This window comes from Amblyomma americanum, chromosome 5 (assembly GCF_052857255.1).
Source record: "Amblyomma americanum isolate KBUSLIRL-KWMA chromosome 5, ASM5285725v1, whole genome shotgun sequence".
NCBI classification, from domain to species: Eukaryota; Metazoa; Arthropoda; class Arachnida; order Ixodida; family Ixodidae; genus Amblyomma; species Amblyomma americanum.
The window spans coordinates 127,723,554-127,987,350 of record NC_135501.1 but is presented as its reverse complement, the minus strand read 5'-3'; the positions used below and the strand labels follow the sequence as shown (position 1 = coordinate 127,987,350).

The following is a 263,797-nucleotide window of genomic DNA, read 5'->3' as shown; positions in this document are numbered from 1 at the left end:
GGCTGGTGCCACATGCAATAGCAAACCCTGTATCGCACTACATTCCGCTTTTGTAACACATTTTGTGAGCATGGCCGGATGACATCATCATTAAAACCGGCAATACAACGTTTTTCTGTGGAATAAACTTCAGTTGACAGTTAGCGCCTGTCATGTCTTTCATATTGTTGTTCTCACTTTTTTGCGCTATGGTTAACAAGCAAAAACGACTTTCTTTTATAAAAACGATGTAACCCTCGCTTGCTGCAGCTGCATGCCCTCGCCTAAGTAATGTGAGTACTTGTGAGTTTTTGTCACACTGCAAAGCCTAGAACGTTTCACTGTCCAACTACGTAGCAGAGAATTCACGGCATCTCTGAAGCTGTACATCCCTGAAGGATGTACAGAATTCTTGTCGCTTATGCTGAGACCTGGAGCTTCAGGCGTTACTTGGGTATCCCACTACAGGAATGAAAAGCGGACTTAATGGACCGGAGACGTTTGATATTGACTGTATAATTTAGATAACGTAGAGTATTCGCCGAGACACTTTGAAGTTCCTGCGTCCGCGATACCTCAGAACTGCAATTTTCTTCGAACCCCAATTTAGTGTTCCGGTTGTTAGGCTCGTATTTGCTTTCTCTGATTGTGAGCGTGTTATTTTATGGCAGCTCCGAACAAACAGTTCGTTCCTGGCGTCGAAGCACATCTTGTTAGGTGTTTTTTTTTTTGTGTGGGCCGCGGTACTAGGAATTCTGTACGGGCTGTGCGCGGTCAAGAAAAGCTTGCTTTCCGCAATGACGCGAGAGAGAAAGAGCCCCCCTCAAGTTCAAGTGCAACTTTGCAAAGTATACGGAGCTCAGCGTGGGACAAGAAACAGGAACGCTTTAGATGTGATCATGGCATAATACTTTTTACTTTTCTCTTGGCGCCGTTCCACTAATACCCTATTTTCTGGCTCAAGTGGTTGCCGGTGCTTAGTGAACCGAAGTTACACAATTTCAAAGCCAGCCTGATCGACTAGTGAAGTCCTTCTTTTTGTGTTTACTATGTTTTGGACGGCACAGTTTGCAACTACAGTGAACAAAAAGTAATGCTAATTTCTGTTTGAAAGTAATTAGTCAAAACACAAGGTATAAAGGTGCGTTCTATGAGGTACTTGTTGGTTAAGAAGTAAAAGTCCATGCATTTATGCACGAAGTGTTCATTGTAATTGGCGCCTTCGCCAGCAATCTAGCCCAGGTTTCTCCCTTGTCGATATTGTTCAAAGTGACCTAGACAGGTCGCTGTGACACCTGATTTTGTGCGAGAAGTATGGCTTGTGTGATATGGTTTAGGCTCCGGCATGTCTCTGAAGGACATAGATGCATCCGCGTTGACGCTCTGTGCGACGGCTATGCACACACGTCTTGATTTCGATGCACCATCACTGAGATCTTCGTCGTATTCCGTGATGCTCTCTCACAGAGCGAAATAGGCGAGAAGGCAGAGCACAGCGTTCGAGCGAAGTGAAATCCTAGCTGTCAGCCCAACGAATCCACAGACTTGCGGCAAAGATTACGTTGATCAGAAAGGGATCAGGGGTGTTGTCTGAACAAACGGCTTCGTGAACACAGTTGCAGCGTCCATTTCTGCGTGCTCGGCCATCTTAGCGTAGACATGTTTGGTGCTGTGGATGCATCTATTGATATTGGTCGGCGGTCGCCAGAGTCCTTGACTAAGTTGCGCGGGACCTTATCGAGTTAGTGGAGATAACGCGTTTAGGCGACGTTTGAGTGAGCACCCCTTATACCGATCCTACCGAAAAATAATGTTTTTTTTTGGCTTGCTGTGCCTTATGTCTCCTTTTCTCTGACGTAGTCTCAATTTTTTCTGGTCCTAGGTGTCTCACATCTCCAATATTTTACACATGGGCATCTCTCTCTCTCTCTCTTTTGCATGTGCAGGTAGGCTTTTAAGACGCACACACATTTTTTGTAGGAAAATAAGCTGGAACAAACCAGCTTGTCTCGCTCATGTCATCCGTCTGTCAGCCCTAGTTGTGCGCTGGTGGGTGCAGTCGAGCTTCCGCTCATCACTCACTCTCCGCCGATAGCTGCCCGTTCTGCCACTCAAGCCGCGTGCGGTCCATAAAGGTCTGCATTTCTGTACTCTTTTCTACAATGACAATAAAAAAAATTACGCAGAGACACTTGAGCCTGCTTAGTGTGAGAATGCGGGAAGCATTGAAGTGTTGAGTCATGCAACGCTGCAGAACAACTATCAGTCGTGACTATGACCACGAGGTGTGGCTATGACTAAGAGGCATGACTATGCATACTATGTACAAAATCTATACACCTAGCATTACGTTAAATGTAAAGTGGTGTTTTATGGTATGCTGCAGAATGGCTATGAGTCATGATTCATGACTTTCATACGTTATGTTTCGCCATTCATGACCACACATGTTCGCTAATTCATGTGTTGTGATTTGTTACACTGTCGTTTCGACATCATCCGAACTTCGTGTCATGGACGGCGACGAACACCATCTTTTGTGCCAATGGGGCCTATAATGCTTTCGCATTAACAAAGAATCGTTAGTATAATTATTGACCTTGTGCAGCGACAACTGAACAAGGTGCTTATAATCAGGAACCTGCAAAAGTATTCAATTGTCTTTGCTGCAGCCTCGGCATCCAGGCCTGCGAAGTGCCTGTTTCACACAGCTAAACCTGTGCAACATCGGGTCACCGCAACAATACGGGTATTCCGTGTCTGCTCGCTTCTGCCGATGAGATGTTAATGCCATAATTGGTACTGGAAGGCGAAGAAAGACGCCGAATAAGGCTTCAAAAGCAAGCTTTACACTTGATAAAACGTGTGCTAAAAAAAATGCGACTGAAAAGAAGGTGTAATCATGTAGCGTATACTGCAGGAGAGGCTTAGTGCATTCTAGGACTGCTCATAGATGGCGGCAGCCGAACTCGGGTATTGGTCAGGTCATCCGGCAGCTTAATGTGCCGTCGCCTTCGGCGGCTTCTGTTCCTTGAGCTGGGCGGCGCGCATCGTCCTCCTGACAGCTTTGCGCTCTGAGGAGAATCTGCCGTCAGTCGATTCTCTTTGCACGTGGACAACACGTTCGGCCTTCCTCCCCGCTTTCGGTGCTGGACGCGCAGTACCTCTCCCCTCCACCTCTCCAGCTTTATAGACGCCCCGCCCTTATAAAATTTGTCTATGGACTGCCTATTGACTTCTTACAGACTATATTGCTTTCCTCTTGATCTATCCTTGTGTCTATTCAAAGGTCTAACGAGTGTCTATAGACAAAACTCTAGTAAAAATGAACAGTCATAAATCTGTAGATTGTCTATAAACAGTCTATAGGGTTTGTATCGCCAATGATCATCATCATCGTAATCATAATCAGCCTGACTACACTGCAGGGCAAAGGCCTCTTCCATGTCTCTCCAATTAACCCTGTCCTTTGCCAGCTGCAACACCCCATGCCTGCGAACTTCTTCATCTCATCCTCCCACCTAACTTCTGCCACCCCCTGCTAAGCTTGACTTTTTTTGGAATCCACGCCGTAACCTTCAAGGACCTGTGGTTATCTTGCCTTCGCTGTTCATGCCCCGCCCAAGCCCATTTCTTCCTCTTGATTTCGACTTGGATGTCGTTAACACGTGTTTGTTCCCTCACCCACTCTGCCCGATTCCGGTCTCTTAACGTTACACCTATCATTTTCCTTTCCATGACTCGCTGTGTTGTCCCTTAACTTAAGCTAGACCCTTTTCGTTAGCCTCCACGTTTCTGCCCCGTAGGTGAGTACCGGTAAGATACAGCTGTTGTACACTTTTCTCATAAGGGATATTTTGGTAACCAACCATTCATGATCTGAGAGCACCTGCCATATGCGCTCCACTCCATTCTTATGCGTCTAGTTATTTCCCTCTGATTATCCGGATCAGCTTTCACAACCTGCCCTAAGTAGACGTATTCCTTTACCACTTCCAGAACCTCGCTGCCAATAGTGAACTGCTGTACCCTTGCTAGACTGTTGAATATTACTTTAGTTTTCTGCATGATAATATTTAGACCCGCCGTTCTGCCCTGCCTGTCTAAATCATTGATCATGATTTGCAGTTCATCTCCTGAGTGACTCAGCAAGGCAATGTCATCAGCGATACGCAGATTATTTAAGTATTCTCCATGAACCCCTATCCCAACTGTTCCTAATGCAGGCCTCGGAATACCTCCAGTAAACTGGCGGTGAATAGCATGGGTGGAATCGTGTCTCCTTGCCTGAAGCCTTTCGTTATTGCTGACTTTACGGAGGACTGCGGTAGCTGTGGAGTTCCTATATATATCTTCCTGTATTTGGACATGAGGCTCTTCTACACCCTGATTTCGTATTGCCTGTATCACTGGGGGAGGTTTCCACTGAGTAAAATGCTTTCTCGTAATCAATTAAGGCTATATATAGGGGATGCTTATATATATATATATATATATATATATATATATATATATATATATATATATATATATATATATATATATATATATATATATATATATATATATATATAATATATATATATATATATATATATATATATATATATTCTGCGTATTTCTCTATCACCTGATTGACAGTGTTAATATGATATATTATGGAATATCCTTTACTAAAGCCTGCCTGACCATTTGCTTGATTAAAGTCTAAGGTTGCTCTGACTCTATTAGCGGTTAGCTTAGTTTTCGGAAGCTGAGTAAATACCTTGTAGGACAACGGATAGTAAGCTGATCGGTCGGTAATTTTCCAAGTCTTTTGCGTCTCCTATCTTATGAATTAAGATGATGTTTGCGTTCTTCCAAGCTTCTGGTACGGTCGAGGGGATAAGGCATTGCGTATACAGGGTGGCTAGTTTTTCAAGCACAATCTCCCCTCCGTTCTTCAACAGATCTGCTGTTATTTTATCCTCATCAGCTGCTTTTCCCCTTTGCATTGCTCCTAATGCTTTATTTACTTCCTCTTTCATTACCAGCAGGATGGCGCATTGCTTTGCGCTATTGTCTCTATCGTCAACGCTCTGCGTGACTACATTGGCTACTGTATAGATGTGTGTAAACTCTATGGCTACATTAACTATCTTATCCATATTGCTAATGACGTTGCCCTCCTTGTCTCTTAGCGCATACATCTGTTTTTACCTATGCCTAGTTTCCTCTTCACCGCTTTTAGACTACCACCGTTATTTAGAGTATATTGTCGACTACTTTGCGCTTATTTATTAACTTGGATAGCTCTGCTAGTTCAATTCTGTCTGTAAGGTTAGACGTCCTCATGCTCTGACGTTTCTTATCAGACCTTTCGTCTCCTGAGATAGCTTGCCTGTATCCTGTCGAACCGTCCTACCGCCTACTTCTACTGCACACTCCTACCTGCGAATTCGAGACCTTACCATTCTGTAGTCGCTACAGCGCACTTTTCCGAGGACGTCCATATCCTGAACGATGCCAGGCTGAGGGCATAGTACGAAGTCGATTTCATTGTTAGTCTCACCATTGGGGCTCTTCCAGGTCCACTTCCTGTTCTCTCGTTTGCGGAAGAAAGTATTCATGATCCGCAAATTATTTCCACCTCCGAACTCTAGTAATAGCTCTCCCCTGCCATTTCTAGAACCTATCCCATAGTCGCCTACCTCCTGGTCGCCAGCCTGCTTCTTCCCACCTTCGCATTGATGTCGCCCATCAGTACACTGTACTGTTTTTACGTTGTTCGCTACCGATTCCGCGTTCAAAGCTCTGGTCATCATGACTGGGTCTAGGTGCGTAGCCCTGCACCACCTTCAGCTTGTACATGTTATTAATACTAATTACGATAGCTGTCACTATTTCGTTTAATACTATAGAACTCCTCTATGTTGCCAGCTGTATCCTGATTAATTAGGAATTGCACACCTACTTCTCGTCTATCCGCTATTCCGCGAAAGCACCGTGTGTGCCGGTCCTTTAGTACTCTATACGCCTCACTGATTCTCCCAACTTCACTAAGCCCTATGACATCCCATGTAATGCACACTAGTTCCTCGAACAGCACTGCTAGGCTATAGGCTAGGCTCACTAGGTAAGTTTCTATGGTAAATGTTGCCAGGTTCTGATTCCAATGGCGGCCTGTTCAGAGCCAGATATTCTAAGCGCCCTCCGCTGCGCCGCAGGTCTGACCGCCGCCTTGGTCAGTTGCTTCGCAGCCCCTGGTGACTGAGGAATGAGGGTTAATTGGTTTGTTCCTATAAGGTTGTGGCCAATTACTACACAGAGTGGCCAAATCCTGTTCTAGTGAGGGTGTGCGTTGTCGGTTCTAGTCACCAAGATCAGGCCGCACCACAGGCCTTATGCAATTCTATCGACATGCGGAGTTTCTTCTTCAAAAACCAGGTGGAGAATTGCGCGGAACCGCGATTCGAACCCCGACACTCCTGCACGCGAGGCGGACGCTCTATCTCTCGCCATCGGCGCATCGCATTGTCCATAGACTAGTCTATAATATTTGTCTATAATATTTGTCTATAGAAATTATATAGACTTTGGAAACAAAAGCCTAGGGCAGTCTAAAGGCTGTCTAAAAATTTTTTGTTAAAACTTTCGTCTGAAGAAATTTGTCTGCAAAGTGTATAGAATTTATATAGACAAATCTTGTATACATTTTAGACAAAAGTCTACGGACAGTTTAAAGGCTGTCTAAAGAAATTTCTGTAAAGGATCGGCCGCCTTGGTCCCTTCTGTCACTTTCCTCTTTCCTGTCGGCTACACAAATGTCGGGCTCCTTTGCACGGCCACGGTTGAAGCGTTATTGACACCAAGAATTTATAAGTGCAGGAGCAACGGACGAGGAAGAGGACAATTTGGTCGCTGCCGAGCGATATGGAGGAATTACAACACACAGCTCGGAACGATGCGGCGTTGGCCGGGTTGCGTGAGGAATCGGCAAGGCAAAATGATACTGTATTTATGCCGTCGCTGCCTCGAATAGCGCGGGGGATGTGATATTATAAAATATTTCCTTTTTTATTTTGCTGGATTTCAGAACGTTACTGTCTCAGGTTCGGCTCCAGGTTCGGGTTGTTTTGAGCTTCAGTTTCGGTGTTGAGACCGCACGAACCGGAGCTAAGACGAACAAATCGAGACATGCAGGCGGAAAGAACAAAGAGCTGACTGTCAGCGCGTCTTATTCCAAAAACTGGAAATATGGAAATACAAGGCGAAATAACATTCCTGAAGGAGCAAAATTTCTAGAGCTTTTTGACAATAAAAAATAATGCGGAAGAATACGTTAGTACGCCCCCTTGTTAATTTTCCATTAATGTGAGTAAGACATTCGACGCCTTCTCATCAAACGCCGGGATGATTGTTTGCGCCACGTATTGCCCACTTGCGCGTTTCACTTTGCTGCTTTCTAGTTCTGGAGGAAATACGTGTCAGCGAGTCCAAGTAGCGGCCATCTTAAAAGGGAAACCTCGGAAGCTGCGAGAGGAAATACATACACTTGCCGGTCTTCCGGTTCAAAATGGGTGTGGCCCTGGGTTGCATTCTGTTTAACTGTCTGAATCAGGATCACTAACGATTCATTGCTATTACTCGGCGCCATTCCGAATTTTAAGACAACGACCTTTGATCGTCGCGAATAGTGGCAACATATCGTGGAAGCATTCGAGCATGGGCGCAATCTTTCAGTCATAATCTTACGACGTGTAGCGATCCAGCGCAGGTATAATCGACCCGACCTGCGCACATATAAAAGACACGGCCAGGCGCCAGCGGCGCTAAACCGAAACACTATTGAAGGAAGTCAACCTGACAACAGATGGCGGTATTATCTACCATGTCGATTTTGGTGCAACGATATCCTTATGCAGATGCTCAGTACCCCAGAGTGGCGTTCAACTACAAGAAGCTGCCCACGGGATATTAGAGACGTCATAGTAAATGGCTGCCAATTAATTCCCTTCACATGGCGTTCTTCGACGCGCACTTACATCACACAACACAAGGGGTTTTGGCATTTCGGCTACGTCGAAACGTGGCCGCCGTGGCCAGTATTGATGTCGTGAGTTTCGGATCCCGAATGAACATCAGCGCCACAGGGCCACTGAGGCGGGTAGCAGGTGCTCGATTTGGTTTAATTAATTATTTACTTAATGGCTTATAGGCATTAATTAAGGCAGTAAATTCAGCCTGGAACTAAGATATGTATATAAACACGACAAAAACAGAAAGAAAACAAAAAGCAGCGAAGTAGTCTTGTATAGCACTTTGGACTGCCCATGAAACATGCAATGATCAAAAAGAGAAAAATAAGGCTGGTTACAAGGGACATAGAGTGGTTATCGATATCGAAAAGGAGTGCAAGTAGAAAACTTTGATAGAGTCGAACCTGTTGGAAAAGGGCAGGGATCGGTATTTCCGCGCATTGCAGTTCTTGCCGCATTTGTCGAATGTCAGCGACAGTGGTGTGGGTTTCTGTCTTTATCTCTAATGTCCCTGGTGCTACACGTATGCCACGGAATACCGACGAACCGAGCTAATTAATGGGCACAAGTCTACAAATTATTGCGTATAACAACACCAGAAAATAAAGCGTTGCCTGGCAGAGAAACGCTCCCAACAGTGACGCGGCGGTCAGAGTGGAAGACTGGGGATTTTGACTATAGGTGGTGTTCATTAACGCGCATCTGTTAGCACTTCCACCTCTTCTGTGACCTCAAAGACGTGTTGAACTACCTTGGCCGCCTTCCCGTATTCCCGCGCTGCGGCGTAATGTGCCGCTGGTGACATTAGACAACGCTTACTATCTGTTGACTCATCGAGCATAATCACTGCACGGCTATTGTTGAGACACTATTACCACCGACCATTCGGAACTTCAGAAATAACGGATTGAGTATGATGACGTTAGGGCGATTTACACGCTACAGGAAGCGCTATGTAGCGATTACAACTAATAGCTCGGTACGGCTGAGGTGCTGACCGGCTGGTCTGAGATATTTGCGAAACGAAGATGGTCTTTCTCCGCCGTCGCTTCTTAGAATCGCGCGGAAGACTGTGCTATAAGAAATTTTCTTCTTTTTTTTTCTGCCACAGTGCGGAAGATTTTGGAACGTTTCGGTATCAGGTTCGACTTCATATTCGTGTTCAGTTCGTGCTTCAGTTCCGGCCTCGGCACCGCTTGAGAACTATTATAGAGCCAAGACGAACAACTCAAGATATCGAAGGGAGCATAACAGGAGCTGGCTGTCAGCGTGCCTTTTCAGGAAGCCTGTCATGTACATGAAAAGACAAGGGGGAAAATATTCCTGAAGGCTAAGATATCTAGCGCTGTTACAGGATCGAAAATAAGGCGGAAGAATACGTGAGTGCGGCAGCTACGTTTTATTTGGGAACAATGAGCGTCTATCAGTCGTCCTCGTTAATTTTTTTTCGTGTATATGAGTAAGATATTTGATGCTTTCTCATCAGAAGGCTGGCTTGACTGTCAGCGCCTCGTCCTGCCCACTCGCATACATTTCGATTTTGCGCTGTTTTTGCATTCTGGAGGAAATACGCCTCAGCGGAACCAAATAACGACCATTTGCCGCGAGAGGTACTACTTGCACTTGCCAGTCTTCGGGGTCATCATGGGTGTGGCTCACAATCACTAAAGTTCTGTTGTTAGTCTCGGCACCATTATGATTTTGAAGGCAACGCCCTTCAATCATCGCAAAACCGCCAACACTACGGAATCGCTCGAGCTTGGTCCGAATCCTTCATGAATAATCTGTATAGCGCAGTGGAATGATCCACTCATGTATAACAGACTCACGGGAGAGGACAAAAGAAATATAAGTCCATGTGACAAAGCCGGTAAACCAGAAAAGACTATTCAAGAAAGGGAACATGACAACATCCGGCCGTATTGTCAATCACATCGGCTTTTGGTGCAACGATATTTCTATACGGCTGCATATTCTACGCTGTGTGATGTTCAACGTCCGGAAGCCGGCCATGGGCTATGAGAGACATAGTAGTGGATGGCTCCCAATTAATTCCGTCAGCATGGGGTTCTTCAACAAGCACTTACAGCGCACAACACTCGGGCGTGTTTGCGTTTCGACCCCATCGAAACTTGGCCGCGGTATTCGATGTCGCGAGTTTGGGATCACCAGCCGAACATCACAGCCACTGAGCCACTGGGGCGGGTAGCGGGTGCTTGATTTGATATCATTTATTATATACTTCAAGTCTTGTATGTGTTAATTAGGCGGAGACAAATTTTCTCGTACTTAGATATCTCTAGAAACACAAGGAGAAAGAAACGAAAGAAAAGTGAAAAAAGCACCGAGATAGATTTCTTCAGCATTTAAATCTTGCATTCAAATATGGCCAGATAAAAAACAAAAAAAAACTTTCTTAAATTGAAGTTACGTAGAGGTGGTTGTAGGTGCAGTAACAACGGAGTCCAATTTCATGAGCTGTGATATCGTTGGACCTCTTCTATAAAGGCTGATCTCGGAATTTTTCGCCGCATCGCATTATTTGGACGCATCGTTGTCGAAAGTTGGCGCCACTGCTGCGTCTTTCTGTTCTTCGCAATCCTTATGACCTTTGTGCTGCGCGTATGTGATGGAACAACGACGTGCCCTAGCATTCACCCATATCATTTATTTTTACATGGTGAGCAACACTTTAAGCGGAACACTTGCGTATACGGTTGCTTTTTACAGCCTGGCCGGTCTTTTGCTAATACTAAAGATCCGCCAACAAAAGGCTGACAGATCCAAGTTCACGCTATCTTTAGACAGAATGTGAAAATTTGCTGTGGGCTGGCTATTAATACAGATTACCCACATATATTTTCGGGAGCCGATGAGTAGACACAAGTCTATTAATGATTTTTTAATAAATGACTACAAGACCAGAAAATGAAGCTTTGCGTAGCAGAGCAGCGCTTCGGTCAGCGAAACAGGCCAGAGTGGAAGACTACATTTTAACGATGCGGGGTTCTTCAAAATGCATCTAAAGATTAGTACAAACAGAGGTGTACAAAAGTAAAAGGCCCCCAGTCCACGTATTGCTTACGTACAGTCCGTAGACGCGTGTGCAAGTGTTTGACCTGTAGTAAGGACCTATTTCAGAGCTTTCGCCTTAACCTTTGAGGCGCTTTGTACACATACTGTCTACAGTGGGAACTTGGAGCTTTGTGCTGGGAGTGTGCACTGGCTAGCACTTCGGGCTATTTTATCATCCTTCATATTGCCAATAGCGTACTTATGCCAACTAGTGAATACAGCAAATATGATTTCTCAGAAGAGGTCAGCGCAGAAGTGCGTCCTCGGCTGTTTTCTCGCAGAGGAAAGGGGGGGGGGGGGTGGAGAAAGAGAGGCCGCCAGAGGAAATTTTATTTTACCTTTTTTTTCTGAACTTGAGCGCCATTTGGATATTTGAAATAGAAACCTATTACTTTATCCCTGGGGTGTTAGCCTCTAAAATCGTGGCCTTTTAATAATACAGCTTCCATCTATTTTGAGAGTTCATTAAACTTTTTTTACGTGTGTCTAAAGATCTACCTATCGAAGTGTTGCGTTGGAAACTAACTGGCGGGGTTTCTTCAGGCTTGGATGCACGGTTCAAGCGCAAATAATATTTTTTTTAAACGAAATGGTGAATGGCGCCTGATAGAGGCTAATCTAGAACAGGCCGCCTGCAAGCAATGTCACAATGTCACCCGCACTTATGCGCAACGGCGAAAGGGAACAACCGCGGCGTCGGCCGCCAGGGGCGCAGTCCGAAGAACCCCCCCCACACACACACACTCAAGGCGGTGGTGCGGCGCGCAATAACAACGCCTTGTCGCGTCTTTCCTCTTACGGGTTCCCCAACTGCTCCCGTTACGCAAGAGCCCTATCAGCACGCATCGCACGAATCCGTCTGTAGGTCAGCCCTGACCGGAAGCACGGGCCGGAAGCGACTATATCCACCCCCCCCCCCCCTCCCAACAGCAGGCTTCCTCTCACGACGAAGGCGACAGTTGCGCCCGCAGCCTGGCTTATCTATTTTTCTCGACGGCGACATTCTCGCCCCCCCCCCCCCCCCCTCCCTCTCAACCTCTCCCCGTGTTGGGTAAAGGGCAGCACTTTCGCCATCTTACGTAACGCGACGACGGCCGCATTATTTTTGGCGCGCTCAAACATTCCTTTTGCGGGCCCGCTCCCCGTTCGCTCCCGATGACAGAGTTAAGTGCATTCCTTTTATATCTCAGGGCTCAGAACGCCAGACTGCCGCTTTGTTTTTATTTTGTCTCGATATTTTTTCTTTGCTTCGGCGTGGTCGACGGTTGTTGCGGTTCGTGCCGGTTTGCTTATTCGGGTTACGCAATATCTTCCCATCGCTCCGGAATAGCGGACAAAATCGATTGCGGGCCAGATGGGTCGATAAGAGATTCTGTCAAAACGCTGTCTTTTCTTTTTTTTTTACTTTTTTCTCGTGCCATCAACTTCCGCAGCGAACTTTCCGTCCCTCTGTGTTGAGCGTGTTCTTTTTCAATAGGTTTTGCCTAAGCATGTCAGATGCGAGGGCATAAGAAGAGGTCGCGTATTTCCTTTTCAATCTGATAGCGCGATTTTAGGCCCGTGCCTCCTATCGGTCCGTGCGCACTGACAACATACGAGGGCGTGTTGGCACTCAGGAAATGCCCACACGCAAAGCTAGGTCGCTTCGCCGTCCCATTTTAGTTGCTGCTTTCGCAGGTAAAACAGTGTTTGTCTTCGATGTGCCCGCGAATAGGCCGACTTTTGTGTAGGGAAGGTTAGTTGCCTCGGGACAGCAGGCGAAATTGACCACTGAAGAACCCCCCTTTTGACATCAATAAGTTCCATTGCCGTACTCGTTATGGTGCACTAACATTTTCAAGCCTGTCTCTGTGTGACACTAGATGATTCAGTGTCATAAAAAGCGAATGAGGTTTGAGCCCTCAAATACGATTCGCCATCGTTTGTTGGCCCCCGCCGCGGTGGCTCAGTGGTTAGGGCGCTCGACTACTGATCCGGAGTTCCCGGGTTCGAACCCGGCCGCGGCGGCTGCGTTTTTATGGGGGGAAAAACGCTTAAGGCGCCCGTGTGCTGTGCGATGTCAGTGCACGTTAAAGATCCCCAGGTCGTCGAAATTATTCCGGAGCCCTCCACTACGGCACCTATTCTTCCTTTCATCTTTCACTCCCTCCTTTATGCCTTCCCTTACGGCGCGGTTCAGGTGTCCAAAGATATATGAGACAGATACTGCGCCATTTCCTTTCCTCAAAAACCAATTATTATTTTTATTATTATCGTTTGATGCTACGCGGCAAATGTCTACCCAGTAAAAAAATAATACAGGGCGTTTCATCTAAGACTTCACACAATTTTTTTATATTGCATTTCTGAGTTAAAAGAGGGCTTTTTTCGGCACATCATTATTAGCGATGTAGTACATCAGGATACAACTAGGATGTGCTAACTAGCAGCCTGGTTAACTAGCATTGAATAGTTAATTTTTTAAACATTACTGTCCGGCTCCTCAATTATTGAGAGGCGCGTAGCCCATCTTAAGTAATATCCATATCAGTTTCTAGAATTTCGAAAACGCTATTACCCTCGGCGCTGCGGCCCAACAAATTTGGGCTATTTCGACGTGTTACGTGCACTGAAGCGGTTGCTATGCCTGCAAGCCTCTCTAAAGCTCATGTATTTTGGCACGATATAGCCATAATTTGTTGGTTTACAGCACTGAGGGTATGAATATGGATGTTACTTGCGGTGCGCTACGCGCTTCTCAATAATTAAGGAACCTAACGGTATCAGTTAAAAAGTTAATTATTTAATATCAGTTAACTAGCCTGCCAGTCAGCACGTCTTAGCTGTATTTTGGTGTATTACACATCTGACAATGCTATGCAGCAAAAAGCGTTCTTCTAACCCAAAAATCCTATTTTTAAAAATGGTGTGAAATCTTAGGTGAAACACCCTGTATAATTCGCAATGGATAGGAATAACAACGGGCGGACAAAAATGTCAGAGCAACCCGAAAATGTGGGAGCCTAAAGTGTTTTAAACTGCTGTGTAATGCCGTTAAATAGTTCGTGGTCTTTTATACATTGGCATAAAAGCAATTATTCAATTTCACATTACCAACTAAGCAATGCCTATCCATTGCGCATCCTCTTTTTTTGCCTGTAGATATGCCCGCCAAATAAAGAGTCTGCACGAGAACCCAACAGGTGCCACTGTCGAGCCTTCTTCACATCTCTGCAGCTCGTCAGTTGTCACTTAGCAGTGACGTAGTCCATCAGTGAGAAACAGAGCGAAATGCTTCGCAAAAGAACCAATTTATTAATGCGAAAGCATTTATATATGCTATGTCGACAGGGTCGTATCACCAAGCGTGTCACCAAAATGTATTCGCAGCGATTGTGACGTTCTCAGAAGAGGCAGCATCACACGGATGGTTGTCATCGCTAGAGGACGACGTGAGGATGATGCGCAAAAAAAATTTGATGTCAGTAGGGTGATTAGTTATTTAATGAGAGCCAATAATGCCAGAAACCTCGAAATAGCGCGGATGTCCATATAGTGAGTGGACGGGAAAACAGCCGTGGATTGTAGAATAGTGGGAAAATAGGCAAAAAAGTAAAAGTAAATTTTGAAATTGATTGAAATGTGTTTGGTGAGTGATAATTAATCCGACAAAAAGTTTGACATAGAATAATTAGTTAATTAAATAGAAGCAAACGTCAATGGACTCAGCGAGGGGCAAAGAGAGGCGACGAGTGTCGAGGAGGTATGAATGCCCTCGCATTTCCCCAATGCGGGTAGCCGCAGTGCTCTCTAAGGTTTATGCGCTGACTTGCATCCACAACGAAATGAACAACTTAACGGCGGCGACACAAGTGCTTGGCGGTAGTCTGAGAACAGGATTAGCGCTGTTCCCTGCCGTGCTCAATTTAAAACTCCCAAAAGAACCTTCGAGATAAGACCTCAAAAGCAACTACAATTATTTGGAAAAATTAAGAAGTAGTGGCGCTGTGAACATTGGAGATAAATCTAGCCGCATCGCTCATCGCAAAGAGATAAAGCCGCGTGCTGGAAACTTTGAGCATGAATAAATAAACATTACACAGCTTTGCAGCACAATAAAGGGTGTTTGACCTAAGATTTTCCTCAATTTTTAAATATAGGCTTTTGGGGTTAGAAGAGCGCTTTTTTCAGCATAGCATTGCCAGCGGTGTGGTACATGAGAATACAGCTAAGACTTGCTAACTAGCAGGCTGGCTAACTAATATTGAATAGTTAGCTTTTGAACTATTGCTATTAGGCTCCTTAATTTTTGAGAGCCTTGTAGCGTCTTGTAAGCATTATCCACATCAGTTTTAGAATTTCGAAGACGCGGTTACTTACGCCGCTGTGGCCCAATAAATTTCGACACACGTCGCGCCAAATTGCGTGCTGTTTCGAGAAGCTTGAAGTCAGATCATCCTCTCCAGCGCATGCAACTCGTCCAAATAGCCAAATTTTGTTGGGCCACAGCGCCGAGGAGAACCGTAATTTGTAAATTCTAGAAACTGATATGGATATTACTTGCCATGGGCTACACGCCCCTCAAAATTAGGGAGCCTAACAGTAATAGTTAAAAATGTAACTTGAATATTAGTTAACCATCCTGTTAGTCAGCACGTCTCAGCTTCCTTGCGATGTACTACACCGTTGACAATGCTATGCCCAGAAAAGCGCTCTTCTAACTTAGACACTCTACCTGTACCAATTGTGCTACGTCTTAGGTGAAACGTCCTGTACAAACACATGTTGGAAGGCAACCATTTTTGGTGGTACAGTATAAGTACTGATAGATTTGTCATTTAGAACTGTCCGTCAGGATTGGGTTGGTAGGCGATGACGTTAATTACAGTAATGCAAACCATAATCATTGCATAGGGATGATAGAGGTTAAGTATCCGCTCGCGGTAGTAGAGGTGGCGCTTTCGTAGGGCATCGTTGACTTGGCAGCCCGTTAGGGACCGGCGACGACATCGCTCTTAAAACTACGAACCTTTATCAAGAAGCAAATTTAGAGTTAATTTCATCATGCAGGGGTGAACAATAATAAAGAAGAACACTTAAATTCGCAAATAGTTTAACTCTGTTAATCCCAAGAAGTATGCGGACGCAGGTCAGACGTACCCACCAGGAGCGGTACGGGCCTCGTGCTCTTAATACAACTAGAAACACCGATCTAGAATGTTATTCAGAGCACGGCCTCGAAGTATACTGGTGTAAACAGGGTAGGCAGACAACCGTTTGTTATTAATAAATATGTATTCCTTCAACGGGTCAGATAGCTATATCAAAGCATGTGGGCACCCACGGACATCGTACAGGCTGCAAGCTCTTATGCAGGGTAGTGTAGAAGATAAGATAAAAAGCATCTGAAAAACAATTGTGGGAACACTTAAATTTTGCTTCTCCAAGAAGCACATCATAAAAACTGTTTGGGAAAGGTATCCCCCCCCCCCCTCTTCACCTCTTTGTACGCGGGCTGAGATGAATGCTTAAAGCAGGAGACTAAAGGGCGGGTTACTTTTCTTAGTGCCTTAAAAAAAAACAAGCAATATTATACGGTTCGAGAGGAACTCCAGGTTGTTTTTAGCCCTGCACTATAGCTTGAACACTAGCGTCTTTGCGCCACCTTGGGAAATGCAGCGGACGATAGTATCGAATATACGCGTCCTTAATTAAGAGACTTATGAGCAATGCATTATTCACTGCCTTTATTTGAATATTGCCGGTATTCTTTGATCTGCTGCTAATAGAGTTGATAGCAGAATACCTGCAAGTGAACTAACGTCATCGGACGTCGCTGTCATGAGCTAAAAATAGTGGCCCTCAGGGAGACTTTCATGTGCGATTTCATCGCATTGAGAATATTGGCATGCAAAGATAGAACAAACTACGTTCACTGATGAAATGAAAGTAAGTGACCCTAATCACTTACTGTCGTTCATCCTCAAAGTTAGCAGTGAACGCTTTCTGCGTCATTCAGAGCAATAAGGAATTCAGCTACCCTGAATGTATCATTTTCTACGGTTGCTTTTATTTGAAAAAGCGATTCATTGAGCTACAAGACCTAGGCGCTGCTCTAGTTCTCACGAAATGTCGGTACGTTTCACTTTTCTTCCTGAACACATCCAACAGTTCCTGCCTAATCAAGCGTTTCGGTGCTTGACTGAAATTCGTAAGTTAAGGCAAAAGGAAAAGCGCATTTCTTACGTGCTCCTACAGAAATTATGCCAGCACTTTGAAATTATAAAGTGCGGCAAGGCGAAAGCCTTTTGCCTTGCCGACTGTGATCCTAGCTTCGCTTGCGGGCTGCTACCCGCCGCGGTGGCTCAGTGGTTAGGGCGCTCGACTACTGATCCGGAGTTTCCGGGTTTGAACCCGACCGCGGCGGCTGCGTTTTTCTGGAGGAAAAACGCTAAGGCGCCCGTGTGCTGTGCGATGTCAGTGCACGTTAAAGATCCCAGGTGGTCGAAATTATTCCGGAGCCCTCCACTACGGTACCTAACTCTTCCTTTCTCCTTTCACTCTCTCTCTCTTATCCCTTCCCTTACGGTGCGGTTCAGGTGTCCAACGATATGCGAGACAGATACTGAGCCATTTCCTTTCCCCAAGAAACCAATTATTATTATTATTATTATTGCGGGCTGCTTCTCTGGCCTACTTCTCTGGATTATCTGGTGGGGGCGCGCAGGTGGCGCCATCAGCGCGCGCGCCGTTACCATGACGACTTCGGGAGTGACGTCACCTTCTTTCGTCGCTATATCGACATCCACGCTATGTTGCCGCATTCGGTTGTTTTCTTCGTTTCTTTTCGCGATAATTGGCTATAATTAATCAACTAATCACTCTAGAGTCGTCAAACCTGGAGGGGGGTTACATTTTGCACTCTCTATCCGACGCTACTATTCGTTTTATGCTTTCCTGATTAGTTGCTGCGTTATTCGAGGAAGAAAGCGTTACACCAGACGCGCGAGTGTGAGGCATTAAAGGCTTTCGCCTTAAATACTTTGAAAAAAAAAATGGCTCGCTGGTTATAGGTATACCCTGGGTTCATACCCGAGGTTCATACCCGAGGTTTCGAGCACTCCTGGCAGGAGCGAAGCAAATGACGAGGGACACAATGTCGTGGTGGGTCCCTCGTATTTCTATGTATGAGGTTTCTCTAATATTTGTGCGCTCAGAATGAGGAACCGTGTATTCAGATTTTAAGATTGTGACTCGAGCATGGGAAATCCTTATTTGTGGGAAGGAAAATACTGCGCCCACGTACAGCAGACCCATTCAGCAAAAAATACCCTTTTACACTGCTACGCCATATGCGATTCCTAGAAGGAAATTGCCACACTTTTTGAGAATTCCGCGATAAATAAAGAATTCTGGTTAGCAAAACATGCTAAGATTTTTTTTTTGCTCTGGCATTTAAAATGTTGGCTCAATCGACGATTAAGTTTCGGGCTCGTCCTGAGCCTATTGAAGGAGCGCGGAGAAGCTCGGAGTGACGCCACGAACGGTAAGGTCACACATTCCCGCTGCCGTCAACCACACCCAGCTGCGCGTCGTTCGATGCTGAAAAACAACGCTGCGCAGGGTTTGCCTTTCGTAAGGTTGGTTTTCTTCCTTCAAAGAAAGCTTTTCTGCGTTTGAAAAATACTGGACTGTACATGACGTCATCCTGCCTCCCCCCCCCCCTCCCCACTTGGGGCTTTGCGTTGCAAAAAAGCTTGAGGGCCGTCGCGATTGAAGTAAGCGATTAGTCACCATTTAAAATGTGAGCCCAAGAGCACATCGCATGCTTTACCTGCAGGTTTCACAAATTCGACCCCTTTAAGCTTGTGGAATTCTAAAACCTCCACAGTTGCCCTTTAATACACGTTATCAGAGAAGTCTGCTGTGATTTCCAATCCAGCTTCTTGTATACGTTCGTTTACACAAGCATATTGTGGTTTCCGTTACTTCACTTCAATGCGCATCAAGATAGCGCCCACTCGAACACTCTACGAACCTGCAGGCTAGAAACAATGATCATCACCACAATCTGGACCGAAGAATACACGCCGAGCCTACCGTTGCTGTGTCAAGAGCGATGCGTTGTCCCATCGCCCACTGCATGTACTTTGCGCGGCTGCGAGGTGAACCTGTAGATTTTCTTGTCACGTCAGTTACTAATTTCTGTGAACTTTCAGGCATTCTTGTAGGCATTTTCCAACATTTAAAAATCCGTAGCTTAAAATGAATGCGCGCTATTTCGTCTTTCTATAAAACTCTAGAACTTTGCACAGTATCCTTTCCGCAGAACTGAACCTCTGCCGTTGCAGAAAACATTAGAGGCAGCATAGTTGTTGGTAGAGCAGCGGTGGCGTAGAGGTAGAACATCCGCCTCGCGTGCAAGAGGACCGGGGTTCAAATCCTGGTGCCGCGCAATTCTCCACCGGGTTTCAAAAAAAAGAAAAAAAAATCCGCGTGTCGATGGAATTGCATAACCAGGCCTGGAGTGCGGCCTGATCTCGGTGACCAGAACCGACAACGCACTCTCTCACCAGAGCAGGATTTGGCCACCCTGGTGTAGTACTTGGCCACAACCTTCTATTATCAAACCAATTAACCCTCGGCCCTCAGTCCCCAGCGGCTGCGGAGCAACTGACCAAGGCGGCGGTCAGACCTGTGACGCAGCGGAGGGTGCTAAGAATATCTGGCTCCGGACAGGCCGCCATTGGAATCTGAACCTGGCAACGTTTACAGCTAGAACTTTATCTAGTGAGGCCAGCCTAGCAGTGCTGTTCGAGGAACTAGCGGGAATTGAATGGGATGTGATAGGACTTAGCGAAGTTAGGAGGACAGGTGAGGCGTATACAGCACTAAAGGACGGACACACACTGTGCTATCGCGGATTAAAGGATAGACGAGAACTAGGTGTAGGATTCCTCATTAATAAGGATATAGCTGGCAACGTAGAGGAGCTCTACAGTATTAACGAGAGGGTAGCAGCCATAGCAATTAGGCTGAATAGGAAGTACAAGCTGAAAGTGGTGCAGGCCCACGCACCCACATCCAGCCATGATGACCAGACCGTTGAAATTTTCTATGAGGACGTAGAATCGGCAATGAATAAAGTAAAATCGCAGTACACTGTACTGATGGGCGACTTCAATGCGAAGGTGGGCAAGAAGCAGGCTGACGACCACGCGGTAGGTGACTATGGGATAGGCTCTAGAAATAGCAGGGGAAAGTTATTAGTCAAATTCGCGGATAGAAATAATTTACGGATCATGAATACCCTCTTCCGCAAACGAGAAAACAGGAAGTGGACCTGGAAGAGCCCCAATGGTGAAACTAAATATGAAATCGACCTCATACTATGCGCCAAACCTGGCATCATTCAGGATGTGGCCGTCCTCGGAAAGGTGCGTTGTAGCGACTGCAGAATGGTAAGGTCTAGAATAAGCTTAGACTTGAAGAGGGAACGGGGGGGGGGGGGGCGCTGCGAGCGCGCGACGTGAGCAGACGTGTGTCTCTTCGGCTCTGCCGATTTTCGGCTGGGGCCACGTCCCAAATCATTCTACCCCGGCAAAACTGGCGTCAAACGAGCCGGAAAACGAAGCGGAACACCTGGACTCCGAATTCATCCAGGTAGGCCGATTTTCTCTAAATTTACGGCCGTTTTCCGACCGACCACGTCGGCGCCGTCGTTAAGCCTAACGCCGTCGCCAACGCCTGGCCTGGTGGAATTGGCCCTCCGAGGACAAGATGGCGACTTCCGCGCAAGAAGTGCGCGGCTACGACCCTGAGGCGATGTTGTGGACCTCGGTGCCCACCACCGGAGATTCAAACTCGACGGTTACTCCCAAAATTCGGAGTCAAGCTTTGCTTCAAGCGGCTGCACGCCGCTCCCAAGACAAAGCCCAGATGGCGGCGTTCGGCGCCGCCCCGGCCGCCGGTTCGTCGGTCGGAAACGTGAACGCTCCCGCGACGCGCGCCACGGGAAGCAAGGACAAGGCGTTCTCGAAGTGGAAGCCGCGTCCAATGCCCAAACCGACACCTGAAGACTACGTCATAGTTTTAAAGCCCAGAGAAAGCGTTTCTCTTCACGAGGCGTTCACAGAAACCGGCTACGGCACTGCCATTTCAGCGTACATCGGGTTGAAACGGGCCCGCGCCATCTCCGTTCTACCCTCACGAGAGCAAAACCACATCATTGCGCATACCCCGGACATCGAGGCGGCCGACCAGCTTATCGGGGACTTCGCAGTAAATTCCGACAATGGGTCGATCCCGCTTCGGGGTTACCTAAGACAAGACGGCGGCAACATGTGCCACGGCGTGATCGTGGTCCGTAACTCGGACACCACGGAAACTCTTAAAGACCGAGTGTGCTGGCGCGCCGGCACCATCCTGGAAATCCGGAAGTTCGGGACATCCAACAAAGCACGCATTACTTTCGCGGGTAAGGAGAAGCCCCGTTACGTACATTATGACAACATGGTCGTCTCTGTGAGAAACTACTACAAAACTATCCCGGCGTGCGGCCAGTGTGGGGTCGTCGGGCATCGCTCTGATGCGTGTCCAAACCTGCGATCGAACACCTGTGGACTCTGCGGATTCCAAGCTCCGCTAGTGGAGGGGGTGCGGGCTCCTCACAACTGTGTTCCCCAGTGTTCTCTGTGCGGTGGCTCCCATGCCACCAACTCTCGTGACTGTGCAGCAAAATTCCGCACACCCAAGACGAAAAAAAAAACGGCGTCCAAGAAGAAAAGCCGCTATCTTGGGCCTCCCGGCGATCAGCATGGCCAGGAAATCTCCAACACCGAGAACCCACCTACCAAAGGTGCTGCAAAACAACCATCCAAGGTGTCGCCACCACACGGCAGACTGGCAAAACAGTCGACAGAAACGCGCGGTGATACCAGGGCCTGGGTCAACGCAGTCAAAAATGGCCACCAGGTGAGCGGTTCGGGTGGGGCTGCTTCTCTCTCCCCCCTTTCCACTCCCTTTCCAAGGGCGCATAGCGCCGAGCAAGATCAAATAGCAGCACTCAGGGCCCAAAATGAGATGCTGCTAAAGAAAATTAACGAATTGGAATCTAAAATCAACCAGTCTTCTTCTCCCCCCTCGCCTCCCGCGGCTGAGGTAATGGAGAGTGAGCTCGTGGTACCGAAGGCGGTAACAAGTTTGGAGGCCGCATTCGAGGCCCGCCTCGGGGCCACAGAGGCCCGATTCGCCGCTATAGAAAATCAAATTCGAATGATGGTAAACGCCATCTCCAAATTGCAAGAGACAATCCCCGCGATGATTGCCCAACAAATTGCGAATTCCTTGCGCTCCTCGCGCAGGCCCGGCGATCCCTTACCCGGCCGCCCTCACAAAACTTCTAGACGCACCTCCGAGGTAGCCGACGACGACAACTGCTCACTCTCTGGTATGGAGGATACCCCCCTTCCTGTGAGTGTTGGCTCCGGAGCAGTGTCAGTACAACCCCTCCTCAATCTAAATGACCATGGCGAGCAGCCCTAAGATCAGGCGCTCCCCAAGAACCAATTCGGCCACCCCCGTCCAAATTGTCCAGTGGAACTGTCGGGGCTTCCGTTCTCGCGCAAAGAGGGCGGATCTCCGACTTTACCTTTCAACTTTCGATTCTCTTCCCGCGGTGGTTGCCCTCCAGGAGCCAGGGAGTGGCGTCACCCTCACAAATTACATCCCCTTTCAGCAGGACCCCTCTTCCTGCGTCTGCGTGCATAAAAATTATACGGCTAATCTAGTTGACTTGGAACTTTACACAGAATATTCCTATGCGATGGTGACACTTCTTCCGCTCAAGAAACAAGATGCACCACTCCACGTACTCAACATATACTGTTCCCCCAAACTCAAAAATGTAACGTTCGCAGCACTCTTTAGCCGCGCTCTAAAGGCTGCGGGCAGGGACCCCCTGGTGATTGTGGGCGATTTCAACGCGCACAGTACACTATGGGGATACGTGCGTGAAGAGAAGCGGGGACGCAAGCTAGCGGAACTCGCATCCACGCTGGGCCTGACTCTTCACACTGACCCTGCATATCCAACGCGGCTGGGTAATTCCGTGACCCGGGATACATGTCCGGATCTCACCTTTACCAAAAACACTGTACACGCAGAATGGACCAACACCAAGGAAACCCTCGGTAGTGACCACTGCCTTATCAATACCACCGTAAGGACTAAACCATTGGCAAGACTCCACGCACAAGCTCGGCTTCCAGACTGAAATAAGTTCCGGCAAAACTACATCAATTCGGCGTCTATCCACGAACAAGGCTACCACGCGTGGGCACAAGGATTGGTTACACACCTTCGTTCGGTGGAAACACAAATTCAGCTCTCGGAGGCCACTCCGGAGGTGGACAACCACCTTCTGCACCTCTGGGAGGCACGACACAGCCTCGTCCGCAGATGGCGCCGCCAAAAACGTAACAGAAAGCTCAAAATTCGTATCGCCGAGCTCACCCAGCGAGCGGCAGAGTACGCGGCCCAACTCGCCGACTCGAACTGGGTAGACCGCTGCAACACGGCGGCCAGACAAATGTCGAGCCGGAGCACGTGGCGCCTTTTCCGCGCCCTAATTGACCCGACTCAAACCCGCGCCGAGACACAAAAACATCTCCAACGAGCTATTCATAGCTTCGATGGAAATATATCAAAATTAGCATGCAAACTGCGCGACCAGTATCTTTGCACTAAGCAGGACCCCGGAGGACCCGCGTTCTCGTATGCAGGTTCAGAGAACGCGAATCTGGATCAACCGTTCCAGTTGCATGACCTCAAGGCGGCCCTAGCTAAAATGAAACGAGGAACGGCACCGGGCAGGGACAAGATAACTGTGAAAATGCTTGCTAATCTTCCCGATCCCCACTACGAAACCCTCCTCGCTTTCATCAACTCGATCTGGCTTGGTGAGGCACCTCTACCAATTGAATGGAAGACCGCCCTGGTAACTTTCATTCCGAAAGCCGGCAAAGCCATAAACACAGACAACCTCCGCCCCATCTTCCTCACGTCTTGCGCGGGAAAGCTGATGGAGACCATGGTGTGGGATAGGCTGTCTGGGTTTCTGGAAAATGAACATACATTCGCAGACACCATGTTCGGTTTCCGCCCGCAGAGGTCCGCTCAAGATGTTCTGCTTCAACTCGACCGAGAAATTCTCAACCCTGTCGAATATCCCTTCAACGATAAGGCAGTACTCGCCCTTGACTTGAAGGGGGCTTTCGACAATGTTACACACGAAATCACCCTGCAACATCTCTCCCAAACGAACTGTGGACATAACACGTTTCAGTACATCAAGCAATTTCTCTCGGATCGACGAAGTTTCATCCGAATACAAGACGAAGAACACGGCCCATATAAACTGGGAACGAGAGGAACCCCACAGGGTGCGGTCCTCTCGCCATTACTTTTCAATCTGGCCATGATGAAACTCCCGGCTCAGCTGGCGAAGGTCGAAGGCATCCAGCACGCGCTGTACGCCGACGACATAACCATCTGGGCCAAACACGGATCGGTTGGAGACATTGAGGCCAACCTGCAGCAAGCGGCGGAGATCGTGGACGCTTACGCCCGCCGCTGCGGCCTTCAGTGCTCACCGTCCAAATCCGAATTTGTGCACATTCGCCCGTCGCTTCAGTGCGCCACCAAAATGGAACTATCTCTGGCCAGCGGCCCGATACCCGAACACGATGAGATTAGAGTACTTGGTCTCCTTATCCACAAACATCGACGGGCTGATACCACACTAGCAAAACTGCGCAAGGTGGGGGACCAGGTGGGCCGGATGGTCCGCCGGGTTTCCAACAAACGCGGGGGGTTACGGTGCAGAGACGCTTTGCGGCTGGCGCATGCATTAGTGACCAGTCGAGTCCTCTACTCGACTCCTTACCTCCACCTGCGCAAGTTTGATGAGAACGCCCTCGAAGTGATTCTCAGAAAGATGTACAAGCGTGCCCTCGATCTCCCGATCACCACATCCAACCAGCGTCTCATGGGCCTGGGGATGGTTAACACACTCGCGGATCTCCGAAAGGCGCACTTGACAAATCAATACACAAGGCTTTCAAAAACGCCTCGGGTCGCCGCCTATTAGCCCGACTACACATCCACCACCCAACACTTACGGAAGAGCGCGTACGCATTCCTGAAATCTGGAGATACGCCCTGCACGTCCGCCCTCTTCCGGCGAACATGACACGTGACGACCACAGTGGCAGGCGCCTTGCGCGGGCGGAGGCACTGGCCCGTCACTATGGGAACAAACATGGCATCTTCTACGTGGACGCCTCAGGCCCTCACCATGGGGGGTGGTACACGGCCGCAGTCGTCCACCAAAAAATCGTGGTGAATGGCCTAACGTTCCGAGCTCAAGACATAACACATGCGGAAGAAGTTGCCATCGCGTTAGCCGCCGCAGACCAGGAGTCGCGAGTGATCGTCACCGACTCGAGAGGGGCCTGCAGAAATATTAAACAGGGGTACATTCCTCTCTTTGCGCATCGCATCCTTCAAAACAGTAACTACCTCGGGGCCCCCGCGTCTCGAACGATTGTATGGGCTCCAGCTCATATGGGCCTCGAAGGCAATGAAACAGCAGACGCCGCCGCCCGCGCGCTCACTCTCCGGGCAACGCCTTCAGACCCTTTGGATACGGATCCCGAACCCAATCCGGCCCTCACTTTTCGAGAAATTACTGAATTATTCCAATTCGGCCATGCAATTTATCACAAGCCTTGTAAGGGCCTCACAAAGGTGGATGAACGCACACTCCTCCGCCTTTACACCAAAACGCTGCTGTGCCCGGCAGTTTTAAAACACTTTGATCCTGCCTGTACAGGAGAATGCCCAAACTGTGCGGAGAAGTCTTCGGACATCTTTCACATGGTGTGGGCATGCCAGTCAAACCCGAACCTCGCCCCCAAACCCAACCCCACCCGGGAGGACTGGGAGGCAGCCCTGCTCGGCTGCTCGGACCTAGCAAGCCAGAAGGCCCTGGTCCACCGCGCCCGAGTCGCGGCGGTCGCCAATGGGCTCCTGTAATGTGGAGCCCACCTAGAGATTGCGAGAGGTTGCTCCGGCTACCTCAAGTTTCCTCCCTGAAATAAAGTTTTTCACACACACACACAAGAGGGAACGGAAGAAGCTAGTGAAGAAGAAGACCATTAACGAGTTAGCCGTAAGAGGGAAAGCACAGGAGTTTAGCATAGCGCTGCAGAACAGATATTCGGCTTTAACTGAGGAAGACGATCTTGATGTTCATTCAATGCACGATAATCTGACATCAATAATTACGGAGTGCGCTGTAGAAGTAGGCGGTAGGACAGTTCGAAAGGATACCGGGAAGCAATCTCAGGTGACGAAAGATCTGATTAAGAAGCGCCAAAGCATGAGGGCGTCTAACCCTACCGATAGAATAGAACTAACGGAGCTATCAAATTTAATAAATAAGCGCAAGGTAGCCGACATAAGGAAGTTTAATATGGAGAGAATCGAGCATGCTCTAAAGAACGGAGGTAGCCTAAAGGAAGTGAAGAGGAAACTAGGCATAGGTAAAAACCAGATGTATGCATTAAGAGACAAGCAGGGCATTATCATTAGCAATATGGATAAGATAGTGAACGTAGCCGAAAAGTTCTACACAGGCCTGTACAGTAGCCAATGTAATCAGAGCGTTAATGAGAAAGACAGAAGTTCTCAGCAATGCGTCATGCCGCCAGTAACGAAAGATGAAGTAAAGAAAGCCTTAGAAGAAATGAAAAGGGGAAAAGCAGCTGGGGAGGATCAGGAAACAGCAGATCTGTTGAAGGACGGAGGGGACATCGTGCTAGAAAAACTAGCCACCCTGTATACGCAATGCCTTACGACCTCGACTGTACCAGAAGCTTGGAAGAATGCAAACATTATCTTAATTCATAAGAAGGGAGACGCCAAGGACTTGAAAAATTACAGGCCGATCAGCTTACTATCCGTTGCCTACAAAGTATTTACTAAGGTAATCGCTAATAGAGTCAGGGCAACGTTAGACGTTAATCAACCAAATGATCAGGCAGGCTTTCGTAAAGGATATTCCACAATAGATCATATTCACACTATCAATCAGGTGATAGAGAAATGCGCAGAATATAACCAACCTCAATATATAGCTTTGATTGATTACGAGAAAGCATTCGACTCATTGGAAACCTCAGCAGTCATACAGGCGTTGCGTAATCAAGGGGTAGAAGAGTCTTATGTCAAAATACTGGAAGATATATATAGCAACTGCACAGCTACTATAGTCCTCCATAAAGTCAGCAATAAAATTCCAATAAGGAAGGGAGTCAGGCAAGGAGACACGATCTCGCCAATGCTGTTCACCGCATGTTTACAGGAGGTATTTCGAGGCCTGAATTGGGAACAGTTGGGAATAAGAATAAATGGAGAATACCTAAATATTCTGCGATTTGCTGATGACATTACCTTGCTGAGTCACTCAGGAGGTGAACTGCAAATCATGATCAATGAGTTAGACAGGCAGAGCAGATCAGTGGGTCTAAAAATTAACATGCAGAAAACCAAGGTAATGTTCAACAGCCTAGCAAGGGGACAACAGTTCACAATTGGCAGCGAGAGCCTGGAAGTTGTGACGGAATACGTCTACTTAGGGCAGGTAGTGACAGCTGATCCGGATCTTGAGAGGGAGATAACGAGAAGGATAAGAATGGGGTGCAGCGCATATGGCAAATTCTCGCAGATCATGAGTGGCAGTTTACCAATTTCCCTCAAGAGGAAAGTGTACAACAGCATAATCTTACCGGTGCTCACCTACGGGGCAGAAACGCGGAGCCTAACGAAGAGTTCAGCTTAAGTGAAGGACAACGCAGCGAGCCATTGAAAGAAAAATGATAGGTGTAACGTTAAGAGACCGGAAGCGGGCAGAGTGGGTGAGGGAACAAACACGGGTTAATGACATCCTAGTCGAAATCAAGAGAAAGAAATGGGCTTGGGCAGGGCATGTAATGCGAAGGCAAGATGACCGTTGGTCCTTAAGGGTAACGGAGTGGATTCCAAGAGAAAGTAAGCGTAGCAGGGGGCGGCAGCAGGCTAGGTGGGCGGATGAGATTAAGAAGTTTGCAGGCAAAGGGTGGATGCAGCTGGCAAAGGATAGGGTTAATTGGAGAGACATGGGAGAGGCCTTTGCCCTGCAGTGGGTGTAGTAAGGCTGATGATGATGATGATGATGATGAGTTGTCGCTTTAGCTCTCCAGAGCTCCAGGATTTGACACTTGGTTTTGAGTATAAAATTAGTGCACAGTGTTGCTACAGAGACCTATTGAGAGACATGTACATTTTAGTGCTGTTAGATGATCCCCCAGGTTTCCTGGAAGAATGGACGTATATATGCAGTTATGTCAAGTACGCCCCACTGAAACGGGGTGGTTGCGGTGCAGGCGGTTGCAGGCCCTAGACTACTTTTCCTGTTTAATATCTGCCTTTAAACCTAGTCATCATCACGTACCGTGATCTGCCGGCTGCCAACAGCGAACACCGTCTAATCCAGAAGGAATATTTTCACCTGCAGTTGGGAGAAAACTATACACTCCACACATGAATATACGCCTATATGGGAGTAAAGTAAAAAGGGAGTGAGCTGTCCTCTAGCACACCCCAAAGGGAGTGCTCTTGAGTAACAGCTTACTCTCTCCTTTGCTCCTTCTGCTTGGAGTGTACAGTGCTGCAAGATGCTTCGCGAGCGTGTTTCTCCAATAAAGGCCTATTCGTACGCGCACTGCAAAATGTGATCTGAAAAATGGCTATTGCGTTCGCATCGACCGGAGCTGAAGGATGCAGCAAGCACTGAAAGTCTGTCTGGTTATTTTGGTGTTCAGCGCCACGCGGTAAATGGCGGTCGCGCAAAGTAAAAGCATTTTCTTAGGTTTTTCTTGACTTGTCTTTCAGGTGCGCATAAAAAGGCTGTTACGCTTTCTCAGCATAATTTGAGTTTATCTCTAGACTTGATTAACTAAGCCGTTCGGGACGATTGGGAAGCAGTGAGAACCTGTAACAGGACAAACAGGCTGCGTTTAGGCTGAAGCCGTAACGGGGGGCAATTCAAGGGTTACTACTGCTTACCAGGCCCGTTTAGTTTAGTTTTTCAAAGTTTACCGTAGTTACGAGAGTACTGCTTACACAGCTCGTGAAATACGTCTTGTGCACGATACGCAAAATCCGATCAAGGAGTGTAAATTGAGAAGATGACGTGAATGGTTAAAGGGAACGAAATGAAAGCGGTCCTGGCATAGAGGCGTGCCTCTGCGCGGCCTTGTCAAATTTCGGAGTCATGCTCTTTTGAAGTGTGAACGGAAGCTGTTACAGCTGCACCCTTTATTGATACACTTCGCCACTTTTGCTACAGGTGGCACTTCAAACCGTTTAGATTGCAGAACCACATTGTGTCAGCTTTGGGCCAATTGCATCGGGCGGCGATTTCTTAAGCTGATTGATTGGCACTAAACTGAGAGTTTGTGGCATATCTTGGGCGACATAATGATGCAGACGAAGTGCCTTTGGGTTCTTCCACCGAGTATCCAGCCCTGCTTAACATTTTTTTTTCATGAAAACCTGACACTTCTTGCATATACTATTTGTATTTATTTTCCAGATTTTCCGGAAAGAGAAAGAAGAGCCCACTGAAAGTTGCTTGGTATCATGAAGGTCATTTTCACATATACTTATCGCGGTTCGTCCTCTATATTGTTGCAAGATGTTTGTGTTTAGTGCGATTCAATAAAAAAATATTAAGTTTAGCATTCGGCACGACTCAGTTAAGTGTCTTCAGCTGGGTTATGTAAACATATGAAAGTTTTGTTTATTAAGTACGGACAGAAATCATTAACGTCGATGCGGTTTGATTTATCTGTAACGCCAATATGAATGCTAGAAGGGTTGGTGGGCTGTAGGTATCGTGTTTCATATTGTTTGCACACTTATGTTCACCGTACACTGGCAGACAAATAATGTTTCAACCTGATTTTCTCTCACTTGCGTTTCTAATGCTTACTTCGTACCATACCCAACAATTCTAAACAACAGCATTTTTGAGCTGGAAACGGTTTATGAACACAGTTTTTTTCACATAACGTAAGATTTTACTATAACAATCAATGCACCCGCAAATTACGCGACGGCAGTCTTGCGGTTTTTTTCTATTAGTATTTTTGCTATTATCAAAAGCGTTCCCCCAGTGGTTTACTATGGCAGAAATAACTGTTCGATTCGAGCGGTGTAAACACTTTAAAAGACAAATTTTGCTATATATCAGAAGAACGGAGCATTACTTTCATTATTTTCATAAGAGCATCTTACAATTTTTCGATTTTCAAAATTTTTGTCTGGAAGTGCTGGACATGGCAGGAAATCCGGACAAACTCACAGCAGAGTGCTTAAAAACTGAGTTAGGAAATTTTTGAGCAGAAGTTGAGCTCTCGAAGCAGAGTTTGTCTTTTTTTTAATATTTCGGGAATTCTGGACGCGCGCAATTTTTCAGCAAGAAGTTGTTTATGCACACAACTTTTTCGCATATCGTAAGATTGCAGCATAGAAATCCGTATATCCGCGGATCTTTCCTCGGGACACTTGTAGTTTTCTAGTATTTGCTGTCAAAAACGAAATCTGTTAATTTTCTGTGACAGTCTTGAATACTCGGTCCGAGCACAGGACAAAATTTAAAAGCAAGATTTTGGTACTCGCCGGAGGGTTAGACCATTCCCATTATTATGTTGACAACAGTATCTTATAATATTGCACTGTTGCTTCACAGTTAAAAGTAATGTACAGGAAAGCTCGACTCGTATTTCGTAGAAATCGTAACAGAATAGATTGCGCGGGAGCCAAAAGAAACGAGGGGAGACAGCCAGCCAGATGGATGGCGGGTGAGATGAGGAAGTATGAGGTGATAGGGCTGACGCTGATCACGCAAACAGGCTAAAAAGGTGCGGTGTCTTGCAGTGAACGTAGCTAGGGGATTATACACGATGGTGACGAATTTTAAGCGCCCTCCTTCTTGCAAAATGGCGCCAAAAATACACGGTAGACAGAGAAGAGGACACGGGACACACTCGTGCTAAGTGCCTTTAAGCGCCGCTCAGTCATGTTGTTGGTCTGCATGCACGTGCTCATGTCCGATACTCTTGGATAAAAATTTTGAATACAGAAAAAAACTGTAAGGTACTGTTTTGCAAATATTGAAGGCAATGGTCGATTCCTCCAGAGCGACACGATATTTCTTTTGAAGTTTTTCCATCGCTCGCATGGAGCAGTTAAAACTTCATTAGAAAACCAATTAAAACGTTAATAGAAAAAAATGCCCGCCTGCCGACGGAAAACCTGTGGATATATTGCTTGTTATAGTAAAACCTTATAATATATAAAAAAATATTGCGTTCATAAACTCGTTTCAATTCAAAAATGCTTTTGCCCACAATTGTTGGGTATAATTGATTCAGCTTACAGAGCGAGTAACTCTGTCGAGGTTTTGTGTAACAAACATCCCACGGCGGCCTCCAGAAATCGCAAATTTCTCTTCGCTGATATAACTTGATGCCTGCACGTACCGGCATGGTATAATCTTTTATCGCGTGTGCTTCTCGAAACAACGCAAAATGAGCTGATAGGCCGATCCGAAAAAGACACACTATGGTTGCTGTTTCTTGTTTTCGGCGCCTTGAGAAAGCAGAACAAAGCCTTGCACAGGAGTGCTTGTAGCGTTATGGTCTAGATAGAGACAGTAAATTTATTGAAGAGCCCAGAATAACCGCTCAGTATATCCTGTGCCTTGTTGTCAAAGGCGAGCTGCAGCCAGGCACTCCAGGAGGGGATGAAGAAGAGTTAGTGGTTGTCGTAGTTTGGTATTGATGGCGCATCTGCAACTAAGACCCTAATGCGCCAGACACAAGATGGTATGAGTGTGTCATAAAAGTTAGGGTGAAAAATAAGACCTTAAAAGTGAGCTAAAAGCAACGGGTGCTTAAAATGTAATTAAAGTAAGTGAAGGATGTCAGTGTATTTAAGGTACTAGTTAAAAGATTGTTTAAATGGATTAAGTGACTCGTCGCCAACTAGAGAGATAAAGAGTAGGGGGAAGGGTGGGATGTTAACCAGAAAGGCTTCCGGTTGGTTACCCTGCACTGAGGAAGGGAATGAGGGATTAAGAAGAGAAGAGAGAAGGAACGGGAAACACAGTCACAATCTATCAATCAAGGCAGTCATTCGCAAAAAACAAAACAGTGCCTTGTAAACCTTGATGGCAGTCGACTGTTGTGGCCACGGACCGAGGATCTTGTCGTCTGTGAAAGGGCGAGGATCAACGCGGTCCAGAGCACTACGCAGCCTACGTCTTTACGTTCACAAAGCCAGGGCACTCAAACGGGTGATGACTCATTGTCTGTTCGCAGACACAGCTTTCACCAGAATGGCTGTCAGCCATACCGATCCGGAAAGCATATCGATATGTGATGGCAACGCCGAGCCATAGACGGCACAGCAACGTTGCTTCGCGACGCGCTGTCACATAGAAGACGGGGGTGCAGTCCGGGGTCTAATGCCCTGAGGCGACGGTTGCAGAACTCTCCCGTGCTCCACGTTGAAAGTGTGAGCTCCAGCACAAAAGAACGAAGCCGACACGCTGCGTCAGCTCTCGTTACAGAAATATTGAAAGGGATCTCGTCGTTGTGTCCAGAACGGGCAGCCTCGTCTGCCTGCTGATTTCCTTTAATACCGCAGTGTCCTGGCAGTGACTGGAAAATCATGGCATGTCTATTAAATGTGTCGCCGTGGTACAGCTTGCGGAATTGTGCAACCAATTGTTCGTGCGACCCGCTGCGCAGCGCAGCTTGCAGGCCTTGAAGGGGTGCTTTAGAGTCGGTGAAAACCGTCCAGTCATATGGTGACTGATGAACTGAGCTGCGACTCGTAGGGCAGCTAGTTCTACACCAGATGGAGAGGTGTGATAGGTACTCCTCACCTTCATTAAGATAGACCTGGCTAGTATCACCACAGATCCAACAGAACTTGCTGAGGTTACTGAGCCATCTCTGCATACATGTATGCGGTGACTACGGTTAAAATGCAGATGATCTGACGTCATTTGTTTCAGAGCACACAATGATAAACCAGATTTCTTAGTAATTCTAGGAATGGAGAGGTGTGCCCGAGGTTCATGCAGACTCCATATGGATGAGCACGGTCTTGAAGCAAGGGTTAACTGCGAAGGAATATAGGCACGACGAGCTTCAATTACTTTTGCAAATGTAGTATGTTGTCTTAGCACTGGAAGAGCTTCAAAATGATGACTCGGAACTCGTGTGAGGTGTCGAATGTGCGTTCTCATTGTTTCAACAGCAATGTATGTAGTAACATGATGCTCCCCAGCGAAAAGAACAGTGGCTGCTGTTGAGGCACATTTAGGCACTCAAAGGCAGATTCGTAGTACTTGTGCTTGTACACTTCTAAGTGTCTAGATGTTCGTCTTTCTAATATTGCTTAAGATGGGAAAGCTGTACCGCATGTAGCCAAGCAACAGCGAACGGCGCAGTTGAAGCATTGAGTGCACAGATGCACCCGAGGACTTTCCCCCTGAGGAAGGAGAGAATACTAACAATCACTGTCAGTCTCTTCCTCGTGTCGTAGAGAGGGAGACTCCACGAGCAGTTCCTGTCGATTACAATGCCAAGGAAGCGATGGTTTCTCTCATAGGGAATGGCGTTGGCATTATTATATGCGGGGTAACTTGTCATTTTTTTGCATGGGAATGCCACGAGTGAACATTTTTCAGTCGAAATATTTAGGTCCTGCTGATGAAGGTAAAACATCAGTGTCGTTGCCGCTTTTTGAAGTCTCGCACGAACTTGGAGACGGGTCACACCAAATGCCTAAATACAGATATCATCGGTATATATGGAGATCTGAACATATTGTGGCATTGAGTCAACCAGGCCGATGAGAACAAAGTTGTAGAGTTGGCCGCAGCACTCCACCCTGGGGGACTCTGCGCGAATTTAGATGTAAGGAGGCTGGTCCGTCCTCAGTCTCGACAAAGCACGACCTCTATGCCAAATAGCTTCGCATCCAGCTTAACATGCGGCCTCCAATCTCAGCAGCTTCTAATGCGTCAAAAATGGCCTGACGTGTTACGTTGTCATAGGCGCCCTTGATGTAAAAAAACGCCGCCACGATCAATCTTCAAATTTTTTTTTTGTGCTGCACGAATGTTACCAGGTCAACTATCTGCCGATAGAAGAGCTGCCACGTCGAAACCTAGACATATATCCTATGTAGATTTGGTATCGCTGCGGGTACCATAACACGCGTGTTAACAACATTATTTCCATGACTTTCCCCACACAGCTGGAGAGTGCAATTGGATGGTATGCTGAAATGCCGAGTGGTGATTTTCCTTGTTTAAAAAGTGGAACCAGACGACTGGTATTCCACTCATTAGTAACTATGCCGTCACACCATGACTTGTGTGTATCCAAAAGAACCAGTCGAGCCTCTTGGCCAAGGTTTGCAAGTGCGGAGTGTGTCACACCATAGGGCCCCGGCGATGATGACCTTCTGCAACAAGCAAGCACAGCGTCAAGTTCCTCCATGGAGAACAGGTGATCTATTTGTGAATCCCGCGAGGGAAGAACATCATTTCAGTGTTGTGAATGGGTTTAGTTGGCGTGTTACCCTTGCCTAAACCTGTTCGGCTACCGCAACTTCGCTGCGTTTTTGACGTGCGAAGGCTACTTATTGCATTCTAAACGTGCGACAAAGGCTTCCGTGGGTCAAGTGTCTCGCAAAATGACCTACAACGTTGTGTCTGCAGGGCTTGATATCTTTGCTGAATTTTCTTCTGTAGGCGTCTTGCATCTCTGAGGTCTAAACGCGACTTTGTGCGTCGGTACCTGCGCTCTTCCCTGCGCCGTAGTGCCCGCAGTCATTGTAATTCGATATGAAAGCCGGTGTACTTTGCGATAAGGTTATAGCAGCACGTTGCGTTCTCCATGGCCTCCATAATTTTTTGTTGAAGACCTGTCGAGAATCCTTTGATGCAAGCATCCTCCATACGTGCTTTAAGAGCTTTCCAATCAATGCGCCGCATACGTGTGGCTGAACAGGACGTAGAATGGCCAGTAATAACTAGGTAGGTTTGGTTATGGTTGCTGCCATGGGTGTCGATCTGCATCCGAAAAGCATCGGACATTGTTGGTAAGGCATCGCGAAATAAAGCCAAATCGAGGCAGCTGCAATAGATCACCCCTCGAATATACGTCGGGGTTGGGTTATTAAGGGATTGGAGGCCATAGTCAGAGGCGAAGGACACGAGTTTCCTTCCACTAAGGTTTATCCTGACGCCTCCCCACACGGTGTCGTGAGCATTGAAGTCACTATAATCAACACCCTCTAAATACTTTCTTCAGGCCTCTCCAGGCCCTCCTTTCCACACGCGCTACGTCACGCCAAGTGTCCGGTCAGGCTGCTCACCAAGCGCGGCTCCGCTTTCTTGTGTGGCGTGCGTACCTGTGCTAGCGCACGAATGGGAAACTGATTGCCTGCCGTGTAGCGAGTGCAACTTCGTGAAACATGGGCCGGTGCTGTGTTCCCGGGTGCCGCGGGAACTACCAGAATGGTCCCAAAGTACGTGTTTATTGCTTCCCAAGAGACGAAGTACGAAGAAAAGCCTGGTTGCGAGCCATTCCACGGAAGGATTTCACACCTACAGAGCATTCGAGGGTAAGACTCTGAAATATTGCTTAATAGGCGCTGGTAATTATCTTAGTTGTGAGCTGTCGCTCCCGGAAAGGCATGCTGTCTTTGTAGGCAATGATATCACTTCTTACACTTATGTATGAATTGTCCAGGAAGCATTTAGTTCTGTGGATGTGCATAAGGCTTGTGTAAAAGCTGTGTAAATATGTAAAAGCTGTTCACTATTCAGACTCTTTTTACTTAGTGTTTTAGGCAATGGAGAGTCATGGCGAATGGCCTTGCTTCATTTTCTCGTGCAGGTGTGTGAACTGCACTTCCACGCAGGCGACTTCATTACGACGTTGTCACACCAAGATGAACTGACAGGGAAAATAATAGAGGTGAAGCGTGACAGGCTACAGTTGAAGATTGATGCTGCGCCTTCTGTTTTTCCAAACTGCCCAAAATACTTGTCCTCAACGCCTGGACGGAGTGAATCGCCAGAGACGAAAAAAGCAAGAAGGGAAAACGCTGCTTTGCAGGAGGCTATGAGGAAGTCACTTCAGTCTAATGAGCTTGAACAGAAAAGAAACAAAGTTTCATCTTACGAGGAGTTCAAATCTAAGTTGCCTGGAATCTGCAACACGAAATTCTGGACCGTTTCTGTCGATGAGCAATGCGTTAGGTTCCTTCTCATCGAGAATGATCCTTCACCTAATGTGAAATGCGCCTTGGTAGTTCTCCCTGATCTGTCACTTTCTGTTTTCTTGAATGGAGTGAAGCTTCTGTCGCTTCCTTCAGGCAGGATTCTGCCAGCTCAAGTATGCGACACCTCCAGCCTGTCCTTGCTGCTAGAAGAACTCGAGATAGGCTTGCATAATATACCTGAGGTGACGAAAGAGTCGAAACATACTAAAGTATTGCAGTTTGTCGGTTCACTGCTTGCAGACCTCATTGAGGACAGTGATACGACGAAAGAACAGTCTTCTTTGCTGAAATTTCTGGTTGAGCAGATAGAGCTTCTCCTCGCGAAACAGCATGTGTATAGCGCAGAGCTGCTGGTATTCGCCAGTATTTTGAATTCAATTTCTCCTCACGCATATCACTTCACAAGAGCTGCATCAAGAATCATTCTGCCCCATCCTTCCACACTGCGCCGTGTTTGCTCAAATTACAAAGCTGACCCTCTTGTGGAGCAAAATCAACCGCACTGTCTCTCCTACATCCGAGAACGAGTCAAATCAATGAAAGACCACGAGAAGACAGTGACCCTGATGATCGATGAGATCCACATAAAACCATACTTCGACTACAAAGGGGGCACAATAGTAGGATCGTCGGTTCATTCAACGGAACCAGCAACAACAGCCCATGTGTTCATGGTACAATCACTCCTTTCTGCAAACAAGGACGTCATTCACATATTACCTGTGAGCAAACTGAGCGCAGAAATTTTGCACGAGCATGCTAAGAACATAATCATTAATGTTGAGAAAATGGGGCTCAAAATTATCGCTGTGATAACGGACAACAATGCTCTGAACCGCAAGATGATGTCGTTATTTGCTACAAGTCCTCAGGTGAGCATTGTCTATCCCCATCCAGCCGATAACGCTCGCCCTCTTTTCTACGTGGTCGATCCTGTGCATCTCTTGAAGTGCATTAGGAACAATTGGATTAACCAGAAAAACCCTGGAACATGCCTCTATTTCCCTGAAATGGACTTGAGTGGAGCAATGCCCGAAGGGCCTCCTCGTATGAAAGCTGCTTCTTTCGCAGCTGTGCGGCAGCTTTATTCTTCAGAGAAGACGTCGCTTGTGAAGGCTGCTTACAGACTGAACGCAAAAGCCGTGAATCCAACCTCAATGGAGCGGCAAAATGTAAAGCTCGCTCTCGACGTCATTAATCAGTTTGTTTCAAATGCCCTCAGGACACATGGTTCCGCGTTCAAGATTCCTCAAGCTGAGTCGACTGCTCTTTTCATTGACGTTATCCTCACATGGTGGCAAATAGTCAATGTTAAGACCCCTTGCAAAGGCCAGAGGCTAAGGGACAGCATGCAAGACCCTGTAAGGTCTGTTGATGACACACAGTTAGCTTTCCTGAGCGGCGTTGTGGACTGGTTGGACGCTTGGGCAAGAATAAACATCACCAGTGGCTCGCTGACGAAAGAGACTCACAGTGCTTTGCGACTGACATGCTATTCTCTGGTAGAACTCTCGCGCTACTGCTTAGAAGAACTTCACTTCAAGTACGTACTGCTGGGCAAATTTCAGACGGATGCGCTAGAAGACCGGTTCGGCCGTTACCGCCAGCTGGCAGGATCACAGTACCACATTTCCGTGCGTCAGCTCTACGAATGTGAGAAGAAGCTTCGTCTTCAAAAACTTTTGACATTTCCACGCGAGGAAACAGAGTTTGAAGACGTAAGTGAGGATCTTGTCCCATGCAACTTTTCTGTGGCTGTCAGCGACGACGATATTACACACGCCCACTCTGACATGGATGCTATTGTCTACATTGCAGGATACGCTGCTCATGCTGCTTTAAAGAAGCTTTCATGTTCTGCTTGCTTCAGCACATTGGTGATTGAAAATCGAGAGATCGAAGCGGAAAATACTGCCATGATAGCTAACCTGTCGAGAGGAGGGCTGAAGTTTCCCCAGCCATGCACAGTTCACATGGTACTGATGACTAAACTAGTTGCAGAGAAGTTGTCTTTTGGAGCAACCGCGGAAGATTTTCTCTCCTGTAGAAATCAACGTGGTGTCGTGATTTCACAGACGATTTCCCTCCTGGACGAACACGACATTGAGACATGTGAAAATGGCCACACTGCACAAACTCTCCTGCGCTTGGTAGTACGCGTTGCAACCAACGTTGTTCTAAACAACTTTTGCAAACTAAGAAATGATGCCATACAAGACAATGCGCAGCAGAAGGCCGCAGCCCGGAAAGCAGCAACGCTTAAGAAGTAAGTTTTATTCCCAAGCAATAAAAATGCTTTGCGCACACTTCATTGCTGGTGTCTCGTCGTTTTTTATTGTAAGGGTCAGATTAGCTGTACAAATACTCAACAGCGCAACATTATTGTGAGTGTCATTATTGCTGTGTGTGAAAGCTTTAAGCAAAACACAATACAGAATAAAACTAACACAATGCGCAGTAGACGGTGTTTTTTTTTTCAATGTTCACGAACTTCTACTTTAACAACTAGATATACGCATGTGCGGTCTGTGCGGATGGATTTTACCGCACGGCAGACATCATGTACGTGATAGAACCTAATAATTAGATGATTAATTGAAATTAACTAATCAATTTTTTATTATAATGACCAATAATGCGAAATTGGCGGCCGTATGCTAAATTGTTTATTATAAAAAACTGTATTAGCAGCTCGAACTTTCTTGACAATAAGGTGTTCTGCAATAAAAAAAATATATAAAGCAGATAAAATGATAGCCTAAGGCGCGCACAAACTAGCGAATTTCTTTTCTGCAGCAACGACAAAAATGAAAATGAAGGAATCACTTATAAGGCAGCTACGTACGGCAGTACCCGAATAGTGCAGACGGGCGCGGCGCGCTGAAATCGCGGAGCGCGGGGCCTGCACGGTCCCTTGGCGTGACGTCACGCGGCCGGTGGAGAGGCCTTAGCATTGAGAGGGTGTTGCTATAATGACCCATGGACCGGAGGTGGCTCGCATCAAATCACTCTCTTTTGTTGTCAAAGCGGCTTGGCGGCGCCATGTACACAACCACCAGCGTAAACTTGAAGTGACGGCGCTTCACTGTGAGGCAAATGTACTGGTTGCCGAAGAATGGTGAGTTGGGCGAGTTGGATGTAGTTCATTTTGGCGGTAAATTCAACGCGGAGGGACGAAGGACACAGAAAGAGGACAAAACAAGCGCTGTCTCGCAACTAAGTTTTATTAAGTAGTAACGCAAATAGAAAACGCAAATAGAAGAAGAAAACCGTCGCAATTCCGTATATCTATCGCATGTCGCACAACCTTGGGAATGTTGGGAGGAGGTTTAAAGTGGGCGTCGTATGCAGAGCACCGTTCAAAGCGCAACGACTTTGTGCCATGACAAAAAGTAGAGTAGAAAGGCGGGGCAACGTCAGCTCGTTCGTATGCGCAGTACGTCACCGCTCCCTATTTTTTGGGTTGTGTTTGCGGCATTGTGTACGAGATTCCGCTGTGATGCAAAGAAGTGTATATTGGACAAACCGGGCGATGCCTGAACGTTCGGCTCATGAAACATAACCTTTCTTCAGGCACCGTTCGTTGAAGCATCGCTCAACACTGTGCAGAGTGCACCAAGAAAAATAAAAAGGTATGCAAAGCTGTTTTCAGAGAAGCCACCGTGTTGTACCGGCATCGCGACCAGCGCACTCGGGAGATTATAGAGGCGTATTTTATTGAAAAGAAAAAGATGTCTGTGTTAGCACCCCCTCGGTCACGTTATTTGAAGGAGCGATATGATTTTTAGATGCCTCGTGACGTGTCACCGTTTTGATCTGTGGCGCAGTGTATTTCGTTTTTGAACTTTGGAGGTGATAGTGCCCTCTACGTTATCTTTGTACTACGTGCCTATCGCACCTATGCCTTTCTTCTGTATGTATATATTTGCGTTCCTTCTTAATAAAACTTGGTTGCGAGACAGCGCTTGTTTTGTCCCCTTTCTGTGTCCTTCGTCCCTCCGCGCTGAATTTACCGCCAAAATGTACTGGTTGTCGTTGTGTGAGGGATCCAAATGGAGCCATGTAATTTCACGTCGAAAGTAGACGATGACTTTGCTGGTTCTGTTGCGCGTGGGTACAGTGAACTAGAATACCTTTTATAGTTCACTGCACGCGTGGGGGAAGCAATGATTCATAACCGTAAAATGTTCGGTAGATTCGGTTCACAGTTAAATAGAATGGGGAAGCGGTTTTCATAAACATAGGGCCGAATATCTGAAATACTAGACTGGAGTCCGCGGGCATTCCATTGAAAATTAAAAGCTTGCTTGACTTTCTTCGCAAAAGATAGTTCCGGGGGATCCACGGTGTCTTCTACTGTAGAGCTGCAAGAAGTGTACGTAGACGAGTCCAGTACTTGCAATGCGTTGTTTGCTGCTGGTGTGCGCAAGCTGGGAAGCAGAGCACGCATGACATTCATCAGTGACGCGAGCATTGAATCACTTGCATATCTTGGCCATGGTCCTAATCGTGCCTTTTGCCTGGATCAGTCGTTGGTGTTGCAGATATAGGGTGTGGCAACGTATCGGACGCAGTGTGTGCTCTAGGCTTTGGTATTGGTGGCCACGTTGTAACTGAGGCAGCAGGCCGCGTGCCCACAAACGCTGAGCTTTCCTGATTTAGTAAGGTTGTTGCCGGAAGCAGACTGCAGAGCCACCTGGGGTCTTCTTTTCAAAGGTGATTGCTTCCTTCAGCGACCTTCGGCGGTACGAGCGACGTCGTCGCACTTTGCAGCGGCTTCGCTATGGGTGGAACGGCGTCTCACACCATTTGCTTCAGTGCCAACTAGAAATACCGGATGATTGGTTGGTTGGTTGGTTTATGGGGGTTTAACGTCCCAAAGCGACTCAGGCTATGAGAGACGCCGTAGTGAAGGGCTCCAGAAATTTCGACCACCTGGGGTTCTTTAACGTGCACTGACATCGCACAGTACACGGGCCTCTAGAATTTCGCCTCCATCGAAATTCGACCACCGCGGCCGGGATCGAACCCGCGTCTTTCGGGCCGCCAGCCGAGCGCCGTAACCATTCAGCCACCGCGGCGGCTAGAAATACCGGATGAGGCGGGGTCCTTGCTAAAATACCGATGAAAATTTTGACTCATGAAATGGGCATGAAATTAATCTCCGCAAAATTGAGATCGTGTTGCCGGGATGCTAACAGGCAGGTAGGTGTATGCTTCATAAAATGGTCATGTTTCAAAGGTGTATGAAAAATTCTTGGTCGTGGGAGAATAATGCTATAGAAGCGGTCTCTGCGTTTATACTTTTTCGGCTCATTAGGATCCTTTTACTCGTTCCAATTTCTTGTTCTTCCCTTTCTCCTACTTTGACTGCCATTAATTAAAACTTCCCGTTTAATGCTGACAGTTTTATCCTGTAAAGGAATTCGCATACATTTCCTTTGTGTTCTTTTGTTTTACGGTTCGCATTGACAATCTGGTCATTTCCTTTTATTCCCACATGACTAGGAAGCCAGCAGAAAGTTACATATGTGTTCTTTCGCACTTACAATGGTGAAGTTCAGAGTGAAACTGACTGACTATGCCATATTCGTTATCATCGATGCTCCTTAAGGCATTCAAAAGACTTGTAGATTAGGTGAATACTACATATCTTCTCACGGAACTTAATTGTAGGAACCGCACATTGCTGTCACTGACTTCGGGGTCTTCTACCGATCAGTGTAGTGTTCTGAATGCGCGCCATATCATTGAGCAAGGTTGTTTCCTTGGCTAGTTTTTCGCTTATAATGGCGAAAAAACTTTTGTAACGCAGCAAAAACTGGAATGTGAGTCACAGGACACAGCGCTAAGTTACGACTCAATTTTACAGACTGCAAGAAGGCATATATATACGTATTCGAGCACACACACAAAAAAAACAAAGAAAGGAGAATTCGACGCGAACCACTTCCATCCAGGAATGCCGTTTCCTTATCCGAAACATTAATAGCTGGTGCACTGATGCATCTGGCGCCCCTCTTGCGAATCATACGTGCTTCTAGTATCTCACGCATGCATCGGCTTTTACTCCTAGCTTCCGCTCTGCGCTCACTGAACAATGGCTCGCAAGTTTTGATAGGACATTCATGGCACTCTTCTGACAGTAGACCGTTTTTTGGTTGTGCGACATTACACTTCTGTTCCCCTTGTATTTCACTGAAGCACCTGCCAGTATGCCCTATGTGTATCCGACCGCAAGTCAGTTGAATACAAATAGTGCTCACAAATTTATTCCAATGTTTACTTTTACATCCCTTGAGCGGCTAGGAAACGAATTCGTCATCCTACACAGCTTCGACAACTTGTCTGGGGAGAGAAAATCAACATCACATTTGCTATACTGGCAACCCTGTTGAGCCTGGGTCGGTCTTCCTTTTTCGGTAGGCAGCTCAGAGCGGCTGTTACAGCCATTCTTCCAATAAACTTTCCGCCACAGTAATACCCTTCGGATAACCAGACGAAGCAAGGAGAATTGGCTACCTCACTGAGTTCAAAGACCACACAGAGAGGTCATGATTTTTTCGTTGCGTTGGTGAAGCATATTTTCACTATTGCTCTTTTGATCGACTTCCTATGGTAGGATGACTAATAAGACAGGAGCGATTTGTTAGCTCTGGGGTGGTAATACGTACATACATGCTCACGTGGGTTTCCCAGAATATTGAAGTTAAATCTACAAACAGTTTACCCATGAGCTACCGGTTGCCAACTGGTTGCAGCTTCTAGATTTAATGCTGAAATTCTCGATAACTCGCGTAAGATGAAGTCACTGCGGTGGCTCTGCAGTTATGGTGCTCAGCTGCTGAACCGAAAGAAGCGGGTTCGAAACCGGCTGCTGTGGTCGCCTTTCGCTGGAGTCAAAAAGCTAGAGGCCCGTGTACTGTTAGACATGAGTGCACATTACAGAGCCCTGCAGGTGGTCGAAATTATCTGAGCCCTCCACTGTGGCGTAACATAAGCGTAATGTCAGAGCACTGCCACAAATTTTAGAGTATAGTGAGTGCAGAGTTGAAGCTAGGTGTAAAGACCGACACATGCGTGAGATGCTAGAAGCACGTATGATTCGCAAGAAGAGAGCGAAGTGCTTCAGTACACAATCAGTTAATATTTCGTATAAAGCCGCCGTGGTGGCTGAGTGGTTATGGCGCTCGGCTGCTGGCCCGAAAGACGCGGGTTCGATCCCGGCCGCGGCGGTCGAATTTCGATGGATGCGAAATTCTAGAGGCCCGTGTGCTGTGCGATGTCAGTGCACGTAAAAGGAACCCCAGGTGGTCGAAATTTCCGAAGCCCTTCCCTACGGCGTCCCTCATAGCCTGAGTCGCTTTGGGACGTTAAACCCCCATACACTAAACTAATATTTCGTATAAGGAAATGGCGTTTCTGTATGGAAGTGGCTCGCGCATGCGTTGAATGCCTCCTCTCTCTTTTTTTTATGCTCCCCTAGGTATACAAGGTGTCCCAGCTAACTTTAGCCAGGGTTCTAAATTATGCCGCAACAACCTAAGACGATGCGACTAAATGCATGTTGCTGACTGTTGTATGGACCAACTCACACTATTTTTTGTATTGTGCTTAATTGCAAAATTAGTTAAGATTAATCAACCAACTTCGCAAGATACGAAGATAGGCGAAAAAGTTCAATGACAAAGTTGTAGAACGGTCCGCGAAACCTTCAACTGAAGTTTCCAACGGTCCATCTGTACGTATCGTTTTTTTTTTCGCTCACAGCAGATGCTCGCGAAATACAAAAAAAAAATACCACGTGACACGCCCGCTCGCGCGCCACGATTACAGTGCTCTCAAACGTTCCGCGTAGGAACGAACAGATGATTTAGCCCGGTGTGACTCTACTTAAAAAGGTGACAGGGCTGCGACGCATGCGCTGGCTGCGCGATTTACGCGAGCACAAGGGAAAAGGACTATGTCTGCTTGTCGCTATCAAACGCCACAAGGGAAGCACACCGCTTGCCTATATCGCACAGCCAGCTGCTGCGTCGCTGCCCTGTCACCGTTTAAGCGGCAGCAGACCGGCCTCAAATGATCTGTTCGTTCCTACACGGAATATTTGAGAGCACTGCAATTGCAGCGCGCAAGCGCACATGTCACCTGGTATTTTTTGTATTTCGTGGGTATCTGCAGAGAGCGAAAAAAAAAAAGCCGATACGTAAGAGATCGACAGTTAGAAACTGTTCAGTTGGACGTTTCGCGGACCGTTCTACAACTTTCTGATTGGATGTTTTCGCCTATCTTCGTTGCTTGCGAAATTGATTAATTAATCACAACAAATTATGCAATTAATCACAATACACATTACATACAATCGCCAGCAATACGCATCTGATCGCGTTGTCTTAGACTGCCGCGGCATATTTTTAAACCCTGTCTAAAGTCAGCTGCGACGCCCTGTATATTCCTTTGTAAGTCAATAAAATTAAATTGTAAGCTAGCGCTGCGTCCTGTTCTTCTTATGCCGCCGTATATGTTTTGCTCTTAAAAAGTTTTTTTTTTTATCAATATCAGTTGACTACTCCTAGAAAATGACCGTTTCCCGTATTTCACCATAGTTAAGTCACATTGTATTGTTACAGACTCCCAAAGGGCGATTGGCTCGGAGAAACAGCAAGCGTCATTTTCTAATAGCTACAGGCTATGCTCTTGAACGAATCGTCGAGCACCTACAGGCAGTGGTAACGTGTATCGGTGGCGATATCTGGCCAAATTATGAAAATGGGTTTCGCTTCAGTAAAGGTTCCCATGAGTGCTCAGGGGACGAGAATACGCTAGTGCAGCACAGGGTATCCAAAACAACAGGAGGAGACAGTGGTTTATGCGCGCCGACGCTGCGATGGCACAGGCAAGTACGACCACGAGAGCTGCACAGGCGTTCCTTGCCTCAGGGACCTAGGAGGAGATTTTATATACCGGGAAAGACGGAAATGTTTACCGAAACTGGAGAAAATAGAATGGTCGACATCTCGGATTTTCTCAAAGCATGAAATCCTCTGAGCCTGATCGTTGCAGCTCGAAGGAAATTAATGAAACGACGAGTCACTGTGTTGACGCGCAATGCGGGATTCTGCAGAATAGGTTTCCCGTTCGCTTTTTAGTTTTTCGCGACTCCATGAGCGCTATGCTAACGGGTTTCTGTTAGACTAGAAAGAAGCGTCTGCTACTTGGGCCTCCGCTATTCGTTTCTTGCCTTCGCTGCCAGGTGCCGCATAGATTGGTTGCTTCGCGAATAGTCCAGGTTACAGCGTATCAGTGCGTGAATGTGTGTGCTTTCAACACATATTCACGATCGGCTCTTCGCATTCTTTTGGATGAGTTTGGGAATGTTGTGTCTTTTATGCATTAATTTTTTCTTCAGAATGAAAGCCAATAAATTATGTTCGTTTTTCACTGGTATATTTGCGCGATTCATGTGGAGAGGGATGAAGATGAGCAGGCAAGGACAACAGAACAGGAGACCGAACAGTGTGCCAGGTTGGCAAACGATTACGGCAGTTGAGGTTGGGTTTTGTGTAGGGACGCACCTGGAAAGCTTGCTGGGCAAACCAAATTGTTAAATGGTTGACTATTAATAACTGATATGGCTAGAGGCCACGTTTTATACTGAGCCTGCACGTTTTATTCCTAGGGACGCATTTATCTCGTAAGGGCCGTATTCCGTTATGGACCCAGGACACAAATCGTAGCCGTGTTACGCTCCTTTACACCACATCAATTATTGCAATCAGCGTGAAGAGTGGCGCGTGACAGATAATAAAATGAAACTCAGCGCTGACAGCGCGACACAGCTCTGCCATTTATACAACAAAACCAGCATCACCGCTTCCGCGTCCATTTCGGCTAACAGGAAGCACGCGCAATGTTTTTAATGCCAGTCAAAGAGCGAGCGAAATGAGTGCGCTATTCGTGACGCTTGGTTAATGGCCTTTCCGATGTTACGAGGCGTGATGCATCACAAAGTCAACATCGTGGCACCGTACAGCCACTTCTTATGGAAGCGGAAACCTGTGGCCGGAGGTTGGTGGCGCCGATTTGGTGTAGATCGATGGCGCCTAAGCTTGACGCTACCCGCATATACTTCGCCTCTGTCTCGAGGCGCGGTCAGTGCGGCGACCTTTCCGAACGAAGCCATCAATAGAAATACTGCCTCACACGTGTACACACAAGCACGACGCTGTTCTACGCTCGTGACGAAGCCAGCTGATGCAATTCGGCACGCTGTTTCTCAAGCGGCTCGTTAGTTCAGCAGCAGCGCTGCAATCGGAAGTGATGGCCCGCTCCTTCTTCGTGCCACGAGGAAGTTTCCGCGATGACGCAGCTGCTTCCTAAATATATATGGCTGAAAATGTACGACCCCTTAGACCAGACTGGGCGGGACGTATATACATCTTCTTGGACTGTAAACGCTGCACAGCGGTGTATTTTCTTTACGCCGGTCAAAAGCCGGGAGCCGCGCCCTTCAGTAAACGCTGCTCAGGCTTCGGACCTTAACACACGTGGTATATGGCTGGGCAAACTCAATACCCCACCTGCTGGGGAATGGACGAAAGCGCTAGTGTTTGTGGCGGATTTCTTAATAGCGAGGTGCCGGGTCTATACTTGGAGTCGCGAAGCCGGCACCGTCGGTCGTAATCAGAAGCGACGGGCCGTAATGAGTGCGCGTTGGCGTTGTGGCGTCGTAAGCTAGGGGGAGGGGGTGTAAATGAATTGCCCATGTGTCTTCCGGCTCCACGTGCCATGTGCAGCGGTCGTGTCACGGAAGTGGTGACGCTACGCTTCACGCTGTTCGAGAAGATGGCCGATAAAAATATCCTAGGGTCCGGCCCCGATCTGTGGCGTCGGAGGCGTGCTTCTAGATGAAAAAAAAAAAAACGCTTTCCATTACTTACACAAAGTGCTGTGTTGCGATGAAGAATCACGATAGGAATGCGGCAAATTCTAAAGGCTGTTCAAGGCGCTCGGTAGTGATCACATGGCTCCATATGATCACAGACGGCGGGTTTCGCATTGCGCGGGCGGCCGAAGCTGGGTCAGCATACAAGAACGGAACATGAGCATAAGGGGCGCAAGTGGTTTATGGATTCGGAAATCTTCTCTGCCTTGAACAGCATAAATGGACAAAGTCTGGACTAGCTGGTGTTCGGGCGTGTTGTGAATCACGCTGCTGGGGACTGATGGATGGACGGGCGGAGAGACAGAGAGATGGACAGACAGACGGCCATATACAGGCAGAACAATGATACATTTACCGAATACTTTATTGAGACCATACTCGTAGAAAAACAATCGGAAAGGTTACTCTTTTATATCATCTGGTGCAATCGCAATATTAAGCCATTGTTTTCTATGTGTGAGCTTGTCACATGACTTCATAATACTAACACGGATTTTGCTCCTGCTTTCCTCGTACACATTGTGTATTCTATTCCTTCTGCATAAAACTTAGTTGCAAGTCAGTGTGCTCCATCCCGTTCTATTCCTGTTTGTGCTCGTTTCCGTTTAGCAGCCTTGTTTTTGATATCATACCGGGAATGACCGACGGCTTTCGCAACGAGTACACAAGCGTCCCGTTAGGTAGTTGCTGAACTGGGCACCTCATGCATTTTACAAACATGCGCAGGGCATGTCCAGCGAAGGCGAGATAACCGCTGGTGCTTGAGGGCAATAGAGTGGATTCCAGAAGAAGGCAAGCATAGAAAGGGGTGGCAGAAATTTAATTGGGAGGATGAGATAAAGAAGTTGGCGGGGTTACGGTGGCCACAGCTGGCAATCGAGAGGGCTAGTTAAAGAGACTTGGCTGGGGCCTTTGCCTGCAGTGGGTATAGTCAGGCTGCTGCTTGCTGCTGCCTGCTGCTGCTGGCTGCTGCTTGCTGCCGCTGCTCGCTGCTTGCTGCTGCTACTGGTCGCTGTTTGATGCTACTTGCTGCTGCTTGATGCTGCTGCTGGTGCATGCTGCTACATCTGCTGCTAGCTGCTGCTGCTTTCTGCTGCTAGCTGCTGGTGCTTTCTGCTGCTGGTGCTTTCTACTGCTGCTGCTTGCGGCTGCTGCTTGCTGCTGGTGCTGCTTGCTCCTGCTTCCTGCTGCTGCTTGCTGCTACCACTCGCTGCTTGTTGCTTGATGCTGCTGCTTGCTGCTGGTACGGTGCTTCCTGCTGCTACTGCTGCTTGCTGCAGCTGCTTCCTGCAGCTGCTGACTTCCGATTGCTGCCTGTGCTGGCTGCCGGTGTGGTGCTTCCTGCTGCTGCTTGATACTGCCGCTCGCTGCTTGCTGTCGCTGCTGCTTGCGGTCGCTGCGGCTTGCTGCTGCTGATTATTAGGCGAAGTTTCTTCGCGGGTATTTCTGGGTGTTTATTGGTCTTTTGTGCACATGTATGTAGAATTTATGGTATGAGGAGGTCGCATGATGTACAAACCACGCGTTAAAAACGCGCCTTCATCGACACTTTGCTTACCTGGCGGTGCTAGAATAAGCGGCCCACTGCATGGTCAAGAGGATAATGCAATCAAAGAGGATAATGCAGCATGACACAAAAAGCAGAGAGAAAAAAGGGAACGGCTTGTTTGATTCTTTTTTCATTTCGCACTCTTGTCATAAAGGCAAAATTTGGGTTCGCTGCATACTAATTTAAAGAAAATCATGTAGGCTCTTTTCACGCACAAACCGAAGGCTCCCACTCTTCTTGTTGTCGGGCAGCAACTAGACGAAATCCTCCTCTCTGGTCGCCGTTAGTCCCACTTCCTGTAAAGTTCATGTCTTTGAAGCCCTTGTCCCTGCAAAAGTCCACAGCAATGGCGAGCATCCACATCTGCAGCCAGTGGGGAACACATCGGCCAAGTTGTGGGTCCTGCGTCTTCTTAAGAGCCCGATCAGCACGTGACCGTAGATATTAGTGCCGCCCCCAGCCCTCCTCCTTCAAAGGGATGGCTCCTCCGATCGACTTAGGTTATGAGGGAGGGGGAAAGTGTACGAGGGAATGAGGGCACGTGTGCTTTTTCTTAAAGAGGATGCTAAGATGGGGAGAGCAGAGCGGGTGTCAAAACGGAGTCTGGTGGGGGAGGCATTAGTGTTTGCAATTCGGTGTGTAAGACTGTCTACTTTTCTCTGCTCAGCGTTATCAGCATCGCCTTATGTGAAATGTATCGATGTGCATCTTTGTTTTCTTATTGAGTGCACGGATTTCCCTCGTTAAACATAGGCTCTTTACCACTCTTTTCATTTGTTTTATGGCACCTAAGGAGTCTACATACGGGTTTGTGTTATAGACTTTATTTTATTTATGGCCTCTATAGCATCGCGGATTGCATAAAGTGCCATCACAAGCGGATCCTGGCCGTCTGATACGTATCCATGATGTAAGGCTATCTCTCTTTTTGTCGGGCTAGTGGCTACTGTTCTACAGCGCGATTCTATAATCGGCCGCTTCCGTATATGCAATACATGTTCCTGGGGCATACATCAGCCAGAGGACCGCTTCTCGGCTTCTCTTTACGATGAAGTTAAGTCGTCTTGTTTGTCGTAATGGTCGTGAATTCCCATGGAGGGGGCTCAGCTATTGTAGGTGTTTGTACTGTCATCGCATTGTATAAGGGTGCTTTGGGCATAACGTACTTTCGCTTCAGATTTCTTGTCGCCTCTCGCTTATAATTTAGTTTTGCCAGTGTATTCAGCTGTGAAATTTCCTCCAGCATCAGGATGGGGTAAGTTTTGGTAAGGCCGTCGTGGCCCATCATTGCGTTCCTATTTGTTGTTTCCAACTTCGCCCTTTGTCTCCTTGTCAGTCGTTGGAACTTAGCCTGGTAAAGTATTCTAGGCTGAAGCACCTATTGTACATGACGTCTTACCATCTCCATTCGGGCTCCTCCTCCCATAGACGAAATGTGTTCGATCAAGGCCAAGGAAACCGCTGCTGCTTTATTCATCCTATGAAGCCCCGGTGTTCCTTTCCCAGCTTTATGCATAGGCCAAGGACAATCAACTCATCTACCTTTTGTAATGACTGATTTTCAACTTTTAGCGTCACTATTTTAGTTTCCAATTGCTTTCTTCCATTCTTGCTTGCAAAAAGAATGTAGCTGGACTTTTGTGGTGGCAGTTCCAGGCTTGTATCATGGACATACTCATCTAGTGTATTTAAGGCATCTTGCAGATAAAAATTCTGTCTCCAGTTGTTTATAAGTAGACCAAATCGTGGCATCGTCTGTGTAAATAATGAACTGCACCTCTGGTATTTCATCTAATTTCCACGCCAATGGTACGAGTGCAATATTCAATATCAAAGGTGCTAAAAGTGAACCTTTGGGGCACGCCTCTATTTGAGGTATAATGACCGATTTGTTTTCTGTTTTCCCGTAGCGTCCTGTCCTTAAGCAGATTACGTACTGATTTTATGAGCAATGGGGGAATGCCCATACGTTCCATGTCGTCAAGGATTTTGGGGTGTAACACGTTGTCGTATGGCGTCACCACGTCGGTAGTCACCACAGTGCGTACAAGGTGGCTAGGAGGCGACACGTGTTTGACCTCTTCAGCCGTTATAGCAAACCCAGCTTCTGTGCCAAGGCTCGTGCGGAAACCAATTTGTCGAGCATGGTATCTTCGTTCATTTTCCAACCACCATGAAAAATGCATGGCAATAATCTTTTCAGAGATCTTGAAATTTGTGGGCGTTAGCGATATAGGCCGCAATGGTTATGGGCTTATTGTGGGAGGTCTCCCTGCCTATGGCATTGGCACCACCACTGAGTGTTTCCAGTCAGGTAAAATTTCTCCTCCTTGCTATAGCTCATTTATTACGTGAAACAGGCTGTCAATTGTGTCTCCTATGTTATCGAAGACCTTCTTGCTTGATGTTTAGTTTACGCAATCATTATGCGCGTTTAGAACAAAAACGAGCGCTCAATGTCCGCTACTCGTTCCTTTATCAAACTGGAAGCTTCTTTTCGGAGGTAAAGCGCTCTAATGCAGGCCTGGACAGAAGCTGGTCTAGTAAGGAAAAGCCGTTTATTTGGAAGAAAGAAACGCTGATTCGACAAAGAAAGTATGAAGAACAAAAAGCACTCCGTTTGCTCGTAGGGTTGTCTTATTCACAACAGAAACGCTGGGGCTCTGTATGAGAATGATGTTTAAGAGGAATCGCATTCATATTTCTGGAAATTGTTTTTTCTCCTCTTATTGACAGAATATGCAAGACGATTGCTTTGTGTTGAGATTGCGCGCATGCTATTTGAACGTCTTTTCCAGTTTCCGTGTTGCAGGGGCAGCGCAACAGTTATGAGAGGGTATCTAGTGGACAACTCCTGGTTAAATATCGCAGTGTATTGAATATCTGACACGTAAAGATGCGGACAAAATCAACACACGCTCGCGCATTTGAACTTTTCTCATGAGTTCTGCAGCAAAAAATATGAAGGTTTCTTGCGGTTATTCGCGAACGCAGCAGCATCGCCAAGCATAGATAAGAGGTACAGTCGAAGACAAAAGTCTCTGGAGCACGTGTTCTGCAAACAGAGCCAATAGCCCTACTATTAGGCGGCCGCCGGAGGCTACCCTTGTAGAAATGAAAGTCAAAATTTGGTTCTTACGTTTTGAAAGCGCTAGCTGCTAGCCCACGTAGCGTAAGAAAGACATACCAACTAGCCCCCAGTCGTAGGTCTACTGATCAAAATTTTGTTCTTTCACCTCCACAAGTGCGGTCTTCAGCAGGCAGGTTCATAACAGAGCTGTGGGCTCCGTATGCGGAGTACGCGATCCAAATACTATTTTCCTCGTTTGCGCGCCTTCCAATTTTCGATGGGTAAGGCGTGAGTGGAGTTAGGTAGCTGAAACATGCTGTGTACCGATGTGGCCACGAGTGTACAAGACGTTGTCGTTACTTGTTTGAAAGGGCGTGGGTCACGGGCAGATTGCAATAAGATAACTGACGGCTTTAAAGCAATGTAAGGCGCGCGCAAAATGAAGAAAATCTAGGGCGAAGTACGACATTTACACTCAATGATGTATACAGTGCGTTAACGCAGTTGTATTCAATCAACTAGTCCTGTCTCTCACTCTTTTAACTTTGGTTTGGTTTAGTTTATGGGATTTAACGCCCCAAAAAGCGACTCATGCTATGAGGGACGCCGTTGTGGAGGGTTCCGGATAATCTCAACTACCGGGTTTTTTTAACGTGCACTGACATCACACAGTACACGGGCCTCTAGCTAATTTCGCCTCCATCTAAACGCGACCACAGCGGCCGAGATCGAACCCGCGTCTTTCGGGTGAGTGGCCGAGCACCATAACCACTGAGTCACCGCAGCGGCCCTCTCTGTGAGCGTAAACAGCTCGCGGGTACAGGACGGCGGCTGTCTGTTTTTTCTGAGCCACGTCCGTGGTATTAAGACAGCAGCATTTGGCTTGGGCAGCAGTTATGCACCATGTCTTTTCTGACTTGTTTTGCTACTATTACCACGTTAGGCGTTCTTAATAGCAGCATACCTTGAAGGTAAGGCGCTGGAGCATGCGAGCGTTACCTTATTGGGATGTTGGTCGATGACGCGGAAACATTCGTCATATAGCTGCAGGATTCATACAGACAGATGTTTGGTGCCACCAGGGGTGCCTTCGCTTTAGCGGTGTGTGCGAGCTTCGCCTTGGAATCTACTGAAGCCTCGCGCTTTCTTCCAATCGGTCCCCCAGCTGAAACCTTCTCCCCTTTGCTGACGAAAAATCAAGAAGTGGCCAGGACGAGGCGAAAGTTGAGAAGGGTTGAGTGCTGTGGCATCCAGGAAAGTTGAATTTCGTGTAGTTGATCTTTCAGAGGCGCCGGGGAAACCACGGCTGCACGTTTGAACAAGTAGAGCAGCTGTTAGCGGGAGCGAGCGGCCGCAATCCTGTGCGCTACTGCGTAGCGCGCGCTTTGCAAGCCTTCGAGAAGTCAGCATTGCAACAGGTGCATGTTCTTCGTCTCTTCGAAACAAAAAACAACTTAATTTGAAAGATAGCGCTTGTACTCTCTTATGCTGTACGTCCAGCCTACGTTCTATCCACGCTATGAACAACAACAGCAACTTACTTCCCCACCTTTCCGATCCTCTATGCTTCGCAGAGAGCGTGCCGAGAACTTGGGAATAGTTCCACATCCGGCATCTGCATCTTCAAGGGATTCTTTGTCCTCTGAACAGAATCATTTCCCACACTTCCAGTTAATCAAAGCTGCAGAGGCAGGCAGAAAGAACGGCTCGTGCGTGTCAGCTGGCTCCAATTCTAGTTAAGCTTTTTCTCTGGCATTTGCCGCAAGCTTTTTCGCTAAATATGGCTCCTGTGTTGCCTAAGAAACCTCAAATAAATTGCTGCTGCCATGTCTGCAAATCACGAGGTCATATCTAATGCTTAATTTGTGACAAAACTCATTTAATAAACTTCGCATTTATTGATTCTTTGTTAATGTACAAGAAAAAATAGTGAATTTAATACATTGCATAAATGCGCCCTCAAATAGTCAATTATTTTTTACTTATAATGAAAAGAAAAATCTCGCGTTATGAAACTTTTTTTTCTTTAATTGAATTTGCATCGGAATTTAAACTCTCTGTGATGTCATGCCTCCCCTATGTGTCGCATGCTTACTTTTTCTGATCAGGTTCTAAAATCAGTTCATTCATCAGATCAATCCTAGATTTTGCTAAATTCACTGAGTTCACATTTGCGTAAGAACACATGCCAGCGTGATTAGAAGAGAATTAACCTAAATTCGTCACCAACAATTGCATGTTAACCAGCTCTGCAACTAAACGACAGGAAACGGTAACGCTTTTATGAGGATGTATTTACAAAGGGGGCTAAGCCTGCAGTCCGAAGCAAACAGTGCTAACCCATTAGCAGGTAAACATAGATCCTTCGGAGACACATTGCGTTTGGTAAAACGAAGGGCACAAGGCACAAACACTCACAGAATCTAAATGTATACCCATTTCACGCTGTCTTTTTAAATTTTCGTTTTTTTCCACGAACGATGGGAAGCGGAAGACCTGATGTGTAGCTTTTTTACGTCATTTACTACTAAGAAGTCAGTGCTGAACGCGAAAAATATGTGCAAAAACCTTTTTAAGTCCAGCCATTTCGACAGTGATGTTCAGATTCGCGAATAGGTGACGAACACCAAATTGCTTAGAATGTCTTTATTTCCGAAGACCATTAGGGAATTGATTAGATTGCCGAGTGGTGTTATTTGTCACATCAAATGATGATTTCTTCTCAGTGTTCTAAAAGTGTTTGTATAAATGTTTTTTCCCCTTTTGTTTATTGTGCCGTATGCTAATTTTACCATCAGAACTTATGCGTTCCTTAATGTACACCCCTCTACTCATTTCATGCTGCAGTGCCTTTGGGGCTGTGGGTTTCTTGATAAAGAAATAACTATACACATAACTGCTAACGACACTTTGTTTCATTACTTACGATCTTCTTATATGAAACGCTCTAAAGGAATACCAGTGCTGCTTTCATTTTTCTTTTTTTTTACTCTATGAACTCGAGTTTAAGAAAACTCATATTACCATGCCACTCTGTAAGCGCATTGTCCTTTTTTGGTGAGCTTAATAGGTCTGTGACCTAACCCGCCACAGGTGGCTAATCACACGAGCTTTGCGCCTAAGTAGCTTCATTTATATTTCAGTACATTATGTGTATTTGTCAAGGGTCATACGTCGTCTCTGCAATGATCCCGGGTGTGATTAGCATTATAAAGAGCAAATATTCAGGCTTAAAAAATAGCGCTCTATTGTTACTCTCAAGTTGTGAAAACAGAAACAAAGGCCGGAAACGATCCAAAATCGCTAAATTTCGAAGGTTCCCAGCACGCGCCTGGAAGTATAAAGAAGTAAGACAATTCAAACGCCTTTATTGTGTGGATGGCTCGAGACTGCGGGGTATTAGGAGTGGGGGATTGGAGGATTAACAGTGGCCGGCTATTGCCATCTCGCATACGCAGCGCGACATGGCATCCAGTGTCTCTCTATGACACCCGCGCGGCTTGATTGATTGATTACAAACGTCTTTATTTCTTCAATGTTCTCCGAACATGTGGGTGGACCGCCTAGTCCGGTAGTCCACTGGCTGCTGCTGCTGCGCTGGCCCTCCCCACCAGCCAGTGCTGACGGTCAGGATCATCGCTGAGCAGAATAGCCTCCCACTGCTCCTCCGAGGGGTTGGGAATGGGGTCAACTAAGGGATTATATTGGCATGCCCACACCATATGGTAGAGGTTAGCTACCGCTCCACAATATGGACACTGTGGAGAGTATAGTGTAGGGTACCACTGGTGTAATTTAGCTGGTGTTGGGTAGGTGTTGGTTTGTAGTCTCCTAAGGGTGTTCTCTTCTAACTTGTTGAGGAATTTGTGTGGTGTTGGGTACTCCTTTCTGGCTGTTCTGTATGGCGCAAGATTGTCAGCATACACTGCTAAGCCTATTAGGTCGCGGCACCCTTCATGGTCATCAGGGGGAGACGTCCGGTATAGAAGAGCTCGGGCATGCCTGTGGGCGGCTTCGTTTCCTCCTGGTAGTTCCAGGTGACCGGGGAACCAGATTACTGAGACCTGGTTGGGTGGATGCTTAGTCAGCAATGACAACCCTGACTTGTGAATTAATCCGTTATTGAAGTTTCGACAGGCGTTCTGGGAATCAGTGAGCACAACGGCGTTGGGGTTAGATGCTACAGCTAATGCAATAGCTGCCTCCTCTGCGTGAGTGGGGTTAGATGTTTTCACCGAGGCGCTGTTCACCATCGACCCTGAAGGCGTTGAGACCACAATAGTCATGACTCCATTATTTGGTCCTGCTGCGTCCACGTAAAGGGTGTTAATTTGCTTGTCCCATTTCTTCTGCAGGGATTCACCTCTTGCTTTCCTCCTCTCGGTGTTATATGCGGGATGCATATTCCGCGGAATGGGGTGCACGTTTATGCGTCTTCTCACATCGCGTGGGACCTCTTCCCTTTGGTCAATTGTATAGGGCAGATTAACATGGATTTTATCGAGCAGTTCTCTGCCGGGTTTTGTGAGTGCGAGCCGATTCAGTTGTGAGAACCATTGTGCTTCCCACATCTCTTTGAGGGTATTATGTACTCCTAGAGCCATGAGCTTTGCTGTTGGCGTGGAGTTTGGTAGCCCCAGTGCCGTCTTGTAGGCTTTCCTGATGAGTACCTCCAACTTTTCAATTTCCGACCTGGAGAGGTTAAGGAATGCCGTCCCGTACATTATCCGAGAGATCACGAAAGCTTGCACTAAGCGGATGGTGTTCCTTTCCTTCATGCCATGGTGTTTATTTCGGATACGATGTATCATGCGGAGGATTTGCTCGGTGGATGTTGTAAGCTTCTTCATAGTGGTGGTGTTCTGTCGCCCCTGCGGGATATACTGCCCTAGTATCTTGATCTCCGTGGGTTTCTGTACTGGGTGGTTCTCTATATACACCGAGATGTTCTGCGCTAGGGGTGTCCTCGGGTTCTTCAGGATTAGCAACTCGGACTTTTCCGGCGCACACTGGAGACCTCTCTCCCTGGCGTACCTGTCCACCGTGTCGGCTGCTGCTTGAAGACGCTCCTCGATCTCGGCGTCACTCCCCGAGTTGCACCAGACAGTGATATCATCCGCATATAATGTGTGTTTGACGCCGGGGATTTCGGAAAGAAGGCCTGGTAGATCTTTCATAGCCAAATTGAACAAGAGGGGTGACAGTACCGCCCCTTGCGGAGTTCCCCTCGGGCCTAGAGTGATGGGATCTGATTTTATTCCACCGAAGTTTATAGTGGCTTGCCTGGCTGATAAGAAGTTTTTGATATAGTTGTAGGTTCTTGCGCCGCAGTTGGTATCGGCGAGGCTTTGCAGGATGTTTTTATGTAGAACGTTATCGAACGCTCCTTTCAAATCAAGTGCCAGGATGGCCCTTGTCTGTGACTTGGGAGGTGTCTCAAGGAGGTCTTTGTACAGGTACAAGAGGGCGTCCTGTGTCGATAGGTGAGGGCGAAAGCCGAATTGAGTATTAGGTAGGAGGTTGTTTTCTTCTAGGTATCTACTCAGTCTCGTGTTGATGACCCTCTCTATGAGCTTCCCCAAACACGAGGTCAGCGATATCGGTCGTAGATTATCCAGTTTAAGGGGTTTGTTCGCCTTCGGAATGAACCGAACCTCGGCTGTCTTCCAGGATATTGGTAACGTTCCTGTAGCCCAATGCTGCTCGTTGAAGCATTCCACCAGCGCGGTGATGGTGTCATCGCTGAGGTTAAATAAGAGCTTCGCTGTTATTTGATCTGGACCTGGAGCTGCATTTTTTCTCATTGCCGCGAGTTCTGCTTTGATTTCTTCTTTCGTGAGTGGGAGGTCCAGCTTGGGATTTGGCAGTCCAGGATACTCCGGCTGTTCCACGACTTGGTCCGTGCACAGATACCTGGTCTTGAGCTTTTCGATCAACTCTGTGTCCGTACCCGGGGTGGTGTGTACGATCTTCGTGAGCCTGTCTTTAGCGGCCGACTTGCTGCTGCTGGGGTCGATTAGGACACGTAGGAGCTTCCAAGTCTTTGACACACCTAGCTTCCCCTGAATACCATCGCAGAGCGAATGCCAGTTCTGTCTGGTTAAGGATATGGCATAGGATTCTGCCTTTTTGTTTATCTCCTCTATTTTTTTCTTGAGTTTGCGGTTAAGCCGTTGTCTGCGCCATCTCTTTGTCAATGAGTGCCTCGCTTCCCATAAATGTAGAAGGTGCGGATCGACCGCTGGGCAATCTTCTGTCGTGCAGACCTCTTTTGTAAAGGCTTTCAAAGAGTGCACCTCATCTTTAACCCATTCCTCTAGGTCGGTAATAGTATTTGCAGTAGATGCCTGGGCCTTTCTCCACCTGTCCCAGTTCGTAACTCTTGCGATACCTATTTTGCGCTTGCACGCGTTTGTGCTTATCTCCAGAGAGAGTATGAAGTGATCGCTTCCCAGGTGCTGTTCGGTATTCTTCCAAATGGCGTTTTGTATGTTCTTGGTGAACGTCAGGTCAGGACATGTATCTCTACTGACACTGTTTCCCAGCCTCGTAGGGTAAGTGGGATCGGTGAGGATCGATAACCCCTCTTGCGCCACTACTTCTTCTAGTTTTCTGCCTTTCGGTGTCGCCGCCGGGTAGCCCCATGAAGGGTGTGGTGCGTTGAAGTCGCCTCCAATCACGCAGGGGGCATGGCCCGCTAAGGTCAGAAATTTCTTTATGAGGGAACCCAGTTTTGCGTTCCTGTCTTTTGGAGGGCTGTATACATTCAATACGTGCGTGCTTGCCGCTCCTCTCTGGAGAGGAAGAATAGTTATATAGCAGTGCGCAACATCCGGCTCGAAAGTGTCGTGCAATATGGCAGTGTATAATTTGTGCACTAACGTGGCAGTTAACTGGTCGTGCTGATAAGTCACATAGTCTTGGAGCTTCATAGGCATTAGGTGGGGTTCTTGAATTAGGATAGCTGCCGGTGGGTCAGATTCCTGAGATAGAAGGAGATTAAGAGCAGCCTGCTTTCTCCTGTATCCCCGGCAGTTCCACTGCCAGATCTTTACTCTAGGTTTGGCTGGCATGTTGAATCCGTATCGGATGGTTCGTCCACGTGCATTGTACGAGCGAATTTCGACTTATGCCTTTTATACGCAGGTTCCTTCCGAAGTCCAGAAATTGCCGTCTCCGTGTATCGTCGGTTGTTTGCAATCTGATTTCGAATGTCTTGGAATTGAGCGTTCACATAAATTGGAAAAGCTTGAAACTCCTCCTTGAAGGACCTCAGTTCTTGGATGATTTGTTGGTAGACCTCGCCTAAGGCAGGCTGGGAGCTAGGTACTGCCTGCTGTTTTTGGTTTTCAGGAGTCGGCTGAGCTACCGGCGTTATTGCGTTAGTAGTTGCTCGCTTAAGCTCTTGGTTTTGGATTGTTAAAGCGGTCACTTGTTTTTTTCAGACTTTCTATCTCGTTTTTGAGTGCTGCTAACTCCGTGTTATTCTGAGGGGAGGAGGAGGGAAGGGGAGGCCATTCTGCAAAGCTCACCTTCGAATCTGAAAGCTGGCCCGAGGACGTCTTCTTCAGCGCCCCGATGGGCTTGTTGAGGTTCTCCTGCCCTTGTTCTTTACCCGCCTCCACTTGACTGGCGTTCTGGTTGGAGCCTGTTGCCCGGCGTCTTGAGCTCGAACGGCCGCGAGAGGCGGAACGAGAGTGGGAGACTGATGACGACACTCCTCGCCGTCGCGATGTAGGCTGCCTCTTCTGCCTCGTCCTGCTCCTGCCTTCTTGATCTTCAAGTTTTGTTGTTGATGACGCGTTTGATGACGCGGTACTAGTGTTCTTGTTCAGCGGTCTCTGGAATTTCTCCTTGCAGTCTTTTGCGTAAGTCTTGTGTGGACCCTTGCACAGCGCGCAAACGGGTGTACACTCGTGCGTCTCATCTGGACTCGGCGTTCCACAGGTTTGGCAAGCAGCCCCCTTGGGTTTCGGGCAGACGTCTGCTCGGTGACCTGGCGTTCCACAGTTGATACAAGCAGCCCTCGTTTTACGGTAGATGTAGCAGCGGCGCTCTGACCACCCGTAGTTGACCGTGAAGGGAACCTTCTGCCCGGCGAAGACGATGACTGCCGACGTAGTCTTGCCCAGTCGGCGCGCTCCCAGGATTGTATGGCTGGGTGAGGAGACGTCTTGGAAGATAGAGTCATTACTCACTTCAGGCTTGATATTATGTATTACACCCCTGCAAACGTCCTCTGGCAAGGCAACGTAGGCGGTGATCGTTATACTCTTGCCGTCGAGGTACAGACAATTAAGCTTGGCGAGACGGAACGCGTCTTCCTCACAGTGAGTACACACCATTATAATGTTCTGCTGGCTAACAACGCGCAGCGTTGGCTTTTCTTGTAGAGGGGTGTTGAGGGCTGCTTGGATCCCTAATTCGAGATCGTAGGAGCGTGGAGCCACAGATTGCAGATCCACCGTGGTTTTAGGTCGGATGATGACTTTGTATGGAAAATTCTTGAGACTCGGTAGACGCGGAGGTCTCGGTGCAGGAGGCTCTCGGCGTTCTTTCTTCTCCTGCTCTTCCTTGGGAGGTGTGGATTTAGCTTGCGCCGCTCTGTCGTTGTTGCGCCGGGACCATATGTTCCAGCCATGGCTGTTGTCGTCCTTCGGGAGATCCTGCGGGGGCATCAGCTGCTGCTGGGATGTTGGTACATGACTGAAGTCCATCTCCGTCGGGTCGTAGCCTCTTAGAGAATTCATCGTGGTCGTGGCAGTCCTGGATGAAGCGGGAGCACTCACTGGCGAGCGTCGTTAGACCCGCGTTGCGCGAACGCTATGCCGCGCATCCGCGGGCGCACCGGCGTCTCCGCGGCGATAAGGCACCCCAACCCCTTGGCCGTTAGGGTTAGCGCTCCTCACGGGGTGACGAGAAGTAGACAGGCTGTAGCGCCGAAAATGTGGCACTCACAGGCTCACTGGTGGTACCAGGCCGTGTCAGGCGTTGAAGGCAACTCGTGGATGATAAATATATGGTGATCCAATATTCTAATCCGCCACAATCGAAGATTGTCAACGGAGCCCATGAATCGCACGTCCGCTCGTGACGAACGCTTGCAGCGCCCCCACCCGCGCGGCTGAATCCAGTCTTCATAGCCCAGTATCCGGGTTTCACGGGGCTGCCGACGGCTATTCTCCGGTGCAGCGGTGGCGAAGTGGTTGAGCATCCGCCTCGCATGCGGGAGGTGCGGGGCTCAATCCCCAGTGCCGCCGGCTACCCATCGGTAATACAATGGGTACAAGCTTTCCCTTGGCCTGGTTCTCGGCTTCTTTAGGGTGAAATGCTTGGGAAATGGATCTTTGACCACAGTTGCTCTGATGGATCAGCGATAAGTTCCGCCGCCAACAACGTTAAATCCGCCTCGTGCGGTATAAGCCCATTTGTGGCCCTTTTTTATGACTGCTGCTGCAGGTGATGAAGGCTCGAGCCACGTTGGCCGTGACACCACCTTTAGGAGGCACCGAGGTTGTCCGACACTGGGGCTTCGCCCGCGAGGGGCGCAGCGGGGTTTACGGAGCTTCTCCCAAGCGAACACCCCTAATGAAAGCCGGGCGCCAGGCCGGGGGCCGCTTGTACCCATTTTTACCGGTGGGTGTCCGGCGGTAGGTTTCGAACCAACCACCTCCCGCAGCCAAGACGGGCGCCCAACCAACTAGGCCACCGCAGCCATGGCCTCGTGGTAGAGCACCCGCCTCGGCTACGGGAGGTGGTGGGTTCTACTCCCGCCGCCGGCCGGTTACCCACCGGTTTCCTCAAAATGGGTACAAGCCATTCCCCGGCCTGGTGCTCGGCTTCTCAGGGTGCATGGCTTGGAAAAGGAGCCCGCGCCTTCAAATCCCAATACTGTGTGAGGCCGAGTTCAAGGCACTCCTGCGTAAGTGTATAATGACGTCTAACCAATTCAATATGAACTAGTAGCATATAACAAAACAGTGATAAAAGAGAAAAAAAAGTACCCCCCCCCCCCCCCCCCCGCGCGGAACAGTCCCGGCCAGGTGGATTCAGATGTAGGCCTGATAGGGAAACGAAGCAAGGCAACGAAAGAGGCTAGGCATTGCATTTTGCTCTGCTGCTGCATGGCGCGGAGTAGTGACAAAGAAGAAACGAGACAACGACGTGACCCGGCGTATTAAACGAAAGCGACAACCGCGTGTGATGAATATCTTGAAAACACAAACAAACAAAAACTAAAAAACGAAATAACGAAAGAACTGACTTGCGAAATAACTAACCAGCTAACCAAATAAATAAATAAATAAATAAATAAATAAATAAAAAGGGATGTGCCTAGCACGTTAATGCAACCTTTAAAGCTCGAATTGGCTGTGAATTGGCGTTTGCTCACGTTCTCTGCAAGGGAGCCTGTACCCCGTGCCTCCTTCGAGTTAACGCCACCGATCCTCGCGAGGGCCATTTTCGGATCTGTGCACCTGCGGAATCTGGTAGGCCCTAACTCGGCTCCTCCGAGGCCCTACGTCACGCTTCAATTCGGCTTGACCCCTGGGCGGAACAATTAGGCGCCAGGAGAGGCGCGCTCCACCCGCTATAGCAGCTGCCGGAAATGAGGCCGTTTCCGAAAAGGCTGCCTGAGGAGCGTCCCGTTTCCCTGGACACACCGGAAGCATGGGCGTTGAAGGGGAGCATTGCGTCCGTTTAATGAACTCCCTGTCCTGATTTGTGATACACGTCAAAGTGAGGAGAAATCAGGTGCCTGGTCGAAATTAGTCGCGGGCCTTCTACTACATAGAGGGCGTTCAAGACAAGACTTTGAGAATTGTGTCCTAACGAGCAATAAGTAGCACGCAAAAGCGGTTTTTTTTTCGCGTAAAGGTCATGTAGCCTAGCGGGCAAAAGCTAAGAGGACGATGGTCGTCGACAATATCGTAATTAACTAAAGATTTTAAATATTTAGTCATTGCAGCTAGCATACTCGTTTACATAGGAAACTTAAAGACGTTCGTAGATACATGCTGTTCCATTTTTGTAGGATTCTAAAAGCCCACCCGTGTTTCGAAAATAATCACCTATCATTTGTTAATCCAATCTCGGTAATTGCACGCGAAAGACGGTGTCTATGGACGTGAATCTCCTGCTAGGTGTGACGCAGCTAACAGGAGAGCCTAGGAGCAGGGTGCTTTGTTTGACACCAAGCTGAAACAATTAGACGATATGCTTGCAATGTTGAAAGCCCTTAAAACGTGAACAGGAGAAGGTGGGAAGGACCAGGTAGATTTAATCAAGTCTTTTTACGAAGTTGAGAAAATACCGGAGAGAATTGAAGCAAGCCTAACCGGGATTGACAAAAGAAAAGACGCGCCCCGGTGGCTCAGTAGTTAGGGCGCTCGACTACTGATCCGGAGCTCCCGGGTTCGAACCCGACCGCGGCGGCTGCGTTTTTGTGGAGGAAAAACGCGAAGGCGCCCGTGTGCTGTGCGATGTCAGTGCACGTTAAAGATCCGCAGGTGGTAGAAATTATTCCGGAGCCCTCCACTACGGCAACTCTCTTTTCCTTTCTTCTTTCACTCCCTCCTTTATCCCTTCCCTTACGGCGCGGTTCAGGTGTCCAACGATATATGAGACAGATACTGCGCCATTTCCTTTCCTCAAAAAACCAATTATTATTATTATTATTATTATTATTATTATTATTATTATTATTATTATTATTATTGACAAAGGACAAGCAAAGGTTGAGCGCAAGACGGTCGCCGTTTGCGTAGTTGAGCGGGAGGTACGGCTTTTTTTCCAGACGGCTGAGAAACTCTGGGGTGAAAACGACAAAATGCGCTTAAGCCAGGCCGAACTTGAAGACAGGCTGCGCCAAGATAAGCTTCTTTTCTATGGCGTATCCGACGCCGGCTTTAAGTCTTCGGATGAGTGAGAAGAAAAACTAGCCAGTGCACCTGCAGCGTAGCTGTAATTTTCATCTTCGGATAGTTTGAACGAAAGAGTGGATACGATTGGTGAACTCACGTAAACTAAATGCGGGTAAATTATTGCCAACTTCTTATCTTTTCAAATAAAACTGAAGATGCGGCTCAATCGGTCTAAGCTCAAGGACCAAACGATCACGGTTAGAGAAGACTACGGTCGTGCTGCTTGTCGTTACCTGTTGAATTTGTAAGTATATTAGTTCAGATGCTCTAAGAAATTTATATTTGGAGCCTGCTATCGTCTACCATCCTGTTCCTCCACTTTTGCTGACAGTCTTAATCCGCATGACTACAGTGCGTTACACAAATACTCCCTTCATTTACTAAGCGACTTTTATCCCAGTACAGTACAGTCTAAATACCTTTTATTGTAACCCTTCTTCAAGTGAATGTGAAAGATTTTTTTTTAATTTGAGCAGTGATTATAACTTGTTCCAACTTGTAATGCAGCCAACTCGAAATTTCTGTAGTGCCGTTTGTGAGCGCTGTTTCGTCGTCTCGTTGAACTCGAATTAAGTCTACTGCTTCTAGCATTCTGGACTAAGAACTCACCCTGTACTCCTGATCTTTTTTATTCAATATTCCACCTGCCAGAATTCAGCCATCACTTACTGCTTCATTCCTCGTTGATGTCCACTGTCCAAATTAAGCACGCTAAATATAATAGTTATTAAAAGAACGCTGATCTTAATGTTATTAGCCATGACCTCTGTTTATCTGGACGATCACTTACCCAGTTTTCCTGACCGATCCCTGAATGCTAATTGCAATTTGTTTAAATATAAAGTTCCAGCATGGAATCGCAGCGCTAGCAGACAAGGACACCGGGAGGACACAAACACACACTTGAGCTGAACGGGTTTCCCGACTCTGGTCAGGCAAGTATCAAAGTCAGCTCCCATGTTGGAACGGGCACTCAGCTTTGTGCGTTTTTGCTGTGAAAAACAGCTCCAGCGATACCTTGCTGATCTTGCTGATAGAACGAGAGAGCTTATGTTCGATCACCACCAAATCGCCCAGCAACATATCCTGCAGAAGTTCCAGCGCTCGCCGAATCATATATTTCACTGATAATTATGATGTCTTACCGACAATCACACTGGTCTAGTCAATCATTAAAAATGGATTTGTAACAGGAAGAAACGCTTGCTCCGCTCAGTAAAAACCAACCGATTCTCAGAAACATTGTATTTCTCATCAGACTGCCGCTAATAAATACAAAATCGCGCTCAGGTATGCTAAGAATTTATTTTGAATACTACTTTATCAAGCCTTTTATTGAGTAGCACTACACAATTTTGGAAGTTAATAAACATAAGAGAGAAATCAGCCATCAGCCTTAAGCACTCCAGGACGAGCTAAAACCAATTAAAGAGTGCGCCAACGTCCTTAGCGTTGTATTTTTTTCTGATTTTTTTATTGATGTGTGCTCTGAGGCTCTTATTAATCTTAGTCCAGAATTTTTGTTGATGGACCCTATTGTCTTTGACGCTAATGGCGTTGAGGAAACAATCGAAAAACCTAGAGTGTATTTATGCGGTGTTGACGACATAAATGCAAAGTTTCTGACGAATACGAAAGTGTATTGTTCGATAATATTATGTATAATTTTCCACCAATCCCTTCAGACTCCCAGCATACAGGATGACTGGAAGGTTGAGAGTGCGATTCACTGGCGCACGTCTGATGGTGAACAATTCTATTTTAATTATTAGCCCATTTCACTTACCAGCATTCCCTGTACAACCATAGAGCATGTAATTTATTCTCGTCTTGCTCCATTCTTGGAGTCCAATGCTTTCTTTGCCTATAATACAAAACCGTGTTCTTGTGAAAATTCATCTTCTAGCGTAAATGCGAAGGAACCCAACAGTCACCTAAAATAAGGAGCACAGGCGAATGTTTCCACATTTTTTATTATCATTATATTTTGTAGTGTTGATCAATGGGAAATTAACAGTGTAATTATCGCCCTGCGATTAAGCCATCTCGTTGCCGCTCTTTCTTTCAATTTATTCTCTTTTGTTCCCCTCCCCACGTGTAGGGTAGCCAACTGGTCATCCCCTGGTCAACTTCCCCGTCATTCCGTCCTTCTGTTTTTCTCTCCTTATCGCTGAAAGATGATTCATTAGAAAGCGGAAAAAAGAACAACCACATGCCACCGATGGGATCCGAACCCACGACCTCCGAATATCGCGTCCGGTTCTATACCAACTGAGACACGGCGGGAGTTGTCCCATCTATTGCTTTCTGGAGTGTTTATGTTGCGGGTAAACTAAACTTGACAGTGTTCACCAGCGCCACCCTCGTCCATAGCGGCAGGCGTACTACGCCCTGCATTCCGCGAGTGCCACGTAGGAACGTGATCAAACGGTGAGGGCGGAAGCTGTGCGCGAACCCTCTTATGAGAACCTACGCCGGATATTTCGGCTTAGGAGTTTTGTTAATTACGACAGACTGCTGTCTGTGAGGCTACTGTGTTCGTATGCTTGTCCACAATTAGTGTTTGCAAACAACTACAAACGTTGCTAAAAAAAAAAGACGGCCAGCGCCCAGATTAAGTCAATTGGTTTCGAATCAGCGGTAGCCCCCACCTTGAGAAACGAGAAGCAAGAACTAGAAAAGGAATGATTATGAACAATCGCGCTTCAACTGACGCATGCGTGTGTTCAGCGAGCCGTCGCAGTAAGGATATTGAAAACGGCAGTTTGACACAAAGACAGTGCGCAATCTACCCGGAGTCTTAACTTTCTTTACCTATCCATTTATCGAGAGTGAATGGACTCCATAGGCCATGGACTATAACGCAGTTGTCAACCGCGCCCGTGTTTCATATAGAGCGTACACCGTAAACCAACGCGGGCCACAGTACGGACTTCCCGGCGAGTTCTTCCAAGACGCTTCACTCGGACCGCGACCGTCGACGTGTACTCGCCGTAGCGTGACTCGTTGCTAAGAGCGTAGGACGGGCAGGAGGCAGCAGCCCAGCGAGACTCGCACACCCGTCCAACGCGTCGGCGACGCTGCAGCCGTGTGGCGTGTACGCGAGGTCGCCCGCTCTAACGATGGAAACGACGCCGAGTGCCTCCCGTACACGACACAGCGGGCCTTTCTTCCTTTTTTTAGCCGAACGGTCGTGACCTGTTACGCGGCGGCAGCCGGCACGACCGATGGCACAATCGGCCCACTCGCGAGAGACAGGCCAAAGGGAAAGCAAAAATCGAGAGCGGCCGCTCGAGGAAAGTCTACGACGGCCGGCCTCGCCGAGGGGGCCTGACGCGAGGGGATGAACGCGCTGCTGGGCTATTAAGGTCAGCCCCCCAGTAATAGCCACCCTCTGTTTGTGCGTGTGCTGCGTGCGTGCGTGTGTCGCTGCTGGCGAGGGCAGAACGGCACTGCGCGATTTGTAAAAGCGAAGGGCGACTTACGGCACTCGTCATTTCCTTCCGCCGAGGGTAGCCCCCCGTACTCGAGGAAGTACCCCTCAGAGCGGTCGGGGCTACTCGCGTTGTCCGCATGCGCCGCACGGTGACTAACTGATGTCGCTCAGGCGCGATATAAAACGGAGTGGTCACGGCGGTGCCACGCTCACTGCAGCCGTTTTAAGATTCCAACCATTGATCGTTTCGCCGGTTATCTTTCCAACGATGCACACTCATCGACGCATACTGGGAGGATCTTAATGATTATTGCCCTCTGTACGCTCCGCGTATTTTCTGCATTCTCACTAGGTACACAGAAGACGTAGCATGCATCATTGTTGAGCTTCTGGAGGAGGGTGGGGGCTGGTTAGGTGGGAGATGAACCTTTTTATGTGGGTGTCCGGAGGTGCATCCACTGTGAGCCACCGGAGCATGCACATTTCAGATGAGGCGACTTCCTAGGCTGGAGGGTGGCCGGGAGGCGTCTCGAACGGCTCCTATCCACTAGGGACGCTGAAGGGTGAAGGTCTCACGCGAGAGCACAGAAAACGGCCTTGTTGCCGTAAGAGGAGAGGATTACATTGTTCTCGCAGTAACCAATATGCGGTAGTAGTGTTCAGACAAACAAAAGAGGCGTATAGATGTAGACAGGCCATCCGAAAGGAAGAGATGAGATTTTATTTCTAATAATGATGCAAGTTGTGATCCCCCTAGTGCAACAAAAAATGGGCCCTAAGGGGCTGTAAGCTTCCCAGTAAGTCACTTCGGCAGTTCAAGGCAATCGGGCTCACAAGGTAATTCCTCAGTAAGGCATACCGAAGGCACCAGTTGGTGCTCCGTGCTTAAAGGCCATCTGGAACTGAACTTCGCGCCTCCTGAGAAAACTTATTTCTAGCGCTTATAAAGATACAGTACTGAAAAAGGAGATCCCATTAATAACATTAGTGAGCGCGTCAGGAATCACTCGTTAAAACCGCCATTTTTGAAACCCAAACTAAAAAAGGGCGGCATTTACCAAGTGTAGGAAATGACGTAAAAGCGAACCATGGGGGAATGCGCGGCCGTCGCAGTTTCGGTGTTCCGGCGGTTCGCTGCTGGCGTAGCGAAACTGCGAGCGAAACTAACGCCGATCGCGTCAATTCACGGCGCTCTGAACGAACGGCCGCGAACAGGAACAACATTTTGTTTTGCGGAGTCGGCTTCTATCCTTTGGTCGCTGACGAGAGATACTAATACAGCTTGTGCGTAAACTCAGGTTTTCAGCCGCAGTCGTCACAGCCGACTCGGAGTTTCGATTATTTCTGACAAAACTAGGCAAGCACCCCACCAGAAGGCCACGCGAAAGAAATAAATTGCCTTATACCCGACCCTCTGGAGTCTTATTTACCTAGGGCAATTTTCCGAAAAATGCGCAAACGGCGAGATTAGCGATAGCCTGGACCACATACTATAGGGACGTCTTCATGCGCCCCTGGAGGGACGAGACATAAAGACGAAATGCCAATATCCCATAACGGTCGCTGTTCGCCCTACTTCGGTAAGAGCACGCGACATGCACGTGACTCCGGCGGGTATACAGCGTTTCCCCATGACATTCGCGCCTGAATTTTGAAAACAACCTTGCAACAGTATATATTAAACCTGGGACTGCAAACCCATTTCTGCCTCCATCCTTTCATGCCGTCCGTCATCCCTTCGCTTCAATGGGCCCGGCCTGAGGGCGGCATTCGGGTGCCCGTATTCATAACATCATGTCCGGTGAGTTGGTTAAATACGCGACACGCCGCCAGGTGCACGCGTCGTCTGCTGCATAGCTCTTGACACGCTTGTTACAAGAACATCAGTTTTCTAACAAGAGGAGAACTTTTGTTAGGGTTTGTCTTATTGCAGAGCAAATGCATTAAAATACATTATAGCGAAAGCAACATTTCATTGCAGTCGATCTTTAAACGTGGGTGACGCTTACGATCGCCTTCTCGTATACAATGTTTTGCTTCTTTCTAATTAAGTACGCGATCCCTACTCCTACGTGCTATTCTTCAAGGAAGAACGTTAATTTCTAACGTCTATAACGCATGATATTTCGGAACGTACGGAGTGGGCGAACGATTCAAATTCAAAGCTGGAGTTAAGGAAAATCTGTTACCTTATCCTACGCGGCATGCTGTAGGCACAGACGCACTAGGACACGGGGCTCAAGCGCTTACAGTCGAGCCCACTTATAACGAACCTAACGGCCATGCTGATTGCGTCCGTTTTATCCGATCTTCGTGGTAAGTGGACTAAATTCGAAACTTTGTTTTCAGGAGAGGAAATGACGCAGTAACTGTTTCACATATCTCGGCGGACACCCGAACCGCGCCGTAAGGGAAGGCACAAAGGAGGTAGAGGAAGAGGAGAGGAAGAAAGAGGTGCTGTAGTGCAGATCTCCGGAATAATTTCGACCACCTGCGGATCTTTAACGTGCACTGACATCGCACAGCACACGGGCGCCTTAGCGCTTCGCCTCCATTACAGCCAGAATTGGTAAGTCTGCGAGAAGTGATGTTAATTTTATAAAAACTGATTAATGCGTTTCTGCTCATCGAAGAACTTGGCGTGACTCTTTTCAGGGTATTGTCAAGGTCGGAACTCTTGCTGCCAAAAATATGCTTTAGGGACGGATATCCCTAACCGAAATCCAGGCGTCCGCGGCAGCTGGTGGCAGGTCGGCCGCATTAATTGCATTCCTAGTGGCCGGAGAGTGCTTGTACTTTGTTATGTACAACGATTCCTTCAACGCATGGCTCTGCATTGTTGTCTCCTTACGAACGTAGTCATTGGGAGTCAACATCCGGCAAGCTATGCGTCAACGATGCGTTATCACACATCTACAAGCGTCTGACCACGTCTGCTTTCGACGATTTCGTTCATCGTTCTGGGCGCATGCAGCGCCGAAAGCAGCACAGCCCACGTGTACACCGAACGTATAAGCTGCACTGTGTGATGTCTGGCGCTGCCTGTACATGGTAGCAGCATAACACCTGGACTCCATGTACGCGAAAACTCACGCGAACGCGAAGGCGACGGCGGCGGCGACGGCTGGCGTTCGCTCCGTCGCTTGTGGGCAACCTGCATGCAAGCGAAGGCGACAGGCGACGCGAACCCGCGACTTGCGCAGCGGACTCCGTGCTTTGCGCACTCAAGCTTAGAAACAAGCCCGTAACCTGTTCTCTCTCTTAAAATTTTGTGAGTGTGCCTCATAGTCAGGGCCAAAGGAATATTTCCTCTACGGCAGCGGTGTAGAGGCAGTGGAGATAGCCAAAGGCGTGCTTGCGGAGACGAAGTCACATCACTTGTTCACGGGGGAGGTGTGCTTTCATTCGGTACCTGTGCACTCCGGCTTAGTAAAAACACTCCCATAAACTGTCACCGCAGTTTGATTGTAAGTGAGCAAACTATAATTTACCAGTGAGCATGCACGCCGCGAGTGTTTCTGCACAGTTGGAGCGCAGCGGCACGGTGGATCAAGCGCCGGTACCCGCGGCACGACACGCATCTCTCCCTGTAGTACGCCCGCTCGCGTAGCCCGCTCCAGATGCTGTTAGCCCTCCGCACCCAACAAGCAGATTGTTTTAATTATTTAAATCGTGCGGGTCTGCCTATCAGCTACAAAACCAAATATTTTATCGACGGTGGCGATGACCAAGACGACGGGCGGGTTTCGTGAGATGTACCCGTGAGAAACCGTAAACAAACCGGAAACGGCTTTGGGGGGGCTCTGGTTGGCCAGTCGCGTGGGGGACTTCCGGGCGACGAGCGAAATTTTCTGTGGGTGCAGATCCAAGCGACACGGCAAGCGACACATGCATTTTGCTTCTTGCGACGGCGTCTCTCGTCGCTTGCCGCCGTCGCCTTCGCGTTCGCGTGAGTTTTCGCGTACAGAGTCCAGGCTTAAATGCGGAGTTGATTGGGCAGGTGGCGTTTACCATAGCGTGCCCAGCACGACATTCGACTTCCCAAACGGCTGCCGTTGCTTGAGACACGGGCATGCGCAGTTGCTCCCGCTTCCAATTCGGATCCTCCGATAAGCCGGTGAAGCAGCAGGCAATGGCAACGATTGGCGCATGCTTGGCCGGCGGTTACCTACAGTTTCAGCGCGGTCACCGCGCTTGCTGGGAGCGCGAGTTTTCCAACTTTAAGCATGATTTTACAACGCTTCCTTGTTCGCAATAACCGAGTTGCGCGGCAACAGTTCGTTGTATCTGAGGCGAATTGCCATTGTCCCCATTGTTACGTCTCGCCTACGACGCGCGGTATAGCCGGCGCGGATGCAACGGACGCCGCGGCTTCGTTCAAAGTGGCGGTCAATTTGGGCCCGTTCATCGCTGCCGCAACGCCTCCCGCCAAGCGCGTCCAGGCAGGTTTCAATGCCACGTGTCGTCGTGTGTGTGTGTGTGCATGTTGGTGCCCACGCTTGTCAAAGCGCGGCAGCCGGGGAGAGGAGCTCCCCAACCGGGAGGCGAGGAGGACTGACCGGCGCCGGCCCGGCGGACGCGCCCGTCACGTCTGTACATGTCCGTGCGTCGCCGTCTTGTGCGACTCATCCCAAGCCGTTCCTTCTTGCCCTCGACTCCGAGGGTATAAAAGGGCAGCTCCGCCGGACGCCGAGGGACTTCGATTCCTTCCTTCGAGTAACGTGGTCGCCCTGACCGGCTGCTCTTTTGCGATGCCAGAATAAACAAGTTGCTCTGTTGCCAGTGGACTCATCCTTTGCCGGGACCTTCGGATGTTTCCAGCTTTGCCCCAGGCCGCCAGGCCAACGCTACCCTTGGGGCTTGCAACCTATTTGCAACAACTGGTTGCCAGCGGTGGGATCCCGACAACGGAGGCCAGCAGCGAAGATATGCGGTCAACTGTATGCTGAGCAGCACAACGACCATCCGGGAGCAGTGCAACGAGCCCTGTGTGATGACTGGTTGCCTGCAGCGGAACGACTGCGCTGAATTCTTGGCTGCGAGGTTTGGTGAGTGCGGGACTTTCTTCTTCTGAGTTTTGCCAGGCTTTTGTTAGTGTCAGAAACAGAGCTGGTAATTGTGGTTGTCGTTGCTGCCGGGTTAGTTTGCGGCAAGGCAATAGTAGGCAGTAGAGAAAGCAGCATTCGGAGCAGCCATGGATTTGAAGTCGTTGCGCAAACCGAAATTGCTGGAGCTTGCAAGAGAGTTGGGTCTGGATGTCTCAGACAAACTCAGAAAACCAGAACTGCTAAGGGCTATTCTTGAGTTGGAGGCTGAGGATGACGAGCTGTCGGAATGCCTTGAGACCATTGAGGAGAGGGAGCAAAAAGAGAAAGACGAGCGCGAACGTAAAGAGCAAAAAGAGGAGCGCGAACGTAAAGAGCAAAAAGAGAAAGACGAGCGCGAACGTAAAGAACAAAAAGATAAAGAGAAAGAAGAGCGCGCTTTGGAAATGAAGCGTCTCGAGGCAGAGATGGAACGCGCTCGTAATGGAAGTCAGGCACACGGTGCAGGAGAGCGGGTATCGTTCAAAATGACTGACCTGATGCGGCCGTTTAAGCTTGGAGAGGACATTGGTTTGTTCCTGGTTAACTTTGAGCGAACGTGCGAGAAGCAGGGGTTCTCTCGGGAAACGTGGCCACAGCGCTTGCTCACTTTGTTACCCGGCGAGGCGGCCGACGTAGTCGCTCGCTTGAAGAGAGAGGAGGCAGAGGATTTCGACCAAGTGAAATCGAGTCTGCTAAAAAAGTACAGGCTGTCAGCGGAGGCGTTCCGTCGGAAGTTTCGGGAAAATGAAAAAGGCAGAAGTGAGTCATATACAGAGTTTGCCTACAGGCTTATGTCAAACATGCAGGAGTGGCTCAAAGAAGAGAAAGCGTTTGGTGACCACGAGAAAATTCTGCAGTGTTTCGGGCTAGAACAGTTTTATAGTCGGTTACCTGAGAACGTGCGGTACTGGGTCTTGGATAGGCCAGACGTTAGTACAGTGGCTAAAGCCGCCGAGCTAGCCGAAGAGTTTGTGACGCGTCGGGCTCGCGGAGCTAAGGACGGTCAAAAGGGTGAATTTGGCTCCAAGTCTGAGAGGCCGAAGTTCACACCCATGAGAGCAAGGGGGGAGACACGTAGTGCGGATGCGAGTGAAAGCAGTCCGACCGAACGTAAGCAGACGGCGGCAGCCGAAGCCGAACGCAGAAAGCGGTTCGAGACGAGGCAAGCGCGCGTGTGTTATACGTGCCAGAAGCCGGGTCACTTTTCGGCGCAGTGTCCAGAAACAAAAAGAAAAGTCGTGTGTTTGTCATTATGTAGCACTGACGAGAACATGAAGCTTCTCGAGCCTTACATGCGAGACTTCCTCGTGAACGGGAAAGAGTGCCGAGTGCTTCGTGATTCTGCAGCTACAATAGATGTAGTTCACCCCTCTTACATAGAACCCGATATGTTCACGGGCGAGTGCGCATGGATCAAGCAAGCCGTGGAAGCTCATAGCGTGTGTCTGCCCGTAGCAAAAGTGCTTATTGAAGGACCTTTCGGAGCACTTGAGACGGAGGCCGTAGTGTCATCTATGCTGCCCCCCCAGTACCCGTACCTATTTTCGAACAGGTCCGATCACCTCCTGCGCGAGAGGGGGCTTTTGTTTGGTGAGGCTAGCGTTCAGGCCTTAACCAGATCGAGAGTTCGGGAGCTCGCTGCAAAGGCGGTAGTTGCAGGGCGACGTTGTCGAACAATGAAAAAGGGTCGGAGGCGCAGCAAGCTGGTATTCAGAGCACGTCCGAACTGAATAAAATTGAGCCTGTAGCGTTGAAGGCACCAGGTACTGGAGAGGAAATGCCCGACACGGGAAAGTTAGAAGAGCTTCCGGTCGAGCTTCCGGGACTAAGCTCAGTGACGAACAGGGAAGACACCGATCAGGTCATTAGTGACTTACTCAGTAAAGCACCGCTGTCGCTTGAGCAGAAAACCGAACTACACCAACTCTTACAAGAGTTTCAAGGTCAGTTCTCTGAGAGGCCTGGTAGGACTTCTGTCCTTACTCATGATATAGAACTTACCTCGCCAGAGCCAGTACGATCCAAGGCGTACCGGGTGTCACCCCGCCAGCGCGATATTATGGAGGCTGAGGTAAAGAAAATGCTACAGCTCGGTGTTATTGAGGCGGGTGAGAGTGATTATACCTCCCCTTTGATTTTAGTTGAGGTACCGGGCAAGGAACCTCGTCCTTGCGTCGACTACCGCAGGCTTAATTCCATCACTAAGGATCAAATTTATCCGATCCCTAACATCGAGGAGCGCCTTGAGAAAGTTAGTAGCGCTCAGTTTATTTCCACCCTAGATCTTGTCAGGGGTTATTGGCAGGTTCCACTTACAGAAGAGGCTAGTAGGTATGCGGCGTTCATTTCACCAATGGGAACATTCCGTCCTAAAGTTTTGAGTTTTGGTTTGAAGAACGCGCCATACTGCTTTTCAAGCCTTATGGACAAAGTGTTGCGGGGACAGGAAGAATTCGCTTTACCGTATTTAGACGACGTAGCGATATTCTCCGCATCCTGGTCTGAGCATATGGCATTCTTGCGGGCAGTGCTAACCCGCCTGCGCGAAGCGGGCTTGACAGTCAAGGCTCCCAAGTGCCAATTAGCACAGGCCGAGGTTGTCTACCTCGGTCTCGTGATTGGACAGGGTCGTCACCGCCCCTCTGAAATAAAGGTGGCCGCTGTGCGAGACTTCCCGCAACCGCGCACGAAGACCGATATTCGGTCGTTCTTAGGTGTCGCCGGCTACTATCAGAGGTACATCCCCAGGTACTCCGATATCGCGGCTCCCCTGACGGATGCTCTAAGGAAAACAGAGCCCCAAACAGTCGTCTGGAGCGAGACAAAGGAAAGAGCTTTTAGCGCCTTAAAGAGCGCCCTAACAAGCCAGCCTGTGCTACGATCGCCAGACTACACAAAAGGGTTCGTTGTTCAGTGCGATGCTAGTGAGCGAGGCATGGGCGTTGTACTGTGCCAAAGGGACAATGGAGAAGTGGAACACCCCGTCCTGTATGCTAGTCGTAAGCTGACCTGTCGTGAGCAGGCGTACAGCGCCACCGAGAAAGAGTGTGCGTGTCTCGTGTGGGCCGTTCAGAAATTGTCATGCTACCTAGCCGGCTCGAGGTTTATCATTGAGACGGATCACTGCCCTCTCCAATGGCTGCAGACCATCTCTCCCAAAAATGGCCGCCTCCTGCGCTGGAGCCTCGCTTTGCAACAATATTCCTTTGAGGTGCGTTACAAAAAGGGGAGTCTCAACGGTAACGCCGATGGCTTAAGTCGAAGCCCCTAACGTAGGAATCCGCCTCAAAGTTGTTTGTTACTGATGTTTTCTTCCTGAGGCAGGATTTTTAACAAATTGCTTTTGTTTAGTGTTTCAAAGTGATTATGTGCTTTCTAGTGCAATTTTCCAATTTGGGGACGCGTTCTGAGTGCTGCTTGACTACTGTAAGGAACTAGGCAGTAGTATAAAAGGGGAAAGAGCCTGGCAGAGCTTAGTGAGGGTTGTCTCGTACTTGCTAACTGAGCGGTTGCGTTTCGGCGTAGTTCTAACGCTTGCTGGGAACGAGCACAAAAATGGCAACTCTCCTGAAGTCACTTTGCAGTGTCCTGTGTGATCCTGAACATGAGAACGAGGCCTTCTCTGTGCGCTGCGCTCAAGCAACGTCGAGGGACGACCGGTTTCGATTATGAGCATCATCGAGCGACATCCCTCTGGACAGCGGATGCAGTCCCCTGACCATCGGGATCTCCTTCTCCCGGCGGGGCGGTCTGTTACGTCTCGCCTACGACGCGCGGTATAGCCGGCGCGGATGCAACGGACGCCGCGGCTTCGTTCAAAGTGGCGGTCAATTTGGGCCCGTTCATCGCTGCCGCAACGCCTCCCGCCAAGCGCGTCCAGGCAGGTTTCAATGCCACGTGTCGTCGTGTGTGTGTGTGTGCATGTTGGTGCCCACGCTTGTCAAAGCGCGGCAGCCGGGGAGAGGAGCTCCCCAACTGGGAGGCGAGGAGGACTGACCGGCGCCGGCCCGGCGGACGCGCCCGTCACGTCTGTACATGTCCGTGCGTCGCCGTCTTGTGCGACTCATCCCAAGCCGTTCCTTCTTGCCCTCGACTCCGAGGGTATAAAAGGGCAGCTGCGCCGGACGCCGAGGGACTTCGATTCCTTCCTTCGAGTAACGTGGTCGCCCTGACCGGCTGCTCTTTTGCGATGCCAGAATAAACAAGTTGTTCTGTTGCCAGTCGACTCATCCTTTGCCGGGACCTTCGGATGTTTCCAGCTTTGCCCCAGGCCGCCAGGCCAACGCTACCCTTGGGGCTTGCAACCCATTTGCAACACCATGCATATTTCGACGGTAGCACCGCAAACGTTGGTAATTTTTCGTTATATCTGAGGAGGAGAGGCCATTGCCATACAAGAACATGGCAGAAAAGTGTGGAGGAAGTCACGTGCTTTCTATCGATCTGGAGGCCATCTTTTCCGGGCAGCTTAGCAACGGCGTCGTGGTTGCTGTTTGCAAACCGGGCGGCAGCAGCGGGCCATTTCAGGTGCGGCGCAGGCGCACTTTCCTTAACTGCTCGAGTTTCTGTTTTTGATGGTGCTCACAGGCTGACGCTGACGGCGTTCGCCCATATCTCAAGGTGGATTTCAGCGCAAAATCTTTTTGCATGTCAGGATTTGAACGCGCTCGGCGACGGCGATAGCACGCGCATTTCGTCCACTGCGACAATGCTCGGAGCCGTCGGGAGACTGCGGCTGTTCACTGAGGAGCATTCGCGCTGTTCGTTCACCATTGGTTAAATACGGCATGCGTTGCAGAGTGTTCGACGGCGCCTTGTGCGAACGTTTCGTGTCTTGTGCGTGCAGTGTGAGTGTGCCATTCGCGCTCCCGTTTCCATCGGCAGTGAAACCTCGTTGCTACTTATACGTGCTCTTGCAACGCTCCAGCGATTGCAGCTGGCGTTGATTATAATACAACTGCCAATTTTGTTTTTCGGAAATTGCGCTTCTGTTAACGGCATGGGCCATAACATGGGAGGAGAGTGCTATTGTAAAGGAAGCAGCTGCGTTTGCTTTGTTCTTAGTATACAGAGACGTTGTTGCATGCCCGTTTGAAGCCTATAACGTCTGAAGCGTCTAGGTAGCTATTTGCCTCTGTGGCGTTCTGGGCTGAAGTGTATTCTCTGATATCGAGGTCAAGTCTGTATTTTGATCGCGTGCTATTTTAGGCCAGTTTGCTGTAGCAGGTATTGCAATTGCTTTTCTGGCTGAGGCCATGGTCAAGAATTGCGAAAATGGCGAAGCTCTAAGTGAATTTGGAGGCCTTTCCTCACACGGGTTTATTGTGCTCATGTTTTGTGATAGCGTTATTTGTGGTAAAAAGCACTTAGTGAAATGAGGATCAACATGTGCATTGAATTTCAATGATGGCTGTGGTTATGTTGAAGAAAAATAATTCCATGTGTTCATTACGTACAATAAATTCACTTTAATTGCCTGTATTGTTGATCACAAGTAAAGTGTGTTACTATGCAGGGACACTACAAGCTAGTTTTTCATCAAGTAGCGAAAATGGGTGTGTACAGCTGCAGCTCTGCATGTTAAACATGAAATACAGCATTGAAATAATGCACAACACTGAAATTTATGCTGAACCTACTGGGTACATTAAAATTCTAGAAGTCTGAAAAGCGGCCGTTATATATATTATGTACCAAACTAGACCTGAGGATGTGAAACATGCTGTGTTGGAGTGCTACAAAGGGTGGACTTATGGATCATTCTTGAAGAGGGCCAGTGCTATTGGAAACAAGTATTTCTTGGACTGCTTTCGTTGAAAAAAGAGGTTCAACATGGTTTTCCTAAGTAAAATTTCTGGCTTTGGGAGGGGGGGGGGGGGTGGTGACACACCCACCGCCATATATCCTCCCCTGACGTGCTACTAAAGGCACTTCGGCCTTCTCTGTTCCTGTCTCCTCTATGAATGGCTCTTGGAGTTGTGAATCAAAAGTTATTGTTGGCACTGTCAGCTTTATGAACTTGTTCTGATACTACATTTTGTATTCAGGGTCAAGAACTAAAACTTTTAGTATATTTGCCCATCCTCGCTACTGTATGAGAACGCAGTCCTGGCATGTCCTGGAAAATATGTTATGAAGTTAAATACAATATTCAAGATCAAAAACAAAATAGTGCAGGATTTTTCTTGCCCTCACTGCTGCAGCAGAAGACCCCGTTGACACAGCTGATATATGCAAAGGAGACAGCTTGCAACATTAAACAACAAGAGCAGCATTAGAAGGCGGGCTGAACACTAAGCTGGGGTGTGACCATGCATGGCAGCATTGTTCACGACTCAGCCAAAAGCAGACACACGCATGCTCATTCAGCATAAAACAGAGAGGGTTGTGCTATCCACCACAGAGCGTGATTAAAGTGTGGCCAGTATGTGGGCCACTGGTATGCGAGCATAGCATGCAAACACCCTGACATCAAAAACCTTGCTCAGGGATGTCATGCATGAAGCTCTAAATTCATTCTAGCAAATTAAGATTTTTTAACAACCACATGAGCACATTTTACAGCTTTCCACTCAAAAATAATTATGCTCTCAAATTTCAAAGTGTTGCAGAGGGCTATTTAAATATAAGCCTCGTGCCAGCAAGCTGGGCACAGAAAGCTTCCAGGGAGAGCCACGTACTAAAAATTTGCAGCGAGCTTTAGTTCGAAAGCAGTACTTTACACTGCCATTACCTGGCATTGCTTGAAGACGAGATCCACTTCCTCCATGGTATCATTTTCCTACAATCTGTGATTTATTTTACTCTTACACAGTTGCTAAAAAACAAACTCCAAAGCAACATATAACAAAATAATTTCTTGCAATTTAGGAAAAATACAGTACTTTCCCAACTTTTTATACAGATGGTTCAAAAACAGATATTTACGTTGGAAGCGCAGTGATAAAAGGGAATTGGAATGAAGTAGGCTTCCACAGTGCGCATCAATTTTCACTCCCGAATGTTACGCTGTCTGTGTAGCCATGAACAAATAGTTTACGAGAACCTCACAAACAGTATTATTTACACAGAGTCCTTAAGTTTACTTACTGCTCTCCACTCTAGAAATGCAGTCACTCCTATGATTGGTGACATATCATACACAACATTGTAGCAGCCACAGCTCTAGGACAAAACATAAAACGGTGCTGGGTCCCGAGTCATATCGGAATAAAATGCAACTAGAGAGCAGATTTGTGAGCAGCTCATTCTCGTGGCAAGGAAACAAAAAAAAGTCAATATGTCCTTTAAGAATCGCATTAAATTAGTACACAGGAAATTAAGGAAAAAATGGCAAACAGCTTGAAAGAATAAAGTAAACGACAGACTGCACTAGGTAAAGCCAGTTCTAGGTGAATGAGAGTCACGTTTGCACCAGGAGCATTTCATGGAAGTTATTTAATGTCGTCTCCGTGTGGGCCACACGCGCATCACACACAATTTTCTATTGACAAAAGAACATGAACCAATTTGTGAATAATATGGAGATGACCTAACAGTTAATCAGATTTCAAACTATGCACAAAACTTGAAAAACTTGGGAAAAATATTTTAGTCAGTTTTGTAACGAACACATTCCTTTACACCCAATGTTTCTTTTGAGTGAAGATGCAAATTTTGACACATGTGTTTCTAGGTTTTTAAGAGAAGCAAGTTTTCTCAGCAACCTCTAAAATTTTACCCACTGATTCGCTTCATTTTTTTATACACTTCTGCCACCTTCTCATTTCTGAGAAGGCCGTGGTTTTGTTTTACTGGTTGGGAGGCTCAACATCCTTGCCCAGCCAAGGATGCCTGCTAAGATATCCGACCTAATTGAAAGCTCCCAATATTAGCCATTCATAAAACTTCTTTCTTCATCATTAGGTAATACAAAGCAATGTTTTAGTCCTCTACGCCACCAATAATTAATATTTCTGATAAGCCTGCAGAAAATAATTTTCCTTACCTTGAGTTTGGCGCCTGATGGCCGGAGTTGCCTATGTGCCACAATACACAACATAACACTATAATTTACACTGCGTTAAGGTGGGGTAGTTGATCCAGAAGCATCATGAAATACACAGCACGATCCAAGACACAATACATAAAAAAAGAATGAAAGATGATACACGTCACAAAGTAACAAGTTCTATTTTGAGTGGCACCGTTGGTGACCGTTTATATTAGAAAAAAAGAAAGAACACAAACAAGCATGCCCTTCAAAGTTTATGCTAGATTTGGTTTTCTTTTTTTTCTGCTATATTCTGGCAGCAGCTGCATATTTACACACAATTTCAAAGAAATAAAATTTGTGCCCTTCACCTCATCTGGTGAAATTAACCTTCTATCCCTGCGATTAACACAAGGCTAGAATGAACCGGATGCAAGTATACCAGCATAGAAGAGCGTGTTGTCGGGCAAGTTGGCTTTCCATGATATAAAAGAAGGGGGCGCAAAACTTGGGCAAGGAACGAGGAGAATTCGCTTTTGCCATATCGTAACGCGGTCATTTGACGCGTGTGCTTCCACCGCCTTTGCGCATGCTCGTAATATTCCGTGCGCCGCACCCCATTAAACAGTTGGAAGTAGCGCTTGTCAGTCATCATTTGTGTTTCTTCTCGTTTCTTGCCCAATTTTTGCGCCCACTTCTTTTATGCATTATACTAGTGCATTTCGCCAAGTGCAGCCTGCACGCAACCCAGGGATACATACCTACGCCGTCGCGAAACGACGCAGGAGAAAGCGGCAAAACATACTGCGTACCATGGTGGGCCATCGCAATAAATGAAAGTTCCTTCCTGCGCTTACCGCAGTTGCGATAAGTGCCTTTGCCGAATGCTACTCGATTATGAGCATGCAAGGCCGGATTGTTTCATTCGAACGAAAGGGCGAGGATGGCGCCGTGACGACGCGGAAAAGAGCAATAACTGGAAGGAGCAGAATGTCTCGCGCCAATATTGCCAAGACCTCCCGTACATGAACAACGGCCAGAAACCAAGCGCCACTCGCACTGGAGTCTCTTTAGGCCGGCTCCTTAACGTGGTTTGAAACGCGCGCGCGGAGACGCAAACGAGCGCGGAGAAAATAAACAATAGCGCGCCCGCACAATACGGCGCCGAGCTCGTTTCCGGCTTCAAAAAATGTCACGTGACGGCCTCTCCTCTAATTTTTCCTTCCTCCATGATCTGAGACCTCTATAAGTGGTCTCGACTGTATACTGTGAGATGGCAGCACCTCACCACTGCCCAGTGTTACTTCTGCATTCGCCTAACAGATGGCAGCAGCTCTGCCCTTCTGGCCTCCGTTTTCTTCGTTTACCGAGCTGGCCACCAGAGAACACAATCCATCGATCCATCCAGCAAGATTTAGCGGAACCCATTGATGAACAATAGGTACTGAACAAGCGTGGAACAACTCATTAGCTGTAGTGTGCGTGAAAGGCGTTGCGTCCTAGCCCTAGAAATGCTGCCGACAAGCCGTGATATATGATGGTTGGGCAACTACTGAACAAGAATGTGCGAGGTGCTAGTCGCAAATGTATCAATCATCAAAAGTACGCCGGCATAAATTCTTAATTTATGAGAAGGACTCAACCGCATGTGTACTAAAAGCTTGAGTATTCGTTTATTTGGAGATGACTGCTTGCTCTTGAAGGTTAACAACATGAATGATGAAGTTGTAGTCAGTAAAAGTCCTAATGGTATTTTCAAATTTTTTGGCCTCTGGGATAAAACTGTGAATACTCATCGCGCGCAAGAAATCTTTTCTTTACCAATACACTTTCAAGCAGACCCCGATATCTCAAAACTGGTATCTTCAAGCGTTCGGGCGCAGCAATTACGAACCATTTCAGATGAACCGACCAAATTAATTATACCTACGTATCTCCACGTCAAAACTCTGATCAAGTCAGACGCAGGCTCAGGTATTGGAAGTCTAGCGCAAAGCATCAGGCGGGAAACGCGTTAATGCATCTCATTTGCGCTATGCGCCAGAGATGTTCCAGATCCTTTCGCTAACAATAACACCAACAAGCTTTACAGATTTTACAAAGTGCTTCGATTAATTAATGCCCTCAATTTGCGAAATCAGTGACCTTGCGATCGTTTAGGTTGTGTTCCAGACATTGGAGAAATATTAATTGTGAGAGCGCATAATTAGTCGTAAGATGTTAATGCGATGGCGTTGCTATGCTGTACGTGACGGTCAGCCCCTTTGATGGTCAGCTGTCGCTCCGAACGAATGTTTCTTAGCGGCTACACGGCATTGCGCCAAACGCACCACACAAGGAGCACCGGTTCGAGTCCCAGATATACCATTTTAGAGCGCCAGCTCTACTGCCTGAGCACCACAACTCTGCTAAACTATGTTGATCTGGTATATATATCCCTGTGTGGCAGGCGTGAAAGTACGGCCACTTAGTCGCGTCATTCCTGTAAAATTTGTGGGCCGACTGTGTGCCGCAGCATGTTCCGGATAGTGTCATACGATTCAGCATTTTGTGCAGCATAAACTTTATAGTTAAGTTAGAGCCTAGCTTGCGGCAGGGATTTGAACCAGCGACCTATGTACACCTAATTCACGTAGTTACGAATCTTCAGATAGATATTGCGGCTAAACCGTCTATCGCAAAGTTTTCGGTGTGGTGGCGTAGAATTTCGCAGTTTGTGCAGCATAAACTTACTAGCTAGGTTAGAGTCTAGCTCGCTGCGCGGATTCGGACCGGCGACCTATGTTAGGCGTGTTAAATCTCGATATTCGATCGCTGCTTTACCGTCGGCTTATTTTTCGTTTCAAACGCTGTCGATTTCCTGTCTTTAAAGTCGCTACGTAAGGATTATGAAATGACGGCACGACCCTGTAGATCAGTGAGCTGTAGTGTAATGATATCATCACTCTTGCACTTCTGTGACCTTTGTAGGGTATAAGTTTATAGATAATGTGGTTACTACGTCACATCTTCGCCGACCTATCTGGAATTTTGGTGTGACCCTGGGTCCTTGCCGAACGTCTGCTCCAAGCTATCGCTTTAAAAAAAAATTGTGAACTCCTAATGAATCCTTAGAAAGCCGACCGCGACAGCATTAGAGGTCACTTAGTGCTCCTCCGCAACTCTACAAGCACCATATTGCGATAAGCACGCATCCGCATCGGAACACTTTTCTTTTTGATAGGCGCTCCTTCACGGCTCCTATACTCCAACAGCCACGCCATGCTCAATGTCACATGATTCGACGCGCCAACCAGAAATAGTCGCCCGCTGATGTCAACGCCGGTCTTCACACTGCCAGATATTCCGGAGCTCATGTAACACGGCTATAACACTACCCGCGCCATCTGTCATCAAATGCTCACGCTGCGTATGACTGCCCCTGTCTCAAAATTCGGAGGACTGTTCAGCTTCGCCTCAAAGGTATGACGCGATAGCGTTAATGGCTCCCTTCAGCGCCCTGGGTATTGCCTCGCAGGCACGCGCGCTGTCGGACATGACACATAAAGCCTGTGTATCGTATGCGCGACGGGAAGCCTGCGCAGCGCGCGCATAAAATGTATCCGATACGCACGTAAGGACTTGCCCTTCCCCTCTTTTGCTGCTTTCAGTATAAATACGCACCCATCAATAAAGCTGGGCTTCTTCCCCCTTTGTTGTCTCCGGCGTACCTGGACTTCCATGCATGGTGTCAGAAGTGGTTAACTTTGACGCCCACTTCTCGTAACATCGGCACGGACGGAAGAAACAAGCCGCGGAATGGATTTCCTACGCCCACCCGATTCACTACACCTCAAAGGGGATATCGCGAAGAATTGGCAGCTCTTCAAGCAGAAGTTCGAACTGTTCCTGACTGCGACAGAACCAACAGAAAAGCCTCGACCAGAGCCAACAAAAATTGCACTTCTGCTGACTACCGCAGGTGAAGAAGCCATTGAGGTATTTAACACCTTCTCCGAAAACGAAAGCAACAGTGACTGTGCAACGGTAGTCAAATAGTTTGATGAGTACTGCAAGACACAAAACGATGAGGTATACGAGCGTTACTTGTTCAGGAGGCGAGGGCAGGAACCAGGCGAGCCATTCGAGCACTTCTTGCGGGATTTAAGGACTCGAGCACGGCTGTGCAACTTTGCAAGGTTACTAGATTCAGTGATCAAGGACCAAATTGTTTTTGGTACAAATGACGACAAAATACGAGAGAAGTTATTAAGAGATGACAAGCTGACTCTACAGGAGGCAGAACACACCTGCAAGGCTGCCGAAGCAACAGCCGCTCATCAAGAAATGTGGGAACGAGACCACAAGCAAGTAGACCCGGTTCAGAAGATGCGCTCTGGTCCTCGGGAAGAGCAGCAGGCCTACAACTGCCAAAGGTGCGCATGAACACACGCACCACGGAGCTGTCCTGCATTTGGGCGTACATGTCGCAAATGCAAGCGAAAAAAAAACCACTTTGACATCTGTTGCAAAGCAAAGCTACAAATCAGCGAACTCACTGGTGTCGAGGAGGAATTTGATATACTGAACGTGTCTGTGAGGTGCGTGGTCAGGGAACGCGACTGGCTTGTTCAAGCAAACGTTGGAAAGCAGTCAGTTCGCCTGAAAGTTGACACCGATTCCCAAGCCAACATTCTTCCCCTCAGTGTGTTCAACAAGATGCAGCTATATGCACCATTGAAGCCCAGCTCCGCGACTTTGCGGTACTTTGGAGGAAGCAAAATTTATCATTTTGGCACCATTACGTTGGAAGCAGAGTTAAACGGTCACAACGCCGCCCTGCAATTCTTTATCGTGAGGAAAGGGCAAGCCATACTGGGACTTGAAGCCTGCGAACGCCTTCGGCTTCTTTCTCGGCAAGTGCACAGCGTGTCGCAAGACTCAACAGAAAGAGTGGTAGATCAATTCCGTCATCTATTCAGCGGCACAGGCTGCGTGAAGCGCCCCTACCATATGGTTCTCCGCGACGATGCCGTGCCGGTCGTACAGCCAGCGGGACGGGTGCCATTAGCCCTTCGGGAGCCGCTGCGGGAAGAGCTGCAGCGTATGGAACAGGGCGGGATCATAGAAAAGGTGACCGAGCCCACAGACTGGGTAAGCCCTCTTGTAATTGTGCGCAAAAAGGATGCATGCATGGACCCGAGGAAGATTGATTGTATCAAAAGGGAGCACTACCAGATGCCGACGCGAGAAGACATAGAGGCGGAACTGGCAGGAGCAACAGTTTTCACGCGCCTCGATGCAAACGCTGGCTTCCATCAGATACCGTTGGACGAGACAACCTCAAAAATGTGCATGTTTGCAGCGCCTTTTGGGCGGTACTGTTTTTTGAGACTACCCTTTGGAATTTCTTCAGCATCCGTAGTTTTTCAAAAAATTCTTAATGAAATCTTTGAGGGTCTCCCTGGCGTGAGGGCGTATGTTGATGACATAATAGTGTGGTGCACGTCGACCAAAGAGCACAATGAGCGACTAAGATTAGCGCTAGAGGCGGTGGAACGTGCTGGGTTGACTTTAGACTCCGCGCCTCCCATTTCAACAGGTCGGCATGGACTTACTCAGCCCATTTCCGGAGTCTTCCATGGGTAACCGATATATTGCTGTTGCCACTGGCTATCTCAGCCGCTACTGTGAGACCAAGGCCCTTCCCTGTGGTACCGCAGCCTGAGATGCGCATTTCTTCATTCTCAACATCGTGCGTCGCCACATCGCACACACAGTCGCAATGGTAAACAGGAGAACCGCGTTTAATTCGATACTTACGAGCCATGCGCTTCGACTCAGTGGCGCCAGGGATCAAAAGACAACAGCTTACCATCCGCAAACCAGCGAACTGAGTGAACGGCCTAACAATACAACTGCCTGTATGATTTCTATGTATGTCGTGGGTGACCATGGGGACTGGGACCGAATCCTGTCTTACATCACGTTCGTGTACTGGAGCACTGCGCTCCAAGGAACGACGCGCTTCACTCCGTTCCATTTGGTGCACGGTCGCAAAGCCTTGACCATGCTGGACGCCATGCTTCTTCCGGATCCTACTCCCTCTTGTGTCGTGGACGCTGAACAATTTGTTCGGGACGCCGAAGTTGCTCGCCAAGTTGCTCGACAGCGAATCCGGTGCAACAACAACGCGACGCCGAGCGCTACAACCTCCGCCGCCAAAGGTGATTTATACACCCGGTGGCCAAGACTGATTATGGAGTCCGATCCGTTTGCGAGGATGCTCTGAGAAGCTTCTTCGCCGTTACTTTGGTCCATACCAGGTGTTACACCGCCTCAGCGCGGTGACCTACGAGGTGCTCCCTCAAGGAACTGCCCGGTCGTCTTGACAACCGAAGTCCGAAGTAGTCCACGTGGCGCGAATGAAGCCATATTACTCCCGTTAGCCCCTTTCCGCGAAGACACTCGCGCTGCTACCTTCCGCTTTACGTATGTTTTCCCCTTCGCGTGCGGCATGGAGTCGATGCCTCTTGAAAGGGAGGGGGGCAATGCCACATTGCTGACATCCTGCCGGCGCCACCTGGTGGCCGAACTTGTCTCCCAGCGCGTGGCCGAACGTTTTCTTTTGTCTCGAATGAGCGCGGCCGTTCGGCAAGCCTCGCCCCAGTAAACGGCTGTGTTTCCCGCTTCTTGCTACGTTTGCGGTGACAATATACAGGCTACGTGGGAAAAAATTTCATCTCACTCTCAGGTAAGGCAACACAAGGATTACTGATGCACATTTTGTCTTTATGGTGAATGTGGACAGCCTCCTTTACCTCGCGCATTAACTTATTGCTGCGGCGGAACAGGATGCGTGTGTTCTACTCTGGGATGCATTTGCACTTCTTTCATTGAAATGACGACTGAGCAAGAGCGCCAGCTTTGGCTTTACTTTCCTCGTATTCCTTCTCGTGCTTACATGTGCACATCCTGCACTGGGCAGCTGTGTGTGAGAGGGGTCATTTTTCCTTGTGTTTTCATGCTGCATGAGACGCTTTTTGACACACCTTCCAGTCTACCAAATGTAGACGGTGCCGCATTAAAGAGGACCTGATAAACCACCCCTACCTCGCAAGCCATATGGGGTGAAACGTGACGCGCCTGACAAGTATCTTTCTTCCCATCTTGCCTCTGCGTGACCTTTTTGCACACTGTGATAAGTTTTCTCGGGGTGGAAAAAATGACATCAATGTCATATCTACTCGCGACTTTCTTCAGCCCATGTTACATGCGATACGTATACGGAAGCACAGCCGGCCTCTTGTTCTTATTTTTTTTACGTTTGGCTGAACCCGATGCTTCACCCGTCTAAGCAATTTCTCCGCTGCCCTTGAATTGTGTCGAGCAGGGTAGCCGTTCTCGTATAACCTGGTTGATTGTGATGCAGTGCTCTCTTAAATCATTTCATGCACGATTTCTTGAGTGGATATTGCCGGCACGAAACGATAATGCCTGCTTTTATGAGCTTTAGTGACCAGACTGGAAGTTTAGCAAGGGCTTGGTAAATCTTGGCCTATAACTCCAGCACACGTATTTTTCTTCAAAAAAATAGAAACTGTAGTTCTTTGTAGGTGGGTACATCAGTTTTGTATTTCAGCTCAAGCCCGTACTCATAAACACTCTCAGAACATCAAAAATCCTTCTAGGCAAGCTGCCTGGTCTGGTAAACACGAAGTAGTCGTCGACATAACGCGAAATTCGAAAGAAAATTGCATTTCAAGCCTCCTAAATAGCCCTATCGAAAGTGCTGAAAAAGATATTGGCCAAAGCAAGTCCCATCCTTGAGCCTATGCATACCCCTGCCGATTGTACAAACGGCTTTCCCTACAAATCAGCAACTGTTACTGATAGAAAGAGAAGATTTCTAAAAAAAACTGCGATCTGACACACCACATTTTTCGATCAAAGCTCTTTCGTCATTGTCCTGTTTTCTGCACATCTGTGCGTCTCTCGTGAGCTCACCATGTGGCAATGAATAATAAGAGGCAAGAGGTAAAAAAACATGCTTGTCAGGCGCGTCACATTTCATTTCATATACCTTGCGAGGTAGGGCTGGTCTATCAGGTTCCCTTTTCATGCGGAGCCATATATATTGGGTAGACTGAAAGGTGTGTCAATAAGCGCCTTATGGAGCATGAAATTACAAGAAAAAATGTCCCCCTCTGACACACAGCTGTGCAGATATAACGTGCAAATATAATCACGAAAAGGAATACTAGGAAATTAAAGTAACAGGTAATCCTCTTGCTCAGTCGTCATTTCGATTAAAGAAGTGAGATATATCCCAGAGTACAACACACGCATCCTGTTTCGCCATAGCGATACGTTAACTCGCGAGGTAATGGAGGCTTTCCACATTCATCACAAAGGCACAATGTGCATCAGTAATCCTTCCGTTGCCTTGCCTGAGAGTGAAGTGAGATATCTGTCTTCCCACGTGGCCCGTAGATAACTTTCTGTTTGTGATTATTGCTTTCAGTGTCTATACATGTATTTCATTCTCCAATGCACCTAGTTGATAGCCAGCGCTAGTTCGTATTGACCTTCGTATTTCGCGCCGTCTTGGTTGCGCTGTGAGCAATATTCTATAATTTTAAGGCGCATAATATTCAGCAAGAGCATTCTGTTTAAAAGGAAAAACTACCTTTGATACTTTGTCAGGTCTTCTGATGGTTTTGATGTATATAAACGGCTCTAAGAAGTGAGAACGCGTGTAATATATGCATATGTATGTCCCGCGCTGTGACAGAAAAAGCGCAACCTGGAAGGGCACTGGCGCTCTTCCGCGTGCACTGCGGCATCGAACACGAGAGTCTTATGTTGGAATGCGATGTACATAGAGAGTCGCGTCATGCAACCAGGTTTTCGCTGTTGTCCTGCGAAATTTTGCTTTAATTACTTGCCCCATCTTAATAATCAATCATTGATTACGATCTCAATCCTTACTACGCTGCAACTACCCGGATTACACACCATATTTTTGCAATCACTCCTCAAATTAGAAACCACCGAAAGGCCAGAGACAGACCTTTCATTCGTAGAGAACGTGTAGAAGATTGTACACAGCGTTCAGGTGTCACCGCAGTCTTTGTGGCGACAAAAAAGAAGATAAAAAGTACAGTATTATTTTTTTCTCACAACGTGCTTTCTTCAAGTAGGCCAGATATCTATAATAGACGTAGCGACACAGCAGCGTAAAGTTGATTTGCTATTTTTAAGTGAATAACTATTAATGAAGAGAACTGAAAGGCGATGACACAACGGGTTGTGAAAAACTTGCGTTGGACGTATTCGGTGTCGACTTCGCTTTTACATTATTGCTTTACCATTGGGGCGTTGAATTTAGTTTCCCTGTGGCATTCCGGCTAGTGGAAGCGTCTGGAGAATAGAGACGGGTTTCCAGGTAGTAGGTGAGGGCCTCTGGGAGAGTGGAACAGGGTGTAGGGAGGGGGCGGATGCTTGTAGGTGAAAGGAGCATTTTTGTTGGTGGGTGCCCAAGGATCAGCCCCCTGAAGTGTGCCTCAAAGGACGCACCTTTCGGGCCCGAGGGCGCCCGCTAGTTGTAGGGCTAACACTGACAGACCGACAACGGGTTTTAACCAAAGGAGGTCTACACTGTTAACGCAGTAAGAGCACAATATATCGCCTTACCTTCAAGGATCACATGTTATTGAATATGGTGTTTATCGCGGTGATGCGGTGGTTCTCAAGGTAAACAGATGCCAGCGTCCTCGTACGGTGGAGCAGGTGTGGAGACAGGTGCCGAATCTTGTTATTAGAGAGTAGTAGTTGTCTGGGCCCTGAGAAGCCAGTCAAGAATTTCTCGTCCACATCTTCAATGTTGTTCGAGTGCAGGACTAACTTAACCAGGCGGGGCAAGAAGAGCGTTCCTTCTAGAACTTTGATGTTACTATTCTTGATGCAGATGGACTTCATGTTCGCAGCGGCACTCAAACCGCTGGACGCACTCTGTAGGTTGGTGTTCGTAAATATAACAGTCTTCAGTCGGCTTACGCGAGCTATCCTTGTTTCCGCAACTTCACGCAGTCTCGAAACATAAAATCGTATATGGTTTGGTTACAAAACCACGAAGCAGGCTGCTAGGTTATCTATATGCTCCTGAATACGAGCGATCTGATGATGGACCTTCCCACCTTGGTCATCTCTGCTTCGATCTGGGCACTTGAGAGGTTCAAGCACGACACCACTGCTCCGCCTGATGTTGGAGTGCACGAGCAGTGTTCGAACTTGGGGCAAGAAGTCTTGACATGTCCAAAACCATAGCGAACGGAAAGGCCGACGGTGCACAAGGCTGTGAGCACGCACAGGAACATATTCACACGAAGCAAGCTCATGGTCACCGACAAGTGCACTCTGCTGATCCTTTCTGTTTAAATCCTTCGAGCTTTGCCTACACTGATTGGAGCTACTTTGCTTCAGGTTCCTCTTGCAACACGAATCTGTTAAGAAAAGAGCGAATTACTAGCGTACACTTCAAATGAGTCCTTCGTAAAGGGAAAACGGCAGCCCATGACATGCTAACAATAGACCTGCATTTGAACGCCTTACTCGTTTTGTGTATTCTTAATAGAAGATTAAAAGGCGCTATTCACAGTGCATGTACCAATAATTTCAAAACGCCAGCCAATGTTACAACAAGGGCATACCATGAACCATAAGATTGACGTATTTTTCCTGAAGCAGAGCTTGTTGCCGGGAGAGAAGAGGCAATATGAAGGCACCGTGGGATCGTCTGCGAGTCTGCTCATGCAATTGCAACATATGAACACATAGCATTGAAGTTCTCCGAGACACTCACGCATTCGCTGCGTGCATCACCCTCAGCCTGACAAGAACGGAGTGCACGACAATATAAGGATGCTCTTTCGAGATCGCGCTGGTGAAAGCATCCTACCGGACGTTCTAACATAAAATGTCGCCTCTAAGGGAAAGGAAAGTCTTCAAAACAGATAAGTCGCATTGTTATACAGGAAGATGACATCACGAAGAGCGTGAAAACTCTCGCTAAGCGCGTCAATCTTCGCTAAAGGACCAGAGGTTATCTTGCCTTCGCCTTACACGCCCTGCTCAAGCCCACGTCTTCTTGATTTCTAAAAGGATGCCATTTACTCGCGTTGGTCGCCTCACCCACTCTCCCCATATCCGGTCTCTTAACGGTACACCTCCAATTTTTTTATTCCGTAGCTCGCTGAAATGTCCTTAACTTAAGCTGAACCCTTTCCGTTTGTCTCCACGTTTCTGCCTCATAGGTGAGTACCGGTAAGGCACAGTTGTTGTATCTTTATCTACACCAGTAAATTCTTTCTTGTAATTCGTCAATTATCCCCAAGTGTAAGAAAATTCTGTTTTCCTCTGGGCCAAGTTTTAAACCAAAAACTCTATAAAAAAGCGTGAAATCTCTAAATCAACTATGATGTGCATACACACCAGCATCCTTGTAACAGTCGCGGCTATAACGACTGGTTGCTAGATGCGAATAAACACAATAGCACTGACAAAATATGTATTAAGGCAATGACACTGCATCTGAGTTAGAAGGCGTCTCTAGAGTTCTAGACACGGATTGGAGTAAATGCTTAGGACAATGCGTCTGTGGTGTGCAAAGAAAGTTTAATCCTAGCAACCGTGGGAGTACCGTTCGGATAGAGCCAACAAAAAGACGCCGTAAATTACCCCGCATTTTAAAAATGCGCGCTTCAGCGAGCCTGGAGGTCGAGAGCACCTCGTAGATGCGTTAAATGTTGCGATGAAGTTATGTTAAAATTAAATCCTGTAAAAATTTCAACCTGCTGGCATAGGTTGAAGAGGTTTTAAACTGTGCATTGTTTGTGGTGAGTGCTTTCATTATTGTGCTTTGTGTGTGTTAAAAAATGTCGGCCACTCTTCTCTAGATGCTATTTTCAGATTTGACCCCACGGACTGCACTACGATTTCGGTATAAAACTAGTAAGTTTCGCGCTTTGTCACAAGAAAACCGCTGCGCGTGAAGAGAATTGTGATTTTAAAGGTTATGTCAAAGGTTTAACGCTTTACGGCACGTAACAAGTAGAACTTTTGCATATAATACTTACTGTAGGACCGCTAAAAAGTCGGTGTTGAGGAAAATGTTTCCAGCAATAACATGGTGATTCTAGGTTTTCATATCAAATGAAGAATTTGTATGAAAATATATTCCATTCTTGACAAATTTGGGATGTTTCGGCATACATGGATTAAAAGCAGACAAAAGAGACTGAAAAGTCGAATAAGTAAAGCGTTAGTGATAAATACAGCTGTAAAGAAAGTTCAAAGATCGCAAGGTCAATTTCTGGGATTCTTTCTAAGAACTGTAGAAATGTGAAGGTAAGATCTACACTCTAGCTTTGAAGTATGTTTCATTAGAGGGTAAGGACGAAGTCGCATTTAAAGGCAGGTAATCGTAGCCCTCGAAATTCACCGTGTGAAGTATCAGTGCGTAAGCAGACAGTGCCGCCTGTTGACAAAGAAAGGGCAGAAATTCCTCGGAGCAGCTAAGCGTGCGTTGTGAGTCCGGTATTATACCTCGTGATAGTTGCCGTTCTGAAGCGTGTTATTACTAACGCTTTCTTTCATTAAATTTTTGAATCTTTACGCTGCTTTTAAGCACCACACTGATTTTACTGGTTTCTATTAGTATACGTGAGACCAGATTCTCTTACCCTCGCACCAAGGCTGGCGGCGCGCTCCAACTCTCGACTAAAGATGTTCGAACAGCTCCCAGAGAGGGACTCGAAAACGCAATTACCCACGCACATCAGGAAAACTCTTTTGATTAAACCCCTACCCAAGAACATGCAACCCGCGCACCACGAAGACCGACGCACAGCGAGTTCTCTGCCCTACACATCAAAAACGGCCGGAACAACAATGTGATGTACGTGGACGCAGCGGAATACGTCTGCGTTAATACGGCCATGATTTGGAAAGGAAAAAAGCTGAAGTGAACCTACAAAGTCAACACGTCTAGGATAAAACGAGGCGCAAAGAAGCATATGTTTTTCATGCAAGATATATATATACTCTTGAAAACGATCGTTCCTCCGATCAAAACGTCTAGTCAAATAAAAATGTTTCCTTAAATGAAGCGTATACTTCGGTGTATATTATTTTAAGCAGTCAAGTACCTCATGTTTTCACAGCTATATATATATATATATATATATACATACATACTCTTGAAAAAGATCGGTCCTCCGATCAAAACGTCGAGTCAAATAAAAATGTTTCCTTAAATGAAGCGTATACTTCGATGTATATTATTTTAAGCAGTCAAGTACCTCATGTTTTCACAGCTATATATATATATATATATATATATATATATATATATATATATATATATATATATATATATATATATATATATATATATATATATGCGTCACATGCGTTGTTTCTTGCGCTGCAGTGTTGACTGCAAAAGCTGCAGCCGAAACAAAACGATCCCAGTTTGTGTGGGACGGAGCGACGTAGGATGCGAGTATATCCGTGAGGGTACGGTTAACACGCTCCACGAGGCCATTGCACTGCGGATGATTGACGGATGTAGTGGAATGCGCAATGCCGAAGGAGCGGAGGGCTCGCTCGAATTCATGGGTCATAAAGCAGCTCCCACGGTCCGTGATGAGGCGCCGGGGAACACCGTGCCGAAGAACGAGATGCTGTTCCACCACGGCCGCTCGATCTCCCTCCTTGGGAGCGGCCTGCCGAAAGCGCCTCGCGGCCTGTGATGGCGGAAGTACCATCTTGCGCCGCTGCGGCGGCCGTGGCGCTGGCTATCGGTGAAGGAGTAGAAGCGCTGGCGGCGCAGTGTGCGCATTTGTAACGGAATCGTTGCCTGCAGTTTTATGGTGTATGCACTGCCCCTCGCGGTATGCACTGGGCCTCAGAGCCCTGTGAGTTAGGGCTCCGAAATTTAATAAAAATTACATTTCGATCTACTGGTTCTTTATCCTGTAGTATTCATAATGGTATAAAGTAGGGAACGGGGTTGTCGGGTATAATTTCACACCTTTGGAAACGCAAATAAAATGATCACGGTCGCGTACGCGGACGTTTGTCGATATCCGCGTGGTCGGTAAATTTCGCAGCACACAAAGCTATGCAGAACACGCAACTGAGATTGACATAACGACTAATGACATTGTTTTGTCCACGCATGCTCAACTCATGCCCTTTGTTTACGGCACAGACGCACTTATTGCTTTTTTCGAAGAAAGTGCGCCCTCAGATAACCAGAAATTTTTTTTTTTACTCAGTATTGTTGATGTATATAAAAGATGGCGAGCAGTAACGATTTTTCGTACATTTCCGCTTATGCAGGACATAAATACATGTTGTAACGTGACGGCGAGCCGAAGACTGGACTACACGGCGAGTGGCCATGGCATGATTTAATGGTGCTGGGCCTTGCGCGAGCGCTCCTGTACTCACCACTGCTCGCTCTGTAGTCTTGTAGTTTGCGACAATATTGTGAATTATGTCAAGGAGAAGGGGCTAAAGGCGAACCATGTGTCTCCTGACGAGACTTTCAGCACATCTGACAACAGCACAAGGATATTTCGTGTACCTTTGATACAGTAATAAATATACGCAGCATACAAAAATGAAAGCTAGAAACACTTTAATAAGACCACTCGTCCAACATGTGCTCTCTATAGACGCAAGACTTTTCGGGACAGAGGCTTCCGCGAAAGTTTCAGGATACTTTCCAGCGAGCTATTCACGTCTCCTGCCCATTTGGCTAGGAGTGGCCACAACAGCTTCTTAACAAAGATCTCACAAAGTTCTTCACAGTGTTGTGGGTATATGCAGTCTTTGCACCACATCACAGGGCAGTCCTTCAAGCGAGGAAGCACGGCATTGGAAAGAAGTTTGGAAATACGTGGACAACGACGAAGCTTTGCTGACATAAGGGCCCTCTCGACGAATGTGCAGATGAGCTTGCACAGCCATACAGCTTCAGGGCGCGCATAACTCAGACCTCCTTGGTCAAGGCCGGACACGAACTTGTATGCTCCGTCACGTGAAGGCTTTCCTTTAAGCAGCAGCTTACACTCAGGGCATGTGACCTGAAAAAGTAATCACGTGCGTAATTTACCGCCGCTTGGTTTCAAAATAAATATGCTTACCTTTCTTTCACAAACAAAGACAAGGTAGCCAGCCAAGTACGTGAGTGGCGCGAACTCCATTTCCGAAGGTACTTCGTCGTACTTCATGACGTGCTGAATTTTCCAAAGCACAGCCAGGGCATCTTCTGGAACTGCTGGATTTTTCACTTCGCAGGTGACGTTCGCACATCTCAGTGCCGCTTGGCACTCTGAGCTGGAAGGTGCATTTCCATGCCTGGCAGCCTCCAAGATGCCTACCTGCAAAATGTTTTCACCTGTTCGTGAAAAAAGTATTCAGTTTGATTACAATATCTGACTTGCCTTAAGCAACTTTTCCGCCGTGAAGACAGCTGTTCTGGCGTCTACTCGGTCGTTGCCACCGTTGAACTGGCGGAAGCAACTGAACAGGGACTCAACTGGGTCACTGTTAAAGGGCCGGGTGAGCACGTACTTGAAGCTAAAAAAAACGACAATTAAATGAGAACATCAAAGGCTAGTACTGCGCTCGATTTTTTTTTTGAGCCATGGACTAAACGGCTACAATTAAATAAGCAAGTTTAGTGAAATTTATACTTGCCCGAGATCAGTCAGCAGATACTCGACAACAGCGACTGTTGATCTCGTCGTCATGACAGTGGCTTCATAAGTCTCCTTAGTGAGGAACTTCGCACGAGACTCCCCACTTCGGACTTTGATGTTTTCAAGGAAGCTGATAAAGTCGACCTCAAGCCAGGTTAGCCGATCGTCATCTGCTTCGACGAATGGTGTTTGCCTTGACTTCCAAGTGGAGATGTCGTGAAGATCGTACCACATACTTATTGCCTTCATAAATGCGATGGTCGATCCGCAGTCGCTGAATTCTGATGCTTTTTCGTGTGAGTGAGGATGCTCCTGAAGGTACTCCAAGGTGTTGATTACGTCAGGTGAAAATATTAATGTTGCGCGGCATACCTTCATTTTTTCTAGATTGTTTGGCTGCACGTGAGCTCGGCTTAATAATCGCACCGGCTTGACCAACAGCTGCTCCTGAATCTCGTATAAAGTGTGGAGGAAAAAACCACCTCTTATGGGCTCTACACCATCAAACATCTCTCTTTCCAGCAGGTTGGTTCTCAGGTTCTTGATGAGATGATTGGGATCAAATGAGAGGAACAGAGGGTCACCTTCGCGTACTGGATGACGAACAACAGGTTGGAGTGTACTGTGCTCGGACATGTCGCGGAACATTGCGGTGTTGGTCTGGTGGTTGTCGGTGACAACACGAACAATGCGGATTCCTGCCTCTTCAACCGCCTTGATGACACTTAGCGTCATAGTGAGGAGCTGGTCATGCTTGAGGTTTCTTGTAAAAAAGTAACCGACCGGAATAACATAGGGTGTGGACAGCCCTCTTACAACAAAACAAAGGAGTCTAGTGGCCACTTCACTAGCACCTTTTCTAGCCTCGCACACAGTGTCAACCAGCCCAAATATTTTGTCTACCTGACGATCATAAATTACTTTCTGCTGGTTCGACATTTCGTCAATGATGAGGCTGCAGTATGTTTCTTTTTCTGATTTCATACCTTCCCTCTCTACCTGCAGTCGTTCCTTGATGAGGCTCGTGACTCCGGTCTCTCCCGTAGACGACCCAACAAACTTCTGCAGCGTGCTTCGGCACGGTAGTTTCAGAAGCTTTCTTCCGCGCACTAAGTCGTATCCTTTGGAGGACGTTGCTTTCCATAATATACACTCTCTCAATGTTGGCTCGTCCCAAGCTGGTCTTGCTTTGTCAAAGTTCATGACCTGTTCCAAGACAAATTTCGCAGTCTTGTCACCGTCTGCTGCAGCCTTGGACATGTTCACTGCGGCCTGCACAGCTCGGTCATCTTCATAACGTTTCAATCGTTGGCGGACTTCGTCATAACTTTCTTGCAGCTTTTGCAGTCGCTCATTAAGTCTTCGGGTTTGCATTTCAAAGCGATGAGCTTTTCTTTTAGTCTTGTCGAAAAATCCTGTCAAATTGAATGACGTCTGACATTCTCCATCTTTACACTCCTTTATCCGACATACCTCTACACCAATGCAATCGTCCGAAGAATGGCTTTTTGCTACAGCTGACTGGACTCTGAAACTTTCGCTTCCGCCGTTTTCAGTGCTGAAATCTGAGTGTGCAGATTCCTCTTCCGCATTCATTCCTCTCTCTTTACCTTCTAAAGTGCCGGTCGTCTGAGATATGAGAACGTCAGGTTGCGCACGACAAAGCGTTCTCCGCTTCTTTGAAGTCACCGGCTGTTTGTATGAGGGATAGAAGGGAAACTTCGTCGGAACCGCCGTCGGCCTGAGCAACTTGCGCTTCGTTCCTTGCCGATAATCCTCCTGATTGAAATGCAGTGAGCATACAACTGCTCTGGAGCTCGGTTGCCACTGGCTGCCCTTGTCACCACCTTGACGCGAGATGTTGCGTAACCACTCCTCCCGAAGGTTTGCATTGGACGGTAGTTCATGGTAACAAAGCTCCGGGTTTCTTGCAGCATTTGATAGGCAGCGCGGCACACAACAGTTTTTAGGCATTATCGAAAACCCCTTAGAGGATCTGGCAAAAAACGTAGCTTACGCAATCGTCGTAGAAGCACGTGCAACGGAGCTTACCGAGGAGCATTCTTTCGCTCGACGAAGGCGTACGACAAGGCACCGCTTTTACGGTTATTCGCCAGTGTTGTGCGCAACTACACTCAGAAAAAGAGTTCACAATGCTTGTTTTCGACGCACGTACGTGAGCGCAGTGAAGTTCGATCAGGAACACCACGTAAACGCAACAGAAAACACACAAAGCCTCAGCTTCCGAGCCTCCGACCGCGCCGGCCTACCGGGAGCGTTTCACCGATGCTTGGCGCCCCTAGCGGCCGAAATGGCAAGTAGCCGCATCACACTCTCCCCTTTGTCTGCTCCGCGACTCGGCAGGCCGCTCCCAAGGAGGGAGATCGAGCGGCCGTGGTTCCACAAACGCGACGGCATGAGCGGACGACGTGTCTGGAACGGGCAGTGCTTCGACCCACTTGGAGAAGTAGTCGATCGCAACCAGAACATACCGGTTGCCGGCACGCGTCTTCGAAACGGGCCCAAATGATCCAGTCCAACCAGCTCGAAAGGTGAACTTGGTGGCGAAAAAGCCTGCGGGGGTGGCTTGGTTACACCTGTGGACGGTTTTCTGTACTGGCATGTCTGGCAGGACGCCACGTGTTCCTTGACATCTCTGGACATATTAGGCCACCAAAACCGCTCCGACACTCGTGCGTAGGTCTTGCCGCGACCAAGGTGACCAGCCGTGGGAGCGTCGTGTAAGCCGCGCAAGATTTGCGACCGCAGTGTTGCCGGCACAACTGGCAACCAGACGGGTGGTCGACCACGGAGCCGCTTCACATGACACAAGAGGTCGTCCTTCATTCGATAGACCCGGCGTAGTTGGCGGAGGCCTGCGCCGGCGGCGGTGCCAAGGGAGTGGATTATGGCAGCAATGGCGGTATCTTGCGTTTGTGCAGTCCTCAGGTCCGTCAAAGCCGTCACGGAACAAGGGTGGCGAGAAAGGAAATCGGCATCTTGATGGGCAGAGCCGCGCCGATGCACTATTGTGAAATTGTACTCTTGAAGTTGCAGGGACCAGCGTGCAATCTTGGCATTCAAATGTTTGGCGGACTGCAGCCAAGTGAGAGCGCTATTGTCCGTGACTATGGTGAAGTGACGGCCGTACAGGTAGGGACGGAACTTCTCGACGGCCCAGACAACGGCGAGGCACTCGAGTTCTGAAGAGTGGCGGCGGCGCTCAACGTCGGAAAGCTGGCGGCTGGCATAAGCTAGGACTTTGTGGTCACCAGACTCGTCTTCTTGCAGGAGGACAGCGCCGAGCCCATCTTGGCTGGCATCCGTGTGGAGGACGATGGGGGCCGATTCGTCGTAATGGGCCAATGTAGGAGGCTCGAGGAGGGCGTGCTTGACGTCAAGAAACGCGAGCTGTTGGGCCTGCGTCCAACTCCACGGTGCATTCTTCTTCAGCAGGGCGGTCAATGGAGCGCTGCGCTTGGCAAAGTCCGGAATGAAACGACGGAAATACGAAGCAAATCCAAGGAAACTTTTGAGCTCCTTGGCGGTGGTGGGAGCTTCGTAAGCTGTAAGCGCTTTTAGCTTTTCAGGGTCGGGACGGATGCCATGCCGGCTCACAACGTGACCCAAGTACGTCACCTCCGCGAAACCGAAGAAACATTTTTTTGGTTTTAAGCGAAGCCCAGCAGAGGTAAGGGCTTCGAGAACGAGTTTGAGGCGTCTCTGGTGTTCTTCAAATGTAGCCGCGTAGACAATTACGTCATCCAGGTAGACCAACGCCATAGTCCACTTCAAGTGGCCTAAGACTCGGTCCATGAGACGCTGGAAGGTGGCTGGAGCGTTCGAGAGACCGAAGGGCATACGGTCGAACTGGTAAAGGCCGTCGGGAGTCACGAAAGCCGTCTTTTCCGCATCATCGGGGTGAACAGGCACCTGCCAGTAGCCCGAGAGCAGATCTAGCGTGGAAAAATAACGGGCCCCCTTCAGGCGGTCAAGCGCATCGTCGAGGCGAGGCAGCGGGTACACGTCGCAATTAGTAATAGCATTTAGCTTCCGATAGTCAACGCAGAAGCGGAGTGTTCCATCCTTCTTGCGCACAAGGACGACAGGGGAGGACCAAGGGCTACAAGAAGGGGCAATGATTCCCTGGTCAAGCATGTCGCACACGTGCTGCTGGATGACTCTCCGTTCAGCTGGCGCTACACGGCGAGGTTGGTGATGAACAGGCCCGCGGTTTTCGGTGTTGATCCGGTGTTGAGCCCAGGAAGTGCACCCGAGTTCACCGGCGCTGAGAGCAAGGCAACTGCGATGCTCGAGCAGCAAGGTCTTCAGAGAGGCGAGCTCCGCGCAGGTCAGGCTGGGTCCAAAGTTAAATTCTTCCCATGATAGGATCGCCGGCGCTGGAGGGTGGCGAGGCGGGGCTTCAGGTTGCAGAGACGCCACTGGTGACCCGGGGTCCAAAACTGAGGCTGTACCCAATTGCGTGCCGGGAGTCAGCGCGAGAGGTACGCTGCTGATGTTGAGTATAAATACGTGGGCCTCTCCTTTGAGCACAGGCAGAAGGCTTCGAGGGGAGGTCATCTGACGGGCTGGAGCTGAACACCGGATGGGTTCGAACAGCACGTCTGCTGTGACCGGACTGTCAAGCTTGCCATACACCCACGTTGCCGCACCCGGTGGCAGGGTCACGGCGGACGCCACAGTCACGGTAGTGACGTCGAACGGCTTGACTCGACACGGCCACTTCGTCGCGAGGTCACGCAGAGATGCTGAGGCACGCTTGGTCGCCGACACCAGGGACTGCCACAGGGCGACACCGAGGCTGGAAACCCGGCTAAGCCAGCCCGGCCCACAGAGAGTTCGGCTCGCCCGTGGTTTGGTTCTAGCAAAATTAAGGACGACTCCGGCTTGCTGGCACCACCCGCACCCGAGGACCACTGGCCAAATAGGGCTGTCTGCGACAACAAACTCGGTGGAGATGGTATTTCCGAGTGCTGTCAGGTTGACGACGACACGTCCGACTTGCTCCACAGGGGTGCCGTTAAAAGCTAAGGGCCGGATTTTGGCGGCTGGCAGAAGCAGGTGGGGCGCGTTAGCAACAAACGATTTGTGCAGTACATTGACAGCCGCTCCAGTGTCAACCAACGCCTTTACGTGCCGGTCAAGCAGGGCGACGTCGACGAGCACGTAAGGAGCATCAGTGGTAATCGGAGCCGACGAAAGGAGGGGGCGCGGAGAACGAAGGAGTGTGGGGACGGACCCCCGGAGTTCCGCCAAATCGTTTCCCGACGTTGGAGGGCCGGCACAGTACCTCGCGTAGTGTCCCCGCAGGCCGCAGCGGAAGCAGGTCATGCGGACGTCGTTACGCAGGCGTCGGATAGAGGCCGCAGTTGGGGCTGCGGACCGAGGAGCCTGCACCCGGACGCTGCGCTCGGCAGACGGTGGCGAAACGCCGCGTGGCCAGCAAAGTCAATTCCGCCTCGATGGCGAGCGCCATGGCGGCGCGGACGGAATCAGGACGGCCAGAGCGGACCAAGCGCTGCACCTCGGGGAGTCGGATGGCGTCGACAAACGCCTCGGTGCCGACCAGGGCCACGGCGTTCTGAGGCGCTCCCGGCAGCGACTGCAGAGCCAGGCGCTCAATGGCGGCGGCGAGGTCCTGGTACGTCTCCCCGGGCTCTTGACGGCGGGCTCGCAGGCGGTGGTACTGCACACGGGGTTGACCTGAGGCACCATAGTGGTCGGCGAGGAGGCCCGCCAGAACAGTGTAAGAGCCCAGCTGGTCGGGCGGCACGTTCTGCAGCAGCTCGGTGGCGCGGCCCCTCAGTTTTGCAACGAGCATCCATGCCTTCATTTGCTCGTCCCAGCCTCTCGCCGCCGCAATACCGTCCAGCTGGATGCGGTAAGCATCCCACGGGATGGTGCCGTCAAATGTGGGCAATTCCACAACGTCCAACGAACACTGCGGCGAGGACTCACCCGCGCCGAGCACGCCATTGGCGGCCACGACCGCAGGCCCAGCGACGGCAGAGCCGTAAACAGCGGCGGCGGGGACGCCCAAAGGCACCTGACCTGTGCTCGGCTCGGCTGGCACCAGGCGACGGAGTTCGCGCCGGAGAGCTTCCATCTCCCCAGCCTGGGCAGTCAGACGGGCCTCCCATGCGTCCATCCGTTGGGTGACTGTATCCAGGAGGCGCTCAACACCGGCGTCCGGCTGCTGCGAAGAGCCGAGCCCCTCCGAGCGCCTAGGTCTAGCGGCGCCGGCCGCCGCGTCGTCGGCGCTATCGGCTGGTGGTGGACTCCTGTCGTCTGGCACGTCGGGTGCTTGATTCTGGGAGTGGGTGAGCGGCATGATCCCACCGCTGCCACCAAAATGTTACGGTGTGGGATGCCACGGGGTGGCCACGGGCCCGCCCAGAGAAATATAGCAGCAGTACGGAGGAGAGCCGGCGAAGCACGACCGGCGGCGGCCAAGCTTTCTCGTTCTATCTCCCTCGTGCTAGAGCCGCGCGCTCGCCGCTCGCGCTCGCTCTCCGCCTCTTCTTTTATTCCCGTATCAATATATATATATATATATATATATATATATATATATATATATATATATATATATATATATATATATATATATATATATATATATATATATATATATATCAGCAGACAAGTTAACGGAAATGAGGGGCCCGTTTGACAAATTTATGAAGGGAGCAAACAGTCACCGAAACTAAGGTGCATAGGGGAACGTTAATTTTTTTTTTAATGTGTTATGCTTATCAGTAGGATAATAATTCTTAGAATAATAAATCGCTTAAAGAAAATTACTTATAAATAAAGCAGCAGAAAAAACAACCATGCCGCCGGTGGGATCCGAACCCACGACCTCCGAATATCGCGTCCGGTGCTCTTACCAACTGAGCTACGGCGACGGCTGTCCAATCTGCTGCTCTCGTGGGTATTTATGTTTACTGGGTGTAAGCGAGCCTTGAGAGTGTTCACCAGCGCCACCCTCGACCATAGCGGCGGACGTAGCACGTCCTGTAATACCGCGAGCGTGACGTAGAACGTCATCTAACGGCGAGGGCGGAAACTGTGCGAGAGCCCTCTTATACTACCTTTTGGCATTAAGACTGCCAGAACCGAGACCCTCGTTAAGCTATCAGCAGACAAGTTAACGGAAATGAGGGGCCCGTTTGACAAATTTATGAAGGGAGCCAACAGTCACCGAAACCAAGGTGCATAGGGGAACGATATTTTTTTTTTAATGTGTTATGCTTATCAGTAGAATAATAATTCTTAGATTAATAAATCGCTTAAAGAAAATTACTTATAAATAAAGCAGCAGAAAAAACAACCATGCCGCCGGTGGGATCCGAACCCACGACCTCCGAATATCGCGTCCGGTGCTCTTACCAACTGAGCTACGGCGACGGCTGTCCAATCTGCTGCTCTCGTGGGTATTTATGTTTACTGGGTGTAAGCGAGCCTTGAGAGTGTTCACCAGCGCCATCCTCGACCATAGCGGCGGACGTAGCACGTCCTGTAATACCGCGAGCGTGACGTAGAACGTCATCTAACGGCGAGGGCGGAAACTGTGCGAGAGCCCTCTTATACTACCTTTTGGCATTAAGACTGCCAGAACCGAGACCCTCGTTAAGCTATCAGCAGACAAGTTAACGTAAATGAGGGGCCGTTTGACAAATTTATGAAGGGAGCCAACAGTCACCGAAACCAAGGTGCATAGGGGAACGTTAATTTTTTTTTTTAATGTGTTATGCTTATCAGTAGGATAATAATTCTTAGATTAATAAATCGCTTAAAGAAAATTACTTATAAATAAAGCAGCAGAAAAAACAACCATGCCGCCGGTGGGATCCGAGCCCTCGCCGTTAGATGACGTTCTACGTCACGCTCGCGGTATTACAGGACGTGCTACGTCCGCCGCTATGGTCGAGGGTGGCGCTGGTGAACACTCTCAAGGCTCGCTTACACCCAGTAAACATAAATACCCACGAGAGCAGCAGATTGGACAGCCGTCGCCGTAGCTCAGCTGGTAAGAGCACCGGACGCGATATTCGGAGGTCGTGGGTTCGGATCCCACCGGCGGCATGGTTGTTTTTTCTGCTGCTTTATTTATAAGTAATTTTCTTTAAGCGATTTATTAATCTAAGAATTATTATCCTACTGATAAGCATAACACATTAAAAAAAAATTAACGTTCCCCTATGCACCTTGGTTTCGGTGACTGTTGGCTCCCTTCATAAATTTGTCAAACGGGCCCCTCATTTCCGTTAACTTGTCTGCTGATAGCTTAACGAGGGTCTCGGTTCTGGCAGTCTTAATGCCAAAAGGTAGTATAAGAGGGCTCTCGCACAGTTTCCGCCCTCGCCGTTAGATGACGTTCTACGTCACGCTCGCGGTATTACAGGACGTGCTACGTCCGCCGCTATGGTCGAGGGTGGCGCTGGTGAACACTCTCAAGGCTCGCTTACACCCAGTAAACATAAATACCCACGAGAGCAGCAGATTGGACAGCCGTCGCCGTAGCTCAGTTGGTAAGAGCACCGGACGCGATATTCGGAGGTCGTGGGTTCGGATCCCACCTGCGGCATGGTTGTTTTTTCTGCTGCTTTATTTATAAGTAATTTTTTTTAAGCGATTTATTAATCTAAGAATTATTATCCTACTGATAAGCATAACACATTAAAAAAAAATTAACGTTCCCCTATGCACCTTGGTTTCGGTGACTGTTGGCTCCCTTCATAAATTTGTCAAACGGGCCCCTCATTTCCGTTAACTTGTCTGCTGATAGCTTAACGAGTGTCTCGGTTCTGGCAGTCTTAATGCCAAAAGGTAGTATAAGAGGGCTCTCGCACAGTTTCCGCCCTCGCCGTTAGATGACGTTCTACGTCACGCTCGCGGTATTACAGGACGTGCTACGTCCGCCGCTATGGTCGAGGGTGGCGCTGGTGAACACTCTCAAGGCTCGCTTACACCCAGTAAACATAAATACCCACGAGAGCAGCAGATTGGACAGCCGTCGCCGTAGCTCAGTTGGTAAGAGCACCGGACGCGATATTCGGAGGTCGTGGGTTCGGATCCCACCGGCGGCATGGTTGTTTTTTCTGCTGCTTTATTTATAAGTAATTTTCTTTAAGCGATTTATTAATCTAAGAATTATTATCCTACTGATAAGCATAACACATTAAAAAAAAATTAACGTTCCCCTATGCACCTTGGTTTCGGTGACTGTTGGCTCCCTTCATATATATATATATATATATATATATATATATATATATATATATATATATATATATATATATATATATATATATATATATATATATAGTTATGTATATGCAAGTACTTACAGCGCCCATTAGACATTATTGTAGGGGAGATATAACGACATACAATAACCCATGCAAATACCAGTTGAAAAAACCTGTTTGTGTGAAAGATCAAACTTGAGCAGGCATTGATCACGCGCTACCAATACGTTGAAAAGCTGTATGCCCGTAAGTAATCGACCTTTTGAAAGACGGTTTCCCACTGCGGTGTCTAGGAGGTTATTCTCACCTATCAAGGCGGAAGGCTAATGTGCAGATTTTTGCAAGCGCACTGAACAAATCACAGTGGCGTGCGGGAGGAAATCTGCGGCACGTATATTATAACGTCGTGTTGTTAGCGATTGTGTTGACGCTCCCGCTCAGAGTCACGAGATAGGTTTCGAAAACTTAGCAAGTGGCTCTAATTCCCCCCCCTTCACCCACAGCGATAGCTCAGTGACTCACACCTTGGCTCAGCGCTGGTTCTGAGCCGGTGACCCAGTAATTCAGATCGGTGGCGGAAACCTTGGTTCTTTGAAGTGAGCGACAGATTGCAGTCATTTAAACAAGACAAAAACATGCAGGAATTTTTTTTTCAACTTGGCTACTGCAAAATCAGTAGTGTCAATGTTTTATAAAATAATGAATATGTTAACAGAAAGTAGAGAATAAGACATTATCCTGCCGCCAGACAGATACAACAAAAAAAAGTGATTATACTTCGCAATTACCAGTAATATGCAACACAAATCAAAATAAATCTCTCCTAAGCTCCACTTTGTTTCGGTGCTTATCGGCTTCGTCCGCATGCGGCAAAGTTAATTTCGGTGGCATGCTCTTCCTGATCGTTTTGTTATTTTTTTTCGAAAAATCAACCTCGAGAACAACTTGATAGTCAATATCACTGAACTTGCGAAATCGAGGATGCCAAGCCTCAAAGAAATCAACCTTTCGCACAACCAGATTAGAGTGATACCTAAGTTCGTGTCAGCAAATTCCGCTATTGAAGTTATCCGCTTAAGCGACAACCAAATAAGTGACATAAAGCCTGCAGCTTTCAATGCACTTCCAAGACTCCGTCGTCTGGATCTCAGCAAAAACAAGATAAGTAACGTTAACGCGTCAGTTTTTAGCACTGAATCAAGCTTAGAATATCTGAGCATGAAGGGAAATCAGATGACCAGCTTGACAGAGATGTTCAGGAACATAGCCCAAATCAAGGAACTCAAATTGTCTTCGAATCGCGTTACTGACAACACTGGAGTGTTTGAATATCTCAAAGCTTTAAGAAAGCTGACACTTAGCGACAACCTCGTCAGCTACGTTCCCGACGATAACTTCAACGAGAACACAGAACTCCTGGAGTTGTATTTTATCGGAAACAACATCCAGTGGGTTGGCAGGAACGCGTTCCGTGGGGTTGTAACTCTAAGAGATCTGCGGTTACGAAAGAACCACTTGCTTTCTCTTAACGGCTCCATGAGACACCTCGTAAATATGAAATACTTTGATGCCGCCTTCAATGAAATACAGTACTTAGAAAAGGGCGAATTCGAACGAAACGCATTCCTCGCCTACATCTCCCTGATGGGAAACAACCTCAGCAGCGTGGACGGTGCCTTCACAGGTACTGTGCACCTGAGAGGTCTCGGCCTTGCAGGAAATCGGATTGATTTGCTGCGCCGGAAGGATTTTCCGCAACGCATGATAGCTGCCCCAAACGTGACCTTGGACTGTAAGCTATCACATTTGCTTACTTCTTTCTGAATCTGTCTGTCTCCTTTATTCCGCCTAATTTACATTAATGACCTGCCGTATCGCATCAAATCTCAATTAAAATTGTTTGCTGACAGTTGCGTCGTATAGAGCACCACAATCAAACAACTTTGGTGTGAACCTTAACTCAGGCGTTTAAACTCCGACATATGCAAGGTCATGACATATTACCGCCTTTATAGCAGGACAACACTGCCTACTATCTGAACTGTGCCCCTTTTAGCCACAAAAAATTATACGAATACCTTGGTCTGCACATCACACCGCCGTTGTCATGGGTAAAACATTCTGAAGTCATCTTGCCCGAGAGCTGGAATCCTGTTCTGTCCAAAGGGCACGAGCACAAGATAATCAAACTCAATGATAACTTTATACCTTTTAGCTTTGGAGTAGGAGGTACGGTAGCTAAGCTGGCTACTGGAAAGGTCTTCAATAGACCAAACGGTTGTGTAACAAAACGTCAAAGGATTAACGAAAAACTGTTTGCGTAAACTATTGAAACTAAATATCTAATTATTGCACGCGACGAGATAGAGCGATGAAATCAGTGTCGGCACCATCCTAGCCGCCATTACGCGACAATAAAGCTGTAAGATACCTTTTCAGCCATTTCTGCGTAGCGCCAGTCATAAATGGTGCTCTTAGTGATACTCTGCCCCTCTCTCCATGTTTACTGTTTCCGTGAAGGGCACAATCAGTTATTCATTCTGCACATGCAGGTTAGATTTATTTGCGCAAAAAATCACAAGAAACTGTCCGAAATTCACAGAAGCGTCTTTTTTTGCCATAGCTTCTGTCCCTGCAGCGCCGGCGGCGCTTCGTTGCATCCTGCCTCTCCGTTGAGCTCCTGGCGCAAGTTTCTGTCCACGTATCAAATTTCCTCGAAAGCTTCTTTAACGATAAAAATGCATTGAACACGGGTGATCTTGAGCGCTTAGAAAAGCAGAGACCTATCTCTTGTAATCCCTGTCTCAAATAATACTAAAATAATTAATTATGCAACCATACTCCCGCGGGACATCGCTGAGAGAAGCAAAAAGGGTGGCTTCTAGAAACGGACTTGCAAAAAAAGAACACTTTCTTTAGGTCCTGGATAAGTTTGCTGAATAAAACTGAGCGGAGTATAAGCAATGTTGAAAATATGTTTTTTTAAAATTTTGTCGGACCTAAGAAACATTAGTGCACGAAATTAATTTTTTTTTGGCACGCCAGGAATGCTGCATTTTGGACACAATTTTTCGCTGCCATTTTGAATAATTAAATTGACATCAAGCAGAAAACCATCTGTAATCAGTGCAGCTCGTATGAACATTTATGCAGGAGGCTTAGAGGGGATCATATATCTGTTCACGGGGTCTTCGTAGCACGACCATTTATGCAGATATCTGCCTCCAGTATTACAAAATAGTCTAGATGAGTTTCGTGCCTCAAGGCGTGAACCTCATCTCTGATATGAAAGAGTCAATATTGAATACGCTAATTTTATTCCAAAATGGGAAAGTGAAGTGGGCAGAGTGACAAACTTGACTTGCACCTCTCGTTCGTTGGCCAATGACAGTGACACGCAGCAGCTGACATGACACACTGGGGAAGTCCGCGCAAATATCGGCTGTATTGTTGCGTAATATATCCCATCTTGGAAACACTGGCAAAACGTGACGCCGCATATTTTCTTTATAATCCTGTGAGCCTATTGGCTCTGTGGCACAGTGGAATGCATAACGACGAAGAATTCTCATTTCGCATCTAAGTATCGCGCCTGAAAGAAGAACTGATTTTCGTTTTGGGCATTCTTTTTTGCATTAAATAAGGTATTCGTTTTCATAATCGTTAAACTAATGCCTTTTATTCCTACCAATATGAATATAATGTTATATTTAATGTTTCCGGTTCCAGACAACCCTTTAATATGCGACTGCAGATTGGCCTGGATTGTATGACATGACAGTGAAGTGCGATTAATGCGGAAACCGATGTGTAAGAGCCCAACTTGGATGAAAGGAAACTCGCTTTACAATTTGACAGAGGAGAGCTTGACCAAGTTGCAGGATGACTGTGAAGCGGGCTGCACCTGCACCTGCCGTGAAGATGGGTTCGGAAACCGAGGCATCGTCGTGAACTGCTCGTCGGCACAGCTGAACCGGGTGCCACAAGCATTTCCGGAAAACACGACTCAGTTGGATCTGCGCGACAACCGCCAAGAAAAGGTCGATGCCTCTTTCAAAAACGTCGCTCCACATCTGGAAGTGCTGTTTTACAAAGTAATCTTTTTTCGAGACTCAGTGTGAATGCCCTTCCAGCAAAGTGCACTCCCTCGATCTTAGGGCAACAACCTGGTGGAATTTCCTCACGCCCTGGTGATGGAACGCAACCTTTCTTCGCTATGGCTGTCCGGCAACGCTTTCCATTGCGGATGTGATGATTATTCATTCAAGCAGTGGCTAGACGCCCACGAAAATCTGGTAAGCGTAACCAGTGATAGTATGGGAAGTCTGGGAAAATGTATTCTTCATCTTGAACAAACAGCGCGAACAAAGACGAGCACAAAAGACAAGAAGGCGAACGACACGGCGCTGACCCGAAGAACAAGAAATAAGTTGCGTTAACACGTTTTGGCGGGCTAGTTGGTTAAGCATCTTGAACAAACAGCGCGAACAAAGACGAGCACAAAAGACAAGAAGGCGAACGACACGGCGCTGACCCGAAGAACAAGAAATAAGTTGCGTTAACACGTTTTGGCGGGCTAGTTGGTTAAGCATCTTGAACAAACAGCGCGAACAAAGACGAGCACAAAAGACAAGAAGGCGAACGACACGGCGCTGACCCGAAGAACAAGAAATAAGTTGCGTTAACACGTTTTGGCGGGCTAGTTGGTTAAGCATCTTGAACAAACAGCGCGAACAAAGACGAGCACAAAAGACAAGAAGGCGAACGACACGGCGCTGACCCGAAGAACAAGAAATAAGTTGCGTTAACACGTTTTGGCGGGCTAGTTGGTTAAGCATCTTGAACAAACAGCGCGAACAAAGACGAGCACAAAAGACAAGAAGGCGAACGACACGGCGCTGACCCGAAGAACAAGAAATAAGTTGCGTTAACACGTTTTGGCGGGCTAGTTGGTTAAGCATCTTGAACAAACAGCGCGAACAAAGACGAGCACAAAAGACAAGAAGGCGAACGACACGGCGCTGACCCGAAGAACAAGAAATAAGTTGCGTTAACACGTTTTGGCGGGCTAGTTGGTTAAGCATCTTGAACAAACAGCGCGAACAAAGACGAGCACAAAAGACAAGAAGGCGAACGACACGGCGCTGACCCGAAGAACAAGAAATAAGTTGCGTTAACACGTTTTGGCGGGCTAGTTGGTTAAGCATCTTGAACAAACAGCGCGAACAAAGACGAGCACAAAAGACAAGAAGGCGAACGACACGGCGCTGACCCGAAGAACAAGAAATAAGTTGCGTTAACACGTTTTGGCGGGCTAGTTGGTTAAGCATCTTGAACAAACAGCGCGAACAAAGACGAGCACAAAAGACAAGAAGGCGAACGACACGGCGCTGACCCGAAGAACAAGAAATAAGTTGCGTTAACACGTTTTGGCGGCTAGTTGGTTAAGCATCTTGAACAAACAGCGCGAACAACGACGAGCACAAAAGACAAGAAGGCGAACGACACGGCGCTGACCCGAAGAACAAGAAATAAGTTGCGTTAACACGTTTTGGCGGCTAGTTGGTTAAGCATCTTGAACAAACAGCGCGAACAAAGACGAGCACAAAAGACAAGAAGGCGAACGACACGGCGCTGACCCGAAGAACAAGAAATAAGTTGCGTTAACACGTTTTGCGGGCTAGTTGGTTAAGCATCTTGAACAAACAGCGCGAACAAAGACGAGCACAAAAGACAAGAAGGCGAACGACACGGCGCTGACCCGAAGAACAAGAAATAAGTTGCGTTAACACGTTTTGGCGGGCTAGTTGGTTAAGCATCTTGAACAAACAGCGCGAACAAAGACGAGCACAAAAGACAAGAAGGCGAACGACACGGCGCTGACCCGAAGAACAAGAAATAAGTTGCGTTAACACGTTTTGGCGGGCTAGTTGGTTAAGCATCTTGAACAAACAGCGCGAACAAAGACGAGCACAAAAGACAAGAAGGCGAACGACACGGCGCTGACCCGAAGAACAAGAAATAAGTTGCGTTAACACGTTTTGGCGGGCTAGTTGGTTAAGCATCTTGAACAAACAGCGCGAACAAAGACGAGCACAAAAGACAAGAAGGCGAACGACACGGCGCTGACCCGAAGAACAAGAAATAAGTTGCGTTAACACGTTTTGGCGGGCTAGTTGGTTAAGCATCTTGAACAAACAGCGCGAACAAAGACGAGCACAAAAGACAAGAAGGCGAACGACACGGCGCTGACCCGAAGAACAAGAAATAAGTTGCGTTAACACGTTTTGGCGGGCTAGTTGGTTAAGCATCTTGAACAAACAGCGCGAACAAAGACGAGCACAAAAGACAAGAAGGCGAAGGACACGGCGCTGACCCGAAGAACAAGAAATAAGTTGCGTTAACACGTTTTGGCGGGCTAGTTGGTTAAGCATCTTGAACAAACAGCGCGAACAAAGACGAGCACAAAAGACAAGAAGGCGAACGACACGGCGCTGACCCGAAGAACAAGAAATAAGTTGCGTTAACACGTTTGGGCGGGCTAGTTGGTTAAGCATCTTGAACAAACAGCGCGAACAACGACGAGCACAAAAGACAAGAAGGCGAACGACACGGCGCTGACCCGAAGAACAAGAAATAAGTTGCGTTAACACGTTTTGGCGGGCTAGTTGGTTAAGCATCTTGAACAAACAGCGCGAACAAAGACGAGCACAAAAGACAAGAAGGCGAACGACACGGCGCTGACCCGAAGAACAAGAAATAAGTTGCGTTAACACGTTTTGGCGGGCTAGTTGGTTAAGCATCTTGAACAAACAGCGCGAACAAAGACGAGCACAAAAGACAAGAAGGCGAACGACACGGCGCTGACCCGAAGAACAAGAAATAAGTTGCGTTAACACGTTTTGGCGGGCTAGTTGGTTAAGCATCTTGAACAAACAGCGCGAACAAAGACGAGCACAAAAGACAAGAAGGCGAACGACACGGCGCTGACCCGAAGAACAAGAAATAAGTTGCGTTAACACGTTTTGGCGGGCTAGTTGGTTAAGCATCTTGAACAAACAGCGCGAACAAAGACGAGCACAAAAGACAAGAAGGCGAACGACACGGCGCTGACCCGAAGAACAAGAAATAAGTTGCGTTAACACGTTTTGGCGGGCTAGTTGGTTAAGCATCTTGAACAAACAGCGCGAACAAAGACGAGCACAAAAGACAAGAAGGCGAACGACACGGCGCTGACCCGAAGAACAAGAAATAAGTTGCGTTAACACGTTTTGGCGGGCTAGTTGGTTAAGCATCTTGAACAAACAGCGCGAACAAAGACGAGCACAAAAGACAAGAAGGCGAACGACACGGCGCTGACCCGAAGAACAAGAAATAAGTTGCGTTAACACGTTTTGGCGGGCTAGTTGGTTAAGCATCTTGAACAAACAGCGCGAACAAAGACGAGCACAAAAGACAAGAAGGCGAACGACACGGCGCTGACCCGAAGAACAAGAAATAAGTTGCGTTAACACGTTTTGGCGGGCTAGTTGGTTAAGCATCTTGAACAAACAGCGCGAACAAAGACGAGCACAAAAGACAAGAAGGCGAACGACACGGCGCTGACCCGAAGAACAAGAAATAAGTTGCGTTGTTCGCGCTGTTTGTTCAAGATGCTTAACCAACTAGCCCGCCAAAACGTGTTAACGCAACTTATTTCTTGTTCTTCGGGTCAGCGCCGTGTCGTTCGCCTTCTTGTCTTTTGTGCTCGTCTTTGTTCGCGCTGTTTGTTCAAGATGCTTAACCAACTAGCCCGCCAAAACGTGTTAACGCAACCTATTTCTTGTTCTTCGGGTCAGCGCCGTGTCGTTCGCCTTCTTGTCTTTTGTGCTCGTCTTTGTTCGCGCTGTTTGTTCAAGATGCTTAACCAACTAGCCCGCCAAAACGTGTTAACGCAACTTATTTCTTGTTCTTCGGGTCAGCGCCGTGTCGTTCGCCTTCTTGTCTTTTGTGCTCGTCTTTGTTCGCGCTGTTTGTTCAAGATGCTTAACCAACTAGCCCGCCAAAACGTGTTAACGCAACTTATTTCTTGTTCTTCGGGTCAGCGCCGTGTCGTTCGCCTTGTTGTCTTTTGTGCTCGTCTTTGTTCGCGCTGTTTGTTCAAGATGCTTAACCAACTAGCCCGCCAAAACGTGTTAACGCAACTTATTTCTTGTTCTTCGGGTCAGCGCCGTGTCGTTCGCCTTCTTGTCTTTTGTGCTCGTCTTTGTTCGCGCTGTTTGTTCAAGATGCTTAACCAACTAGCCCGCCAAAACGTGTTAACGCAACTTATTTCTTGTTCTTCGGGTCAGCGCCGTGTCGTTCGCCTTCTTGTCTTTTGTGCTCGTCTTTGTTCGCGCTGTTTGTTCAAGATGCTTAACCAACTAGCCCGCCAAAACGTGTTAACGCAACTTATTTCTTGTTCTTCGGGTCAGCGCCGTGTCGTTCGCCTTCTTGTCTTTTGTGCTCGTCTTTGTTCGCGCTGTTTGTTCAAGATGCTTAACCAACTAGCCCGCCAAAACGTGTTAACGCAACTTATTTCTTGTTCTTCGGGTCAGCGCCGTGTCGTTCGCCTTCTTGTCTTTTGTGCTCGTCTTTGTTCGCGCTGTTTGTTCAAGATGCTTAACCAACTAGCCCGCCAAAACGTGTTAACGCAACTTATTTCTTGTTCTTCGGGTCAGCGCCGTGTCGTTCGCCTTCTTGTCTTTTGTGCTCGTCTTTGTTCGCGCTGTTTGTTCAAGATGCTTAACCAACTAGCCCGCCAAAACGTGTTAACGCAACTTATTTCTTGTTCTTCGGGTCAGCGCCGTGTCGTTCGCCTTCTTGTCTTTTGTGCTCGTCTTTGTTCGCGCTGTTTGTTCAAGATGCTTAACCAACTAGCCCGCCAAAACGTGTTAACGCAACTTATTTCTTGTTCTTCGGGTCAGCGCCGTGTCGTTCGCCTTCTTGTCTTTTGTGCTCGTCTTTGTTCGCGCTGTTTGTTCAAGATGCTTAACCAACTAGCCCGCCAAAACGTGTTAACGCAACTTATTTCTTGTTCTTCGGGTCAGCGCCGTGTCGTTCGCCTTCTTGTCTTTTGTGCTCGTCTTTGTTCGCGCTGTTTGTTCAAGATGCTTAACCAACTAGCCCGCCAAAACGTGTTAACGCAACTTATTTCTTGTTCTTCGGGTCAGCGCCGTGTCGTTCGCCTTCTTGTCTTTTGTGCTCGTCTTTGTTCGCGCTGTTTGTTCAAGATGCTTAACCAACTAGCCCGCCAAAACGTGTTAACGCAACTTATTTCTTGTTCTTCGGGTCAGCGCCGTGTCGTTCGCCTTCTTGTCTTTTGTGCTCGTCTTTGTTCGCGCTGTTTGTTCAAGATGCTTAACCAACTAGCCCGCCAAAACGTGTTAACGCAACTTATTTCTTGTTCTTCGGGTCAGCGCCGTGTCGTTCGCCTTCTTGTCTTTTGTGCTCGTCTTTGTTCGCGCTGTTTGTTCAAGATGCTTAACCAACTAGCCCGCCAAAACGTGTTAACGCAACTTATTTCTTGTTCTTCGGGTCAGCGCCGTGTCGTTCGCCTTCTTGTCTTTTGTGCTCGTCTTTGTTCGCGCTGTTTGTTCAAGATGCTTAACCAACTAGCCCGCCAAAACGTGTTAACGCAACTTATTTCTTGTTCTTCGGGTCAGCGCCGTGTCGTTCGCCTTCTTGTCTTTTGTGCTCGTCTTTGTTCGCGCTGTTTGTTCAAGATGCTTAACCAACTAGCCCGCCAAAACGTGTTAACGCAACTTATTTCTTGTTCTTCGGGTCAGCGCCGTGTCGTTCGCCTTCTTGTCTTTTGTGCTCGTCTTTGTTCGCGCTGTTTGTTCAAGATGCTTAACCAACTAGCCCGCCAAAACGTGTTAACGCAACTTATTTCTTGTTCTTCGGGTCAGCGCCGTGTCGTTCGCCTTCTTGTCTTTTGTGCTCGTCTTTGTTCGCGCTGTTTGTTCAAGATGCTTAACCAACTAGCCCGCCAAAACGTGTTAACGCAACTTATTTCTTGTTCTTCGGGTCAGCGCCGTGTCGTTCGCCTTCTTGTCTTTTGTGCTCGTCTTTGTTCGCGCTGTTTGTTCAAGATGCTTAACCAACTAGCCCGCCAAAACGTGTTAACGCAACTTATTTCTTGTTCTTCGGGTCAGCGCCGTGTCGTTCGCCTTCTTGTCTTTTGTGCTCGTCTTTGTTCGCGCTGTTTGTTCAAGATGCTTAACCAACTAGCCCGCCAAAACGTGTTAACGCAACTTATTTCTTGTTCTTCGGGTCAGCGCCGTGTCGTTCGCCTTCTTGTCTTTTGTGCTCGTCTTTGTTCGCACTGTTTGTTCAAGATGCTTAACCAACTAGCCCGCCAAAACGTGTTAACGCAACTTATTTCTTGTTCTTCGGGTCAGCGCCGTGTCGTTCGCCTTCTTGTCTTTTGTGCTCGTCTTTGTTCGCGCTGTTTGTTCAAGATGCTTAACCAACTAGCCCGCCAAAACGTGTTAACGCAACTTATTTCTTGTTCTTCGGGTCAGCGCCGTGTCGTTCGCCTTCTTGTCTTTTGTGCTCGTCTTTGTTCGCGCTGTTTGTTCAAGATGCTTAACCAACTAGCCCGCCAAAACGTGTTAACGCAACTTATTTCTTGTTCTTCGGGTCAGCGCCGTGTCGTTCGCCTTCTTGTCTTTTGTGCTCCTCTTTGTTCGCGCTGTTTGTTCAAGATGTTTAACCAACTAGCCCGCCAAAACGTGTTAACGCAACTTATTTCTTGTTCTTCGGGTCAGCGCCGTGTCGTTCGCCTTCTTGTCTTTTGTGCTCGTCTTTGTTCGCGCTGTTTGTTCAAGATGCTTAACCAACTAGCCCGCCAAAACGTGTTAACGCAACTTATTTCTTGTTCTTCGGGTCAGCGCCGTGTCGTTCGCCTTCTTGTCTTTTGTGCTCGTCTTTGTTCGCGCTGTTTGTTCAAGATGCTTAACCAACTAGCCCGCCAAAACGTGTTAACGCAACTTATTTCTTGTTCTTCGGGTCAGCGCCGTGTCGTTCGCCTTCTTGTCTTTTGTGCTCGTCTTTGTTCGCGCTGTTTGTTCAAGATGCTTAACCAACTAGCCCGCCAAAACGTGTTAACGCAACTTATTTCTTGTTCTTCGGGTCAGCGCCGTGTCGTTCGCCTTCTTGTCTTTTGTGCTCGTCTTTGTTCGCGCTGTTTGTTCAAGATGCTTAACCAACTAGCCCGCCAAAACGTGTTAACGCACATGTATTCTTCAAAATAACATCGTTTGTCATTTTTAATTAAGTTGGTTTTTGCAGTTAGCCGGTCTCCTATTTCTTCGTACGCTTGTTTATCCCATTAAGTTGGTTGTGTCGACGTTTTTTTCCGACAGATTCCAGATTCCAGACACATCACATGCGCAGAAAGTTTGAACGCACTTGTGTCGGAAAGGGAATTTATCACCTTAGGGGAAAACCAACTCTGCCCCCGGTCTTTTCCAGCGTACACGAAGTACCTGCTGTACGCCTTCGGTGCGTGTCGAGCCGTCCCCCATTTGCAGTCTTGGATTATCACTCTATCGTGTAAATAGTTCTTGCGCCAGCAGTGCTCTCCTCCACCTTTCTATGTTACACAGCGCTCCTGCTGGGGATCCTAACACTCTCAGCGGCGTACTTTTACTGCGAACACCACCTGAAGACCTGGCTGAACATGCGAGGTGTCTGCAGCTGGGCGCACTGCATCACGGAGGGGGACCTGGACGCAGAAAAGGTGTTCGACGTGTTCCTCTCGTTCAGCAGCAAAGATGCAGGCTGGGTCCATGAGCAGCTGATCCCGGGACTAGAGGCCGTCGCCTTATCATACTGTACCTATGAGCGGAACTTCAAAGGCGGCTTTTTGCTGCAGGACATCATCCGCGACGCTGTCGCCTGCTCCAGGAGGACAGTGCTCCTGCTCACCAGGTAAACATGTTTTCTGTCATGCGCATAGGTGACTTCAGGGCTCTTACTCAATCCTAATGGCTTCTCGGTCCTTGCCTGATGGACCCAAAGCACTGTAGGCAAAGAAAACCACTAAATAGAATGCATTCTTGCGCTCTTGTCTTGAGTTACAGGACTGGAAAGGTCAGGTTTTTTTTCTTGTCATTCCGCTTGACTTGCATGTCTTAAAGCAATTGACGCTGCCGAATCCGGTCGCTGACGAGCACTGCGCTATCGTCTACTTCGGCGCCATGCTTAAGCAATGCCAAATCTTTGAGGTCGGACACTTCCAGTCACATTTGATTTCTTTAGGAGAATGGACTTCGGCGTTCCTTGAAAGCCAACTGAAGAGATCCGCGACAGTTTTAGCCTTTTCTACTGTTCAGAAAAATTTGTCATGGTGCCCCCCCCCCTTTTACGAAATTCTTCTGACCTCTTCATAGGCTCAGGGACGACTGGGTTTCGGGCATCTCTCGACTTCCATTGTTAGAAACAATAAGCCGTAGCAGGTAGCCATACATAGCTGAAAATGTCGCCCGATTGTAGGGCCTGTTGTGCAGTGTCAAACCTGCGTTCAATTTGATTAACCTCAGTGATGGATGTACAGAATATTTCGCTAAGTAAAAGTCACAGACTCACGCTTTGAATTTAAGAATAACGCGAGCTCTGAAACGTTACCCGGATGCTAGAAATCAGTGATCTTGTATAATTTCTGCAATCGTTTCAGAATACAAGGCAAAGTGCACACAGTAATTCTGGGAAATGTTGTGATATTGTTGTTTCTCATCTCCCGTGTAATTCGGGGACAATATAAATAGATATGTTAATGTTCATGAATTCTCAACTTATGGAACGTGTTGAGCCTTGTTTCGCACTTGGAAGATTTTATGATGAGTTAGAGGTGGCCTTTAGGAATTACGCTTTTCTCGGCAAATGATGAGGATGCATTCTCTCTGCTGCAGGAACTTTGTAACAAGCGAGTGGTGCCGTTGGGAGTTCCGGTTGGCGCATCAGAAAGCCCTGGAGGACAACGTCAACAGATTGATCATTGTGCTTGTCGGCGAGGTTGGCTCTAGTTCTCTAGACGAAGATTTGCGCCTCTACATGCGAGCTGCCAATTACATCCGCTGGGGACAGCCAAACTTTTGGGAAAGGTTCTACTGCTCGATGGCCAGGAAGAGTGCCAAAAGAAAGCTCATCATCCGCGAATCACTGCAGCCAACTCTAGCCTAAATCGACTCCACTAACCTCGAAGGCACCGAACCTTAGCATCCACAGTTCAACTGCATTTTCTCTGAGATAGCAACGTTCGTAAGCATCTGCGCCTTGTCGGTGTGAATGGAGAGTTTCGTACTCTGGACTGTGCCGCCTGCCTGGATCTTAGTGCTTCGTATGCAACGTAATGATTCTGGAGCAAGAGTAAGAACGTTTGCTTAAGAATATAAAAATTAAAAACTACTATCTGCCATGAAGACCTATTTGCAATGGATAACGCAATCCATATACAACTAGTCAGTGTCATATGTGGCAGATGGCAAATAATCTTGAAGAAAGAGTCTTTGGGACACATACATAGAAGGACTCACGAAAAAAAAAAACCGGAAAGGATTCAGGATAGGGCATTCTTGTTTTGTTCTCATTAATTATGACAGCACACTTACAGTTGAGAAAGCGAAAGCGAACTTTAATGGCCGGTTCTCAAAATTCGAATAAAAAGATTTCAAGTACAAGTTTTCTCGCAATATTTCTCCTTCTAAAACTAGTCGGGACAAAGAAAATTATTTAACGTCTTCGCCTCAAGTTTCGAAAAGAAGGGACCAGAATTAAAACTTCACGAACTTTCCCTTATACGAGATTTTTGTCAGGCCAGTCTATGACAAGAATGTTTTACGACGAGATGTTGTTAATGCTCTGTCAAACGACGTCTTTTTCTCACGCGGCGTTGAGTTCGAGATTTCATGCCCCCCCCCCCCCCCCCCCCCCCCCCTCCGCCGCGTTACTGCATGCTGGTGAAGATGGTACCAATTAGGTAAACAAATACGGCCTGAGACGTTCTCTGGCTCAAACATCGGTAAATAGCATAAACATCAAGTAGCAAGCGCTAAAAATATGTTTGTTCCTCTCTGCGTAAGAACACATAGTCAGATTAGATCATAATAAAAATAAAGTTAAAATACTGCCTCCGTAACAGATATGCGGCCGTATTTCCCTAGGCAGGTTTCGGATATGTGAAGTATTTTTATCTTAACGGCGCTGTCAAAATATTAACTTCAAACCAAAGCTAACCGTTATTGAAAAAATCACATGAATCACTCGATTCCGCGCAAAGGACATAGCCCTTTTTCTGATTCTGACTATTCTCACAGATATTCTGTGAGTAGTTTTCACTTTCTGGCGTTGTCAACGCTCGGGGCTCGAGAATCGGTTAACCGACAACTGAGGCTGAGCTCGAGTTTCCTTATTACCTGCCATTTTGTATTTGCAAACGCAACGCAGGCAAAGTTTTTCTTTCAGTTTTACCTTTCCGTTGTTCTGGTTCGTTGCTACTTAGAATTCTTGCTCCTGTAGTTACCATCGAAAATCAAGCTTTTACACAACCTTTTCTACTTCATGCAACTAATTTGTCACTTGAACATAAAATATATCAACCTATGCGGCAGTTTTCCTTACCTCTTTGTTACGAACTATTTTAGTTGATAGTTCTCTCTCTATCTACCACCTTGATTAAGATGAGACGCGGAAATAATAACTATTTTTTGTTTTTCTGCACAAATTGCAACCAAATTTAGCACAGTTATGTAACTGTATAAATATTTCAGAACGGTTTTTTTGTCTTAAGCTAGCCAGTAACGTTCTTGAGTAATTGCAATTAACACCAAAAGAAGTAATTCCCGTGCGCGTTATATGAATATTAGGAAAGTTGCCCAAGTGTCTTGATAACCATGTTTACAGAACCCTGTTCTATGCAATAAAGCTGTAAGTTATATTTTTATAATGCCCAGTATTCACGGAAATAAAAGAAAACTTGTAGCATTCATATTTACAAGAAAACATTTTTTAGAATACCTTTAGAAACATTGCAAATATGCATAAAAATCGAAAACTTTATTGCTCTCCTGAACGCCTCAGGACTAATTAGAAAATTCAGAATCATTTCTTTGGCATTTGTTACGAAATGTCGATGGAATGAAGGATAGCAATCGCAGAAGACGTAAAAGCTAAGAAAATCAGCCTGAAATTTATTCCCTCGTCTGTCTCGCTTATCGCTTCGAGCGCTTTGACCAGAGATTTCAGGCATTGGAATAAACGGAAGTCTTATCTTCTCAGAACAACAGAGGGTCGCGAAGAAAATAAAGTAAAAAATTTGAAATTTTGCCTAAAGTGACAATTTCGTTTCCGGCATCCACCCGTGCCATGAAATTAATGCCCATAAGTGCACTAATTCCCGATTTTGCAATGATTTCAAATATGAGGCCACCAGTATATTTAAATATATACATAAATAAAAGTGGGAGGCGGTGGCGGAAGTAGCAGGGCCGTAAGGAAAATACGCACATTTTTTTTTGGCGACTGAGATGCCGCTTCGCCGCAGCTTTTCAGAAAACGTCTTATATGTGCTTTATCAACGCATACGACGCAGACTTCTAAATACTTTTCACCAAATAAGGCACATGTTGTTCAAATACGTTGTGAAATAAATAAATTGAAACAGATCTCCACCTGTGTGTCAACTTTTAGTCCAGAGAATCCAGCGGTTTAGTCAAAAGAAGCGACCTTAGCAATCTGATTCGATGTGTAATGAAGCGGTACGAAAAATGACGAAATACATTTCGGATAACGTTTAAATGTATTTGGTACAGGACATAATATCACGATGTAATGATTATCCCGCAATGGCAGCGTTGGCCAAAAAGGACAAGGGCTCGTGGTTTCTGGTTTAGACGAGTTGGGATCATGCACACATTTAGCCAAGCATTTTATCCCAGATAAACCGATTGAAAAAGTACCATTAGATTTTATTTGGGACACAAGAAAATTCATTTAGGATCATAAGAATTCATATGGGATACATAAAATCAAATCGTACACATGTAAATTCATATTGTGCACATATGAAAACTCATGGGACACATACTGGGGCCAATATCATTTCTTATGGCGCATAGGGGAACAAGTGTAGTTGATAAGGGGGGTGAAAAGAGGCCATGTGGCGATATCTGTCCATGTGCCCATATGAACCCTGGTTAGGTTAACAGAAATTCAATCACCTATTAGGTCAATTCTCTTATTATGCTGGAAATCTACACGACCTGGATGTCTATATGTAAACAGTGAGGTACCCGGCAACCGTTGTGCGTGTACCAGCCTATGGTTCATTCAATGGTTTCTTGTCTATATGCATGCCTTCGAATGCTTAATCGGAAGTGTATTACCGATGACGCTCCTCCGGTGACCTCATGTGAAGCGCTTTTCTTTAGATTACCTGTATAGCCTCACCAGAAGGCAGCTGACTCAGGCACTTACAGAGTATTTGTTCCCTGCACCGTTGCATCAGCCACCTTTTCAGCAGTTCCTTGACACCAACGTTTTGAAACGTGTTAGGCGAATGTGCATTTCTTCTGCTGCAATAACATTCCTGTTTAAACTGCACAGATCTACGCTGCGTGTAGAAGCATGGCTTCATGCTAATGAAATGATTGCGCCGTTGCCGGTTAACTGCCGCCTGTGCAGTGCGCTGGAGAGAATTGACCGTTGTATTATTCTGTGCATTGTTGCTGTGTTCTTTGGGGACATTTTACAACCACCATTAAGAAGGACATTAACATCACGCCATAAAGTATTCGTTTTTTGCCTGTGGAGAAAAACTGTGTTGTGCCGTATGATCTATTTATGTTACTGGAACTATTTAGACTGTGGAAGACCCCAATGATGGACCGCAACGCCGAATCACTACGGTCGTTGAAATCTGTGTTTCGTGAACAATGCGCTTTGGTGCGGTGAGTATATGCTGCCCTGCAAGAGCCGCTTAGCTGGCTCCCCTATCTGGATGCATGTGTGTGCCTCCCAGACTTTTGATGTTTTGGAAGGAGGGGTCATGCGGGGGCATGGTGGCCTGGTGTTTTGTGGCGGATGCAGGCTTAGATTTTTGTTTCCGGCACTATTTCCGTGCAATAAAAAAACGTTTTGAAGTGGTTTAGTGGTTAGCGTGCTCAGCTAACAATCTGAAGGTGACCGGTTCGAAACTAAATTCTTTTGCGACTTTTTCTCTTTTTTATTGCGTTCTGCTTATTCTACAGGTGTATCCACGAGTTGCCACGTAAATTGGAATCGTATGGCCGTGGCTCCCAAATTAAAAAAAAATACCCTATATGAATCTTTTTTCTCATATGGCCCATTTGACCATGCGGCCCACATCGCCTATATGGCCCATATGCCCAATATGTCCAATATGTCCCCATAAGTCCAGTATGCCCCATATGTCCCATATCCAATCATTCCATATGGATGCGGAGTTTTTCAATAGGATAAGAACCACCGGGCCTAGGGAAAACTCATGCGCATTGGAATTCCAAGTCCCCATCGAACTCGTATCTCCCGTATACGAGGAGCATATCACACCATTAGGCCACCACAGCAACGCTATACCGATGGAAAGCAGCGCAATATAAATTGGCTGATTTTATGAGTCCGAAAACTTCAATGCAACCGCCCCATTGCGAGATGGTTCGCAGGAGGTGGACGTACAGTAAGACTTCCCACTAAACTTAACAGGCGCTTATGTTAGCTCCGCTTTTCGCAGAACGGCACCGCAGTGTACACAGATTGGTGTACGGAAGGAAAGCGCGACCGGAAGATAGGGGCAGAGAGCAAAAGGGGCACCCCAAGCGGGCATGCCGGACATAGGGCGCCACCAACGCGGTTGCGATCTCGTGCAGGGACCTCGCGCGGGCATTCTGAACAGCTGCACCTTTTTGTGCATGTCGGTTACTGCATGTACACTGTGCTCACCCATAAGTAAAGGGGGACGAAGCCTACGTAATGCGACGTAAGGAGGAAGATTGCGTATATAATGGCTTTAAGACAAAATGCACCATAAAATATTATATCAATTCGCATATTCATGCCGGCAATCCTCAAAGTCATGCGGAAATATATGCAGAGAATGGTAGCTACACATTGCAGGAGCGTGAAGGAGTTGAAAGCGCAGTTGTTCAATGTATATAACTACACAGAGCAGCATGCATTGTTCTACACTATGTACAAAGAAAAATAATTCAGAAATAGCGTTTTTGGACATGATTTATATGAAGCTAATGACTGTTTTGCATTTCTGGAAACTACATCTGTAAGATGCAGTTTCCACTGAGTCTTCTAACTTTCACAGCGAAAGCTTATTTACGTAGCATGCACCAGCCTGGTAAGTCTGATAATAATTTTGTGTTCCTTTATGCTGTTTGTATTGCATTTTAGTACTTGTTTCTTGATTTCCTTCGCTTCCATTGCAATGGGAATAAAGACAGTCAGGGGGCTATGAAAATAAACTGAAACAAGACATTCTGGTTTGGCTTTGTTTTATGTGGTATAACGTCCCGGAGCGACTCAGGCTTTGAGGGACGCCGTAGTCGAGGGCTCCGGAAATTTCGACCACCTATGGTTCTTTAACGCTCACTGGCATCCCACAGTAGACGGGCGTAAAACATTTCGAGGCACGAGATTCTGAAGAAAAGCTATCCAGCCTTTGTGGTTATGGTAATCCCAGGCTTCCTTTGAAGGCAACACAGGCACGTGCAAACCCTTCACAACTCTGACAACTTGAGATAAATCTAGTACTGCGCTGCATTCTCCATCATGCAGATAGCATATACGGCATCCTGGCCTAATTTTGTTTTCAATCTGGAAACAACTGCATCAGATAGCTCGGAGTATAGCTCGATACTTTAACAGTAGACTATCCAAGGCCAAACAAGTTACCAGTGGAACCGTCCTCTGTTGATGAGGAGAGCTTATACATTGCTGCTGTCACAATTTTCTTCATTGATACGGCCTTCCTCATATCTGTGTCTTTACGCGGATGGAGCTCCGGCAAGAGCCGACATTTTATTGGAAGGTCGATAGTGATATCCAGTAAACCTGTTTAGATATACAGTGCCGACATGTACTCAAGGGTTTCCTCGAAACGCCGCTCGTTGCGGTCGAAATACCACATTTCTCGATGCCACGTTGCAATACATGGTGTTCACGAGTAGATCAATAGCAACGGCTGCTCCTAATCGACCTTGTCCGCTTGCGATGTTGCAGTGGCAATAAACTTAAGAGGTCTATCGTAGCAGTGGCTATTTGGGCGATTTGTTTCGAACTTTCTGTACAGTTTTTTTTGCCCCTGAACTGCCCATAAGCTCACATCACCACAACTCAAAAAATAGGATGCTAGAAGCACTAGCTTAAAGCGCCGCCGACAGCTGTTTACCTGAGGCATTGAGACAGACGCTACCTACAGTAATTTCAAAAAGCTAAAATACCTGATTTTACGCTAGTTTTCATGTCCGCCAGCCTTTATCAGTTTTAGTGCATATTCGGCCTCCAAACTGTGGGTGGTGGAAACAAAGCTGCTCGAGCCTGGCTTGTGGTGTCCAGTCCACTACTGCAGGCGCGCCTTGTGTTGACTCTCCAATCGCTCTCGCAAATCGGCCCAGTGGTCACCGCGAGAGACTTGGTACCACCGCCGCGGGGTCATTTGCTTCTGCAGCAGCGGGAAAGCGATGCGTAGTGCAGTGGTTGCTTCGTGCGCGCCGCGTAGTCCCACCTCTGGCCCGTCAGCGGGACGGGGTGACTGTGAGTGTGTATAGCTGGAAGACGACATGAATGACAATCTACTCTGTGGACTTGGCGGCTTATTTCTTTTTGGCGTGTCGGTCTCCTCTTTGAGGGGGTTTATATGTGCCGGAGTGCAGCCCCAGTGTGCGTATGGTGATGGCGGTTCGCGGTCTTCCACTGGCGGGAAGCCCGAACCCACAGTGGTTTGTCGCCTGTGCCACTGGGACGCCATAAACCTAATTTTAAAACAACTTTATATAGTAACTCTTTTAATGAAAGCGCTTGCTTCATTGAAGCTTATGCGGCAATACTTTTTGTCACGGGGTATGCGCCTCTTGCAATTTTTTTTATTGATATGGGCATAAAAAGAGTTGTCCGCTCCTGATTGCGGCGTCGGCTACTCCTTTTCACGTAATGGAAGAAAAGCGCAGCAACTGGCGACAAAACGCTCAGCAAAGCACAGCTACAAATCGCACAATTCACAACACAAATAATACAAGGGACACGCCAAAAATGCTAACATAAGACATAAAAATATACTATAAATAATGAAATTACCTATTCACATAAAATGAGTACGTAATACGCAGAAGCAATAAATAATAAGCACAGTAAATGGTATGAAACCACAAATTGAAGGTATGAAAGAAAAAAATGAGCAACAACAATAACTATATGAGATACGTCATATACATGGTAAAACACAAATATTGCTCCCAGCACACTGGAGAGAACAAGACGAGGCGAACAGTAACAGAATTTTATCAAGCAATACATTGCACCTGCCGAAGATTCCACTGTGCTCGAGGAAAGATTTCAGCGCTATGATCGCCCGTTTTTGTAGCACTTGCGTCAGCCATATATCGAATACTTTTTTTAAACTGAACAGCCGTCATATGCTACCTTTCTGTGGAAATACTCAAAGACAGTTAAAATGTGTCGCCTGTCTGGCAGCTCCGTCGAACTGGTGGCCTTATAAAGTTAAATGGTCATTAACTCATTGGCCATTGAGTCTGGCGGTGTGACAGGTGTCTAACATTCTTCCTTCTTGCGAAAAGTTATGCATCGGCCTAACAAGCCAGTATGTGAAATCAAGGCTACCAAGCGGCAGTAGCCTACCTGCGCCAGAAGAAAGCCTTCCCCTTCATGGACTCAAATAAAGTTCATTCTCCCTCGGTCTGACAGTGTTTAATGTAAGTAACAAACCGCGTGGTCACAGAAACAAAGCGGATACGCAGCTCAATCATGGAAATAGGTTCTTGCATGCATGTAAGAAATTTCGTGTGCTCTGTGATTTTATACATGTTCCAGCAGCTGGTGTCGCTTTATATGCTGCTGTTTGGCTGCTCGATAATGAGTTTCCTCTTGGCGTCCTTCTTGAGAAGAGAACGTCGCAACCGCTCCCAGAAGTTGGGTTCTCCCCAGCGGAGGTGGTTTGCAGCTTGCACATACAGCCTCAGATCTTCGTCAAGAGCACCAGAGGCCACATCGTCCACGAGGACCACGAGCAGCCGATTGATGTTGTCCTGCAGTGCTCGCTGGTGCGCCAGCCGGAACTCCCAGCGGCACCATTCGCTCGCAACGAAGTTCCTGTAGCATTGAGAATGCACAGAATGAACTGGTGGTCGAGTTGGTCAGACTTGGTTCTTGTAAATCCAGTGCAATGGCTCGAATTGAGACAAGGACAAAGCACAGCGGCATGTTTTGTCCCTTCCTGGTTTGACTTCGAGCCGTTGCGCTGGTTTTACAAGAATCATTGCGAATGCACGTCGTAGTTTGCAAAAATTTGTCTCTGCACGGACACCCTCAACCGGAAATAATTGTGTGCGGATTGGTTTTGGCCACACCCTATGCTCGTTCCCATACCGGAAACGATGCTACTCTTGGCTTTTTGTTGCCATTACTGCACTTCGGAACAGATATCCAGAACCTCTGCAAATAAAGCCCATTGGCTGATGACAATAACTGGTGTATCAAGCTCGCATACAGGCAAGTGGGCTGATCAAGCGATTCATCAAACCGACCACTTGCCGCGAGTGAGTGCGAGACGGCGCGTCAAGAAATGAAAGGAATGGAAACCATGGCACGAAGCGGACAAAACCGGCATAGACACTGGGAGGGAGCGAAAAGCGCAAAGTGCGGGCGTCTGCGCGGAAGCAATAATTGTTTATGCGAAGACAGAAGAAAAGCAGACGGCGTGGGCGCACAGCTCTTGGGACCAAGTGCGTGTGAATCCACGGCCTGGAAGATACATGCGTGCCAGAGACCCGCGCGGCGAGGAGGACGGTATGCAACGGCGTCCGCTCCGTGTGGTCGCCCCGAGGGGAGAAAGTTACTTGTGTTTTGGCGCCGGTGTAGGAAACACGCACTGAGGCTGTCCTCCTCGGCCGACACACGTCGGCAACGTTCCGGACCATCGAGACGCTCCTTCGGCTACGCTCCGTAGGCCCCGGCTACGTCTCCGTAAGCGGCATTCCTCACCACCATCACCTTGAGTACCGATTGGACTGTTTTTGGCATTCTCCGTTCGACTGCTACATGGACTCAAGAGACTCTAATTAGAAGTATTTGGCATTGTTCTTAACACCACCTGGGTGTGGAAACCCTACCGAACCATTGCATACTTATCTATGTGGTGTGAACCTTTTTTATTTAGTTTTGTAGTTCACGTTGAATGTTTCATTGAACCTCGTTTTGGGTGCCGTACACCTTTCTGGTTATGACTCACGTTCTAGACAGATAGTGATACCGCTATATGATATTTGTGGTTCATATTGAACACACTTCCAAATTATGTGATTTAGAATTTTCCGCATTGCACTACGTCAATGGCATAAGGCTGGATACTACGACTGAGAACTTGTAATTTTCTTAGAAAGTCCGCAGGAAAGGCCACATTTCCTGAACTTCGAAACTTACAACCTTAACGCCCTGCGCAGCGGAGACTTCAGGACAACAGGCGGTTTCTCAAGTGTTACCGGCATATTTGAGTGAACAGCATAATCTCTTGAGCATAGGTAATAGTGGAGGCAGTGACGCTGCATTCTGTAACCAAAAACTGCCGTGCTTAGAGCGCTCAAAAATTATTTTTGGAGCACCTTTACTATGTTCCCGTTTTGAAAATCTCGAAGTGTTTTCACAGGCTATTTTATAAATTGTAACTAATTATAACTGGTAAAGTCTGCTCCGGTAACCCGCATGCTTCGCTCCTGCCATACTGTATATTCCCTTTCCCACCTTCGAAGGCACGAGCTGACACACTGGGGTCGCCGTTTCAGTTTCCGTCGACGAGAAGAAGCTTCTGAGTGGCTAGTTTCGTCCTGAAAGTGTGTGCATTCGATGAAGAGCACATTGACCATTCTTTGGCGGCTGCTACGTTCCCGATTAGGGATGATTAGGGACAGGAGAGTGCTCAGGAAATCACGGCATATTTTAATGGGTCAGCACTAGGAGGAGCATGAAGGCGGAAACTGTGCGGCGGCGTCGGAGTCCGTGTGAAGCCTCCACATGCCAACGGTGACATGTAGTGCTTATGGGGATTTTCCTTTCTTTACCTGCCACCTGCCAACCTGGGAGGAAGGTGCCCGACGGAGAATTTTCATTTTTCTCAAATGACTGAAATTAAAATGACTTATATAACCGCAGGCCTATGCTCAAAAGAGACAGCCTCCTTAAGATTTACGTGTATCTGTGCAAAGATGAGTGGTGCGGAAGCTTTTCGTTCTCGCATTGCTCAGGAGGAGAAGCCTGGGTCTCCTAAGTAACATCGGTGGCTGTGATAGAAACAACCACCTGCCTGTGCAGTGGCGGCTCGTTTAAGCGTTGCGCCACTGTGACGGCAGTGGTAAGAGTCTTCGCCCCTAAAGTAATGGCCCCTGAACGTCTACAGGGCATTGACGCAGATTTTGTTTGCCCTTTCTCTATTCGTAGCTTAGCGGCGCCCTCGTGCTTGTCGTACTTTCTTGAGAACGCACTGTCTTCCCCCTTTAGAGAAATAGTAGCGTGCGCTTTGCATTTCAAGCGAAAAATGTGGACTGCCGTCCGCGTTCCTTGGTCACTTCATTTCACGGATGGGCCTTCCTCTGCACTTCGACTTGAAGCGTGTGTGTGTTTCCCGCTTATTATATAGACCCCAGAGAGCATTTCTCCTCAACCGTCGATTTTGACACCGATGCGGAGCAACTTTCGACTAGTGCCAGTGCGGCGAAGAGTCTAGAGGCCTCGCGGTGTCCGCACAACCGCGACGTGGAAATGGTCGCTGGTAAGCAATTATTCTTATTTGGCGACACGCATCAAGGGTTTTTGCAGAGAGGTAAGCTGGACAGGCCCTAGAAAAATCCCAACAGTGAGAGGGTGTTGAAGGATCGAAAGCTTTTTAAAACAGTATTTTCATTAAATTCGCATTCTGCTTGGAAATTTCAAATTTTTTGGTGCGAAGTCTTGCTAGTCTTCATCGCCGAATACGGCCGTCACAGAACGACGCGTGGACCACTGTCTCAGCGCAGTTGCTGCATGGGAATGTGTCATCGACCTTGAACCCACACTCTGAACAGAAAGGAGTAGGCTGCCCTCTAGCATACTTCATTTTACAAAAGGGCTTCTTTCACTCCCGCATAGGCACACTCGTGTTTAGAATGCAAGAGGAAATCCCAGAGAGCGTTGAGTCGAGAACTGAACGACAAGCACAAGAAGCAACGACGGCGCTTCAGAGAAGACTAGCAGCAAAACAACGAGCGAAGGATGGTCGCCGAGAAAAAGAGGACGCCCTGAATTGTGACCGCACCCCCGTGGCAACAGCCGCGCGCAAGGTGTAGATGGATAGGGCGGCACAACCGCCGACACCCCCGTCATCCTACGCCGGCCCCCTACAGCGCAAACTTGTAAATTTTCAGCGGCCCCCGCCTCTTTTGAAATAAAAGCTGTCTCACGTCTTCGCTCTCGTGGACAAGAGTGGAATCTCAGAAGCTCTATGCTTCGGCTCTTAGTCTAAACTTGGAGGACCCTTGGGTTCAGCACCGCGAAGGAACGACGTCGTTCAACGAACTTCCCTGGATTCGCACCAAGAGAAGACTACAAGCTTCGCGATGACGGACTCCTCTGCTCTGGTACCCATTTAATGTACGCTAGATTTACGTAAACTGGCTACTCGGTTACGGATACTTTTATAAGCAAAAAGCGTTACCACCTGAGGGCGCTTTTGTATCTACTTGTTCGTTGCATTGGTCTTTGTTGTAACCTTGTTTTATCTCTAGTTCTATTAGTATTCTTTTAGTATCGACGCTAAAAGGGCGCGCTTAGATTTGTTTCTGCTGTGCTTTGACATTTATAGTAATACGCATGTCATAAAATTTTATGCGTAGGGTACTGCAGTTCGAAATGCTGGTTATCTACAGGCACGACGCAAGCGCCAGTGCCAGATTTAAAAGGTGAAGAAAGGTACAGATGCATGGAGTGCATTAATAATCCTAGCTTCCAACTTATTATACAAGAAAATTTTAATCTTTTGGTTGTCTCACCATTGCGAACATCAAATAGCATCCCAGCGATGCCGATATCTACAACCACCGCTTATCCCGCACAAACCACCCACAGCGGCGCAATATTTCGCAAGCACTGGCTCTCCAAAACCTTCTGTCTTTTTTTGTTGCATGATGACGCCAGGAATTCTAACGAAGCGCGCTCTATTCTGTTTTCAGAAATTTAGCTGCCGCGTCGCTCGGTTATTCACGTTTGTCAATAGGAGCAAATAAAGACAGACATTATCAGTCAGAATGGAGGAAACTCCTATTTGCCATCGCATTCGCAGGAACACAATAGCAATTGGGGTGACGGTTTCTAATAGGGTGGACCGATAAACGTCACTAACGCACTATTTAATACATGCTTAGGTTCAGGACTTCCGAAAGAGCAATAATACGGCATGCCGTAGTACCATGGGTAACATTTTGCACGATGCAGCAAAGCAACCCTCGTAAATGTGAAAAAAAAAATGCGTCTCTGAGAAAAAAAACAAATCAAAGCTTGAAGTTACTTCCCTTGAACAGCAACCGAGAAATCAATCAGCACACGTTACGTCTGTTCCATTCGTCACCGCGTCAGGAACGTGGCTGCACAAATAGTTGCCTGTGTGTACGACTGTCAGCCATGATTTCGATTTCCTTTGACTACCACGTTCTTTGAAATAATGGGGATAAAACTAAACCTGCCGCGGTAACCTGCTTTCTGCATTCAATATATCATAGTTAAGGTGAGAGTTGGTCAAAATAATTATTGAAGAGGTGCCAACTTTGGTCACGTGGTTTGAGTTATCCAGAGAGAAACCGATTTCAATGCTTAGAGAGGGGAGCGCAGTTGGTTCGCGTTTTTGTATTCTGCCGCTCAGGACGCGTGAGAAATATTCCACTGAGCCATTGCAACAGCATCGTGAGACCTAAGCGCGTGTGGTGTTTTCATACGCGAGGCCTTTTTCATTCGTCCATAAAAAGAAAAAGTTGTTTCGAACAAACGGGTAGCGTCCCTCACCTTATTATCACTTTGGGCACTATAGGCGACTGCTGTAGCAAGGTTTACCCAAATCGAAAGCAGAACCTGGATTGCTGTCCCGATGTGATTGATAATGAGAAGTTGAGTTTTATTTACCGTTATTGTTTTTTCGTCGGTAAAATCAAAGGCCTGTTAAAGAAGGCTTATTTTAACAATGTTGTTATCAGGTTTGTACATATAGGTCAAGGTCATTTCGAAGCGACTACGAATTTTCTCTTAGCACGCTATGAACGCTTTAAATAGACGTGCGATAAACTTGCTACCAATTTTGATTACCTAAGAAGATTACCACTAAATCTCAAAGAAAACGGCCAAAGCCAGCTATAACCAGTGATTTCGGACCTTAGTGTTCGAAAGGTCTGCTTTCCATTTTGTGGGCAACGCCGGAGAGCTTGTGCGGTGGTGACTAAATCTGGGCTACCTTGTCGAAATGTGTAGTGAACAAATAAAAGAACCATATATCTCACTGTGTGATAACGAGCAATGACCATCTGGAACAGGCGACCGCGTCGCGGATAATGTCCTGGAGCAGGAATCCACCTTTGAAGTTGCGCTCGTAAGTACAGCACGAGAACCCGAAACCTTCCAGCCTCGAGAGCAGCTGTTCATCCACCCATCTCGCATCTTTGTTGCTGAAGGAGAGAAACACGTCGAAGAGCTTCTCTGCGTCCACATCCTCTTCCGCCACGCATTGGAGCCAACCACAAACACCCCGCACGCGCAGCCACGCCTTGAGTTGCCTCTCAAAGTTGAAGTACGCCGCTGAGGAAGTCAGGAAGACCAGCAGTACTCCTTTAAAAAGACAGCAAAGGGTGCAGGATAAGAACGCATGTCAATATCTAACCCTTTCTGTATAGAGATAGTTTGCTAATAGCTCACCCATTACATAGAGTAGGTACTTCGCATATTCTGGAAATGCTGCCGGGCAGAGTTGTTTCTGCCCTAAACCTGCGAAATCCTTGCGAGACACTAGCGTGTTCGGACTTTCTGCGCATGTTATGCCTCCAGCGTCTCGAACCTGTTACAAGAAAAACATCATAAAATTAGGAACATCCTCAATAACATCAAGAAAGGATTAATTTCGAGATCAGAATTTTGTGAATAATTAGAATGACCTGCATTGTCTCCTTAGTATATAAGACAATACTGAACATGATACTGAATTTGAAAATAAAGTGTTTATTTTGCGCATAACTGCATAAAATAGTGCAGTTGTTTACGGATGTCAACAGTGGAAACCACTGTTGTATAAAGTAGCGTGTGGAATTGTTGTGAGTGTTACTTATTAAAAACCTGCCCAGGAACACTCTGTAGATATTATTTTTTCGCCTGATATCCGCATATTTTTCTCCTTAAGCATAAGCTAAATAACGCCCTCACTAAAGGTAAAGCTTTTCAGCTTTAATCCATGACTTGGTCCGAGCTCAAGCACGAGTGCATAAATACCCAAGTACCAAATCAAAAGTAAAGGAGTTAGATAAGGTGCGAATAACATTAATAAGTTTAACATACCTTTTGTTCCTACCATTCAAATATGCGTAAAAATTTATAACCCCTTTAGTTCACATGAGAACTGTTTTATAGACGCCTTTTCTCTTGACAATCAACTAACATGGTCTTTCCTCATTTGTTTCGCATATACCAGTAAAAAATTCATAAAACCAACAACCGGCTTTGTCAACGCGGCGCCTTGCAAGAACAAATATATACCAGCATTTTTTACCCAGAATACATGATTCTAATTTTGTAGCCAAACCCTACGACCCATTAAAGAGGTACAGACACCAAATTCCAGGGTTGTACAAAGACAGTCATACGTTTCCTTTGTACGTGAGCACCATAGAAGACAAGTAATAAACTCAATTGAAGTCTAGAACAATTTTAATCTCATTTTAGAGTGGGAAAATGCTCGCTCTTGAAGTCCGACCCATCTCTAGTGCATAAACCTGACGTAGGGACAGAGTCGAAAACACATGAGGCATTTCTTCAGTCCCTGCACAGTTTTCTGACCTAAGGGACAAAGTTTTGCGGTTTTGCGGCCTGCCAACCTTGCTCGCGAATCTTTCTTTTCCTGCATTCTCACGACTGCAGCGGTGCTCATGACCAACGAGTCAGCGCATGCTGTTGTGCCGAGCCCGCCAGTCACGCAGTCCTGCTTGCGTTTTAGTTTGCGCAATTTTATTTTGCATCCGGTTGCATTTCTATGACATGAGATTACGTTTTGGTGTGCTCTTTTGTGTTATTCTCTTCTTGCCTGTGCCTAACTATGGTCTGGAGTGCACATAAAAATAAAATAATAACCCCCTGAATGGCAAAATGGCTGTCAGGAAAGGTAAGGCAGTTGGATAGCACGCACGAGCTAGATAGAAGGTTTTCGACTCGACGATCTCATTAAAGGTCTTACCACACGGGGGTTTCCTTCGATCCACTGCCTAAACGGGTAATCGGCGCAGTCGCAATCATATGGATTTCCAGAGAGCCACAGGGAAGTGAGATTCCGTTCTTCCACGAGGGCGTGCGGCAGCTTCGTCAGCCTGTTTGCGCGAACATCGAGAGTCTCAACCATGTCGGGAAGAACGGATATGTTGAGACTTGACAGCCAATTATTTTTAACGGACAGGACTTGGAGTTGAGGGACACTTCTCCGGAGAGTGGGGTCGAGTTGTTCGAGATGGTTGTCGCTCAGGTCCAACTCAGTCGTGCCTTCCGGCAAAACATTGGGCAACTTGGTTAATGCCTTCGACGAGCAATTAACGACGATCCCTCGGGCATGCCCTTGACGACACTCGCAGCGGCAGACTGCGGGACAGTCCTGTGGCTGTGTAGCCAAGTCCTTCTCGGATAGCTTGAGCAACGCGTTTCCTTTGCGCCAGGGTGGCTGCTCACATCTCGCAGTCCATACCAACCGAACTGCACTGTCACGACGCACAAGCCACGCTAAGTTGCAGTCGCACATCAAGGGGTTGTCTAAAATAGTAGAAAAAAAATAGAAGCCGGTTGAAACGTTACATATGTACCATATATATCTTGCACGGGCGGCTTTAGGCTGCAAATGTATAATAGAACCTTCAACAAACTTAAGACCTTTACCATCAATGGTGCGATAAGCATGTATACCGAGAACAAGGGCTGAGAATGGGAATTATTGTAAATTGAAACAGGTATGCAAGATTGCGTTTTCGCATACGCTTTTCAAATGGACACGCCTGCATGTAATCTCATTCGTCTATTCGCTGTCTGAGAAAACAAAGGGCGCAAAAACACTGGCTGTATGAAAATTATTATTATTATTAACAGGTGTTCAACGAAAAAGACTGTAGACATTTTTGCTGCCGGCTCGTCATTTGAAAATTAGGAATTTGTTTTGTGCTGAGAAGGTTCTTGTTACCAGGAATTTGGAGCAGCGATCTAATTCATTTGTTTGCAACCTCGTGACATATGACCTGAAGCAGTCAAAAATTGCCTGTCTGCTCAAGCGGCAACAGTCACTGAAAGGTAATAGAAATAAGATTGCCTCAAGTTTTGATTTATAGTTTTGATTTAGTGTTTGATGCTGCAACAGGGGCAGCATCAAACACCTTTCATAAAACAGCTTTTTCGCAGGGGGGGGGGGGGGGGGGAGGGCACCTCGATTTGAAAACAAACGAATTGAATTGATATCTATCTACAATAATGATAAGGAATGTTCATAGCTCATTGGTGACCGCGGTGTTGTTTGACTTCTTGCACAGAATAAAAAATGGCATTTTTTGAAACCTGGCGAGTTTTCTGCCAGCTAATACTTGCATATTAAAAGCCAAAAAGCTTTCACACTTACGAAACACGGGGGCTAATATTAAAAAAACAAAAGCGTATCAAAGACTTCAAAATGTGAAATAGTTTTTGCTTCTCCCAAGGAATAGCTGATTAAGAAAATTTCCGCAACTTAAGTACACTCTGGACGTTGCATCTTAGCCCTTGTCAAGAGTGTTCTTGTAAACTCTAGCAAAAAGTTCCAGAATTATAAGCTTACTACATTATATGATTAGCCTGCACTAAAGGTTCTGTCGGTTACTGGTTTGGTGAGATAGGTAAGAAATGCATTGATGATAAACATATGTCGATAGTATTTATATTATCCAAGCATTATGGCGCCATTGAAAGAATTTTCGTCGTTTCTTTTTTTCAAAGAATAATTGGTTTCACCTTTCATTTATGAGAGTCCCCATGGTATAATCAACCGCAATCGCACCAAGTAAACAGGAATACAGACGTCCAAACCATCGCGAAACCAACGCAGAATTCCAAACTTATCAGTGTGCAAAAGAAAAAAAATACAACACCGCCTTGCGTTGGTTTGAAACTGACGCAGACGTGGCGCATTAAGTGCTGCAGGCACTTGGACAGACCGGGAACCGTATCGACGGTGCGCAGCTGAAACTATGACTGGCGCCGTAGCATACGTCGCTTGCAGGTCTCAAAAAGGATAGCGCCAGTACTGCAGTAGCTGCAACTCTGTAATGATGTTCCTAAGAATTAGACAGCTACAAAAAATCCCCCAAAAAATAGAATAAATAACAACTAGCCGTCACATTTGTAGTGGTGTTCCTAAGAATCGGACAGGCACAAAAAATTGGAAAAAAATTGAATAAATGAGAGCTACTTTATTCTTACAGGAAAACTGGCGCTCGCCAGAACCCTGGTCCAAAGGGCAAGCCAATAAAATTCATCCGTGTTATAAGCTCTCGAGAGCATTTCGTAGCTTGGCGACTGGCGGTGATGGGTGGCTCACTTTGGCCGAGACCGCCAAGTGTGCGCTGCACCCAAATGGAAAGTTCTAACGTGTAAGATCATTACTTAAATATATGCAGTTTTGGCCACATTTCATAAGAACTCACCAAAAATAATATACATAAAGCTGTGCATATATGCTGTAGTGCTTAAAGCTATACGTTATACATGCCAAAAAAGATAGCCGGAAGTGGTTTGAACGATTTCACGTGAAGGGGCCATCCAGTTTATTATTTAGTGAGAGAGGAATCATATAATAAAAAACACTGAAGCATAAGGCCGTGAAAAATTAAGTGCCTGAGAACATCCTGTGTACAGCAGAATACGTGGTGAATATAGAGAGCGAGCCACAAGACAAAGGACAGAAAAGAGTGGTAGACACACACGCACGCTGATGAACAGTGAAAGACCCTTTTTTCTCTACGCTGTCTTGTGGCTTGAACTGCATTTGCGCCATGCAGAACAAACTAGCCCGTCAACACGCTCTTGCAAAATGAGTACTGAATGGTCGATGTACGGCGCATAACGGAGTAAGCAGTAAGAAAATAACTCGATAGACACATACTATAAATTCGGCGGCAACAAGCAAAATTTACGCTCAACTCGCCGTTAACAATAATAGGCTGGCATTCCTCGAATAGCTTGAAGGAATGAATGTAGTGGCTCGAATATGACCTGATTCTGGTGAATTTGCTTGACATATTAGGTTTGAGATCGAGCCACAGCTTCCAGCCGGATTCTGGAAGAAGGATTACACTCGTAGGGACCTTCTCGATCACACTATGACGATGGCTTAGTGTAATAGGCTTAGTGTACTCTAGACGGCTCGTACTGGCAACCACACCTCATATCCCGGCAGGGCCGAAGACGTAAAAGTAAAATTTATGAAAGAGAATTTTTTTATTACCAGGAGCAACACGGGTCAGGTATAAGTACATAAATTTTCTTATCGACAAACGGTATGGCTGCGTTCGTATGTCAGTTTCCGTCGCTATATGGAAGAGGTTAGAGTGAGCAGTGCACACCTGGAAACACCAAATGCAAAAGTCACCTCCCGACTGTTCGCCTACCATCGCGTTTTGCCACAAACTCTGCACAACGTTCCTACCCAGGTTCTATAGTACAGTTTTAAAAGGCTGTCATCAGTGAAAAAAAGTAAAGTATACATGCGCAACGCACAAATGCGAATGGCCGTCTTTTTTCACATTTGACATTTTCTCCACATTGAATGCAAAATTTACAAATGCTTATCTCTTCCCGCAGCACGCATTGGCATGGGTTGCTCTAACAAGGCACACGAAGCATGCAGTCACATAAGACCTAAATAATGGGAAATTCTCTTCATGCAGTGATTGCAAATACTGTCCTTTTGTTAAAGCGCTGAACGGCATGCTGGTACTCATCATTATTTTTGTCTTCATATATTTTGCGCGTTTATTAATGAAAGAAACTGCTCAAACGTCCACTACGCAATAGTTTTTCGCGGAACTCATGAATGGGACAGGAACAGCGCCTATCCTGTCCCCTTTATTAGTTGCGCTAAAGAGTATTCCGTCTTAAAAACATGAACCAACTAGCCCTAAAACAAACGCTGCTGAAGGTCCACACTGCAGGCTGCTCAAAGAAACCACAATCATACATCTGATGGCGCTAAGTCTATATTTCCAAACTTCAATATCGTTTTCAGTCTTTTGAAATTTCAGCAGCTAACAACAAATATCCAGTCTTCCTAGAGTGTTTAGTGCCAAATGTAACAGGCAGATAAGTGTTATCTTTACGGTGAAGGTAATGTAAGCATATCAAAATTCATAAGTATGTGTTCTGGCATTCCCCAATGAAATAGTGCGAAAAAATTTTATTACCAATTAATGAATTACAAACATTGGATTGGAGCAAACCGCACTTCATGTGACTGCAGATGTTACTCAAAACGGTACATTTTCTCAGGTATGTATCTACAAACAATTGTCATTTTCTGCACCTAAATGAACACTAGCCCTGTTAATTTGCGTTACAGTACTGTCGTCGCCAAGTGGGCTTTCCCGCTCTTGTCGATACAAATATGCTGAACTACGCATTACAAACTAGGCTGAGGCTTCGCTTAGGTCTACTACCGCCTAGCACAAAAAAAAGTAAGCTTCAACTGTTCCATAAAATCACACTTTCACAGGAGATGCTCAAAATAAAATCTTACTATGCAGGACAATGTTAGGCGTGACCACCACGTGAGGAGGAAAGTCGCTTCGACGCAGGAGCTCAATCCGGTTCCCCGAAAGTTTCAGAGTTCGAAGGCGCACAGCTCCGGTGAAGGCTCCTTCTACGCTGCTGATGTTGTTCCAAGACAGCAAGATGGAGTTTAGGTATCCGTTTCTTCCAAATTCTCCGTTTTGCAAATTTTCTATTGAATTCATGGTTGCGTCAAAGTGCTGTAAGCTTGGAAGGTTTCTTAAAGATGCGTTAAGGGAGAGAAACTGGTTCCTTTGCAGGAGGAGTTTTACTAAAGTTACAAGCCCTTTGAAAGCATCTCTTCCGACCCACTGTATATTGTTACGACTTAAATCGATCTCTAAGAGCCCAGTGTTCTCCTTGAAAGTGTAGTCTACTACATGAGAAATAAGATTATCTCTTAGGGACAGCTCCATCAAAGACCTGAGGCCGGAAAAGCAATCGGTGATAGAAGTGATGCGATTTGACGATAGGTTTAACTTCCTGAGTAGGCGTGTGTTTTTAAATGTCCCTATCACACTGTGTAACATGTTCTGCGCTAAGTTAATGGTTTCTAATCTTGAACCAGTAGCAAACAAGGTCTCGTCTAGGTAACTTATGTTGTTCCGATGTAGGTCGACGCGAATCATACGGTCAAGCGCTTTGAAAGCCCCAGGATCTACATTAGTTATCCTGTTACGGCTCAAAACGAGCACTTTCACATTACGATTTGACGAGGCGAACACAGGTACGACATCTATGCTGTTTTCTTCCAGGTTGAGGTACTTCAGTTCGGGCATCCTAGATGACACAAGTTTCCGGATATTCATTATCATGTCGCCCCTGAGAAAAAGCGTCTGAAAAAGAAAAAAGATAAAGTACAGCGGTTACATCTAACCATAAACGAAGTGGTTCTTTATTGAACGCACCTGAGAGGAAACACAAGCTTGACTGACTAGGCTACAATTTGTATTTATTAAATCTCTGGCAGCGAATAAGAGACAGTGATGTGGCGACAAGAGTGGGGCGACGGTCACAATTTTACAGCATTGCGTTACCACGAAAGCCATCTTAAAAAGTGCACGTACGCTCCGACGTTTGCTGCAGTCTTTACTTTATAATCAATGGTTCGACGAAAGTTTGTCTGGTCAGACATTGTATTAAAGAAAAATGACTGCGGTCACTGACCATGTCATGAAATTCAAAGACGTTTCGGAACCTCGTACGGGTTCCTTGATCACTGAGCGGTACAAGAAATTGTCGCGACTTATATACGTAACACGTGGCGCAAGGAGCGTGCGTAGATGGGTGGCATGGTGCCTTGCACCCGGTTCATGGTAGCTGGTGTCGATTGTATGATTAGAGATTCCATCAGCCGCCGAGATGAGTCGTGATAGAAGAAGTTGCTTTCAGTTTACTTTATAGTGGTCCAGCGATTCCATTTAGTTAGCTAGCTAAAAGGTGGGTCAGCATTAGTGATTAGTGGCCATTTGTTAACCAGAGGTATTCTCTTTCTGAAGCAAGGATATTAACTGCTCTTTCAGCTCAGGTACTTAGGCAAAGGCACAATTCACCAGCAAGGAGACTTTTTATTTCTGGCAATACAAATTCACGGCCCATCGTCAAGGCTTTTATGCAGTGATGCATGCCGACACTGTCCGCCCACAGATTCATTGTAAATATCGGGCGTGCGCACTTTTTACAAGCCAGAAACACGTCGACAACAGTGGATGTTATTTCATTGAAATGCATCAGGCGGGCTTCAGCTATGCGCCCAACGTCAGCTTGAGGAGTGCGGTGCCATTCGCATCACTTGAACAGTATATCGAAGAGCGCATGCGAAAAAGATGCGCTAGACTTATAAATTACCAGCCTCCGGCTGCTGATCAAGAAGGTTTCTATATCCTCTCTGTGGGCATCATAGCGACCAACATTGAAGCCTTGCGGCAAAACATACCTGTATGTTCTGCAAACATGCTGCATTACAGTGCTCTGGAGTTGCTGCGGAATATCGCGACGCTTGGTGGCAGAGACGTGGGGCGGCATCCTCCAAGCTCTAGCGTTGGCTTTGCCGTAAACGTCTTTTTGTGAAGCCTCTGATAGGCGCCGCTGGCATTGCGCAAAATCGCATTTGCGGTTAAAGATCCCCAGGTGGTCGAAATTACTTAGGAGCCCTCGACTACGGCACCTCTTTCTTCCTTTCTGCTCTTAGTCTCTTCTTAATCCCTTCCCTTACGGCGCGGGTAGGTGTCCGCCGAAGTGTGAGAGATACTGCGCCGTTTCCTTTCCCCAAAAACCATTTTTACCAACACGCGGCCTATACATCCTGAAGGGGAATCGCGCGTCGGTTCTCATACTGCCGTGTCCTCATACTCGACCTACTGTCATCAATAATAACGAAGCTTGTAAGGTCTAGTAGTGCAGGTAGCCTTTTAAAAAAAATAATATAGTCTACGCGATACAACCACGACCCCTAAGCATTTATTTTTGAATTTTTGAAATCATTGACGCTTAATAATGTTTTGATTGTGTCAGGGCTGCGAGCGCGCTGAAAGTGTCGGAATTTTACATTGTCAAATTTAATATACCTGTATATCACGCATTTGAAAGCTTTGGAAGTGTCATTCATCCCACTATTTAGACGGAAGACTGCACCTGAAGCTTAACTTTCCCCGCACTAAAGAACAGCCCATAATTTCGAATGCACGGCCCTTTTCGCAGCCATGGAGAGCTTTGCGGTTTTTTGGTCACGGTCGAAGACAATAATGCCTCCCTATGAGCAAATCAATACGAGGTAAAAGGAATGCCATCAGCATTCTCCTCGGCCACGTGACTTCATGTTAGGCTCGAAATACGCTCCAATAATTGCACTCAGAAGGTTAGATTTAGTAACCCTCCTTTCATTCCGGTCCTGGATGAGCTGGATATATAAGAACCCCTCCATTTTAGCAGTCAGAAGGATAAATGTGTAATTGACCCGTTGCTGTTCTTAGCGAACTGGGAACGCGCTTACCTAGAGCGTAGATTAAGGTAGCTAAAGCTGCCATCAACGCACGCTTCATGAAAATAGTTCAAGATGCTCATGTGTCCTAACTTTTTTGCGGCATTTGTATTTTTCAATTACGTTTCGGTAAAGCACAGTTGAATGTCGAGTGTACATCAGTGTCTAACGTCTATTGTCTTGTGTGCGCGTCTTTTGCATCCGCTGGTACAATAGAGCGGCCTCTATTGTACATCCTCATATTAGTTCTATTCTCCATTTTTTGTAACCCTTATTTTTGGGGATCGTAAAATAAAGTTTTTCTCCTCTAGCACATGCATTTTTTATTTCTGTTAAAGCTTCCTCGAAAGCGCCATTGGGTTCGTTTTCATTTACAGTCGTTGCATTTTGGGCGTGTTGGTACGATATGACATATAAGATTACGCGCACAACGAGACGTCGACGGTCTGTCTTCCTCCGTCTGTCCTCATCTCCGTGTGCGCTCGAACTTTCATTTCATTTACAGAATGTCATACGCTACCATTATGTTTTTTTACCGGTCTGCGCCGGCTTCAGGTGGCAACACAATGTCCTAACAGTGATTCGTTTCGACTAGTGCCCAACTAAGCTTTAGGCGAGCCAGTTATATAAGTGCTCGCTTTCTGTCAAATGCTTTCTTGATAATGGTCAAATGCACTAATGGTCCCTCCCTCGTACTTTCTGAAGCATCGGACAGGATGCACTGTCGTTAGAGGCTGCCAAGCGCTTCAAAACGCCACTTGCATGATCCGTGCGCACCTGTGTAGTGGCTAAAAGTACTTTTTACAAAGGCTGCAATGTTTTTGAGGATGGTCACTGGTCACTAAACGATTAAAGATGAATTTAAAACTTTAATGGCTTGGTTATGGCTTATGGGGTTTAAATGCCACAAAGCGGTTCAGGCTACCACGGACGCAGCAGAGAAGGTCTCCGGAAATTTCGGCCCCCTGAGGTTCTTTAACGTGCAGTGACATGGAAAACTACACGGGCCTCTATAAGTTCACCTCCATCGAAATTCGACCGCCACGGCCGGGATCCGGTCCGCGTTGGGGTCAGCAGCCTAGCGCCATAACCACTCAGCCACCGTGGCGGTTAAACTGGCAAAGATGGACTAAAGAACAGCCACGTTACGTTAACTCTGAATGAGTTGCGCACCTGCTGAAGCGTAGCATAGGAGTGCTCAATTATTTTTTGCATTTGTTTAGTGGTGAATAATTTAATAATTATTGGTTTTGGGGAAAGGAAATGGCGCAGTATCTGTCTCATATATCGTTGGACACCTGAACCGTGCCGTATGGGAAGGGATAAAAATGGGAGTGAAAGAAGAAAGGAAGGAAGAGGTGCTGTAGTGGACGGCTCCTGAATAGTTTCGACCACCTGGGGATATTAACGTACACTGACATCGCACAGCACAGCGTGGTGGTGAAGAGAAAGGTCCAATTTATGGGCACTGCGCTTAGCAACCTTTACGCTCAGCTACGCATTTCGGGTGAGTATTCTCAGTCGTCTAACAAATATTTGAAAGTTAAGAGTGGTGTGTCCCATGTTTTGGTCACACCGAAATGCGGCAGCGCCTGTCCTGAGGCTAGATATCAAAGTTTTGCAGATTGCACTTAGGCTGCATTTACGCAAAGCAGCCAGATTTGGGGCTGAGCACCGGGCTGTCAAAGAGATATGGCTAAGTTACTCATGTTGAGTAACCTCATGAGCTGTCGCGTATGTGGTGAGGTGACATATTGAACTTATGCTCAAATTTCTGAGGCTTCCTTTACGGAAATGGGTACTATATAGCCTAGCTCTGAGTGGGTCACACCCAAATGCTTCGCGCCCATTCTAAGGCGACGTGTCTGGCTTTTGCGCACTGTTCGAAGGCTGCTTTAAAGAGAAGCCGGGTAGGCCGAGAAGAGCCCCTGTTGTCTCACACATACGGATAAGATGCACACGTTCATAGCCATGAGTGAGCCAAACCTAAAACCTCTCACGTCCGTGATGAGGGGAGATATCAGATTCATGCACAATTTTCCGAGGCTACCCTAAGCAGCACCGCCTGACTCTCGCGAATGAGACTGACCGGTTAACCCATAGCTCTAAGCTACTCATATTCTGTAGCAATGGTAGTTAAATCTGAATGCAGTCCCTTCAGTACTCAGGATGATATGAGCTTTATGCACAGTGCAGTCTTGTGTCCTAAATGGCTGGAGCATATAAAGGCAGTGTCAAAGCTTAATTTATAGGTAAGCATGGTCTTTTCAGCTATCGTATCGGACGCCTAAACATGCCTTTAACAGCGTAACAACATCAGCAAAATTAGCACGTATGCCCGCTACTAACGGGCTGAGAAAAACCCACGTCACTTTTATTTTTATTACGAATTATAGCAGCACTTTTCGGATGAATGACGAAGCATGCTCATACCAACAATGCAACTCAATACTTGTTCTTGGTGGTCAAAGAAGAGCGTAAGACAGCGGGTGAGAAACAGAATTTCCTTTGAAGACAAATACCCGCAAGAAGACTATACATCAATTTGCCCTCATAAAATTAATACCTAAATGTACACAATTTAAAGCTAATCATACGCTGGAAACAGTTTTACCCCATCTAAGTTTCACGTTTCTCTCCAAACATTGCGGATAATGCCCGGATGTGTGGAGGGCACTGTCTGCAGTATGCGCCTGAGAAGCCCTGTTTTGAGGCTTCAAGCATATCCGTTCCAGTGAGCCGCGTCTTGCACAAATCTGATGAGCTCTTCCCTCACTTTGTTCGGCAATCATTCCCAAAATTTTACTAAAGTGCAAATTGAACAGTGCGAGCCAACTACATAAGCCACTATATGTATCTCAGCTTTTCGATGAAGTAAAAACTGTCTAAAGTTCTCACCAGTTCTAGTTCTGCAATGTTTTAAAAAAACAAATATATCCGCTATAATAAGCCATTGTGAGCTTCCTCCAGGACAGATGTCTGAAAGGGGGGCAAAGAGTAAGGTACTGTTACGGCATGCACCTTTGCCCTGGCGGTATTATTAAAGCTACGAGGCATGCGCAGTCTAGAAAATATGCGGATCTTAATTACAACTGCAAATCGCTGAACAGCCCAAAAAAGAGGCTTACCTGCAAGGAATGCATGCCGTCAAAGATGCCGTTTAGTTGCGTGATGCGGTTTTTCCCTATGTGCACTTCTCTCAGATTTCTTGTTTTCTCGAAAAGTACGGCCGATAGGTGGTGGATCTTGTTGTGGGACAAGACCAGGTGCTCCAGCTTGGGCATTCCCATCAGATATGTTTCGCTCACCTCTTCAATGCCGTTGTATCGCAAGTCGAGCTTGCGTAGTTCAGGTAATAGCAGTGAGCCGTGCAGGACTTTGAAGGCGTTCAGCGTCGCAATGATGCAAAGCAAGCCCTTCGCGGAACTCAAACCGCTTGGTAGAGAGTTCAGCATGCTCCTCTTCAAATGAATGCTAGAAACTCTATTTGCAGAGCCTATGGCAGTTTCACTAATGTCGCGCAAGGGGCAGTTAAAGATAGCGAGCTCATGTATCGTGCGATTCTTTAGAAACTTAACAGGTAGCTCAGTCAGTGAGACGTTGAGGAATGTGAGTGTTTTGAAAAAGATACCTTCCAATGCGGCCAAGTCTGTGTCGATTTCCTGGAGATTGGAAACGTGACTGCAAGACGCAACGGCTCCGTACTTCGAGGCGTAGCAGGAGCATCGCTGCAGCACAGGACAAGTGATGTTCGGTAACCGCCCCTTACGTGCAAACACGAGACTGCACGAAGTCGCAAAAATCAAGACAAGTGTATTTAAAAAAGATGTACGCATTTTTAGCAAATAAAAGTTCCAAGGGACTTCACATGTGTTGATGCCTTCAGTTTTCTTCTGCCAATGCACGGGCTCCACACAAGTCCGAGGCTCAAAGAAGGTGCACTTTCGACGGAGATTGAAGAAAGCACAGTGCAGACTGGAGTGAAGGCGTTGATAAGCATGCCACCGGGGCTACCTCTATCACAGGGTTCAACAAAGCTTTCACCCTGGGAACGATGGCATTCACTGGACGACACCTGTACCGTTATTTTTCTCGCGGAACAGCAACGTAACGTGGCCAAGAAAGAATAAATGAGTGGCCATCGAGCTTTCCACTGCCAGAAGTTTACTGAAACAGGTTCACTGCCAGGGAGGAACGTAACGACGACGTGGCTGACCACCAGTTTACATACCCTGCACGCGCGAGCAGCCGTCACAGCTAGCACTGCCCGCACCAAGAGCGTGCATTTTACCCAACAATATACTTGCCGTAAAATTCACACTTGGGTTACTTTCTCTGTGGTCAGCCGCTTTCTTGTTTGATGGAAGAACACTTGGAAGAACACTTCTGGGACCCGCTTGCCTGGCTCTACTTCTGAGACGCGACGCCCAAGACACGTGATAGACGGGAAGAGCAGATAACTCTCGCGGCGAGCATGCAGCGAAAGATTAAGAGGGGAGCGGGGGATTGTGGGAGAGTTCGAGAAAGCTTTGATGCCTTCCGCCGCACTCGAAAAAGACGCGTTGAAATCGAAGGAAGTCCTGCATCCGCTTGCTCCGGAGATCCGGCGACGTAAGAAAGGCAGCTGTTCGGTTTCTTGGCGGAGATACGTCTATTCTAACCTTTCCAAAACATAACAATCAAAAGTAGCGACACATCTCACGCTATGAATTTGCCAGAAGCTGCCTTTGAAAATGTGTTTTTTCTTGTCACAGCACGCCACAAAATTACAAATCAAATTTTCTTACCAGTGCAGATCTGTTCTCGATCAAAGCAGACCAATTTATTGGCTGCAACGTAAAACAAGTAAGCATGCTTCCGCATAATTGTGGAATAAAATTGGTTTTCTGAGCGAACTGTCGTTTATATTACGCGGTAATCGGTGTTTAAATTAGTTCACACAAGCGATTGCCTAAATGAAGATTTTAATGAACATCAGAAGAAACGCGAGCACTAATACTTACAGGGTGTTCTAGTTGTGAGTACATGGCTCCTGTTGTTCTGTGACAGAAGACGTTATCTTGCCTTCGCATTACATACCATGCCCATATACATTATTTTTATTCCCGCGTTCCAGGCGCCCCTCACGGCACAGTTCCTAGTTGCGATTTCATCGCGAAAGTTCAAAGACTCTCTGCTGACATTGGAACTGGTATATTGTATGCATAATGTTAATGTATGCATAACGTGACGGCAAGTCGATGAAGACAGGACTACATGATAGATGGAGAGGGAGGAACTTAATGGTGGTGGGTCTAGCGCGAGTTTTGTTGTTGTTAGGCTATAAAAAAATTCCGCATACCCACACTGGAGGATCGGCCAAGAATCAGGTGGTTATTCACCTGTACTCAGGTAATAAAAAAAAGCACACGGGAACGCAACACCGGAGGATTCTTCCTGATGCGCAGAAAAGGGATAAGCGCTTGAATTCAAAATTAGAAATAATAAAAATATTAATTATAGAGTGAGGGATTAAAACAGAATTATTAAGTCAAAATATCGAGCGCGAGTGCACCGTGCCGCGCCATTGTTAACTTTGTCGTCACCTAGTCCGTGACACTACCCGGGGCCACCGAGGGATTGTCCCGTCCGCGCGAACAAAGAGCAGGCCAGTGACGATGAAACGCAGGACGTGCCGATGGTCGCGATAGGAAGGATGAACATCCCGTTATATATATCTGTGTATGTGTCCTTTTTAGTCTGCTTTGTATATATATATATATATATATATATATATATATATATATATATATATATATATATATATATATATATATATATATATATATATATATATATATATATATATATATATATATTTAAGGAAGCCAACAGTCGCGGAAACCAAGGGGCACAGGGGAATGTTTTTAATCTTTTTTTAATTTGTAGTGCCAATCAATCGGTTTAAAGAAAATTACTTATAAGGCAGCAGAAAAAACAACCATGCCGCCGGTGGGATCCGAACCCACGACCTCCGAATATTGCGTCCGGTGCTCTTACCAACTGAGCTACGGCGACGGCTGTCCAATCTGCTGCTCTCGTGGGTATTTATGTTTATTGCGTGTAAGCGAACCTCGAGAGTGTTCACCAGCGCCACCCTCGACCATAGCGGTGGACGTAGCACGTCCTGTTAAACCGCGAGTGTGACGTAGAACGTCATCTAACGGCGACGGCGGAAACTGTGCGAGAGCCCTCTTATGCTACCTATGGCAACAAGACTGCCAGAACCGAGACCCCCGTTAAGCTATTAGCAGACAAGGTAAAGGAAATGAGGGGCTCGTTTGACAAACATATTAAGGAAGCCAACAGTCGCGGAAACCAAGGGGCATAGGGGAATGTTTTTAATCTTTTTTTAACTTGTAGTGCCAATAAATCGGTTTAAAGAAAATTACTTATAAAGCAGCAGAAAAAACAACCATGTCGCCGGTAGGATCCGAACCCACGACCTCCGAATATCGCGTTCGGTGCTCTTACCAACTGAGCTACGGCGACGGCTGTCCAATCTGCTGCTCTCGTGGGTATTTATGTTTATTGCGTGTAAGCGAACCTCGAGAGTGTTCACCAGCGCCACCCTCGACCATAGCGGTGGACGTAGCACGTCCTGTTAAACCGCGAGTTTGACGTAGAACGTCATCTAACGGCGACGGCGGAAACTGTGCGAGAGCCCTCTTATGCTACCTATGGCAACAAGACTGCCAGAACCGAGACCCCCGTTAAGCTATTAGCAGACAAGGTAAAGGAAATGAGGGGCTCGTTTGACAAACATATTAAGGAAGCCAACAGTCGCGGAAACCAAGGGGCATAGGGGAATGTTTTTATTCTTTTTTTAATTTGTAGTGCGAATCAATCGGTTTAAAGAAAATTACTTATAAAGCAGCAGAAAAAACAACCATGCCGCCGGTGGGATCCGAACCCACGACCTCCGAATATCGCGTCCGGTGCTCTTACCAACTGAGCTACGGCGACGGCTGTCCAATCTGCTGCTCTCGTGGGTATTTATGTTTACTGCGTGTAAGCGAACCTCGAGAGTGTTCACCAGCGCCACCCTCGACGCAGTAAACCTAAATACCCACGAGAGCAGCAGATTGGACAGCCGTCGCCGTAGCTCAGTTGGTAAGAGCACCGGACGCGGTATTCGGAGGTCGTGGGTTCGGATCCCACCGGCGGCATGGTTGTTTTTTCTGCTGCTTTATAAGTAATTTTCTTTAAACCGATTGATTGGCACTACAAATTAAAAAAAGATTAAAAACATTCCCCTATGCCCCTTGGTTTCCGCGACTGTTGGCTTCCTTAATATGTTTGTCAGACGAGCCCCTCATTTCCTTTACCTTGTCTGCTAATAGCTTAACGGGGGTCTCGGTTCTGGCAGTCTTTTTGCCATAGGTAGCATAAGAGGGCTCTCGCACAGTTTCCGCCGTCGCCGTTAGATGACGTTCTACATCACACTCGCGGTATAACAGGACGTGCTACGTCCACCGCTATGGTCGAGGGTGGCGCTGGTGAACACTCTCGAGGTTCGCTTACACGCAGTAAACATAAATACCCACGAGAGCAGCAGATTGGACAGCCGTCGCCGTAGCTCAGTTGGTAAGAGCACCGGACGCGATATTCGGAGGTCGTGGGTTCGGATCCCACCGGCGGCATGGTTGTTTTTTCTTCTGCTTTATAAGTAATTTTCTTTAAACCGATTGATTGGCACTACAAATTAAAAAAAAGATTAAAAACATTCCCCTATGCCCCTTGGTTTCCGCGACTGTTGGCTTCCTTAATATGTTTGTCAAACGAGCCCCTCATTTCCTTTACCTTGTCTGCTAATAGGTTAACGGGGGTCTCGGTTCTGGCAGTCTTGTTGCCATAGGTATCATAAGAGGGCTCTCGCACAGTTTCCGCCGTCGCCGTTAGATGACGTTCTACGTCACACTCGCGGTATATCAGGACGTGCTACCTCCACCGCTATGGTCGAGGGTGGCACTGGTGAACACTCTCGAGGTTCGCTTACACGCAGTAAACATAAATACCCACGAGAGCAGCAGATTGGACAGCCGTCGCCGTAGCTCAGTTGGTAAGAGCACCGGACGCGATATTCGGAGGTCGTGGGTTCGGATCCCACCGGCGGCATGGTTGTTTTTTCTGCTGGTTTATAAGTAATTTTCTTTAAACCGATTGATTGGCACCACAAATTAAAAAAAGATTAAAAACATTCCCCTATGCCCCTTGGTTTCCGCGACTGTTGGCTTCCTTAATATGTTTGTCAAACGAGCCCCTCATTTCCTTTACCTTGTCTGCTAATAGCTTAACGGGGGTCTCGGTTCTGGCAGTCTTGTTGCCATAGGTAGCATAAGAGGGCTCTCGCACAGTTTCCGCCGTCGCCGTTAGATGACGTTCTACGTCACACTCGCGGTATAACAGGACGTGCTACGTCCACCGCTATGGTCGAGGGTGGCGCTGGTGAACACTCTCGAGGTTCGCTTACACGCAGTAAACATAAATACCCACGAGAGCAGCAGATTGGACAGCCGTCGCCGTAGCTCAGTTGGTAAGAGCACCGGACCCGATATTCGGAGGTCGTGGATTCGGATCCCACCGGCGGCATGGTTGTTTTTTCTGCTGCTTTATAAGTAATTTTCTTTAAACCGATTGAATGGCACTACAAATTAAAAAAAGATTAAAAACATTCCCCTATGCCCCTTGGTTTCCGCGACTGTTGGCTTCCTTAATATGTTTGTCAAACGAGCCCCTCATTTCCTTTACCTTGTCTGCTATATATATATATATATATATATATATATATATATATATATATATATATATATATATATATATATATATATATATATATATATATATATGTATATATATATATATATATATATATATATATATATATATATATATATATATATATATATATATATATATATATATATATATATATATATATATATATATATATATATATATATATATATATATATATATATATATATATGCTTTCTTTAATTCTGTACTGTAAAACATTTCTGTGTTTATACTGGCTGTCGCTGCTCAGTAAACGTCTCCGGTACTCAGTCGAGGCCAAGTGGGACCTCTTAGCCCGGAGAACGTTCGATTAAATAACTGCAGAACAAATTGAATTGATTTGAAAGAGAAGATCTAGGGCTAGCCGTCACAATGACAGAGATAAGCAGATGATGATCAGATGAGAACTGGTCCACAAAGCAGCCGGCACACAGGTCACCTTGAGCCGATGGCTGAGGTCCATGCACGCACCAAACGTCATGGACAGAGGGGCTGTGGTCTCACGTGTCTCGGATCGGTCGGCTCGCTTAGGGTCTGTTCATAGGATCAGTTCGTCGTGTTTTGTGGTCAGGGCGCGGGGCGGCATCGGGGCGAACAGAATCGTCAGTTCTGGTCAAGAGTGCTGGGCCACAGCCAGTCGGTGCGGACCAGGAACACCAGGCCGAGCAGTATGGCGATTAATACCCCGCGCCTCCACCAAATGTTACGTGACGTTAAGCAGATGAAGACAGGAATGATTTAATGGTGGTGAGCCTAGCGCGTGCACTCTGTAGCGCGCCACTGCCCATCGAAACAGGGGGAATGCAATGCAAAATTGGCAAATGCAAAGCGTTATGCCGAGAACTGAAACCTGGGCGTTATCGGCTGCGGCCACAGCATAGTGTTGTCGTGTAGCGGCCACTGATGTGTTGGCGCCGCCCTTGAATCGAAACCTAGTCACTGGAATACTTATTTACATTTATTATAGTGGTGCATGAACAAAAGTAAACATAACTGTCAAGCTCCACCCTAAATAGGTGAGCCAGTGCTTCCGCCTAAAATAAATATTGACGCGACCGATTTTCGGCTACCCGGCGGCACGAAGAGATAACTTTCGCTGGCCACGGCACGACAACATCATGCTATCGCTGCAGCCGCCCAAGCCTCGCGTTTAAACTGCAACACTCTCTCGCGCTGTTTATTGCACGATATCGCCGTCTTGGTCAACTTCCACCTGCGGCGCGAGCAGATCAGAATTTACGCAGAAGGTGAAAGAACCCTGCGTCTACGACGCATCATGAGAACTTTCTCACGACACGCGTCACTGGTTGAGTGATAAAGGTCATCTTACATGCGAAAAGGTTTGCATCGGCCAAACAAGCGAATGTGTCAATGACACGCTGAGAGAACACCAGGCTCACTTCGTTCTACTCGTGGTCCAAACTTTTCCTGACATTGCCGGGAGTGCGGCTACCACTCCTCTGTTCAGCAATCTGAGATTACGTGGCAGGGGCAAAAAAAAGAGCAGAATTCTCGATGCCGACTACATCGGGATGGATGATGAGATTGCATTAGCACATCCCTCGTCTCCTTCCTCGAAAATAAATGTGGCATATCATATCAGAAAGAAAAATAAAGGCGCAGAAAACGAGGACACCAGAAGAAAAAAGTTCAACGTGCGCCTACGACTAAGTTGGTAACAATTCATTTGTTATTCATCGGCCGTGTACGTTCTTTTCATCCTGTGTCCTCGTTCTCTGATCTGTTTTGTTGTTTGGTATGCTGCGCCAACTAGAACAATATGTTGCTATTGGGTACTTTTATATCACATCCAATAGATCTGTTGTTTATCATCCATCTGATATTGTCGGGATTTTGGTGCTCACCGCTACTGCGTATGCCTTATTAGCCTCGCTCGCGGACTGGTTTTCTTCACTAAACAGCATCTGCTACTTCTGTCGCCGTAAGGCTGCCTTTCTTTGTCTCGCACTTCGTCTCTATAATCGCTTTCTTCTTAAGTATCTTTCTACTCCTCTACTACTCATGACGTTGCAGTATCTAGATATAATTCTTGCTTTGGTGTTCTGTGTACGCATCCACATTTACCTGCGAGTCTGGAGGATGACTTGCGGGTAATTTCTTAATGATTTATTATCCGCAAGATCCCACTTTAGACAGCCTAGTCCTCGGAGTGCTATGCCCCAACTTTGAGCTATACTAATATGGGCGGCTTGGAAATATCTATATAAATCGTTAGCGAGGTATTCTTGACAGTACAGAAAAAATTCAAAAAGGCTTTGAAGGCAAGCCCAGTTTATTACACCTGCCTTCTCTGACATATATTCCAGCACTTTATCAGTGTAGTCTTTTTTTTAATTTTGATATACTGTTTCCTTCTCCTGTGCACACCTGCTGCTGAGGATTTTCAGTAGCATTTGCGTCCTCACTGTCTCCTCCTCCTCTTTTCGTCTTTCTTCTCTCTTCCGGTATTCTGAGATATGACACAACCTTTCTGTGCCTCGTCTTTCTTCTTGTGACCACATTGTTTTCTTCACCTTTTTCGTATTTGTCTGTCCTGTGCAACTGTGTTTCGTCCCCGTAGCCTCTCGATGTAAACGAGGCTTCTTCTTGGCGGTGGTATGTCTCGCAGCCTAATTACCTGTCCAAATACGTTTCGAGTTCGCGTTCGCCCCTTTGCTACCCTCTCTCTCCAAGGAGTGAACGCGATATAAAAACACTCGCCAACGATGACCGCAGTGGCTACACAAGAAGGACTCTTGTCGAAACATTGCGCAGCGTACTGAGGCTTCTCTGTGAACCTAGTTCACGTTTCTTGTTGCTGTCATTTATCAATAGGATTACTTCGCCGAAACAATTGCATCTTGGTTAGAAAAGCTCTGGTCACAGTATTACGGTAAAAAAAAACGGCAAGCCCCATTAGATAAACCTGTCCCAGCTGCTTTTGCTATATTAATTAAAAGCATATTTCCTCTTTTATGGTGAGTGTTACTTACATGTGCAATGTTTTTATTTGAAGTTATTAGAATTGATTAGCTTTGCGGCAGCACACAAGCACACTATTAAGTGGATTGCAATTGAATATATATTCTGAGTTCTGTTGCTTAAAGTCTACCAATTGAATAAAATGTAAGGTCACTCTGGATAACATAAATGCCATTGCCGTCGTGTTTATTAAAACCGTTCAATAGAAGTCGTGCAACAAATTCAGTTTCCCTTACAGACCTGCGCATCATCTTCGGCCACGAGTGGGGCTGGCAAGTTGGCCCCACCGCAGCGTTTACCACGAGAGAGGTTTCTGCTGAAAAACAGTGCGAACTTGACGGAGTGAACTTGGCAGACTTTAAACTTCTACTAACAACCAGCTCTCTTTACCAATTTAATAGAGCCTTCTCATGAAAGGAATCTATTTTATGCTCGCAGGGAAATAATGCTTCCTCTTTTAAAAATACTCGATTCCTTATTTTTCTTAATGGAAAATTGTAAGATACCTCCGTTTTTATATTTTGGAATGCTTTTTTTTCCTTGTGTTGTACTGTTATCTGTCAGGCAGAACATTCCTGCGACCTAGGCAGACTTATATCTCTTGTATTTTCTACAGATTATAAGGAAATATTTATTTTTCAATATTGTTACATAGGTACCTTCTTTTTTTTAAACCGGGCACCTTTCATGCGTTGTGCTCAGCTCTCAGGCGAAATCACAAGTTGCACGCGATACAACATAGTTAGCGCCAGCATACGAATCCTTTTAAGGTGGCGGTCTGGTGATAGTTCGAACACCTAGCGGATGCTGACACACTCGAAGCACTGGATCACGCACAGACTCAAGTTACAGGCCGGGCCTGAGTGAGCACGCGTCCTTTCAGCAGTTCTTACCTCTCGCAGCTCGCGGTCGTCGTTCCGTGCGCCAAACCATTATTTAGCGCTCACCCGTGCATATCGGCACTTGGAGACGCTTAATATGTGCTCTTTATGTATGCGAAAAATGGTAATGGAAATAACAAAAGTGGTACTGCTGAAAACTAAGGCTTCATGGCATGCGATGGTCACTGCATAAAGAAACATATGACCCGTGCCAGGTCTCCGCACGTAATCACCCCCCCCCCCCCTCAACAGCGTGCAGAATGCGCGTAAAGGGTAAATCCTTCGGCTCCTCCCGTGCAATCAAGCTTGGAATCACGTAAACTAATCTGTACTATTTTAGGCGCTGTTCCTCGGAAAGCGTTGCTAAAGTAACAACATCTTCACTTCAACAGTAAACCTCGCTGTTGCTACGTTTGGAGACGCCAACATGCCAAGAATATTCAAGCCACTGGGAATCATCAATCGACCGAGGCTTCAAAGGGCCGTCGATGTGGTTGCAGCGGGACGAGTGCACGTGGTGGCGTCTACAAGGGTCTTCCCCCCCCCCCCCCCCCCCCCGCTGCTTACGGGGTGAAACGGCCCTCCGCTGTCTGAGAACGGCTTTGGTGAACCTGTCTTTTGTTCTCAACGCCGGACCCACCCGAGACATGTTTCTCCCGAAGGGGACGACGGGGGAGCCGGCGAGCGGCGGGACTGCAAATGAGCCGTGGCAAATGCGGCCGGGTTTGACTAAGCCAACGTCGCCGGAATCCTCGTGCTTCGAAAACAACTTCGTCTTAGACTGTGCTTTTCCTTATATGTGGAACCTTCTGCAAACTGCAGTGGCAACCTTTCGGTCCCACGCTCCACGTGAAAGCTTCTGCAAACTGCGGTGGAAACCTTTCGTTCCCACGCTACCGCTGTGAAGTGCAGGTGACTGACCTTCGACGCTGCCATGGGACCCCCTTCGGGCTATTCATCACTGAATCCTGGACAGCGCGGACCATAATCTGCCAGAAGTGGCAAGAGTGTGTGGCTGGGGGCGTCCTGGAAGGCGGACGCGGAACACTGAACACGTGATCTACATCACAGTGATTCGACGCATTTTTAATGAACTAGATTCCCCAACTAGGGACCTGGGGACAGCGGACCCTATTTAAGCACCGATCTGGCGTGTGATCAGCCAGCTCCCGATTCACTCTTTCGAACTTTGTAAAAATGTAAATAAACCCTTTCAGTCTCTTCTTCACCTCGAAGCCCCTCTCATCTCTTCGTCACCTCCACAACAGCAGTCTCCCGATCGGGAACCCGGGGATACCGACCTTGGCGAGAGACTGCACAGGCGAACCAGGGGCCCGCATCTAACAACTGGTTGCCAGCGGTTGGATCGACCATGCGGCGTGGTGTTGCTTCCGTGGGTGAGTGCTTGAACTTTGCTTGAGATTCGCCAGGCTTCAATTGTTTGGGTTAATACATTGAACTGCTGGGAATCGAGGAAGTTGATCAGTGAGTCTGAGTGCGTGTAGCTCACGGCAACAGTTGTTCAGCAAAGTCAAGGCTCAGAGCAGCAAACTTGGACCTAATGAAGTTGCTAAGGTCAGATTTGCTGTCATTGTGCAAAGAGTTGGGTGTAGATGTAGGGGTTAAGATCAAAAAGACGGACATTTGCAAATTGCTCTTGGAAACCGCCGAGGAAGGAATAATTACCGATACGTGGGAACTCCTCAAAGCTGTGCGAAAGAAAAAGGAAGCTGAGCTAGAGAAAAAGGAAGATGAGAGGAGAAACATAGAGGAACAAAGGCTAGCGGCAGAGAAAAAGAAATGGGAGCTCAGAAGGTTGCAGCTTGCGCATGAGATAAAGGAAGTGGAAGATGAGATCTCGAGAGCCAAGGCTCCAGAGAGAGAGAGTCAGGTCGGATCGTTCCAGTTGGACAGACGTGACGACATAAAACAGTATTGTGAAACAGCGCACAAGTATGAGCTAAAGAAACTGGATGATGAGATCTTGAGAGGCAAGACTCCAGAGAGAGCGAGTCAGGCCGGATCGTTCCAGTTGGACAGACGTGACGATGTAAAACAGTACTGTGAAACAGCGCACAACCGTCAGGAAGACTGCGGAGCTGTAATGTTGAAACGCAGTATCGAAAGCCACGCTAAGACAGAGGACGAAAGCTCAATTGCAGACGAGCAGGGCGTTTCAGGGGTAAGCGCTCAGGCCGATAAGCGGGCGGTGGAGGACTGCCTTCAGGGAAGCGAACTGCCCAACTAGGGGGCAGCGGAAGGTCCGTGTATTATGATAAAACCTGGCGCTAACAAACGACGACACAGAGGGGACACAGAGCGAACGCAGTAAAGAAGCAGGCAGTGACACTTCTTCAGAGCCACAACCTTCTACGCCTAGCGTCTTCAGTGAAGGCAGCCTCGGCAACCCATCTGGAAGCCTTCTTCAGCGTAAAGACGCATAAGGAATGTATGCCCTTCCGTTGCATTGTTTCGGAGAAGAAATCGTGGCAGGATACCGTCGCAATGTATTTACAGACAAATTTGGGATCTCTGAAGGTAGATGACCCATACAGTATCAAGAACTCAGAAGCCGTGGTCAAGTACCTGATGGATGACAACCCGGGACAGTGCCATTTCTTCAGCATCGATGTAGAGGACCTCTATTATTCGATGCCGCACAATAAGTTGATGAGGGCCGTCCATTCATGCATTACTGGTGACAATGAGGAAAAGGTGTTTATTGAAAGGTGTGGTGTGTCCATTGAGACCTTCCTAGAAATTCTGTCATTTTATTTGAAGTCTACGGTAATTGGGTTCGGTGACCGTTTTTTCGTGCAGCGCGCAGGGGTGTGCATTGGGTCTAGGGTAGCTCCCGCTCTTAGTAGTATGTTCTTAGGCAGTGTTAACAAGAAGGTATTTCTGAATTCCGCTGGCCTGTTTCGGAAGGCTTTTCGTTACGTTGACGACTACTTAATCATTCTGGACAACTGTGACAGCTCCGTACGCAGGATAATAGACATAGTAAAATTGTTTAAGGATAGTGGTATGGGCCTCAAGTTCACGCACGAGGTTCCAAATGAAGGAGAGTTGCAGTTCCTAGACCTTCGATTGATTAAAAACCCGGACCATGTTTGCTGGAGTTACCGTCCGCGTTCCGCGAAAGGCCTGTTAAATTATGCGTCAGCACACTCGAAGCTCATCAAGGATGGGATCACGGTCTCGTGTTTAAAGTCGGCTGCATCAAAGTCCTGTCACCATCGCATCAAGGAAAGCATCGAGTATCAGGTGGAAAGACTGAGTGATAGTGGTTATCCAGGTCACGTGATCGGCAGAGCCAGCGAGAAAGTTATTCGCTGGGTGAAAGGCCAGGGAAAGAACGACACAAAAGAAGAGCACAGCAAACCTGTTGTGGTACCGTACGTTCATCGCCTTTCACACGGGATTAAGAAAGTTGCCAGCAGGTATGGAACCCCTGTCATGTTTTCGGCTCCCAAAAAACTTTCAACGTTATGCCCTGCGATTGCAGCTAGGGTGGAGCAGAGTGCAAGGAAAAGAAAAGGAGGATGTGCTGTCAAACATTTATCACCATACGTCGCTTGCAAAGTGGGCACAGTGTACAAATTCCCTTTGTCGTGCGGAAAGGTGTATATAGGCCAGAGTGGTCGATGTTTGAATGTGCGGCTGATGGAGCATGCTGGAGCTTTGGAAAGAGGTGACACTTCAAATAGTATGGTTATCCATTGTTGTGACTGCAGCAAGCGCAAGAAGAAATGTTCTCCCATTTTTTCCAAAACGTGTGTTCTTTTTCGTCACCGAGATCGTGTAACGCGCGAGATTGTTGAAGCCTATCATATCGCGGAAACGGGGCATACATGTGTCAGTGACCCTTCAGTTGGATTGTCTGAAGGAGAGATAAGTTATTTGAAAGAGCGATTGAAATCCGTGTGTTAATCTCTTCCTGTACATCGGTCGGCAAGTGGCGTGGGATTACTTTGGTATAGAAGAAGTTAGCGCAAAACTTAGACGAAGACAGAGAAGAAACACACAAGACGACAGACGAGCGCTACTACCAACTGTTTATTGGGTCTTAACACCCGGAATATATATCCGAAAAAACAAGCATGCGCAGACATTTTATCTGTCCTGGAAAAAGGCCCCAAGTAGTGCATTCAAACCAAGGTACCGGCTCACGAGCTCCTTGCTTTTAATAGGAATATTGCCTCAAAGGCCAACGATGAGGACAAGGAACGATGCCTACTAGAAGGTGTGGACAGCCTTAAAAGGTGTGCGAAATATTCCCCGAGTAAGTCTGGTTCTGTGGATGTGAATTCTGTTGTGCACCATTTCAAAAGCCACGATTTGTGCTTACTGCTGTCCGATAAAGACGGCAAATTTGTTGTTTTACCAAATGGCCTCTTTAAGGAAAAAGCCCTTGAGGCGCTGGGCCAAAATTTTTTGCCTGTCAAACGAAGCAAAGTCAGAGTAAAAACAAAATTTGTTGACTTTTGCAAGAGCTTGCAGCTGACGCCTTTAGCGAGTGCTATTGATAACAGTTCAGAGAATTCCTTGTCGGTCTTTTTTTCGGCCAAAACACACAAACCAGATATGCCATTTAGGACTATTGTAAGTGAGAAGGGTTCATGGGAACACCACGTCAGCCGATTTCTTCTTTCCAAGCTTAAACCTCTGTTTATTAACGACCCCTTCTGGGTAAAGAAGTCAGCTGATGTTGCCGATTTTTTTAAAAACAGCGATCAGGTATGCTCTGCCTTTTCTATCGACATTGAAGATTTGTTTTATTCGATACCACATGCTGAGTTGTTGGCCTCTGTTAGAGGGTGTATCGAAAGCTCGGGGGCGGTGGCGTTCCAGAACAATGCCGGCATTTCAACTGATAATTTTCTAAAGCTTTTAGAGTATTACTTGAATGTTACCTTTATCTTACATGACAATCAGTTTTATCTGCAGCGCAAAGGTATTTGCATTGGTTCTTGTGTAGCGCCAATTTTATGTGATATTTTTTTAGCTTTTATCGACCGCTCTTTGGAAATTGCCTTACGTGATGGTCCGGTTTTAAAAGTTTTTAGATATGTAGATGATTTTTTAATCTTTTTAAGGGCTGGGACCTTTACATCCCTTGACCCGGTTGTTTCTCAGATTTTAGCTGTTTTTAATCAATTAGGACGAGGGTTGGTTTTTACGCATGAATTGCCTGATAATCAACAGTTACGGTTCCTGGACTTAAAGCTTAGGTTCTGTAATGGCCACGTGTGCTGGATGTACTCCCCCCGTGCCAACAAAGAGTTGTTGAGATACGACTCTTCACACTCAAATGTTGTGAAAAGAGCTATTGCGTCACTCTGCCTGGAGTCTGCCCTTCTTAAATCGTGCCCTCATAGCATTCAGGAGAGTGTCAATAATCAGGTTTCCCGCCTCTTGGCGGTAGGCTTCCCTGGTCCGGTTATTTCTGCTATTGCTGAAACCCTCCTGCAAAAACAAAAAGGCGCTCAAAAAAGAAGACCGGATTTCTCGACATCAAAGCCGGTGGTTGTTCCATATGTGCACCGAGTGTCACACAACCTCAAGAAAGTGGCCGGCAGGCACCACGTGCCCTTAGTCTTCTCAGCCCCCAACAAGCTTTCAAAGCTTTGCCGACGCATTTCTGGCCCTTGTGAGAGTGGCTGCAAAAAGAAACATGGCATTTCTTATGTCAAATGCGCTACAGGGGTGGTGTACAGCATACCATTTTCTTGTGGGTCTTCTTATGTAGGTCAAACTGGCCGTTGCATTATTGACCGGCTACGGGAGCATGATAGAAATTTAAAAAACAACGACAGAACCGCTAATATTGTGCGGCATATTTCTTCCTGTGACAGCACGTGTAGGGCACGATTTGAGAAATCAAAGATTCTGGGCAGGAGCGCCAATGTCACAGCGAGGCTTGTGCTGGAGGCCTTCCACATTAAAAGGCTATCTGATCGCTGCGCGAGTGATCCTTCCTTACAGATTTATACTTCTGAATGTGATTTTCTGGATTCCCTTTCGCCTCGTCACGGCGCTGGTGTATGACGTGTGTGCCTCCAACTGTCTGCGCATGCTTGTTTTTTCGGATATATATTCCGGGTGTTAAGACCCAATAAACAGTTGGTAGTAGCGCTCGTCTGTCGTCTTGTGCGTTTCTTCTCTGTCTTCGTCTAAGTTTTGCGCTAACTTCTTCTATATCATGCAAAGCCAACTTGCCCGACAACACGCTCTTCTGGATTACTTTGGGTTGTTTTGGTTTTTGTTGTATATATAGAAGCCTCTGAATAAAATTTCTTGTAGTTGCGAGTAGCGCTGTGTCCCCTCTGTGTCGTCGTTTGTTAGCGCCAGGTTTTTTCATAATGAACGTGTACCAACTAGCTCAACTTTCTGCCCTGTTGCAAGGTCCGTGTGTCAGCATTGTCGAGCTGACATTGACCTGCGAAGTCAAAGCGGCCAGTTTGCAATTGGATGAATGTCTGCGAGGTGCCTCTGTAGAGCTGGATCAATCTAGTTGTGATCAGGAGACGCAAACGGAAGGGTCTAGGCGTAAAAACAGGAAGAGGGCACGGACCAAGAAAAAACGGTTGAAATGCCAAGCCCTAAATCCAGGAGCGCAGACAGGTGCTAACGTTAGCACAGATATAAGTGCGGCAGAAGGGAAAGAAAAGACTCCCCGCATGGAACCTTGTAATTTTGCAGCTAAAGTTACTGGTCAGGCGGCACGCGCAGGTGCTTCTAAAGGTGACCGCAGTAACAGAAAGAGAAAAGCGCATCTTGCAAGCAGGACAGGAGCGAGGTTTTTGAAAGGGCATCGGCCAGCGTTAAGACCCAGACAACCCCGACCTGACAGAAAGGCGGTAAAGAAAAAGGCAAAGTGGCAGGAAAGATCAGAGGGCGCTAGATTGCGGTACACCCGGCGCATGTGAGCTCAGGGGTCGAGCAATAGAGACCACGCATGCAGGCGTGTTCGGCGCCCACAATTGACAAGGATGGGTCCTGCACTTTTCGCACTGTATTCGAGGAAGCGCGCAGGGCGAAAGGGTAGGCGGGCTTGCTTGGGGCGAGAACAGAGAGCAGCTTCTCGCTCCGGCCGCTGTCCGTCGCCCGGAATCGGTTATCGGCACTGCATGGGCTACCGGGGCCTACTGAGCGCGTCGAGGGGCTGTGGAGATGACAGTAGCGATCAGGAATGTCTTTTTTCAGTTGCCCTTTGTCACGAGTTGACAGTCGTACAATCAGTCGGAGCGCGACCCCGGCGGGCGCGGCTGAAGGACTAATCCTTTCGACGCGAGGGTGGTGAGCCATGTTTTACCCCGCGTAGCAATTCGAAGTAGCTGTTCTTTTTATTCCTCTTTTTGTGTTTGCGTGTAAAAACGGGGAAGGAAATGCTACTTTGTTTTAGGTTAAAAATTTGGATTTGATCAAGTGTTACTGTTTTCTTAACACTTCAATAAAGGTAATTGTGCGATTTGGTTAGAAAGGACGTGTGTCAATTTGAGATGCTATCAAGTGATAAAGGCACTCACAGGAGTGCAGCGACACAGTTCCTGAACAGACGATGAACTCTTTGCGTAGGTAGAACCGCTGAGAGCTAGCAAGTTTTTTTTTTGCGTTTGAAAATTTCGCACAGGTTAACTTTTATATATTTAGTACGTTCAGACATCTAAGACTTGGTCGAGATACCAAGTGCTTTTCGCTGCATAACGGCAGTGTTGATAATGTCAGGCGAAGGTAAAGAAAGCACGGAAATTTGTGCCGATTTGAGCACTTGTGTTTAGCGGCGCTAGGTTAGCTAGCAGATGTTGGTATTCAAAGATTAAGCGAACGAGGTGAGGCTACAGAATTCTGTGGAGAACAGCTGTAGCAGCTTTCTGTACACGTGATGGTGACAAGCGCATGGCTGACTCATTGAGTTTAAGAGAAGTCTCTCGCCAGTACGGGAAGGAGTAAGGATTGCGATGCGCAGTCGCGTCTTTGTGAGTTCAACTCGAACATTTGATTATTAGACTTCAGCGTCAAGCTCCTTTGAAAAGAGCCAGTGGATTAATTTGAGCGTGAGCCAAATTTTAGGCAATCTAGTCGGTATCCTGGTGGTATAAGGGGATCAGAGCTTTGAGTGATAAGGAAAAGAGTTTCTAATCAAGAATTTGTAGGCTTTGACACACCACCGCGTATTGTACAACTTGGCAGTCTGTCTTTGGCGACATCAGATGAGACGCAGACGCTCTCTTGACCCTAAATTCGGGCAAAATTGAGGTGCTAGTTTGTTTATTCCAGTTTTGCTTCCAAATATGCCACCCCTCTTCAAGTCGTTTACGGCGAATCGGGCCTTGGCCGCAAATTTGGCAGACATGGAAGCTGTTCTTAGTAGCCGAGATTATTGCTGTCAGCTACAAAATTTTGTGCTTACGTTTACATTGACATTCGTGCGGGAAAGACGACAATGTTTGTTTCCTACACGTGCTTCCGACACCACGACATGTCCCGTGGACTGTTCAATGAGGTGCTGATCATCGAAGTATCCAAGCGCCCACTTCTATTGATGTTAAAGATAACAACTTCCGCAATAAGTCGACCAAGGAGTCCCTTTGGGAAGAAGTGAGGGACGCAATTCGACCAATTGACGACACCGGTAAGTGAAAGCACGGTTTGTGGCGAGCTCGAAGATTATCAGCCATATTTTTTCATTGTACAGCCAACAAAGTTTCCTCGTCACACTGGCAGGATTCTGCAGCGTGTCACAAACTGTTTTATGTCCCCGCGCATTCCTGTGTACTGTTCGGTGTTTTTTTTTCGGTGCGCCGGCTACTGTGCGTAGATGAGCTGTATGAAAATTGTCGGCATCACGCAGCCGCGAGCAAATGTTTTTGGTTCTTAAGACACGCTAGCTGCATCATTTTGTACCCTTCACTTCAATCGTGAAATGCACGACGTGCACGTTTTCATGTTCTCAGCTACGTTTGTAAATGCGGGAGGCGACCTTTCTCAGGCGTGAAGTTAATCCGGGCGCTGAGAGCCTAGTAAAATCGTCTCTTGCGTGTATGTAGAGCGAGCGCTCCGTCCCGCGGTACTGCACGCTCATCGTAGTCTTGTACGTAGCATTAATCTGCAGCTTCTGAACCGCGCAAAATCATCTCGTGCGTGTCCGCAAAATAAATCATTCATCATTTGTGTGCCTCAGTTCAGTCATGCATGCATGCATGAATAATCAGTAAAACTGCCTTTTAGAAGAAAAAAAGAACTCGTGCTTCCATACTGAATCGTGTGTTTTAAACATTTTCTGCTATATTCTTGTGTGCTAACAGATGAGAATTTGTACATGTTTATGCTAAACTTTGGGCCACATGTCTGCCATTGTTTCCTAATTTGCTTGTTTAACATTAAGCTCTATACTGCTCCATATTTCAGTAACAGTTGAGGAGATAATTGCTCGGTGGAAAAATCTAAAAGATACGTACAGGCGAGAATTTAAAGACGAAAAAGATGGGAAGAAGAGTGGGTCAGGAGCCACTGCAAAGACGGCCTGGCCACATTTAAAGCAGATGGAGTTCCTGAGGGACTCCATGGAAACGAGACGGTAAGCAATGACTGATACTAATGATGAATTGAGTGTGTAAGTGACAGCAATTAATAGCCTGTACATTCTACTCAGGAGCTTGTGCAACCTCGACGCAGTTAGCCACGTGAAGGTGGCCAGCGCAGCAGCCGAGACGAGCCACGCCAGCTGCAGCCCAGCATCGCCAGGCTCGAAAGAAGTAGAAGCATCGCCAAATGAATTTGAAAGTATGTATAGTGTCCCAGGCCTTCCTGATGAACCAGGACCATCCTGTATGGCAGCAACTTCACCAGAGGTTCTCCCACATAGGGGAAACAAGCGACAGAAGAAAAGGCGGCAGGAAGTGGAGGCTGCTGACAGGGACATTCAGGCCGTGCGAAGTGCAATTGCAGCGCACAGGCCAATGGACGCCTGCAGCCATTTTCTTCTGTCCCTGCGGCCGCAATTGGAGGCAACTCCACCACACACGCTCGTGCATCTTAAGATGGAGTTACTACGTATTTGCCATTTGTACAGCCAGGGTGAATACCCTTCTAACCTGGCTGTGCATAAGGAAATAAATGAGCATTAATTTTTGTATGTCTGTTTATTTTTTTGCTGCAGTTGTTCTACCACAGAAGCATACATGTCACACATACATACAAGAATTCAACACAAATATATACAGTAACCAATTTAATGAGAATGTTAATGATAGAGACAGTAGCACACAGCAGTGGGAAGTCCCGCCAGTAACAAAAGAGTAAATAAAGCCTTAGGAGCAATGCAAAGGTGAAAAGCAGCTGGTGAGGATTAGGTAACAGCAAACCTGCTGAAAGACGGAGGGGAGATTCTGCTATAAAAAATAGCCACCCTGTATACACAGTGCCATATGACCTCGACCGTACCAGAAGCTTGGAAGAACGCAAATATAATCTTAATTCATAAGAAAGGAGACGCCAAAGACTTGAAAAATTAGACCGGTCAGCTTACTGTCCGTTGCCTACAAAGTATTTACTAAGGTAATCGCTAATAGAGTCAGGGCAACCTTAGACTTTAATCAACCAAATGACCAGGTAGGCTTTCATAAAAGATATTCCACAATAGATAACATTCACACTATCAATCAGATGATAGAAAAATGTGCAGAATATAACCAACCCCTATATATAGCCTTCATTGATTAGGAGAAAGCATTTGAATTGAATTAAATTTATTTCTCCAGAACAACTGGAAGGATTTCCAGGCAAAAAGCTGCTTTTGCAGCTTGACTGGGCCCAGAAAACCTTTACATAGCATAGCAGTGGCTTCGACATATCAGCTGATGGAAATGAACATAATAAAGATACAACAAAGGAGAACAAATATACACACTATCAAATACAAACAATCAGTACACTTAATACGTACAACTGTATGATTAAAACTATAACTTCTAGCCTCATATAGTGCAAAAGAATACGTAATTAAGAAATGCATATCTAATATAATCACAAAAATGAACTTTACGTTCAGTAATACATATTTTAAACATATGTATATACATGAAAAGCAGAATACACACATCAAGTTGCATCAAGTTGAGGTTTTCAGTGGAAACCTCAGCAGTCATACAGGCATTGCAGAATCAGGGTGTAGAAGAGCCCTATGTCAAAATACTGGAAGATATATAAACTGCACAGGGACCATAGTCCTCCATAAAGTCGGCAGTAAAAATCCAATAATGAAGGGCGTCCGGCAGGGAGACATGATCTTGGCAATGCTACTCACCGCCTGTATACAGGAGGTATTCTGAGGCCTGAATTGGGAACAGTTGGGGATAAGAGCTAGTTAATGGAGAATACCTAAATAATCTGCGATTCTCTTACAACAATGCCTTACTGAGTCACTTAGGACGTGAACTGCAAATCATGATTAATGAGTTAGGCAGAGGAGAACGGTGGGTCTAAAAATTAACATGCAGAAAACCAAAGCAATGTTCAACAGTCTAGCAAGAGAACAACAGTTCACAATTGGCAGCGAGGGGCTGGAAGTAGTAAAGGACGTCTACTTCGGGCAGGTAGTGACAGCCGATCCGGATCATGAGAGAGAAGTAACTAGAAGGATAAGAATGGGATGGAGCGCATATGGCAGGTTCTCTCGGATCATGAATAGCAGGTTACCAATATCCCTCAAGAGAAAAGTGCACAACAGCTGTATCTCACTGATACTCACCTACAGGGCAGAAACGTGGAGGGTAAAGAAAAGGGTCCAGCTTAAGTTAAGGACAACACAGCGAGCCACGGAAAGGAAAATGATAGGTGTAACGTTAAAGAGACCGGAAGCGGGCAGAGTGGGTGAGGGAACAAACGTGTGTTAATGACAGCAGAGTCGAAATCAAGAGGAAGAAATGGACTTGGGCAGGGCATGTACTGCAAAGGCACGATAACCGCTGGTCTTTAAGGGAGACGGAGCGGATTCCATGAGACGGCAAGCGTAGCAGGGGGCGGCAGGAGGTTAGGTGGGCAGATGAGATTAGGAAGTTTGCAGGCACAGGGTGGGCGCAGCTGGCAAAGGACAGAGTTAATTGGAGAGACATGGGTGTAGTAAGGCTGATGATCACAATCAGCAGTGTATCATCATCATCGCCGCAGCCCAGCTGATGCCCACTGCCATGGCACTGCTTCTTGGCAACTCATAAAATAAGATTTGAACAAATCTCTTGTCTCGGCTGCGGAACGACTGTAGTTGTGCCCTACAGGTGGCTCAAGATTGAGCACGGCTGCGTCTTCTGCTGCTGCCCGCCACTGGCCTGCAGTAAAATTGCCATAGGCATCTTCCACGTCGGCATAGTTTTCCGTATATAGATGGCATCCTCCACAAGAAAGTTATGAAGAACGCATGATGCCATGACAACGTAGTCAGCGTTTTCCAGAAGGAGATTAATGACGCGGCGGAAGATCCGGAACCGGGACGCCATAACGCCAAAGGCGTTTTCAACGCACCTTCTGGAAAGCACGAAACATCACTGAGTGCTTTGTTTTTTTGTCAACTGCACAAACACATGAAAAGTATCTGCTTTCATCGCCACCAGGATAGTGATGAAATCCATGCAGTAGATCAGTTTTGTGCCGCAACAAACATTGCACGGCTGAGCCTGTAATTGAATATTCGTTTATAGTCGTCCAGGCCCCTGCCCGGGTAGGGTCGCAGAAAATCAGGGCGCAGCTGGAACGCCTTGTCTCCAAGAAAAACATGAGGTGCCACTGCTGATGTTCTTGGTAGCAATTTAGGAAGTGGCAGATTCAGGAGGCCACGCTCAAGGCATTTTCCCATCCTTGATGCGCTAAGGGTCCCTCCATCGATTTGCCTTCCATAAGCCCCAACGTCAACCATGACGAACATGAGATTGCTGTCGGCCGCAGCCATCAGTACTATTGAGTACATACCCTGTAATGACAAGAGTTTATATATACAGAAAAATAATGTAATTGAAAAAAGACCATTCAATGTGTACATTACCTTATAGTTGAAATAAAGGCTGCCTGAATGTGATGGGGCCTGAATTTGCACATGTTTGCCATCCACGGCACCAACACAGTGTCGAAAATTCCACTTTTCACAAAATCCGGAGGCAACCTTCTTCCAGTCAGCAGTGGTTGGTATCTGCGGTGGCAATGAAGTAGAAACATGAAATCATTTTTAGTCTAAAACTAGTAGCAGCAAAACGACGGTGCGGTGAGAAGCATTCATCCGGTCTTCTCTGCCAATGCGTGCCTTCGGTTTGTGCCCATTTTCCCTGTAGTACAAAACGAGCGCAGCAACATGCACTACTCAGATGTTTTCAGTACTGCAAGAAACTGCTCGTGTAAAATTTCTTTTCCTTTTTGACAGCAGGGGGAAGGCATGTAAGCTGCAGTAGTCATTAAATATACTATTCATTTTAAACGGTAGCAACACATAGGTCACAAGGTCCCAGTAAGCACAGCAGGCTTCGCCTGAAAGATTTCATCGTTTTATGGGGGTTTAATGTCCCAAAGCGCCTCGGGCTATGAGGGACGCTGCAACGGTGGACTCCGGAAATTTCGACCGCCTGGGGTTCCTTACCATGCACTGACATCGCACAGTACACGGGCCTCTAGAATTTTCCCTCTATCGAGATTCCCATTCCAAGAGGACTTCCCAGAGCAGCTTGCGGGTGTCGCAGATGATGCCGTTCGCAGTGGAGATGCCCACGCGGAACGCCATGGCAACATCCTAGATCTGCATTCCCGGTGCCAAGTACCTATAAGGAATCGCAAAAAAACAATATCCGTTTGCATGCAATGGTCAGGTAGTCATCAATGAAACGCGTTTATAGTACATCAGTGTCATGGCAAGCCTTGCTCGTGATGGTATCGGCTCCCCTATAACGTACTGCTTTGTGAGAGGCCCCTCAACAAGGGCGTGAAGCTCCTCGAACTTGCTTGGGGACATCTTATAGTACTTGTGGAAGTACTCACTGTCTCCGCTCATGAGGACTGGCATCTGTACAGAAAACTTTGCAGTTTAAGGCACCAGTATCAGGCAAACTACAACGTGCAACTCACCGCGGTGTAGTACTCAGATTCTTGCTTGCGGTTCTCCCAGACAGGCCGCACCCACCAGCGCCGCGGCATTGAGAGCTCCAGCATCGCCTTCTTTTTTCTTAACAGACAGTATTCCTCTAGCAAGAGGAGATGGGTGTACAACGACTCAAATGTTTCGCATACATCCATTTCGGACGACTCCACGTCTGCTCCGCCGTCTGCCCCTCCGATTGCACGAGCGTCCATGTTTCCAAATGACCAAAATTTCGCAACGGCGCCGGTTACACCGCGCCTATGGACTTAAACAATGATGTTATTACCATCAAGATAAGAAGTACTTGATATTTAAAAAAGAAGAGTTCTTTATTTCTTAACAAAATTTGAGTAATCGTGGCAAAAAACTGCATAAACATTGTCCATGTTGATGTTTGCAAACCACCGAAACCAACCGCGAGCTCGTATTCTTTGCCAGCAACACTGACATTCGCAGCGACAGTAAACGCTGTGTAGCGACGCATGTGAAACGGAACCCTGCGAAAAGCATCGCTGCGCCGTGCCGCTGGTCGCTGAGTTCGCTCAATCGCTTGCATGTGAACCGCCCTTAACGCGTCACAGTATTCATTTGCCACGGGAGAAGTCAAAGCTGAAGAGCCAGCTGCTTCGAAAGAGTCCCAGCTATTCCGAGTTTGCAATGTGTATATTGTGGTTTGTGGTTTAGATTGGTTTAGCGTCCCAAAGTGGCTCAGGCGATCAGGGACGCCGTAGTGGAGGACTGCGGAAATTTCGACCACCTGGGGTTCTTTAACGTGCACTGACGTCGCAAAGCGCACGGGCCTCTAGAATTTCGCCTCCATTGAAATGCGACCGCCGCGGCCGGGATTGAGCCCTCCTCTTTCGGGTAAGCAGCCGAGCGCTGTAACCACAGAGCCACCGCGGCGGTGCTCTCGTTGTGACCAAACGAATGGGCTCAAATACCGAGAAACTGTCGTGCAGTACGTGCGGATAACGTTTTGAATGTGGGCATGTGATTCTAAATAACTTGTAATGGACTGGGCACTACTTTTAACCATTTACTATTTTTGTATGTACATTGACCAGCATGCGAGAGCATTGACTGCGATTTGTCTGGCATGCTTGCAAATAATTCCACATTAGCCCGCCACCTTCCTAGACGTGGATGCCCTCTTAGGCAGAGTTTTAAAAAACTGATTTTTAGAAGTTAGGAATAGTTACGGGCATACAGCACTCCAACATATTGGTTGCGCGTGTCCAATACAACTAGAGGGTATCTTTCGAACAAACAGGTTTTTAACAAGCTCTAGAGTTTTTAAATCTCCCCAAAAGCTCGTGAGTGCGTATATATTGTTTTATGCTCTGTTTTGTTCGTAGGCATGTTGAATTTGCAAGTTCCCTGAGTTTTTTTTTATTATTATTCAGTGCAGGGTTCTATTGGCGTAGACACTACCTGGTCCTATGAGTGTGCTTAGGTGACCTTTTAGTTTTGGTTTTTCGGGGAGAACGTCAGGTCGTTTAAAACGCATGCTTAAGACGGACATGGTGTGTGATTTGATTGGGTATATCCCGAATGGTCTAGAGTGAGTGGTAAGGCGAGATATGAGACTTGTCCACCCAGCACCCATGTGTAGGCGGGGAGAGAAGCCGAAATACTGGGTGTACATTTTAATTGTTCATCACAGAGCCTTTTATAGCTCTCCATTATAGTGGCTACAAAGAGTGCACGATGGGGATAGATGGTATGACATCATTTTAAAACACGAAACTACGCGAGAAGAAGGCGCTGGAAAGAAACAGATGGTACAAGTGAACACATGCACTAGGCTTATTCAAGCGACGTCTGTATTGAAGCATGGGACTCAATATTGGACCGTCAAAAAGTTAGAACTAGTCACTTCCACTGCCGAACAAGTAATCAGCATAGTTTGATTTCTTTCGTTCTTAGGATGACGAGTGAGTTTTGACAGAAATGGCAAACACATTTTCTAACTCATACCTTAGGCGCAACAAATCTTCGGCAGCGCCTATTCCAAGAGAATTTGTTTTCCCTTTCACGGTAAAAGTGGTATTTAACTATGCTGAATTTTGTTAACCTACCTGTACACTGAAAACTGATTATAAGCTCGTTTTAGAATTGCGTGGCACGTTCTGCCGATTTCCCTGTAGAGAGTTATGTGCAGCGCGGCAGGGATTTCATAGAACCACAAGCGTGAGCCCATTAAGAGGAACTCAAAATATATACTTAAGGAAGCGCCGCGCTCCACTTGTTCTACTTGCTCTTTAGCCGCTGTGCCTAGATATCCTTCACGGAAGTGTCCCCCGAAGAAATTATTAGGAATGGCACCGGGTATCGGAGCCAGTACTTGATTTAGCGCTTAACAAAACCTGGTGCATTCTAAATTTCTTATGCGCTCCACACTAACCTGCGCAATAAGCAGCACTCGAAGCTGTCGCGAAGAGTTCTAGAGTTTAAGCGTGTTCTCACGCACAGTAAGACTATAGAACAATACTTTGCACACTGCATACATTGTTGGCATTTCAGGCGAAGCTAAAATAAATGAAAAAAAAATCAAGCAGCTTACCTATAAGTAACCCAAGTTGTCAAACAGGCCATTCACTATCGCAATGCGGTTTCCGGCTATTTGAACTTCTCTTAAATTTCTTGATTTCTTGAAGAGAATGGGCGACAGGTGCTTGATATTTTGTGCAGCAACACTAGGTTCTCTAGCTTGGGAAAACCAGACAGGTATTCGTCGTCCACCTCTTTTTTTTTTGAAAGCGAAATTTATTGCCCCAGGGCATCAATGATGGGTGAAGGCGTGATGAATGATATAAATGAATGTAAAAAGGTTAGCTGATTTGATTAAGTCCAGTAGAGAACGATGGTACGGTCCCTGCGTCCAGGCAATGTATGAAGAAGGGTTGCTTGGTGAAAGTCCTACTACCATCAGGTGCCGGATCATTCCTCCTCTTCAATGCTGTTGTATCCCAGGTCCAATGAACATAACTCGGGCAAAAAAAGAGAAACCTGCAGAAGTTTTAAAGTATTTTCTTTTACACTGATTTGATGCAAGCCCCTAGCGGCGCTCAAACCACTTGGAAGATTGTGCAGAAGATTTTCACGAAGGTTTTGAACAGTTTGGTAGCGGCACCTATGGCCCTCTCTGCGATGTCGCGCACAGGGCATTCCAATTATAGTGAGATAGTTTATTATTCGATTATAATACCACTCAGCTTGAATATCTGTGACTGAGACGTTTTTAAATGTGAGCCTTTTGAATGTGACACCGTTCATCATGGCCATGTCTGCTTCAATTTGTTTTAGCTTTCGACACGTCACTACACGTCACCAGTGCTCCGAACTTCGCAGTGAAGCAGGAGCAGGTCTGGAGCACCGGACAGGTCGTGATGATTTCCTTCCGATAATTGTTCCGCATTGGCGTAGGATATCCTGAGATGTATAAAACGGCTAGAGTGCAGACTAGGGCAACCGCACGAATGGAAACCATGCTTGACGACGAATGGTTCAAGGTAATTCTGAACGGTTAAATGGCTTGAGCTTTCGACTTGCAAAGAACGGGCTAGAAGGACATTGTAGTATGGACACCTGTCACAAGCGCGGAGAGAAAAGCTCAGTCAAGGCACTAGTAAAGAGCCAGCCAGCCCTTTGGCTACGCTGGTATGTATCACAAGAGCCAGGAGCTTCACAATGTGCCACAGGAGTAGTCCGGACAGGTGTCGTCGCAGTACCTGCCTGTTCTTGCAGAAGGAAGTTCCAAACTCGGGCATGAGATTTTAAATGCTCGGCGATGCTTTTTTTTTTCAACAGGTCTGGGTCCACTTAAAACGAGCGAATTACTGGGTGGCCACGTATGGGCGACGCCACTGTAGAGCTGTGCGTCCCTGCTTATCGGCGTATATCTGCATATATGATCTGCTTGAACTGTGCATATGATGCGCGTACCAATTACACAAAACTTATTCCAAGTGACTAACACTTACGCCTCTGTCTGGAGTTGTGGTTTTCCAGTTTGATGGCTCACAGCGACCTAGGACAGTGTTTCTGTGTGTGGCCCCCCCAGAGCGAAGACATCAGACTGACATGACGCGCAGACACGTGATATAAGGGAAGATGATATACGGCCGCTGGTGGACATGTGACCAGATATTATGCGAGGCACAAGAGGTGCGGGGGACGGCTGGAGACTGCCTCTGCGCGCTACGCCGCTTACGAAGGAGATAGGATGAACTCCAAGGAAATCCTGTATCCGCTGCTTTCGGGCGGTCGCTATCTTAAGATAGACAGCTGTTTCCTTTCTTTTCGAAAATAGGCCCGCCTTGAGCAAGATATGAACGGAATCAAAAGAGTTGCACTTTCCTGTTGTCATGATCACTCTAAAAATATATGTGATCAGACACGGCCGGTGTCGAGGGGAGCGCGCGCTCTCTCTTACGGCCTCTGCAAGAGGGGCAGTTGCGACCTACCACCGCATCTCTCCGGCGCCGCTGCGAGCCAACCCTCCCCGCTCGAAGAGAGCCGCTGAAATGTTCGCTGGAGGCAGCCTCGGCGCGCGATGGTTTTGACACCTTGCACCTGTTACTGAACGGCTGGTCGCAGCGTTTAACAAGAACCTGGCAACCGTCTATTATGCAGCCATGACTATATATGCATGCAAACGAGGGAAGTAGTAGATGGATCTCAAAACATTGAAGTTGGCATGCAATGGTGGCGCATAGTTCGGCTAGATCATTTGGGAATGGCTCGAGTAAAAGTGAAGCAAGGTATCTCAATGACAACCAGGGTGACGAAACATTTATTTTTATCTCAAAGGCTGGCATAGTGTCTGTCGGTACTTCAAAATGTATTCTGACAATAATAGCATTTGCCACTCCAATGCGTTCAAACGCACGTGTTCAATCTGTTCGCACTGCACGAAACACAATAGATAAGACAGATCATTTGCTCTTTGAAACTCTCACAACGTTACCCATACTTAAAAGAACTTACAGCAATAACAAGAACTGCTTGTAATGAATTATACAACATTGACGTGTGACTGACAGTTCTGAGTGATGTCGTTTAGAGCCTGAAATGCATTCGCATTGGTTTGTGGATAAACCCAGACGGCTTGTAATTTTGGTCTGTCAATTGCTTTGTGTAATTGATGAGAAGAATTCGGAGAAACGTTTCAGAGATCAGATGTGCTAAGCTTTTGGCCTGACTTCTGTCAAAACCTTCCAGGCAGCACAGGAGGGGAGAATCTTCATGATGTGGGTCAACGATTAGTTGCAAGGTTTAAAGAATATTTGATCGTGGAAGATCCTTGAACACCTTTTCAAGAAACGGCGAAATAATTTCCAAGAGAGCTAGAAAATCTTGCTTCAGATAGTAAAGTTCACCGTTCTACTGGGCACGCAGAAGTATGTAAAGGGCGCTGCTAGTCTTGTTCGTCGTCTCAAGCATAACGTAAGGCTCACACCGAAGATCATTGATATGTTTGGCAATATAGCCGCCTACGTACACGAAGCCTGAATAAGCAACAGACGCAGGCGGAGCTGAAGATGTGCTCGCAGAGCTTTCAGTTCTTCAACTACATCTTGGGGAACAGAGGCGGCTGCTTCTTCAGCGTCTTCACCTTGATTTGTGGCTTCTTTCGATGGCAGTGCTTTTTTCTTTACAATGTGAACCAGAGCTGATGTAACGGCTCTTGCGTCCAGCGCATCGTTACCTCCGCACATAAAGCGCAATTTCCCGAGCAATGCCTCGACAGGATCAATGTTGAACTTTCCAGTGAGAACGTAGTTGGCGCCTCTTCTCCGTAGAAATTGAGTTACCTCCTCTGTGGATTTCGTGGTGAAAAGTACGGCACTGTACGTTTCCTCTGTGAACTTCCCCACGCCAGTGGCGATGGAAGTCTTTAATATTCTTCACGTTGCTGCAAAACTCAGTTTTGAGCCACAGTAGCCAGCCATCGTCTTCCTTGGAGATGGATATTTTGCAGTCACTTCCCTTGTATGTTGTTTCATGAATGTCGAACCATTTCTTCATCACTTTCATGTGCTGGATCGTAGATGTTGCGTCTTTAAAGCAAAGAGAATGGAGCTGACCCGCGAGTTCTGATGGAGGTGCTCCAGAGCCGCGGTGACTTGGAGCGAAAACACCTGGATGGCGCGTAGCATGTTCATTTTCTCAAGGTTAAACAGATACGCATGATTTCGTGTCAGATTTCTGGCCAACTTTACCGTCATTTCCTTTTGATGCTCATAGAGTTTCTGCACAAATGCACTGCTGATGACGCCAGCGGCGTCTGTGAGCTCCCGTTCCAAAAATTGGCTGCGGACATTCTTGAAAACATGGCCAGGATCAAAGCCTAAAAAATTACTCTTTCATCATCCTGAGGATGCTTCACTATAGTTGACAACGAACTGTTCCCCATGTCCTGAAACATCGTTCTGTTGGCTGAGTAGTTATCCGTAACGATACGAATGACTACACAGCCGCATTCCTCAGCTCCAGAAATGACGTCCTTCGTCCACGCATGCAAGTCTCTCCCGCTGAGTTCCTTTGTAAAGTAATAAGAACATGGTATCTTGTACAAGCTGACCACTCCGTGGAGCACGAAACATAGCACTCGGTTAGCAAGCGTTTCTTTCCTGGTACGTGGCGCACCGTTTCCTGGCTTGTCTCTGATCCCAAAAGCCACGTCGAACTTCCGATCATATATGCACTTCGGCTTTATTCCTGCTTCATCGATTATTCATGGAGCTATGTGCTGTTTGTGGCTGAGAAGGGAATTCACATTTCTTTCATGGCGTAACTCATTCCAGAAGACGTTGAGCTGGGACCATCGTAGCGCTGCAGAGTGCATTTATGTGGCAGTGTTAGAAGAATAGTACGAACATGATCATAATCCTCCAGCGAAATAAATCGCCATATGACGCACTCCCTGATTACTTCTTCGAGATAAGACTAGAATTTCTTCTTATATTCGTCGATTTGATGAAGCAGGAAGACAGCCTTTTTCTCCCCCTTTTCAGCGTCTGAAGCACAATTTTTAAGAGAAGAGTAGCGTTTGTCGTCGCGATATGTGGATACCACCTTCCTTTCTGCTTCTAGTTGCTGCTGTGCTTTTGAGACCTTGGAGCGATAGTACGCTACCTGTGAACGAAGCCTCGCTGTCGTTAAAAGGTATCGGCTAGCTCGCTGCGCATCGTTGTTTGTTGTTTTCGTGCATATAGTAGCCATCTGCTTGGTTTCACCATCCGGCGGCTCTAACAATGCATGCTCGCAATTTTCCGGCTCAGCCTTTCGTTTTGCTGGCTTCGTGGAAGGAGCAATGTCTCTGACCTTTAGAGTCCTGCGTGCCTTCTTCGCACTGGGTGCTAGGTAAGAAGGATACCCTTCAAATACAGTTGGAACCACACCGGGAACCAGTTTTCTTATTTTAGAATCACGTACGTAGTCACTCGCCAAGAAATGCTTGCTGCATACTGTAGTTGAAGGCGATTTGTCATTAATGACGAGATTCTCCTGAGAAATTCTTTTTGCAATTTGGTGCACAGTTCCAGGTCAATAGAAACTGGTGAAACGACACAGCGGGAGTCTTTCTGGACAGCGATTGACAAAACGGCACACAACAGCACACCATGGCCACACTATAGCGAAGCTTCACTTCACAAGTTTGTGACGCGTATTGATGGCTTCACGTGGCAAGACTTTCGTTCACACGTTTAAGCACAGCGACCAAACCAACACGTGAAAAACTGGGCCCGCGCGCGTGGCGACTTGCTGCTCAAAACCGGCTCTGGCGCCCCCGCAACAAGGGTTGGCTCGCTGCACCCTCTCGCGGAGATCAGCGGTGGAGCAGCGCAGAAAAAAATGCATTGCCCCCTCGGCGCCTGCTCAGGCCGTGAGGAGAGAGCGAAAGTGCGCCTCAAGACCGGCCTTGGCCCAGGACGCGAAAATGATAGGTTTAGAGCTCTGCGGATAAAAGTAGCAAGCTCATCTGACACTATACAATGAATTTATTAAAAAAGAAATCAGCCTACCCGTGCAAACGTGGTGTTCTATAAAAATCCAATGTTATGCACCACAGGGTAAAACTACTCATCGTACTTCAGCGTCTTTCACTAAAAGAATAAAAAATACAAGTGTGCGTAATGTGAGCCATTCTTCCATTTCATGTTGCCATAAACATGCGTGGGCTTCACATAACTTTGACTGGCTATTGTCTAAATTACAAAATCGATAGATACTCGACTAAAGTTAATAATAATAATAATTGGTTTTTTGGGGAAAGGAAATGGCGCAGTATCTGTCTCATATATCGTTGGACACCTGAACCGCGCCGTAAGGGAAGGGATTAAGGAGGGAGTGAAAGAAGAAAGGAAGAGAGAGGTGCCCTAGTGGAGGGCTCAGGAATAATTTCGACCACCTGGGGATCTTTAACGTGCACTGACATCGCACAGCACACGAGCGCCTTAGCGTTTATCCTCCATAAAAACGCAGCCGCCGCGGTCGGGTTCGAACCCGGGAACTCCGGATCAGTAGTCGAGCGCCCTAACCACTGAGCCACCGCGGCTGGGACTAAAGGTAAGCACGAACATCGTTTCACTGTAGCAGCTGTCGAACATGAGAGCGTCTTGAGGATTTCTTTATAAAGTGAAAAGACGAAAACAGGGTATGTTGCTCCGCGCGCAGAAAATGTGCAGGAAACGCTTGATTGTACCGTCTATTAGAAGGCAGCATGAGTCCCGAAGCACATCTTCAGTCAAGCCGTTTACGAGCGCAAGTTACCAGTGGTACCTATTTCTTGGACACCAACACAAGTTTTTCATCATTTTGCTGTTTTCGCAAGCTTGATCTGCTTTCCCACAAGAAGTGAAAAACCAGCACAACTGTGCGAGTCATCTCCGCCAATAAACACATTCTGTCAGCTTTGCACATCCAGTTTTGCACATCTCCGAATGCGAAACCATTTCGCTCAATTACTGGTGTTGATAGATCAGCTTCATAGCGGTTTACGCAAATTCCGCACTAATGCACCCAGCTGAGGTTCACGGTGTTTACAGTTGCTTTTAAATCCGGGTAAGCTAATCGTCTGGCCACATCCTTCCGCCACTATTTGAACCTGATACTCTTGCACTATTGATCGTTAAAGCGTCAAAGTCTCCCCTGTTTTTTTTTTTTACCCCATCTGGGAACATTTTACTATTGCTCTGGCAAACATTCATCACATCATGTCCAAGGTTTCTTTTAGAGTGTTTGCCCCGTATACCAAAAAAAAGCCCTACAAGCTATTTTCCAGCCAAATAAAAAACCTCTGGGAAGTTAACTATTAGCCTATTGGGGTCGTCCACACGGTGGTCAAATTATCCGTGTGTCTCCTTTAATTGCCCTTCCACATGCATACGGCACCGCGCTCCTGCACGTGGGACTGGGGCTACTGTCGTTCTCCACTCCGTCCTATATGACCGTGTTGCACTGGCCCGCGAACACATTTTGCCTATACTGAATAGACGTCAATCTTAGTTCCCGGGACGTCGAACACTGAATAAGTGGACCTCACGTGAACTGTTGGAGACGGTAACATTATTTGAATAACGCATTGTTGTTTTCCTCCTGCTGTTAGCACGTTTAGACGGCGCTCCTAAAGTCGTCTCAAATCAGCGTGCATCATAAGAGCCCGTAAATATGCCACCACATAACCTTGGGACTTACATACTCTACAGCGACTGGCCGGTACCTGATAAGTTTTAGGCCTTCTAGAATCACGTCTCATCCTCCTTATCAATACTGGATGATGAACTGTAATCGGTGTAGCAAAACTTGGCCGTAGCCCCATGCAGTGGCAATTTCCTGATTGAAACAGTCAAGTCACCTCCAAGATATAAACAGCGCTGCCATCTACGAGCGTCGGTATTCCATTCACAAATTTGCATATCATTGGCCTGAGCCCCCCCCCCCCCCCCCCCCCCCCGACCTAGAAAATGCATTTAACTTTGAAACATGGCTGTTTGACGTCATTTGTCTTTGAAAATTTTACTTACTACTTTTAGATGTAGCAGTAGGCCGGCTGTCGTCCTCATTTGTACTCGCATATTGTCTTCTTAATCAACAATCGACATGCCCTTGTGAGTAAATGCAAAAAGAAACATACTCAACCACTCAATCTGTAACAGCATTTCATTAGCAATTCAAAAAGTCCAATCCATATCTCACAACTACCAGTCTTGCGCTGAGAATGTCTAAATTTTCTTCGTATTCGTAAACCCTGGGTTCTTCTTTGCTTCCTGATGCCCATATAAAAAAGCCAAACCGCTCTTGGCCTCCGCTTTAAAATTAACAAAATATGATACCAATCTGAAATTTATCTTTTATACCTGCTCACTTTCCCCCATCGACCCACTGTCCTTCCCTTTGACACCAATTAGTTGTTTGCGATTTTGCAATTAAGGTCTTCTCCCTCCACTGTCTATCGATGAGCAGTCGCAGGTGAAGACACGATAACAATGCACTCACCGACCTACCCGAGTTTCCCCTCCAATATATTTCTTATGTATAAATTCACCTCACTTGGAGTGAACACTTCTACGCTCATGACAAAGAGCAATGGTCTCGCTTTTTACCAAGGCAGACAAGGCACCTGCGAGTCTTTGGAATCTCGTACTCCTTTTCCAGCATTCATTTCGTGGGATTTCTCCGAAAGGTATGTTACTCGTCCATGTGCATTTGCCCCCCACCCATACCCTCTGGATCTACATGTGCTCTACTACATTAGTAGTATGAATACACAGGACCTGATGCAGGACATTAATGAATCTTTTAAAGCATTTATTGCATGGTAAGCATCAGCGAGCTCGTATCAGTTCGCCGCCCTCACAAGTGCACTGAGCAAACTGATATGGGCACTGACACTTACACTGTTGTTGCCTACATGTCCACTTCACTGACGCACAAGGCTGAATATAGAGGAGCCAGTGCGAAACCAGTCTTTTGGGCTTACAGGTTTTCGTTATTTTCAGGACCGCCCAGTTTCATTTTCCGCAAGCCGTAGTGGTGGCAACACCTCCCCATTTCACAAGCTGTGACTGCGTCCACTCTACACGTCACTTCAGTGCACTGTCATGGTGTTTTTCTTTGGCTAGTTTATCTGCGTTGGGCGCAGGTTCCGTCGTTGCCCCCCAAATAGAGAGTCACCTAGGCTCGGAAGGTGGGTCTTCGTAACCACTGCACGCAACTCCACTACAGGTGCCACGAATATCGTCATTGATGAACCACATCAAAAAGCGGCTGCCCGGCCAGTGCGGGCTCCAATAGACAACACCGCCAAAGTTGAACTGAACTTTTCTGTCACCAGAAACGCCTGACGGGAGCTATATAATTCCTCAACAAAGTAATGAACTTAACTATATTCCCCAACATAGTAGCATCGCTTGCCCGCGCAGTATTACTGCTTATATAATGTCACTGGGAGCATTTTTTCCCAGAGCTTTTGAACAAACGCTTACTGCGCTGGCATCCCGTTTAAGCCAGGAGTCTAGTTCATCGTCCCAAAGCAAGCCCGTCTCGCTGCGCACCTCCCGGCGAGACTCGCCCCCCCCCCCCCCCCCCCCGTTATCATAGTTCAGTTTACCCCGAAATCTAGTTCCCTCTTCAAACCTGTGGAGAGCTGGGTATGCGCGTCGGTTCCTCGAGCAGGTCATTTCGCTTCCAATTCTTACAGCTGCAAATTAGCTCTCCTCCTGTGTTCTTCTCATGCTCTTGATTCCACTGTTCGCTGCTCTGTTTTGGGATCTGTTCGCTTTAGAGGAAAATATCAGTTGGAGGCCTCACGTAGATAAAACTCGGCCTAAAATATTGCACGTAAGAAGAATTGTCACTATGTAATGTATCTTAAGCTATTGCTTAGGTTTGAGCAGCTCGTCTTTGTTAGGCCTATCGCATTTACCTACCATAATATGCTTCATGGTAAGTACACTTTTCCCGCACGCAGCTGATTACACAAGCAACTCCACAAAGAAAAGGCACGTGAAGAAACAACGCTCGCGTAGTGCACGACGCCCATGTCATTGTTGATGTCAGAACTCTTGGTACCACAGCTGTGTACAGAAAAAAATTTTCCAACAAACCTACAGCCGCCGCTTTCTCTGCGATTAGAAGCGCTGCCAGCATTGCGATGGTGATTATGTCACATTGCCAGGAGTCCGCTAAAATGGGGTCCACTGGTTGTTAGGCCGCGCGTAGAGGATGTCCCGGCAGATTACTTTCCACGCTTTACCACACATGAAATACCTGGTATAATCAAACTTCCAGGACATTGACATCAGTATTCCCTGACAGATAAAACTATAGATTCTGCTCCTGATCCTTACTTTGGGAACGCTTCATTGTGGGGACTTTATTTTCGGTTTACCACTTTGGACAATTCGTGGGTAAAAATTAAAAAAAATCATTTTTCTTTTCTGCTTCGGACACTGGGTCGATAGGCAAGGAAAATTTCAAATGCTGCTGCGTCTACTAGTGGGCCTAGAAGGAGTGACTAAACCGTGCGCGGGAGGCAGTCGTGCCGGAAACGGCGCTATTCGCAGCCGTCTTCTCCACGCAATGTTCCGCGTCTCAAAAAGAAGCGCCGAACGACAGGGAAATCCGGTATCCGCTGCTTCAAGGCAACCGTGATACTTAGATATAAGTAATCTTACTTTCTTCAAAATAAACAAAGAGGTTGTGGATGATGAAGGAATTGTTTAGAAAAAATCGGAAGTGCCAAGTTCCTCTTTCGTTTTAATTACTAACATAAAAACGGCTCCACGTTCGCTGAGGCGGTGCGCGCTCTTTATTTTACGGTATTTACATTTCACTGTAGTTATATTCTCATTTATTTAAATATTTGTGCATTTGCGCCGATAATCATCGTTTCTCTGCTCCTGCAGTAAAAGGGCGTTGTCTCTAAATACCGGGCCAAACTCAGATGCTAACTGGTCGCCATCGGCGAGGCAGTTCTTCCGTCAAGTAGGAACTGCTTCGCTGGTATGTGGTGCCAGTGGGAGTTCCGACTGGCACATGAGCGAACACTCGTGAACAACATATACCGGCGGTTATTGTGCTGTTAATACGGACTAAGAGCTTCATCTCTCCATACGGGATTCTTATCGCCTGGAATGAGAAATTGAAACAGCGAAAAACCATGGAAAAGACAACTATGAAGCCTCTCCATTATAAACATTACTGGCTGCACTGCCCTCTATGCAGAAATTTAAATTAGGCTGCATTTCGAATTAATCCAAGCGTATAATCATGATATGGCCCTCATTATTTTATGTTTTTTTTAAACGATGTTCTTTGCTTTTGAGCATGAAAGAAGGCTGTTCAAATCGTATATAATAAATTTTGTCTCGTGGAATGAAGCCCTGAGAGGCCATTGATAGGGCCCCTGCGTCCAATCAGCTTAGGATCACCGTATGCAGCTCTAGATGCCGGACACCTGGTTTCCGCGCTCAGCCGTGTTCAGTGTTAGTTGTGTAGTCTCCGAAAATGCAAGAAAAAGTAGTTTTTTATTGTGTGAGCTCAACACTTATACGCGAGCAATGTGAGAGGATGATAGTAAACAACGATGAAGAGAAAAGAAACTCTTCTCTAATGTAATTCATGTTCGGCACAGTTAAATGGAAAAGTAAAGAGTGAAAAGGCTCATGGGGCCAATATGCGCACACCTTCATCAAAATCTCCCATTGCCTGGATAGAATTTAAGTTATAAGAAAGGAAATGACATCACTTCGAACACGTGACGTTATTACGTGTGCCTCTGAATGTTTCCTTGAGAAGCTGACGACAGGAATTCAAGCATCGCTTTAATTTTCTGTATTGTGTCGAGTATCACTCCGTTCCTGACCGACATACTGCTTCCTTCGAGATCAGACGTACGAGACTCATGAGCTGTTAAGGTATTCAGATGGGTCGATGACTAGCTTCGATTTTTGGATGCAGCTCGAGAATCTTTCTAGTCGGGTGCCTAAGCAGTTGTGCATATTTCTAACCGCGCCCGCATTCCTCTGGCGCCTGTACTTAACGGTAGACCTCCTAATCCGATTTATGAACTTGAGGAAACGTTTTTCTTTGTTTCCCAGTTTCTACACTTTTGAACAAAGTTAATTGAAAACTGAGCTCATTCTCCCATATAAAATAAACAGGCATTCATAAGCTCTCTTCTTAAGTCACTCTAGATATCCTCTGTGCATTGCATGGTGTCAAGCTTCACAAATGATGAAAATAGGCTTGCAGCTCTGCACCTTCCTCACATCCTAAGTTCAGTTGTCGAAAAGTTAATCAAACATGTGAATCCGCAAGTCGTTCAGCAGGGCCAACTGATTCAATCACAGAAAAAAATAAAAACAAACACGAATGTCCCCTTGATTTTTAAGATTGTCGACCATAAGAAAATCATAGCACAACGACAATTTAACGTGGACGCTGCACAATACTTACCTGAACAGTCTTGCACTGATTCAGGTGAAGCACCTAGAACCGCAGTTTCGATTTTTTTCCCTCTCTGCCTAATTTCAACTCTCTCTCCACAACTCTCACTCCGCACATGTGCGGGTCCCTAAGCTAATTTATGTATTGACTCGGCTGAAACGGAGTGGACGTTGACGACAAAACTGAAGCAAATCAGATGATTTTATCCATCTGAAAAGGGGGCAACCTGCCTGATATATTCAGTAGAGTGGTGAGCTGGGCGAGTCGGTACATGTGTCGGCAAAGGTTTTCCATTATGTTTATAATTTTTATTACTTTTGAAAGTTCTACCCATTGACAATCTGCAGGATGTGGCGGCTAGTGTTTTGAATTGCTTTATTTCGTGCTCGAGCTCGTTGACGTTTACCCATAAATTACCGGACGACAATCGTATTAGGTTTTTAGACCTCGTTTTAACTTTTGACTGCATTGGACGCCTTTGCTGTACCTACGCCCCACGAACCAAGAAAGACTTACTTCCTTACCACTCCTGCCACTCCAAACTTACCGTAAGGGCTGTTGCAACCATATGCTTCAGTAACGCGCTAGAAAAAAGCTGCTTCCATACTGTACCAGAAAGCTTTCTGCAGCAAGATCAAACACTAACAGAAGCAGGCTTTCCTAAGCATGTTATCAAAGGTGCGTCTGAAAAGCTTCTCAAAAAATGAAAGCCAAAGCTAAGGTGATGAAAGAAACGAACGACAAAAGAAAGTGTGAAGTTATGCCCTGCTTGCACGCTCTTTCACACAACATAAAGAAGGCTGCGAGTAGGCACGGTGTCGATGTATTTTTCTCAGCCCGGCGAAAGCTGGCCAGTTTGTGCAGAAAAATTGACGATAGGAATATTAATATTTCACAGTGCACAATCAATCATGAAATCAAAAATGTCACCTGGGCCACCCAGATAGTGTACTAAATACCTTTATCATGCGGAAATATGTACATTGGGCAGGCTGGCCGCTGTCTTAACACCCGGCTCAGAGAACGTGAAAGGTCGCTTTCCACAGATGACGGGGCGAATTTACCTAAACATTGCAGGAAGCAAAAATGCACTCCGCTCTTCAAGAAGGCTTTAATTTTTGAACGCGGTAAAAATAAGAGTCAACGCGAAATTTTAGAGACATACCACATCGTTAAACAAGCAGATCGATGTGTAAGTGACACGACCGTTAGTCTATTAGATAAAGAAATTAGATTTTTGAACTCCTTAACGTAACGTGTCGCACAATGATTGCGGTCCTGATATTTGTCAGTGATGCTGCAATCTACCTTTTCTTGTAAATCTGCCATGTGTGCGCAAGCGTGGTTTGGTATTGAAGGGTATAAATGTGATCGTTTCTGAAATAAATGCAGTCGATAGTCCAGCGTCGCCCTGTGTTGCTGTTCTGTGTCTCCGACCTTTGCGCTGGTTTGCTGGTGAATTTGAACCTAAGGCCTCGCGTGGTTTTGGGAAAGGTCCGGAATATGAAGGGCTGACATCAGAACGAGATAAATCATTTTTATAGCCGCCATTCACCTTTTATTGCACCCATGTTCTTCTTGACCTGATCGTTCTGTGTGACCAGATGCTTGGCGGGAAGGATGCTACACGAAGCTTGAGGGGCTGGAAGGTTCCAAAAAGAGGAAGGACCTTCATGTTCTCGAACCTGATATGTGGTTGGTTCCGGAGTTGGAAAGTGCTGACTGATCGGCACAGAAGTGGTAGGCGGCAGGACGCAAACACGAGGAAGGCGGCTGAAATCATCTTTAAGGCTGAAGAACACAAGCGGTTAAACACTTTACCTAACACATTGCCGAAGGTTATCCAAAGCAAGCGGCTAGACGCCTTCCGCAGGTCGCGCATTGAAGGACGTTCCGTTTGGGGAAAGCTCCCAAATCTGTCAAACATTTTCGCTCAAGGTGCTTTAAAGTAAAGGTAAAGATCACGGCCAGGAAAGAGAGAAAGAGAAAGTACAACGCATTTCTTGAAAACACTGAAAGCCTCTTCTTAAAAGTGCAACAGCACCAAAAAACGGCGGGTGGGACGTAGGAAAAACACAAAGAGGAGAACACCCCACTGCGCCCAAACGAGAATGATAAGTGGGCATCACAGTCAGCATAGCCGCGAAATTCTAGAAGCCACAGAAGTCGCAAGGATTGAGGACGCATGTGTCAGTAGCGCTTCGTTGGCATTAAGAGCGAGGAAAATAGGGCTTTTCGACGCGAGATGAAGAGACCGATTTTGTCACATTCAACTGTTCTTAGCATTTATCTGTTCATGAGATTGTCGCCATGTTTTATTTTGTTGGTTGCGCCCAATGTATATATTCTCGCGAGCAAAGCAATAAAGCTTCAGTTGAAAGCCGGCCGCTCGCCTTTGTGTTCTTCCTACGTCGCCGTCTTTTTGCATTGTCTACACTCATGGATTACCAACTGGCCGAATCGTCTGTTTCAGCCTATCCTTAAGGTCGCCTTCGAGCCTTTTGAAAGTATATTGCTACCACAGTGTGGCATTTTAGCGGTTTAGGAAACTTCTACACAAAATCTTAAAATAAGCACAGAAAATGGACACGCGTCCTTGCTCAGTGCTATTTCCCGTTAATGTGTCCAGAATCTGAAATTCCGCATTAATGGAAAACCATGCCAGTAAACAATGACCGCAATTTAAGGCACTAGTCCTTTTGCTTCCACTGCAACTCCGGGGAAATTGATGCACCCTCTATTTTGAAGAAAGCCACGGGAATGATTCTCAGGTAAGGCCTGTACGCCGATGAGCACTGGGCCCCACCTTGATCTTGCTGCCTTCTCTCCGAGAGAGCGTTCGCCGTAACGTTACATCGTTTCCTGATATGTTACTACTGTTAATATACGACAGTCTTCACAATGTGCACATTTGTGTTGTATGCAGATCATTATATAGTGGAAAAAAAAAGTTCAGTTTCGCTGATCCATAGCCCTTCCATAAGCCTACCGTCTGCTTTAGCGCACATTTCCAATTTTCTCGATCTGCAGGAAGTCTCAAAGAGAGAAAACATTTATTGCAACAACCTGTCAGCCGCCGCGAACCTCTCTTACTGGTAAAATTATTATAATTGTTTCGCAAAATATGAACTTCGGCATAAGCCGCCTGATTACCTATATTTCATGGTTAAAGAAAATTGGGAGTTAGAAGCCATTAAAACCACGAAACAATATAAGTTTCTAGAATAAAAAAAGTGATTGTGTGAAGCTGTCCACAAGAGGAGATCGGGCCCACTTTTTCGGAGAAAGCCAAAACCGCTCATCAGATACACTGCGAGCTCGGTTAATGCCTCCTAGATGAAAAGACATCGGCACTCCGCCTTTGACATCACGCGCCTCGCACGGTTGGCTACAACACGGCATGGTGATTCTTCTGCACGCTCGTCTCTCGCACAAAACGTTTAAAATGAAAATTGGTTCTGCAGCTGTGCACGCTTTCCAGTCTGCCATAATGGCAAAAAATGCACATTATAGTGTTATAGATGACAAAACTTAGGTCCTTATTAGAAGCATGTAGCTAATACCATCAGGAAATATGAAATTTTCGCAATATGAATGAGGATTGAAATGACCATACCCCGTCAATAAGACGACCCCTTACAGAAGCGAGCCATGGCGGATTCATTTCAATCTCTAGACTGCACCGACATTCTGAAATACATTTTTTACCCTGTTGTTTCTTCCTATAGCGCAATAAATAATATTAACCGGTTGCGGGTATACAACGGCGCAGTAACTCTCTCACACAACACGGATACTGGAACCCCACCGTGGGTGCCGGGATACAGTAGAGGGTGCAAGAAAGATAGAAAGGTAGTGTAGGGGAGGGCTCGAGAATAATTTCGACAGCCTGTGGTTATTTTACTGGCAGTGATATAGAACAGTTACGGTATACCTGAATACTCTGAATAATATCAGTGAAGAATTTCTTTTTCTCCCCGAATATTTGCCTAGAATATGCATGCCTGGCATTTTCGAGCCCGCCGTTGTCTTGAAGCACCGGATGAAGGATTTCCTTCGAGTCCAATACGCGTGCTTCCAATGCGGAACGACGGAGAAAAATTCATACCGCAAAAAAAAAAGCTCTCCTCTATCGCGACGCCTCGCTCCGCCGACAGTTTTGCCTTCCTGTTGCTTCACTCGATTCATCCGCTTTCCAGCGATGCCCACGCTTCGCGACTGTACCTCTAAATACTCAGACGTTAAACGAGTCTATTTTGCCTCAGTGGAAGAACGAGGAGGAATGTTCCCTGATTGTTAATTGATGTAATTCGTTACGGGCCCTCTAACCAGTAGATTGTTCAGCGGCAGAGTCGCCTTGGCGCAACTAGACGGGAAACAAGCGGTGCGTCACTGGACCGTTGGCAACGAGCGCACCGGGTCATCTTTCTCGTGGTTTTCACCCAGGTCATCAACCTCATTTTTGCTGTGCAGTGATAACAGCAGCAAATCTGGTGAAGTCGCCGCCACTCTCCGCTGTGTAAAACTCTGCTTTGAGTATAAATCCACAGCATTGCAATGCATGAGGGCTTAGCTGCTAATTTACGCATGCCTCTTTCGAGGTCTCCGCTGAGGTGAGGCCGTGTTTACGAGAGGTGCGGGCTCTTTTTGTTCCCTACAGCTGGGTAGATCGGACCTCGCCACACGTGGCTTGACCGGTTGCGAGCGACAAGAACCTCCTGGATTTTGTCCTCGGTCACCATGCGTACGCTTCATCTGACCTTCACTGTATTAGTGCTGGGGGGCTTGTGCAGCGTCGTAATTAGCGCCTCCAGGAGATGGGGAAAGGTGAAAACCACTTGCCAGCAACTCGATCGATGCTCCTGCATTTTGACAAAACGCGGAGCCCAGGTAAGGTGTTTCAACATCTCAAGCAGCCAAGAAATTGAAGCGGACATGGCCAAGGTGGCGGGCGTCATCCTCAAAACGCTGTCACTGAAGAGCGTGCAAACAACAAAGCTGCCTGCGTCATGGTTTTCCAACCACACCATATTTGATTTGTCCATCAGAGATTGCCCTCTGAGAGACATCGAAGAAGTGGCCGTCGCCCGCATTGACCGGTTAAGGAATGTGCTAATAACGAAGACCCAAATGCAGACTTTGCCTAGAGGGCTGAGGGCCGCGCAAGGCTTGAAGAACCTCTTCGTGAACTGGAGCAAAATCAAGATTCTCAAAGGCGGGCCCTACCTGCCGAGGCTTAGCAGGTTGGATCTTCGCTTCAACGGCATTGAGGAAGTGGACGACCAGTTCTTGTCCCGATTTCCGAGGCTGCTTCATCTTCAACTGTCAAGCAACCAGATCGAGAGCCTGTCTCCTAATCTTTTTAAGCGAACGAGGTTTTTGAAGACAGTCATCCTTGGCAACAACCGCATCTCCACTGTAGGCGACTTCTTTGATAACATGCTAAAGTTGAGGGTAAGGCGTTTTGTTTCTTCAACTTTCCGTACTCATATGCTCCCTTCGGTGGTTTAATAAGCAAGATACGCCTTGTGAGACAGAAACATTTTGAGTTTTTCATCAATATGATGCTTCTTTAGTTGATATCACAGGCAAGGTAAATCCGAGTGCTTCGTGGCCACCACAACTGTCGGCAGCTTGCCCTGCAAGCGAATCCTGTGGTTTAGAGCGCTGGCGCTTTTCGCGAAGGTTCTCTGCGGTGAAGCATGAGCAGTTTGGAGAGTACGAAGTGCGCTTATATGGTCCACACGAATATTGGGAAATACGTCGTAACTTTGATAGTGAGGAAACGTCCATGGCCCCCACGATAGATTATCGCCCGCAAGCTTTCACCGCCGCCTCGTCAGTGTTGTAAGGAAATCAGACATAATGGAATGGCTCGTAAATGCCACAGCTAGGCTTCGGAGGGAAAGGAAGGACGCAAGAAAAGGCTTCTAAAAACTGAGACTGACAATCATAAAACAGTCTCTGCACTCTGGGCGAAGGAATGGCTAAGAAAGACGCAATCCTATTAATCACAAGTGATTGAGCGCAGAGGTGCGGGGTTCGACACACAGCGTCTTGCTCCTCGAAGGGGCCGTTATCATGCAGCAGAATGCGGCAGCCATGTCTCGACCGTGTTGCAGGGTCCTAAAGTCTAACAGTAAATGGCCAGGCACCCGTACGAGGGCTTCGGGTGAGTGAGAGGAGGCGTAGAAAGGCGAAATTCGCAATCGCTCAACAGTATAGTTTTATAGTTTTTTCACTGTTATCTTCGAACTGCGCGCCCTAGCTTTCGGGAATTTGGGATGTGGAGGGGGCAGAAATCTTGGAGGATGGCTAGAGCAGGCTGCGTGAGTGCTGTTGGCGATATATAAACGGGAATGAAACGTGATTGTTTTTCCTTAGCAAGCACTGGTCATCCTCATAAGGGCGCATGTAATCACTGTTGTTTTTTAATAATATTTATACTCAAATGCGTAATTGTGATGATGTGAAATTTTCACGAAACCGAGGTGTTGGGTGTTGTTGTATACGTACAGAGAGCGGTTGTAATACTGTCGTCACACAGAAAGTCACAAAAAATTGACGGTGGTTTAGCTCTGGTTAAAACTTGAGTGACGCGATAGCTACAGCTGGCCGGGTGTAACTTGCTCAGTTGAATTGGAAAGTCAGTCTTTCGCCGCTCCGTTTTGTTGGGCGTTCCTTCTTCATCTTCGGCCCACTTGATACGGCGCATGCGCACAGCTGTTGCAGCTCGGTTTCGCCGGTGCGCCGCGCCGCCAGCAGCAGCAGCTGCTCCGCACCACGTGGCTGGTCACGCGACTCGTCGCGTGACGAACCACGTGATCAGCCACGGCAGCGCGCAGCCGGCAGCTGCTCCGCATCACTTGACAAACCACGTGACAGCGTGGCGGCTCCCTCTCTCTGAAGGCTCGAAATGCTTCCGTAATGTAGCTATCGCTACAAAAGGTGGCTCGAGGTACAAAAAATTTGTGCGTCCTCGTTGCAGAGTGACCTGATTGTCAAGGCAACACCGGGCGGTTTCTGACAGTTGTGTCCATAAACCGGGATATGATGCCTATTAAATTATGCGCCCACCTTGGGAATCATAATGTGCTATTGTCCGTCCTAACAACGGTTTGCAGTTATCGGCTCCCAGAAAAACAAAAGTAACTCATCATCATCCCACGAGCAATGCAGCTATAACATCCTGATGCAGCGCTGATGGTTAAAGCCAGCGTGTTTCCATGTCATGCGTTGGTAGCCGCCCCGATGGGTGAGTCGTTACGGCGCTCGGATGCTGGCCCGTAAGACGCGGGTTCGATCCCGGCCGCGGCGGTAGAATTTCGATGGAGGCAAAATTCTAGTGGCTCGTACTTCTACGGCATCTCTCATATCCTGAGTCGCTTTGGGACGTTAAACCCCATAAACTAAACCATATGGTGTGTTGAAATACAGAAAGCATATGTAGATGCCTTTCTTTTCAGAGTGAACTCGAAAATTTCTTGACATTTTTTGAAGGAGGGAGGGGGGGAGGGGCTAAAGAGGGAAGAAGTCTTCTGCTAAACCGAATAATAAGGCTAATTCGTTCAAGCGCTGGAAATTAAAGACTGTGACGAAGAGGAAGGCACAGGACTCACGGACTGCAATTATTTTTATGCCGCGATCTGCGCCATCAGAGCGGCAGCGAATCCAAGGAAAACAACCAAGAATGCGCAATTTGCCATTCTTCGCTTCATGGCGATGCATCCGCTTAATCTGTGACGTCTAATTCATCGATGTTGAATCGCGGTTACTGTGATTGCGAGCAGGTGTTTTACATGAGCAGTACGCAAATGCTGTCTAGGAAGAACGTCGCGCTTTTCTTATGGTTTTGAGGGCAAATGACATCTATATGCCCTTATAACTACACTGTGTCCGCTCTTCCCCAGAATGTACTTAAGACGACACCAATAGTAGGAGCAGGATAGAAGGCGCGGGATTAACGAAAAACTTTTTGTTCAGTTACCTTATCATATACCAAGAATTATACAGTTATAAAATATGAGGCATACATTTTGCCTTTTTGTATGAGACATGATTTGCAGTGTTTTGCCTGAAAAGTGATTATCCACAGCTGTCGCGCTATGACAGTCGAAAAAACAGTGCACGAAAATGGGATAGCATGAGGCTCTGGGTGACCTTGCCCGTTTCCATAAGGCCGTCTTTACAGTCTTTGGTTGTCAAATCACAAAAGCATCTGTGCTAAAATTTCATGCAGGGGCGAAGAAGTTGCCGCCATGAATGCTGCATCGTTCTCTTTACCAGTCCGTTAAGGACTTTGTGCATAATGTAAAAGCTTGGCTTCTTTTTTGTGTTAGTTATACTGGACATGCAGGCAGCCTAGAGGGACATGATTACTCTGCGTATATATGTTGCAGATAAATAATAGCTCTGATTTCATCAACATATCTCCGGAAGGATTTTTAATCTTCCCGTTACAGGGATGCGATACAAGCAATACATAGCCCTTTGTAAGCCTCGTCCCATCTTAGTTTCGTGATAAACACTGTCGTCTTTAAGAATCTATCTGTGATATGCAAGATAAAAAAAAATGGCTCAGAGATCATCCAATAGGAAATAACAATGGCGAGCACATTATTATATTTCCCCGAAGGCTACTTAAGTAATGTGTTTTTCTGTACTAATGAAGACCGCATAGTATTTTATGTACGCACGGCTACCGTCCAAAATTTCCAGAAACCTAAATTAAGCGAAGTGTACTGAAATTAAGGTGCACGCAAATGGGTGGCATTCCTTTTTATTAATGCCTCATAGTACACGCAATCTGGGCTCTGCGCTGTGACTCACCGTGGTGCTGGCACGCTAACCATCTGCCTTAAACAGTCATCACTTAGTGCAAGACAAGCAAAGTGCTATGGCTCGTTCCCCCTGGGTGGTCCATTGGCGAAAAACACCAGAGGCGTTCTCTGGAGAGGCAACTGTTCTGCCTCATAGCAAAAGTTGGCGGTTTATATTTATTTGACACGGTTGAGCTGCTGATGTGCTTTTCCAACTTGACGGGCTGCTAGAAACTTGTCCCAAATTGTCTTATTTGTATCATCACGAAGCCCTATCCTTTGTTCGGACGAATAAATATATTAAAGCATTCGTGCATTTGAAGATAATTTTTTTTCGTTTCTAGCACAGTAATCGGTGAACAGCTGTGTTCATGATAAAAGTTCCTCATCGTGCTTCTTCCTATTTTTTTCAGAGACTCGCACTGGGACGGAACAAGATAACGGACATCAAAGCACTTGTGAAATCTACGATGCCCAATCTCTCGCACTTAGATCTTGAAAGGAACAGCATAGGCGTCATTACTCAATTCTCATCGTCCAATCGGAAGATAGAAGTGATCCTTCTGAACAATAACAATATAACTGATGTGGAACCTGGAGCTTTCAGAGCACTTCAAAAATTGATTCACCTCGACCTTTCCAGGAACAACCTCACCTTCTTAAACGCGTCGATATTTCCTACGGACTCAAGATTGGAATATATAAACCTGTCGGAAAACAGGCTATGCAGCGCAACCGGGACTTTTAAAAACACACGCCAAATCAAAATTCTAAACCTATCCTCAAATCGCATCACTAGCATTACCGACGTAGTTGCAGGTCTCAGATCCTTGAAAAAGCTGTCCCTAGTGGAAAACCGCTTAACCAATATCCCAGACAATACATTCATAGACAACTCTGGCCTTTTAGAAATTGACATAGCTGAAAACAGCATCCAGTGGGTTGGAAGGAATGCCTTCAGAGGTCTTGTGACACTAACCTCCCTTCGTCTTAGAAGCAACCAGCTTCTCTCTCTTAACGCTTCAGTAGGGAATCTTCCAAACATAAAACACATAGATGCATCCTTGAATTGTATACAAGCTTTGGAAAGGAACGAATTCGGACACAACAGAGTCCTTGGCTCCATTCTGCTGACAGGGAACAACATCAGCCGCGTGGAAGGTGCCTTTACAGGGGCTGAACGTCTGCGCAGTCTCGGTCTGGCAGGAAATCGAGTTGAAACACTGCGCCGAAGCGACTTCCCTCGCCGCATGACAGCCGAGCTGAATATTGCCCTCCAGCGTAAGATTTTTCATACCACACTTTCTAATTAATAATGCGTTTCTTTGCTGGTAGCAAATAAACTATATTTTCTGCGTATAACCCATACAAAAAAGTCCTAAGGGCGTCTATGGAAAAAGCTATGTCCGTCTATGGCCTTTTATGAACGTCTATAAGCACCCATAGAGGTGCTTATTGCCAGCTATTGAAAAATCTATGCCACTAAAGCTATAGCTTTGGAACCATACAATTGTCTTAAGCTCTCTATAGAAAAATATATCAGCCTGTATAGGCAGCTATAGACAGAAATAGAAAAGGTCTATAGCTATTTGGGCCAAAATTCTATAGCCGGCCATAGGACATTTTTGTATGGGAACTTTAGGCGAGCACTGCGGTAAAGAACTTCAAGCCAGCATGTATGGGATGGTTCTCTTTGACTGCATCGGCAAGTTTTGTGACGACCATGTCAGTAATCACACTGCCTCGCCATAGACTGGAGCTCAGATACTATTTGGGCGCCACAACCATCAACTGCTTTCGATTATATTCTTATCTGAGCATATACCGATTGATTTTATTTTTCAGAATTCATCTTAGAAAGGGTGCCTTCTGTGCCCTTCAAATTGTACAGCAAGGCGGACATTGTGAACGTAATAGAATTCGGCTAAACGACTACTCTTTAAATAAATTACAAATCGTTTTTTTTCCAGATTTGCTTTTAGGGCACAAGATTATATTGGCAGACTGAAGGCAATGAACATTGAAGACGAGGGTAGTTTTTAATTGCCTGATTACGAATCGCGGTTCTACGCATTGAGCGTGAAAAATAAGCTTTTTTAAGCTCGTTGGATGTGCTTTCTCGCATTCTAAATTTACAATATGTCGCCGATAGCATTTCTACTGCAGAAAATACAGATGAAGCTTCTGTAAATGTTTTATGTAGACGGACAAATCTCGATTCTGGCGGTACAACCACGCGCAGCGACGCCTTTTTGTAAGCTTGCAATGTGGCAAGCAAACTAAAAAAAAACTTACAGCGGCTTTTTTTTTTACGCTCGACATTTTCAACAAAAAATAAACTTGTATTTAAAAAATTAAAACTTGGCTTGTCTTCGATCTTACAGGCCTTCAATTTCGCAAGTTGATGTTGTGCCCTAAAATAAACAATAGCAATTTTTTTTGACGCTCGAGATTTTCCACCAAAAAAAAAAAACTAAAGCTTAGGAAATTAAAACTTGGCTTGTCTTCGATCTTAACGGCCTTCAATTTTGCAATTTGATGTTGTGCCCTAAAATAAAGAATGGCAATTTTCATAACGTACACAATGTCAGCCTTGCTACAATATCTAAATACGCCGACCACACCGACATATCTTTGACTGCTTTTCAAATAAAAAACAGGACACGTTGCAATAATCAACGAATATATCTTTCAGTGTTAGATTGTTGTGGCTGATGCAGTTATTGAAAGCTCTTCCCTTCGCAAAAATAATACAGCATATATTTGTTCGCTAACACTGCAGTATTTACGCCAGCAAACTGATTTATCTCGATCAGGTATGAGTTACATTATAAATGACTTCAGTGGGCAGCCTCTCGCATTGCTTCCGCGTGTTCACAGTACAAGAACGGTTGCTTCATGCTCGCCTTTCACATGTTTTTCTCCTCCTTCGCTTGCTTACTCATTTAGGATAGCTGCCTTCTCGAAAGAGAAAGGTTCTTGGGGTGAAGAAGGTCAGAGGACGTATAGCAACTTCTCGGTTCTAATTCTTCTCAATACTCAGCAAAAAAAAATGTGTTTGCGATCAAGTTACATGTCTTTTTTTAGCTTCCGCTTGAAAGGAAATCATTTTCGAGGCTCGAACCAATCATTGACACAATTCTTGTCTGTGCGGCGGGTTCGCGTCGAGCTAATGATCAGAATGTGGAAGCGACGCTTTATGCACATCAATAATATTTGGTTGATAGCATTCCTGTATGGTGGTGGTGGTAGTGGTTTTATTAAAAATTATAGTAAAAAGGAAGGAAAAGATTCTTGCTAGCCCCGGCATCTGCCATCGATACTGAAGCACCTGAGCTGGGGCAGCGGAAATAAAGGACAGCAGGCAGAATGGAGAAATGAAATGAAAGAGGTTAGGGGACAGGAATAGAGGATAGGGGGAGAAGTAATATGTACAAACTATTTACACAATAAAAAATGTGTCCAGGTTGTGTGCGTGATTAGTTCATTTTAGAGGAATTAAATCACACACGCGCACAGCACTGTGTTGGTTACAACTGGTATAGGGCGTCCAGTTATTAATCGTTCAAGGTAGAACTCGCGGAGCGTTCGGTCACTGCGTGTAACTACCTGACGGAGAACAGACGGAAGGTCAAGCCCGTGTGTTCGAAGAATGCACAGAGGCTCACCAAAGTTCGCACACGAGTGCGCGCACTGCCCTGCGGCCACAAGAGCGTCTTGATGGAGTCTGGTAGTATGCCCTGCGCCCTATAGGCCGCGAGCATATCGCGACGGGCATCGGCGAACGCGGAACAGCGAAGGAGCAGGTGTTCTAGTGTTTCCACTGCACCCCTTACATCACACACATCACTCGTCGCGATTCCGTGACTCACCCGTCGTTCCCCGGGCCACACGCAGCCAATGCGCGCGCGGAGGATCATTGAAATGCCATTTCCGAACATATGTGAAGGTGAAATGAATCTGGAAGGAAATAGTTTCCCCCTAACAATGAGCATAACATTTAGGTGTTGAAAAAAGGGTACACGAATAATTTATACCGTGTTATTCACAGTGCGGCGCTGGCAACCCTGGAAGAATAATGGTCAGTGAGAACATTTTAAGACGTTCGCCTGGTGAATTCTGAAGCTCATAATGAACGAAAAACAGTCCAGAGATCCAACACTCACCAAATGTTCTATTAGGCACGTGGGTCGTTTCCCTTCTCAAGCATCGACAGCTTACCGGAACAAAATGCTTACAGGGAGAAGCTGTTTAATAAACCAAATCGGTTTTCATCCCTTAGAATTAATTGGTTGGATGCAAATGAGGTGTTCCAATTCACATCTTCCTCCTCAATATGATGTATTTCTTGATTACTAAGCTTTTGAAAGCCACTAAAAGCACTCCCCGTTTATAATTATCGAGACAAACAAAAACAATGTATTCTCCAGACATCAAAACGTTCATAACGGTGTAGAAATCATTCGCTGCGAGAAAAGCGTCTTTAGATACGCGAATGCAAAAACAAAACTTGAGCACATTAGTAGAGGCGTACAAAGTTTGCCAAAAAGTAACTAGGCTACAGAGTTTATTTCTTATACGCTTAGTGAGACCCTTAAAGGAACGCTTAAGCTCCGAATCTCTGTAATATAAGTAGAACCTTTCCCATTTACTTTTCGAGAAATCTTGCTCTTGAGAACAGAATAGGGGCGCCACTAAAAGATTGAGAAGAAAATTCTGCTGCCTGGTTGCTTTGTGCAAGGACTGTACCTGCTCGCGAACGCATTGCAATTGTAACTTCAAGTTGTCCGCGGCAGCTGTTTGAGCCATGTTTTGCGATTATGTAACGTTGCCGCCGTTGGAGGAGTAGCACGAAAAAAAATCGGGTAGAAAAGGGTGGTTCCTCGGCGCTGTGCCCAAAGTACGGAGTCCGGCGTAGTGTGCATCGCGTCACGAACTAGCACACGCGCTTTTCGAGACTCCACACATAAATGGCGCTACAGCGTGGTGCGGCAAGCGACATTTTGAGCTCCGCTAACAGCAATCCTTGAATCTCCCTTTTCACACAGGTGATAACCGGCAGTCAGTTTTTTGCGTATGTACGCCGTCCCGATTACAAAACACAATATATTAAGTTGTCTACAAGGCCACCATATATAGGAGGGGCCATCTTTTAGCGCAGACAAATAAATAAATTTACAAGTATTTTCCAAAACATACTTTTGTATTCGTTCAGTATCAGTGGTTTTCATTATACAATCCAAAAGCTTCTCTTTTCATACTGAATAGCTTTTGTGCCGATTTATATCTTTTCTGCTCCTTGCGCCGTTCGTGGATAAAATTAAATGTTCTTGCCTGTCATCAAGGCGAAGTAATGCAAATAATTTCCTTTCGATATTTACTGCGAACATTTCCGCAAACGGCACGCAGTTCTTATCAAAACGACTGAGGCTGACTACGGTTTGTTTTCTGAAACAGTGGGCGGCTATTAAAGCAAAATAGACTATTATATGCCCAAAATTATTTGGTACGCATTGCTTCATATGTGATCACCTTTTTTTTCTTCACTTCTAGACAACCCTTTGTTTTGCGACTGCAGAATGGCCTGGCTCTTGAGTGCTGATAGTGAAGCTCGCATTGCATGGTACCCGACCTGCGAGCACCCGTCCTGGCTTAAAGGAAAGGTGCTAAGCAAGATATCGGTGAAGAACTTGATTTTGTGGCCAGAAGGTTGTTCACCGGGCTGCCACTGCGAGTGCCGAGAAAAACCAGGCGGAGACCGGGAGATAATCGTCAACTGCTCAATGGCGGCACTAAGCCGGCTTCCGAGAAATTTTCCGGTAGGCACGACTCAGCTGGACATGCGGGATAATCGGCTCGAACATCTTGATGGCGCCCTCAAGCAAAGCACCCCTCAGGTAAAGTTGCTGTGTCTCAGGAATAACCGGCTTTCGAGTGTGAACTTAACCCTTCTCCCCGAGACAGTTACTCCCTCGATCTCAGTGGTAACAGGTTGACCAAGCTGCCGCACAACCTGGTGAGAGAACGCCAGCTCACTTCCCTGTGGCTGTCTGGCAATCCCTTTCATTGCGACTGCACCGATTACCCCTTTCGGCAGTGGATTGGAGCTCACCTCGATGTGGTAAGGTAATGCGAGACGACCGCTCATCCTTAAGGTTAACGGAGTGAATGCACAGAGAAGGGAAGCGTAGCAGGGGGCGACAGAAAGTTCGGGGGGCGGATGAGATCAAGAAATTTGCCGGGATACTCTGGATGCAGCTGACAAAGGACAGAATTAACGGAGAGATTTTCGAGAGGACTTCGCCCTGCAGTGCCCGTAGTCAGGCGGGTGATGATGATGGCGATGAAATTTGTTATTTGTACCTCATAATAAAAATGCTTAATTTTGGGATACGGTTTCAGGTCTAAAACTCGGTAAAGAACCACCAATATCGTAAAACTATCCAAAAAAGGTGTCAACATTCAACCAAGATGTAGAAATAGCTACTAAATGTGCCCGAGCAACAGGAAAACGGCAGCAGAAGCAGAAACGTTGCAAGAAAAGCATAATTGCTGCAGGACGCATCGTAAACAGCGCCTGTGAGCTACTGGGATGCGTAAGATCATCCCTGATTAGATAAAAAAATTAATGAAGAGCACAACACAGAACCACGAAAACGCAACAGGAATTTTACAAAGGAGTTGAAAAGTAGCAGGAATTTATTTCGTCGTCGTGAGACCAGTAAGATTGCGCTTCTTAAAAGGAGTCAAGTTACTTTAATTGCCTCATTTATATGGCATGCTTGGTATTTGTTTTGTAGGAAATTTCTTCGCCGCTCGGTAAACAAACGCATGATTAGGTGCCCATATTGTTTATTGTATTTTTTCTTCTGGATCATTTCGTTATGCACTGGGGCACTTATTTCTCCCCTGAGGATTTTCATCTCTTTTAGATAGGGAAGGCCTTCGTCTTCCCCTTTAAAACGCTGTTTAGTTTGCAATGGTCCAGTGCCCCACTAAACTCCTGAAAAAGAAAACCCATTGCATAAAAAATCTTAACCAAGGCTCTGTTCACAGCGCCCCACAACTGTGTTGTCTGGCTGTCACGTGCTGTCGATCACCAGTTAACGTATTTGAATCAGCAGCGTAGAAAGGAAGCAAGGTGTACTAGCTTGGTAGCAAGTTTCTTCCTTTTCCCAAGCAGCACAGGTAATCAGCCCAATATTTTATATAGATTGGCAAAATCAGTCCTATAAAGGACAAGAGTAAAACCATCCACTTCCAATGTTGGGCCGACCAGCTGTGCTGCTTGGGATTTCGCTGAAGTGCGTTTGAGGAACGGCGATGGCACATGTTTAATTGCTAATTCTAAGGAAGCCTACATAGCAACATTTAGTAAGAGGAGAAAAAATTTTGGAGTCGTGCCAGGGAGAACAAGCAAGGTGAATATTTTGTGAACGCAGCAGAAGGAGTATTTTCCCACGTTATCTGAAGAACATGATTAAATGGTAATTCTTCCACACTACGGTAAAGGTGTTTATAAGTAGCATTCTGGAGTACTCTTAAATTAAATTAAATTCTGGAGTTATCTTAAATTAAAAGCACTCTTGCTATATTTTGAAAGCAACCAAAAAGTACCCAAGTAAGCACGCTGAAAAATTTATAGCCAAGAGTTCCGTCCGAAAATTATCAAATATGCCACAATGTAGCCAAACCGGGCAGCGCTAATTAGGTAGGACATGAAAAAGATTCTTATGAATATTGATTTTGGAGTACCGGGCAGAAGTAATAGGTTAGAAGTGCAGATTTGTATCGAAGGCCAAAATGCGGCAAAAAGGGTTCAGATGGCAACGTAAATAACGACACACACTAGCCCAAGTGTGTCGGCTTCCTTATCTTTATCCTCTGAGTGCTTTTTGCTCGTTTTCTGATCTTCAATGACTATACCAATTCGCTCTAACTATTTTATATCGTTTTCACCATATCTCGCCCTTTTTTTAGCACGTAACACACCTGAATAAACCCCGCGAACGACTTACAAGAATAAACGGCATTTCTTAAATGCAACTTTCGGCTTTGGCAATTTATTTGCGACAGATACGAGACATCGGAAGCCTCAAATGCACAGAAAGTCCCAACTCACTGGTGTCACGGAAAACTTTCCTGGCCTTAGGGCAGACTCACCTCTGCCCTGCGTCTTTCCCACAATACGTGGCATACCTGATTTATGCCTTGGGTAAGTAATCAGCGTTTTCTTCTCAGAGAGATACCATTGGGAAGCCGACCTTATCTCGTAACCTTGCTGGTCTCGCTCAGTTGTCCTGACCCTCTTTCTGGCGATGTCGGCGGCCTACCTGAATTTCAAGAAACCGCTGAAGGCGTGGTTGCGCACTCGGGGCTTCTTCGGTTGGTTGAGATGCGTTGCGGAAGATGATATGGACCACGAGAAGCTGTTCGACGTGTTCGTCTCGTTCAGCAGCAAGGACGCAGCCTTGGTGCATGATCAGCTACTGCCGACAATTGAAGGGCTGGGTTTATCTTACTGCACTTACGACCGGAATTTCAAGGGCGGCTTTCTACTGCAGGACATCATCCGCGATGCTGTCAGCTGCTCGAGGCGGACGTTGCTGCTCCTGACGCGGTGAGGCCCTGCAGGTCCTTCCTTAGAACACTTTATTCTTAATTTTTAATTATGATGTTGTCCACAATATGCCTGAGAAAACTGCACCGTTTACGTCGACCTCTATTTCAGACAAAAAAGTTAGCTGTCGAATTGACCAGGCTCCTAAAAACGTTCACTATGTAAAATAAAACATCAGTGTTCAGAATGGCAGGTTAAAGTAAACTTTATGTATGAGATATACATTTTTTAATATACCAGAAATGATCGCTGTCGCTATGATCACATCTCACCATAGGTTAAACGCACATGTCACCTACTTTCAAAGGAAATCTGTGAGGAAACTTGGTTACCTGGGCGGTCCCTGTAATGCCGAAATGAAGAAATGGTATATTTTATAAAACATATTTAAATCGCCTCTGGAACGCGCTTCTGGCATGTGGAATTAATATACTGAAGTTAATATGAGCCTGCTTCAAAGTTCCTGAAGAAATCAGTAATAATCACCTTCGTTTCATATATAAATCTCCGACCCGTCTCCAAGAAGAACAAGACTTAAAGATATTGCGAACAATGCCATCGTAATATGTTAAACTATATACAGAAGTATTATCACATGGGAATATACGTACCAAAAAAGTATTTGTAGATTGAAGAAGTAACTCAACTTCTCACGCTAGGGGTTTGCCCGCAGATCTGACTGATTCAGTAATTCAGTTTACCCGCCAAGTATCAGAAAAATGAACGGGCTCAGAGCATATGTTGTCGAAAAAGAAACATTCCAGTCACTTTTTATTGTGCTTTAAATCGACTCGCGTCATTCTTCGACTAACAGCAGATTAAAGTGAACTTTATGTATCAGATATATATTTTTAGTGTTCCAGAAATGATCGCTGTCGCTATGATGACATCTGACCATAGGTAGAACACACATGTCACCTACATACAAAGGAAAGCTGTGAGGAAGCATGGTTTCCTGGGCGGTCTCTGTAAGACCGAAATGAAGAAATGATATTTCTATTATATAAAACATATTTAATTCGATTCGAGTATTCGCTTCTGGCAAGTGAAATCCATTTACTGAAGTTAATATGAGCCTGCTTCAAAGTTCCTGAATGAAATCAGTAATAATCGCCTGCATTTCACATAAATCTCCTACCCATGTCCAAGAAGAACAAGACTTAAAGATATTGCGAACAATGCCATTGTAATATGTTAAACTATATCCAAAATTATCATTACATGTGAACATGCGTACCAAAAAGTATTTGTAGATTGAAGATGTAACTCAACTTCTCACGCTAGGGGTTTGCCCGCCGATCTGACTGATTCAGTAATGCAGTTTTCCCTCGAAGTATCAGAAAAATGAACGGGCTCAGAGCATATGTTGTCGAAAAAGAAACATTCCAGCCACTTTTTAGTGTGCTTTAAATCGAATCGCGTCATTCTTCGACTAAAATTAACGTTTATTTCTAGCTCGCTCACGTGGCTAGTACATATACCTGTGGTGAGTTTAATTAAACGGCACACGCAACACGCTCCTGCCTCCACTAGTTCAATGACCGACACGTTAAAACAAGAGAGTTAAAAGGGAAGATGATGCATTCTCTGTGCCGCAGGAACTTTATGGCGAGCGAATGGTGCCGCTTGGAGTTCAGGCTGGCGCACCAGCGAGCACTTGAAGACAGCATCAACCGCCTGGTCATCGTGATGGTGGACGAGGTGGATCCAGGGGCGCTGGACGAGGATCTGCGCCTCTACGTGCGGGCTGCGAATTACCTTTGCTGGGGCGAGCCCAACTTCTGGGAAAGGCTTCAGCGCTCGCTCCCAAAGACGCACACCAGGAGAAAACTGATCCTCCACGATTCATCTCAACAAAATGCAAACGACATTGGGCGCGTAGAGCTCTAAAATGTAATGGGAAACAGTATATCTTTACTGCTTTGCATGTATTGACCAGACAGGAAACGTTGTGGATTTGGGTCAGCAGCAGTCCCGTGACCAATCAAGAATTCCTTGGACAATGCCGCATCGAATAGAAATCAGAAGGCAATAAAGGTGATATGTTACGCTGCTCAAAGTTTTGACACGAAGTCACTCCAGACAAACCTACTAACAGGACACAGTGAGGAGGATTTATCGTGCCGCACTGGACGGTTTGTTTCAATAATATTTTGATTAGCACCTCATGCACGACACCTCTCTAATACCTCAACACAGTCCAAGACCTGAACAAATATCCCTCTCCATTCCACACGTTTTTTTGGCATCAAACGTCCTGTCGCGGACGCCATTTAATAGTCAGGGGTTCGGTGATCACGCGAGGTCATCACCGAGTCATGACAATAAGAGGGGGGGGGGGGGGGGGTGTTCGATGCCCTGCGTAGCCAGTAAGCAAAGCTATGAATGAGACAGAGGCGTTTTAAGCGGCAACAACAACAAAAACAACGTTTCTAGATTCGATACGAGGAATACAACAGCTTTTAAAGGAGAGGAATGGACATTTTACACGACAATAACCTCGGACTGCGGAGAAACACACATCGCATTAAATACACTCAATTAAGTTATACATCGGAACAATAAATATTCTACAGGCACCACGACGAAGGAGAGAGTCCAATTACCGGCAGTCAAAAAGAAAGTTCAGAAGGGAAGCGAACATACAGTTGACATTTGGTGTCCATCCACAAAGACGCAGGCTGGGCGGCCCCCGAAGGCGAAGGTCCCTCTCGGGAAGCTGGCGGTTTCAAGGGTGCGGTGCGGCGGCTTGGGATCCCGGGAGTACGCGGCGGCAGCTTTGCCTCCGCGGAGCGCACTGAAGCTCGCGTCCATTCGGCCCCATTTTTAAGGTTTCGGTCGTTAGCGGACGAAGCACTCGCGGACGCACGGAGTCGCTGTCCAAAAAAAAGCACACACGAAAAGCGCCCCAAGTAGTTCATGCACAAAAAGGAGACACGTAGGCACCCACTCTTTGACACTCCATGGCCGTGATCTTGAAGTAGGAAAAAAATTTACCAATACACAAAACAGCTCAAGACTTTGGCAGTAGTAGGGGTGACTTTCAGCTTGGAAAATATAAGAGGTAGACAAAACAAGCAGCACGTACTTCCCCACACGTGCCGTGCGAGGGGGTTTACTAACTAAAAGGAAATACAACTGAAACAGCGTGCACGTACTCGTGCTCTTCCATAGACGCATAGAGGCTACATCGACATACTGTGTTCAAATAAACGCGGACACATCAGTTTCATATAAACATAATTGAATTAAAAGATGCCGCCTCTTCAGTGACAGTCTCTCATAGTCGGAGTCCCTTTGGCTCGGTAAACGATGTAAAACAAAAACCTTATATACAAAGGCTACACATTCACTATATTCATCCATAAATAGAGCAATAAGAATCAAATTGAAAAGGATGTCAGGTGATGAGACATTAGCTCTACAATGCTATTAACCACCGGTTTATAAGGAAGTGTTCAGAGACCTGCACCAGGAATGGGAATAGTTGGGGGATAACGGTTAATGCAGAATAGCTTTGTAATCTTCAATTCGCTGATGAAATGACCTTGCTAAGTCGCTCACCGGATGAACTGCAAAGTTTGATATATGACTTGACAGGAAAAGCAGAGTGATGGGTCTAAAAATAAAATTGAGAAAACTATAGTAGTGTTTAACAGTACCAGAAGGGAACCGCAATTTACGATTGCTATCGGTGTGCCAGAAGCGATAATGTGATACATTTATTTAAGGGAGGTTTTGATAAGAGATCCGGATCACCAGAATGAATTAACAAGAACAATAACAATGAGATAAGCGCATTAGCCAGGTACACGAATCGTAAATGGCAGTTTACCAATACTTCAAAGAGAAAAATATATAATAGCTGTGTCTTACCGGTACTCTCTTAGGGAAAAAAACGTGAAGGTTAAAGAGTTCAACTTCCAAAGGTATTCTTCATCTCCACAAGAATTAAATGGAATGAGTGAACTTCAAAGACTATCAGCTAGTAGTACAATATCGTCCGTATACTTCTTGTGTATATACGTTGCAGCTGAGGGTTTTGTGTCGCTTCGATAATCTTTGTGTCCATCCTTGGCTTGAACTTGCAGTGATTTGAACAGTCGACTGGGCCGCCTTGCGTCCTCTGATATTCTCGATTGGTTCTCGTTTAATTTAAACACAGTGTGCCATTTCCTTTTTGTACCAACCCCTGTTACAATTCCTGTAGTGATACACAGTATACTGAAATAAATAAATCAAATAATTATTTCCTCCGACATTAGGGAGTAGTCAATGGTCGTCTTTCTGTTTCGGAATTTCCTAGTGATTTGTCCCTCAGAATTAGTTTCTTTGTTTAAATTAACTCGGTTGCACTTCACACGAGTTCTGGCACTAATTCCGCGTTACACTCTGCGCATCCCTATAAGTTTTCGATTCGGCAATTCATATCCCCAATTAAATTAACCTCGGCGCTGTCAGCGAACTGTTTACAGGGTTTTCGAGGCATCTAACTAGATCTTTCTTGTATTGCCCGTATTTGTTCTTGCTTTATTTATAGGCTAACCATAGCCATGACCTTTTACCGGAAATACCCAGACATATTCCTGGACAATTGTTTTCATTGTGTGCCAAATTTTTTTTGGCATATAAGTATACCTACCCCTCACCTCTTATTATCTGTTGTTCTGTTGCACCCTTCCCAGGCATAACCATTGATGAACGGTGGATCTTCTAGATCCCTGATAAATGTTTAAAAGAGAGCGTAGATGTCTCTTTCACCGTCCTTTAACTGCTGTTCGATTCCTAATCATTTTGCTTCCTTCCTACCCACTTTCATAGCTATGCAGCTCATCCCGGTGTTAAATATCTTTATAGTATTCGTCCTGAGCCTTCAAGTAGCCATTTTATTAGGATCGACCTACATCATCATGGTTTCTTCCCTTCCACCTACCCCTTGGCTGCAGTTCCCGTAGAGTCCCTAAAAAAGGTACTCAATCCACCACCCTCCAAGAGCCAGCCGATCTCTGCTCCTGCACTTTCACTAAAATTGATACGATCTCGTCCAAGCGCTCCGCCAATGTCTGCTGTACGCAATTCTCTGTTTACTTTTGCCACTTTGAAAACTTTCTCCTGCTTATCTCCCTTACTTTAACAGGTACCAATTCCCTGTCAGTCTTTCCATTCCATTCTAGTACCTCCGGTATTGTGCACCCACGAAGTGCGCTTGCAGTGCTATTACCATTTTATCGTCAGTGCTCTGAGCTAGTCATCCCACCGAAAGCCGGGAAAAAAATGTCCCCAGAAAATACGCCCCCGAAAGATACGTCCCCGGAAAAAACATCCCGATCTGCGAAGCAGGATAAAATGTCCCCAGACGGGTGAAATCAAACGTAATGTAAGCCGACGTAATTTGAGCATCCTGCCGCCTCGCATATGTACATGCATGCAACCCGCATGCATGCGACTCGCATGAGGCTGAGACAAGTTTTTTGCCGGTGGAACGAATCACTGACACTTAAACGCAACGGCATGGTCAGAGCAACGCAAGTGTGGTCAGTGGTTTATCGTTCAGCGCTTGGAATGTCTGACAAAAAACACATGATAAAAGGATATCTCGATGCACAAACTAAATACAAGCACAAATTTCGTGGACCGGAGAGTGCAAGTGTAATATATATATATATATATATATATATATATATATATATATATATATATATATATATATATATATATATATATATATATATATATATATATATATATATATATATATATATATATAATCAGATCATAACGAAGGCACTTGACATCACGGCTGAACGTTTCATCCTGTTCATCGTGTTTGTAGGCACAAGGACTGCGCGTGTCCTCTACACTATCACCGAGCTATCACATGAGGCCGACGCTATATTCAAGGGGTGCAAAAGTTCAGCGCCTATGTACTGCACCCTGAGACAGCAGTTTCGCGCTTGCACCAGCGTTTGCAAGGTAAGTGCTCGACTTACCAGACGTGATGTAACGGTATGCAGAGCGCTAAAAGTTGGATACTTGTCCCGAAAAGGATTTATAAGCTGTGTTTAATTTCAGAATGGAGACTATTAAGTCGAGCAAAGGAGGCGTAAAGCTATGCCTTAACGGCCTTATGTATACAATACAAAAAAGATATTGCCTCTGGCACCCGGTGGTGCTGTGTTAAATGCAAGAGCTGCAATGTTGCTCTAATTGTTGAAAATTCCACAGAGTACCGCCTAAGTGTTCCCCACAATCACCCCGTAGATGATGATGTTGTAAAAATTGCAAAAACAAAGAAGAAACCTAAAGAAACCACTCTTTTCTCGAAACAAAAGCCTGCTGCCATTCTCGCAGCTGCAGTCCGATAACTTAGTGCAGAAGAGAAATGTCGCATAGGCAGCTTGTAGAGCCTGAAACGCTGTTTTCGCCAACAGCGGCACAAAATCTGCCCGCCGAATCCTGGCAGCCTCAGGGACCTTGTTGTTCAGCCACTGTGGACTGTGACTTCCTATAGCAAGACAGAACCCTTCCTCTGCTACGATAATGGAACAGAGTCTGTTAACCGACTACTTGTATTTGGCAGCACAACTCGCTTGAAGTTGCTAGTCGAGAGCAGCACATGGTTCATGGATGGGAAGTTGGATCGCGCACCCAAGATATTCCTGAAGCTATATTTTATTCTTTTACCACTCGGAGAGGGCGTTGTATCAGTTGCTTCCGCCTTCATGACAAGGAAAAATCAGAAAGCCTACGAAGAGCTCTTCAGGTCACTTCGTGACCATTGCGAACTCCTTGAATTGGTTCTGTTAACGGACCTCGTTATGTGCGACTTTGAAAGGGCGATTATGAATGCTGTCAAGGCAGTGTTTGGAGAAGGCGTTACCAAAACGCGTGCTTCTTCTATCTGTGTCAAATCACCTGGCGAAAAATTCAAGAGCTCTGTTTGGGGAACCTTTACAGGCAATACGAAGAATACCGTACATTCATGGGAATGCTTACGGTCTTGATTTCTTGCCGCTTAACGACGTAGAAGAGAGAACGGCAGTATTCATAGGCTAAATGCCAGCAACTCCTCAAGAAATAGTAGGCTAATTTGATACCACATAGGTTTCCGGCACGTACAAGAGTATAAAAAGATCTAACAACATCGTAACCTTGCGGCGAACACCACCCACCCATCCCCCTGTAATGTGGGGTGTCCACGCGGCAACACTTGATGGAGGACAAAGGACGAACAACCATGCAGAAGCTTGAAATAGAAGGCTGGGAAGCATGCTTGGCCACAGCCGCCCAACAGCGTAGAAGACGATTGACGCCTTGCGTTCAGGAGAAGCCACCGTGGCAATGAAGATAGCCCAGTGTCAAGTCGGCGCGCCTCCGAAGAAAGGAAACAAAACCGTGCTCGTGTCCATGCAGTTGCGTTTTCAGAACTTGTGTGCAAACTACGCTGCCGGGACGACCGAAATCGAAGACTTTTTTGCGTGCTGTTGGGCAAACGATCTGGTTTTAACTCTATTCTTTTTTATTTTTTACTTCAGTTTACTCACGTTACTTCACCCATTAGCTGCATTTTTGTGTCTTGCATGATCATTTCTTTTCATATCTTCAGATTTTTATTCTTTGACTCGGTCTTCTGTAACCCGGACTGTAATTTCTTTTACTCTTGTCATATTATAGTGATTTTAGCTTGCATTATCTTTTATGGTTTTAGACTCCATGCTTTATTGTATTGGTTTTCACCCAGCAACTCATTTCCTTTTACTGTCTTCGAATTTTACTGATTTTATGTTACAGCATCTTTTGTAGATTTAGCTTCTGTGTATATTGGTCTTTGATGTATATCAAGGCTTGGACTGCGGTTCTTCTTGGCAAGTGGTAACATTGCGAGCTACAACGATTACAGATGTCGGCACGGAAGCGACAGAACAACGAACAGGTACGGGGCGTTCAAGGGAAGTGGTTCAGAGCAACTGCGCCTCTGGACCTATCAGCTCTTCTGCGAAGTCACCTGCAGAAGTGCCTTTCCTCTGCATGACCTGAACTGCATGACCACGGCGCGCTTTGGTCCTACAATAATAATAATAATAATACTTCATCCCTACATCTATTCTCAAATCCAAAGAAGAGTCAAACAAAGATTGAATTTTCTCTCAAATGTGTCCCGGAAAAAGTTTTTTCTTCACTTGAAGACATTTTTTCCTTGACGGTGCTTCCTCGGGGGACCTTTTTTCCAAACACTTTTTTTCCGGGGATGTATGTACTGGGGACGTTTTTTCCGGGGACGTTTCTTCCTGCACCCCATCCCACCACATGTGTATCATCACCGTTCAGAGCACCATTACCTCATGCTACCATTACCAAGTTACGCTCTGCGATTTCTCCGATAATATGCTTTTCCTCTTTCTTAGCAGCGCGTTCATCATCCTAAATGGGGAAGACCTGACAGATAATCCCATATCTCTCTTTACCCACTTCAAAATACTTCTGGCCTCTCTCTCACGCTTGACCTACCAGCGATAAGCCCCTTAGTGATCTCTTTCCCTCTCTCCTAATAAACAGTGTCTGCATGCTGTTATCACTCACGTGCTTTTGTAGCGATTGCTACATTACGGTAGCATTTCGAGCCTTTATAGTAGCGGCAGCACGTGAGCGTGGCGGCGCCCCTACGGTCACTTGGAGCGGGGAAGCTGCCGGTGGCGCTGCGCCATGGCTGGTCACGTGGCTCGTCACGTGACCAGCCACTTGGTTCGTCACGTGAGCACCTGCTGCTGCCGGCGTCGCGGCGCGCCGGCGAAACACGCAGCTGTGCTCATGTGCCGTCGTGGTCTAGGGGCTTGGGCGTCCGCCTCGGCTGCGGAAGGTGGTTGGTTCGAAACCCACCGCCGGCTGCCCACCGGTAAAAATGGGCACAAGCGTCCCCAGGCTCGGCACCCGGATTCCTCAGGGGTGTGTGCTTGGAAGAAGCTCCGCAAACCCCGCTGCACCCAACGGGGGGCAAAACGAGTTTTGAACGCTGAGGCTGCAAAGGTGGTTCATGACTCATATGAGACATTCAGTTGATCTTAGCGTTCGATGAAGTTTAAATGAGCTCGCTCTACGGGAGTTCAGCAGATGAGAATGTTCTCGAAGAAGTTCAGCACGCTGCGCCATCAAAAATACGGCCACACGAGGCGGATTTTAACCTTGTTGGCGACGGAACTTATCGCTAATCCGTCAGAGCAGCTGTGGTTAAGACCCATTTCCCGTGCATCTCACCCAGAAGAGCCGAGCACCACGCAGTGGGAAATCTTGTACCCAATAAGTACCGGTGGGTACCCGGCGGCTTTGGGGATCGGAGCCAGCATCTCCCGAATGCGAGGTGGATGCCCCACCACAAGGCCACCCTCGTCCATAGCGGCGGACGCATCACGTCCTGTCACGCCGCGAGGGTGACGTAGAACGTCATCTAACGGTGAGGGCGGAAACTGTGCGAGACCCTTTTATGCTACCTATGACAGCAAGACGGCCAGAACCGAGACCCTAGTTAAACTATTAGCAGACAAAGTAAAGGAAATGGAGGGCTCGTTTTGAAAAACCTATGAAGGGAGAGAACTGTCACCGAAACTAAGGTGCATAAGGGAATGTGTAATTTTTTATGTGTTGTGCTTATCAATGGGACAATAATAATTAGGTTAATGTCTCGATAAAAGCAAATTACTTATAACGCAGCAGAAAAAGAACCATGCGGCCGGTGGGATCCGAACTCATGGCCTACGAATATTGCGTCCGGTGCTCAGCCCATCGAAAAAGGGGGAATGCAATGCAAAATAGGCGAATGCAAAACGTTATGCCGAGACCTGAAACCTGGGCGTTATAAGCTGCGGCGACAGCATAGTGCTGTCGTGTAGCGGCCACTGTTGTGTTGGCGCCACCCTTGTATCGAAACCCAGTCGCTGGAATACTTATTTACATTTATTTTAGTCCTTCATGGGCAAAAGTCAACCTAACTGTCATGCTTCACCCAAAATAGGTGAGCCAGTGCTTTCGCTTAAAATAAATATTGCCGCGACCGGGTTTCAGCCTCCCGGCGGCACAAACAGATCACCTTCGCTGGCCACTACACGACATCATCATGCAATCGCCGCAGCCGCCCAAGCCTCGCGTTTAAACTGCAACACTCTCTCGCGCTGTTTAGTGTACGATATCGCCGTCTTCGTCAACTTCCCCCTGCGGCCCGGGCCGATCCGAATTTACGCGGAAGCTGAAAGAACCCTGCGTCTACGATGCAGCATGAGAACTGTCTCACGACACGCGTCATTGGTAGCGCGATAAGGGTCATCTTAGATGCGAAAAGGTTTGCGTCGACCACACAAGCGGATGTATCATGGACACGCTGAGAGAACACCAGGCTCACTTCGTTCTACTCATGGGCCAAACTTTTCCTGCCATTGCCGGGAGTGCGGCTTCCACCCCTGTGTTCAGCAATCTGAGATTCCATAGCAGGGGCAAAGAATAGAGCAGAATTCTCAAAGACGACTACATCAGGATGGATTATGAGATTGCATTAGCACATCCCCTTCCTCCTTCGAAAATAAATGTGGCATATGATGTCAGACCGAAAAAAAAGAGCGCGGGAAACGAGGACACCAGAAGAAAAATAGGTACAGGTGCGCTAACGACTAAGTTGTTAACAATACATTTGTTAGTCATTGGTCGTGTACGTCGTTTTCATCCGGTGTCCTCGTTCTACGATCTGTTCTGTTCTTTGGTATGCTGCGCCAACTAGAACAATATGTTACTAGACAGTTTTAGCTGAGCGTACGCAAAGAGTTAGCGTACGCGAGGAGTTTGCGGGGACGGTAGTGCGCATGCGCAGAACGCAAGCGCAAGCCTTGCGTCTTGCGTACGGTAGCCTTGCGTACGGTAGCCAGCGGAGTTTGCGTTGCGGCGCTTGGGTGGCTTGCGTACGCTAACTTTGACAAGATGGCGGCGCCCTGCTCGCCCGCTTCGGAATAAATACATGTCGCCGCTGGATTCTTCGACGCAATAGCTCGCTCAAATGGTAGCGGTTCGCTTTTATTTCGCCTAATCTTGCCCACACGTAGTGGTATAAGCGATAACTAGCCCCTGCTTTTCAGATAATTTGGCGATCTTCAAGCTCCTAGGCCTAACTATATTCAGTGTGTTTTCCTCGTAGCAACGACACCTGGCGAAGCAGTTTTCTAACTTTTAGCCAGATCTTGCATTTTCTTCGGTTTGCATAGTTTTTCTTCTTGGAACAAAAAAGGCTCCCAATGCACTCACAGTAGTTATCAGTAATCACGGATGAAATTTTCTTCAACCGAGCGTTGATGTGGTTTGACTTCTTGTCACTAGATGGCGCCACGTGCGCCCGAGGGACGCTACGGCACGGTCAGCTAAAACTATACTTCGGAGCGGACAGCGTAACGCACGCAGCGCCGTAGCTCTTTGGGTACGCTAGCACTTGCGTACGCACAGCTAAAACTGTCTACTATTGTGTACTTTTATATCACATCCAATAGATCTGTTGTTCATCATCCATCTGATATTGTCGGGTTTTTGGTGCTGACCGCTACTGCGTATGCCTTATTAGCCTCGCTCGCGGACTGGTTTTCTTCACTAAACAGCATCTGCTACTTCTGTCGCCGTAAGGCTGCCTTTCTTTGTCTCGCACTTCGTCTCTATGATCGCTTTCCTCTTAAGTATCTTTCTACTCCTCTACTACTCATGATGTTGCAGTATCTGATATAATTCTTGCTTTGGTGTTCTGTGTACACATCCACATTTACCTGCGGGTCTGGAGAATGACTTGCGGGTAATTTCTTATTGATTTATTAGCCGCAAGATCCCACTTTAGACAGCCTAGTCCTCGGAGTGCTATACCCCAACTTTGAGCTATACTAATATGGGCGGCTTGGAAATATCTATATAAGACATTAACGAGGTATTCTTGACAGTACAGAACAAATTCAGAAAGATTTTGAAGGGAAGCCTCAGTTGATTACACCTGCCTTCTCTGACATTTATTCCAGCACTTTATCAGTGTAGTCTCTTTTTTTATTTTGAGCTACTGTTTCCTTCTCCTGTGCACACCTGCTGCTGAGGATTTTCAGTAGAATTTGCGTCCTCACTGTCTCCTCCTCCTCTTTTCGTCTTTCTTCTCTCTTCCGGTATTCTGAGATATGACGCAACCTTTCTGTGCCTCGTCTTTCTTCTTCTTGTGACCACATTATTTTCTTCACCTTTTTCGTATTTGTCTGTCCTGTGCCACTGTGTTTCCTCCCCGTATAGCCTCTCGATGTAAACGAGGCTTCTTCTTGGCGGTGGTATGTCTCGCAGCCTAATTACCTGTCCAAATACGTTTCGAGTTCGCGTTCGCCCCTTTGCTACCCTCTGCCTCCTCGGAGTGAACGCGAAATAAAAACCCTCGCCAACGATGACCGCAGTGGCTACACAAGAAGGACTCTTGTCGAAACATTGCGCAGCGTACTGAGGCTTCTCTGTGACCCTAGTTCACGTTTTTTGTTGCTGTCATTTACCAATACGATTTCTTCCGTAAAAAAACTGCATCTTGGTTAGAAAAAGCTCTGGTTACACTATTACATAAAAGAGAGTGGAAAGCCTTTTTAGATAAACTTGTCCCAGCTGCTTTTGCTATATTAATTGAAAAGCATATTTCCTCTTTTATGGTGAGTTTTACTTACATGTTCAATGTTTTTTTTTGAAGTTTTTAGAATTGGTTCGTTTTGCTGCACCAAACAAGCACAGTACTAAGTGGATTGCAATTGAATATATATTCCGAGTTCTCTTGCTTACAGTCTACCAAGTGAATAAAATGTAAGGTCACTCTGGATAACACAAATGTGTCATTGACGTTGCGATTATTAAAACCATTGAATAGAAGTCGTGAACAAATTTCGTTTCCCGTACAGACCTCCGCATCAACTTCGACCTCGAGAGGGGCTGGCAAGTTCACCTTACTTTCTTCGCAGTGTTTACCACGAGAAAGGTTTCTGCTGTAAACCGTGCGAACTTGACGGGGTGAACATGGCAGCCCCTTAGCATGTACTAATTACCAGGTTTCCTTAACAATTTATTAAAGCCTTCTCATGAATTGGTTCAATTTTATGTTTGCATGGAAAAAAGGATTTACCTTTAAAATATTCAGTCCTAATATTTCCTAAGTGGTAATTGTAAGATATTTCTGTGTTTATATTTTGAAAGTTTTTTTTTTCTCATGTCGTACTGTTATCTGCCAGGCAGAACACTCCTGTGACCTAGGCAGACTTATATCTCTTCCCTTTCCATAGATTTTAAGTAAATAATTATTGTTTATTATTGACATACGTGTGCCATTTTTTTCAAACCGTGCATCTTTCATGCCTGTCAGGCGAAATCACAATTTGCACGCGATACAACACAGTTAGCGCCTGCTATTGCAGCATTTAAGGTGGCTGTCTGGTGATAGTTCTAACACCTTGCGGACGCTGACGCACTCGAAGCACTGGATCACGCACAGACTCAAGATACAGGCTGGGCTTGAGTGAGCACGCGTCCTTTCAGCAGTTATTACCGCTCGCAGCTCGTGGTAGCCGTTTCGTGCTCCAAGCCTTTATTTAGCGCTCACCCGTGCAATCGGCGCGGGCAGACGCTGAAAATGTGGTGTTTCAGGTATGCGAAAGAAGGTAGTGGCAATAGCAGAAGTGGTCCTGCTGAAAACAAAGGCTTCATGCCATGCGATGGTCACTGCATAAAGAAACATATAACCCGTGCGAGGTCACCGCACGTAATAACACCCCCCCCCCCCCCCCCCTACTGCGTGTCGAATGCGCGTAATGGTAAATCCTTCGGCTCCTCTCCTGCAATCAAGCTTGGATTCACGTAAACCAATCGTACCATTTTAGGCGCCGTTCCTCGGAAAGCGTCGCTAATGTAACAACGTCTCTTCAACGGTAAACCTCGCTGTGCATCAACCGTCTGCCAAGTCTACCGTAGCTGAATTCAATATGAGAGGGATGTAGCAGTGTCAGAGTCTTTATATCTGCCGTTATACCCTACGCTGCCCTGTATCGGATGGCAGCTCTTCATTGTGGTGGCTTTGTGGTGTGAAAATACGCCACATGTGCGGGTGACGAGTGGTTGCCAAGTGAATAATGCCGGCTACTGGGTTTTTTAATGGCAGTGCTTCCTCTTTGAACCGTTGGCCGTCTTGTGGTGTAAATGTGTCGATGATGCTAACTCGTATGAAATAAGAACCTTGAGTCCAAAATGCCTTTGGAGGAAGAAAATTATGTCATCATAGTATGTTGCCTGATGTCTTCTAACGAATACATTAAATGGTTACCTGAAGGTATGTCTTCTTTCATAGTACAGAATGCTCCGACACCCAGAGAAAACAAAAAAGGCTCCTTTCCAATAAGCCTCTTTACTTTCCAGACTCAACGTTCGCAAATAGGTTGAGTTATGTTTTTCGTTTAGCTGTTTAGAACGTTGTGGAGGGATACCTGCTTGGTCGTGTGTAAATTTTTCAAACGTTCGCATCATGTCCGGCAATAAAGCTAAAAAAAAGTGACTTTTGCAAGGCGCGGGCGATAGCGGCATCTCATTCTTGTGGCACAATGGGGAGTACTCTTTCCTATCGGTGTGTACTATTCCGCCTCCTGGTTTTATTCACGTACACATTTGAGCGAACTGGTAGCCTCAGATTTGAGGCAATTTCAAGGTAGGTAGACAGTCCAACCGAAGACACGAGGTACACGTTCAGCTATTTATAGGATACAGGTAGAACATCCGTTGTAAAGTGAAAGAATGCATAACAAACAGAATAAAAAAATTGTTGCCTAATTGTACATGCCTGGCACAACGAACAAAACATTTCATATAGTTTATATTCAAGGAACAAACAAGTCAAATTTGGTAGTGAATTTAGAGTAAATTTTATTTGTTTACAAAACGCAGAGCAAAAATGCATTGCAACAACGAACCTAGCATTTTCTAATTTCAATACAATACAACTTCTCACGGCTTATTTTTGTTTATTTGTTGCCTTCCTAATCAATCGGAATTAAAGAAGGGTGTCGCTTTCAGATACGCAACACACGGGATGTGTGAAAAAAAGGCTTAATTTGGTACAACACTATTCACATATGGAGTTAAAGCATTCCATTCATAACACGATTAACGGTACCTGACTTCTCAAAGATGTTCCTAACTTTAAAATTTTATTCCTTCTCTCCGAAGCATAGGACCGCAGCTTCAGATCGTTTGTCTATGCCAGTTTTAGAATCAGTAACATATTTCAGCGTTACATCTTTCTTTCAGTTTTAAGATGTGGCCATTGAAATTCGATTTCGCTTTCTCACATGCTAAGAGTCTTGTCATATTTTCCGACAAAGAAACGGGCTACGCAGTTTAAAAATCCTTTACCGTTTTTCCACATTTACTTCCGTGTATGTGATTCAAGAGATTGTGTCTTCAATTTTATTCCCTATCTTCCACGTATGACGTTGTTTCGATCGATTTGGAGCGCATTATGCATAGTTGTTAGGCCTTCACGTAAGGAAGCAGTCTGTAATGAGTATAGATTTCAGCAAACGTTCTCACTTTCGCTCAATAGTTAATGTGTTCCGCAAGAAGTACGCATCGCCACAGTGGAGACACATTCCAGGACATGGAAGACTCCACGAAGCCAGAACAAATGCTTACCAGCGTTGCTATCTCACTAACATGCTAAATGGAGTCGAACTCAAGGTTCTGAGGTGCTGCCTCTTTCAGTTCGACAGAGCTGATTTATGCAAGAGCTGGGTGTAGTAATTCGTGATTGATGAGCTTTCTTTTGGCATTCTTCCTGGGCATCGAGCAGTAAAACCTGTCCCAAAGGTATGGCTCTCCCCAGCGGAGGTAATTGGCAGCTCGCATGTAGAGGCGCAGGTGTTCGTCTAGAGAACTAAAACCAACCTCGTCGACAAGCACAATTATCAATCTGTTGACGTTGTCCTCCAGGGCTTTGTGATGCGCCACACGGAACTCCCAACGGCACCACTCGCTTGCAACGAAGTTCCTGCAGCAGTGCGAACGCATCAGCAACATTCGCCGTGAAAGCTTACTCTTATACCTCTTAATATAGAAACAGCAGCATCCCTGAAAACTACCTGCTCAATCTCGTAATATTTTCCCACGTTTTAGGTTAAAATATTCCACAAACTGAAAATAAAACACTGTGGTGAATTTAGTCGTACTGTCCCCAGCTAAACTCGAGAGGTGAAATTTTAGTGTTTCTCGGTATATTTCGCCTTGCATTTATTCCTCGCACGTGGGTTACATTTGAGAGCTCGCGTTATCCCCATATCTGAAGGGTGAGTCAGTGCCCTTTTCTTGTCAAATATTCAGTGCATCCTTCACTTAGGTCAATCAAAATGAACTCAGCTTAGTTCTAAACAACACTTCCTACCCTCGGGCGATATTTTCAGCTATGTCATGCTACGGCTTGTTCTCCCTAACGACGGAAGTGGAGAGGTTCCGGAACGCAGTCATGCCTGAGCGTATGCAGAGGTCAGAAGAATTTCGTTCAGTGGAGGGCCAGCCATGAGGAATTTTTTTGTGCTGTAGAAAAGGATTAAATTTCAATGAATCTCTTCACTTTGCTTTCATGAAGCGCCCAAGTCTAAAGTCCGAAAGGAATCGAAAGTGGCCAGATCTGTTTGGCATCAAAAATTTGGCATAGCTTTAGCGTCGCGCCGAAGTAGGCGATGGCACATTGCTAGTCAGCAACCGAATGCCGCTGCGCCCATTGCTTTCCAACATGCGAATTTAACAGAATAAAAGAAGAGACATAACCTGTCCATTCGTCTAAGTCAAGTCAACAACGCAAGAATGCATTCTATTGAGAGGTTTTCTTCGCCCACAGCTTTTCGGTTACATCACGCAGGGACTCAGAAGTCATTCCGATTGAGCATGGGCCGTGCAGTCCCCTGAGCGCGTGAAAGGAAACATGTTTACGGGGTGAGGAGTAGCACTGTCCTCCTGGAGCAGGCGACAGCGTCGCGGATGATGTCCTGCAGCTAGAATCCGCCTTTGAAGTTCCGCTCATAGGTACAGTAGGACAAGGCGGCGGCCGCTAGTCCTGGTATCAGCTGCTCATGGACCGAGCCTGCATCTTTGCTGCTGAATGAGAGGAACACGTCGAACATCTTTTCTGCGTCCAGATCTCCCTTCGTGATGCAGTGCGCACAGATGCAGACACGTTGCAAGTTCATCCAGGGCTTCAGGTGGCGCTCACCATAAAAGTACGCCCCTGAGGGAATGAGGATGACTACCAGCACCACTGTGTACGAAAGGTGGTGAATCATAGTATCGCAATTCTGGCGCAAGAGCTAGTTACAAAGTTCACACAAGGTCAAAGACTACACATGCGTCACCGCTCGACACGCACTGAAGGCGTACAGCAGGTATGTCATGTAAATTGGCGATAATAGAGGGCAGAGTTGGTTTTCCGTTAAGGTGATAATTGCCTTCTTTGACACAAGAATGTTGAAGCTTTCTGCGTATGTGAGGAGTCTGAAATTTCGAATCTGTAAAAAAAAATTGATACAGGCAAGCGACGGACTAAACAAGAGTACGATGACGAAGGAGACCGAATAATCGCAAAAAAACCATAATTTAGAATGGCTTGTTATGTCATTTGAAGTTTTCGTCGTCCCTGATCACTCCAAATTCTCAGTGGATAGACTTACCACGTTGTCGTGGGCGTCTAACCACTGCTTGAATGCATAATCATCACATTCACAATGGAAAGGATTTGCTGGAGAGCCACAAAGAAGTCAGGTAGCGTTCCAACACCAAGGCATGTGGAATTTTCTTTATGTTGATGCCCCTAAGATCGAGGGAGTGCACTTTGCTGGGAAGGGCATTCGCACTGAGTCTTGAAATGAGATTATTTGTAAAGACATCACTTCCACATGTGGAGCGACGTTTTTGAAAGAGGCATCGATCTTTTTGAGGCTGTTGTCGCGCAGAACCAACTGAGACGTGTTTTTCCGGAAAAAGCTTGGGGCAGCCGGTTCAGTTTCACCGACGAACAGTTCACGACGATGCCTCGCTCTCCGACCCATCTTCACGGCAGGTGCAGCTGCAACCTACTTCACAGTCATGCTGTCACTTCGTCAAGTTCTCTTCTGTCAAGTTGTGAAGCGAGTTTCCTTCCATCCAGGATGGGCTCTTACACATCGGTTTCCGCGTTAAGCGCACTTCACTTTCGTGCCGTACAAGCCAGGCCAATCTGCAGTCACATAGCAAAGGGTTTTCTGCAACTGGGAAACAATTGAAATATTACGCATTATTCATATTAGTAGGAATCGATTGCGTTAGTTTAAGCGTTATGAATTAATTTTATTTTATGCAAGAAATAATGGCCCCCAAATTGTGACTGAAGAGCTTCCTCGGCGATTTGTTCTCTAAGAAATAAAGGTCAGTGCAAAAGTGAGAATAAATTCGTTTTTCGGGCGCAAAAAAAGGAATTACCTGTCATTGTGCCTGGAAGCGCGAAAATATGTTCAGAAGAATGTAAACAAAGTATACGCTGCCACTCCATTGAGTGGTTTCGCAAAAATAATATGCACAGACCACAGTGTATATTCGCACAAGCTCCTCAACTCTGCCACGATAGAAGCAACGTATGACATATCGTTGCCCATCATACGAGAGCGCGGGTGAAGTTCGAAACTCTGCATCTTTCACTTACGGGTTGCAAAATCGAAGAAACATCTTATGTAATAATTCTCACATGAGAAAGGAATTTCACTCTTCAGGAGCGGTCGTTTTTACTTTTTTGCAGACTTAATTAAAGATCTGGAATTTAATAAAGCCACCATGATATCATATATTATAACGTTTAAACATCCTGAATCAAATTAACTCTATCTGCAGTGACTGAAAATATTTGTCTATAACAGGCGCAAGCATGCATCCACAAGGCAGTGCCACCTAGGAGCAAAAAGCTTTTGGGTGCTAGTATTTCTTAGGATAGAAAAAAAATCTTTGTAAGTAGATTTCTAGCTCCGTTTATCAACTGGTCAGTTATGTTCATGATGCTTATACCGAATCAATTATAAAAAGTAATCAAAACCTTTTTGCAAATTTCTTTACCGAAACCATCCTATTTGCAGGCCTCACCGAGCCTAGAGTTGATAATTTTTCTATTACCACTACCGTATTATTTTATAGTCATATTCGAGGCCAATATCTCCGAGCCTGAATGCACTCTGAGAGCTTTGCGCACACCAGTATGCAGAACTAAGAATGCCAAACCATTTCGTTAATTCCTGAATTCGGGTAGGTTAGCTTCGGCATGTTTTAAACATTTTTGCGCACATACACGATGATTAAATTCACTACGATTGCAAATACCTTTATGTTCAACTCAGCTATTTGTCTCTCCATAACATTCCGCAACCTATTTGGAAATGGCAGTGATTCTGGCAGTTGCAGCGACGGTGCACCGACATGATCTAACCAGCTCCCCCTGCAATTTTACAGGCTGTGACTTGTGCTCTTCATGTTACCTGACGGAAGATTTCAATACCATACTGATGCTTTCTCGAGGGTCAGGCCTCGATTGTTGACACGGTGCGGTTGAGAATTTTTCAAGTTGACTTCATCGCGACTGCATCACCCAGCCCGCCATCTACACAAGTTTACTGAAATCAGAGTCCTGTTATCGCTTCCTCTGGGGGCGGTGCTTCATCGGAACATTTTGGTCATTCTGGCAGTCAGAGCGACGGTGCAGGGATATGATCTAACAAGCTCACCTGCAGAAGTGCCTGTTTAGGTTGCGTGGGTATTCTCTTGTGGGCTTTCTTGGATGTTACCTTTCCTTATGCATCCATGTTGGATTCGGGCCATGCCTTAATAAGGGATACTAAAAGGCTGTGGGTGGCTAGGTGAACATTGAACTGCTAAATCGTGTTTTTCACCCGACATGTCCACGGACTGCATTGTGTGTTTCAAGGCCTTTGCTCCAGACTGTCTATTTCTTTTATGCACTGAATGTGGCAGGCGACATCAAACAGGGAAATGCTCAGGTTTTACAAACAACAGTCTTAAAAGCATGCCAAAGAACAAACTGCGGGCCTGGTCTTGTCCCACCTGTATTTCGGGCAAATCTCGGTTAGCGCATGGTTAGGATAGCACCAAGTCTATCTCTGATCACTCAGCTGAAAACCTTCAGGAATCATCCCTGACGGATGTCTTGGAAAAATTGAATCTTGCTCTTCTTCGTCTAGAAAACCTAGAACAGATGCAGGAGGAGCAAATATGGAAGCATGAATTGACACAGTGTAGCATTCAACAGCAAAGCAAAACAATTCAGGGCATACAAAATCCAATAGAATTCCTTGCATCTAAGTATGAGGATGTGCTGAACAGTCTAAGCTCACACAAGGAAGACATAAAAGATCTCAAAGAAAACACAAGTGACCTCGAGGCTTCACTAGCTGAGAAAAGTGCACAAATTTCTCAGTTAGAAGGAGCTCTAGAGAGACTAGAATTTATTTCGAGGAAAAATAACTTGGAGATTCAAGGGGTAAAAGAAAGCAAAAATGAGAATGTGATGGACACGGTTGGATGTACAGCAAGCAAATTCGGTCTAGATGCTCCCAGTCTTGATGACATCGAGCCCGCTCATCGAATTAAAGGCAATCCAGGCACACGTCCACCAATACTAGTGAGGTTTTCAAGGCGCACAACCAAAGAAAAATGGATCGAAAAGAAGATTGTTTTTTAGTAGATGAGGAGGAAGAAATCTTTCTAAACGAGAACCTGACAGCGGCTGTAAAGAAGCTTCTCTGGCAGACGAAAACTCGAGCAAAGGAAAGGCAAGATCGTTATATCTGGCTTCGAAATGGGCGTATTTTGGTAAGAAAGGCGGAAGGGTCTTCTGTTATCCACGTGAAAAAAGAGGAAGATTTGAGCGCAATAGCACGAGAAAAAAATGTGCAACTTACTAAGACCCAAAGTAAGCCGCAACGAGGCTGGTTTCCTTAATTTTCGCACTACCGATGCGTCCAGCAAGACCTACTTGGTCTAGAACGGTTACAATTTTCCTTTCAACATGGCAAGACCCATGAATCGCGATAAGAATCTGAATGCTGGCCTTCTGAAGCCGCGTGATTTGGTAGCATCCGTTGGCACTAGCAGAGGGAACGTTTCATGTTTACACATAAATGTTGAGTCAGCCCGAAATAAGGAAGATGCTATCGCAACGTTACTTGATAGCTTTACTTTCCGTTTCGGCGTCATAATGGTGGCTGAAACATGGTGCCGCGACGAATGCGAAGTGTTTAAATCGCCTGGATATGTGTCGTTATTTTTAAACCGTTCGAATCAGAAAGGAGGTGGTGTTATGTTACTGGTTAAAAACACTTTTGACTGCGATTTACTTACTGACTGGTCAAAGCTAACAACCGATTACGAGGTTTTGTCATAAAAAGTTCATTTGGTATTCTCTCGACCATTTATAGGCCGCGTGGAGGGGACGTAGAAACTTTTTTTTTCGTTTCGTTACTCATATTTGGGTTGAATTAATGACAAAAACTATGATTTTATTCTCGGCGGCGATATAAACATAAATCTCTTGATCCCGTCAAAGCAATCGGGATGACCTTTCTAACTAATTAACAGCTCATGCATGCACAACTGTTATAACGACTCCAACCCGCACTCAGCTGAACACGTCGACTTTGATTGACGTTTTTATCACACACTCTAAAAACACACCTCTCTGTTCCGGTACTTTAGCTTTACACGTGAGAGATCACTTGCTAATTTCTTTGGTTCTCAGATGCGGTTCGCTCCCGTCAAAAAACTCAGATATCCGTGTAACCAGATTTAGAGATATAAATAATAGAACAATTGAACTATTTTGTCACTGCCTGTCTGAAATTGATTGGCATGAGGTCTTTCGTTCTAAAGATGCTGAAGAGGCATATGAACTCTTCATTAAAAACTGGAAGCCTGCTACAACAGTTGCTTTCCATACGTGACGAAAACGCGTCTGCGATTAGCACGCAAGCCTCGGGTTACACTCCAATGTCTCAGGGCTATTCGTGAAAAAAAAAACGCTCTCTTTGAGCGCTTCCCTAAGACTAGGACTTCGGAAGGCCTTAAGTCGATTAAGAAACAACGAAATAAAACGAACAAGCTTTTGCGTAGAAGTAAGGCTCATTACTTTGAAAACTTGTTCAACGATGATTTAACCAAGCGATCTGACCTCATGTGGAAGCGTTTGAACACTGTTTTAAATCGCCATTCAGACCATAGTGACTGTCCAACTCAGTTGACTGTCAATGACAAAACTCTTATCGGTCACTAACTTGCAGAAGCATTTAATAATTTTTTGTGTCTATAGCGTGCAGTAAGCATGACACCAATTGCATGAGTTATCTGAAGAACAGAATAAATAAAAGTGCATTTTTGTTACCGATGACTGTGCCTGAAATCAAAGAAGTGTTCTTGTCCCTGAAAACAAGTAGGTGTGTCGATGTTGATGACTTGCATATTAAACCGATTAAGCACGCCATTGATACTTTAGCGCTTCTGTTGGAACATGTTATCAACATTTTCGTTTCGACAGGGAATTTTCCATGTCGCTTACAAATGGCAAAAAGTGTCTGCCATTTTTTAAAGAGGAGACAAAAACAACATGTTCAATTACATACCGATATCAATGCTACCAGTATTCTCAATGGGCATTGAAAAATTGATGAACAAAAGGATAAACAGTTTTCTCGCTAAACACAACATATTTACGCCTCTGGATTTTGGGTTTACAAAGCACCGTAAGGCCTTCGATCGAATTAACCATACCACTCTTTTAGCTAAGCTAGAACAGTACGGTTTTCGAGGCATATTTTTGATGCTTTTGCAAAGTTACTTAAGAAATCGACAGCAGCAAGTACAAGTGAATAGTTATACTTCAAATTTGACACGTCTCCGGAGTGGTGTTCCTCAAGGTTGTATTCTTGGCCCATTATTATTTAACATTTACCTAAATGACCTAGTAAACATTAGTAATCATACTAGATTTATCGTATATGCCAATGACACGAGTCTTCTTTCCTGGACCTAGCTTGACCGAACTCCAATTTAAAGCAAACAATGCACTTGCGCTTTTAACACTCTGGAGCGTAGTAAACTCTCTACTTGTAAATGTTTCGAAAACGAAAGCAGTTTTATTACGTCCTAAAATCAAAACCGGCTAACGTAGCCTTCAATCTTAGTCTTTTGGATCCAGCGTTGAAATGAAGTCTGTTGTCAAAAGACTAGGAGTTCTTTTCCATGAAAACATGTCGTAGGACGCTCATGTTAAAATGACTTGCTCCAAAATATCTCGTAGAGTCGGAATAATATCGCGCTTGCGTTTTCTTTCGCCGTCGAACATAAAATTATTGCTCTATCATTGCCTGTCTTTCTCCACACTAAGATATTGCTACTTAGTGTGGGGTACTACCACTGCTACGAACATCACCAAAATACATAAGTTGCACAAGAGAGTTGTGCGTATCATTTCTAAATCTGCTCACGGCGCACACATCGGGCAAATTTTTCAGAAACTAGGTCTAGTCCCACTTCTTAATCTTTACAATTCACTGCTTGCCTCATGCTATCAAACATCGATGAAGAAAAATGACCCTTATCTCAAGGAACCTTCGGCTCTCAAATTACGTCATACTGTCTATGACACAAGCACCACGGAACAGTGGCAGCTACCGTAGACGCGAACAAATTACGGTCGCCAGACGCTACGGTACAGCTTGCCGACTGTGTTAAATTCTGATTTCCTTGCGCATACCTAACGTGCCTTGTGCAATGTTCCGTTTTTTAGTATATTATTGCTTTTTCTCGAGCTTATAGCCTCCTAGTTTGCATAGGTAAACTTACTTGTTCGCTACTTTTTTCCGTGCGTGTTTTTTGCTTTTGTTGTTTTCTCAATGCTCTGTTATTGCTTTGACATTTTTCTATGTTTGTTATTACAGTGTGCAAAAAACGAGCACAAATTTTACGTAGAGTTTTGTAGAGTAAACCCTTGTCTCCATATATCGTTCCTTTTCGTTTCATGAAATGAAAATGTACTGGCCATGAGATTAATATCTGCTGACGTGTATTTTTTTTCATTTGCCTTTTATTTCTCTCTTTTAATTTCCTTACATCATTTTTATGTCAGCACTGCGTAGCTGTCATCTGCATGGGGTGCGTTCCTTGTAAAGCCTTTTTTAAGGCTTTTTGCTTGCCCCCCTCAACATCACTCCTGTCCAGTCGACGTTGGGTGCTGAAAATAAAGTTTGACTTTAGCTATATCGCTAGCGATCGCAAATGTGCTCGTAAAATTTTCGTACGAGGCAACAAACTCTCCACGTTTTTCATCTTCCATCTTGGATCATTTTTCTATTCGCCTGACAGCGGTTCACTTCAGTCTGACGGAGGCTTCCTTGCTAGAGTATTTGCGCCAATCCCAAAGACAGTCGACAATCTCTCCACCAGAAAAGAGGAAAACCTCTAGCAAGTTGCAAATACTTTCTTGTGGCCGGAAAGAGGGCAACAAAATTATCATTGTGTTGCATTTATTTTCACTTGTAGACACCTACAACAATGTGGCTCTGGGCGTGAGATTGGGCAAGCCTCGTTCTCCGCTCATCCAACATGGTCATATATTACATTGCTTTCCGGAAACACGTTGGCTATACCGGTGGACATGGATCATACATGCCAGTACGTCGGACCATGATTAGTGGTGTCTATGTACACCTACGTAGATTGCAACGATCTTTGAATAGGGTGTACGGACTGTCTTTCTTGCTGCCGTTGCCACAGAGGGGCGCAGCTACTAAACACGCCTTAAACAAGTGTAGTTCACAACGGCGAGTGACTTCAACACTTAGATTGGCCGGCATGATATAAGCCTCGGGTAGTCTGCGATCAAGTCTCTGCCTCCTCCACACCGGCGGGCGATGCAATAGATTCAGCAGGCATTATTCACGAGGCACGAATTCCAATCTTACATGAAGGCGAATTCGTAGCGACCCGAAGTAGCAAAACTTAACCGTAGCCCTAAGCATTAGCAACTCCTTGATTGAATTTCATGCAGCTTCAAAGATAAATACTTCGCCGCAGCCTACCGAACCTTCACAATTCGATCGCATATTTAAATGACGCTGGCCTTACTGGCTAGGAGCGCTTCACTTTGATGCACTGCGGGTGGATGCCATTTAGATTCACAATTTACACTTGTAAATTTCTTGACGCAGCTGTGAACTTAGTGTCACCATAACATGGAGGCATATGTTAACTCTTATTGAACCATCGGCATATCCCTGTAAGCAAATTGAAGAAAGAACAAACTCAACCACTCCATCGCTCGTCGCATGCTGTTCCATAGTCAGAAAGTCCAACACTGTTGTCATTGTTGCTTGCTCTTATTAAGAGATGGTAGAAATTTTCTTTGCATTCATAAACAATGGGTTTTTCTTCGCGCATAGCGAGCACTTCGACCAGGGGATCCTGTAAATTGTGCAGGCTTTATTCTTTTTCTTTCGCCGCCTTCTCTGGAGCGGCAGTTTGAACCGGATCGCTTGCCTTGGCGATAATTTCACATAAACGGAAAGCGTTCGGAAGATCGAAGCGAAGGATAAACTGCTTCTACATCAGCCCCGTTTACCGATGTAAGGATGCAAGATTTCAGGGGGAAGAAAGCACCAGAGAAACCTTATAATTGACAGCCACACGTTTTAGGTTATGACCTACTTTGCGAGAATATAGATCACCACTGGTCTACTTCTATTTGCAGAAGCTTCACCTTCCTCGCTGTTTCTTTTAATTTCGTTTTATTCTTTTCAGCAAAGCCTCATGTATTCGTGAACATTTACGGAAGCATAAACTTTCCCTCAGAAATGATACCGGCTCACTCCAGCCTAAGCACTGCAATGACTGCGGGAAAGAAGAACAGAACAAATGCGAATCTAGGCTTAAGGATAACGGTTTTATAATCACAAGTAAAGACAACGTTGCGCGTGAACTGATAGAAGCGTAGCAGGTCGGCAGAAGTGTATTATTGGATAGGGTTTATAAATTGTTGAGTCATACCGGTTCCTCCCTTGCTATATCCATGATCTCGCGTGTGTTCTCGCACTTGTTATTCCTTCATTGCACTTCCCTCCCCTAATGGAAATATAATCAGCCACATCCGGGTTCAAAACACAGTTGCAAGTAGCGCCTGCCTGTTTTCGTCTCTTCCTCTGTTATTAAGCATACAAGTGAAGGGGAAAGAGGTGCTTATTATGGCATACATGATTGGAGCCAACAGTCACCGAAACCAAGGAGCGTAGGGGATGCCTTTTTAATTTTTAGTCTTTCCCTCAACGGGAGATTAATAAAAGCAGAAGAAGAAACAATCACATGCAGCCGGTGGGAGCCGAGCCCACGACCTCCGATCTTCGCGTCCGGTGCTCTACCAACCGAGCTACGGCGACAGCTGTCCAATCGGCTGCTTTTCGGGGGTGGGGGGGGGGGGGTGGGGGGTTGTGTGTAGTATAAGCGAACCTTGAGAGTGTCCAGCTGCGGCACCCTGTTATGCCCTATTAGGCGCTTCATTTTTTCTGTCAAAGGAACGAAGCCGAAACACGCCTTCTTTTCGGCGCAGTGGAATCAAGGCCCCGATTCCTAGTAATAGTTTCTTCCAAAAATGCACTATGTTGGTAATAGTTGTTATTTATGGTATTTTAACGTAGCTTCACATTTCGAAACGTACTGAAGTCGTGCAAAAAATATAGGTGGTTAGAAGGAATCGCTCAGCATCGTCTGGTTCCAAAACGTTTTCAAAGATGCCGCCAGCTGCAGTGGCAATGCAGGGCAGCAACCAGGCTGATGGCAACGGGCCACTCTCCGTCCTGCTACCGACCTTTTCTAGAATGGTACATTTACAGACGCCGCGCAGTTGTAGCTTTCTCATCATGGCAAAAAACATTGTTGGCTTTAAAGGAAACGTAGGCAAGAAGAGGAACTCCTTAAGCTCTGCCTTCTTTCTCTTAATACCACAGACGCGGTTGAAGTCCAGCACTGAGTTTAAACTGTTGAGCACGGAATGCATCCCCGGTGTCTCTGTGGTCAGACGCCTTAACTTTGTTACACGTGCTACGGTAGTTTTCCTCATGTCAAATAGAAGAAATTCTATTGTTGGCATCTAAAACAGAGTGCGGGTTGAAAGCCTCGAGTCAGGGTGCTCCTATCCAGATGCCTTGAATGATAATGTTCTGAGGATTGTGGGTTGCTTCGCCTGCTTCTTTCCATCGGTAGTCAAGGGCAAGACAGCCATAGGCCACAAGAACAAACGAAACAACAGTTTACTCAGCAGAGACATATCAAAAATTGACGTGTACATACCGCCGTACACGGATGGTCAGGCAAAAGCCTTTCCGCGGCGCAACCGCAGTGTTTTCATAACCTCAGCCATGGTTACTCCGTACCCAGCCCCTTGAGACGTGTAATCCAAAATGCGTCGTGCCCAGTTGTGACTTAAGAACGTGTCGCGGATGAGGACGCCGCAAGCTTTCATATTATCCTCTTCTACCTCTAAGGTTTTTTGAGGGCACTCGACAACAGACCATACTCACACTATCAAAGATATGATATAGAAATGCACAGAATATAGACAACCCCTATATATAGCCTTCATAGATTACGAGAAAGCGTTTGACTCAGACGAAACTTCTGCAGTCATGCCGCCCTTGCGGAATCAGGGTGTAGAAGAACCTTATGTAAAAAATACTGGAAGATATTGTTACGTAGCGGTGACTGCAATCCGTAGAGCAGAAAGACAGCGAAAAATTGGCAGTGGTCTAGCTCAGCTATGCCAGGTTATAGGTAGGGAGAGCTTTGTTATGTAGCCTTAATATATTACGTAGCGCTGTTCGTTATTTCTCTTTTCGACAGCTAACTGCCAGGCCACAACCTCGGGGTCTCACGAGTTTAGTTTCCCCTGTCTTCGACGCCGCTCAGCAGCGGCCCGGCTCTCCTTCTCCATAGGAACCGGCTACGCCGCCACGGTCTCACCTCCCCTTTATTATATGCACACGGCAGATCACCGCCTCTTCGCGGATGCGCAACGCGTGGTGCAACCACCGCGCAGCCGGCTGCGCACAAGACTTCACACGTGGCGTAACCCTGCCTGCCCTCGCGCGGCGCGCCCCGGCTGCTCGCTATATATGTCGCAAGAGGCACACCTGTTGTTTCCCGCCGGCGCGCTTGCTGCGCGTTATGACGTCAGACGCGGCGCACCTGTTGCTCATCAAGCATTGCTAGAACTGGTCTTCCAGAGGCACGGTGAAATGCTCGTCTGTGCGAGTAGTGTAGCTCTCGCTACAACAATGGCGTCTAAACAAAAACTCTTTATTTGGGCTGGCTTGCGCCCACAATGGACTGAGTCACTCGCCGGCAGCGTAGTGTCAAGCCTGCTCGGCGGTCGTCGGACAGAACGCCTGCCGCTTTCGGCCGTGCTCGACTGAAAGCTGATAGCGAACTTTCGAGATACGGCACGTAAAGTTACCTCAACATTCTAGAACAATGCAAAATCAGCTCCATCTGGATGCGATCAATCGAGATAAATCTTGACGCGTCTTGGAAACAAAGCGATAAAGCCGCGTGCCGGCAGCTTTGAAGAATGAACAAGCAAACAGTACACAGATACTCGGCATTATTCTCCTCTAAAGGGATGGACACTTGGACATTCCGCGGCGAGAGCAAGCGAAAACCGCGGCCGCCGAAAATCTGCCTCGTTCACACTTCCCGGCCACCGTGTCTCCGCTCGTCGTCTGTGTGTCGTCTGCTCACGGCGTACACAGATATGGCAAGAGGTCAATCGACGCTGTCTACGTACCATAACCGTAAGCGCGATTACCTACGGCAAGTGCAGCTATTTTGCAGAACGTTACGCCATTTCTAACATTCTCGCTTTTTAAAACGATAAGATTAGCCTAGTGGCGCCATCTGCTGGTTAGGAGCAGAACCATTGTTGTCAACAAACCGACGCCCCTTTTAAGCCTAAAAGAGGAAGAGTAATCACCCAAAATAACAAATAAAGCAAATTTATCACTCACACGTTTTCTTATGGGCGCGCTGAGAAAAAGCGAAAGACGGCTGGCTCTTTCATGGCCATTGAACACGCTGAAAAAGGCAATAACAGCGACGAATTCAGTCCGAAGCAAGGCGTCCTGCATCAAAGGGCGCCGCCATGTTTTGTCGCTGTTGGAATCCAACTTCGTACTCGCCTTCCTATTGGCTGTCGAGATTCGGCAGATCTTTTTCCGGCGGCAAAGTTCGGTCCTGTACCGATCGGACTTTCTGCTGTGTCAGCGCCTCGGAGGCGCTGGCTGGTATTTCGGCGGAACCTCTGCTGCGGCAGCGGAGTCCGCTCGTTCTCGCCGCCGAATGACCAAGTGTGAACGCGCCTTAAAACAAGCATCGACCCAATGGATCAAAACAAACAAGGTGACCATAAACAAATAAAACGGAACGTGCACAATAAACACCGAGATTAGAAACGCGGCGTCCTTTATCGCGCATAGTAGGGCTTCATTCGGACGACAGGGACAACTTCTAGTCGTACGCGGCGTCGTTGAGATGCAGTCATTTCCTGAGGGACGAGCTAACATTGACGATGAACAACCTTGTACGAGCCACGCCGCACGAAGACGCCGCATCCACTACGCCGACGCCGCACACAAAGGCGAGCTCGCCACGAGGCGACCAGGCTTCAAAATGACGCGCCCACCCGCAAAAGGCCCAACGACAAACCCTACCCACGATTCACATACTCGAAGAAGCCGAGAACTGAGGTCGAGGACGACCTGCAGAGCAAGAGCTAGGACATCGGCCTTAGAGGTGGCTATCGACGGTCTGGAAGTTGCCGCTCTAGTCGACACAGGGGCCTATCAATCAGTGATAAGTGGAGCATTCGATGCGCAGTTGAGGAAGTCACGACTGCTTGGGACGGCCCACAAATTCGCTCCGCAGGAGGACACTTTATTATGCCAACAGGAAGATGCACAGCGCGAGTGACTGTCAAGGGCCATACCTATCCTGCGACCATCGTACTGTTATAGCGCTGTTCCCGCGACATAGTATTGAGCGTGGAATTCCTAAATGAAGTACATTTTGATAAGTATACAAAATACGTACATTGAATTCATTAAAAATATACTATAAATATACATTTAATATTTTACATTACATTAAAATAGACTAAAAACATACAATTAATGCATTAAAAATATGTTCACTTCAGCTCGGCTTACCAAAAGCTGCGCTAGTCGCATTCACCGGATGATACTGATCAATGTGTTCAAGAGAAGAAGTAATGACTGAACTGGTTATAAGTATCAGGAGACAGCCAATCTCAGAAAAAACGCGTTGTTGTCAAGAACTCTATGACACCGCAAAGTCACGGGACGGGACCTGAGCAGGAAATATGTCGCCACACAGGAGATGCCCACGGAAAGTGACGTCAGCAAACAGGAACTGCACAGACAAGCGTAGTACTTGGCTTTTCTTATATATACACTCCGAGAAGAGACACATTATCCTGCATGGTGAGGCACTTTTTGCACAAGGACTGAGGGCCCCTAAATTATCGCACAAGTGTCTGAGTGGTCGCTTTAGATTTTGTGGTCTTTCTAGAACCGAATTGCTGGTCGTAACTTGCGTCAAGCATAGGGCAGGAGACGAACTGTCATCCAACAAATACATAGGCGTCTATGGGAGCCGGTCGACCATGCCAGTCGGGGTGCTATTCGCTGGCATGTTCGAGCCCAGAGGTGCGCATGGCGCCGTTGCCGATTGAATGCTATCACACTGTCCGCACGTAATTTAAATATGGGGTGATTGCCTTCCTTCTAGAAGTTACCATAAAGGAATGGACAACAGAAAATTGAGAGTTCTCACTGCTCCCGTAAACGTGATTTCGAGCACTGTGTTGTTCCACGGAAGCTTTAAGTGTGCTGCAAATATGGTGACGTCGACTATCCATTTCTTAGAATTGAAGTATACATTGGACGAATTGATTTCGTATTTACGAAAGCACTGTTTAAATACATTGCACACATGCAAATGCGATTTCCCGAAATGCGATTTAAAGCATCAGGTTGTTTAATAACAGATTGCAGTGGGCTGTGTTGCGTTGTGTCTGCTCCGTTAGCGGACCCAACGGGTAGCGAAGAGCCGATCGTCAGAAGTCGGGCAGCAGGCACTCGGGCATCGCGTTTGACGACGATGCAGAGACGCGTCGAGCAATAGAGAAAACTAACAGAGATTTATTTACATGGTGATCGAAGCGATTTCGGTCCCACAATGAGCACTGCGGCTCGTTTTAAAGGGTCCCGTGTCCCCAGGTCCCTAGTTGGGGAACTTGGTTTAATGAAAAGCGTCCAATCACTACCCTTTTGGGTCACGTGCACTTTCTTTGGGAACCACCCACCGAGACGTCCCCGACACACCCTTGCCACTTCCGGCGCCTGGCCGTTCCTGCAGCAGCGATGACAAACACGAAAGGCGACCCAGGTGGAAGGAGCGAAAACAAGGCACAAGTCGAAGCAGCAATTGCGAACAGAGTTCCGCACAATGGAAGAGGAGGCGTCTTCAGAACTGCTGGTACACAGGTGGTGGGGCTCGCTGTAAACAACAGCAGCCGCGTCCGCCGCCGGGCACGGGCCACCCAACAGGACACCCAGACACACTCTCGCCGCCTCCGGCAACTGGTTGTAATGGGCTTTGCCATTTAGCGCACGACCCTCTCGGCGCCGCTCTCCCGATGCACACAATTGAAAACATACGCGCGCCGGGAACCCGAGGAAGCAGCTTGGAGCAGTTTGGCCAGACCAGCGGATGTCCGTCTGAAACCCACTGTCCCGAGGCTCGGGATATTTCGAAACGTAACAGCTGCAAATATAGTTACGCGGACAGCTCATTCGTTGGAATTGAAGTATGCTTTGGGCCAATTAACTTCGTATTTACGAAAGTACACTTTAAATACATTGCCCACAAGTCGTGTCATAAAACGCGATTTCGAGCACTAACTTTTCAGCGGTAGCTTGATATGTGCTGCAAAGTATAATTTGGACGAATTAATTCCGTACTTACGAAAGTACACTTTAAGTACATTGCCAACATATCATTTTCCGAAACGTGATTTCGAATACTAACTGTTCCACGGCCGCTTGAAGTGTGCTGCAAATACGTTTACGCGGAGAGCTTATTCGTTGGAATTGAAATATACTTTGAACGAATTAATATCGCATTTGCGAAAGTACACTTTCAAAGCATTGCTAACATGCAAAGGCCATTTCCCGAAGCCCGATATCCAGCACTAGATTTTCTACGGCAAGTAAAAGTGTGCTTCAATTATGTTTGAAGGACTGCCCGTTTGTTAAAATTGAAGTGTCCATCAGACGAATTAATTTAATATTTGCGAAAGTACAAATTTAATACTGTCACAAGATGCTAAAACCGCATGCATTGTTTTTCACGTATTTGAAACGTGCTCGAAGTACGCTTTAAGAGACATATTTTTGGAAAATTTTATGAATATATTTCGCAAACCAAGCATAAAATTTCAGGAACCTATTTCCGGCACATTTGTAGATCATTTATGAATACAAAATATGATTAAAATACATTGTAAATATCCCGCCGCATATCCCAAACGTAATTGTTTTCGCTATGGGATCAGCTGTTTCGTCTGCGGTCCGCGGCAGCCCTCACAATCTTCAGGTTGTTGTTTTCGACCTCAAGCAGCTTATTTCTGCCGTACGTACGCGCGCGTAGCAACAAGAAGCTGCAGAACGCGAAGCTACGGAGAGCATCTGCCCTCTGCGAAACGTGACAGGCTTGCCGCCATGATTGCCGGCTGGCTGGTTCCGGTGGCCGCCAGCCTCTGTAACCATGATGCGCTTTCCTGTCTGGGGCGAACTTTCTGGCAGCCAGCGGGCTTCCCGAGCGCAGTAAATCGAAGAGGCCCAGCGGTGGCAGTTTTGATGTGGCAAATTTTTGTGGTATATTTATATGACGTGGTTGTCTTCACCTTCAACTTTGAAGAGCTCTGGAAAAGACCTCGAACTGTACACAGATTCACAGCAATATCTACTGGGGATGCACAGCTAACCTATTCCTCTATAAGGACCGCAATGAAATTCCAATAAAAAAGGTTGTCAGACAGGGAGTCACGATCTTTTCAAAGCTATTAACAGTATACAGGAGGTATTCAGATGGTTTGATTTATGGGGATTTAACGTCCCAAAGCGCCTGAGGCTATGAGGGACGCCGTAGTGAAAAGCTCTGGAAATTTTGACCACCCGGAGTTCTTTAACGTGCACTGACGTCGCACAGTACACAGGCCTGTAGAATTTCGCCTCCATCGAAATTCGACCACCGCGGCCGGGATGGAACCCGCGCCTTTCGGGTCAGCAGCCGGGCACCATAACCACTCAGCCACCGTGGCAAACAGGAGGTAATCAGAGGCCTGAATTGGGAACATTTTGGCGACAATAGTTAACGGAGAATACCTTAGTAATCTGCGATTCGCTGAAGACATTGCCTTGCAAATGTCACTCAGGACATGAACTGCAAGATGCGATCTTTGAGTTAGACAGGCAAAACGGTACTGTGAGCCTAAAAAAATGAATACACAGGAAACGAAAGTAATGTTCGACTGTCTCAAAATGGAACAGCAATCTACAATTGGTAGCGAAGTCCGCGAAGTGGTAATGGAATAGAGCTACTTACGGCAGGTAGTGACCGCAGATCCGGACCACGAGAGTGAACTAGACAGAAGAATAAGAATGGGGTGGAGCATATTCAATAGGTTATCTCAGATAATGAATGGGAGTTTACCAATATCCCTCAAAATAAAGTATATAACAGCTGTGCCTTACCTGTACTCACCTATGGGGCACAATCGTGGAGGCTAACGAAAAAGTATCAACTTAAGTAGAGCTCAGCGAGCTACGGAAAGAAAATTATTGGAGTAGTGTTAAGAGACAGGAAGAGGGCATAGTGTGTAAGGGATGAAACACGGGTTAATGAAATCCTAGTCGAAACCAGGAGGAAGAAATGGGTTTGGGTAGGGCATGTAATGCGAATGCAAGATAAACGATTGTCGTGAAGGGTAATAGACTGGATTCCGAGGGAGTCCAGTCTGCCGCCCCCCGCCACGCTTCGTAGCCGAGGCCGGCAGAAAGTTGGGTGGGCGGATGAGATTAAGTAGTTTGCGGTGATAAGGTGACATCAGCTGGCACAAGACAGGGTTAACTGGAGAAATGTGGGAGGAGAGGCCTTTGTCATGCAGTGGGCGTAGTCAGGATGTTGAAGTGATGATGTGAAATGCCACGCCAGAGTTCCGCATGTTGACAGAGAGGGCGAGCAGCGCTGTAGTTCTGAGCAAGTCCATCTTTCTTTTCCAGCGTGGCCACAACGAAAATTCGTCCATGCTCAAGGGTGCTAGCTTGATTACGAAAATGTACATACGAAGCAAACAGATGGTCTCAGCGCATCAGACTCGGATATTAATATTGTTTTATTCCTTTCAGCTTTGTGCGCTGGGCGGACGCAAGCAACACGTAAAGGAGAAAATCACGTGTATTTCCGTATAACGAAAGCATGTGCCTCATATTGAAAAACTGAAAGAAATTGTTTATAAAGATATGAGAGATATGATGGAACCACACAGATAAGGCTTCAACAGAAAGCATTGCGACATTGACAGAGATTTGTAGAGAAAAATAGGCCAGCGCCTTAGGCATCTGAAACTACGTTTTAACATATCTATCAAATTTGGCATAAGGAGGTGCGGGAAAACGATGCATGCAATAATATCATTTTCTTTTAACAGCACATCGCTGAATCAAGCCTCCCTCTAAGCACGGATGAAGTAAGGGGAAACCTTAGAAATATTTACGAGCTTGAACATTTGGAAACAATGGCAACACACGGGCGTTCAATACTTTTCGGGTGCTTCTTTGAAGTTATTCCTCACTAAACCACGACCTTCCGAGCGCAAAACTCAGAGATATCGATAATGAAATTGAGATGCATATGCTTGAACAAAATAAATGGCATTTCTGTCGCCACCAATGCGAGTTTAGCGGGGTGCCTGCGCTACAACAAACAGAAGGGCGTCCAATAGCTGTAACTCTGCTGTAGCAAGGCTTACCAAATTCGGGGTAGGTGGCACGAGAAAAAGGTGACCGCAATATATTCTTCCCTTTAGGGGTACTTAGTTGAATATAGTTTGCTACCCACACAGCTGTAGTAATTGGGGTCCCTAGTGGTTCTTCCACGAGCTGCAACGCACGGCTGCGATTACTTACATTGACACGCATTGTTCAAGACAGGTGCTTCGCGGTTCGTTAAAAAACTAAGACTTTGGCCCCACATCCTGGAAGGTGGGTGAAATGGAATGCACGGACACGAAAGCTTTAGGGAAACGTTCCAGAAGAACAGTCCACCGGACGCTCGTATTCGACGTCGTGCTACGAGGCCAGCGCCAAACACAAAACAGATAAATCCACTGGCGCCGCAGGAAGGGCACGCCTAGTTCCGCATCTGCTGCAATAGTAGAAAGCGTCTTGTGATGTGCGCAATAACAAATGTGGAGTTCGGGAGTAAAAGCACGTCCCAGCTACGCGGATCAGTGGCGCATCACATTCGGCACATCGAACATGGTAGATGTTTTCTCGTAGCAAGTGGCGCTTGGAAGAAAAATAATAATAATAAAATTTCTTGTTCCTCATCCCAGTACAAATGCGGGCCTGCCAAAGCCTGAGAAGGCTTGAGAGGCAGTGCACGGCAGAAGACGGCATACAATTCATGCACCGAACAGACGAGTTGCCAAAAAAAGGATGACAGAAGTAAAATGGGTTTGAAAAGAGCGGACCCAAAATACACAAAAACAGAGAGAAAACAAAGAACATGTAAAATCAAAGCATCAAACCAGAATACTGGAACTAAGAACGTAATTTCTCAAGACAAGCTTTCACTGTGTTTTTGGAATTGGAAGAAAATAATTCCTTGGGTAACCGGTTAAGAAGAGAAGGAACATAATGTTTTCGAAGACGCTCGCCGTAACGGCACTCTAGGCACGAGAACACGATCGCGAGTCCGCAGATCTTTAACAGGAACATATGGTGTACAAAATTCGCTTGTCCAGATGTGCGTAAAATCTACTGTTTCAGAAAAAAGGTGAGAAAAGTCAGGCATGTGTAACCGCTCAAATACGCTACTATCTTCATTTCGTGCACTACTATACAATATTACTGATTTAAGGCTAGATTTCAGTATGCTGTTGACCTTCCTTCGCCTAAAAGCAGAGTAGAAATAAAAGAAGCAAATACCAGAGCGTAACACACTTGAGGTGAAGACGACGACCAGGGAGCGCTGCGCTTACGTGCCGCGGTAGGAATGCGGGGAGGAACAGAGCCGAGTGGCTGACATCTCAGTTCGACTGTGGTCATAGCAACGGCCGGACGGAGAGTGCGTTCAGCTGCGGGTCCCCATTCATTACGCCTGGCCTACTGTTGCACGGAGCTCGCGACTTCCCGTGACCTTCTGCTTCCGGCGGTCTCTTTCTTTTTCCGACAGCATGCTGGTCTTCGCGACCTCAAGTTGATGTGCTAATATTGCACTGCAGCGTTTGTGCCTTGGTGGAGGCCTGGCCACTACTTCCTTTCTCCAAGTAGCCAAGCATCATTTTCTGCCTGTGCCGAAAACGCACAACGATCAACTTCAGGACGTTCTGCGTTAACAACTGGACACGCCCAGAACTTTGCCTGCAGCTAAGAAAACATCTCCCGCTGAACTCCTTGATTCTAAAATGAGTGCTATGTCACGTTTACGTTAATTTTTTCTTGTTTTTTGCCATTGGAAAATATACTTTTTATTTCTTCAATCGAAATCGACGTTTTTTTCTGCTTGTTTTTATTAGAAAACCGTCTCGCGACAATATTACTTGGCTGGTTAGACGAACATTGGTGTCCACAACAGGACGAAGCCGTCTGTGTTTCTCTAAATATATGAAATACTATAAGCGGTTTAAGTGATTTATTCACCTAGGCCGAGCACTTGGGTTTGCGAGATACCGAGCTCCGGGCGTGCGTCGAAGCTCGACAGAGCAGAGAAAGGGCAGCACGTAACGAGGAGAGGGGAGCTCAAAGGAGAAGGGAACGCGAGCTGCGCGTGGAACGCGAGCATGCTAGAACGATGACGGAGCCTGACGAACATAGGTTGCAGCTCCAAATAACGTTCGCAGGAGCTGGCGAAGTCACACACGAAGCCGCAGAACCTTCTTCCTCCGTGACTAGCCCCCACAAGCTTATCTCTACATTCGACGAATGCTATGATGATTTAGATTCTTATTTGAAACTATTTGAGCTCATTGCAGAAGAGCTCGGTTGGCCAAAAGCGAAATGGGCCTTGGCATTGGGTTTGTGCTTGGGCGGCGAGGCACTGCGCGTTTTGACGGTTATCTCCAGAGTGTTTTCTTGACTATCATAAGGCCAAATTAGCTCTGCTTGAACACTTAGGCTTCACTGCGGAGGGGTATAGTGAGAAGTTCCACGAAAGTAAGCCGCGTGATGGGGAGACCGGCAAGCAGTATGCTGCAAGGCTGCTGAGTTTTTTCGATGGCTGGGTGGAGACTTCAGGTATGGCTAAAACCTTCGAAGCACTGTGGGATATAATCGTCGCTGAGCAGTTCATTAAGAACTGCCCCAGCCATCTAGTACTTTTCTTTGGGGAAAGAGAGTGTAAGAAGTTGGTCGAAATGGCTGAGACAGCAGATATTTTCCTAGAGGCTCATCTTCGAAGAAACCTGCTTTCGTAAATACAGACGTGAAAGCAGAAAATCGCAACGTCCTATGCGCAGCAAGTGGAGTGTTTCATTTGTAAACGATCTGCAAATAAGACGCATGTTTCTCGTGGCAAGCACACCTAGCGTTACAGCACCTGCTGCAGGAAGACTGGCCGTGATATAAGCTCGTGCAAAAAGAACGATGACCGCCGAAGGCAGATACCCTCCCGGGCTCTCCTTGAGTGTTTCGCCTCCTGAAGCGCTAAGGAACCAATGAGGAGGCAAACTCGAAGAACAGTGTTAGCCTAGGGAGGTGCCTGGTCTCATCCGTGAACGTCCCGCAACCACAACAGACACACCAGTTCAAGACACTGAGCAGATATTTTCCTACAGGCTCATCGCACAAGTAACCTGCTTTCGTTAAAACAGACGTGAAGGCAGAAAATCGCTACGTCGTACGCGCAGCAAGTGGAGTGTTTGATATGCAAACGATCTGCAGATAAGACGCATGTTTCTCGTGGCAAGCAGACCTAGCGTTACTGCACCTGCTGCAGGAAGACTGGCCGTGATATAAGCTCGTGCAAAAAGAACGATGACAGCCGAAGGCAGACACCCTCTTGAGCTCTCCTTGAGTGTGTCGCCTCCTGAAGCGCTAAAGAACCAATGAGGCGGCAAACTCGAAGAACAGAGTTAGCGTAGGGAGGTGCCCGGTCTCATCCGTGAAAGCACCGCAGCCACAAATGACACACCAGTTCTAGACACTGAGCGCTTAGGTGATCTAAGATTTGACATACGCGATAGCGGTGCCAATAGACTGGTAATGCGGCGGGGATGCTCCCGATTCCGCTTTAGTAGCCACCAAGGCAATGCTGATACTGGTCGACGGATGTAGTAATGAGGTTCCTGAATGTCATCATCGGAAACCTACCGCCTGCACGTTAGCCGCCAAAGCCCTGCCGACTTGACGTGGAGAAAATCGATGTAGGCTTTTCGATAATTTGGTGTTAGCACAAGGAGGTTATTATTTTGTCAGGCCTAGGCGGGTGCCGTGCGGTTTACCATATAATTCGAAGGAAAAAGAACAAACAGAAGACAAATCGGTGCAGGCTCGCTGGGCGAAAATAGGATAAGTGCTTCCTGGCAAGTATGAAATTTCCGACAAGCGTAGGGTCGAAAGAAAATTATATATGAGATCTACCTTTCGTCATCCAGAAGCTTTGACAGGTAGCGCTTCCCACGTCATTCAGACCCCATGTGCTGAATCTCGCACACGACAGCCCGTTGGCCGGAAACCGGGCATGAAAAGCTATGATGCCAAATGTTCTAGGGGCATTTAATTTTCCCGGCAACATGAGGGAGAGGGAATAAGAGACATGCCAGGTTTTCCAACGCATAGAAAAGGACGATTTTCAAAAGGCAGAATAAGGAAATGTCTGCTCGGTTGTATACGCCTTCATCAATACGATACGATAAGAAGTTCTTTCGTATTGGTGTAGATATCGTCGAACTGCTGTTGCGGACGTCGACGAAAGGGAGCCGGTACATATGCCCTCTCGTCCACATCGCCGCATGTTATCCCGCCGCAGTGGTGCTTCCAAAGTATGCGGAAGGACTCGTTGAAACGTTCTCGAGGATATGGGTCACAAGAGATATCCTTTCGACAAAGGCTTTTGTTTCATACCAGAAATGATGAGAGACCTCAACGATGTTGTCGCGGCTAAACACTTAGCGCACCTTGCCGCCCGATGTGTAACTCAGTGATTGATAAGCTGAGCGGCGCTCTCAGACAAACGCTGCGAACGGTCAGTCATAAGGAGCCCGAAACCTACTATTATTACACCCCTGACGTTATGTTTGCTTACAGGGATACGCAACAGGTCCCCGTGGGTGTTCCCCATTTGAGCTAACCTTTGGACGACATGATCGTGGACCGCTCGCTTGTTTCCAGGAGCTCTAGGTATGTGAAGAGTTCGGAGAAGATATGGCCGGGTATTGCAACGTCCTCGACCTCAAAGAACCCCTCGAACAGACATTGCCATCAGCCAATCATAACGCAAGGCTAGCCCAAATAAATCCTAAAAGCGATATTAAATTTAAGAGCAGCAAGATGGTGAGTCTGAAAGTGGGACTGAGTTCTCATAGCTTTAGCAAATCGCAGCAAACCTCTTATGCATTACAAAGGCCCCCTTCGTTTTTGCATAAAAAAGCAAGTTCTGGATCGACAAGGGTAGAAACTTGGGCGAGTCGGTGACGGTGATTCATCGTTTGTGAATGTAGCGCTCAAATACTGGATCGAGTTTGCCAACGTCCATCAATGTATTAAAACGCTACGAATAGCGCACGCCCCAAGAGACTATACAAACGTCAGTGTTTGACGTCTCTTGATGTTTTGATTTTTAGCAGTGAGCACAGCAATGTTCTTAATGCCCTGCCGATCTCCCACTCTCTCAACCAAGATGAACAGGAGGAGACACGAAACCTACTTTAAACATACCGAGGCATCCTATCCGGAATTACCAAAAAAAGTCTACTGGAGCGCCAAGATAGGCTCACAACCTCGGAATTATCGGGCAACCCTAGCGATATCCTTTGCCGTTTGCCACGAAGATTGAGTGAGGTGAAAAAGATTGACAATGTGTTCAAATTAGCGTTCATTGAGCGTTTCAAATCCCCAGTACAAATTCTCACTCGTTTTCGTCAAGACGATGGACATTACATATCACAAATGTCAGCTCTAAGGCAGAAAACGAATTTTCCAGTAAGAACATTATCACTTCGTTTACATCTCCTGTTGTTACATAAGAGCATTTCCTATTTATTTTTTTCATGTTATGTGTATTCTCGTGCACGGTAATGAGAATGTGGGTAACTTATTTTTGCTAACAGCATATTTGCAACATTCGCAAGCTCTTTGACACTGTTCGCGAAGTTGGGCTCGCTATCAAGCCACAGAGAGTACGATAGGTACTATCACACTTTCTTCGCTGGATACCAGCTTCATATAGCTGCTGATATTCTCATCATTACAGCCGCATGCGAAATCAAGAAACAGATGCGTTCATTTTAGGCCTTGCAGTATATTATAGCGATATGAGTTACAGTTCATCTAGAGATATACGGGCCGCAAGACTGAAGAAAAAAACTCCGCCATTTGGGAGCTGTAAAGTCAAGCCGGTTTTGACGAGCTATGAAGACACTAGATTCTATACTTGTGCTTAGTGCTCGATATCTCAAGAAACATTTTTTTCCACACAAAACTGATCCTTTTCTGGTTAGAATAGGAGCTTTCGCACGTCGTACGCCAGCCGCCCGCGTCTTTTGCGTGAATCCCGAAACACCTCTGCTGAACGCGACGAAAAGTCGGTACACGTCATTTGGCCCGCTAGGCACCTTCAGTAGACGACATGAATATTCCCGCTTAAGGAGCAGGATACAGCGGTTCAAATTTTCACCCTGAAACGCTCAATCAGCATTGGCCATCATGACCAAAGCTGCGTTTGCACATCACCGCATCTCTGTCACTCCTTCCACAGCCTATTTGAGACTGGCCTTCATCAAAGTAACAAGGACATGTGAGAATAAACTAGATGCGTACACCAAGGCACAAGCACCACAACCGCTTTTCTCCTAAGCCCTGCCTCCTTAGCTGCGCTTAGCATGGAGAGAGGCTTCCTTCAATAATCTGGCCATATACGGTAATTATGAAAAAGCCACAAGCAGTGATCTACAGTCTCGTTTACTCGTTGCAAATACGGCGCCGCGTAGTCGTGCTCTCCGGAGCATGAACGCGCAGGGCACGGCTGCGGATTGAAATGGAGCGACGCAGACGCACATGGCCCTGGAGGCAGTGTTTCATGCCGTCTGCTATGTCGTGGGAGATAACTTCTCAGTAAACAAAGCACAGCGGTCTCTCACACTGCAGCAGAGGGTAAGCAGTACCAGAAGTGTTGCTTGTTGGGCGAGTTGGTGATCCATAATAATAGACCAGCGCGTCGCCGTCGCCAGCTGGTGGGCACTTTTGCCACTACTGATCGAAGAGAAAATGTGCTGCGCCTGCTTGAAGTGCGCGTCCAGAAGCCAAATGAAAGCGTAGCTATGTTTGCGGAAGACATGGCTCGAATTTTTCGCCGTGGCGACCCCGATATGACTGAGAAAAGGAAGCTACGACATCTCATGCATGGCGTCAAGGAGCAGGTGTTTGCCGGCTTGGTCCGCAACCCACCTCAAACCGTGAGTTGGTCAAGGACGCTACAGCTATAGAGCGAGCCCTCCAAGAACGGTGCCGCCAGTACGACCGACCCTTCGCCGGTGTTCCACCGACTGCGGCGGCACTCACTGCAACCGATGGGAACACTCTTCGAGACCTCATTCGAGAAATTGTCCTTGAGGAGCTGCAGCGAATTACTGCTACGAGCGTTCAGTCACCAGAGGCCGTCGCAGCAGCCGTTAGGAAAGAGCTCCGGCATGCTCTGTCACCGTCTGCACCATACCACGAGTCTCACCCAGTTGACAGTGCGGCAGCCGTTTGCGAACCATACCACCTGCCCCACCCCAACAGCAACACGGCCGTCAACACGGCGCCTTACTATGAGTCGGAGCCGCAACCCGCGAGCTATGCAGAAGTCCTGCCTGAAGGGTGCATATTATACACGGATGCATCTCATTCTGCAGAGAGGGGAGTTACTGCTGTGTATAGTCCATCTCATCCGCATCTCAACTCTCGCGCGACGTATACTGCGGATACGTGCACTCCCCTGGCATTGGAACTTCAAGCCATTTACAATGCCATTGCTTCCCTTCCGCTCGTTCCAACATTCAATACAGTTCACATTTACACCGACTCCCGCGCCGCCCTTAAACAGCTGAAGGCTGTTCGACGAACGTTCCAGATTTCACAATCTATTCATGTGCTCTGCGCAAAGTATCCATGTCCTGTGCGCATACACTGGATTCGCGGCCATGCCCAGGATCCACATAACATTCAAGCGGATGCTATGACTCATCTTCATACATTAGACGATCCGCCACCTTACCCTCTTCCCCCAGATCCGTTCCTGTCCCACGTTTCCGATTCCGAAGTTCTGCGCCAGCGAACACGCGCTCTAATTCCTCCGTGTTCGCACCCTCTCCCCCGTAGTCTTACTCGGCAGGAGGAGGTATCCGTGCGCCGGATTCGGGCAGGGGCGGCTCTGACACCATCTGTCCGTCATCGGTGGCGTGCCAAAGATCTGCCACTACCTGACAGGTGCCCTCACTGTGGCGCTGCACCGGACATATGTGATGTGCGGCACTTGTTGTGGACGTGCCCAGCGACGGCTGCTATCAGAAAACGGCTCCTCAGGGAGGTTGGCCTGCGGTGGAACCGCGAAAGGGACTTCGTGAAGTGGACAATGGACAACCGTTTCATTAACAACCTCTGCGACTACCTCAGCGCAACGGTTCTTCACTCCTTCTTTTAACTTTCAATCCCGTGCATTCCTTCCCCCCTTTCCTTTTTCAACTTATGCCTCATGGCACACTTCTCGAATAAAAAAAAAAAAAAAAGAAGTCCTTCGTCGTCCGCCGCCAGACCACGCCCCACCGAGCTCAGCGAGCCGTCAGCAGACGCGGTTCTTCCAGGAGCCTCAGTGGGCACGTCCCGGCCGCCCTCAGCCGCGCCGAACTGACCTGTGGCGCCCTTATGACAGCCGACCACTGTGATTCTTCTGCGGACAACCTGGCCATGTGTATCGGTACTGCCGCTACCGCCAAGAGGGGCAGGTCTTTCCGCCTGGTTATGCTCGACGCCATTTCGACGCTGGCCGTGCCCAACTCGAGGACCCGCCGCTCAGCAGGGAAGCCGACTCACCGGGCTTCCGCCGCCGCTCCCCATCTCCACGGCGTTATTCTTCACCGCCGCGTCGTAGCGATGCTGACGTTAGCGGACGGCGGACCCCGAGCCCTCGCGGGGAAACTAACCGCCGCAACCTCGCGAGGGGAGGTTACAACCAGTCGAAAAGTTTCAAAGCCCTCACTACTGCCGCAACTGCCGACCGCAACCCATGTCTGTGACGCCTCTGTTCACATTGACGCTGCCGCACTACCACAGAAAATGCCGCCTACATTAGCGCCGAACGTGCCGAACCAGATAAGCAGCCCCGACGACGAAAATAACAGCGCCGAGCTTACCGCAGTTCCGCCGCAAATGCCGAGAGAAACGAGCAACCCAGACGACGTTGTTAGCGCTGACCTCGCCGTTTGCATTTATGGGCTGGAGGTACACGGTCTGGTGGATACCGGGGCGGATTTTTCAATCATTAGTCAAAAACTGGCTGACAAGCTGCGCAAAGTAAAAACCGAATGGACTGGGACAGTAATAAGAAGTGCTGGGGGTCAGCTACTGGCACCGACTGGGAAGTGCACTGCCCGCACAGGAATTGGAAACTCAGTGTTCGTTGGCAGCTTCGTTATCCTCTCAGACTGTTGCAAAGACCTGACCTTGGGCATGGACTTTCTGCGCCTTCATGGGGCTGTGATCAGCTTTCGGGACAACGTCGTTGCCTTCACCAAAAATCATGGCGACCTTGGTAATGCGTAAGTACCACTGATGCCCTTACGAGTTGCCAATGAGGGGGTGACATTACCTCCGCGATCGTGCTCTCTTGTTGAAGTGAAGTTCGACGTGGCGCATACCGGCGATGGCGTCACCGAATGGGCCGTCACCTTGATACTCAGTCGAGGTGTTTCTATAGCTCGAGGACTAGTCAGCTTGGCCAATGGGCACGCCGAAGTGCTGCTGACAAACTTCAGCGACGAGCGTCGGCAAATTCCGAAAGGCACAACTGTGGCCTTCTTCGAAAGGGTCCCAAGTGTCCAAGACTATTTCGTGCTGCAACTGAAAGGATCAGTGAGCAAGGCGCCCGCACCCATAGTCGATGTGAGCCCAAATCTGTCGTCTTCGGAACGGGAACGTCTTTTGGATCTCATAGATTACTTTCGAGACTGTTTTGCTTCAGAATCGTGGGTCGGCCAAACACCTTTGACCAAACATCGCATTATCACGGATGACGCGATTCGCCCGATTCGACAAAATCCTTACCTTGTGGCTCCGAAAGAGCGCGAGGCTATTCAGCATCAGGTGGCCGAAATGCTTCGAGACGACGTTATTCAGCCGTCACAGAGTCCCTGGGCTTCCCCCGTGGTACTAGTTAAAAAAAAGAAAGACAGCTTACGATTTTGCATTGACTACCGCAAGCTCAATCAAGTGACCAAAAAAGACGTGTACCGCCTCCCTCGCATCGATAATTCCCTTGATATGCTACGAAATGCACGTTACTTCTCTTCAATGGATTTGAAAAGAGTATATTGGCAAATTGAAGTAGATGAGAGGGATCGGGAGAAGACAGCATTCACCACTCCTCACGGATTGTATGAGTTTAAGGTTCTTCCATTCGGTTTATGCTCGGCACCAGCAACATTTCGGAGGCTGATGGACACTGTGCTCTCAGGACTCAAGTGGCAAACATGCCTGGTGTATCTTGACGACGTGATCGGGTCTTCGGCAACCTTTGAGGAGCATCTGCGCCGTTTGGTAACTGTTTTTCAGGACATACGATCTGCGGGCCTCACACTAAAACCCGAGAAATGCCACTTTGGTTACGAGGACCTGCAATTCTTAGGACACGTTGTTAGCCAAGAAGGTGTCCGGCCTGACCCCGAAAAGCTCTCCGCTGTCGCCAAGTTCCCAACACCTACGGAAAAGACGCTTAGGCGCCTCCTGGGGCTTTGCGCCTATTACCGTCGATTTATTGCTGGCTTCTCACGAGTTGCCTGGCCATTAACTTCACTGACACGCGGCAACGCTGTCTTTCGCTTGGGTGAAGAAGCTTTTAATGAACTCCGGAGACGCCTACAGACGCCACCTGTCCTGGCACACTTTGATGACGACGCCCCTAAGCTGCTTCATACCGATGCAAGCAATCTGGGTTTAGGTATTGTATTGGTGCAGCGCCATGATGGTGTGGAAAAAGTGATTGCTTATGTCAGCAGAACTCTGTCTAATGCTGAAGCGAACTACTCGGCAACAGAAAAGGAATGCCTTGCAGTTGTATTGGCGGTTAGGAAATTCCGCCCTTAATTGTACGCTCGCCCCTTTCAAGTCATTAGCGACCATCAGTCTCTCTGTTGGCTGACGAAATTCAAGGACCCTTCAGGGAGACTCGCGCGTTGGAGCCTTCGGTTACAAGAGTTGGACATGACGGTTATTTACAAATCTGGAAAGAAGCATGCGGATGCTGACTGCCTTTCGCGAGCACCAGTCGGACCCTCCACAATGACCGATGAAGACACTGCTTTTTTAGGAGTCATACATGACGCAACTTTTGCCCAACAGCAGACAGAGGACCCGGAATTGCTCCCTCTTATTGGTTTCTTGGAAAGCGAACTACGGATGTGCCTAAGATTTTCGCCCGCAGCTTCTCGTCATTCTTTCGTCGCAACGACGTAATTTACAAGAACTTCCATCCTGGGGGAGCAGTCATCTACTCGTCGTCCCAACAGCTCTTCGCACGGAAGTCTTGTAAGCGTGTCACGACGAGCCAACCGCCGGCCACCTAGGCTACACCCGCACGTTGGCTAGAGTACAGCGCGGATACTACTGGCCGAAACTACCGGCGACTGTGAAGCACTATGTACGGACGTGCGTCGACTGCCAACGTCGTAAATCACGCCCTGAAAAACCAGCCGGTCTACTGCACCCTCTTCAAGTGCCAAAGACACCTTCAGAGCAAATTGGCATGAATCTCCTTGGACCATTTCCGACGTCTATTGCCGGGAATAAATGGATAATTGTCGCCACCGATTATCTAACTCGCTACGCAGAGACAAAGGCTCTGCCCAGGGGTACCGCCGCCGAAGCAGCTCGGTTCTTCGTTGAGAACATTGTCCTCAGGCATGGCGCGCCGGCACTCATTATAACTGACCGAGGAACTGCCTTTACGGTCGAGCTTTTGGAAACCGTTTTCCGCCTCAGCGGTACCAGTCATCGTAAAGCGACGGCCTATCACCCCCAAACCAATGGATTGACGGAACGCCTCAATAAGACAATCGCCGACATGCTCTGTATGTACGTGGACGTAGACCACAATATTTGGGATGAAATTCTTCCCTACGTCACGTTCGCCTACAATACGGCACAAGACACCACTCGCATGACGCCTTTTAGCCTTCTTCATGGCCGACCAGTGACAACTATGCTAGATGCCATGCTGCTCCCGAATGCCGACGGCGACGATATCGATCAGGACGCCGAGGAATTCGCACAGCGCGCAGAGGAAGCTCGCCATCTAGCGCGTGTGCGCATCAGAACTCAGCAGGAGGCCGACGCACGACGCTATAATCTTCGCCACAGACATGTCATGTATGAACCTGCCGACAAAGTGTGGGTCTGGACGCCTATTCGCCGTCGTGGACTCTCCGAAAAATTATTACGGCGGTACTTCGGGCCCTATGTTGTGCTGCGACGTTTAACCGACGTCACGTATGAGGTGGTGCCGGACGGGTTATCGACATCCAAGTGACGCCAGCAACAAGTCGACGTCGTCCATGTTGTACGTTAGAAGCCGTACTACTCGAACCGATCTTGACCTCCTACTTCCTTTTGTTACCATCGAGACGATGCTTCCTGAGGAGGGGGCAAATTGCGCATGCAACAAGACGCCAAAGATGAAGACTTGGTCTACGAGCGCGAGGCAAGAAGAAGCTGAAGTGCGCAGGGACTTTTTCTGGTTGACCAGTAAACCGTTTTACCTTCAGCTCTCCTCGGGGTTTTACCGAGTCCGGACAATATATATATATATATATATATATATATATATATATATATATATATATATATATATATATATATATATATATATATATATATATATATATATATATATATATAGATTTAAGCGAAGTGGGCACTTCTACAAAGACACTCTTATTTATCAACGTTTCGACCGCGGTGCTGTCTTCTTCAGGACTGTCCTGAAGACTGACAGTCCTGAAGAAGACCGCACCGCGGTCGAAACGTTGATAAATAAAAGTGTCTTTGTAGAAGTGCCCACTTCTCTTAAATCTTTATTCTGCGGAGCCAACGCAACCTACGTTCGTAACACACACACACACACACAGACACACACACACACACACACACACACACACACACACACACACACATATATATATATATATATATATATATAGATTATTAAAACCTTTATAATTTTTTTATTCGACAGATTAATCTAAGTATTATTATCCCATTGATAAGAACAACACATACAACACATAACAAAAATAGTAATTCCCTATGCACCTTGGTTTCGGTGACTGTTGGCTCCCTAAAAAAGTTTGTCAAACGAGCCCCTCATTTCATTTGCCTTGTCTGCTAACAGCTTAACGGGGGTCTTGGTTCTGGCAGTCTTGATGCCATAGGTAGCATAAGAGGGCTCTCGCACAGTTTCCGCCCTCGCCGTTAGATGACGAACTAAAGCGGCTGTTTGGGCTTGTTGGTCAGGGAACATGGTAAAAGAATGCAGCGCGAAAAAAACGAGGACGAACAGAAGTGGACAGGACAAGGCGCTGACTACCAACACATTTACTCAGAAAGATGAGCAGCTTATATAACGCAGTCCAACACCCACGTGACCAAGAAAATAGCAAACTCGTTCGACTATCTAATTTCAAAAAAAAAAACAAAACGAAGTACACAATCTCAAAGTGATACATATCTAGGTAACGCAAAGTCAGCCAACAACCGATAAAACCGAGAGGACCACGACGAACCGTAAGGTGCACGCATGGAAAATGATCAGTCAGCGAGCTTAGCCGCCAATGCAGCACGAGGCAAAACGTAAACGAAAATAACAATATAGTCACCGAACACTAAGTAAAAGTCGAAGCTAAAAGCAGGGTCGGGGCCAAACGCATAACAAAACAGTACAAAACGCAACGCAAAAGCTGAGTCAGCCGTTCACAGTCAAACTGAGTCAAAAAAGTTGAAAATTCTCTAGAACAAGAATTAAAAGCAGACGTGAATAAAAAAAAGACGTGTTTAAAGTGGGCCTAGAAAACTGGACTCCTTGTCTGTAAGTAAAATTGAAGGCGTGCTGACGCACTTGTCTCCAGCTTTGGCTATCAACCTTGCCTCAATGATGACCCTTTCAATTTCTGTCCGCGCCCGTGCTCTGACAACCGTGCGCGTGTAACATGGTTCGCACCCTTTGCAAGACTTGCAATGGTCACACTCGCGCTAATACAGGACGTTCTATGTCCGCCGCTATGGACGAGGGTGGCGCTGGTGAACACTCTCAAGGTTCGCTTACACCCAACAAACTTAAATACCCACAAGAGCAGCAGATTGGACAGCCGTCGCCGTAGCTGAGTTGGTAGAGCAGAGGACGCAATATTGGGAGGTCGTTGGTTCGAATCCTACCGGCGGCATGGTTCTTTTTTCTGCTGCTTTAAGTAATATTTTTTAATCCGGAGATCAATTTATATATTATAGTCCGATTGATAAGCACATCACAGAAAAAATTACACATTCCCCTATGCACCTTGGTTTCGGTGACTGTTGGCTCCCTTCATAAGCTTGTCAAACGGGCCCCTCATTTACTTTACCTTGTCTGCTAATAGCTTAACGAGGGTATCGGTTCTGGTAGTCTTGCTGCCATAGGTAGCATAAGAGGTCTCTCGCACAGTTTGTGCCCTCGCCGTTAGATGACGTTCTACGTCACACTCTCGGCGTTATAGGACGTGCGGCGTCCGCCGTTATGGACGAGGTGGCCTTGTGGTAGAGCATCCGCCTCGCATTCTGAAGTGCTGGGTTCGATCCCCGAAGCCGTCGGGTACCAACCGGTGTTTAATGGGTACAAGTTTTCCTCCGGCCTTGTGCTCGGCTCTTCTGGGTGAGATGCGTGGTAAAAAGGGTCTTCACCACAGTTCCTCTGACGGATCATAAGTTCCGCCGTCAACGATAAAATCTGCCTCGTGCGGTAGAAGCCCATTTGTGGCCCTTTATTTTTTATTGCGCAGCATGCTGATCTACTTCGAGCACCTTCTCATCTGGTGAACTCACGTAGAGCGAGCTCATTTAAACTTCATCGAACGGTAAGATAAACTTGATGTCTCATATGAATCATGAACCACCTTTGTAGCCCAAGCGTTCGAAACTGGTTTTTCCCCCCGTAGGTTGCGGCGGGGTTTGCGGAGCTTCTTCCAAGCACACACCCCTGAGGAAACCGGGCGCCGAGCCTGGGGTCGCTTGTACCCATTTTTACCGGTGGGTAGCCGGCGGTGGGTTTCGAACCAACCACCTTCCGCAGCCGATGCGGACGCCGGCCCAAGCCCCTAGACCACGACGGCGCATGCGCTCAGCTGTGTGTTTCGGCGGCGCGCCGCGGCACCGGCAGCAGCAGCTGCTCACGTGGCGAACCAAGTGGCTGGTCACGTGACGAGCCACGTGACCAGCTTTGGCGCAGCGCCACCGGCAGCTTCCCCGCTCCACGTGACCGTAGGGGCGCCGCCACGCTCACGTGCTGCCGCTACGATAAAGGCTCGAAATGCTACCGTAATGTAGCTATCGCTACAAAAGCACGTGAGTGATAACAGCATGCAGACACTGTTTATTAGGAGAGAGGGAAAGAGCTCACTAAGGGGCTTATCGCTGGTAGGTCAAGCGTGAGAGAGAGGCCAGAAGTATTGTGAAGTGAGTAAAGAGAGATATGGGATTATCTGTCAGGTCTTCCCCATTTAGGATGATGAACGCGCTGCTAAGAAAGAGGAAAAGCATATTATCGGAGAAATCGCAGAGCGTAACTTGGTAATGGTAGCATGAGGTAATGGTGCTCTGAACGGTGATGATACACATGTGGTGGGACGGGGTGCAGGAAGAAACGTCCCCGGAAAAAACGTCCCCAGTACATACATCCCCGGAAAAAAAGTGTTTGGAAAAAAGGTCCCCCGAGGAAGCACCGTCAAGGAAAAAATGTCTTCAAGTGAAGAAAAAAAAAACTTCTTGGACCTATTTGACTGAAAATTGCCCTCTTTAGGTTAGAGAATCGATGTAAGGAAGTATTTTGTAGGAGCAGACCGCGCCGTGGTCATGCAGAGGAAAAGCACTTCTGAAGGTGACTTCACAGAAGCGCCGAACGATCCAGAGACGCACTTTCTCTGAACCACATCGCTTTCGCCGTCATCATTGTTCTTCATGAACGACCCGTATCTATTCGTTATTTCGTTGCTTCCGTGCCGACATCTTTAATCGTTGTAGCTTGCAATGTTACCACTTGCCATGAAGAAACGCAGTCCAAGCCTTGATATGCACAAAAGACAAAAATACATGGAAGCTAAATATAAAAAAGATGATGTAAAAAAATCAGTAAAATGCGACGACCGCAAAAGGAAATGAGTTACTGGGTGAAACTCAATACAATAAAGCATAGAGACTGTAACAATAAAAGATGATATAAGCTGAAATCAGTGAGATGTGACGAGAGTAAAAGGAAATTAGTGTCTGGGTTACAGAAGACCGAGTCAAAGAATAAAAATCTGAAGATATGAAAAGAAGTGATCATGCAAGCCAAAAAAAATGCGGCTAAAGGATGAAGTAACGTGAGTAAACTGAAGTAAAAAATAAAAAAGAATAGAGTTAAAACCAGATCGTTTGCCCAACAGCACGCAAAGAATCTTCTATTTATGTCGTCCCGGAAGCGTAGTGTGCACATAAGTTATGAAAACACAGCTGCATGGTTTCGTTTCTTTTCTTTGGAGGCGCACCGACTTGAAACCGGGCTATCTTCATGGTCACGCTGGCTTCTTCTGAACGCAAGGCGTCAATCGCCTTACACACGGTTGGGCGGCTGTGGCCAAGCATGCTTCCCAGCGTTCTATTTCCAGCTTCTGTGTGGTTGCTCGTCCCGTGGCCCCCAACAAGAGTGGCCGCGTGGACACTCCAGATTACAGGAGGATAGGGGGAAGGTGTTCGCCGCTAGGTTACGATGTCGTTAGCTCTCTTTATCCTCTTTTACGCACCGGAAACCTATGTGGTATCAAAGTAGTGTACTATTTCTTGAGCAGTTGCTGGCATTTAGCCTTTCAATACTGTTGTTCACACTTCTACGTCGTTAAGCGGCAAGAAATCAAGACCGTCAGCATTCCCATGAATGTACGGTATTCTTCGTATTGCCTGTAAAGGTTCCCCAAACAGAGGTCTTAAATTTTTCGCCAGGTGATTTGGCACAGATGTAGGAAGCACGCCTTTTAGTAACGCCTTCTCCAAACACTGCTTTGACAGCATTCACGGTCGCCCTTTCAAAGTCGCACATAACGAGGTCTGGGATGAGAACCAATTCAAGGAGTTCGCACTGGCCACGAAGTGATCTTAACAGCTCTTCGTAGGCTTCCTGATTTTTCCTTGTCATGAAGGCGTAAGCAACTGATACAACGCCCTCGCCGAGTGGTACAAGAATAAAATATAGCTGCAGTAATCTCTTGTGTGCGAGGTCTAAATTCCCATCCATGAACCATGTGCTGCTCTCGGCTAGCAACTTCAAACAAGTTGTGCTGGCAAATACAAGAAGTGGGTTAAACAGACTCTACCATTACAGTAGCAGATGAAGGGTTATGGCTTGCTACCGGAAGTCACAGCCCTCAGTGGCTGAACAACAAAATCCCTGAGGCTGCCAGTTTGTTCTGCTGTTGGCGAAAGCAACGTTTCAGGCTGTACAGGCTGCTTATGCGACATTTCCCTTCTGCACTAAGGTATCGGAATGCATCTGCGAGAATGGCAGCAGGCTTTTCCTTCGACAAAAGAGCGGCTTCTTTCAGTCTCTGCTTTGTTTTTGCGATATTTATAACAGAATCATCTACGGGGTGATTGTGGGGAACACTTAGGCGGTACTCTGAGGTATTCTCCACAATTAGAGCACCTCTGCAGCTCATGCGTTTAACACAGCACCAGCGGGTGCCAGATGCAATATCTTTTTGTCTTGTATACATAAGGCCCTCAAAACATAGCTTTACGCCTCCTTTTCTCGACTTGATGGGTCTCCATCCTGAAGTAAATACAGCATTAAATCAATATTGGGACAAGTATCCACCATTTAACGCTCTGCATACCGTTACATCACGCCTGCTAAGTCGTACACTTACCTTGTAAGAGCTGGTGCAAGCGCGAAGCTGCTGTCTCCAGGCGAAGAGCACAGGCGCTGGACTACCACCCCCTGAATATTGCGTCGGCCTCGTGTGATAACTTTGTGATAGACACGCGCCGTCCTTGTGCCTACAAACACGTCGCCCATCAAAAAACGTTCGTTCATGATGTCACGTGCATTCCGCATTTTCGCTTAGCGCTGAAGCACGCGCCGTCTCGAAGAAGAGGAAGCGGAGGTGTCAGCGATCTTGAGCTGTGGTGCAGACGTTCGTCGGATCCTGCGTTCCTGTGTTCAGTGATCACCGCATTCACGCGTGACATTTTGGTGGAGCTTTGCTGGGTACTGCACCCCATGCTCAGGACCCCTCTAAGAAGCCGGGACTTTAGCCCGCTTGACACCTTGAGAGTCGAAGTTACGCCCACCCATCAAAGTAGCCGGCGGCTGCAAGGACTGCAACCAGAGTTCGGGCCTCTGTAGTCTCGTTCGACCGCAAGGAAACTGACCTCAGCGCGACCATCAGTGCCCACTGTTACGTCTCGCCTACCTACGACGCGCGGTATAGCCGGCGCGGATGCAACGGACGCCGCGGCTTCGTTCATCGCCGCCGCGACGCCTCCCGCCAAGCGCGTCCAGGCATGTTTCAGTGCCACGTGTCGTCGTGCGTGCGTGTGTGTGTGTGTGCTTGTTTTGCCCACGCTTGTCAAAGCGCGGCAGCCGGGGAGAGGAGCTCCTCAACTGGGAGGCGAGGAGGTCTGACCGGCGCCGGCCTGGCGGACGCGCCCGTCACGCCTGAACATGTTCAAGCGTCGCCGTATCGGATGACTCTTCCCAAGCCGTTCCCTCTTGCCCTCGACTCCGAGGGTATAAAAAAAGACAGCTGCGCCGGACGCGAGAGACTTCGACTCCTTCCTTCGAGTAACGTGGTCGCCCTGACCGGCTGCTCTTTTGCGATGCCAGAATAAACAAGTTGTTCTGTTGCCAGTCGAGTCATCCTTTGCCGGGACCTTCGGATGTTTCCAGCTTTGCCCCAGGCCGCCAGGCCAACGCTACCCTTGGGGCTTACAACCCAAATGCAACAACTGGTTGCCAGCGGTGAGATCCCGACAACGGAGGCCAGCAGCGAAGATATGCGGTCAACTGTATGCTGAGCAGCACAACGACCATCCGGGAGCAGTGCAACGAGCCCTGTGTGATGACTGGTTGCCTGCAGCGGAACGACTGCGCTGAATTCGTGGCTGCGAGGTTTGGTGAGTGCGGGACTTTCTTCTTCTGAGTTTTGCCAGGCTTTTGTTAGTGTCAGAAACAGAGCTGGTAATTGTGGTTGTCGTTGCTGCCGGGTTAGTTTGCGGCAAGACAATAGTAGGCAGTAGAGAAAGCAGCATTCGGAGCAGCCATGGATTTGAAGTCGTTGCGCAAACCGAAATTGCTGGAGCTTGCAAGAGAGTTGGGTCTGGATGTCTCAGACAAACTCAGAAAACCGGAACTGCTAAGGGCTATTCTTGAGTTGGAGGCTGAGGATGACGAGCTGTCGGAATGCCTTGAGACGATTGAGGAGAGGGAACAAAAAGAAAAAAACGAGCGCGAACGTAAAGAACAAAAAGAGAAAGAAGAGCGCGACCGTCGACACGCTTTGGAAATGAAGCGTCTCGAGGTAGAGATGGAACGCGCTCGTAATGGAAGTCAGGCACACGGGGCAGGAGAACGGGTATCGTTCAAAATGACTGACCTGATGCGGCCGTTTAAGCTTGGAGAGGACATTGGTTTGTTCCTGGTTAACTTTGAGCGAACGTGCGAGAAGCAGGGGTTCTCTCGGGAAACGTGGCCACAGCGCTTGCTCACTTTGTTACCCGCCGAGGCGGCCGACGTAGTCGCTCGCTTGAAGAGAGAGGAGGCAGAGGATTTCGACCAAGTGAAATCGAGTCTGCTAAAAAAGTACAGGCTGTCAGCGGAGGCGTTCCGTCGGAAGTTTCGGGAAAATGAAAAAGGCAGAAATGAGTCATATACAGAGTTTGCCTACAGGCTTATGTCAAACATGCAGGAGTGGCTCAAAGAAGAGAAAGCGTTTGGTGACCACGAGAAAATTCTGCAATGTTTCGGGCTGGAACAGTTTTATAGTCGGTTACCTGAGAACGTGCGGTACTGGGTCTTGGATAGGCCAGACGTTAGTACAGTGGCTAAAGCCGCCGAGCTAGCCGAGGAGTTTGTGACGCGTCGGGCTCGCGGAGCTAAGGACGGTCAAAAGGGTGAATTTGGCTCCAAGTCTGAGAGGCCGAAGTTCACACCCATGAGAGCAAGGGGGGACACGCGTAGTGCGGATGCGAGTGAAAGCAGTCCGACCGAACGTAAGGAGACGGCGGCAGCCGAAGCCGAACGCAGAAAGCGGTTCGAGGCGAGGCAAGCGCGCGTGTGTTATACGTGCCAGAAGCCGGGTCACTTTTCGGCGCAGTGTCCAGAAACAAAAAGAGAAGTCGTGTGTTTGTCATTATGTAGCACTGACGTGAACATGAAGCTTCTCGAGCCTTACATGCGAGACTTCCTCGTGAACGGGAAAGAGTGCCGAGTGCTTCGTGATTCCGCAGCTACAATGGATGTAGTTCACACCTCTTACGTAGAACCCGATATGTTCACGGGCGAGTGCGCATGGATCAAGCAAGCAGTGGAAGCTCATAGCGTGTGTCTGCCCGTAGCAAAAGTGCTTATTGAAGGACCTTTCGGAGCACTTGAGACGGAGGCCGTAGTGTCATCTAGGCTGCCCCCCCAGTACCCGTACCTATTTTCGAACAGGTCCGATCACCTCCTGCGCGAGAAGGGGCTTTTGTTTGGTGAGGCTAGCGTTCAGGCCTTAACCAGACCGAGAGTTCGGGAGCTCGCTGCAAAGGCGGTGGTTGCGGGGCCGACGTTGTCGAACAATGAGAAAGGGTCGGAGGCGCAGCAAGCTGATATTCCGAGCACGTCAGAACTGGATAAAATTGAGCCTGTAGCATTGAAGGCACCAGGTACTGGAGAGGAAATGCCCGACAAGGGAAAGTTAGAAGAGCTTCCGGTCGAGCTTCCGGGACTAGGCTCAGTGACGGACAGGGAAGACACTGATCAGGTCATTAGTGACTTAATCATTAAAGCACCGCTGTCGCCTGAGCAGAAAACCGAACTACACCAACTCTTACAAGAGTTTCAAGGTCAGTTCTCTGAGAGGCCTGGTAGGACTTCTGTCCTTACTCATGATATAGAACTTACCTCGCCAGAGCCAGTACGATCCAAGGCGTACCGGGTGTCACCCCGCCAGCGCGATATTATGGAGGCTGAGGTAAAGAAAATGCTACAGCTCGGTGTTATTGAGGCGGGTGAGAGTGATTATACCTCCCCTTTGATTTTAGTTGAGGTACCGGGCAAGGAACCTCGTCCTTGCGTCGACTACCGCAGGCTTAATTCTATCACTAAGGATCAAATTTATCCGATCCCTAACATCGAGGAGCGCCTTGAGAAAGTTAGTAGCGCTCAGTTTATTTCCACCCTAGATCTTGTCAGGGGTTATTGGCAGGTTCCACTTACAGAGGAGGCTAGTAGGTATGCGGCGTTCATTTCACCAATGGGAACATTCCGTCCTAAAGTTTTGAGTTTTGGTTTGAAGAACGCGCCATACTGCTTTTCAAGCCTCATGGACAAAGTGTTGCGGGGACAGGAAGAATTTGCTTTACCGTATTTAGACGACGTAGCGATATTCTCCGCATCCTGGTCTGAGCATATGGCACACTTGCGGGCAGTGCTAACCCGCCTGCGCGAAGCGGGCTTGACAGTCAAGGCTCCCAAGTGCCAATTAGCACAGGCAGAGGTTGTCTACCTCGGTCACGTGATTGGACAGGGTCGTCGCCGCCCCTCTGAAATAAAGGTGGCCGCTGTGCGAGACTTCCCGCAACCGCGCACGAAGACCGATATTCGGTCGTTCTTGGGTGTCGCCGGCTACTATCAGAGGTACATCCCCAGGTACTCCGATATCGCGGCTCCCCTGACGGATGCTCTAAGAAAAACAGAGCCCCAAACAGTCGTCTGGAGCGAGACAAAGGAGAGAGCTTTTAGCGCCCTAAAGAGCGCCCTAACAAGCCAGCCTGTGCTACGATCGCCAGACTATACCAAAGGGTTCGTTGTTCAGTGCGATGCTAGTGAGCGAGGCATGGGCGTTGTACTGTGCCAAAGGGACAATGGAGAAGTGGAACACCCCGTCCTGTATGCTAGTCGTAAGCTGACCTGTCGTGAGCAGGCGTACAGCGCCACCGAGAAAGAGTGTGCGTGTCTCGTGTGGGCCGTTCAGAAATTGTCATGCTACCTAGCCGGCTCGAGGTTTATCATTGAGACGGATCACTGCCCTCTCCAATGGCTGCAGAACATCTCTCCCAAAAATGGCCGCCTCCTGCGCTGGAGCCTCGCTTTGCAACAATATTCCTTTGAGGTGCGTTACAAAAAGGGGAGTCTCAACGGTAACGCCGATGGCTTAAGTCGAAGCCCCTAACGTAGGAATCCGCCTCAAAGTTGTTGGTTACTGATGTTTTCTTCCTGAGGCAGGATTTTTAACATATTGCTTTTGTTTAGTGTTTCAAAGTGATTATGTGCTTTCTAGTGCAATTTTCCAATTTGTGGACGCGTTCTGAGTGCTGCTTGACTACTGTAAGGAACTAGGCAGTAGTATAAAAGGGGAAAGAGCCTGGCAGAGCTTAGTGAGGGTTGTCTCGTGCTTGCTGACTGAGCGGTTGCGTTTCGGCGTAGTTCTAACGCTTGCTGGGAACGAGCACAAAAATGGCAACTCTCCCGAAGTGACTTTACAGTGTCCTATGTGATCCTGAACCCGAGAACGAGGCCTTCTCTGTGCGCTGCGCTCAAGCAACGTCGAGGGACGATCGGTTTCGATTACGAGCATCATCGAGCGACATCCCTCTGGACAGCGGATGCAGTCCCCTGACCATCGGGATCTCCTTCTCCCGGCGGGGCGGTCTGTTACGTCTCGCCTACCTACGACGCGCGGTATAGCCGGCGCGGATGCAACGGACGCCGCGGCTTCGTTCATCGCCGCCGCGACGCCTCCCGCCAAGCGCGTCCAGGCATGTTTCAGTGCCACGTGTCGTCGTGCGTGCGTGTGTGTGTGTGTGCTTGTTTTGCCCACGCTTGTCAAAGCGCGGCAGCCGGGGAGAGGAGCTCCTCAACTGGGAGGCGAGGAGGTCTGACCGGCGCCGGCCTGGCGGACGCGCCCGTCACGCCTGAACATGTTCAAGCGTCGCCGTATCGGATGACTCTTCCCAAGCCGTTCCCTCTTGCCCTCGACTCCGAGGGTATAAAAAAAGACAGCTGCGCCGGACGCGAGAGACTTCGACTCCTTCCTTCGAGTAACGTGGTCGCCCTGACCGGCTGCTCTTTTGCGATGCCAGAATAAACAAGTTGTTCTGTTGCCAGTCGAGTCATCCTTTGCCGGGACCTTCGGATGTTTCCAGCTTTGCCCCAGGCCGCCAGGCCAACGCTACCCTTGGGGCTTACAACCCAAATGCAACACCACAAACACCTCCGTCAGCATGCCGGATGCCATCCCTTTGCCGTCTGTCGTGCTGCAGCAGCCACGCGAACCACCCACCTTTCAAGGTTTCCCACGTGAGGACCCGGAGGACTGATTCGAGAAGTTCGAGCGCATAGCCCAATGCAACAGGTGGGCTGACGACTCGAAGCTGCAGCGCGTTTTTTTCACAGGAGGATGCAGCTCGTATTTGGTTTGAGAACCGAGAAGCCACAATAACAACATGGGGCTCCTTCAAGACTCACTTTTTGCAGGCTTGTACCACCGTCCTCAGAAAAGAACGTTCCGAGCTGCTCCTGCAGACACCCGTCCAACTACCAAACGAGAACGTCCTCGTTTACTCCGAGGACATGGCGAAGCTCTTCCGCCGGGCTGATCCCAACATGTCCGAAGAGAAGGAGCTGCGTTTTCTTATGAGGGGCATCAAGGAGCAGATCTTCGCTGGGTTAGCTCGAAGCCCGCCCAAAACGGTCGCCGAATTTGTTTCCGAAGCCACTACGATGGAAAAGTTGCTCGACATGAGATCCAGACAGTACGAGCGTCCGCCGTCGCTGATGTATACCAGCGGTGTCGATGCTTCTAGCCACGACATCCTTCGGACCGCCGTACGCGAAGAGCTTCAAAAGCTCTTTCCAGCCCCGGAGTCGCCGCAAGTTTCTTCCACTTCGGACATTATTCGTGAAGAGGTCCAACAGGCGCTCACGCCGCCGGCCCCTCTTCACCCGAACACAGCACCCCAGATGATGACATACGCCGCAGCTGTTCGCCGTCCACCGCCGCCTCCAAGTCGCCCGGATACACCTGGCCACATTCACCGCCAACCACACCCACCTCACCCTTCTCAGGTTCTCCCTCGGAAGAGCGACGTCTGGCGTACCGCCGATTATCACCCTCTGTGCTATCACTGCGGCGGGACCGGTCACGTCTACCGCAACTGTCGTTACCGACGTATGGGTCTGCAGGGATATCGAGTCGATGCGCCCCGACCGCAGCGTGGTCAAGGGCCTCCAGAAATAAGCGATTACCTGGCCGCGACACCCGAAGCGCCACACTGCTATGCCCAGTCGCCGTCTCCACGTCGTTTCTCGTCTCCGCGACGTTTTTTCGCCGACATTTCGCGTGGAAGGTCTCCTAGTCCCCGTCGGGAAAACAAGAAGTGGCAACCTTTGGGGGCAAGGTTGCTCACCTGCGACATGTCCAAGATCCTCCACTGCTGCACAAACATGACCGACCGCTTATACGACGCACCGACGATCACCAGACCGATAACATGCCTCGCCGCAACGAAACCGCCTGATGCCGCACCGCAGCCGTGAGCGGACTCCGCGACGTTCCCGTACACCTACGACTACAACTGCTGATCTGAACATTTCAATCGACGATACCGACGTCACCGCACTTGTGGACACCGGCACCGACTACTCGGTATCAGTGAACCTTTTGCCGCGACTCTGAAAAAGGTGACACCTTGGACGGGCCCACAGCTTCGTACTGCCGGGGGTCATTTGATCACCCCAGCTGGCACGTGCACATCACGATTAACCATCGAAGAGGACACGTACCTGGCCACCTTCGTCGTACTCGACCAGTGTTCCCGGGACGTATTCCTTGGAATAGATTTTTTGACAGAAAATGGCGCGGTCATTGACCTTAAATCGAAGTCAGTGACGTTCTCCACCGAGAACGCAATCCACAGTGCTTTCGAACGTCCCGCGGCTCTTTCCATCCTTGATGACGTCACCATTCCACCCCGTTCGAGCGTTGTGGTCTCTGTCGGCGCGAAGACGCTGCGACAGTTTGAAGCTGTCGTCGAAAGCAAACCAATTATGCTTTTCGACCGCTGCCTTGCTGTCGCCAGAGGTGTCGTTTACCTCGAAAACGGAGAAACCAAAGTCCTGCTTCCGAATTTTGGCAGTGAGCACCAACATCTTAGCCTTGGGTCTACTGTGGCCCACGTTCATGGTATCGCCGACATTCGACGAGCGCCCAGTCTTGCCATGGTGTCGTCAACAGAAGTTCACACCGGTGTTCCCGACTTCCAGTACGACATTAACCCCGCACTTTCGCCGCAGCAGAGAGGCCAAGTAGAAACTCTCCTCCAGCGCTACGGCGATACCTTCTCGACTTCTTCCCGCGTCGGCAGAACACACTTGGTGAAGCATCGGATAATTACAGATGACGCCGTGCACCCTCTCAGACAGTCACCTTACCGCGTGTCTTCCACGGAACGCGCGGCAATCAGCCGACAAGTTAAGGAGATGCTTCGAGACGACGTCATTCAGCCCTCTCGTAGTCCCTGGGCGGCACCTGTCGTCCTCGTGGAGAAAAAAGATGGTACACTGCGGTATTGTGTGGACTACCGTCGCCTAAACAAAGTAACTAAAAAAGATGTTTATCCCTTTCCTCGAATCGACGATGCTCTCGATCGCCTCTGTTATGCAAAATATTTCTCATCCATGGACCTCAAATCAGGATATTGGCAAATCGAGGTAGATGAACGGGGCCGAGAAAAACCGCATTTATTACTCCGGACGGGCTCTATGAGTTTAAGGCAATGCCATTTGGTTTCTGCTCTGCACCCGCGACGTTCCAACGGCTGATGGACACAGTTCTGGCAGACCTGAAGTGGCAGACATGCCTCGTCTGCCTTGATGACGTTGTTGTGTTCGCCCCAACGTTTGAAGAGCCCCTTCGGCGCCTTGAAGTTGTGCTGCAAGCCATAAAGTCTTCTGGGCTAACGCTAAAAAATGAGAAATGCCGCATTGCTTACACTGAGTTAAAGTTCTTGGGTCACGTCGTCAGTTGCGAGGGAGTTCGGCCGGACCCGGACAAAACCAAAGCTATTGCCAATTTCCCTCCACCGCAGGACCGAAAGGAAGTCCGCCGCTTTCTAGGATTATGGGCCTACTACCGTCGCTTTGTGAAAGATTTCGCTCAAATCGCCGAGGCCCTGACGCGTTTGACAAGGACAGACACGCCTTTCACGTGGGATGCCCCTCAAGCACAAGCATTTGAAACTCTTCAATGCCACCTGCAAGGACCTCCAGTTCTGGCTCACTTCGACGAAAACGCAGATACGGAGCTTCATGCTGACGCAAGCAACGTAGGCCTGGATGCCGTTCTGGTTCAAATCCACAGCAGTCGAGAGCGTGTCATCGCTTACGCCAGCAGCTCTGTGTCTCGCGCTGAAGCTAACTACTCAGCAACTGAGAAAGAGTGTCTAGCGATCATGTGGGCGACGTCGAAATTTCGACCCTACCTTTATGAAAAACGTTTAACTGTAGTTACGGACCATCATGCCTTGTGTTGGCTTGCGACCCTCAAAGATCCATCAGCCCGCCTTGTCAGATGGAGTCTGCGCCTCCAAGAAAACGGCATGACAGTGGCGTACAAGTCCGGCCGGAAACACTCGGATGCCGATTGCCTCTCGCGTGCCCCCGTCGAATCCCCAACGGAGTACGGCAACTACGACGACGACATCACCTTAAATGCGATCAGTGCAACGAGCCTTGCTGACAAACAATACGGCGACCCAGAACTTCGGGACCTTATTGAGTTTGTTAACGGGACCCGCCCGACTGTCCCGAAGGCTTTCAAGCGCTCGGTAGCGTCTCTCTGCGTTCGCCGTGGTGTCCTCTTAAAGAAAAATTTCTCCGCAAACAATCAGCAATACCTTATTGTTATACCGACGAGCCTAAGGGACGAAATACTTCAAGCTTCACACGATGCACCGACTTCTGGACATTTGGGTGTAGCCCGCACGCTTGCAAGAACCAAAGAGAAGTATTACTGGCCCCGTCTTCAGTCGGACGTTGCACACTACGTCAGAACGTGTCGAGGCTGTCAGCGTCGCAAAGTGCCCTCAACAAAACCTGCTGTATTCTTGAAGCCTATAGCACCACAATCGCGGCCTTTCCAGCAGATCGGGATGGACATGCTGGGCCCATTCCCTCTTTCTCATTCGGGAAACAAGTGGGTCATCGTGGCAACTGACTATCTGACCCGATACGCGGAAACATCAGCTCTGCCAAGTGCCACAGCCCTTGACGTAGCAAAATTTTTCATCCATCAGATCGTTTTGCGTCATGGTGCCCCGGAGACACTAATCACCGACAGGGGTACAGCTTTCATGGCTCACCTCCTACAGCAGATTTTACTCCACAGTCATACAGACCATCGAAGGACGACATCCTACCACCCTCAGACGAACGGTTTAACGGAACGCTTAAACAAAACGCTTGGTGACATGCTCTCCATGTATGTCGACGTTCAGCACAAAACATGGGATGAAGTGCTCCCATACGTCACCTTTGCATACAATACGGCCGTTCAGGAAACGACAAACATGCCACCGTTCCGTCTCGTTTACGGCCGCGACGTGACCACGATGCTAGACGCCATGTTACCGCATGTGGACGACATCGACCCGAATGCGGATCTTCACACCTTCCTGCACCTCGCTGAAGAGGCTCGTCAGCTGGCCAGGGGGAGGATTCTCGACCAACAATGCCGAGATGCCCAACACTATAACCTCCGATGCCGTGATGCTCGGTACTCATCAGGAGACCGTGTGTGTGTCTGGTTTCCCATTCGCCGACGCGGACTTAGCGAAAATCTCCTCTGCCGGT

At 47.1% G+C, this 263,797-nt stretch overlaps 5 protein-coding genes, 3 non-coding genes and 1 pseudogene across 11 annotated transcripts; 5 read left to right on the top strand and 4 right to left on the bottom strand.

Annotated features, from left to right (window-relative positions):
• The first annotated feature begins 13,006 nt into the window (after positions 1-13,006).
• On the top strand, positions 13,007-13,078 carry TRNAS-ACU (transfer RNA serine (anticodon ACU)). Its single transcript has one exon. It is a non-coding gene; the product is annotated as a tRNA-Ser (tRNA).
• Positions 13,079-20,831: 7,753 nt separating this feature from the next.
• LOC144134174 (uncharacterized) lies at positions 20,832-60,105 on the top strand. The gene is made up of 2 exons (XM_077667136.1): positions 20,832-22,500; positions 59,987-60,105. Exons 1-2 carry the CDS (start codon positions 20,832-20,834, stop codon positions 60,103-60,105), a joined length of 1,788 nt encoding a protein of 595 aa, XP_077523262.1.
• Positions 60,106-60,986: 881 nt separating this feature from the next.
• Positions 60,987-96,997, bottom strand: LOC144134172 (uncharacterized). The gene is made up of 5 exons (XM_077667134.1): positions 96,261-96,997; positions 96,001-96,140; positions 95,705-95,937; positions 95,484-95,644; positions 60,987-61,056 (listed from the first exon to the last, which is right to left on the bottom strand). Exons 1-5 carry the CDS (start codon positions 96,995-96,997, stop codon positions 60,987-60,989), a joined length of 1,341 nt encoding a protein of 446 aa, XP_077523260.1.
• Positions 96,998-116,931: 19,934 nt separating this feature from the next.
• LOC144135007 (toll-like receptor Tollo) lies at positions 116,932-119,065 on the top strand. The gene is made up of 3 exons (XM_077667785.1): positions 116,932-117,063; positions 117,168-117,492; positions 118,473-119,065. Exons 2-3 carry the CDS (start codon positions 117,242-117,244, stop codon positions 118,741-118,743), a joined length of 522 nt encoding a protein of 173 aa, XP_077523911.1. The 5' UTR covers positions 116,932-117,063; positions 117,168-117,241; the 3' UTR covers positions 118,744-119,065.
• Positions 119,066-124,866: 5,801 nt separating this feature from the next.
• LOC144132680 (protein toll-like) lies at positions 124,867-146,322 on the bottom strand. Of its 4 annotated transcripts, none has more exons than XM_077665269.1 (6): positions 144,973-146,322; positions 138,833-139,700; positions 134,273-134,835; positions 132,748-132,886; positions 132,357-132,660; positions 124,871-126,915 (listed from the first exon to the last, which is right to left on the bottom strand). In XM_077665269.1, the coding sequence occupies exons 1-6, from the start codon at positions 145,678-145,680 to the stop codon at positions 126,651-126,653; spliced, it is 2,847 nt and encodes a 948-aa protein (XP_077521395.1). In that variant the 5' UTR covers positions 145,681-146,322; the 3' UTR covers positions 124,871-126,650. The 4 variants fall into 4 exon arrangements, with proteins under 4 accessions (XP_077521396.1, XP_077521395.1, XP_077521397.1 ...); XM_077665268.1 differs by having other exon boundaries at positions 124,882-126,915; positions 132,336-132,660; positions 144,973-146,320; XM_077665271.1 differs by lacking the exon at positions 138,833-139,700 and having other exon boundaries at positions 132,336-132,660; positions 146,164-146,318.
• Positions 146,323-147,827: 1,505 nt separating this feature from the next.
• On the bottom strand, positions 147,828-147,901 carry TRNAL-CAA (transfer RNA leucine (anticodon CAA)). The gene has a single exon. It is a non-coding gene; the product is annotated as a tRNA-Leu (tRNA).
• A 1,077-nt stretch (positions 147,902-148,978) lies between these two features.
• On the top strand, positions 148,979-149,052 carry TRNAP-CGG (transfer RNA proline (anticodon CGG)). Its single transcript has one exon. It is a non-coding gene; the product is annotated as a tRNA-Pro (tRNA).
• A 38,249-nt stretch (positions 149,053-187,301) lies between these two features.
• On the top strand, positions 187,302-202,788 carry LOC144132681 (uncharacterized). The gene is made up of 6 exons (XM_077665272.1): positions 187,302-188,578; positions 192,357-193,224; positions 197,497-197,762; positions 200,020-200,158; positions 200,239-200,563; positions 202,162-202,788. The coding sequence occupies exons 1-6, from the start codon at positions 187,865-187,867 to the stop codon at positions 202,451-202,453; spliced, it is 2,604 nt and encodes an 867-aa protein (XP_077521398.1). The 5' UTR covers positions 187,302-187,864; the 3' UTR covers positions 202,454-202,788.
• Positions 202,789-216,349: 13,561 nt separating this feature from the next.
• LOC144134171 (protein toll-like) lies at positions 216,350-218,709 on the bottom strand (annotated as a pseudogene).
• Between the last annotated feature and the right edge of the window lie 45,088 nt (positions 218,710-263,797).

Excerpts from the sequence above, each read along its gene's own strand:
- LOC144134174 (XM_077667136.1), top strand. The coding sequence starts at position 20,832 with ATGGCGACTTCCGCGCAAGAAGTGCGCGGCTACGACCCTGAGGCGATG. Across the intron at positions 22,501-59,986 it reads CGACAACTGCTCACTCTCTG|CGCGCAAACGGGTGTACACT; the intron begins GTATGGAGGATA and ends ACCCTTGCACAG.
- LOC144135007 (XM_077667785.1), top strand. The coding sequence starts at position 117,242 with ATGCGAGGTGTCTGCAGCTGGGCGCACTGCATCACGGAGGGGGACCTG. Across the intron at positions 117,493-118,472 it reads ACAGTGCTCCTGCTCACCAG|GAACTTTGTAACAAGCGAGT; the intron begins GTAAACATGTTT and ends TCTCTGCTGCAG.
- LOC144134172 (XM_077667134.1), bottom strand. The coding sequence starts at position 96,997 with ATGACGCTAAGTGTCATCAAGGCGGTTGAAGAGGCAGGAATCCGCATT. Across the intron at positions 96,141-96,260 it reads TATCTGCTGACTGATCTCGG|CTTCAAGTACGTGCTCACCC; the intron begins GCAAGTATAAAT and ends CGTTTTTTTTAG. Across the intron at positions 95,938-96,000 it reads GGAAAAGTTGCTTAAGGCAA|GCATCTTGGAGGCTGCCAGG; the intron begins GTCAGATATTGT and ends TTTTGCAGGTAG.
- LOC144132680 (XM_077665268.1), bottom strand. The coding sequence starts at position 145,680 with ATGCGTACATCTTTTTTAAATACACTTGTCTTGATTTTTGCGACTTCG. Across the intron at positions 132,887-134,272 it reads TCGAAGGAAACCCCCGTGTG|GTTCGAGACGCTGGAGGCAT; the intron begins GTAAGACCTTTA and ends TTCTTGTAACAG. Across the intron at positions 132,661-132,747 it reads GTACCTACTCTATGTAATGG|GAGTACTGCTGGTCTTCCTG; the intron begins GTGAGCTATTAG and ends GTCTTTTTAAAG.
- LOC144132681 (XM_077665272.1), top strand. The coding sequence starts at position 187,865 with ATGCGTACGCTTCATCTGACCTTCACTGTATTAGTGCTGGGGGGCTTG. Across the intron at positions 188,579-192,356 it reads ATAACATGCTAAAGTTGAGG|AGACTCGCACTGGGACGGAA; the intron begins GTAAGGCGTTTT and ends TATTTTTTTCAG. Across the intron at positions 200,159-200,238 it reads ATACCTGATTTATGCCTTGG|TTGTCCTGACCCTCTTTCTG; the intron begins GTAAGTAATCAG and ends GGTCTCGCTCAG.